The 288,358-nt window shown below is 43.1% G+C and overlaps 1 protein-coding gene across 4 annotated transcripts; it reads right to left on the reverse strand.

The window, feature by feature from the left end:
• Window positions 1–31,415: 31,415 nt before the first annotated feature.
• Window positions 31,416–182,352, reverse strand: FAM110B (family with sequence similarity 110 member B). Of its 4 annotated transcripts, XM_081504372.1 has the most exons (6): window positions 182,017–182,286; window positions 155,560–155,686; window positions 150,620–150,694; window positions 145,341–145,432; window positions 97,782–97,870; window positions 36,711–39,574 (listed from the first exon to the last, which is right to left on the reverse strand). In XM_081504372.1, exon 6 carries the CDS (start codon window positions 39,263–39,265, stop codon window positions 38,117–38,119), a length of 1,149 nt encoding a protein of 382 aa, XP_081360498.1. In that variant the 5' UTR covers window positions 39,266–39,574; window positions 97,782–97,870; window positions 145,341–145,432; window positions 150,620–150,694; window positions 155,560–155,686; window positions 182,017–182,286; the 3' UTR covers window positions 36,711–38,116. The 4 variants fall into 4 exon arrangements, with proteins under 4 accessions (XP_081360497.1, XP_081360498.1, XP_081360496.1 ...); XM_081504371.1 differs by lacking the exons at window positions 150,620–150,694; window positions 155,560–155,686 and adding an exon at window positions 31,416–33,123 and having other exon boundaries at window positions 38,121–39,574; window positions 182,017–182,348; XM_081504370.1 differs by lacking the exon at window positions 150,620–150,694 and having other exon boundaries at window positions 182,017–182,321.
• Between the last annotated feature and the right edge of the window lie 106,006 nt (window positions 182,353–288,358).

Raw genomic sequence — 288,358 nt, forward strand, 5'->3', positions numbered from 1 at the left:
GTTACCCTAAAGGAGGAAATGGCAACCCACTCCAGTGTTCTTGCCTGGAGAATCCCATGGACAGAGGAGCCTGGTGGGTATAGTCTGTGAGGTCACAAAGAGTGAGATACAACTGAACAACTGAGTGTGCAAGCATGGGAATAGGAGGGATGAAACTTAGAGCAAAAATACCTGTTTGTTTTTGATGCTATTTAAAGTAATAAGGCTGTTCTATGACAACCTGTAATGGGACCTTACTTCTCCAGCCCCTGCCCCACCTAGCTTCACAGCTCTTTCTTGTATGATGAAAAGAGGACCGTTTCTGCCTCTCAGCTTCCCTCTTTAAAAAAAAAAGAATTAATTAATTAATTTGGCTGTGCCAGGTCTTAGTTGTGGCATGTGGGGTCTATTTCCCTGTCCAGGGATCAAACCTGGGCCCCCTGCATTTGGGAGGCCAACATTCCTTCTTTGTTTGGAAGACTCCTCTCCTATTGACCAAATCTAATTTTTGTCAGTGCTAAATATTTCTTGTTGTTGTTCAGTTGCTCTGTCACTTCTGACTCTTTGCAACCCCATGGATTATAGCAAGCCAGGCTTTCCTGTCCTTCACCATCTCCTGGAGCTTGCTCAAACTCATGTCCATTGAGTCAGTGATGCCACCCAACAATTTCATCCTTAAACGACACCAAAAACAAACAAACAAGAATACTAGAATTCCATTACCTAAATCTCTTCTGTATCTGGCCTCTTCACAATCCAGCTCTAAACCTGGCTGTATTTTGCCCATACTTCTGAGTGTAATAATCTGAAATAATAACTTTCTGGAATAATCTGTTCAAGTGTCTCCTCCTGAGTTTGTACCCCATTCCCCATTTCAACTTTATACTATTCGTTCTCTTTCCTACAGGTGAATTGAATGGACTCCCAAGCTATCTTGCAGCAAACTAAGTCTTATTATTAATATCTTTACCCTTTTTCTGTTTGTATCACCCATTTTGCTTGCCTCCATCACCATCAGTAGCAAACTTTTGTCTCTGGACAGAACCCTCGTGTCAACACCATCCTTTGACCCAGATCAGAGAAATTCCTGCCCTGGGCTCCATGCTTTAGAGCAGGGGTCCCCAAGCCCCAGGCCACAGATCAGTACTGGCTGTGGGTGAGCAAGCGAACCTGGATTAGCCACCCTCTAACTCCCTGGTCAGTTATCTGGTCTGGGAAATTGTAGCTACAGGCTTGGGGACCTAGATCTGCCCTTCACTGGATTGTGAAGAAATTTGAAGAGTGACGAGTAAGCCAGAGAGTGATGACAAAGCATACCTCCCAGAGCAGTCATTTTTGGTGTGGTCTAGTGTGTGTACATGCTTGTGCAGTTGTGTCCGACTCTTTGTGACACCATGGACTGTAGCCCACCAGGTGCCTCTGTCCATGGGATTCTCCAGGCATGAATACTGGAGTGGGTTGACATTTCCTTCTCCAGGAGATCTAACCCTCGTCTCCTGTATATCCTGTATTGGCAGGCGGATTCTTTACCCCTGAGCCACCTAGCCAGAGACCAATCAATATTGGTTCTGTGTCCCATAAGGCTATTGATGAATGATTGGCCTATTGATGAATATCGTACTTATTAGGGTTCTCAAGAGAAACAGAACCAATAGGATATGTATATATAAAAAGAGACTAGTTATAAGGAGTTGGATCACATGGTTATGGAGACTGGTAAGTCACAATCTGCAGGGGTGACGCTGGCAGGCTTGAGACCCAGGAAAACTGATGAGGTTCCAGTCTGAGGGGACCACTGGAGATCAAGGAGATTCGATGGTGCTGATGAACCCGACAGAAGGCATTTGCTGCAGAATTCCCCCTGACATGGGAAGGCTGGTCTTTTTTTTTTCTATTCAGGCCCTCAATAGATTGGATAAGATCCATTCACATTATAGATGGCATTCTGCTTACTCAAAGTTCACTGATTTAAATAATCTCACCCCATACACCCTCCTTGTTAACATACAGCATAAACATCACATCTACTTTCTAGGATTAAATCCCGGACAGCTCAGACACCACAGAATGAAAGTGATTTGACAGTCTCCCTCAGTGACTCATTTCAATTTACTTATTTAGTTCAAATCATCCTTGCTTTTCATACCTAAATCTTCTGAAACTTCACATGCATGGAAGTGTCATGGTGTACAAAGGGCCTGATGTGAAGAACGAAAATGAGACTGAAGGTGATGCCTGGGGCAGAGAAAAGTGCTTGTTCCATCTGTAAAGTTCCCTGATGAAAGGCTCTGCATAGTTTCTGGTAGTTAACAAGTGGAGAAGTCGTCATTTAAGACTGATTCAGTACATTTTGTAGGGCTGGAAATTCCTGATTACTTATTCACTTTTACATGAAGAAATTCAGTAATAAACAGACTACCAACTAACGTGACCACACGGTGAGATTTGTCACTGAAGAATGCCTCCTTCTGCTGTCTTCCCACTCCACCTTGGAAAGTCAAACCACCTGTTCATCATCAGTGATATGTCAGCTATAAAAATTAAATAGGGGTGGGGTGGGGGGTTAAGAGGGAGGTTCAAGAGGGAGGTTCAAGAAGGAGGGGACATATGTATACTTTCGCTGATTCATGTATGGCAGAAGCCAACATAACATTGTAAAGCAATTATCCTCCAATTAAAAATAAATTAAAAAATTAAGTAATGCCACAAGACATAATCTATAGAAATGTGATATCTTTTAAAGCATATGGGTCTATTGTATAGATGCTAAGTGTTGCTATTGTCACTGTGAAAAGATAAGAGCTATATAGTTGGGCGTCTTCGTTGCCTAGAAGAAGAAAAACAAGCCCTCTCTGAGAATGCACCTTTGTATGTACATCGCCATAAATGCAGGAATTCTAGCATTAGGTTGTAAATGTCATGTACTCTAGGACACATCCATGCTTAAAATCATAACCAGACATCTCAAACCGGTAACGTTTAGGCGTATTGCCCCTCCCATTACTGCAGGTTGAAGTGAAGTGCTACTCGCTTAGTCGTGTCCAACTCTTTGTGACCCCATGGACTGTAGCCCACCAGGCTCCTCTGTCCATGGGATTCTCCAGACAAGAATATTGGAGCGGGTTGCCATTTCCTCCTCCAGGAGATCTTCCCAACCCAGGGATCAAACCCACGTCTCCTGCGTCTCCTGCATTGGCAGGCAGATTCTTTACCACTGGAGCCATCTGGGTAGCTCTCCTGCAGGTTACCCAAGGATTATTTTCTTTTTCGACCTGTAAATAATTTATTTGCCACCGTTCTTTTAAAATAACACAACTTTGAAGATCCTAACAGCATCGTAGGACTTCTAGACAGAGCTGTTTCATCTATTCCATAGTGCTGAAGGGCATCAGTATATTTTAAATTATGCTATTAATAGAAATAATACAACATGGAATTCATCTTTGAAGTTATATCTTATCCAATGGCTAATACACTACTGAAATACTCTCACAACTGTCAAGTTGTGTTAGGCAACGTTTAGGGAGAAAATGAAAAAATAAAGTCAACTAAAACAGCTCTTCTGTTGGTACAATGGAGCAAATGAGGTGATAGAACTGCAGAGATAACAGTGTCTTAAGCCACAGACCTCAATAGGGTCATAAAAACCTGATTATCTGTGTACAACATCATCTTCTATCTCTGCTTTTGACAGTCCTTTCGAGTTAGAACCTAACTGTAGTATTTTCTAATATTATCTCAAAAATTGCTTTTATTTCATGTGTTGTACAAGGAGGAACCATCTTAGGAAGTAAATTATAAGGAAATTTAAAAAATCTAATTTAAAGACTTTAGAATCATGTTAAACTCAGTAGAGCTCCCTTTTTTTCTTTTAGATTATTTAAATTTGCGAAATCAGCTAAGCTCTGTTTTAGAAATTGAGCGTGTTGCCTTATTTTCATTGTTAGGTATGGCTTCAGGTTACCAAGAAGATTGATTTGTTGTTGTTCAGTCACACAGTCATGTCCGACTCTTTGCGACCCCATGGACTGCAGCATGCCAGGCTTCCCTGTCCTTCACTATCTCCTGGAGTTTGCTCAAACTCATGTCCATTGAGTCAATGATGCCATCCAACCATTTCATCCTGTCATCCCCTTCTCCTCTTTCCCTCAGTCTTTCCTAGCATCAGGGTCTCAACTCCAATTATGCAACAATTATTGAATAGAAAGCATTAAGTGTTTGGTTCAGTTCAGTAATCTTTGAGCTCGTACAGGGAGACCTTAGGCAGTTGTGCACTAAGGTAAATAAGTCTTGTTCCACATCCTCAAGGAATTCCCAGTTTGGTGTCAGAGAAGGACCCATGTATGGATATTTACCACAAGACCTGGTGTGGGCAGGTTCCAAGTCCTGAATGCAGAGGAGGGGACCTAACCCAGCCCAGGTGAAAATGATGAGGCACCTGGTGAAACATCTGACTCCTGAGTTTTTGTGTTTCATAAGTCAGCCCATGAGTGATTATGATGTCAATTTATTCGGTCATAACCAAAAAAACTTTTTTTCTTCATTTTGAAAACATTTATTTTTAATTGAAGGATAATTGCCTTACAATGTTGTGTTGAAAACTTTTTTAAATGAAGAAAAATAAACTAGAAAAATTTTGTCTCCATTCTGAACCTTCATTTAGTCCATTCTCCTCCATCTCTCTGAGACGCAAACTTGATTTTGTCTTCCTGATGAAACTCTCCTGGGTCTCCCATCGCCTGCCTGACTGATAAGGTCTCAGTCTCTCCCTCTGGCATGTTCTTCTCTCACCCTCCTAACTGGCTAACCCTAACTCACTTTTCTTATCCTAGATCTCCAGCCAAACTCAAACCTCACGTATCTGCCAATTGCCCTAGAATGCTCCTCTGCTCTTGCGTGTGTGTGCTTCGTCACGTTCGACTCTTTGTGACTCCCTGAACTTTAGCCCGCCAGGCTCCTCTGTCCATGGAATTCTCCAGGCAAGAATACTGGAGTGGGTTTTGCATTTCCTTCTCCAGGGGATCTTACTGACCCAGGGATCAAACCTAGCTCTCCTGCATTCGCAGGCGGACTCTTTACCGATGGGCCACCTGGGAAGCCTCCTCTACTGTTGATGATATCCTACCCATCTTTCAGGACCCAGTTCAGAAGTTTTCTCTTTTGTGAAAACTTTCTTAGCTTCCCAAGCAAAGTGATCTTTCCTTCCTTTGTGTTATCACTGTAGCTTATTCATACCTGTTATTGTAGCAATAAGTGGTGTCTTCCAACTGCTTGTTTATATATCTACACCTAGCCTCTAAGCACCTTGACAGCAAAGAAAATATCTTATGTAGTTTTCTGTGCCTGGCATGTAGAAAGCAGCAAAAAAGAAACTTGTGATGCATTACAAATGATTGCTCTTTTTCCTTTATTGTAGCAATTCAGTGTCTTTCAATTATTTATTTAATTATCCACTCCAATTCCAGACTCAGTATCTTAAGGGCAGAGACTATGCCTTAAATATTTTTATCTGACTAACATATAAGATGAGTGAATAAACAGATGAATAAACAGTTAATTTAGGAAATTGGTTATCAATAATAACATTTCATACCTGTAATGACCATTAAATTTTCCTAATGAGAAGATATACAACATAAATACTAGATCACTTGAGAAAGACACAGCAAGAATGTTGTTGGGTGAAAGTTATCAACTAAGGTGACTGTGCAAGAATAAAACTGTGTCTCCCTTGGCCTCCCATAAAATATTAAGAAATGATGATCTGGCAGGGATATGGAAGCAAATATGCTAGAAGTAGGGCTTCCCTGGTGGCTCAGTGGTAAAAAATCTGCCTGCAATCGGGAGAGCTGTGTTCAATCCCTGGGTTGGAAAGATCCCTTGGAAGAGGGACTGGCAACCCACCCTAGTATTCTTGCCTGGGAAATCCCATGGACAGAGGAGCCTGGTAGGCTACAGTCCATGGGGTCACGAAGAGATGGACACGACTGAGCACTTAGCATCCCCTGAGTCCTATAAAGTCAGCCCACCTTGCTGCTCGTGACAATCTATAAAGGAGACTTAGAAAAACTCCAGGGGTCCCGATTTGAGAGCATTTTCCTTGATCTCAGTGCAATCCTCCTTCCTCTCACCTAGACTCAGCCCTGGGACATTTGAAGGATGCCCACAAGGCTCCAAGGCTCCAGGTTCCCATCCTCATAGGGCTCTTACCCCAGAGGGCATCCCATCTCACGACTAGATGTCAAATAGTGAACACACAGGCACCCACTTCTCTCTCCCCAGTTATGTTCACTGACACCCATATTCTCGTTGTTCACTGATCCCATGGGCCCTCCAAGCCATTTGCAATCCATCACATCCTTTGTGTATCCACTTCATCCATTTCCAGCTTCGAGTCCACGAGTCCTCGGTTCATCACTATAATAGATCTCTTGGATAGGCTCTCAATGCCCTAGACAATGGGTCAGTGAGCTAAGGCCCTCAGGTCAAATAGCCCGCAGACAGGTTTTATAAATAGTGTTGAGTTGGAACACAGCCTCCCCCACCCCTTTAACTGAGATATTGTCTTCCGCTGCTTTTGCACTAAAGTGATAAGCTGAGTAGTTGTGACAGACATTGTGTGGCTGCAAAGCAAGCCATATCTAATTTCATGTCCTTGTAATCATTATAAGGAAAGGAACAAACTTCTGCACACTTATAGGTGGCCCAGGGAAGAAATGATTCCACTCTGTGAAACGCTGAACTTGTAGTTCTAGCAGTGACTTAATGATGTTCTACTAAAGGCCCGTTAAATCTGTACATGTTACTTTTACTTTGGGTTGTCCGTTGAGGCCCTTGGGGTGAGGCTAGGATCCTTTCCCTGATTGCGTTTGTAGATACCAGAGGACTTGACCAGGGCTTATGTTAGGAAGGAGGAAGGAAGGACAGTTGGAGATTTGGTGAACTGACCTGCATCGTATAACGCAGTGGGAAGAAAGTGGTCACTCAGGATACATGGGTGTGATTTCATGCCTTATCCCAGGTCTAGTGGTTATGACACTTGCCCTCAGTCTGTTCCTTTTTCAAGAATGTATTTTCTCTCAAACATCCACTGGGGGAGTGAAAATCCCCTTGGAACTTCTGATTCCCATCACATTCTATTAATAATTCACAGAGGAAGACTTCCCTTTATAAGAAGCCTCTGTGGTCTTCCTTTGCCCTATAGACCAGACATCCTAAATAGTTTTCATCTTCTGCTTCTGATAAGCATGTAATTGCATGTAACAAAAAAAAAGTCCACTGATAGTTTCAATAAAATAAAAGACTTTAAATAAATACTTATTGAGCTATAACAAGAAATGACATATTCAGGTGAGAAAAAGACCCAGACATCTGAAGAAAAGCATATGTTAATTACGCACATTCAAGATTTTACTTTGAAAATAGTTAAAAAACCAACACATACATCTGATTATCTCATATTCCTCTTCTCCAGGCTGCCCTTTGCATGCTTTCTGTGCACAGATATTTTTCACCATTGTGATTCTGACACACAAACCATCTCATCACTTCTGCATTAACAATGACACAGAGGCAGCCAGTATCAGGCCAATAGGAAATGAACTACGGTTCTGATTTTATCCCAACAGGAAAGAAGAGATGTTTATAATTTCCCAGTAGGAAATCAGATCTATTTCTCTGCATAGCTTGACAAGATGGTGTGTCTTTTCCCTCTCTATTAACTTAATACCAAAATAAATGGCAACTCAGAGTTAAATGAACAGGAAAAGACTGCTAATGTCAATCAAAATATATGCCAATCTCACTTCTACTGTCAGTTGCATGGAACTCAAGTTCATTACTGAAAGTATTTATAATTTTCTTTCCTCATTGTCTAAATCAGAGAAGAGAGAAAAAAAGCCAGACTATGGGACTTCCCTGGTGGTGCAATGGTTAAGAATCTGCCTCCCAATGCAGGGACATGGGTTCAATCCCTGGTCAGGGAACTAAGATCCACATGCCTTGGAGCAATTGAGCTGGTACACCGCAACTACTGAGCCTGTGGGTCTCAACTACTGAGCCCATGCTTTAGAGCCCACACTCTGCAACAAGAGAAGCCCCTTGTGCCCATGCTTTAGAGCCCACACTCTGCAACAAGAGAAGCCCCTTGCGCCACAACTAGAGAAAAAGGCCACATGACACAACAAAGACCCAGACCCCCCCAAAAAAAAACGCCAGACTACTTTTATCACATCATTTTATTTCAAGAGTTGTCTTCTTATAATTTCCCCTAACTCTCCTCATCCAGTCGACCCCCACCACCATTTTTAGCTGGAAAGTTACATATGAAATCAGTGATACACTGCTTATATTTACCTGAAAATGCAAATATAAATCTATCTGTGTAAAAATGATCCCTTAAATCAAATTCCCAGACTCAGAAACCTCCTATTTAATGTCCAGAGCTAGTCTCAGATCCTCAGAGATACATTTTGATGCTTTCCAAGTTGAAAAACATATTCTAGATGACTCATGCTTCAGTGCTGATTTTTGCTTAGCAACATGAAATGGACAAGAGAAGGAGCCTGGTTTACTGACAGCAGCTCTCTGTCTGTGGGTGGGCATTGGCAAGTGCTTCCATATGCATCACACTTAAGATGCTTCTTCCAGGAGGCTTCTTATCAAAACAGTGTGTAAAGCAGTGACCCTCCAGAGGAAGTGACTGGATAGAGACTGAGCCCATAAATTGGTGCCCAAGGCTGGCCTGTGCTCTTATTAGGACATCTGTGAATTCCTCCACTGACAACTTTCTTCATCTGGGGTAGGTGGTCATATGGTTTGTGGTGAGTGCAGGGAGGAAATTTAAAAATAGAGAAGAACCAATGTTAACTTAGATGCCTGCATTGCCATCGGATATTCACCCATATCCAAAAGAAATGAGGCCAGTTATGTACATTCATATAAATGTGTCTACCTCTTACTGTGTATCTATCTATCATCTGTTAAAGAGTATACACACCTGTAAGATTTATTACTGCAATGTCTTTGGAGAATGCATGCTCAGTTGCTCAGTCGTATCCCACTCTTTGCAGCCCTATGGACACAAAGAGGCTCCTGCCAGGCTCCTCTGTCCATGGGATTTCCAAGGCAAGAATACTGGAGTAGATTACCATTTCCTCCTCCAGGGGATCTTCCTGACCCAGGGATCAAACCCACATCTCTTTTGTCTCCTGCATTGGCAGGCGGGTTCTTCACCACTAGTGCCATCTGGGAAGCCCAACAGTAGTGAGGACTTAAATAGTATAGTAAGATGTTCTAGAATCTCATACATAGATCTCTTCCTGGGAGGAGCTCCCTGAATGTACCCACACAGTTAAAACGATGTTTTGGAAAGAGTCATTAGAATCATGTCTTCCTATTTGGTTCCATACATTGAGGGGAGGATTAAGCCTACAAATAATGGCTAAACTTAACGTATTATATTAAATCACACTCATGTTTTAAATAATACTGCATCATAAATGCCATGTGTAAATTGCTTTTCTTCTTGACCTTCTGAATTCAATATAGTAAAACCTATTGTATGGTTTATTAGTTAAAGTGTACCTCTTAGGCACACAAGGCTCCTAGAAGCCTCTCACTACAAGTAGAAGGAGAAGAAAGTTAAGTCAAACTTTCCAGTTGTTGTTAGGTTATCCAGTCTGATAAAGAGGTCTCAGTGAAAGCTACACTAGCACAAACAAATCAACAAACAAAAAGAGCTGCTGTCAGGTTATAACCCAGATCAGCTGACTAGCAACTCCTTGAGATTCTGGGGTCTCAAGATAGTCTTGGCCTTCTTCTCCTGGGGCCAACACTGAGGCCCTGCTATTGAAATCTGGTCTACATTCATTGGTTAGAAAAATTAAATAGTAGGTTCATTTGCTCAAGCACATGATTAAGTTATGGCAAAACTAATGTGTTGGAAATGAATTAATTTGAGTCTTAAAAGTAAGCTTTCTCTGTTATGTTTTTATCAAGAAAAGGAATCACTGAAGTGATAAGGCAGTAAACTTAAGTGTGAAACTCATACACAGAAGTCAACACAACCAAGTCAGTCTGTGAATGTACGACAAGTTTAGAAACAAGCCAGTTCCCGGAAAATTGAGATTTATCGTCTATAATCCAGGAATACAGAACAAAAGCTGTATTTTCTGATACAGAGTAGTGCCCAAGCTAGGGTTCTGTGTGGGATTTTTTTTTTTAGTCTTAATATATGATTACTAGAGTAAAAAAATTTTTCCCCAGAGAAATATTGGTTTAAAAAATGCTTCCAGGGACTTTCCTGGTGGTCCTGTGGTTGACACTCTGAGCTTCCAATTCAGGGAGCTCAGGTTCCATCCCTGGTCAGGGAACTAAGATCCCACATGCCATGCAGCATGGTCAAGAAGTAAAAATTAATGATGCTTTCAGCTAACTAGATGGTCAGACAGTTCCTAAAACAGTTGATTTGTGCAGTGAGTGCTAATACGATGTTCTCTCTCTGGAGAGTGTACTTCTAAAGAGGGGCCTCACGGAAACATTTAACAACTTAACTGACTATAATTTGTGATTAACAATTCCTATGATAACTGGTTTGCATTATAGTAAATATACGGACCACTGCCTTAATTAATTCTTACCACAAAATCTACAGATGATGTGATAGAGTATCTATAGGATTTTTTTTAAAGAGTCTTTTGATGTGGACCATTTTTAAAGTCTTTGTTGAATTTGTTGCAATATTACTTCTGTTCTGTGCCTCAGTTTTATGGCCGTGAGGCATGTGGGATCCCAGTTCCCTGATCAGGGATTGAACCTTCACCCCCTGCACTGGAAGGCGAAGTCCTAACCACTGGACCACCAGGGGAGTCCCTATATGGATGTTAAACAAGCAGTTCTTGGGGTTGAGGGTTGGAGGGTTGGAGTGACCTGTAGTGTTCAGCTATACTCTTGGTGTAAATAAATCCACCATGGCTGATTTCAGAGTACCAACATGATCCCACAGATTGTGGAACTGGGGAGAGATGTATATTGGCCACCATTAGAGAGTGTTTCTACCATCTGGATACAAATAAAAACGAAGAAACTTTACTCAAGAGTATAGAGCAGAGTATGATGCAATTAAATAGTTAGTGTTGAGTTTAAAGTGTTTATACCTTTTTATAGAATATAACAATGCAAAATTATGTAGTAATGCAAATTATGTGATTTTTAATAATGGCTATATTTAACAACTAGTTTGAAAATTTCCTAAAAATTTAACAATTTGTTCTTGTGCACTTGTGTGAGCTGGCTCCAGTGTATCATGACTTTTGGAACTAAGTAATGTTTTTTTTTTAGGAACAAAGGTTTTATTTTTAAGGAATGAAAATGTAAAAGGCCTTCAATTAATGTGTATTGCTGTATCTAGATGAGTACTTTCTAGACACACTATTTCTTTTTTTTTAAAGCTTTTTATTTTGTATTAGGGTATAGCCAATTAACAAACTGTGAGGGGTTGGACTATAAAGAAAGCCGGGTGCCGAAGAATTGATGCTTTTGAACTGTGGTGTTGAAGACTCTTGAGAGTCCCTTGGACTTCAAGGAGATCCAACCTGTCAATCTTAAAGGAAATCAGTCCTGAATATTCATTGGAAGGACTGAAGCTGAAACTTCAATACTTTGGCCACTTGATGCGAAGAGTTGACTCACTGGAAAAGACCCTTATGCTGGGAAAGATTGAAGGCAGGAGGAGAAGGGGACAACAGAGGATGAGAAGGTTGGATGGCATCACCGACTCGATGAACATGAGTTTGAGAGAGCTCCGGGAGTTGGTGATGGACAGGGAAGCCTGGTGTGCTGCAGTCCATGGGGTCACAAAGAGTCAGACACGACTGAGTGACTGAACTGAACTGATTGCCTACAAAGAAAAGTCTTTCTTCTCTGCCTTCAAGGTTTGGCTGATCCTTTGTCCCTCATATCTGACCACTGGAGCTGCTGTTCAGGGGTCCTACTGCGGAAGTTCATACCCTTTCCCAAGTTCTCCCAGGCTCTTCTGTCTTCATATCCTTCGTCCTACCGTTACTGTGACATCAGTCATCTTCCCCCTTAACTTCCCCACCACATTCTCCGAGGGTGTGATGGATTACTCAGCCAAGGGAGTGATTATTATGGCCCAAACTTAATGTTGGTGCAAATCAGTGTTCACCTCTAAGGTTTGCTGAAGACCTGTTTTCTGTTTCCACAGGGAGCCTACTATGTCTTTGGGGGTGCAGGTGAAAACCCAGCATTTCTACAAACACTGCATTTCATCTTCCTAAAATGAAACTAGATAAAATGTATGATATTCAAAGAGACAATTTATTACCTCAGAAAATCCCTCCTTGCAGTAGCTTTTAGTCTTAAGGTTAATATAAAATACTTGACATGATGTGTTGTATGTAGGTTTTATGGCTCCATTACATTCTTTTCTGTGTATGTATGCTGAGTCGCTCAGTTGTGTCCAACTTTTTGCAACCCCATGGAATGTAGCCCACCAAGCTCCTCTGTCCATGGAATTTTCCAAGCAAAAATAATGGAGCACGCTGCCATTTCCTTCTCCAGGGGACCTTCCCAACCCAGGGACTGAAACCATGTCTCTTGTGTCTGCTACATTGGCAGCCAGATTCTTTAACACTCGCATCACCTGGGATGCCCTTTCTTTTTCTAGTGGCTTTATAATAGATATTAATATCATAAAGAAAGTCATCACTAAAACATAAAGTTAATATTCATAGGTAAGGCTCCTAATATTAAAAAATGGGATAAATTCAAGAGGACTTTTGTGACTGACTTTCTGGAATCAGGAGTCTAGATAATAGAGAAATAGGAACAAATATCAATAATATTTTAAACAAATGGAATACTAGCAAATATGGAATTGGTTTACTTGTGTCTTTAATGTTTAACTGAGGTATTTAAGAAATATTAATAATTTTAGTTCAATTTATAATTATTAATAGGTTCTGAGAGAGATATTTTATTCTCAATACTTTTTTTCTAAAAACAGGAATTGTAATAATTTTAGGAGTAAGTATAAACCTGAATTTTGAAAGGGTCAATCATAGTTCAGGATTTGGAAGATAAAATGTTTAAGTGAGCCTTGAGCTTAGTGTAACACATGTGCTGCTTCAATCCTTTTTGCAATAATACCTCAGAGCAAATAAAACCAGCTGTGTAAATGAAAAATTCAAATTAAGTATGTTTCAAACAGCCGCTGGTACCAAAGTATCCATTTGCAACTCTATTCTATTCCTTCTGTTACTGAATTCAAGCAAATAGATTGTCAATAAAACTTCATGAGTATCTAACGTCAGAACATCTCTGATTTATGACAAATATTAATATAACCCAAAGGTTGTTATTGAGCAGAGCTAAAAGATATCAGAAAACAAGATGATAGAGATAGGTAAATGATAGAGATGAGTAATGGGTTATATGTCTAAATATTATGAATATGAAATATCATCCTTAGTACTACAGTAAACAACCCAGAATTTTAAGAATTATATATTTATTTACTGTTCATATATAGTTCACATATTGTCCACACAGTTATATGTACATGTAAAGTATTTTGATAGTTTATTTAAAATTGGCCTAAGAAATTTTATAATTGCTTGCTAGCAAAATTACAAGTTTATTCATTAATTCTAGCTAAATAATCTGGCTATTACAAGTAAAAGCAGGGTTAATTTAAGATTATTACTATAGTTACAGAAATGATACATTTTCCTATGAAACAGAATTTTTGAGAGATTAGTCTGTACCCTTATCTTTGAGAAAGTCTGGGTACAAGATCTCTCCTTGAAAGTAGATGAGCTACCCTGATGCAGGTGAGGGTTGCATGGATGCTGTCATTGGTCACAATTGGCCGCAGGCCCCTGTGAGCCCATTTTCAGCTCACATGGAGATATATGTAGCCCACCGCGGAGAAGCTCCATGTTTTTGCTTCCCATCAACATCCTTGAGCCACAGGCCTGAGCTAAAGGAGGTGACATACTAATTCATCTTTCTTGTGCCCCTCCCTACTCATGCCTTGAGAAGTCTGGCTCTGGGTAAAAGGAGATGGAAAATGAGGCAGGGTAACTTAGAGGCTCTGGATCATTCCAGCAGGAGGCCAGTTAGTTTGGTGCTGCTTTTAACTTCAGGGGTTCTGAAGCAAGATGAATTGCTGAGAGGCGGGACTGCACAGAAAGGAAGGCCTGAAGCCTCAGGGACCCCGGGAACCATGTCCTCCGGCAATGGGAGAAGCACAGGACCGAGCTGGGAGGGGGTGGAGGCCGGCCTTCCTGCTTTACTTGCCACGGTGCGCAGAGATGTGGGCTTGATCCTCTGGCCCTGCCCAAATAGTCACCGGATATAATGACATGAATTAATTGACAATATCTTTATCAAATAATTTGCGAAGCCACTCGGAAGAAATGAATTGCTTAGGAGGTAGCAGGGAAGACAATGTCGCTGAAAAATGCAGGTAAAGCTAATGAAACTTGGACATGTCCAGTGATTTTTGAAACCAACAGGCTGTCTAGTTTTAATGCACAATAAAATAAGCTATTTTGAGTGACATGGAAAAAATAAGATTCCTTTATAATGTATATTATATAAATAAACAGTGTACAAGGGATTTGCATAGATTTTCTTACCTCTTCCATCCTGAGGAATAAATGACTTTTTTCTTTAAAAGGCCCAATCATGCCTTCTTTCTTAACTTTTCCATGATTGTGATTTCACTAGTTCATCGAGAACAGAATTTAAATATCTAATCAAGGTGGAAAGAATTAAACACTTAAACTTAAAACACTCAAATATTCAATTTGCTGTTCAAAATAAAGCAAATGGCTTGGGATTCAGAAATTTTAATAAGTTCCAAGTTTTTATACTACTAGCTATCTGCTTAGGCAGCAGACAAATGAAAACCTGGGAATATGAATATATCAAATATTTATGGAAATCAAGTGATAATACACCCTTCAGAAAAAAAAAAAAATCTCTGATACTTCTAGATGAACTACACCAGGCAAATCTGCATTTTGTCATCAGGTTTGTGTCTGTTGAGGGGACATCACACACTGTTTACTTTGTTTTAGACATAACCTATGAACACTGATGGTTCTGAGTGATCTGTTCAAAATACTGTCTCTCCCCCTTCGTGGGAACCAGCAGGAGCAAGAGGGCATTTTCAGTTAAATATAATTTGTATTCATGAGCTCCCTGAGTCTGTCTTATTCTCTCGCTTTAGATCTTTCTCTGTGTGACAGGTTCAGAGGTTCAGTCTTGATAAGCATATGAAAGTTGGGATGTTTATTTAAACCTCTTCTCTCTGCAAAAACTCAGCCAGGATCTTTTGAGAGCAGCCTTTTTAAGGAAGTTTGCTGGCACCACTGGCTTTCTTTCACACTAGCAATCCTAGGTACATTGTCTACCTTCTGGCATTTCATCAGTTCTCCTTTGAGCCCTGTCAGCAAAGGAGAGAGGCAGGTACCCGAGTCAACATGCTTATTTTGAGAAAGAAAGGAAGGACTGCATTTTCAGCATTAGCTTCATGTGATGTCAACAGATGCACAGGGACAAAGGGACAGCTGTGACCATCTCAGATCTGAGACCCTGGACTGTGATAAGATTTAAGGACACCAGGCTTTTAAGCTGTAGATTTTAGTATATGGGATGCGGAGGGAGGTGGGAGGGGGGTTCAGGATGGGGAACACATGTACACCCATGGCTGATTCATGTCAATGTACAGCAAAAACCACTATAATATTGTAAAGTAATTAGCCTTCAATTAAAATTAATTAATTAAAAAAATAACTTTAATCCTTTAGATTAAAAAGTCTTTTCTAGCTCATATACATCATTTTATATGAGTCTATGTTTTGGATTTCATTCATCTAGTTGATGATAATCCCCCTACTCAGTTCTGGGTGCTGGATGAAGCACTGGGAATCCATTCATGGATGCGGGCTCGGTTGCTCAGTCATGTCCGACTCTTGTGACCCTATGGACTGTGGCCCGACAGGCTCCTCTATCCATGGAATTCTCCAGGCAAGAGTACTGGAATGGGTTGCCATTTTCTCCTCCAGGGGATCTTCCTGACCCTGGGATCGAACCCCAATCTCTTACGTCTCCTGCATTGGAGGCATGTTCTTTACCACTGGAACCACCTGGGAAGCCCCAGTTCACGGATAAACTTGGATAAATAATTAACTCAAGGAGGTGCTCCCCTGGGAGAATTCCTTTTTTTCCCCTTCCATTGACTCAGTACCTTTTTCTATGCCCTCAAGGCACCAGATTCATTATTCAACAAATATTTCTTGAACCTTTCAATCACCAGGTACTGCTAGCAAATGAACAGTCACAATTATAAAGCCTCAGTGACAGACAACAATACCCTTTTGTTCCTTATTCACTCATCTGCTTGTTAGGTGGGTGTTGGCTGATGGAGGCTGGCTGTGTTAAGCTTCGTTCTCAATTATGAAATGGATCTGGATTCGCTTCATTTACTTTCCATCTTCTTTAGGTTATGGGATATCCAAGGATTGGCAGAAGCACAAGAAGGGTGGGACGAAACATGGTGTTTTGCGGTCAGAGCTGGCAAGCTGGCACATTCTATGAGCCAGACAAGTCACATGGCCACGCTCACCCATGAGGGTGGAGGTACCTGTCTTCCTTGGAGTCTGGCTGTGGAGGGAGGGGTTGAATATCTGCTGAACAGTCATCTCCTCTATCACAAGAGCCTACTGTGTGCTAACTATTGTGAGCTGCTAAAGAGGCAGTGCCTTCCAGGGTCTGTCTTTACCCCCTCCTAAATAGGCAGAGATAACAGGATTGATTAAAGACCTTGGAAGAGGGGTTAAGAATTTGAGCTCTGAAGTCAGGCAGTCTGTGAACTCCGGTTGCTCTATTTATTGATTTATTTTTGGCTGCTCTGGGTCCTCCTTGCTGTGTGGGCTTTCTCTAGTTGCGTTGAGCAGAGGCTACTCTAGTTGTAGTGCTCGGGCTTCTCATTGTGGTGGCTCCTCTTGTTGAGGAGCATGGGCTCTAAAACACTCTGGCTTCAGTAGCTGCAGCACACGAGCTCCTGAACTCTAGAGCACAGGCTCTGTGGTTGTGGCACTCAAACATACTTGTCCCATGGCATACGGGATCTTCCCAGACCAGGGATCAAACCCTGGCCAAACTCTTATCCACTGTACCACCAGGGAAGTCCTGGTTGCTCCAATTATTAAATTTATGATCATGAACAAGATTTCTTTTATTCTCTCTGAGCCCTAATTTCCACATCTGTAAATTGTAAGTGACAATAAGGTACTCAATCCCAGAGGGTTCTTGTGGGGATTAAATAAATGATGCACATAAAGTTTTAAATTTAGGATCTGGTGTCATGTAAAGTGAAATGATCATTGCTCAGACACGTCTGACTCTTGCAACCCATGGACTGTAGGACCCATGGACTATAGCCTACCAGGCTCCTCTGTCCATGGAATTCTCCAGGCAAGAATACTGGAGTGGGTAGCCATTCTGTCCTCTGGGGGATCTTCCTGGCCCAGGGATCGAAGAATCTGGGTCTCCTGTATTGCAGGAAGATTCTTTACCATCTGAGTCATGGACACTCTTATCATCAACACCAGGCACCCCAGGTGGCCAAGAAGAGCATCCTTGTTTTGGAGGTGCTGGGTGGTGAACTAGAGTGAGCTCTATCCTGACGTTGCTCATCTATCCATTTGGGTTCCTGGCATCTGTTGGCCCGTCTATATTCCCAAGGGCCCAGAGAACTCCTTAAGGACAAGACTGACCCCTCCTTCCTAGGATTCTGCCACACAGCTGGCACTCAATGCATGCTGATAACAAATCGCTGAAACCCAGTCCCCTCCCCACTGTGCTCCCCACAGCACCGCTGTTAAAACAGGCTGTGGTGAAGGATCTCTTTGGCTTTTTGTTTGTGTTCATTATTGTTGCTTTCATTTCTAGTCTGTCACAGACCAGTGTTTTATCTGCCCAGGGAGACAGAGTTCCTGATCCGATGCTTGGCTGTTGCAGCCACGTCAAGTCGCCAGAAACGTTTCTGAACACTGACTCCTTTTTTCCGGATGTATCTCTTTGTGAACGAGTAACAAGCATCCTGTAGATCCGCACTGCTTCCCAGACTGACTGCTCCCCACCCCTGTCCCTCAAATAGGGCTTCTGGGTGTCATGTGAGTTTCCTCCTTATGTCCTTGCCAAGTGAAGGATGCAGATCAGCAGATGCATCCTTCAGAGCCTTCCAGGTACTCAGGGCCAATGGGCCAAACCATCATTTATCTTGTCAGTGACTTTCTCCCATAATCTGTCCCTGCTGTTCTCCAGAGACCGGTTTTCCTGCAAAAACACAACAGAGGAGGCTTCAAATGCAGGTACATGAGTCTAGTGTTAAGTGAAAGAAAGTGAAAGTGTTAGTCGCTCAGTCGTGTCCGACTCTTTTCGACCCCATGGACTGTAGCCTGCCAGGCTCCTCTGTCCATGGGATTCTCCAAGCAAGAGTACTGCCCTTCTTCGGGGGATCTTCCCAACGCAGGGATCAAACCCAGGTCTCCTTTGCAGGCAGATTCTCTACTGTCTGAGCAGTAGAGTCTGGTGTTAGGCCAACTCTGAACTCCAAAGAAAACTCTGATGTGCTTCAAGGGGGCTGCTGAGAATCCTGGAGACCAGACATGCTTCCAGCCAGAGATCACGGCCACGAGGAGACGAGCCTGGCATGAGTGCCTTCAGGGACTCCCAGGATGTTGATAAAGTTCGCTGAAAACCCAGACCAGAGCTTCTGCCTGAGCGTCAAGTATTATGGGCTGTTTGGCTCCTGTCTGCTTCTGGGTTCTCAAGTCGCTCCTACACAAGCTGAGTGAATCTTTGGCCTCAGCTCTTTCTAACCAACCCAGGCTGGAACATGTGTCCAAGACCCAGTGGAAGTTCCACAAAACCTCCAGCCCACTTGCTGCACCCCAGCATGACCCCCACTGCCTCTGACCACCTCTTGGCTGCTCTGTGTAGCAGGGAGGGGGTGATACAGCAGCTTGGGTCCCCCCAGCCTCCAGCTGCTAGTGGAGGACTGTGTAACAAGGTCACCTCCCTTCCTCTTGTCCCCTGGGGGAGAGGAGCCTCTCTCCTTCCCCATCAGACTCTCTGCTTTTATCCTCTAAGGCTCAAATCTCATCCTGAACACCCCCATTCTGCCCGCCCAGATTCTGTAGCTCAGGGTGGCTCCCCCACTCTCCATTCTCCCATCCTGTGCCCCCTTTCTGGGGCCTCTTCACTGTGGAAGATAGGGATAGGAAGGGTGTAGGTGGGTGGTAGGCATGCAAGGGTATGGAAGAGTGAAAACGAGTAGGTTCCTGTGGGGCTCCTGGGCACAGAAGCCTTCCCAGCTGCTAATCAAGGAAGGGAGGGGATGTGGAGACAGTAGTTCCTGGTTCCACCTCAAGGGGTGCATGCAAGAGTTCTTAGTCACTCAGTCGTGTCGGACTCTTTTCGACCCCATGGACCATACCCTTCCAGGCTCCTCTGTCCCTGGGGATTCTCCAGGCAAGAATACTGGAGTGGGTTGCCATGCCCTCCTCCAGGGGATCTTCCCAACCCAAGGATTGAACTGCAAGTCTCTTATGTCTCCTGCAGTGTTCAAATTCTTTAACCCTTATCTACATCCCTTTCCAACATCGTGGCAGTGGTCCTTAGGTCCTTTATATAAACTCCATCCTTCATAAAAGCCCCATCCTTCCCACCCCTGGTATGTGCTTGTAGAGCCTCTACCCTCCAAGTCCACATGCACAAAGTCTACCCATCATTTATCCCCCTCTCATTCATGTCCTACATTAAACCTTCCTTAATATCCCAAAGCATGACGCCTTGCACACAATAAAGACATTTAAGCTAAACCTCTTTCCTCTTCAGGGTGGGGGCATCCTGTCATGTTGTTGTTCAGTTCAGCCCATCAAGACTTAGGTTTCTAAGCACTAGAAGATTTTTATATATTGAGGATTTTTGTTGTTGTTGTTGGAGACATGGCTTTGGAAAATATGGTTCAACTAGTAAATGATTCAGTGAATGAATGATTTTGACCAGTTGTGGGGAGACACTGGGAGTTTTGCTTCATTTTTTATTACACTTGGAACTGTTTGCCTAGTGGGGTAGGACTTCTTTTTCCCTGTCTCAAATCTAAGATAATGTAGTCATTTTGTCAAAACATCTGACTCTGAAGGAAATTGCTTCTCTTATAACATTCAGAACAAGTTTTCAAATCACACTGCAAATGAACGGTTGCCAAGACTATGAAACAAGAGTTCAGACAGAAAGATCTACTTCCTAGAATCATAGATGAGGCGGGAACTGCCTTTTCCAGAAAGGATCCCTCCTCCCAGCATTTTTACCCATGTCTGGCGGCCAGGGTGGGACAGGAGCCCAGGTCTGCAGTATCCTGCTCTATGCACTTACCACTAGGCTTCCTTCCCCTTGTTGGAGCCACTCATTACCTTCCTTGTATGTTCGAGGCCTGGGAGAGGCAGCAGGAAGTAGAGTAAAGACTTGGGCTGAAGCTGGATGTCTGGTGAGAGGCCCTACTCTGACACTTTCTTGCGCTGACTGTTGCCAAACCATCAACTTGCACTGAATCTACATCCTTGTTTATAATACAGGAACGAGCCTCTCCTATAATCCCTGGGTTCCTGCGTCCCTGGGCTTGTCATAAGAACCAAGTAAGAGTCTTTCTGCTCCTTCTACATCCCAGTTCCTATTCCACATGGGCTCTATGGAGGTGATGCTCTGTCCTTTCACTGTATCTTACCCGGAATCATGTGAGGTTGGTTTGTCACAACACTGGTGATGTTAACTGGGATGTGTTGGTTAATGTGGTGTCCACCAGGTTCTCCATTGGAAGGTTACTATTTGTCCCTTTGTAATGAACTAGGAATTCGTGGGGAGATTCTTGGACACTACCTAAATCCTCCTTCCTCACAAGGCATGCATGCATCCGAGTCTTAGCATACATACATTGATGACTCTTGCCTGAATCAATTATTGCTTTGTTGGTGGTAAAATGGTGAAATTCTAATCCATTATTGCTTCCACATTCATTCATTGCCTGAACTGAACACACAATAAAACAGTGAATAAGACCTTGGGCTTCCCAGGTGGCACTAGTGGTAAAGAACCTGTCTGCCAATGCAGGAGACAATGAAGTTGCCCCTCATTACTAATGATTCTAGTTGGGCTTTTCATAAAAGCCTGACCATTGTTCCCTGTAGTCCGTTCCACACCTGAGGCTGAGCAGGGGTCTCCAGGCTTTGTTTGGGTTGGGGCACGACAAACCCCATATTTATTGGGTATGTGCCCCCAAGCCTCTTAGACAATAAATCTCTGTGACAGTGAGAGGGATGTGACCCCAGACAAACAATATGTTACCTGGTTCCAAACTAAGGTGATGGTGTTCCTGGAGTGATCGCAGGTGTATGGTGATATGATGAGCACAGATGCTTTTCCGTAAACTGGCTGGAACTCATACATCTAAACAAGGCTAAACTTCTGAGTAGTCACTCCGGGAGATGCCCTATGCATCCTCATACAGGTGTCATTTCTTAAAATAACTGCAGAGCTCTGTTTTTGGACTGTTTCTAAGGTTCGTTTTGAAAAATTGCCTAAGAATGATCAATGTATTATTTACTCTTTATCTTTTTCTAAAATAAAAATAATAAATTCTAAAATAAAAATAAATCACTCTGATTATACTCCTTTGGTTGTTCCCCAAGATGAGTCCAATATATAAATACAAAGGAAATGTATCCCATTTTAGGTTTGTGGGCCCAGGTTCAAGCTCACACACCAACGAGGACACTCCCTGTCTTGGAATGAGGACCAAGGAAAGCCACCGTGCAGCTGAGCTTCAATGCTTTGGGTGGAAAGAAGACTCCTCTGTCTTGGGCATCTTGGGAGAACAGAACCCAGTAGATGAAATAATTGCATCAGACCTTTATTGAAGCTCACAAGCCTAGCAAATCTCCAAGACAAGACAATGCATGTCTGACTTCAAAGCCAAGTGCCCTGAGCACATATGAATCAGGACCACAGCCAAGCTGAGGCCAGGATCATTACCTGACCCGCTTGGACCTCCAGTACTGGAAGTGGCCTTGGCTTGCCATGCTCCCCCATTTTTGTCTGAATTTCTTGGGTTGGGGGGGGTCCTCTGCTCACTCCTTCTGCCCCTTGAAACAGACTTTCCCCTCTGTCCCACGGGGAGCACAGCACCCCATCGTCAGTATCCTCAGGTGCAGCATCTTCTACCTAATTCACCAGCTCTGGTCATGTAAGAGATGCCACCTTACACAGAGGTCAGTGATGCTGGAGACGTAACGGGCTGTGCTGGACACCGTGTGCTCTTTGGAGAGACAAGGCTTTTATTTCTGTGGGTTGCCAAGTGGCTGGTGTATAGAGAACAGTCCCAGGAGGGTGTCTGAAGCTCCCTGGGAAGCCTTGTGTCTTATTTGCAGGCACATCATCTTATCTGCAAGGTCTCAGGGTAGAAACGAGATCAGTGTACCTAAATTACTGGCTCAGACAGAGCAAGAAGCAGCAAAAGAGTTCACAGGGCAGAGTCTTGTTCCCTCTATTCACACTTTCCGATCCCTAAATTATAGAGCACAGCTTCTCTAATGAAAGTGTGAACACACACACACACACACACACAATCCATTTGATGTAAAGCCTTCTAGTGTTCACTTTCCGACAGTACCTAGAACATCGCTCCATCCTGTTAGGTGGTCTTGCGGCCACTCAGCCTTCCTGAGCTGGCGGTGAGAGATGTACACACCGAGGATCTCGGTCCAAGGAACTCTGTAAATGTGGTGGTTTTCACTCAGGAGTTCTCACACTTGGTCTGTTTTCCAGCCAACTGCCTCCTTCTACTTCAAAGTTCAGGGCCATAACAGCGTTGCACAGCTGAGCCCCAAGCCTTAGTGAGCAGGTATAAATGCTTGTCTACTAGGTAAGGTATGGCATGCTGCAGAGTTATAACACCAAATGAGTTCTACAGAAAGCTTTAAAGTTCCAGGGACTTCCCTCATGGTCCAGTGGTTAAGATTCCAAGCTCCCAATGCCGGGGGCCTGTGTTTGATTCCTGTTCAGGGAATGAGATCCTGGAAGCCACAACTAAAGACCCCACCTGCAGCAACTGAAAGGATCCCACATGGTTCAACTAAGACCTGGTGCAGCCAAATAATTTTTTAGAAAACTTTACTTTGATGCTGAAGCTCTAATACTTTGGCTACTTGATGCAAAGAGCCGACTCATTGGAAAAGACCCTGATGCTGGGAAAGATTGAGGGTAGGAAGAGAAAGGGGCAAAAGAGGATTAAGATGGTTGGATGGCATCATTGACTCAATGAGCATGAGTTTGAGCCAACTCCAGGAGATAGTGAAGAACAGGGAAGCCTGGTGTGCTGCAGTCCATGGGGTTGCTCAGTAGACTGAGCAACTGAACAAGTTCACAATAGTTTACAGGTTTCAGGGGAACCTCTCTCTCTCTTCTTGGTTTTCTTCTCTCCCCTCCAGCCCAAATGAAGTTCCTATTAGTGTAACAAAGCAGCACAATGGAAAACCTAATTTAAAGCAATTAAATGGTATTCATTTGCAGGCATTCTCAGTGACAGGAATGGCCATGTTCAATTCAGAGCCTGGATGGTCTCTCTAGGTCTTTAATTAACTGTCTGTGTCTACACATCTCTACACTCCATTGGAACCACAATTATTTTTTAGGACTACAGTTATTATTATAGACAAAGTCAATCCAGAAAGTCTTAGGAAGTCAATTTGCATTGGAATTAAAGCCGGGCAGAGCATAAGCAAAGTGGGTTTTCCCAGATGAAGTCATACTGTGAACAGTTCCGTGTGGGTTTTCCCATCACCTTCTCAGTGGGAAAAGTTAAATAGACTAAAGTAACATTTAAATAACAGTTTCTAACAACAAATTGAAACACAACTGAAGACATGCCATGGGGCCACTCATGATTTATTGCCAGATGTTCTCTGCAATGAGTAATTGTCATGAGCAAGTGTAGAAGCGAGGCTACTTCCTGGTGGGAAAAGCAGGTGTGTGTGAGGCTGGGAGGACAGGATGGAAAGTGCTGGAGAGGAGGTCCTTCGATTTGGGTTCCACAGGATGGGAGCTGAGAGTTGGGGAGAGGTGGGTGGAGCTCCAAACATGGATGCTCCATCCTCTCCTCTGCTCACTTGTCGGACTTCTCTGGGTTCCAGACTCTCCTGGACAGCAGCAGTAATTCTTATGTAAATGAATGAGAGACACTTTCCCTTGGCTGATCCTGTCCTAAAGTTGGACCCTTTATCCTGACAATACATTCGGCTTGTCCTTCATGGAGAAGGGAATGGCTACCCACTCTAATATTCTTGCCTGGGGAATCCCATGGACAGAGGAGCCTGGTGGGCTACATTCCATAATGGTCACAAAAAGTCTTAGCGCACGTGTCCAACATGGAAGGAAAGAGCATCACAGGGAGGAGGAGGGGAGGCACCGGCCGTGTTCTGCTGCACACATGAATTTAACCCTGGTACCTGCCGAGGAGGAAGCAACAGTGTGTCCAATTCACAGATAAGGCAACTGAGGCTCAGCAGATGTGAATGAGTTGCTAGAGGAGGAGGAGAAGGAACTGGGAGTGGGCTCCTCCAATCCCTCTGCTGCCTCCCCCTGGGATGGAGGAGGCAAGAGGGCCTGGCCAGCCAGGAGCAGGTTGGAGGGTGGGAGATGTCTCCACGGGCAGGAGACGTGGATGCTGGGAAGTACCCCAGCCCCATGGTTGACCTAGGTCACTGATTTCTGCTCTAGGAGACTTGACCCTGCGAGTGTCTGCTGATCTCCGTGGTTTTTCTGGTTTCTGTTGTCTTTCTTCTCCAGGTGGGGCTGGTGGCCTCTTCCAGCTCACCATAGAGCTCTGAGCTCAAGGAGGAGGACCTGCTATTACATATACATACACAAACACAGATGCATATATACTGTCCATGTACACACACACACACACATATATATACACATATACACAGATGCATACACATATGCATATACATATTGTATGTATACTATATATACATATATTTATAAATATATCTATAGTACATGTATGTATATTATGTATGAACATTTAGCATAAGTTATAATATGTGGTATTGGAGAAGACTCGTGAGAGTCCCTTGGACTGCAATGAGATCAAACCAATCAATCCTAAAGAAAATCAATCCTTAATATTCATTGGAAGGACTGATGCTGAAGCTGAAGCTCCAACACTTTGGCCATCTTATGCAAAAAATTGACTCACTGGAAAAGACCCTGATGCTGAGAAAGATTGAAGGCAGGAGGAGAAGGGGACAACAGAGGATGAGATTGTTGGATGGCATCACTGACTCGATGGACATGAGTTTGAGTAAGCTCCGGGAGTTGGTGATGGACAGGAAGCCTGGCATGCTGCAGTCCATGGGGTTGCAAAGAGTTGGACACAACTGAGTGATTGAACTGATAATATGCTTATGTATAGTATATGTATGTATGTTACCTACATATATAAGTATGGTATGTACTCATGTATATATTGATATATACTCATGTGAAAGTGTTAGTCACTCAGTTGTGTCTGACTCTTTGTGATCCCATGGACTGTAGCCCACCAGGCTCCTCAGTCCATGGGATTCTCCAGGCAAGAATACTAGAGTAGGTATCCATTCCCTTCTCCAAGGGATCTCATCTTCCTGACCCAAGGATCAAACCCAGTTCTCCTGCATTGCAGGCAGATTCTTTACCATTTGAGCCACCAGGGAAGCCTGTATATTTAAGTAAATGTATGTCATGTATGTAACAATAGTGTGTGCCCACTATCTATGTATAATTATACACATATGTGTTATTAATTTACTATAAGATATAAAAATGGTGTCTATTTGAAATTATATTATTCTATGTTATTTACTTTTCTGTTACGATTGCTATCAATAAACAAGATAAAAATAGGACTGGCTAACGGTGGCAATTGGCAGTAAGGAATAGTGGGACTTAGTTACATTCCTGTGTGTGAAGAAAGTGGAATATTTTGATAATATCCTTTCTGCCACCTGACACAGCCATTCCCTTTATTCCTCCTCCTTTTTCTTGGATTTTGAATGTCTCCAGCTGGTTAGGATACCCTGGGGACACAGCAGGTGGCCCTGAAGTCAGACCCCACAGCCCCCACCCCCACCCCTCAGCTTGCTTCTGTGATCTCACAGGTCTGAGTTGCCCAAAAATGTGGTTCTGGACTCACATACACTTAGGGAACAGTTGGCACTAAAACCGTCTTTTGGAGATTAATGGCTCTGATAAAGATCCCAGAGAAACAGCTTAAGTTTGCTTAACCTGGACTTTCCCCTAAGTGGCACTGGATTTCTAGAACATTTTTCTTTCTTCGATGCTTACCACTAAATAGCTAACAGGCCCTACCCGATCTCCCTTCATCCCCTTCAGCCCTGGGGGCCAGCTTCCCCAGGTGTATTTGCAGTGTCTGCAGCTGGTCTGCTTTCTTGAGGTGTCTGCAAGCTTCCACCCTCACTTTCCTCAGTCTTTGCTTACCTGACACCCTGAGTGAAGCCACTTCTAGCCCTCATCCCTGTTTTCTTCTTTCTTCCTAAGCATGCATCACTGTCCAACAGTCTACGCATTTGACTTATTTGACTTACTCTCTAAGAGGACCAGAGCTCTTTGCAGGTGGGTGTTTGGTTGGGGAGCTCTCTGCTGTAGCTCCAGGCATTTAGCCTAGATCAGGGTCTGGAGCCCGAGAAGTGACTCCCTGAAGGGGAATGAGGTGGAAGAGGCTGTGTACGTGCTATGTCACTTCAGTCGTGCCCAACTCTTTGCGACCCCATGGACTGTAGCCCTCCAGGCTCCTCTCTCCGTGGGATTCTCCAGGCAAGAATACTGGAGTGTATACCTATTCCCTCCTCCAGGGGATCTTCCCGACTCAGGAATCAAACTCAAGTCTCTTACATCTCCTGCAGTAACAGGTGAGTTCTTTATCACTAGTGTCACCGGGACTGCAGGGAAGGACCATATGTGTAATTACGACTGGGGAGCCCAGTGAAGGCAGTGGACACAGCAGATGGGGAGCAACCTGTTGGGAGCCTTTCTGGTCATCCCCTCAGATTAGACTCCCAAAGTGATCTTGGCCTCTCTCTATCCACATTCATCCAACAAGCCTTAAGCACCTATACCCAGTACACATCAGACAGTTAACCAGACAGTGGTGACCCAGTTGTGGGGAAAAAAGTAGAGGTGGGGCTTCCCTCACCCAATGGCTCAATAATGACTCAATGGTAAAGAATCCACTTGCCAATGCAGGAGATGTGGGCTTGATCCCTGGGTCAGGAAGATTCCCTGGAGAAGGAAATGGCAACCCACTCCAGTATTTCTGCCTGGCAGATCCCATGAGCAGAGGAGCCTGGTGGGCTACAGCCCATGGGGTCGCAAAGAATCAGACGTGATGGAGCATGCATGCACTGCCTTCTCACTAAGCAAGATGTTTGCTCTCCATTTTTTTCTTTTCCCATAAAACTGAAAGGGTGAAAAAGCAGCTCAATCACCAGGAAAAAAAGAGTTAAGAGCAAATCAGTGCTAAAGAAGAGAAGATGCTTTTTATTTCATTTTTAGCTTGAAATCAGCCTCACTCTCTGCTGGGCTGCATAGAATTTCAAATCTCTCTGAACAGACCTCCCCAAATCACTAGGGTTCTAATTTAAGAAATAACTGGGATGTAACGTGACCCTCAGCACAATTGTCTGGAATAAATTCTTTAAGAAATCCAACGTGTGCATGCATATGAACACATAATCGTTTAAGTGCAGAAAGTACAAAAATCCATTTCAGCTATTAAACTGGATTTAAAAGGCATCAGGTGGTGAATTTGATGGTGAAAACAAAACCTCGGGAACCCAAAATGCTGTCTAAATCTCAATTCACAGATTTTTTCAACTAGAGAACTCTCAGCGGATGGATGAAAATCCGTAATTCAGGGAGTCTTTAGGGAAGGAGGTTGGTTTTATATCAGATGCTTGTACACTGAGGTGCTCTGGGAAATTCGAAACATGGACAAAACACATCCAGCCTTTGTCCAGGCCCAGTGGAGTGATTCTTCTGCAGCCATAGACGTGAGTCCCACATTCTTAAACCATGTGCTTATGTGCTAAGTCGCTTCAGTCGTGTCCGACTCTGTGTGACCCTACGGACTGTATCATGCCAGGCTCCTCTGTCCATGGGATTTTCCAAGGAAGAATACTGGAGTGGGTTGCCATGCCCTCCTCCAGGGGATCTTCTGGATCCAGGGATCGAACCCATGTCTCTTAGTTCTCCTGTATTGGCAGGCAGGTTCTTTACCACTAGCACCCCCTGGGAAGCCTTCGTAAACCATGTACAGCTGTCAATTCATTGGAAGAAAACAGAAAAAGACTCTTGTGAAATAACCACATGATCATGAAGTTATTAAATGAGTATTTCATCATTTTCCACCAAAATAAAATGCTCAGTAGTTTAAGTCCTTAAATGGTCTAGGGCTCAATAGAGGAAAGGGATGTGACTAAAACATTCGGAAGTCTGTCTGACCGAGCTGAATTTGTGATGTACATAAATAACTCACCTGGCTCTTCTTCTCCATCTGTTATAAAAGAGAAGAAACAACCAAGAAAGATTAAGGTTGCCTAGAAATCCTTGAACTCTTCCAACTTATTTACACGTAGAAAGGCAAACCCTGCAAACTCCAGCATCCTCGGAGCTGGTACTGTGAGGGTCCCCCCTTCCACGTTTGCTGCCCCATTTGAAACTCCGTATGTTCTCAATTACCAGCCACTGTGGTTTGATTCAGTGAAGGGAGTAGTTGCACTCATGCATGGTTTGCCTTTTTTTTTTTTTTTAATCTTTCCCAGTGAGCAGAATTTTCAGAGAACAACAGGCTGGTGAACCCGTGACTGAGAGGTCAGCACACACACATGGGAAGGCTGAGGTGGGAGGTATTTCTGCATCAGCTGTGCCTTGGAGACTGTTGGCCAGAAGACCTTCAATGGTTACTCCAGCAGCGCTACCTACCGTATGGATTTTCATACTGTTAAGGGTAAGTTTTGTAGTCTGGCAAAGAAAAGGTATGTATGCTACTCCTTGACCTCTGGGACAAATGAGGGGTGCAAGAAAAAAGTCCTGTCTGCAAATTTAGACTTTTGTTTCCCTTTCCTCCCCCACCCCAATAAGTGGAACTTCTCATTGCCTTTGTTATTGTTTGGTTTTATTTATTCATTGACTGCGAGGCATGTGGGAATCTTAGTTCCCCAGTCAGGGATGGAACCAGCGCCTGCTGCACTGGAGATGGACGGGAGTCTTAACCACTGGATGGACCATGGAAGTCCCTCACTGCCTTTGAACTATAGTAATTACTGAGAAGGAGACATCACCTTCCTTGTAAGGTGGTTGTGCAAGAAACACTTGTCAAATCCCTTTATACTGAGAGGTCCATAGTGTGAACTCCTCTTACCTTAAATGTGCCATTTGTTCATTTTCCAAAAATAAAAACTAGGGAAAGAAAGTCTTTAACGCCAGCCCCAGTCCCCATTTGTAGCCAGACGGCGTCACTGACAGGAACAGGATGGGTGGGAGGACAGGCCGTGGGGGTGGGATTAGTGGAGGGGCATGGCAGGGATTCATGCATTCATTCCAAAGACACATATTATTCACTGTCCTTGTGCCGGGTGCTGAAACACGTAGAGGGGATAAAAAGTGCCCATGACAGACAATAACGTAATGAATGACAGTATATCTGATTGTGGTCAGTGCCAAGAAGGGAAGAGGCTGGGATGGAGAAGAACACTAAGGAGCTAAGAAAAATCCCATGAACACACTGAGTGGAAGGAAGGGCATTCTGGGAAGATGGAAGCTGAGATCCGAATTTTAACATCTCAGAATCTTTTGTGGGGCACTTGTTAAAAAAGCAGATTCCTGGGCCTGGAGCAGAGCTCGGGAATTTACTGAGAACCTCTAGGAATTCAAGTGGGTTTTGAGGGCACACTTTGAGAAACCTTGTCTTCATTCAGGGTCCTGGTGACTCTGGAATTCCGCTGCTCTGAGGAATTTTGTTGGCTGCCATGTTTGGGGCAAGAAAAGATGGCAGATCTGGGACTAGATGTCTGAGCTGTAACTCTGGTCACTTCTACTCATGGTACATTGGCCACACCTAACAATGTGGGGTGTGAGAATGCAAATTACCTGTGAGCCCAGAGGAAAGGGAATGGATACTGGAAACTGTGGCAATGTCTGCCCCGAGGAATGCAGGAGGCAGAGGCATCAGGCCTGGAAAAAATGGTACCTAAGCTCTCAAGGAGTTCTGGACACCTATGGATGGTGGAGGCACTATGATAATATGAAAATAGTGGTCATCATTTCCAGAATTGCCAACATCGTCCCTAGAGAAATTTCTTAATTTTTAAAAGTATTTTATACCTGCTAGGGTTAATTGAAAGATAGTTAATGTATATTAGAGCTTCTCAGGTGGCGCTAGTGGTAAAGAATCTGCCTGACAATCTAGGAGGCGGAAGAGACAGGTTTGATCCCTGGGTTGGGAAGATCCCCTGGAGGAGGAAATGGCGGGGATCTTGCCTGAAGAATCCCATGAACAGAGAAGCCTGGCAGGATACAGTCCATGGGGGTCACAAAAGAGTCGGACACGGCTGAGCGACTAACATATACATATATACACACACACACTACCATACAGGTCACTCAGTCATGTCCAACTCTTTGTGGCCCCATGGACTATAGCCCACCAGGCTTCTCTGTCCATGGGATTCTCCAGTCAAGAATACTGGACTGGGTTGCCATTTCCTTCTCCAGTATAGTACTATAGTAATGTATATTAACAGAGAGTCTCCTAATTGAAGTTTCTTTAAATATCTGATAGTTTATGAGACAAGGGACACAGCGTAGGAATAACAGAGTCTATGCTAATCACATCATGTGATGGAATTGATAGTGGTACTGGGTCTCTTGAGTCTGGGACATACTGGGTTAGGGGATGCCACAAGGCACTTGGCTCTACCTCCATCTGCTCTTTAACTCTGGCTGAAACCCATCACCTCATTTCTCTGCATCTCTTTCTTCCTCTATAAAACAAGCTGGAAAGAGACAATGGATTACTATGGTCTCTCTCAGAAGAACTGAGAAGCTTCCATCTTGATGTGGTCAGGTATGATGAAGAGTTTTGAATCACTCCCTGTATGAGAAATCACAAACCAAGATACACAGTGGTATTTTAAGCTTCTGAGAAATATTCTGCAAGCTTACCACAAAGAAGCAAAAATGGCTCATACCAGCCTACATGCTAAAAACTCATTGTGGAATGAGTCTTAGGACATGCTTTATTAACTTGGGTTTGCATTTCACTTATTCCACTTATTGGATGTGTGGCTTCGAAAAGTTGTTTAATCTTCAGATCTCTCATTGGCAAAATGGATTCTAATTTATTTCCAAGGTGCTTGTGAAAGTAATGAGATAATGTGACAACAGGCTTATTTTAGCATTGCATCAAAGCCATCCTGATGGTTGCTTCATGAATGTGAAATGAATTAAATGCCCAGCTTGTGAAAGACTGAATCATTATTACTGTCATCCTTGTAGCTTTGTTGTGGTTGGTGGCTCAGATGGTAAAGAGTCTGCCTGCAATGCAGGAGACCAGGGTGTGATCCCTGGGTTGGGAAGATCCCCTGGAGGAGGGCATGGCAACACACTCCAGCATTTTTTCCTGAAGAATTCCATGGACAGAGGAGCCTGGTGGGCTACAGTCCATGGGGTTGCAAAGAGTCAGGCATGACTGAGTGATTAACACACTCTGTAGTTTTGTGTCTGGTGTGTACCTGGTCACACTAGATTCTATCAGCTTCTGACAACCTAGATAGTTGCTGGAGATTCCTTCCATTCAGAGAAGAATCCTTTTACAGACTTTCTTTCTTTCCCCAACTAAAATGTGCTTAGGCGGCCGGTGCAGCAAATGCCCTTCAGTAATGGGTCTGGGTCCCCATCAGGCCTTGCCCGCTTTCCTGCCCGCCAGGAGAAAGAGGAGCCCAATCATCTCTGAATTTTCACTCCTCGCACCTCATCCTGGTGCTTCCCAAACAGCCCTCAGTGCCCTCACAAAGTCCTGAGGCCAAAGGAACGCACACATCAGCTGGTTTCCTCCCACTTCACAGATGAGGGAGTGGAGGCAAACTTAGCCAGATGGGTCTCAGGTATTGAAGGAAGGGGTTCCAAAGGGCTGTGGATGTCCCTCGCCCTCTGGACTTTCCTTCTTCTGTGTTTCTGCCAAAGCAAGGGCACAAGCTAAACACCCAAGAAGCCCTCTGTGCACCTGACTTGTTCAGAGCCAAGCCTGCAGCTGCCCAGCCTCTGACCCCTGGCCCAGCAGCTCTCAGACAGCAAAGGGAAAGTTAGTGGAACCTTCCATCATCCTCCAGGGCTAAGTGGACAAGGCAGGTTGGACACTTCAAAAATCATGGTGAGATGAGTCATCTTTTCTAAGTGAAGACTCTCCTTTCTTCTGGAACACCCTCTCCTGTTCATTCCTTCCCGGGGCACCTCCTGGTCAGTGTACACCGTGCATCCCTGAGGCTGGGAGAGAGGAGCGATGCCAAATCACCCCATCATCCAAATGTGTCTCCTGATCCTTGAATCGCGGCCAGACCTTTCCCTCCACTGTTTGCCCTTCTTCAAGTCCTTGACCAAAAACTATAGCTTCGTCTCTTTGAACTCAGTGGATTGAAGTCTTTAAAAAAAAAATTATCGGTTACTATTTGGTAAGAGTGAAATTGCTCAAAATCTGACTGTTTGAGACATGCTTGTACATACGGGTGGCAGATAAAATTATCAAGATAAATTTAAGGGTGCTTTGGTTTTTAAGTACAACACATCCGGTCTACCTGTCCTGGTTCTGAGCTGGGCTGTAAGGAGCGCAGAGCAGGAATCACAGAATTGAGTTCCAGTTTCCTTCTGTCACTTACTTCCTCTGGGATCTTGCTTAAGGAGCTTAATCTTCATGGATCTGAGGTTCATCACCTGTAAAATGGGACAGTAACTACCACCTTGGGTTCACTGTAAAATTCATAACATTTAAAGTGTAACCAGAATACGACTTAAATGTGATAGCTTAAAAGTATCAAGGCAACATGTAATGAGATCTACTTTATACCCTGGGCTTCTATGCCTAATTCTGGGGCCACAGTTCACATTATAACCATCAGAGATTTGTGAATTTATTAGGAGGTTCCACCTCCATCCCCAGGCAGAAAATAAAATATTCTGGGGAAAGTATACTGTCTCAAAACTCACACAGAGGCACCCATGTAGTCCAGCAAAGGCTGGGGCCATGGTGGTCATGGCAAAAATCATATCTAACAGAAAAAGGCAATTCTGAAACTCAAAAAAAAATCTTACTCATTGATAGGTGAGTCTACAAGGCCAAGGAGGGAAAGGAAAGCATTCCTCACAGAATGAAGAGTCCCAGGAACTCAGCAGTAGTGGTGATATTTATTAAAGTCCACAGGGACGCCCCCAGTGGTCGAATGATTAGGGCTTCACCTTCCAGGGCAGGGGTGGAGGTTTGATCCCTGGTCAGGGAACTAAGATCCCACACACACGTCTGAGCCAAGAAACCGAAACACGAAGCAATACTGTAGCAAATTCAATAAAGACTTTAAAAATAGTCCACATTTTAAAAAACTTAAAAAAAAAGCCCACAAATTCTCTGATCTTCCTTCTTTTAGAACAGTGGAGCCTCCTCCTGTCCATGAGTGTGGGCTGTGTTTGGTGACACTCTTCCTGATGAACTGGGCATGGTGGAGGTGTGTGACTTGGCTTCTTCCCTGCCCAGGTCACTCCCTTGGGGAGAGGGGGGAGCCAGCTGCCACGTTGTAAGGACTCCTGCTGATACCACGTGAGCTCTCTTAGAAGCAGATCATCCAGCCTCGGTCAAGCATTCAGATGATGCAGCCCTGGCTGACACTTCTCTGCAGCCTGATGAGATAGCGTGGGCCAGAACCATCTGGCTAAGCCTCGCCAGGATCCCTGATCCACAGAAACCAAGATAACAAATACTTATTGTCCTAAGTTGCTGAATAGTGGGGAAATTTGTTAGCAGCCATAGATCACTGAGTGTGTTAGTTGCTCAGTCTTGTCTGACTCTTTGTGACCCCCATGGACTGTAACCCACCAGGGTCCTCTGTCCATGGTATCTGGAATGGGTAGCCATTCCCTTTTCCAGGGGATCTTCCTAACCCAGGGATTGAAACTGGGTCACCTGCATTGCAGGCAGATTCTCTATGTCTGAGCCACCATTACCACCACATAGATATAGATAGATCACTGATGCAGTGGTTAAAAAGTCCCCAGTGAAAACTTCGGTTTGGTTGGAGCCCAGAGGCCTAGGCTTGGTGGCTAAAAGGGACACAGAACGTGAGGAGATGCCTGACCGTGAGATGCCTGCCAATCTTGTTAAGAAGTTAGGATTAATCCTATTAGCAACTTATTTAAGCGGAAGGATGTTTTTACTTAGAAGAGTGACATGAACAGAGTTGACTATAATATCCTTGGCAAGAAATGGGATGGGTAGAGGCTGACTGGGTAGAGGGGGGACCTGCAGTTAGAGAGTTGTAGGAACAACAGTGCAGTCAAGAGAAGATGAGAGCCTGAACAGAGTCAATGACAGAGGAGGTGGGTATGGGAGGATTGTCTTAAAATATGCTGCTTTGCAGAAAGAAACAGCTAGTCTCTAGGGCCAGCTAGTGCAATCCTGCGTCACTCTGCATTGTGTGGGGAGAAAAAAGTGGGCTGAACTATATTACAGCCCTATATTCACACCAACAGTATCATCACACACGCACACACACTATCAATATACTTATACCCATGAGTTAAAAAAGTGAGAATTTTGCAAAAAGGACTTCACAATTAGGAAATGGCTTACTCTTGGATTTAATGTGAAGCATTTGAAATCATCCTTTGTAGAAGCTCTGATTTCAAGGACAAAAGAAAATAAGGAACTCCCAAGTTCCATAAGCAGAGAAGGCAATGGCACCCCACTCCATTACTCTTGCCTGGAACATCCCATGGACGGAGGAGCCTGGTAGGCTGCAGTCCATGGGGTCGCAAAGAGTTGGACATGACGGAGTGACTTCACTTTCACTTTTCACTTTCATGCATTGGAGAAGGAAATGGTAACCCACTCCAGTGTTCTTGCCTGGAGAATCCCGGGAACGGCAGAGCCTGATGGGCTGCCGTCTATGGGATCGCACAGAGTCGGACACAACTGAAGCGACTTAGCAGCAGCAGCAGCAGCAAGTTCCATAAGAACCCAAAGCCTCACATTTGTTCATGTTTGGGCCACAGAGATTAGACTGAACAATAGTGGGGTGATTTATAGGTTTGTTGGAACACAAGTTAAGGTGGTTTTGAAGCACTGGAAGACTGAAACAAAATCTATAACTAAAACAGCATAGGCAGTGATATTAAATTTGCCAAGCCCTCATCTCCCAACACCGGTTACTTTAGGAAAGTAACATCTATCTTTAGTATTTCAATAGCCCCAGAAAGAGATGGGTATATAAATGCTAAAGCCATGAATATTTTAAATGGCTTCATTTCTATACAAATGATGAAGGAAGAAAATGTGTGTGTACATAAAAATATTAAGCTTTCATCCTATTATCTTTAATCCATTGTACCATCAGCACTTATAGCAGTATTTCAGACTCTTCTGGCAAGTAGAGTTCTAGTTGAACTAAAATTAAGAGGAGAACCAGAAAAATTCAAAACCAGTAGAGAGTCAAAGAACCAAGTCTGCTTTTCAAAGGAAAATGTTGGTGAGTGTAAGAGTTGGAAATCATATTGTTTCTGAAACTTTTAAAATAATCCTTTCTTTTACTTTTACATGTTATATGGAACTTTTAAAAAATGTTAACCTTCAAATAACTTGATTCATTAAATAGCTGTTGAATACTCCATGTCCTATTAATAACAGGAGATAAGACAGGTCCACTGCGAGGAATGATACTTCACTAGAATGAAAATTCAAGTGAAAATCTAAGTTCCTTGAGTCAGACACTGTGTTGTTGACCACAGCAGTCTTGGGTCAATGGTGAGGCCTGAAAAGGGAATCACTCATCATATACCCTTTTGAAAGAGGAATGAATGAATGAATGAATGAATGAGCGGACTACTATATAAACACATGTAACATTAATGATACTGGGTTTGTTCAAATAAGAACAAGGCTATAAATTTCAAAAGGTATGTCTTCACTGTCAGAATTCCACTGTCAGAAGTAGTAACAAATAATTACAACTTAAGAGTTTGGTGGAAGCTGTGAAAAATCCTGATTTTAAGAAAAGATAAAAAACTGAAAGTTGTGAACTAAGCAGCAGCAGCATATTTTAGGAACCTCGATGAAACTATTTTAGCAAAAAAGCACACTGATATAACTACAATGAAGAATACAGCTGTTCAGAATGATTGTGATATGGTGAAAATAACTTAATGAAATGCTGTTTCTTCAAGACCCTCACAAGTCTCCTTCTGGCTCACAGTCCAAAGTGAAACTTCTGTGGAGGAAGTGAAGGAAAAGACAAAGAGAAACCACCACCATGAAAGCCTGCACCAGAGCTATTTATTAGAGTAACGTTTCTTTTTTTTTCTTCTTCTTCTTAAAGATTTCATAAACAACTGAAGTATGTACAAAGTCTTACAGCATTTACAGCATAAAAAGTGTCCTATGAGCTGATGAAGGCTAAGGCAGTACTGCTGGGAGCTCCAGGGCGTGTCTACAAGAGCGAGGAAGCCAAGCATCCCAGGTGGACCCCTTGGCTACTGCAGGATGACTGTCAGCTGACAGCCAGCCAACTAGACCACCCATAGGACAGGTTATGGAGGAACAAGCTGATATGCAGCCCTATGGATCTTCGGGTTGAAAAGCTACAGAGTCGTTTCAAGTTCCTTGCAGCCTCACAGGTTAACATATGCACGAGGACATAGTCATGCTGCCCAGATCTGGTTCAGCTACCAAAGGTACTGACTTCTGAAGAGAAGGCTCTAAACTGATATGGCTGGCATTTCCATTTGTGTTCAGTGGTCTTCAGGTAGTTCCCACCACCCAAGCCCCACTCCCCTCTCCCAGATAAAACTACAACAAAGGGAGGGAGGAGAATCCACTTGGAATTCTCCACCGAAAAACCAACTTAAAAAAAAAACAAAACACATTCAGTATCAGCTCTAGGGTGGCCAGTTCTGTCAAATGATTGATAGTTAAAGTTTCTAAATCAACCCAAATCAGATCAATAACAACAAGCCCCTCTAACACCCAACCTCCTGATTTAATCACCTTCATTGTATCTGATTCTTTCCTTGGGATCAGTATTACACAAACCACCAACGTTTATACACCAAATCAGACACAAAACGTATGTGTCCCCAACCATTACTCGTGTAAATGGCAAGAGGACTGTCAATAGTAAATGACATCGGATTCCCCACTTCCTTTCTCAGAAAGCCCAGCCCGGTTCTCTCTGGGATCCCTCACTATCTGTTTGATAGCAGAGCCCATTTATTTTCCCGTTTGGGTCTCACATGTAGGCAAATTGGCTTTTTTTAAATTCAAAAAGATGCTACTCCCAACTTAAAAGCCAGTTGATAAAACTTTTAATTAAGACACCATAGCGCGGGATATAAAAACACTAGAACCACATAAATATTGAAGAAGTTGTATACCGTTTTTCGTGTAAACAGTTTTGCCAAAGATCGAAGCCCTAAATTAGGATGTGGCCTGACACTTTGGGGCGGGTGACGCGCGACCGGCCAGGCTCTGCAGCGATGGTAGCCGAGGACGCCAGGTCAGTCCCCGTGTTGGCGGGCATGCAACTGGAAAAACATTGCACAACAAGCAACAGAAAGAGAGTGGAGAAGCTCACAACACTTCAAGGAGACCTCACAACCTTCACAAGTGCCCAGGCGCGGACAGAGACCCATCCCCCCTGCCTCCCTCTGGGCGCGCTGCTGCCTCTTACACGTGGGACACCTTCTGCGACTCCCTGGCCTGCTTGATGCTGTACAACCACTTGATGATGCGCGCGTTCCTCTCGATGGCGGAGATGCCGTAGGGCACCCGGTCATTGGCACTGTCATCGTTCCTAAGGTCACTGTTACTGTCTTGAGACTGTTCGCAGTCCGAGCTGATCATGCTGGCGCTGCGGAAGTTGAGCGAGATGATGTCCGAGTTGGCCCGCGCGAAGTTCTCCATGCCCAGGTTCTCCAGCTCCTCTGGATCCAGTCCGCAGTAGTTGAAGAAGCGCTCCACGTCGGCGTCCACGCGGAAATACCTGTCGCTCAGGTCCGACTTGGAGCGCTGCAGCGAGGGTCTCCGGCCCACCCCGCCGGCCGGCTCGGCCGCCTCGGCCTCGGGGGACTTGACTGCGGCCGGGGCGGCCACCTTAGGCTTGGGGGGCAGCGGCGGGGCGGAACTGCTGCAGGGGAGGATGGCCTTCAGGGGCCTGGCGCCGGGCCCCTGGCGGATGTCCGAGGAGCTGTGCGACACGTGCAGAAAGGCGTCGGCAGCGGCGGCGGCGGCGGCGGAAGAGGCGGGCTCGGGCGGCCGGCGGCCCACGTGCGAGCCGCCCTCCTGGGGGCTGCCCCGGCCCGGCGCGGGGCGCGCGCGCAGCGACTCGGCGAACGAGTGCCGGTGCAGCTCGGCCGCGTCGGCCCGGGGCGCCGGCCAGTTCCGCGCGCTGTGCTTGTGACCCGAGCCCGCGCTCGAGCCCTCGGAGCTGTTGAGGATGTTTTTGAGGATCTCCAGCTTCAGGGTCTCGCGAGGCGCGCCCCCCTCGCTCTTGGCGCCGCCGCCGCCGCCGCCGAAGCCCTTGAGCGTGGGGCTCCCGAGCGCGCGCTTGGCGGCCGGGCACACGGGGGGCTTGGCCAGCACCGCCGGCTTCACGGGCTCCTGCTTGGCGTTGATGACCTCCTGGCTCTTGACGTACTTGGCCTTGTCGGCCTCCAGCCGCTCCACGGCGCTGAGTCTCTTGGGGTTGGGCTCCGCCTGGCGGCGAAAGTAGTCGGGCCCCTTGTTGAGGATGCGCAGGGGCACGGCCGACGTGAAGGTGCCGGCTGGGCTGACCGGCTTCACCATGCTACCTGTCTGTAGGCTCTCCGTGGGCATGGCGGGCACTCTCTCCCCGGCGGCCGTGGTGGATGCTCGTGTGCGCGCCTCCGGATGCGCCGGGCAGACACATGTGCGGGCGGCACAAAGCGCAGCGGATGGTCCGGAACCGAGGGTCAGCGGCGGCAGCGCCTCATCTCCCGCTCGGTCACCGCCCGGGACTCTGATCCCCTCGCCCCCTCGCCGGCCGGCCGGTGCGGAGAGGCCACCAGCCCCCAAGTTCCTTTAATCGGGCCTCGCCGCCTCCTTTCTCCTCCCCGAAGGATGTGGGAGTCTCCTCCAGGTCTTTGTGTTCAACTGCAGGCAGAGCTGAAACACACAACAACCAACCGCGGGTTAGGATGGGCGAGTGACATCACGGCTGTAGCAACAGCGAAGCCGCGCGCCCCCGCCCCGCCGCCCCCGCCCCGGGGCGCCCCGGCCAGCCCGGGAGGGAGGTGATCCCGGCGGCCGCACGGGGCCCCGCCGCCCGCGCCCGGCGCTCGGAGGCCGGCGCGGCTCTGGAGAAAGAGCGGCGGAGGGTTCCCACGCGCCAACTCCTCCTGGCGCCTCCCCATCAGGGAGACCCGCCTCCCGATCACGCCCGGCCCGGCATCACTTAAACCCAAACCCAGGAAACACTAGATGACAGTAGAAATGCGGGTCCGCAAAGCCCGGTTCCCAGTTCACGACATGTCACTGGATTCCTGTGGCTCTCTTATCTGCTTAGGCTACAGTCTCGGTGACTTCTAAGATGCCTGTTTTGCAATGAAGCAAAACTTCTGACTTGTATCACTCTCTTCTAACACTTTAACAAGCACCTAACGCTTCAAAAACTTAAAAATGGCAAGAAACGACAGTAATCACAAAACGGTTTTTTAAAAGTCAACATGTTTATCTTATTTTTGCTAACCAGTGTATTTGAAAACACCATCTCCTGTAAACGGAATGTGTACTAAGTTCATCTCATTAAATACAAGCTTATTTTTAACTAAACAAGCACCAAACAGACAAGAAAACCCCTAGAAATACTTCTAGATCAACCATATAAATAGATATTCTGATTATAAATGCTCCATAATTTTTCACACAATGAGCAGAAATCAAGTTTTTTGTATGTATTTTTCCAAGTCCCCCAGAGAACTAAGAAGACAAGCTGAAGGTGTAAATCATACCTAAATGTTACTTTATAGAAAACTTGTTTAATAGTTAAACATTCATAGGTCTTATTTATAGTCTTCTGAACAACTTGACTCCCCCACCCCTCAACCAAGACCACGCTAGTGAAACACTTATTAATACTCCCAAGATAAATCTTTCTACTTAAAGAGATGGGAGTAACAGACCACTTACCTGTCTCCTGAGAAACCTGTACATGAGTAGGAAGCAACAGTTAGAACCAGACATGGAACAACTGACTGGTTCAAAATTGGGAAAGTACCACCACAAGGCTGTATACTGTCACCCTACTTATTTAACTTATATGCAGAGTGCATCATGTGAAATGCCCAGCTGGATGAATCACAAGCTGGAATCAAGCTTGCCAGGAGAAATATCAATAGCTTCAGATATGCAAATGATACCACTCTAATGGCAGAAAGTGAAGAAGAACTAAAGAGCCTCTTGATGAGGGTGAAAGAGAAGCGTAAAAAAGCTAGCTTGAAACTCAACATTAGAGGAAACCAAGATCATGGCATCCGGTTCCATCACTTCATGGCAAACAGAAAGGGAAAGAGTGGAAGCAGCGACAGATTTTATTTTCTTGGGTTTCACAGTCACTTCAGATGGTGACTGCAGCCATGAACTTAAAAGACACTTGTCCCTTGGAAGGAAAACTATGACAAACCTGGACAGCATATTAAAAAGCAGAGGCATCATTTTGCTGTCAAAGGTCCGTCTAGTCAGAGCTATGGTTTTTTCAGTAGTCATGTATGGATGTGAGAGTTGGACTATAAAGAAAGCTGAGCACCAAAGAATTGATGCTTTTGAACTGTGTTGGAAAAGACTAGTGAGAGTCCCTTGGACTGCAAGGAGATCCAACCAGTCCATCCTAAAGGAGATCAGTCCTGGGTGTTCACTGGAAGGACTGATGTTGAAGCTGAAACTCCAATACTTTGGCCACTTGATACGAAGAACTGATTCATTTGAAAAGACCCTGATGCTGGGAAAGATTGAAGCTTGGAGGAGAAGGGGACAACAGAGGATGAGATGGTTGTATGGCATCACCTACTCAATGGACATGAGTTTGAGTAAACTCCGGGAGTTGGTGATGAACAGGGAGGCCTGGTGTGCTGCAGTCCATGGGGTCACAAAGAGTCAGACACGATTGAGCAACTGAACTGAACTGAACTGATTCAACTAACGTATCCAGTAACAAATTTACAAAATAAATAAAGTGGTATTAGTATAAAGTCATCTGCTCTCATGGTAAGAAAATGAAGTTTCTAAAATAAGCTTGGGCGGGGGCTGATAGTTTTCCTTAACATCTTTGAAAACACAGTCTCTAAGAACACTCATCTTCATGTTTTGTTAGAGACCACTTTAGTAATCTGCAAATGGATTCATTCTAATAAAAATATTTTCCTATGCAAGATTTAAGAAGCCCCAAGGCAATTCCTCCTAATGATTTCCTTTAATTGTGTGGTGCTATTATGACACTTCAATTTAGTTTTTAAAAAACCATCTCCTCTCATCAAGATGAAGTAGGATTGTTTCTTTGAACATATTTTGAAACGCCAGAGGAGTGAGGATTCCTCCTCAGAGCCTGTGGGTCCACTCATTCACTGCCTGGGTGCGCCTCCCCCGTGCAGCCAGTCCTCCACGGACGGGGTAGGGAGCCAAAGTAGGAGCAGAGTCTGGGCTCAGAGGCAACCCCACTGGACCACCCCCAGGGAACCTGAGGGCCCCCAGGAGAGGCCTTGTTTCTCCTGAGTGTATGTAACATTTTCAGTGCTTACCGCTGCAGCTTCCAAAATGTGTCCGCAGAAGGGACAGTGCTGTTAAGGTTCAGGGGCAGAGTGAAGAACCTGACGGACATCTATGTCCATCAGCTTTGTGGCTAAGAACCACCGCAAACCTCCAGCAAGTAGGAAGATCCCCCAGCTGGTGATGGGGGCAGAGCCTGGGCCCCTTCCCCTGGGGCTTCATCTCCTCATCTGTGACATGAGTGCTTGGATGAGATCCCCACTAGTCCTTCTTCCTCTAAAAGCACAAGGTTCTGAGCAGCCAAGAATGAGTGCGTGAGTAGTCACTTTGGTCATGTCCAACTCTGTGTGACTCCATGGACTGAAGCCCACCAGGCTCCTCTGTCCATGGAGACTCTCCAGGCAAGAATACTGGAGTGGGCTGCCATTTCCTCCTTCAGGGGATCTTTCCCACCCAGCTTTCAAACCAGTGTCTCTTAAGTCTCCTGCATTGGCAGGTGGGTTCTTTATCACTAGTGTCAACTGGGAAGCCCAAGAATGAGTGAATTATTTTCAGTTTCAAAAAGGGCCCATGGGAATACTGGCCTGTGACCAGATTGTTCTATGATTCCAGCATGTACTGTTCTTATGGGAAGGTTTTTTGGATGATGAGCTGTAATTATCACATAGCATCCACTGGCACTGGAGCTCACTCTGGCCCACACAATAGCGTTCTTTTCTAAGTCTACCATATTTGGACCGGAACCCCCAAAATACCCCAAATGACTTTCCAGCATGCCCACCTGTCCTGTACCAGGGGGCTTTGGTACCATTCAAACTAAATGAGATTCATCCCTCTGCACTCTCAGGACGAGGTCCCAGGACTCCCAGGCTGTGTTCTAGGAAGCATTCCCCAGAAAGCTTGTCTTCCTTCCACCCTACCTTCCGTCTTCCTGTAACAGAAACCCTGAGAACGGGTGAGCAGAGGCAGGCAGCCTCACGATGGCTCCTCTAGGCACGCACAGGCATGGGGTGGGGGGTGTGTGGGTGGCCGTTACCAGACGTAAAACCGGCCGGAGAGGTTTGCGTTAGATAAACAATTATTATTAGTAACCCGTTTACACTCCATTTCCTTTACGTTTCTACTCCCTCTTCTGTCTTTCCTGTCATTCCCCGTTTTCCTAATAATTGTCAACACACTGACGATGTCTAGAGATGACTGTGGTCACAGTTAAAAAGTTTTAATTTAAACTCTTTGGGGATGGGGGGAAAGTATCTTATAAGAAGCGTCGAAAGTCACAGAAAAAGCTGTAGGAACAGATTGGGTATAGGATAACGTACACAGTTGTGTCCGACTCTTTGTGACCCCATGGGCTGTAGCTTGCCAGGCTCCTCTGTCCGTGGGGTTTTCTGGCAAGAATACTGGAATAAGTTGCCATTTCCTCCTCCAGGGGATCTTCCCAACCCAGGGATCAAACCCGAGTCTCTTGTATTTCCTGCACTGGAGGAATACAAGGTGGATTCTTTATGACTAGCGCCACCTGGGAAGCCCCATATAATAACATGGCACGATTGATGTTTCCTACCTATTTTAGTCAACACACTGAACCTACTTCAAAAATAATGAAGGTGGCAAAGAGTGTGCCTTGTCTTAATCATGTCATAATCCTTACTTCTGCTCTTTCACTTCTTGGTGCTTCAACAGTGCTGGCTGGCACAGAGTGGTATAGACCACCTGGTGTTTTGGAGTGTAGACTCACATTCAAGACACCCAGAAACCTGGAGTTACACTGTGATGTCACAGACGTGATAGCCATGACCTGTGTTCATGACCTGTGACCAGGCATAAGACCCTCTGCTGATGGCAGGCTCATTTGAACCCTGATGTCAAGACAGGCCTGCAGGAGTGCCTGGGCACTGGTGGGAGCAGGCCCGGAGAGGGCTCTTTGCCTCTTCATCTTGTTTCAGGGGAGGAAAAGTTGATCCAGCCAAGTAGGGCTTCATCGACTAAAGTATTACTAATTATCCAGTCTTGCCTGATCCCTGGTGGAGGGCTAAGGAGACAGAATAGAAGCCTGAGGGAAACTCCCATTCACAGACCATTTTGCCTACATTCTACTCCACTGAATATTCATTGAGAATGTCATGAAAGCATAAAAAGAACTGGAGGAGAAAATGTTGCAGAACCAGAGCGTAGGGCAGTTCTCTTGAGTCAGGGCAATGTGAACTCAACAGCAGCCTGGCCCAGGGGATATCGTGGGCACAGCCCTCCCTGCCTGCTCCTTCCTGACGGAGAGGACTGGGGCTGGAGGGGCCACGATATCTGTGTGGGGAGGGCCGAAGGGGTGCAGAGCCAGCTGGGGACTGAGGACACGGGGATGAAGACAAAGTGGCTTCCTGCCAGCTCCAGCGATGCCTCTCAGACTTAGCTGTGCCTGTACTTCTGGGCATCTGCCTGACACCCTGAGTCTGACTCAGCAGGTTGGGGTGAACCTCAGATTCTGCCTTTCTTACCAGACCCCAGGTGGTGCCCAGGAAACGGGTCCAGCCTTTGGGTGGAAGAGGAATGGGAAAGACTCTGGGTCCTGTATGGGTGAGCATCAGAGTAGGTCCTAGATATTGGCACAGAGGATGTGATCTTGGCTTTCCGGTCTCTCACAGAGTAAAATCTGTGGCTTGGGGGTGTGGCCATCCCAGCAACTGAAACTTCTAAAACCAGAGTGGCCAGGATCCTTCTAACTTCACATCTGCTAGCTCCTCTCCGGGTGGTTAGGTAGAGACCAGGACCTGAGCTGATGGATGGGACACTTGGGAGACCCAGTACACTGGTCTCAGAGCATTTACAACCTGGGGGGCAGCGAGGGATAAAAAATGAGCTGATGTCCACACAGTTTATGTGAAAAATGCATAAAGCCAAATTCCTGTAACCCAGGCAACGTGCATCCCATGACTCTGAGGTCAGGCAGGTCACGGTGACTGTGGCCTCTGTGGAGGGGTCTCTAGCTACAAGGCTGCCATGGGGAATGGCCTTCATTGTTGATGCAGCAAACCCAGATCTCTGAGTGATGGCTCTTTATTTTAAAATTCAATCATGGGCCACACGCTCCCGGTAAGTAAAGAGAACCAGACAGTTAACAGCTAACTGATCTTTAAACTTCAGGTGAGAACAAAGTCCTGGAGATGCAGCAGGGATCCTGGGGTGGAACACAATCCCTGATTTATGAGTAGAAGCTCCTTTAGTACATGAACGCTGGTCATTTCTCATGTGTGTTATGGCAGAAGAAAGGTGGAAACAGCTTTAAAGAGGGAGTCTGATTAATTCCACTCTGAGTCACCTCAACATCTCGGTGTCTGGATCTCATCTATAAAAACGAAAATGTGTTGAATTCGGCGAGCTTGAAAATGCCTTCCATTCAAACATTCAGACAGTATATTAAAAAGCAGAGACATCACTTTACCAACAAAGGTCTGTATAGTCAAAGCTATGGTTTTCCCAGTAGTCATGTACGGATGTGAGAGCTGGATCTAGACAAGTCTGAGTGCTGAAGAATTAATAATTTCGAATTGTGGTGTTGGAGAAGACTCTTGAGAGTCCCTTGGACTGCAAGAGCAAACCAGTCAATGCTAAAGAAAATCAATCCTGAATATTCATTGGAAGGACTGATGCTGAAGCTGAAGTTCCAGTATTTTGGGCACCTGAAGTGAAGAGCCAACTCATTGAAAAAGACCCTGATGCTGGGAAAGATTGAAGGCAGGAGAAGAGAACGACAGAGGATGAGATGGTTGGATGGTACCACTGACTTAATGGACATGAGTTTGGGCAAGCTCCGGGAGATAGTGAAGGACCGGGAAGCCTGGCGTGCTGCAGTCCACGGGGTTGCAAAGAGTTGGACACGACTTAGCGACTGAACAACAACAAACATTCTTGGAGGCAAAGAGCAAAGAAGCAGTTTACCTTTGAGGTTATAAAGAGTTCTGGAAGAGTGACTCCTTTAGCTTCCTAAAGGTCAGATCACAAAACGTTTACAATCCAAGTAAATGTGTCCCATGTTGCTTCCTGGGTTTCTGGTAACAGCATCTGAGCCTACTGACGTCGGCCGTTAAGATTCCAACTTGACTGGGGCAACCTTCATAACTGTAATCTTGGGTTTTTTTCCATTTAAGAGCAGAGAAACCTCATTGAAATAAGAATACAGTCTTCCATAACAGCGTTAACTTTTGAATTCTTTATAAATGCAACAGAAAAGCACTCAAAATCTAATGGTGCTTACAGAACCGTGGGCTGGGTTGAATCAATCCATTAGTACCTAGTGACTGCGCAATTATGTGTAAGATGTAAAGAAACAGGAAAGTCTCGACAATTTAGAAAAAAGATTCAAAACACACACTATGACTATAAATTGAATAATGCTGATCAGTGTGGCAGAACTGTCAGAGCACTGCCCCGCCCGCCACTTCTCAGGAGTCAGAAGACAGAGGAGGAGAGGAGAACTGGACGGGGCGTCTGTCCTCAGGGCAGCTCTCCACCGAGTTCATGGTTCATCCGAGAAACTTGAAACACACCCAGTGGTTAGTGCAGAGTGCTGAGCTGGGGGGGAGAGGGGTGCATGGGGACCGACCTACAGGAGTGAGAACAGGGTGGACAGACTCTGCATTTCAGGCAGCGTAATGGGGGAGCCTTACAGGGTGATGATGCATTAGCGACAGGGTCAGGTGTGTCGTTGGGAGGGAGGGGCTGCGGGGAGGGGCCAGGAAGAGATGGGAGCAGAGCAGCTGCAGGGAGGCTGGGCAGAGCTGGCCCGGGGGAGGGAGAGGCAGTGGGCTCTAAGGGGTGACCCCGGGGGCACAGCCTTTAGGTCTGGATGCTGTCTCTGTCCTGGAAGGGCTGAGCAGCCGTGGGCAGGTCACTTCTCCATCCAGGGTCTCAGGTTTCCCATCTCTAAAATGGGCACAGTGATACTACTTACCTACTGAGGGAATTGAGACCCTTAAATAAGGGCATAGAGGCTCTTCTCATCCATGTCACCCTCATGAGGTGGGTGTCTCTGGGGTTGGAGGGAAGACTGGATGATTTCAAGAGATGTTTTAAGACCTGCACTGGTCTGAATGTGGCGTTGGGTCTACAGCCAAACCACCCTGAATGTGTCCGATTGCGTCTGAACGTGGCATCGATCTGGCTGTGGGGGGTGAGGGGCAGTGGAGGATGATTCTGGGCTTCCTGCTCCACTGCTGACAAGCATCTGTGGGAAGCACACACTAGTCTAACCTTTTCTCCTTCCCTTCTCTGCACCCCAGGCCTGAGCCCATGAGAATGGAACCAGCTGTGCACATCCACACACCTGCTCTCCCTCTCTGAGGTGAGCCTAACCAGCGGGATTTCAGGAAACTCGTCCTCTCCCTCATTCGCATCACAGACAGCCAACGATACTGTGGTCATCACAAAATTATACTTAGAAGCAAAGTGAAAGGGAAGTCGCTCAGTCATGTCCGACTCTTTGCGACCCCATGGACTGTAGCTTACCAGGCTCCTCCGTCCATGGGATTCTCCAGGCAAGAATACTGGAGTGGGTTGCCATTTCCTTCTCCAGGGGATCTTCCCGACCCAGAGATCAAATCCGGGTCTCCCACACTGGAGGCAGACGCTTTAACCTCTGAGCCACCAGGGAAGTCCTCTTAGAAGAAAAATGTATTCCTAAATTCAATGCTTAGTTCCATGGGTTAAAGGAAGCAATGACACTGAATTTGGAGGACATTAACCTGCTCGTTTTAATATGAATATGCCATGTTTGTCACCCCCTTTTCCTTCCCCTCCCAATGCCATTCATTTTAGTAACTCCTTCTATGCTGTGAAAATAACTTGTAAAGAGTGCAACAGGAGAATTATAAAACTGAAAAGGTAAATGGCAGAGTAACAAAAGCACGTATCCGAAAAAGACTGAATTTGCACAAGATAAATCAAATGGAAACTAAGAAATGAGAGGCCCAGACATCTGGAAGCATTAAGTCCAAACCGCCACCCTTTTGGCGGGACCTGTACTTTTTTAATTACTGAGTGACGTGCCTCCTTGCTTATCGCCTGCTGCAATTCCTCAGCTCCTGATCGCTGGATCTTCTCTCTTCTGACCTTAGTGCTGCCATCAGCAATCAGCTCCAAGCTGTAAATGAAACTGTTTTCTGCCAAAAACACTCTCACTCTGAATATTCTCAGAAACCATGGACTTGTCCTAATAACGTTTAAGATTTTGATTCCAGTATCCCAGTTTTTAGCTTACTCTTTCAGTTGGCTGGAGTGGGTCTTCACATGCTACATAATAAAAGAATCCTTGCCCCTGCATTTCCATTACTTTGTTTTCCTTTTCCACCTGTTGGGTAACCATTTCTCTACCTTTCAGCAGGTCCTTTAAACCTTGTTTTTTCTGACATCCATTCTGTGCAGCTGGAGGATAGAAACACAGGTTGGAATAGTGAAGAGATGCCAGGAGGCCAACTCTGCCTTCTCAGACCTTCATGGGTGTGGACCAAGGAGTAGAGCCCACCCTTCGGCTCTCCGAGGGTGTGCTGGGCCCATGGTTGGGCAGCACACACTTGCACTGGTATTTGGATAAATGTGTGAAAATTACAGTTATGTATTGTGTTATGGCAGCAGCCTCCAGGTGGCACTGTGACCTGAGTGAGTCTGCAGGGAGGAGGGGAGAGGGTACAACTTGTTACCCAGGAGCTTTGGTGTGATGTCCGGGCTTTCACGGTAGCTCAGCTGGTAAAGAATCCGCCTGCAATGTAGGAGACCCCGGTTCCTGGGTTGGGAAGACCCCCGGAGAAGGGATAGGCTACCCACTCCAGTATTCTTGGGCTTCACTGGTGGCTCAGCTTGCAAATAATCCACCCACAATGGATTATGGAAGACCTGGGTTTGATCCCTGGGTTGGGAGGCTACCCACTGCAGTATTTTGGCCTAGAGAATTCCATGGACTGTATAGTCCATGGGGTCACAAAGAGTCAGACATGACTAAGTGACTTTCACTTTCACTTTGGTGTGATGTCAGGGGCAAAGAAGGAGTGGAAGACAACATTGCCTAAGGAGCTGGTATCAGGCCACCTTGGCTCTCTGCTCAGAGTGGTGGTTTGGACCATGGCCTGTGCCTACCCTCATCTCAAATAGGCTGAGGCTGGACTCAGGACCCCTCACCTTTCCAGAAAGCCCAACACAGAGCTGACAGAGTCCTAGAGGGCTAGACACAGGATCTGTGCTAGACCCTACACCCCAGGACACAGGCCAGAGGAAGCTGTGCTTCCACCAGTACAAAGTGCTGGTTTTCTGGGCCACACAAGCACTTGGGGAAAGGTTTTCTAGGGTTATCTTAAAAAAAAAAAAAAAAAGTTTTTTTTTTTTAAATGTGGACCATTCTTAAAGTCTTTATTAATTTGTTACAATATTGCTTCTGTTTTACATTTTGGTTTTTTGGCTGCAAGGCATGTGAGATCTTAGTTCCCCAACTAGGGATTGAGCCCAAACCCTTTGCATTGGAAGGTGCAGTCTTAACCACTGGATTACTAGGGAAGTCCCGGTCTAGGGTTATCTTAAAAGGAACTGAGGTCAGAGAGCCCTGCACTGAGGGGAGGCTGTGAGCACCCCCAGAGGTGGGAGACATGTGGCTGCCCCCAGGGAACCCAAAAGCTCCCAAAGAGAACCATCTCTGGACTCCCCCATGTGCGGGGACACCAGGAGATGGAGCCAAGGAGAGGACCCTGCCATCTTCACAGACCCTCATGAGCCTGCCCCCAGGTTAGAAAGTGAAAGTTGTTCAGTTATGTCCGACTCTTTGCAACCCTACGGACTGTAGCCTGCCAAGCTTCTCTGTCCATACAATTCTCCAGGCAAGAATACTGGCGTGGGTAGCTGTTTCTTTCTCCAGGGGATATTTCCCACCCAGGGACGGAACCTCGGTCTCCCGCATTGCAGATGGATTCTTTACTGTCTGAGCCACCAGGGAAGCCCAGGTTAGAAGCGACACCTAATAATGAGCTGGAAAGGGGGAAGAAGGAAAATCCACAGGTTTGTGAAGCCCCTGCCTCCACTGAGATTTCCAAGCCAACAGAAAGCCTGAGCTGGGAAATGGAGAGGCAGCCCAAACAGGATGAGAGAGGCTGGAGGTTTTCAGTCTTTCACGCGTGAAATTGATCTAAGGACTCTGAATTATTGAAGATGAACTGAAGAGGCTACAGGTAGTGTCTGAGATTTCATCCCAGAGGCGGAGAGGAGAACTCAGGGTATATTCTTGGGGCCTGAGAAAAGAGGACACTCACTTCCCATTCATCCCTCATGAATCCAGGCCAGACAGTAGAAAGGGTCCAGGTGGCATCTGTCAGCCTGTAGATGCTGAGCCCCTCAGTTCAGAGCCAGGTCCAGGGTTTAAGGTCAACCTCGTTTACTCCAGAGTCTGGCACTTAACAGCTCTGTGATCCTGGGCACATTTACCAAGTTCAGTGTGCCTCAGTTTCCCCTTGACGACATGCTGACTGTAATGATGCCTACATGTCCCGGGGCTGTGGTGAGAATTCCGTGAGGGAGTGCGATGCAAGGGTCAGGTGCGGCAGCCCATCTGTTCAGGCAACACGACCTGTTATTAAATTTTGCCCCCATGTCCACAACTTGGCACTGTCACCCCTCATCATTACATTTCAAGCTTTATGGTAACTGAACGATGTCTGTCTTAAAACGATCCCATTGCTCTCAGGAGATAGCGTGGGTGCTATTTCTGTCAAAGTGGGTTGACTAGGCAGTTTCTGTCTACAAGGTCACTGGTGTGACCTCATTTTTATTTTAGTGTCAATGAAAATATGTGGTTTTAGATGTCAAAACAAACAGTTGTGTGAGTGAAACAGCCTAGAGTAAATAAAACCATTATTAAAAACGAAATCAAATCTAAAACTGATAGGAGAAAAGCAGCTGGTTGAATCTCAGTCCAGGATGGAGCTTTGACTTTAATGTCATTCTCCAAGGTCACTTAGAAAACTTGTTCACAGGCTTCATTTGTAAGTAAGTCCACTCTAAAAAAGAAAATGTTACGAGTTTCTTTTAAAATGCCCTTCTCTTATTTAAGACAATTAAAATGAAATCAACAATCAGAAGAAAAATTTTATTTCTGGTTCAACAGTCTTTACCAAAGGCAAAGTTTTGCTCTAACAGGGCCACCAACTTGTGTGGATGTGGGGGGCAGGGGGGTCCTGCCCTGCACTGAGATGTCAGAAGTTGGGGTTGCATGGAATCAGCACCAAAAATTGCTTGGAAATACAATGGCTTCCTCAATAAAACAAAAAAAGACTAGTAATTAAAAAGCAGGGCAACTGAATTCCTAATGACAGCCCAATAGGACTGCTGGCCTTATCCACAGAAACATAAAATGATCCTATTTTCAGCCTCTTTTGTCCCGTCCTAGAGGTGCTTCACCTAGTCTCTGTCCGGCTGTGAGAACATGTGAGGCACACCAAACTTTTTATGAGTGCAGGGTCCAGCGGAGCCCTGGCCCTTCCCACACACCAGCACCCTCAGGTCTCAGGTCTCAGGAGACCAGCTAGTTAACGTGAGGCTAGGCATTAGCTGAGGGGCTTCCCAGGTGGCTCAGTGGTACAGAATCCACCTGCCAATGCAGGAGACTTGAGTTTGATCCCCGAGCAGGAAGATCCCCTGGAAAAGGAAATAGCAACCCACTCCAGTATTCTTGCCTGGAGAATCTCATGGTCAGAGGAGCCCAGAAGGCAGTGGACCATGGGGTCAAAAAGAGTTGGACATGACTGAGCGACTGAGCATGCAGGCAAGAGTTAACTGGTTCCCAAGTTAGGCAGACCAGGAGCACCACTGAGCAGCAGCAATGACATCTCAACAAACTCAAGTATTGTGAACGTTAGCAGCAGCTTATGGAAATCCCGGGCTTCCCAGGTGGCACGGGGATAAAGAATCTGCCTGCAATGCAGGAGAGGCAGAGATACAGGTTCGATTCCTGGGTCAGGAAGTTCCCTTGGAATAGGGAATGGCAACCCACTCCAGTATTCTCGCCTGGAGAGTTTCATGGACAGAGGAGCCTGGTGGGCTACAGTCCATGGGGTCGCAGAGTCAGACACAACGGATTGACTGAGCACACGCACACAAAGACTATTTCTGGGCTCACATTCGCCATCTCATCCATCCTCACCATCACCCCCTTATGAGAGTTCTGATCCCCCTATACCAGCAAGAGAGTAAGTCCTTGTAAATGGTACCCAGACCAGTATCCAGGGCTGTGTGGCTCTTGGGACCCTGTGTCTAGTTCTCCTACTGACATGGACTGTAGGCATGTTGTGCTTTTCTTTGGCTGTAAATTTGTACATACTCTATGACAATTGTAGCAGAGTGGCAATTCAGACAGAAGCTTTCTTTGTGAAAATATTTTCAATTTCTAATGAACAGCCTTGAGGTAAAGGAAATAAATATGTGTTAAATATGTGTGTTAAGTACTGTGAAATAAATGAGTTAAAACAGTGACACATATCAACTTGAAAGAAGAAAAAGTAAATCAGTGATTTGGGGGCAGTGGACCAAATTCACCAGCAATGTATTAGGAAAATCACTATCTAAATTATGTTTAAAAATTAACCTGTTCATAATGATCATTTCTTATTAAGCATGTACCATGTATTTAATGTAGGGACTTTCCTGGTGGCTCAGATGGTAAAGAATCTGCCTGCAATGAAGAGACCTGGGTTCAATCCCTGGGTTGGGAAGACCCCCTGGAGGAGGGAATGACTACCGACTCCAGTAATCTTGCCTGGAAAATTCCATGGACAGAGGAGCCTGGTGGGCTACAGTCCATGGAGTCGCAAAGAGTCAGACACGACTGAGTGACTAATACACACACACGTATTAATGTACAGAGAACAGTACTAATGTGTTTTCTAGGTTTTAAAATTCAATCCCACCAAGATCTCTAAAGCAAGTGTTATTATCCCCAGTCTGTAGATGAAGAATAGGCTTCCCGGGTAGCTTCGTAGTAAAGAAGAGACGCAGGAGATGCAGGTTCCATCCCCGAGTCAGGAAGATCCCCTGGAAGAGAGCATGGCAACCCTCTCCAGTAGTCTTGTCTAGAGGATCCCATGGACAGAGGAGCCTGGTGGGCTACAATCCATGAGGTTGCAAAGAGTTGGACATGACTTAGCAGCTGAACACATGCATAGTTGAGGAAACTGATGCCCAAAGACAGCAACAACATTGTCTGAAAGACAATGGGCTGCTGTGGGTTCCACACCTGATCTCTATGCCTATACCCTGGCCCATCTTCCCAGGTCACAGCATCACTCCAGCTCTCAAAAAAAATATATGTGATGTAATTCTAAATGGTTTACATTTAAATACTTGAGTATATTTACATTAGGAAGCCACACCGATGATATTCTACTTCCTAAGATCTAAGACCTACTCTCTTGGCCACTCACTGCTAAGAACCAGCTTCCTTCCCCAGCAGGAAGAAGATAAGAAATCGTTTAAACTTGTTAAATCAAATAATCCTGTTACTCACTTATGGTGTAAATGTGCATGCAGCGAAGGTGAAATGTTTAATAACTGAGATCCACGCATTTCTTTCTTGACCCCAGTGACTGCAGATCCACAAAAGCTAGCCAAACTCTGATGGAAATAATGAGACTGAAAAGAACAATGGGAACAGAGACAGCATTTCATTCTGTGCATGACACGGAGCATTTGGAGAGCAAGGGGAACTTGCTTTGCACGGCCAGTTCTACCAAAGCCCCCAGTGGTGCACACAGTAGGCGCTCACTAAAACGGGCACCAGCTGAACTAAAATCTAAAATGCAAAGCTTCCCTGGCGGCTCAGATGGCAAAGAATCTGCCCCCAGTGTGGGAGACCTGGGTTCAGTCCGTGGGTTGGGAGGATCCTCTGGAGAAAGGAACCGCTACCCAATCCAGTATTCTTGCCTGGGAAACCCCATGGGCAGAGGAGCCTGGTGGGCTATAGTCCATGGGACTGCAAAAAATCAGAGATGACTGAGCAACTAACTCTCACTTCAGTAGACTAGTGAGCGCATCATTTTGTATAGTAAAGGCTCAAAATTCCATAGACAGAGGAACCTAGCAGGCTACAGTCCATGGGGTCGCAAAGAGTGGGACACGACTGAGCGTGTGCACACACACACACACACACAGGATAGCCTCAGATAAAAAGCCTGGGAAGTGAACCTCAGGACACACTGTTTACAAATTTGAAACAACATTACAAGTGCCTTCTTCCGATTGGAGAGCTAGAGGCACCAGCCCAGAAACACACTGGAACTGTTTTTTCACAACTAAGTGGGCACATTAGCCCTGAACTGTGCTTAGAACACAAATATGGTCCAAAGGGAAGTCAACACAAGGTTGAGTTTTACAGCGGAACCAGTAGGTTCATTTAAAAACAAGAATGGGTACAGCTGATCTCGTTTGCCAAACAACACTTAGAATTATTTTCCATCTCTGGAATCATTTTTCGTTCTGGAAAAGTTCAGCAGTTGTTAGAATCACTAGTTCCTTGTCTCAAGTATACTCAGAAAAGACAAGCAGTATTTTTTCATTAAGAATTCAGATGGAATGGTGAGACAAATACTTTTCAAAGTAAGACACGCCAGTCTAGCACCTATTTCTGCAGCACATATTTTAATCTTTAGCGCTTAACGTGTCTCACATAAACCATTTTCAAGCCTAGAACGGCACCGGGTAAGGCTTCACCACAGTCTGCACCTGAAATGTTACTCTGGGTCCAGTGACAAGGCGCTTGGGAATGGTTGATGTGGTCATTCCACCATGCCCAGGCCCGCTCCGGCTCTGCTCCGAGCTGAGCGGAACGGCGGCAGCAGGCAGGTGGCCAAACTGCTACGTGCTCTGCCTGTCCATCCTCACCTGCCCCCAGGATCCCCTCCTCTTGGGCATGCTCTCTGATGCCTGCCTGCCCATTCTGCTCCCTGCCCTGGCTTCACCCAGCCCTCCTCTACCAGAGACTTGCAAGTGTCCCCAAGCCCACTGCAAAGCCTTTTCTGACCTTTCATTCTGTGTCCCATCCCACCTCCCGGGTGCTCCCCTTCTGGTCCTTATTGTGGAGTGGGCTAGTGCCCCTCCCCCAGCCACAGACACCTGGGGGCAGGCTGCCTGCTCTGGTCCACCCAGTGCAGCTCTGGACCATGCAGGACAGGAGAGATCAGAGTCTCCTTGGTTGACTCGTGTCCAGCACAGGATGTGATAAAGCTAAGGGACTTCCCTGGCCATCCAGTGGTTAAGAAGCTGCTTTGCAATGCAGGGGCATGGGCCTGATCCCTGGTGGGGGAACTGAGATCCCATGTGCCGTGTGGTGCAGCTGAAAAAAAAAGAATAAAAAGCTAAAACTATCAAAAAGATTTTGCTTATACCTCCCCACCTCTCTACCCCTGCTGCCAAAACAAAGCCAGCTCACTGAAGAGGCTTTCTAAGGATGATGATAATTTTTTAAAAATCTATATGAAAAGTAATCTGATAAATACCTTGAAAACTATACACAGTGCTGCATGGACAAAAACCTTTCATGAGATCTGAAAACTCTACCTTCAATATTCATTCAAATGCAATATGCTTTTCTAACACTATTCCTTCATGCTTTTCTTTTCAAATGAAACTATTTGCTTCGATCTTGATTAACTTTAAGTTTCTCATTCTTGTTTACTAAAGAAAAATGACTCATCCAAAGTGAAAAAAGGAGATCTGACTTTTAAGCTTCAGTCTCTGGCATTGTTTAAGTATGTTTAGAGAGAAATGCAGTTTTCTTTTTTCACCAAGAAAGAGAATTACTTTGCTTGGGGCGAAAGGTGGTTGTTGATGTTCAGAGCTTCCAGGTGTCTGAACGGGTGTCACCACTAAACCTGAAGGGGAAAAAAGCAGTGAAAGTCATTCATGGGGAACCATCCTTCTGTGACACCTCATGCCAGATAGATGGACACTTTAGAATCAACAGGTTATCACCTGTCCTGCTTAGCAGGTGGGGACACCGAGGCTCAGAAGGTCTAAGTGGCTTGCCTAAAGCTGATTAGTTGAAGGAGCAACCCCAGGTCCATCTGTTTTCTAAAAGCTGTGCCCTCATACAGCCCTCAACAGTTATGGAGATGTCCCAGGCTGCCAGGAGTGAAGAGCAGCCGGGTTTGGATGTGAGCCCAGGAGGAAGGAAGGGAGGAAACAGCGTTAGCAGGCTCCCTCCCCACCCCCAGCCTGGAGGATGCCAGACCTCAGGCTGCTTCCAGAATAAAGTCCCCGTCCTGCTTGTGGCAGATCTCTGTGCCCACTGCCGGGAGAAGCTGCAGTCCATAGGACTCGCTGTGGCCAAGGTTAAAGCTGTGGGGAGGGTGGGTAAGAGGCAGGAGGATGTTCTGCAAACTCTGTGAGGAGAAGCATTCTTATAGCCCCCTAAACCCGATTAGACTGGCTTCCCTGGTGGCCCAGTCGGTAAGGAATCCTCCTGCAATGCAGGAAACACAGGTTCTATCCTGGGTCAGGAAGATTCCCTGCAGAAGGGAATGGCTACCAACTTCAGTATTCTTGCCTGGGAAATTCTGTGGACAGAGGAGCCTGGCGGGCCACATCCATAGGGCCACAAAGAGTTGGACATGACTCAGCAACTAAACCACCACTACCACAAACCCAGTTAGTGGCAGTGACGATAGAAACTCTTTGATAAGATTCTCTATGGGGCTCTCAAAGTTTCACTGCACCCTTGATGGGAGAAAATAATCATCCTAATAGCTTGCTCAGGAAATGAGAATATCTTCTGAACAACAGAAACATTACAATCTAGTCCTCACTTGATAAGATAAAAATCAGACTTCCCTGTGCTTGCCTGGTAGCCCCCGTGGTACAGAATTTGCCTGCCTGTGCAAGAGATATAAAAGACGTGGGTTCGATCCTCAAGTCGGGAAGATCCCCTGGAGAAGGAAATGGCAACCCACTCCAGTATTCTTGCCTGGAGACTCCCATGGACAGAGGAGCCTGGTGGGCTACAGTCTATGGGGTCACGAAGTCGAACACAACTATTCATGCATGCACAGCTGCAGTGCACTTGCCTGGAGGATTGGGCCTGAATCCTCCAGAGCATAGTGGTGGTGGTTTAGTTGCTAGGTCTTGTCTGACTCTTTTCTACCCCATAGACTGCAGCACACCAGGCCTCCCTGTCCATCACCAACTCCGGAATTTGCTCAAACTTACATCCATCAAGCCAGTGATGTCATCCAACCATCTCATCCTCTGTCACTTCCTTCTCTTCCTGCCTTCTCTCTTCCCCAGCATCAGGGTCTTTTCCAATGAGTCAGCTCTTCGCCTCAGGTGGCCAAAGTATTGGAGCTTTAGCTTTAGCATCAGTCCTTCCAATAAATATTCAGGACTGATTTCCTTTAAGATTGACTGGTTTGATCTCCTTGCTGTCCAAGGGAATCTCAAGAGTCTTCTCTAACACCACAGTTCAAAAGCATCAATTCTTCAGTGCTCATCTTTCTTTATGGTCCAAATCTCACATCCATACATGACTACTGGAAAACCAAAGCTTTGACTAGAAGGACCTTTGTTGGCAAAGTGAAGTCTCTGCTTTTTAATATGCTGTCTAGGTTTGTCATATCTTTTCTTCCAAAGAGCAAGTGTCTTTTAATTCTTATACAGTATGTTTCTATACACAGAATGTGCAGAGTGCTTTAAGCAGGGCACAGGCTCTGAAACTGCCCATGAGTCTACAGGCTGATGGAGGAAAACCACATTAGGAGCTGTTTACTAGGCAGTGGGGTGATGACCAGGAGCCAGGAAGGCGGGCTGGTGCCCGGAGGTCAGAGGCAGCCTTTATAGTTACCAGGAGTGGGATGCCCACTGGAGTAAATGTGCCAACCGCAGCTACACTTGTGTGTAACATGTCAGCCTGGGTTTGCCATCACGTCACCCCAAGTTCTTCAGAAAACATTCAGCCAGCAACTGGAATTTAGTAACCAAGTTATGAAATTCTGCAGTCAGGACCTCATATGTCTGCAAAATGAAGCCACAGGCTCCGAACTGAGAGATGCTGCCAGAAACTACTTCAGATGCGATGCCAATGTCTCCAATTGAACATTTGGGTTCATGTAATTTCCTCTTCCATTAGCTCAGAGGAGATCTGACTCTTCTGGGACATTCTTTATTGATTTCTACAGGGAGGGAATGGGATTCTTCTCTTGTGTTTAATAGCCGTAAAGGTAGATGGAGGCTTTTAAATGTTCATGTTCATCTATTTTACTCGCTGTGCATGTGTGCTAAGTTGTGTCAGTCCTGTCTGACTCTTTGTGACTCCATGGACAATAGCCTTCCAGTCTCTTCTGTCCGTGGGATTCTCCAGGCATCAATACTGAAGTGGGTTGCCATTTTCTTCTCCAGGGGATCTTCCCAACCCAGGGATTGAACTAGCATCTCTTACATCTCCTGAATTAGCAGGCGAGTTCTTTACCACTAGCACCACCTGGGAAGCCCTAAAGACCTCTACTCACTAAGGTCCTCCAGATCACTCCAACTGCTGCTTCTAGAACTCTAGGAGTTAGAGCTTTCCTGTGTTTACAAGTGTATCTAGAAAGACATTTCGATAAATGAAGCCAATATGTATAATATAAAGACTGAATTGCTCCTTTTATCAACTTATAATTGACCATTAAAATGAAATTTATCTCAGGGAGACACTGAAAAAAAGAAACCACAGAAGAAACCTATTGCCTATCTCAAAAAATATCTCAGCAGCCCATTTCCAGTCTTCGCAAGAAGAACCACTCAATATTCAACTTCTCATTTCTCAATGCCAGCTTTTTCAAATATTATGATAAACACTCTAAAGTGACCTATTTCCCCTGACACCTGAGAAAAGTGATGTGTCATTCCCAAATCCATTTCTCCCACATGCACGGGAAGTGATGATACCTCTACAATCACCCTGCTCTGACAGGTGGGAAAGTCTCTTCTAAGTAAAACCTTCAAGGAAAAAATTATTCTGAAAAGGGTCACATCTTCTCTTCAAGCTGGGCAATTTGGAACAGTGTTTGTGTTCCCCTCGTTAGCTGGAATCAGAGTGTTAGACTGGGAACACCCAGGATGGACCCTGGAGGGGAACTAGGCAGTAAAGTCATGGAAGGATTACAAGGACTGTCAAAGAGCAGGATTATCTCAGAGGCACATGGCCTGAGACCACCCCCCCCCCAGAGGGGCAGGAACACAGGGTGCAGATCAGATTTTGGACTCTAGTGGGTCGATGTTTGAATCACGCTTCCGTGTCCTCTAGCTCTGTGGCCCTGGGCAAGGCAGTTCTCGCTTGCTGCTTCCATATTCCCATCTGTTAGGTGTGGATCCTAACATCACCTTCCTCACAGGGTGGCTCTGAAGATGACGGGCACAGAACGGAAGGCACTCAGCCTGCGACCCAGCCCACAGAAGGCAGACAATGAATTTTCACAGTAAACATGATTGAAAGCATTAAAAGTGTCTGGTGTTACTGGAAAAATGACTTCCCTGGTCAATTCATCGTTTCCAAGTCACACAGAAATTCCAGAAGTTCTTGTAAAAAAAAAGAGAAATGCATCAAAACAGAACCTGTATCTACAAAAAATCTCTCTGGGATTTTGCCAGGCATTGCAAATGGGGGAGGAACTGACATCTTTACTAGACTGAGTCTCCAGTTCATCAACATAGGATGTCTCTCCAGTGATGTGGATCTTCTCTGATCACTTTCATCCGAGTTCTAGTGTTCAGATATGACTCCTGTATGGGTTTTGTTAGGTGTGCATGTGTGTGTGCTCAGTCGCTCAGTCGTGTCTGACTCTTTGCGAACCCATGGACTGTAGCCCGCCAGGCTTCTCTGTCTATGGGGTTCTTCAGGCAGGAAAACTGGAGTGTGTTGCCATTTCCTTCTCCAGGGGATCTTCCCAGCCTAAGGATTGAACCCGTCTGCTGCACTGGCAAGTGGATTCTTTACCACTGAGCCACCTGGGAAGCCCAACTTTGTTGGGTGTATACTTAAGTATTTCATTTTTTTAAGCCATTGTAAAGAGTTTTGTATTTAAAATTTTAGCCAGTTCAGGACGCCTCCTTATTGTTTTCCCCCTCTCTGGACACAAGTTACTAAGGTATAGGCTCTAATGGCTTTTCTCAGATTCAAAGAATGTCAGCAAAGTTAAAAGGTCTAATCAGAAAAGTGACTTGTGCAGTGCCATATGGAATTCCAGTCTCTCTTTAAAGTAGCCTGTTAGATCTGTTTGGCTTGGAGGATGAAGTTCTTCTGGTAGACAAAGCAACCCAAGAACGGATACGTTACAAGTCCACTATGCTGTGATTTCTGGAGAAGGAAATGGCAACCCACTCCAGTATTCTTGCCTGGGAAATCCTACAGATCGAGGAGCCTGGTTGGTGGGCTATAGTCCATGGAGTTGCAGCTGCTGCTGCTGCTGCTCAGTCGCTTCAGTCGTGTCCGACTCTGTGCGACCCCACAGACGGCAGCCCACCAGGCTCCGCCGTCCCTGGGATGCTCCAGGCAAGAATACTGGAGTGGGTTGCCATTTCCTTCTCCAGTGCATGAAAGGGAAAAGTGAAAGTGAAGTTGCTCAGTCGTGTCCGACTCTTAGCGACTCCATGGACTGCAGCCTACCAGGCTCCTCCGTCCATGGGATTTTCCAGGCAAGAGTACTGGAGTGGGGTGCCATTGCCTTCTCCAGTGGAGCTGCAGAGTCAGATGCAATTTAGCGACTAAACAACAACAATTATTAGACTTGTGGCCAAGAAGAAGTTACTGGGGAAGACCCCAGTCTTTTTGTTTGTTTGTTTTTTTAAGGGCTGAATGCTTCCATTACCAATTTCTCTAAGTTGACACTTTTATTAATTAACCAGGGACCACTCCACTGCCCCTCCCCAAAATAAAAAAAAAAAACTGAAATAGATAAAAGAGAGCTAAGGTAAAGTAGATTAACAGAGATGTAAAAGAGGATATAAAATTGAAGAAGTTTTTCTTATATGGATACCAAATCCTCATTTGTAAGGAATCAGAATAACACATTTCCCATGGAAACAGAACAAAACTGAATCCGTGTCACAAACACTACTAATTAACTGAAAAATCTGCTTTTATTCTGTCTTCCAAAGGACATCTGTATAGGAGGAAACTGTTTCTCAGAATCTATAATCAGGACAGAAACAAAACCAAGTCTGGCACAACTGATAAATTCTTTCTCAATTAATCTTGATAAAGCAGGAGTTATGTTAATAATCTAATAATTTATAATTGCTAATTGTACAAAATCTTTACCATGTCATGTGGATGTGTTACAGAATCTAGCTTTTTCTGCAAAATGGCTTCTAAACATGGAAGCATCTTATGGGGACTATTATTAGCTTCGAAACTGACTGGCTCTAATTTGAATAATGTGAAATATACATGAGGTAAATGAACAAAATCCCAAAGGTTACTTTTGGCTCAAAACAGTACTGTGACTTCTTTTGTTTATCTCCTTTCATTCCCCAGACCTTGTTAAAGGAGAAGACAATAGTAAAAAGCTAGAAAGAGCAAGAGAGACACAAAGCAGAAAGATGAGTAGTAACCCACCTAATGGGCCTGGGAAGGTACATGCTAAGTGTCTGGTGGGAAATCCCAGGGAAAAGTGACTGTATTTTCCTGGCATCACTCCCTGAAGCAGCAGGCTCCCCGGAGCAGGACAGCCCAGAGCTGGGGGTTAGAAACCAAGCTGAGAACATGGAGCTTATGAAGCTCCAAGCACAGTACTGGCTGGCCTGAGACCCCCCTGTGACATGGCACCAAGGCCAGCCCCCCATGTACCTCTGCTGGGGGCCACAGGACTCTCAGGTGGGCAGAAACCAGCTGAAGGCAGGACTGAGTTATACTGAAGCTCACCTCCTCCCCTGAGCCCTCCCAGTGCCAGCAGTGGGTCAGAGGGTGCTTTTCAGGAGGCAGCTTATCTCCCTCTAAAAAAAATGATCAGCCTTGCATAGGGGTGTGTGTGTGTTTGTGTGTATGTGTGTGTATTGGGATAGGGGACAGGGCACCTACTGATCAGCCTTAGATATGGGAAAGTGTGTGTGTGTGCATGTGTGTTGGGACAGGGGCACCTACTGATCAGCCTTGGATAGGGGAGAGAGAGAGAGAGAGAGAGAGAGAGAGAGAGAGAGAGTGTGTGTGTGTGTGTGTGTGTGTGTTGGGATGGGGGTTGGGACATGTGGAGAAAGCCAGCTCAGCCTGTGATCCCAGCCAGTGCTTCCCACCATCAACAACCCTCACCTTCACACAGTGAATTGTCCACCCAATGCTCAGCAGCTCCCTTTTGAGTGTTAATGGGCAGCCAAGCACCTAACATAAAAGCCAGAGACTCAAGTAATCAAACAGGAAAAAAAAGAACTGGGAGGAAAAAGAGAAATTCAAAGGACATTTGAAGAAAAGTTCAAAAGGTCTAGGAAATTGTCTGGAAAAAACAAGTAAGGATATGTATGGAAGTTCTAAAATAAAAAACTTAAAAAAATTTTTAAAAGATGCAAAAACAAGAGTTGGAAATGAAATAGTTAATTGAAATAAAGATTTTTTCCATAGAAGAATTGGAAGGAAAATCAAGGAAATCTCTCAGTAAGTAGAGCAAAAGAACAAAAGTTAGAAAACAGGAAGGCAAAGATGATAAAAATGAGAGGATCCATCCAGAAGGTCCAATGGTCAAACAGTTAAAAACCCCAGGCAAAGAAAACAAAGAATGAGGGAGGGGAGAAATCATTTAAGAAATAATACTAAAAAAAGTTAGTCTGATGGAAGGGTCCAGGGATCCAGAGCCAGAAAGAGCAGTCCAAAGAAAAAAGAAGCAAACAAACAAAAAAATCCACAATAAGAGTCACATCGCTGTGAAAGGAAATCATCAGGATAAAGAGATCTCACACAGCAGGACACATAAGGTGCCTGAGTGCACTGGACTTCTTAAGGCAGCACTAGATTCCAGAAAACGATGGCGCAGTCTTTCCCAGAGAGGGACAGTGCTTCTTAACCTACAATTATATGCCCAGATAAGGATGAGATGCTTAGACAGCATCGCAGACTCAATGGACTTGAATCTGAGCAAACTCTGGGAGATGGTGAAGGACAGGAAAGCCTGGCATGTTGCAGTCCATGGGGCTGTAAAGAATTGGACACGACTGAGTGAATGAACACCACCACAGTCCTTCTTCAAGCACAAGGACAAGAATAAAGACACTTGTCAGACATGTAAGGATTTAAAAGTAGACCTCCCAGACAGTGAAGCTCCCAGAGGATGTGCTTTGTCAGATGGTGGGGGTGGGGATCAACCTGAAAAGAAAAGATACAGAGACCCAAGAAAAGAGCAGCTCCCCTCCCTTCTCCGCGAAAAAAAAAAAAAGCATCCAAGGGTGTTTCTCCGGTTCTGTCAATGAGAAGTACCAGCAGCTGCTGAGCAGCTCAGAGCAACTGGGGCTGGAGTGACCCAGGGATAAACAGCTCCAGGAGGAGATGTGTGCGTATTGGTGAAACACTATTCAGATGCTGGAACATGTGGGATTCAGACTGCCTCTAGGTGGATCAGAAAGTGACGTTAAAGACAAAAGGAGGCCATGAATAACTCAATGAAACTGGACAGTTTTTGAAAAGACACGGTTGCAGTATACAAACTGTGTACACAGCAGAGTTTGTGGCTATGTTTTGTGTACGTATGTGTGTTAGTTGCTCAGTCGTGTCCAACTCCTTGAGACCCCATGGACTGTAGCCTGCCAGGCTCCCCGGTCCATGGGATTCTCCAGGCAAGAATACTGGAGTGGGTTGCCATTCCCTTCTCCAGAGGATTTTCCTGACTCAGGGATCAAACCTGAGTCTCCTGCATTGCAGACAGATTCTTTACCACTGTGCCACCTGGGAGGCCCCGCTCTTGGGTAGATAAATCAAAATGTCAACAGTACAGGCTGGTATTCCTGTTCCTGCCATTTTGAGCTCTCCACCACTGAACCTGGGCTATAGCAAAGGGTCAGCTACTTCTGGATGTGATCCGGCAATCTGTAAGCACATGTTCTGATTCAAAATTAAATGACAGAGAAAGAAGTTACCTGTGGAAATATCAGTGCACTTCCTGAGGCATCTGGCCTAGGATTTCTGCTGCTAGATGAGTATCAGTGGGTTATTCTCTTTTTCTTATATCCTCATCACTCTTCACCATTAAACAGTTAACAGAATAATTCAGTGGATTATTCTCTTTTTCCTACATCTCCCATCACTCTTCACTATTAAACAGTTAACAGGATAATTCAGACCAGGAGACCTAGATCAGGAAGAACAAAAGGGAAGCACCCAGAAAAAGCGACACCTAATGAAGATTTCCCAAAGCCATCTGGGAAGGAAGGCAGCACGCTATGTTCATGGTGGCCTGCATAATGAGAACATGTTTACAGGTGCACGGAGTTTGGTTAGCTTCTGTAAACGCTCTCAGGCCACACGCCTTTCCTCCATCCTTATTCTATCAGAAACCACGTGCTCTGGCGGAAGGTGCCCTTGGAGTCAGGGACGCAAGTGTGAGAGGCAGGATGTTTTGCTCCCATGTTTGCTAACAGGACAAATGCTGACTCAATGTATATATAAACTTGGCTTAACCTTGGGCTCCATTGCTCACTGGCTGCATGTCCCCGAAGCAGGTTATTTACCTACATCGAGCCTCGACTTTCTTGACAGTGAAAGAATGGGACACTTAAGATGCCTTACCAGATGCCTATGGGCTGAAAATCAGGTAACAGGTACAGAGCACTCAGCAGAATGCTGGGCACCGTCCACACCAGAGCCTTGGGGGTCAGAGCTATGGCCACCCCCTACCCGAAGGCAGCCTGAAGGGTCTGTGGACAGGTTTTCAGGAGGGACCAAGGCCTTCAGAGTTGTCTGAGCACCTTCTATGGGCACTGCCACAAGAAGGCTACCAGGACCCACAAGAAAAGTAAGGAGTCTATTTCAGCCAATTTTTCAAAACCTTGCCAATGAGAAGCAAGTCGTTTGGTGTGTTAGCTCTTCTATCCCAATGAGAAACTGACATTCTATGTTTCCCACTCAAACTCAAATTAAGAGAAACATTAACTTTCTTTGGGCTTCCCTGGTGGCTCAAAAGAATCCACCTGCAATGCAGGAGATGCAGGTTCGATTTCTGGGTCGGGAGGATCCCCTGGAGAAGAGAATGGCTACCTACTCCATGATTCTTGCCTGGGAAATCCCATGGACAGAGGAGCCTGACAGGCTATAGTCCACAGGGTCACAAAGAGTCAGACACGACTTAGTGACTAAACAACAGAACTTGCTTCAGCAATGCTGTCTGATCTTTATTCCTCCGTCTTGGGTGGAGTTCAGCCACTTCAAGATGCAGGCGTGTGGATGGAAACACTGTAGGTTTTGTTGACTAGAGGATACCATTATCCCACTTGTTCAGAAAAATCATGAATAACATTACCTCTGAATGTTTAAAATAATATATAAGGATAATGTCTATAGGCAATGTTAAAATGAGAATTGAAAGATGAGATTGTAAGGCTAGAAGCACAAATACAGTTGAGTGGTTTTTTAAATGTATCATTATTATTATTATTGTTACTTGTTTTAGAATAGCAAAGGGAGATGGTATTCCCTAGACGGGCCAAATTCACGTCTGCAGGTACAGCTATTAAAAAGGCACTTTTCAAACTATACTTTTAAGGTTCAAGAGCGAACTTTCAGAATTTTTAACCTCAGTGCCTGGAAGACATTCACAGCTGAAGCTGATGCCGAGTCTGCTGGTTTGCAGTTGGAAATAAGAGCATTCTGAGCCAATACTTCCTCAGTGCAGCCTCTCTGGAAGCTTCTGGGCTCCTTGTACCATGGCCGTACCTCCTCCTTGAGGATCCCCTGCTTAGAAGTAATCATTTGTGATGAAGCTTTCCACCCTAGCCAGCCAAATACTGAACCTCCCAGTGGGAACCTTCTGATACAGCACCCTGACAAGCCACTCAGTCCTGAAAAACGAGATGGCCAGTTTCTGGATGGGAAGAGCATTTGAAATCTGAACGCCTTGGAGTGTGAGGCCGGTTTCCCTTCTCATTGTCAGTGAGTTTCCAGACACTGATACCTGCTTTTTGGTTTTATCAAACCCACACGGCCCCCACTAGTGGGATCAGCATTTCCACAAGAGAATGAGCTCATTCATCAAAGATGTGGAAATGATGTCACAGAACGAAGTCGGTGCAGAGAGGAGGAAAGAGAAAAGGAATATGTCCAACTAAGTCCCTTGGGATTATGGAAACGGCATTATTATCAGGAAAGAGATTGATGATAACTGGGAAACATTTTGAAAACTTAATGACAGTTGTGCACACATGATATATATTTTGCATATCTAAGGAGCCCACCCCAGAATCTTCCTGATACTCACGTTTTTGGAGGACGAGAGATTTCACAATATAGCATAAGTATTTATAAAGACAGATACTTTTTGATTTTTAAAAAATGCTGTCCTGAATTTAATCTCCTTTTGTTTTCAAATGAAACAGGAAACCCGAGTCTCTTTAATGCAGATTAAATAAGGAAACTGCAAAGAACGCCTTCTGGTTATAAAGATGGACTGTGTTTATTTTTAAATTTTATATATTTATTTATTTTTGACTGTGCTGAGTCTTTGCTGCTGTGCCGGCTTCCTCTAGCTCTGGCAAGCAGAGGCTACTCTCCAGTTGCGATTCTTCCTATAGTGGCTCCTCCTGTTTTGGAGCAAGGGCTCTAGGCATGCGGGCTTCAGTAGTTGTGGCTTCTGTGCTCTAGAGAACAGGCTCAATATCTGTGGCATGTAAACTTAATTGCTCCATGGCTTGTGGAATCCTCCTGGACCAGGGATTGAACCCGTGTCTCCTGCACTGGCAGGTGGATTACCACTGAGCCACCACGGAAGCTGGGGACTGTGTTTATTAACAAGACATATACGCTAGGTACATACTACCTGCAGCAGTGATGAGAGACACCACCCCCGGCTGGTGTTACTGCACCAGGCCTGCAGGAAAGGGCTTCACAGATACTCAGACATCAACTCCCACAACATCTCTGTTAGGCAGGAGCTATTATGAGCCTTCCTTTTATAAATGAAGAAACCGAGGCCCCAAGATGTCAAGATGCTCAATAATTTGTCCAAGAAAATACTTACTCTCCCTTCAGCTAGGAAAAATGGAACTGGAACATGAACGGGACCACGTGGGGCCATGATCACATCTGCCTGATGAAGAAACCGAGGTGCCGAGAGGTTAAGGACACCCCCAAACCTGCCCCCTACTCTCTGCAATAGCTCCCTCTGTGCTTCTGAGGCCTCTGTGCCTTTCCCCTAAGTTTCCCCCACCTCTTTTCCTAAACGTTGGTCCATGGGTTGTCCTGCTGCAGGGGTGAACTTGACCAAATCACTCTTTGCTCCTGACTCCGAGTCTGGTTGCCACCAGGAAAGCTCCACACAGCATCCTATCGACTCTGCTTCTGGAGTCGGCACGCCTCCTGCTTCATTAGACTCAGAGAAATGGCTGCACTTAGATTCCCTAATTGGTTTACCTACGATTGATTTTATTTTCTTTTTCTTTTTAAAGGATTCTGGATGGAGCTGCACAAAAATGCTAGAAAATAAACCTGCTATAAAAGAGGCTCTGTGCGTTAAGCTATCCCCTGGGGTCCTGAAATGCATGCTTTCTGGCCTTCTTAGTTGTCTTTCTTTAGGTCATGAGGAGCTGCTAGGCTTCGGATCCTAGAGGCAGTCCCCAAATGCCACATGCAGCACAGTAAGGAAAATCTCAACATTATCTGGGGTGAACAAACCATTCCAGATGCATTCCAGTTCATTATATCCTCCAGCCTCTAGAACCCAGAATCACAAGCCTGAAATGGAATAAATTCAGTTCTGCCCAAGAATATGATCATTTACTTGTTTTCTTCCTGATCTCTTCCTAAGAGGCTGAATGTTCATTCATTCAACATCTCTGCATTAAATGTCATGGCACATCCAAATCTCGGTGTCTTGGAAGAGGAGGACTTTCAGGACCTTTGAAATGGGCTGATGTATTCTACAGCCAGGTCACAGAACAACCGGAAGTGGGATGGAACACATCTGATCTGGTCTGAGTTTTAGGACGGGCATATTGGCACGTTCAGTGACTGAATCACCTCCTCCTATTAAGACATCCCAGCAAGGTTCTATGTGTCAGACAGAGAGAGACTCACTGGAAAGGGGATGTCTCAGCAAAGCTTGAAGAGGGTGAGGGAGAGACCACAGAGATGCTGGGGAGACTAGAGCAGAGGCCTGGAGGCACCTGTGTGGCTGGGAGGGAGGAGGGAGAAAGAAGACAGGCGATGGGGGCTGCAGCAGGACCACGATGCTCCATGCGCAGGGCAGGTGCCACCGGAGTGAGGGCCTGGACTCAGGAGGTGGGGGGGCTCTCTGATGCTCTGCTGAGAAGAGGCTTCAGGGGCCAGGATGGAAGCAGGGACCAGCAGCTGGATGGCACAATGATCCCAGGGTTCTGGAGCTCGGAGATAGTAGTAGGGTGGGGAGAACCAGTCCATTTCTGGATATTTATTAAAGATGGAGCCAACAGGAATACTGTAGCTTCCTTTCTTCACTGTCTGTCTCCCACACTCGTATTTAGTTCACTGGAGCAGCCTTTGCTCTCTGCATCTCTGGAGTCCAGAACAGCGCCTGGCACCCAGGAGCCCACAGAAACCCATTGAACCAGTGAATGAACCTGAACCCGCCCAAGTTCCAAGTGCTGCTGAGTGGCTGCACTAGGATTCCAGCCCAGGTGTGTCTCATTTCCAAGTCCCAGCTCATCATCATTATGTTATCCTGCTTCTGCTAGCACTGCAGGCAGAACGTTACAAGGACATGAGGGGGAATTCCTTTCCGTTGTTGTAGAGAAAATGGAAAACGAGCCAGCAAAGTCACTTTAAGAGACTGGCTGGGGTGGGGCACAGGAATGGACACAAGTAAGTGAGCAATGGAATAGTTCAGAAAACAGTAGTGTTCATCCACGTGACTCACGTGTTCTCAGGAAGGAGGATTTCCCCAGAATTTACAGTGATACAACTACAAATGAAAACAACAACAACAATGACAAACTTTCCATGAGAGAGGCACAGGTGACCCCAGAGTACTTGGCCACTCTGGAGGTCTGATGTCACTTCTTTTTTTAAAATAATTTTTATTTTTTTATTTCTGGCTGTTCTGGGTCTTTGTTGCTGCGAGGTATTTTCTCTAGTTGTGGCGAGTGGGGGATACTTTCTAGTTGTGGTGCTCGGGCTTCTCATTGTGGTGGCTTCTCTTCTTCTAGAGCACAGGCTCAGCACGTGGCCCGCGGGCTTAGTTGCTCTGCGGCATGTGGAATCTTCCCGGACTGGGGATCGAACCTGTGTCCCCGTCCCCTGCACTAGCAGGTGGATTCTCAACCACTGAGCCGCCAAGGAAGCCCCTGATGCCACTTAAGACCGTTTCTCCTGCTGCCTGAAGTCTGAGGACAGCACAGCACGGAGTCTGGAGAGGCACCTGCGAGGTTTAAATATGGCCTCCACCTCACCAGCTAATCGTCCTTTGGCAAGAGATCAGTGCTTCAATTCCCTGTGTCTCAATCTGCTCATCAGTAAAGAGATATGACCCATCTCCTAAGGCCATGAAATCAGGGGGAAAAAAACTAACATATGCAAAGTGTCTAGAAGAGTGCGTGGCTCACCTGGATAATTAACCCTTTCTGAAGGTTTGTCTCTCACCTCATTGCCAGCAATGGATCTAACATCTTCCCCACCCCTCCAGGTAACTAAGAAAAGAAACTCCCTTTGACGTGTGAGTCCAGGAAGAGAAGTCTGCTGTCCCCATCCTGGGGTTCAATAGAGATGAAAGAGGAGTCTCATTATCTTTACTATTACTATTTTTTAAAAAAAAATTTTTGGCCACACCTGGTGACATGTGGGATCCTAGTTCCCTCATCAGGGATTGAACCCTCGAGCCTGGCATTGGAAGGCGAAGTCTTAACCACTGGACCATCAGGGAAGTCCCTGGAGATTCATGATCAAGATCAGAAACCACGAGGCCAGTGTGAGGCTGGCGGGCATGAGGGGATCCTGGGGCCGGGTATGGACACACGTGGGGAGAGTGCGGGTATCTCTTCTGACTATTATGCTTAATTACAGCTTTCAAAGAAAGTCCTGAGAATTCTTGGAAATATGTAATTTACTCTTGTCTTCTTATAATAAATGATTATTAAATACAAATCTATATGACTCCAGGACCAGCCACTACGGCTTCTGGGAGAACCCTCCCAGACTGACAGTACCCTTTGTCATGGAAAGGTGACCGAATCTCAGACAGAATCTATCAGGACTTCTGAGGCCACCTCACATCACGGCCATAATCTGGGAAAATGGTGTCTCCCTGTACAAATATTAGCCTTGGAGTTATTAGTCAGTCCTTCCCTTCTGAAGGGACAGGGCTGGCTCATTAAAGACCCAGAGGGCAGGCAAGAGCAAACTTATTAAGTTCATAGATTACTTTAAAGGCCGGGCAGGATGTCAGTTACTTTAAAACATAGAATACCCAAATAAAGAGGCTAGGAGTGAGTGTGTAAATGTGTAATGTGCTCAGACATGTCCGACTCTTTGTGACCCCATGGACTGTAGCCCACCAGGCTCCTCAGCCCATAGAATTTTCCAGGCAAGAATACTGGAGTGGGTTGTCATTTCCTCCTCTAGGGGATCTTCCCGACCCAGGGACCAAACCTGGAGTCTCTTGCATCTAGCTGGCAGGTGGATTCTTTACCATTAGTGTCACCTAGGAAGCCCAGGAGGTGTCACCTAGGAAGCCCAGGAGTGAGCATGAGCCTTTAAGAAATGATGGAGAGTCACTGAGATTCTCCTCTGACATCTACCTTCTTCCTTTGCTTGCTGAGTTTTAGCCAAGACCTGAGTCCAAAGCGGCTGTGGATACAGATGCCTATGAAACGCAGGGAAAGATTTGTACCCAGAGGCCCTGCTGTATTTACGAATCACTCTCCATCAGAGATCTGTTTCCTTCTTTTGCAAGAAACTTTAAAAGATCCCTGAAAGCCATAAAGCCAGATATTTCCTTCGGGAACATTCTTGGGAACACACTGCTAGAAATTGTTTCCAGGTTTGATAGGAATCAGCGCTCATCTGGAAGCACGTGGGACCAGGAAGGGGCTGGGTGACCAGGAGGTGGGGCCGCAACCCCAGCACGAGCCCAGCCTCAGGCCAGGGGGTTCTCAGCACCACCTGCTCTGCACAGGGAGGTCCCAGCAGTAAGGTGAACCCACACGATGCCTGGGGGGGCGTTACGAGTGACACAAACAAATGCTCGAGGACAGACTGTGACAATCAGACCTTGGAAGTCTAGCTTACACATGGGGACAGTCACGATTTTCCAGGCAAAAATGAATTAGAAGTTACTTGTAAAAATGACTAAATAAGCTACTGAAGTAAAGATGCATGTGTGTGTGTGTGCTCAGTCACTCAGTTGTGTCTGACTCTTTGTGACCCCATGGATTGTAGCCTGCAAGGCTCCTCTGTCCATCGGATTTTCCAGGCAAGAATACTGGAGTAGGTCATCAGTTCCTTCTCCAGTTATCTTCCCGACCCAGGGATCAAACCTGTGTCTCCTGCATTGCAGGCATATTCTTTATCACTAAGCCAATGGGGGAGCTCCTGAAGTGCAGATACTAACCTTAAACTTTAATATTGTTATCATTTTAAACTGTACTAAAAAACAACCCAAAAGAGTTATATCTTTTACTCGTGGCCTTTTGCCACGTAACTACACTGGCCTTTGGCCAGTGTAACTCATCCAAGTGATGGCTATCCGATATCCGTGGCTAAATTTGATTCTTAGTTAAATAAGACACAAAGTGCCTAGCATGAGGCTAGGGATGAGCCTGGCCTCAGCGAAAGGGCTGAGAGGATGTGGTATTAATCCCTCAATTAGCTCCTAGAGTCAGGGAATGAGGGGCCTGTGCACACTTGGGGGTCACAGAGAAGGGAAGCCTTTCCACTGACTCTCCCCATATTTATTTAAGGGTGTAAACATTTTATTTAAAGACGCATTTGTGATGGGACCTTTCAAAAGTAGTTTATGAACTTCTGTATCTGCTTATTGCTAATTCACAGCTATCACGTGACTACAGTACATGTAAGCAGGGTCTGTAGATGTTAGCTTTTCCAGATTTCTGGTGCTCTCCCCAGAACCAGGCTGTTAGTTATGAACTGTCTTGTCATCATTCTTGTGTCTGGAAGTCTCCCAACCTCTTCACAATTCCTTCTTCTGATCTACTTGAAATCAAATTTTAAAAATCCACATTAACTATAAGTCAATCAGGCACTGGAGGGACAGTTTAGGAGTGGGGAGTGTATTTTCATGGCATTATACTGATAGAGCCATTTTCTGAACATAGAATTATTTTTAAATTAATTTACATGTAGGTGAGGGATGGGTCTGGTACAATCTCAACATGTATATTTAGAATGTTGCTTTCTGTTTGCAAAAAGAGATACAGAGAATGGCAAGTAAATACAAAACATAAAATCAGTTTTACAAAGATTAACAAATTCACATAATTCAGAAGTTCAATATTTTTCCTAACCTAAAATTTATGAATTGCTATTATCAAGTAACAATATCCAATCAAATCTATTTTATCGAATTAGAAGTAAAGCTATCTTCAGGAAAGTAAAGTTCCAAAATAACATTTAGAAGAGATTTTCTATTTGGCCTATTATAATTCGGAGCTGATTTTCCTGGAGCATCTTGTACAGTTATTTAAAGAGGAACCTTTCATTTGAGGAACAATCACCACCAGTGTTTTCCCTCCTGTGTCATTCCCTACAGCGCTTGGCCCAATTTTACAGTATTGTTCAAGTGACACATTCAAACACTTAATACATAATTGACTTTCTCTGGAAATTTTCTCAAAAACTGAAAAAGAAAAGCACTTGTTTTAATCAGATTTTCTTCCCTCTGTTGGTCTGCATTTGAAATAAAAAAGGACATTTAACACTTAGATTTAACTAAGATCATGGCATCCGGTCCCATCACTTCATGGCAAATAGCTGGGGAAACAGTAGAAACAGTGGATGTCATTATTTTTCTGGGCTCCAAAATCACTGCAGATGGTGATTGCAACCATGAAATTAAAAGACACTTACGCCTTGGAAGGAAACTTATGACCAACCTAGACAGCATATTGAAAAGCAGAGACATTACTTTGCCAACAAAGGTCCATCTAGTCAAAGCTATGGTTTTTCCAGTAGTCATGTATGGATGTAAGAGTTGGACTATAAAGAAAGCTGAGTGCCGAAGAATTGATGCTTTTGAACTGTGGTGTTGGAGAAGACTCTTGAGAGTCCCTTGGACTGCAAAGAGATCCAACCAGTCCATCCTAAAGGAAATCAGTCCTGAATATTCATTGGAAGGACTGATGCTGAAGCTGAAACTCCAATACTTTGGCCACCTGATGCGAAGAGCTGACTCATTTGAAAAGACCCTGATGCTGGGAAAGATTGAAGGCATGAGGAGAAGGGGACGACAGAGGATGAGATGGTTGGATGGCATCACCGACTCAATGGACATGGGTTTGGGTGGACTCTGGGAGTTGGTGATGGACAGGGAGGCCTGGCGTGCTCCATTTCATGGGGTCGCAAAGAGTCGGACACAACTGAGAGACTGAACTGAACTGAACACTTAGTCAATAACACAGTCCAGATCAAGTTTTGATGTAATTTTTCCAGAATAAAAAGAATCCTTAGTCAGGAGCTCCGACTTATGGTAAAGAAAGAAATGATAAGCTGGAATGGGGGTGGGGTATGAGGTTCCAGAGGGAGTGGATATATGTATACATATAACAGATTCATTTCGCTGTACAGCAGAAACTAACACAACACTGTAAAGCAATTATACACCAATAAAAAAAAGAAATAAGAAAAATTATGCCACTAGGCAAAATACACTTGAAATACTGTTACCTTAACTTAAAACTAAATTACATTTTTATTACATATGTATCAATGTAATATTTCCAAGTGATCATTTATTATTTATTTTTCATTGATTCTCTGATGGAGAAATTTAAATTTTAACTGTCTTAACCAGCTCCTTTCCTTTTTGTCCTCTGCAAATTAAAGTGCATAATAATGTCATAAATATATTTCATAAATAAATAAACATAAATTCCTTTTTCTTTTTCTAATCATAGCATTTAGTACTACTTTCTGGTTTGGGGCAAATGATGCTAATAAGAACAATTTCTCCTCTAGACAAGTATGATAATACCTGCACAGAAGAGTTTCTTGAATAAATAACTCTAAAGAGTCCAAATGTAAAAAATCTAAGAAGATGTGTGTACTCAGTTGTGTCCAACTCTTTGTAACTCCACGGACTGTAGCCCGCTAGGCACCTCTGTCCATGGGATTTTCCAGGTTACTCTACTGGAGTGGGTTGCCATTCCCTCCTCCAGAGTATCTTCCCGACCCAGGGATCAAACCTGGATCTCCTGCATTGCAGGCAGACTTTTTATGGTCTGAGCCACTAGGGAAGCTCATATTAAGAAGATAGCAAACTTAATTTCTGTTAGCCTGAAATCACAGATTACTTTTTTTGGATGGAAGCTTCAGACCTTCGTGGTGTCTTATATGTCAGTTTCTCAAGGAATTCTGTTTTCTCATACCATTTGGTCACTAGTCGTGGAAGAGAAGAAGCAACAGAATAAACACAGAAATATGATGTCCTGAATTTTTTATTTGCCCCTGACTCTGAGCCTCTCACTACTATAGCCTTTGAGTAAGTAAACTGAATACATTACAGTAGAATTTTTTCTTCTGGCCTGACTCACTCCCATAATAAATTAGCTGCACAGAAGGGCAGCAGGGTGTTATTAATCTAAGGTCAACCGCCACGGCCGGCTGGACTGCACCGGCTCAAAAGGCCACTCTGGCAACCCCACAACCTTCTGCTTCTGAGGCCAGCAGGCTGGCCCTCTGGCTTCCCCATCAGTGTCTGGGCACCTTGCCACTGTCCAGGATAGCTGACCTCATTTTCCTGACTGTCCTTCAACCGTGGCAGTGGGGCACACGGCTGGGGAGGGGGAAAAGCCACTTGAGACACTGACAAGCGCTTGTCCCTGAATTGCCCTCATGTACCGCCTGGCCAGTGACCAGAAAAGGAGCCTGCCCGGGCTCAGTACTGCAGAAAACACTACAATCATCATTTTTGTAAGCGCCCTTCACAGAAACAGCTACTGTGTCTTTGTTTGAGACCAATAAGTAAATTTAGCCCTGGGGCTTGTGAGAGTTCTATTGACAAAATCTCTCACCAGGGCCAAACCTGAATAGCAGAAAATGATTCCTGCACATTTTAAGTTAATTTCATGAAACTGGATTTTAGTCTTTCTTGCTGATTCTGTTCTGACTGTGAGGCTCCTTGGGAACTGATCAAGCTTCCATTCAATCTCTCATCTAGTCCTTTGATAAACTTCATTTATAGAATGACGGCTCTGAGCCAACCATGGGGCTGGATGTGTAGGGTGGAGACAGAAGTGATGATAAACAGATAAGGCAGAGGACCTCACAGTCTAGTGGGGAAGACAGAAATGAAGTAGGCGGACCCTAGCCCTGTGATGTGTGGAGTGTGATGTGCTATACAAGGGGACAGTGTTGTATCCAAATGCTGCTCTTTCCTGGCAACTTCCTGAACCAGGTGGCCGCTTCCACCTCCTGCAGTGTCTGTAACAGGGTTAGAGAGGGTCGCTGAAGGACTGAGATCCTGCATGTCAGGTGCCTTGGAGCAAAACAGGCACCCGATGAAAAGGAGGTACAGGGTCGGAAGAGGGCTTCCCTGGTGGCTCAGCAGTAAAGAATCCCCCTGCCAATGCAGGAGATGCAGGTTCAATCTCTGAGTCTGGAAGATCCCATGGAGGAGGAAATGGCAGCCCACTCCAGTATTCTGAAAACCCACAGACAGAGGAGCCTGGAGGGGTACAGTCCAAGGGGCTCGCAAAGAGTCAGACATGACTTAGCGACTAAACAACAACAACAATGAAAAGGGTGAGAAGAATAAATTACTTCTGGATGGACCCAGGTGAAGAAGGTGTGAAGTTCCCAGGAAGGGAGAGGAAAAATTCCTCTATGTTTTCACTGCAGTTCACCGAACCACAAAGCAGAAGGGGCAGGCACCCCCTGCAGAAGGAAGAGTCTGAGTCAAGTCGTGACCCATCAAAAGCCAAACCAAGGAGGGTGGGCATTCACTGCTGATGTGGGCGGTGAGGAAGGGCCCATGGGAGCTGGCGGCTTCCCGGGGCAGCTGGCGTCCCCAGGAGGGACACTATAGGCCAGGGGGCTGACAAGGACCAGCGGCCAATTTCAAGTCACCTGTTTTCCTAAAAGTGCCAGAAAGCTCAGACAGGACTCCAGCAGAGCAGAAGCTTCGTGGAATTTTTCTCATCAAGCCTGAAGTGAGGGCCTGCCTGGAGGGGGCCCTAGGGTTGCCTTGGGGGCCTGCATCAACTCTGAAGGTTTCCCCTCGTCGGTGCTGGTTCAGGGTCAAATAGTCCACATTTCCCTAATCCTGAAATTTCCTTCGTTTACGGATTTTAGTAAATAAATAAACATCCACAATCTGAGAAGTAGGAAAAGGTCTTCAAAATCACTTCTTTTTTTTTAAATTAATTAATTAATTTAAATTGGAGGCTAATTACTTTACAATATTGTAGTGGTTTTTGCCATACATGGACGTGAATCAGCCACAGGCACATATGTGTTCCCCATCCCGAACCCCTCTCCCACCTCCCTCTCCCCATCCCATTCCCCAGGGTCATCTCAGAGCACCAGCCCTGAGCACCCTTGTCTCATGCATTGAACCTGGACCGGTGATCCACTTCACATATGATAATATACATGTTTCAATGCTACCCTCTTAAATCATCCCACTCTCACCTTCTCCCACAGAGTCCAAAAGACTGTTCTTTACAACTGTGTCTCTTTTGCTGTCTCGCATATAGGGTCATTGTTAACATCTTTCTAAATTCCATATGTATGCGTTAGTATACTGTATTGGTGTTTTTCTTTCTGACTTGCTTCACTCTGTATAATAGGCTCCAGTTTCATCCACCTCATTAGAACTGATTCAAATGTATTCTTTTTAATGGCTGAGTAATATTCCATTATGTACATGTACCACAGCTTTCTTATCCATTTGTCTGCTGATGGACATCTAGGTTGCTTCCATGTCCTAGCTATTGTAAACAGTGCTGTGATGAACATTGGGGTACACGTGTCTCTTTCAATTCTGATTTTCTCCGTGTGTATGCCCAGCAGTGGGACTCCTGGGTCATATGGCAGTTCTATTCCCAGTTTTTGAAGAAATCTTCACATTGTTCTCCATAGTGGCTGTACTGGTTTGCATTCCCACCAACAGTGTAAGAGGGTTCCTTTTTTTCTGCATCCTCTCCAGCATTTATTGTTTGTAGACTTTTTGATAGCAGCAATTCTGACTGGCGTGAGATGGTTTTGATTTGCATTTCTCTGATAATGAGTGATGTTGAGCATCTTTTCATGTGTTTGTTAGCCATCTGTATGTCTTCTTTGGAGAAATTTCTGTTTAGTTCTTTGGCCCATTTTTTGACTGGGTCGTTTATTTTTCTGGAATTGAGCTGCAGGAGCTACTTGTATACAAAATCACCACTTCTAATTCATTACTGTCACCAGCAACTTTTCTTATTATTAAATATTTATTTGGCTGTGCCGGGTCTTAGTTGTGGCATGTGGGATCTAGTTCCTGAATGAAATCGGGCCCCCTGTTTTGGGGCCATGGAGTCTTAGCCAGTGGACCACCAGGGAAGTCCCTTAACAGCAGCTTCTTGCTGCTTCTCAAGCAGGCAGGTTCAGAACAAAGTGTTTTGGAGTAAAAATTTTAATTTTTTTTCTTTATAAAGGTAACGAATATGATGAAATAAATCACATGAAAAACTATATGAAAATCTATGTATATAAGAAGTGGGGAAACTGTTAGTTGCTCAGTCGTGTCCAACTCTTTGTGACCCCTATGGACTGTAGCCCATCAGGATCCTCTGTCCGTGTTTTCCAGGCAAGAATACTGGAGTGGTTTGCCATTTCCTACTCCATGGGGATCTTCCCGACCCAGGGATCAAACCCAGGTCTCCTGCATTGCAGGCGGATTCTTTACCATCTGAGCCACCAGGGAAACTTGTATATAAGAAGGACAGATCCATAAAGGAACAAAATCAATGAGTTCCCTTGCTGTATGACCACTTTGCTCTAAGTTGCAAAAGACAACAAAGAAGTCACTCTTTTCACCCACAGATTTGCTCTGTGTTTAAATCAGCTTCGTTCCCTGAACACGATTAAACCAGTGTTTAGAAGCACAAACCATCCCCACCCAGGCTTTTGGTGCCTGTATGTGGCCCAGCAGGCTGTCAGCGTGAGGCTCTGAGAGGACCGGCACAATGTCACAGGCATGCTGGTGGCACAGGGGACCTTCTCCAAAACTGTAATCAAGGGCCCTTTCTCCTCTACAGCCATAGCACTAGATCTGACGCATTCAAACAACCCAGAATTTCTTGTTATTATTCATGATACTAACATCTTTCAAAAGCAAACAATTTGGAGCCTTTAAATTATAGGTGTTTTTTACAAGGTTGAATGATGCAAGACAGTTTTAATTATTTGAGACATTTTAAAGTCAAAACATTCTGCCTGCATACCACAAAGTACACAATGAAGCCCCACTGCTTGTTGATTTAATGAGCAAACAAGACGCCTCTCTCACCCCCCAAGAGATGGCAAATATAAACCGTAAATCTAGTGATCAGTCTGGAACTGACAGTACAACACACTATGTGTGATCTAGTGACTTGGCAGTTGGCCCATGGGGCATACCAGTGGGGCCCTCCCGTACAATGAAAATAAACTTTTTCAGTACAAAAATATTTCCTAAAACTATTAAATATTTCACTAAAAACTTTTATGGTACAAAAATATTTCACTAAAATTACCACTAAAATGCAAGTCTCTGAATATGAATTTTTGGACTCTTTGAAAATTAAAAGTCACAAATCACAGAATGTCAGAGAAGTTCTAGCATCACTACGGTATCTTTGATGATATGAACTGCCTTCAAAAGGCTAGGAAAATACTTGCAAATACTGACAATATTAAAATGAATTTGTGAACCAATTTTCAGTAACAGGCAATCCAAATGGCAACAGGATTTGTTTGACTATTTGTCACTACAGATGGTCCCTTGTTTTGCAAGGTTAGGACTGTCGAAAGGACCAAACAGGCTGAAACCAGGCATGTGTGCTCAATAATCAACAGCAAAAACGATGGTTCTCTGCCCTTTTAACAATTTTTGGCCAAAACGTTAAAGCTTTTGTTGTCGGTTATAAATGTACAGGGAAATGAATGCTGTAACTTAACATATTTGAATTGGCAACATAATCGCATTGAGAACTTTTCCTTTCTTTGTAAATTTATCTAGAGCAGTTTGCACAGTCCAGGTCTGCCTTCCTCATTTCATCCCGCTGCTTATGAAAGGGGTGAGCCTCTTTTCCATACTTGGAAAACTGTCACTCTTCTAAGCTTGGATCGGCTTCCAAACTTTAGCCCTTTGTGCTTCCAAAGTCAGAATATCTCTGAGAATTCCTTTAAAGTGACATTTCTGATGAAGTCATTTCCTCTGGGACATCTTCATTCTTGTTGTGACAGTCACTTTCCTCATCTCTCTTTGCTCGGCTTCTGTCTGCACCTCTGGGGCATCTGGGATGGTGGCAGTGTTACCTTTCCTACAGTCAGAGCATCTCCTACAGACGTCTAATGGGATTCTCACTTCAGCCTCTTCATGTTCACGGCTCTGCTGCATGTCCAACTGTCTGGACCAATTCTCTTGGAAGTATCCATGTTTATAAAATGTCGTAAGTTACCACCTCAAGACAAGGAGGAAGCACAGCTCCATGCTTCCCTGTTGGTGGGTGAACTGACCAGTACCTGTGCAGTGACCTATCAATGGCAGACTCCAAATAAAGCGATGTGACTGGTCATAGGTCAAGATGAGCCCCTGCTGTTTACTTAAGAGATTTACAGACTGAAGAGCTAGCTATGAGGTTTATAGTTCATGCAACTACAGCTAATATACTGCAGTAACTGAAATGTAGGCTGTGGCTTTAAGCAACTGGTTTTATTCAGCTAAAACATGTAACGGAAATTCACGCAGATTGGAACCATGTACATGGGGGTAGAATTCAAATGCATCAGTTTTCTTCCAACTCCATGGGGTACGACAGAGTATTTCCTATTTGTTTAAGCTGGGGCAGCCGTTAAGTTCCTAAGGTTTGCATGAACATTCAGAGGTGAAAAAGATATTTGAATCTAGGAAAAACGAAACATTCTGAAAAGTAACCCACCCATCAGGCAGTAGAGCTATAATGAAACCCAGGTGTATCCAGCACCAAAACTTGTTCTCCAACCTTAGGTAACATGCAGCCTGAAGCAATTTTATGAAAATGGCCAAAGTCTTTGAAACCAAACCCTCCTCCCCATCCCAGGGCACCTGGTTCTGCAGGTTACAGCTCTGGGCTGCACCCATCCAAGGAAGCTCTGATCTCCCAGGAAAGGCAAAGCAAAGGCAGACTTCTCTTTCTGTACACAACTGCTAGTACAGAAATCCAGTCGATAACATGACAGTAATATTTTCTCCCAGGATGACAGACTTTTCTGAAGTACAAGTCTGATCATGTTACTCTCTTCTTGTACCTCTTTAATGGTTTTCCGGTTTCTAGCCTCAGTCCATCTTGGTTCATGGAATGACCAATGTAAGAGGAGCAGTGAGTTTGGGAAGGCAGTGGGCTTTGTGGAGGTAAGGTGGGCAGTCCTCCCAGGAAGGAGGTTGAGATATCCCCGCTGAAAACACATGGGACATAAGAATTGGCAAAAGCAGAAACTGCACTGGGAGTTTCTGACTAAGGCTCAGCACCAGGAAGGGAGAACGGAGGCTGAAGTTGGAGACTGAGGAGCAGAGGCTGTGAGTGACCTCTACTGATATGACCTTGGTGGAAATCAACTCATTTATGCAACAAATGTAACTAGCTTTATAGTCATCTTTGCCCAAATTTCTTTCCATAACTGAAACCATGTATTCTGATTTAAAGCAGTTGGCTACATTAAAAAAAAAAAAGTTAACTTAGACACAATCAGAAGCAAAAGTCAGACATGAAGTATATATAATTTTTTGGAAGATCAAATTATGTAAACAATGGTAAGCCTCTAGTATTACAATTAAGTTATACAATAAGAAACTGGCTTGGTCAGATGGTAAAGAATCTGCCTGTGATGCGGGAGACCTGGGTTTGATCTTTGGGTTGGGAAGATCCCCTGGAGGAGGGCATGGCAACCCACTCCAGTTTTCTTGTCTGGAGAATCCCCGTGGACAGAGGAGGCTGGCGGGCTACAGTCCATGGGGTTGCAAAGAGTTGGACACAACCGAGTGACTAAGTACACACACCCCCACACACACACACATATGCTGTAGATACAGGCTTCCCAGGTGGTGCTAGTGGTAAAGAACCTGCTTGCCAATGCAGGAGGTGTAAGAGAAGTGGGTTTGATTCTTGGGTTGGATCCCCTGGAGGAGGGCATAGCAATCCATTCCAGTATTCTTACATGGAGCATCCCATGAACAGAGGGGTCTGGCAGGCCATAGTCCATAGGGTCGGACACGACTGAAGTGACTTAGCAGCATGCAGGCTGTAGATTCACTCTAAAACAGAAGTGAATGGATTTGTGGGAATATCCTTTGCTGCTCCGTGTCATCTTTTCCCAGTTCTGTGGATCAGAGGCAGAGGAACTCACTCTGAGTTCCACCGAAGCAGTGGCAAAGTCATCTACCATCTGCTTCTGTTAACATCCTCACTCTGCTTCAATGTAAACACATTCTTGAAACGCGTTGGTGAAGTTGGTGAAGAAGCCAGTGTTGTTGAGAGAAAGGAAAAGTAACATGTGCTGGTCTAGAAAATAACTAAGCAGCGTTAATACAAAAGGTTTCCTTTCCTTTCAAGTTTTAGATACAGGGCCTAAGTACTACTTAAATGTAATATATTTGAGTTAGCAAACACTATAGCTCCAGCTTTCTGCTGTAGTGTCTACCCTGGGGGAATAAAGCACATGGCCTGGGACTGTTAAGACAGTTACTTTGCCTCCTGGCTGGTGGGCCCAGACTTGAGGATCAAGGAAATGGGTACCAAGAGATATAAACGCTGGTGAACCTCCAGATGCCATTTAGAACCTGGCTATCTTGCTGCTGGTAATATAAATCCACCATGATTAAATTGAAGTGCAGCAGCACACCATCGAGAAATCAACTCCTGAAATATGGAAAATATTAGATTTTGGAGGAAGTCAGTATACCTAGATTGGAAATCAATATAGCTCTAATTAATAATATCTTGTGGTTTCTTCTGACTAAATACTCATTATACTCATGGCTACTTTGGGATTAAAATGAAATTATCACTTGATGAAAAGATTAGAAAGATGTTTATAGTGATTTCATTGCCATTTGGGAGTAACAATTGCTGGCACAAGTTTAGACACAATTAATTTATTCTTTAAACAAGGTTAAGCTGGTATGATTAGGAATAAGTCGACCCTCAAGGTCATGAACAAGCAGAGTGTTCAGTGGAGCTGGCCGGGGCAGGAACGCTCAGGACTCCACTCTAAATGCAGCCACACTGATTGGGCTTCCCAGGTGGTGCTAGTGGTCAAGAACCCACCTGCCAATGCAGGAGATGTAAGAGACACAGTTCGATTTCTAGGTTGGGAAGATCCCCGGGAGGAGGAAATGGCAACTCACTCCAGTATTCTTGCCTGAAAAATCCCATGGACAGAGGAGCCTAGCAGACTACAGTCTATGGGGTCACAGAGTCAGACACGACTGAAGTGACTTAGCACGCTTGCATACTATATAAGGCAGCCCTAGGAAATGAATACAATATGTGAAATACACTCAACAGAGAAGAGAATCAACATATGATACCTGCATGCTGCCCCCTGTGAAGGAGTCTACCTAACTTCACAGGGAATAACAATCTTACGGAACTAAATAAACTACAACCCGTCCCCGTCACTTGAACTAATGACTATTTTTTCCAAAGCTACTAAGGAAACACCAGATTAAGAAGTGTCATTTCACTATCTGCTATCTGTGAATGTGTATGTGATTGAGTACTACACAGAACCAGGAGACAAGCTTTTTATCTTCCCTGAATTCCAAAAGATTTTCCTAGAATCTAAGTCACAAGAGAAGGGGAGGGGGCAGAATGTGTATGTGATTGAGTACTACACCGAACTAGGAGAGAAGTTTTATCATCCCTGAATTCCAAAAGATTTACCCAGAATCTAAGTTACAAGAGAAGAGAAGGGGGAAAGAGAGAGAGGTTAGGGCAGGGAAAGGTTTAGCTAGACAGCATCATGGGAGCACGCTGTAGAGGCAGAACGCCTGGTCAAATTCACAAAACATGACTGGGACACTGAACAAAGGAGCGGTATTTTTGAACACTCAGCAAGCAGGAAACAGGAAAGAGAATGAAGGGGTGGACGGAAATCGACAAAATTTTTTAAAATGAAAATAAGCATGTAAAACACACGGCCTTCATTAGGCCCTCCTTCATGTAATACCATATGCTACATGATAGAAAAATCACATATTAATAAATGTTATAACAATACATACTTTTCTCAGTTTTAAAAACATTTAAATACTCAAAATTACTTGTGTTTAATTTTTAAATTTACTAAATAATCATTTTAAAAGCTATATTAAAATATTGAAATATATCACAATTAACACTACTATTAATATATAACCTCGAATAGTTTTGCACATTCCTTTAGATGTTATTCTCAGTTTAAACCAAGAAATTTGCAGGAATACAGACACTGCACACAGAAGATTTTGAACAGTTATTCATCCTGTCTGAGTAGGGACAGTGGGCATGTCTTCATTAGGAAGTTGAGATTTATTTTTTTATTTTTATTTGTTAAATCAGTTTATTTATCTATTTTTTAACTTTACAATATTGTATTTGAGATTTAAAAGAGAAGGTGAGTGTCCTGGCAGGGGTTACTCTGCCTGAATGAAATATGATAACATCAAATAACATCAAATGTAATACTTCTCAGATGAGAAGTATCTATCTGTAATTTGAAAGGAATGCTTTACTTTCAATCATTATAACTATTCAAAAGCCAGATATTAATCTTGGATACATTTTTAAAAATACTAGTAGAAAGTTAATGTTCCTGGAACTACCCAGAAGGGCTTAGAGACTAGTAAGTGCGTTTCCATGGTAACAGACTGCTTCGCTGTGGAGAGACCACTTCACACATCCCTAAAACCCAGTGAGCACAAGGGCAAGACAGAGATCTGCATTTTGGCTTTTCAGGCTCACCATCCATGGTGACTTTTGGCAGGATTTTTATCTTTATGAGGATGCATACAGCATTCATACTTAGAAGTTGCTGAGGCTTCAAGTGCTCCTCTTCTCCAGGGTGTGGACAGCACAACGTGGGAGGTGTGCTCTGATGGTCAGCGGGGGTGACAAAATCACCCACAGATTTCCCTTTGCCTCCTGCTGTGAGTTACAGCACCTGCTTATCCAGTCTTGATGCTGAGTCCCCAGAGATAGGACAGGCTGAGCTGAAATGAAGGACCTTCCCAACAGCCTTCAAGTAGACCAAGTGCATGGGTGGCCACTGTCCAGCAGGGGCTCCATGCACACCAGCTGGACAACTGAGTCATGACAAACAGCCAAGTGGTCATGAGAAGGAGGGAGCCGAGAGTGTGGATGAGGGTACGCTTCCACCCCAACTGCCAAGAGATGTATGGATGCCCATGACCTGATGTAGACCATCAGCAATCCCTGAACTAGGGCATCTCCAGGAGGGATGGTGCTAGAAAGAAAGGTATCCACTTGCTTTGCTTCACCGGCAGTTCTGGCTGGAGAGGTGAGTGTGAAAACATCCCTCTCTCTTCTCTCCTGGAGCTCACTTCTAGACAGGCACTGCTCTGACCCTCTGCAGGGGTCCACCCAAAGGCAGTGTTTACTTGTGGGACAAGGGTCCAACCAGACTTATAGTCACGGACCCAAGTGGAAAGCAGTCCCACGGAGACAGGACCTGTGTGTCTCGGTTTCCTCCTGATGTAGGGATCTGAAACCACATGGTGAGGATCAAGCGAGAAAATCCAGGTAGAGCTTGAAAAGGAGGCAGAATGCACAGCAAGCATTCAATAAATGTCAGCTATTGTTAGTAAGTATTACTGTTCATGTTGTTAGTATCATTAATGTTTTTCAAATCAGGCCGGGTCCTCTGCTAGGCCGTATGGGGAAAAAACTCAAGTCAAACTTACATAAATGATGAGAGGAAAACACTGACTTGCTAAGAGTGTGCATAGACCTCAGCCTTTCTTTTGAACAAAACAAGTTCACTGCAGCTGAATCTTGCTAACTGGTGACACATTTCAGGAAAAGGACAGAATCATACATTAGGTGTAACAAACAAAAATTTCTAAACAATGCAATCACGATTTTAGAAACTCTACGTTTCTAAAGTAAAAAAAATTGTTTCAACAGTATTTAACTTCTATGAAATGTTTTTTTTTCCCTAAAAGATGATCTCCTGATCTAAAAATAAATAAGGGCCATGTGACTTTTAAAATGAATGACTTTCACTCCGAAGCAAAAGTTATTATCAATGTCTCCATATTAAACCTGTTTCTCAAACTCTCTGTCATATCATTACAATGTTAGCAGGTTTACGGTGTTGCTCCAAGTGAGTGTCTTTTCAAGGTATCACAATTATTTTGGTTCTTATTTTGGTTGTAATCCATTTATCACACAGAATAGAATAACTGCCAAGTGTAATCACGAGTGCTAATAAAAATAAAAACGACCAGGGAAAGAAATGTACCTTGAGTAGGAGAAATCATGGCTTTGAGTTCAGATTCTATTATGTCTTTTTTGAGGAAGGGTAAAACCATAAAACCAAGACACCCCGAAGTAAATCAAGTCACAAAACTAAATTACTGTGAATCTAAGACACCATGCTTTGAGCACCACTGCCGAGGGAGGCAGCAGTCAAATGTAACCCTTAAACAACTAAACAGATGCCCTACACAAAGGACCAGGTTGAGAGAGATCTCTGAGCTCTCAGACCTATAGAAATCACAACTTAGCCACCAATGATCTTTAAGTGATGAAATCCTTCATGATTCTTGCCTGTTGAAGTCCCCAGCTTCACGGGGACAAGGCAGGGAGGCAGCCTCCGATGGCAGCATCAGAACCACAGAGTTGATGTGGAATAAAACCACTCGTCTGTGAAGGTTTTACTTCAGCTTCTCCTTGCCCTTTGTTGGAGCATTTCATTGTCATTCTAAAACCTCAGAGCTTTATTACAGAGTTTTCACCATCGCTAAAGGAATATTCATGGCACCAGACTCCGTCGTTGTCAGAGACAGTATTTATGTCCATGAGAAGATAAAACTGTTGTAACAAGGGAAAATGTCACAGATTTACAAGCAATCAAATTTACAAGGCAGCGAGTAGACTTGCATGGGTTTCACCTCGGGAGCCCTATGATCCAAGACCTAGCGTGAAGGCCGAAAAATCTGTCCTTCATGGTTCTGGGGACAAAATACTTCCCCTCCTGCAGCCCCTCCTCACACTCCAAGGAGGGGGCTGGCCAAGGACGAGGGGCTAACTCAGAACTGGCTTCAGTGTTCTCGAAACTTCCACACAAATTCCAGGGCACGCAATGATAGAGAATCATACGTAAACCTTTCTAAAATCTGAGAAATGGGAGAAATAGAAATTGGTTTATTAAAATAAGTGTTCATATTCATAAAAATGAACATATTAGTGGCTCAGTCATGTCTGACTCTTCGCGACTCCATGGACTGTAGCCTGCCCGCCAGGCTCCTCTGTCTGAGGAACTCTCCAGGCAAGAATACTGGAGTGGGTTGCCATTTCCTTCTCCAGGGGAACTTCCTGACCCAAGGATCAAACCCAGGTCTCCTCATTGCAGGCAGATTCTTTACCATCTGAGCCACCAGGGAAGCCCTATAAAAAGAAGCATATACAGTCACTCTCCTCAAATCTATTCTAAGACTAAAGAGGACACAATGCATTATGGAAAGAAAAGGGACTATTTCATCGAATTCAAAAGTGAACTGTGAAGGATGGCACATTCTGTCTGGAAATGTCATTTTACTAGAGGAGTTCTAAACTAGATACCTGACTTGAAAGCATCATTTGGGCCCTGAAGGGACTGGGAATACAGCAAGTCAGTAAAATAATGAAGACAGCCATGGAGTGACTTTGGGGAGGTGAAGAAATTTGATCTTTCATACAAACTCTCTGAATATACATATGCAGGTAGTAAAATAAATGTTTTAATGGAAAAACAGAAAGTTGTGATTATCCCTTACTATTAATTATGAAATTATTTGTAATCCTAGCATACTCTACCAGGTATAAAGCAAGTGAAAGTGAAAGTGTTAATTGCTCAGTCACGTTCCACCCTTTGCGACCCCATGGACTGTAGCCTGCCAGGCTCCTCTATCCATGAGATTTCCCAAGCAAAAATACTGAAGTGGGTTACCACGTCCTCCTCCAGGGGACCTTTCTGACCCAGGGATCAAACCCACGTCTATTACATCCTCTGCACCGGCAGGCAGATGCTTTACCATCTGAGCCACCAGGGAAGCCCAACATTTTCCTATTGACAACTTATTCATGTTTACACCAATTTCTTTGATTTTTCAAAAAATTGGCACTGGCCCCTAGACACCAGAGCTTTGGGTATAGTAAGAACTTTGGGGCTCAGCTGTCTTTTAAAGCAGTTTTCAGCTGTAGCTTTCCTCAAGCTGAGATCACTGGGACATCCGTATGTAAAACAGGCAGGCACAGAGGGTCTGGGCTGGGGCAGAGCCTCAAATCCCCAGTACTTGAAGAAACAGAGCTCGAAAACCACCGACGAAGGTGAAGTCATTCATTCTACGATGGGCTCAGGAGGTGCTGGTCCCAGCAGAGCTCTGAGGTCTGGTCTTGGAGCCGGGATGGAGCAGGAGACAGAAGGGCTTGTATCCTGGCTCTTCCTGTGTGAGACATACTACTCCGAAGAGTCACCGTCTCTCAGGCATCTGCCTCCTCATTCGCAATGCTGGGATAACAGTTCCCCCACCCCCAAGTGGATGAAGCGAAAGCACTTGGTAAAATGTGTAGGTCTGTATGAAGAAAGCAAATCACTACTGCTGATCAGGAGCCTGCAATCAGAGGGCTGGGAACAAAGCCCATGACTTGTATCCCTGGTGGGGGACAGGAGACTCATTCTGGCCCCACAGTGAGGACAGAGCTGAGGGACAGCACTGTCTCTTCAGGGCCACCATGTGATAAACCCGCCTGAAGGGGATCCTGTGGTCAGAGAAGCCTTCCGTAAATTTAATCTGCTGAAAGAATATAGTTTCTAAGAAAGAAAAACACCTTTACTTCCAAAGTCTGAAAAACACCGACCACAGCAAAACCATCACATTTGACACACTTTGGCAAGTCGGTAAGGATGGGGCTTCCCAGGTAGCACAGTGGTAAAGAATTCCCCTGCCAATATAGAAGACGTGGGTTTGATTGCTGGGTTGGGAAGATCCCCTGGAGAAGGAAATGGCAACCCACTCCAGTATTCTTGCCTGGAGAATCCAATGGACAGAGGAGCCTGGTGGGCTACAGTCCATGGGGTTGCAAAGAATTGGACACAACTGAGCACATTTGAGAGAGAAGGATGGATCTGTAGTCAAACCAGGGCTGGAATCTACCTGCTTTGTTCAACAACTACCTGCTGTGCAACCTCAGGAGGTGATCATACGAGGGACTTAGCACCACGCCTGGACCCTGGGAAGTGCTGGGTAAATGCCAGGCGCAGCCCCAGCTCCACAGTCTCCTACTTGTGCCACATCGTGTAATTCCACTAGCACGTCCATGTCTTCACTGTGAAATGCTCCAGCCCCAAAATGCACTCAAGAGCATCACCCTCTCTGGTCCTCAGTAAGGTCATAACCTTACTGACCTGGGAGGAGACTGGAACCTGAAGGAGGCCATTTGTATGCATCACGGCAATAAGGCACAAGTAGAAAACAGAAGTTGCACTCTGTATGACATACCCTCAGAACCACACGGCTGTCCTACTCACAGACATGGCTAAGTGCCAATAAAGTCACTACTTATTAGTTTAAAATTTAAGAACACTTCACATAGCACTTCAAAAGTGAGTTTCAATAGCACTAAAAATAAGAGATCAATTGGATGCAAACGTCTAATTATCAAAAAGTGCTCTGAAACACAGTCGTACTTAAGATTAATAAGACACACTGCAAACACACATAATGTCAAGTGTCATTAATAAAGAACAATGAGAAACCCTAAAATGCTGCAGATCTGGCATAAAGTGTCCTCTTCAATTCCTGTTTCTTAATGGGAGATTTAAGGTCATGGGTTTATATAGTTTTTCTCAATCATACTGAGTATCTCTTACTCAAATGCTTAGTGACTGAAGGATGTTTAGAATAAAGGGGTTGCTCTCCAAGGCCCTGAATGAGGCACCTGACTCCACTCTCACTCCTGGAGGCCACCTTAGATGGGCGGCATGTCCTGTGGTGAAGTGAGCCCTGTACACAACTGAGGGACACCAACGCCATGTGTGCAAACCAGCAGCGCTCAAGGAATGCAGCGAGGAACAAACAGCTGCACAAAAGCAGAGTGCGGCACATTACATAACAGACACAGGTCCTGGGCCGCTGGCGTTAACCCCCACGTGGCCATGGCCTATATCTGCAGACATGTCACATCTGTACAGCAGCAGACGAGAAACTCACAACCACCCTCTACACATGCAGAACATCCTCAGTTCTGTTAAAGCCCACAAACTGTTGTCAGGCCTCTATCATGTTAGAGGCTGTGCTGGGTTCTAAAGACACACTGAGTTAATACAGAATTCCCACCCTCACACCGTTTATAATCTATGAGAAACTGGCAGAGGCAACTTCCTGTAACACAAACCAGATCAGTAAGCGCCCTTACGTACTCAGGCTGGCTCAGTGGTAAAAGAATCTGCCTGCCAAAGCAAGAGACACGGGTTTGATCCCTGGGTTGGGAAGATCCCTGGAGGAGGAAATGGCAACCCACTCCAGTATTCTTACCTGGGAAATCCCATGGACAGAGGAACCTGGTGGGCTACAGGGGTGGCAAAGAGCCAGACGAGACTTAACAACAAAGCAACAATAACAAAATGTCATCAAAGAATGATAAAAGGACCTGCCTGCACTCACAGATCGAGGCACCATGAGTACACAGAATATAAGTTATGAATAGACGCAGATTTAGGGATAAGAAGGGCCTCCATACAGAAGAGGAACGCTGATCCAGGCCCCACAGTGAGTGGGATCTTGATCCAGTTTCTACTTAAGCTTCTTGCTATCAGTGGGTCTGTTTTACCTCTCGGAGGAGATGCTGTAATCTTCCTCTTGACTGTGTTTCCACGTGTCTATTTAGATGTCAGTCTATTATGGACATTTAAGAACTGACAATTGTTTTCCATTCTGTGTTGGTGAATAAAATTGTTATTTTCGTGGAGGGCTTCCTGGGTTGATAAATAGCTTCTTCCCTCTCCAGGAAGTTCATCAGGACATAGAACTCCACTAATGCAGCAAAAACGACCTGCAGTCTCTTCTCAGATTTCAGCCCCAGCCCACGTCCTCCCGGTGTGCCATGTGGACACCAGGGGTGGCTTGTATGGCACTGCTGTTAATAAACAGCAAACAACTGAGAGCCTGGACAGTCTTATTTATTGATTTTTAATTGAAGGATGATTGGTTTACAATAATGTGTTGGTTTCTGCCATATATCAACATGAATCAGCCACAGCTATACCTATGTCCCCACCCTTTTGAATCTCCCTTCCACCTCCCACCCCATCTCACCCGTCCAGATTGTTACAGGCACTGGTTTGAGCTCCCTGAGTCACACAGCGATTTTGCACTGGCTATCTATTTTACATATGGTAGTGTCTATGTTTCCATGCTGTTCTCTCAATTTGTTCCACCCTCTCCTTCCCTGCCCGCCGTGTCCACAATTCTCTTCTCTGTGTCTGTGTCTCCATTGCTGCCCTGCAAATTGTTTCATCAGCATCATCTTTATAGATTCCATATATATGCATTAATCTATGATATTTGTTTTTCTCTTTCTGATTTACTTGTTTTTCTCTTTCTTACTTAGAGCCTGGGAATTCTTTGCATTAAGGAACAAATTTTACATCAATTTGCCATGGAACTTGAGAATCATATAAATACTTAACGCAAAAAATAATTTCAAGACTACTGATAAATGTTCCTGGTATATATTGAATTGTGAAGAAATTTGAATGAATGGCAAAAATTCTTGGATTTTGCTCAAAAGCCTCTTTTTTTTTTTAATGGAAAAAGTAAATTTCACAATGGGCCTCAAAGGAACTCCCAGACTCTAGGAGACAGGAATTGATAAGGAATTCCAGGCAAGGAAAAGCTCACAAACTCTGATAAGCAAGGTGTGTGGGGAACAGGAGAAGAGAGATGGACAATGACTTTAGATGAAGGTGGGTAGCCCAGTTGAGAGGTGGCTTTAACTACCAAGCTTCCCTGGTAGCTCAGCTGGTAAAGAATTTGCCTGCAATGCAGGAGACCCCAGTTCGATTCCTGGGTTGGGAAGATCCCCTGGAGAAGGGATAGGCTACCCACTCCAGTATTCTTGCCTGGAGAATTCCATGGACAGAGGAGCCTGGCAGGCTACAGTCCATCGGGTTGCAAAGAGTTGGACACGACTAAGGGACTTTCACCTTCACTTTGACATTTATAGGTAATGTCAGAGGTAATCAGAAAAGCAACCAGAAAGAAGGGCTTCCCTGGTGACTCAGCGGTAAAGAATCCACCTGCTAATGCAGAAGAGCCGGGTTTGATCCCTGGGTTGGGAAGATCCCCTGGAGGAGGAAATGGCAACCCACTCCTGTATTATTGGCTGGAAAATCCCATGGACAGGGGAGCCAGTGGGCTAGGGTCCATGAGGTGGCAAAAGAGTCAGACACGACTTAGCAACTAAACAACAACAACAACTCAAAGAGAGGATTTTTGAGCAGGAAGTAACGAGAGGAAAACAGAGCTTCAGAATTTTCTGCTTACTAAGTGGACTGGTTTGAGAGCAAAGACTAGGGCAAGCTGACAAGCAAATGGCAAAGTTAGGAATGGAGCTGTTTGGTGACAAAGAGATGACAATGCCAATGCTCAGGGCACAGGGAGAGTCTACAAGGTTTGATGCCTCTGTGGGCATATGGGGTAAAGAACCATGAGTCCCGTTGGTCCAGAGGAGGGTCCTTCCACTGACTGTCCTGGTCAAAGCTGCCTCTCTTTGACCAAGGATGTTGCTGAGCTCAGCTCTAAGTCTGTCTTTCAGAGCATCAGGCCCATGAGACTCAAGTAAAGGCAAGAGATCAACATCTTAGGCTCGGATGAACCTACAAGAGTAAGTCTGTCCAAACAGCTCCTAACACCATCACAGGAGCCACCCAGAGTTCAGCGTAGGAATCTGGGGAGGGACACACACACACTGAGACCGCAGCACTGGGCTACTGAAGAGAGACCAACGGGGAGAGGACACTCCAGTGCTGAAGGATCACATGGTCCTGAGCAGTGCTGTGTGGTTTTGAACGTTAGTATTCAAAACACACAAATGCTTTCTCAATTGCAGTGATGCAGCAGACACCCAGCAGGCTGGAGAACAGACCAGACATGAGGGTTTGGTCACTCTGAAGGTGTCTTCCTCTCTCTCTCATGCACCTGCTCTGACAGCCTCTTTATCACTTGACTTTTTGGCCTCTTCCTTTCTGTTATTCATTGAGGACGTGCCCTGGTTTCCAGCATGCATGCTCAGTCAATCAGTCATCTCCGACCCTTTTGCAACCCCATGGAATGTAGCCCATGCCAGGCTCCTTTGTCCATGGAATTTTCCAGGCAAGAATATTGCAGTGGGTTACCATTTCCTACTCCAGGGCATCTTCTCAATCCAGGGATTGAACCTGCATCTCCTGCACTGCAGGCGAATTCTTTACCACTGAGCCTCCAAAGAAGCCCCTGGCTTCGAGGGTCTCATAATATTCCACCAGACAGCTGTGTTCTTTGGAAACTTTCCCACCCTCTTCCCCATGGCCCAATTTCCCTCAACCAATCTTCCCACTCCATTTATGACTCTATCAGTAAGCAATGATATTCAGGTCTGGAGTCTGACAGAAGAGCCAGGGTGGACCTGGGTGTTATACTCAGCGTGTGTCTGGTCACATGGTCACCCTCTGTATGAGGTTAACCTCTTTGATTCTTGCGCCCTCGTCTATACCACAAAGACTAATCTACAGGGCATGTGAAGACTGCAGGGGGGCCTGTGACCCCCACCCCAGAGCAGGCCTTCCATAGACAACAGCTTTAACTTTGCTGCTGCTCTTTGCAGAAAAGCAACTACATTGACAATGTACTGACTCACAATGTAACAGCCATTAATAATGAACAACAAACTATGCACACAGCAACCTACAGAATATGTCTTTCATTTGATTTTAAGAAAAGAGCATTTTAAGTATGCCAAATCACTTAATTGGTAATTTAATAATTTAAATTGCAATCAATAGTGGCTTCTTAAACTTCATAATAAATGTGTGCTAAATCCTCACAAATAGAATCTGTGTACTGGGGAACTTTATTTATTTATTTAAGTTTTTTTAAAGATTTTTTTTTTTTATGTGGACCATTTTTAAAGTTGTTATTGAATTTGTTACCATATTGCTCCTGTTTTATGTTTGTTTGTTTTTTTTGGTCACAAGGCATGGGGGATCTTAGCTCACTGACCAGGGATTGAAGTTGTAGCCCCCGCATTGGAAGGTGATGTCTCAACAACTGGGCCATCAAGGGAATTCCTGGAGTTTTATTTTAGAGAGGGGAATATCCCTGTTTCTATTCTTCCAAAAGTTTATACAATTTTTATGAGAGGAATAAAACAACTGAAATCCCAGCTGCTATTTCCAGAGGTTCTCCCCATCTCCCTCTTCTTTTCTAAAAGGCAGCGAGCCGGGTCAGGTTCTCGTTGGCGGCCGGCTCTCCCTGGCCTCAGGAGCCCTGCTCAAGGTCAGCCTTGCCAGTTTCGAGGAGCCACCGGACAGGCCTGGGGGAACCTGAGCTCTGAGTCACTCGCCTGGCTGAGAGCTGATGTGGGAAAAGGCAGAAGTCAGAGATGCTGGCGTGAAAGGTAGATGAGTCATGGATAAGAACTAGATTCCTTTCTGCAGATGACCAGCTTCGCGAGACACTGAGATGGAGAAGAAGTGATGTGGAAAGCTAGCAGGTATGCCCGGTCAGGGCCATTTAACACACAAACAAACGTGCAAGGCTGCCTCTGCTGCCAGCAATCTCAAGTCCGCAGCACTCATGCTCTAAAGGAACAAAACTCCATCCCGAGAGGTTTTGAAAAAGGCGACTTTCCGGGAGAAAACTGACTTTATCAATTACTTAAGTTTGATTAAGATATCAAAGCAACTATAACCAAAGGGTACAATGTAACTTACTTCCTGAAATCCAATCACATGAATAATGCACAAAGGTTGGTGGCTCTGTGTCCCCAGAAAGGTGACTCACATACACATACACAGGAGCACTGAGCTTCTAGGCTGAAAACACTCAACGAAGAATATGATAAGACCATTTTATGCCTGCCTTTTCTTTTTTAGTTTCCTTAAAGAAGGGACCACTTTGAAAAAATAAAGACCCATCTTGTACTTTAAAAACGTAATAATCTTAAATTAACGCATCGAGGAGTGGTGAAAAATGTTAATGACAATAATAATACATATTCTTCATAAGGCAACTTACCTGGCATTTGTAAACTCAGAAAAGAACAAAGCTTTAACAAACTTTACATGTGAAAATAGCCTAAAACAACTGAAAACATTCGGACAATCAGACAGAAACTATGCTTTTCATAGCAATCTCTAGAGTACTTTTTGTCTGTTTCTAGCTTATCTAGGAGAAAACTGATACAAAAACAACTTAAAGTAACTAGCACACAATGACTTGGCATTATTTGAGAATTAGACACAGAGGCCCAGAGCTGGAGTTTACAACCTGGCCAGTGCTAATGACCGACAGGGCTGACTCCTTTCTCATCTCCCTGATGCAAGATCTGGCCAAACAGCAATCCTGACAAAGCTCAAGACGATGCCGTCTGTGAAGGTAACTCACTATCTCCTCCAGGTAGCCTATCCAGGAGAGAAGAAGAGGGGCCCTACTCTTCCAGGCCTACGCTTGCCCTGACACTTCCTGTGGCTGTCGTGTGACCTTTCCCAAATCCTTAGGAGTGTGTTTGTATTCTTACTTGGGATGTGGGTAACTGAGGCTTGAGGTGAAAGCCACTGGCAGGGCCAGTAAGCAGAGGAGCTGAGGTTGTATCTGTGTCTACTCCACTTCCCATGCCCAGTACTTCCCTGGTTACTGTGCATGTGTGTTCAGTCGTGTCTGACTCTTTGCAACTCTAGGGACTGCAGCCCTCCAGGCTCCTCTGTCCATGAGATTCTCCAGGCAAGAATACTAGAGTGTACAGCCATTTCCTCCTCCAGGGGATCTTCCCGACTCAGGGATCAAATCCACATCTCTTCCGTCTCCTGCACTGGCAGGCAGGTTCTTTACCACTTGCGTCACCTGGGTGGCCAATTCCCTTACTGTCAGGAGCCAGCTGTTGGGTGGAGGGGAGCAGGGTGGTGCAGGGAATCATAAGAGGGATGAAGATGCCTCCTGTTGCTGGGGACTTGTCCTCTTTTAGCACTTGAAAGTCCCATGTTTCAGAAAATTCTGCACTTGAAGGCAAATCAAGAGGGGTGGGTTCCTAGAACAAGTGGAGTTGGGAAGACAGGGTCTGTTGGAGGCAACCACCTGTGAGCAGGTGCCTTTCTACGACCTGGGGGCTGGGAACAGGAGATGCTGAGTTTCCTCCAGCCAAAAGGAGCCCAAGGCTTTCATGTCAGAGCTTCTCACATCTGGGATAAGGTGACATGGTGATAACATTGATGGATTTCAGGGTAGATCACTGATACGTGTTGTTGGCTTTTTCTTGAATCACTCTTTCCACACATTGCAGAATTCCACTAGGCAGGAGCTGATTCTTCTCTGTCAGCCTGAATTAGATGCTGAGACTGCTGGAGACTAACACCATCTACCCAACAAAGTTCTGCATGATGCAATAATAAACAACTATAAAATGCGTGGTATGCTGTCCAAGTAAAAAGGTGTGTTACATATGAATGCTGGAAAAGAGGCTGGAGGAAGGCTGGAAATGAAACCAAAGCACGTGGTCACTCAGGGACATGGACACCAAGGTTCAAACTTAGTGATTTCATAAGGGTTGCTCTTCACCACTTGTCAGGTCCCTACAGACCTGTGTTAGCCAGAGAGCTGCCTCTCTTTCCTAAATATTCCCAACCTCATTTGGTGACACTGGGATCTCAGTCCCTCTGTCAAAGTGGAGGAAGCCCCTAGACACTGACCTCTGCTCATCCACTTCCTCAGCTCCGTCATGAGAAGATGCGTCTGGTTATAGGAAGCTGCCAAGCCCACCATCAGGAAGGAATCTGGTAGTGGTGTGGACGTGGCACAAAGCACCCAGCAATGTCCTTTATGTTGCTGTCTAATTCTTCAGTTGCTCAGTCATGTCTGATTCTGCAACCCCAGGGACTGCCGCAAGCCAGGCTTCCCTGTCCTTCACCATCTCCTGGAGCTTTCTCAAACTCATGTCCATTGAGTCGGTGATGCCATCCAACCATCTCATCCTCTGCCGCCCTCTTCTCCTTTTGCCTTCAGTTTTTCCCAGGATGGACATGAACATTCCATCCTCCAATACCTGCCCCACCCTCTCGGCCTGTGCCCCGGCTGGCATCAAGGCTCTGCCCTCTTGACGTGACCTCCTGTGGGAGGCTGTCTTGCAGAGATCTCTGTGTCCCAAACCCCAGGGCACTTGCTGCTAGCCCCACAGCATTAGGCCAGCCAGAAAGTAGCACCTCATTCCCCAAGCACATAGTGCTTCTCACTGTTCATTCATTTCATTCTGTCTTCAAATTCATGCACTTCTAGATATCAGGGAGATTACTAGTAACTATTAATATGACACAGCCCTTAAAAGACTGTAACTGCCAGCAGACATGTCGACAACAACATGGAAACCCCTGGGAAAGGAAGTCATCATTACTGTTATCAATATTTTTGGTCCTGCAGGACCTCAATAGCGAGATGCCTTTTTTTTGGCCAGATAGCAAAGTATCTGAAACCCGTCTCTCTGTCTTAGTGTGATACTGACATGGGTTTCAGAGAGAATAAATATCTTCTACTCAGAATGTATCAAAACAAAGCAGTTGACTTACCTGAGAGGGGAGTGAGTGTTTGCCCAGTTGCAGGCAGGAATTGCAGGGAATCCTTGCTCCCTTCAAGTACTCTCCACTGCACGAAATAGCTAAAAATAGAGGTAAAAAAGAGATGGCTATTGCTTTTCTATTTGACAAAAGTAGGCAGGCTATTAACTGTACACAATAACAGAAAATGATAATTCTTTCAAAACTTGGTCAATAAACTTGAAAGAAAACAATAACAAACAGGGAGGTAAACCAAACTGTGTTAGTTCTTATATAACCACTTCATTTACAAGCTCAGTGTTCTTGCTTTGACAACTTTTTCAAGGACATACTTAACCACAGACAGCAAGTATAAAGGTGGTTGTTGTTTAGTCCCTAAGTCATGTCCAACTCTTTGCAACCCCATGGACTGTAGCCTGCCAGGCTCCTCTGTCCATGGGATTCTCCAGGCAAGAATATAGAGTGGGTTGCCATTTTCTTCTTCAGGGGATCTTCCCAGACCAGAGATCAAACACGCATCTCCTACACTGGCAGGTGGATTCTTTACCACTGAGCCACCAGGGAAGCCCTGAAAATCTGTCTAAATTCCATCAAATGTAAAAGGAGAGCAGAAGGCCTTAATCACAGTAAGGTCAAACAGAAGTGTTATATTCCAAGCCCAGATTTTACAGGCTTCTCTTTAATGACCACGTACAAAATAAATGATTGAAGTAAATAAAAAACCTAATTAAACAAATAAAAGAGCCAACAGGCATCCAATAGCAGATGATAATTCCTGGCAATGCAGGCAGTTCCAAAAGCAATCCCTGAATTACTAAGAGTGCAACAGTACGGAAGGTATTTTGAGATTCCTTTAAGATGCATTTTTATTTCTTATTTATTTTCTATAAGATTCTTTCATGTGGACTATTTTTAAAGTCTTCATTGAGTTTGCTACAATATTGCTTCCGTTTTTTATGTTTTGGGTTTTTGGCCACAAGGCATGTGGTATCTTAGCTGCCTGACCAGGGATCGAACCTGCACCCCCTCCATTGTAAGGCAAAGTCTTAACCACTGGACCACCACAGAACTCCCAATGATGCATTTTTAAATTACTGGATATATTAGAAAAAGTTTTTGAATCCCACGTGATATAAATCTATCGAAATAAAAATACTTTTATGCAACAATCTATTATGCATTCTGAGAAGCAAAAACAGGAGAAGAAAAGACATGATAGTTTCTATTTATGAGATTTATTAAAGACCACAAATAAGACAAGTGATACTGAGTGCACGCATGCAAGCTAAGTTGCTTCAGTTATGTCCGACTCTTTGCGACCCTATGGACCGCAGCCTACCAGGCTCCTCTGTCCATGGGATTTTGCAGGCAAGAATACTGGAGTGGGTTTTCATGCCCTCCTTCAGGGAATCTTCCCAACCCAGGGATCGAACCTGTGTCTCATTTGTCTCTTGCATCAGCAGGCAGGTTCTTTACCATTAGCGCCACCTGGGAAGCCCCTAGAAGAGCCTAATGTCTCCAAAAACATTTTCACAGCCCAGAAAGGTTTTGGAGTATCAACCCTGCAATATTTATTGATTGCCAATGACAGACTTCCTTCAGTGCTTTTTTTTTAAAAAAATTAATTTATTTAATTTAGCTGTGTCGGGTCTTAGTGGCTCTGTGGCATGTGGCATCTGAGTTCCCCGACCAGGGATTGAACCCAAGTCCTGTGCATTGCAAGGCAGAGTCTCAACCCTAGGACCACCAGGGAAGTCGCTCCCTCAGTGCTTTTGATACCACAGATGCCCAGGGGACCAGCCAGAAAGCCACCTGCAGGTACAACTCTGCAGCTCTTCACTTCACGGCCTGGACTGACCATTCCTCCCTTCTTTCCACTAGAACTTTCAGACCCTGTTCGCCTCAGTTTCTTTGTGGAACATGAAATTCTACATGGAAGGACTTTTCATTTTTAAACTGATTATCATTTTTCCTACTGTGATTATAAACCTCTAAAAGGAAAAGTTAGAAAACATCACTTATATAAGATAATGTTTTACTTTTAAACTATTATATGTTTTATACTCTAGTTCATGCTCACAGACCTATTTTTGATAGGTCAGAAATGTCTTTATTCATCAATAAAGAGCTATGGAATTATAAGAACAAAATGTTAAAGTGCCTCAGACACTAATTTTTACATCATTATCTCAGAAATACATAGATTCCCCTTCTTGTAGTTAAAAAACTTAAGATGTGATTCATCTGAAGATAAAAGTGCAGATTTTGTTACTTTGCAACAACATTAATAACAATTTATTTGGTGCTATCAGAATAGAAAAATGCCCCTTTAGTGTATGTTAAAAGGTCTTCTGGGATATCACAGTAAATCCTACACAATATTCACACACCGTTATATTAATGTTTACATCTTTAACAAGTTCCTTCTAGACACAGAAAAGTCTCAGGATCCAAACCTGAGAGTCAGCATCAGCCAAAACCACTTCCCACGGCTTCCCGTGACGCACAGCCTAATGAGATGCTCACAGGGAGGTTCACACGGTGTACGTTTGACAACAATGATTTACTTTTAAGACAGTCAACTTCTTAGAATGCTCTAAGGCCAAGGTAATTTAGGAAGTGTTTTATGAGATTCAGAGAAGGAAAGGGGAGAGACAAGGATGAGATCGAATCAATTAATTCCTCCCCAAGTGTGGGTCCAAGCCCATCCGTGGGTAGAAGGTTACTTTTCCACATCTGCACAGGGAGCAGGTGAGGCAAAAATGAAGAGGCAGGGGTTCCGGGCAGGTGAGGAAGAGCAAAGCCAGGAACTGGACCGTGCCCTCTGCCCCCTCTACGCAACCTGGTGAGATGTGACCAGGGGCGTGGTTTGCATCATCGGGGCGTCCGAAGAGGAAGTCAGAGCTCGCTGCAGGAGGACCCCTCCACTGCCCATCTCACCAGACACAGTATCTCAAAACTGAGATGCCGGATGACAAGGAACTGCATCCAACTTATTACAGACAACACTCTATCACCATAAATGACAAACTTTCAGAATATTCCTTGTTCTTTTTTACAAACCATTATTTGGGAGAAAGAGTATGCCTCAGGAAAGGATTAGGGAGGGAGTTTGCAGGGGCTGGGAGGTACGGTTGGGGAGGAAATCACAGTAGGTATTCTGAAGTTGTCCTCCACCAAAGAACACACTGAACCCCTTGAGCCAGATTATAGCCTCAATTCAAACTATTTAAACCAGATTCTTAAATGGCAATGTCTGGCTTTTCAAGAGTAGGGAGATAATTCCTGACGGCTTTCAGATACCAGTAGGGTTCTCCACCGATCCCAGACGCATGGTGGCAGTCAGCCAGCCGTGTGACTGGTGACTCAATACACAAGTTTCTGTGGTCTCCACCGTCTGATACGGTGAGGACATCAATTTTTAAGTCTGGGGGCTAAACAGTGACAAGGGGGCTCTTCCCCAATAAAACAGAACTCCGCAGAGAAGCCGTACTCTAGATATGCTGAAAAGTAAACACTTGGATTGCATTTGCTTGCGTTTCTTTAAGCTCAGCCTTGGCTGTTTAAATATTTTCTCCTTCCCAATGCAACATCTTTATCACAGAATTCAAGATTATTTACTGTTTGATTTGCAAAATCATCCAGGCAACCACAAAGAGAAATTTTAAAATGTTGTCAAACATCAGTCAAAGTGGCAAGAACCCCACCTTCTGTGATGTCAACTCCCCAAAACAACATCCCTGTTAAACAAAGCCCAAGTCAAAAATTCTGTCTGGCACAGGCCGAATACACACCTTGCGTTGTCTCTGGAAGAATGGGATATGCAAACATCCTCTACAAGAAAGAGGCTTCGTGAAAAACTACAGAAGGGGAAACAAAGAGAACCCATCCAAAATGAAGGCTGAACACATCTTTGAAGAAACAATAGAGCTTACTTCTGCTGAGACCCTGCGCTGACACCAGGAGGGCCACCGCTATGTCCTAATTAAAGTGTGATTCTCCGAACTCTCCTCCAGGGCTCATTATTCAGAAGAGTCCGGCCCCGTGCAAACAAAGTCGCCCGGGTACCAAAACGCACCTCCAGAGACACCTAAATGGATGCAGCGTCGGGCTTCTCCAAACAGCAGAGAAACCAGTAAGATTCGCTCCCCAGTACTTGCAGTCTAGCATCCAGGTAAAAACAAGATTCCCGCACGAAGACGCTGGTTGTTTACCAGTTCGGCCTTCTCCGGGAGAGCATATTTGAGATGGAACGCTGCAGGGATGCGTGATATTAACAAAAGCAAGATCAAATTAAGCAGATGACATGATGAGAACGCTTCATTTCATGCATGGCCGTGTTTTGCAGGCGAGATAAAGATGCAAAGTAATTACCATGAGCTGAAACTTTTTCCCTCAGCCCTTTCGGCAGCCGGTGACTGCCCTGCTCTCACAACAAAGACGACCGCCTTCTCCTGGGTGCCCGATTCCTCCTGTAACGTTACCAGCTAAGCACCTCGGCTGTGGTCAGGACGCAGCGGAGTATTTCTGTATCCGTGTCTCCTATGCAGCATAAAGAGTTCTGTGGAAACCTATCAAACCGGCGAGCAGCACGGCTGGCAACCAATGAGGAGCGGCTGGGGCGGAATCCGGCACATGCTCTCTGAGGCTCAGCTGTCACCAGCGTTTAGCAGGCTGCTAATCTAATTATAGCTAGTTTGCTAGCACAGAGCGACCGGAGCCAAGCGCAGGAGCAAATTAAATTTTAATAAATGAAACCCCGCAGACAAAATCATCTTGATTTCCTGTCACTGTGAGGATTGATGGGTCACCTAATAAACCAGAAGTGGTTTTTAAAGTGCATTCTTGTTTTTCTTCCGATCTAGAGAAACAAAGAGTGGTTAAATCAATGTATGGTATGACCAGCTTGCTTCAACTTAACAGATTCCAGAGAATATGAAAAAGAATGTGTATATATATAGGTATAACTGAATTACTTTGCTGTACAGTAGAAGTTAACATGACACTGTAAATCAACTATACTTCAACAAAATAAATTTAAAAAAAACTTACATTCCAAAGAATATGAAAAAGATGTATATTTATGTATAACAACCACTTTGATACAGCTGAAATTAACATGACACTGTAAATCAACTATACTTCAATAAATTAAAAAAAATAAACTTAACAGATTCCAAAGGATATGAAAAATGAAGTGTAGATTTATGTATAACTGAATCACTTTGCTATACAGTAGAAATTAACACAACACTGCAAATCAACTAGAAGTGTGTTAAGTCGCTCAGTCGTGTATGACTCTCTGCAACCCCATGGACTGTGCAGCCCGCTAGGCTCCTCTGTCCATGGGATTCTCCAGGCAAGAATGCTGGAGTGGATAGCCATTCCCTTCCTCCAGGGGATCCTCCTGACCCAGGGATTAAACCCTGGTCTCCTGCACTGCAGGCAGATTCTTGACCATCTGAGCCATACTTCAGTGAAATAAATTAAAAAAAAAAACACAGATTTCAGCACAGAGGAATAAATAATAAACTCAGTAGTAGGACAATATTAGTGGTAGTGCTATAAAATTGGAGTTTTTATTTATCCTGATAAGCAATTTGCCACTTATTTGTCCTGAAGTGCTAACTAGTCTCTCAATATAGCTTGAAATACCATGCAAATTTCCACCCATCCTGAGAATGTACTAATCAAGGTGTCAAAAATCATCACCTTGACTACAGTGATGAATAATAATTCAGAAGCACAAGAGATGGAAAACGGGCACCAGAAGTCACTGTAAAATAAAAAAATTAAGGAAATCTGCCCACAGCACAATTTCTTGGTAAAAATAGCTTCAGAAACTGAATCTCTCGAGAGGCATAGGAGAAAAGCATGGTTTCCAACAACCAGGCTATTGGGATCCGCTATTCCCTGCTGTGTGACATGGGGAAAGTGACTGGATGTCTCTGAGTCTCAGAGGCAATAGTGGGAAGTATCTTGCAGCATCATTGCCGGGAGCTGTGAGCACTCAGTTCTCAGCATGGACCCTGGCACGGAGCGAGTTCTAAATTAAGCTGTTATTCGTAGCAGCTATCTTTTCACAACACCATGGTGTCTCCCTCCTTTCCTGGTACCAGACTACTGAAAAAAGAAGTATCTAAACTTCTTCAGGGCACAGCTTTGTCAGAAACACCATTTAGAAATAATCAATGGGAACAGAATCTAGAAAGATGGTACTGATGAAACAATTTGCAGGGCAGTAATGGAAAATCCCATGGACGGAGGAGCCTGGTAGGCTGCAGTCCATGGGGTCACAAAGAGTCGGACACGACTGAGCGACTTCACTTTCACTTTTCCCTTTCATGCACTGGAGAAAGAAATGGCAACCCACTCCAGTATTCTTGCCTGGAGAATCCCAGGGACAGCAGAGCCTGGTGGGCTGCCGTCTATGGGGTTGCACAGAGTCGGACATGACTGAAGCGACTTAGCAGCAGCAGCAGTAGCAGCAATGGAGATGCAGACATAGCGAACAGAGTTATGGACATGGATGGGAGAAGGAAGGAGAAGGTGGGACAAATGGAGAGAGTAGCATGGAAGCATATATACTACCATATGTAAAACAGATAGCCAGTAGAAATTTGCTATATGACTCAGGGAATTCAAACCAAGGCTCTGTAACAATCTAGAGGGGTGGGAAAGGGTAGGAGGTGGGAGGGAGGTTCAAGAGAGGGGACATATGTATACCTATGTATAATTCATGTTGATGTATGGCAGAAACCAAAGCAATATTGTAAAGCAATTATCTTTCAATTAAAAATAAATAAATTAAAAAAGAAGCAATCAATGGTACAAGCCAAGAGCAGACTTGATAGCAGACAGAACCATTACTGGTATTCACTGTACTAACAAACATTATTTCCCCTACTTCTTTTTGGATATGAACTATTCAATAACTTCAGCTGATTCTATATGAACCAATCTCCTACTTCTTTTTGGATATGTACTATTCACTAACTTTAGCTGACTCTATACGAACCAATCTCAAAAGGAATTGTTGGGAAATGAGGGTTTATAATTGCATTTTGTGAATGATTTGTAATATAGATTAAATGCTATTATAAATCTGAAAAAGGCTTCCATGGTGGCTCAGATGGTAAGGAATCTGCCTGCAATGCAGAAGTTCAGTTCAGTTCAGTTCAGTAGCTCAGTCGTGTCCAACTCTTTGCGACCCCATGAACAGCAGCATGCCAGGCCTCCTTGCTCATCACCAACTCCCTGAGTCCACCCAAACCCATGTCCATCGAGTCGATGATGCCATACAGCCATCTCATCCTCTGTTATCTCCTTCTCCTCCTGCCCTCAATCTTTCCCAGCATCAGGTTCTTTTCCAATGAGTCAGCTCTTCCTATCAGGTGGCCAAAGTATTGGAGTTTCAGCTTCAACATCAGTCCTTCCAATGAACATCCAGGACTGATCTCCTTTAGGGTGGACTAGTTAGATCTCCTTGCAGTCCAAGGGACTCTCAAGAGTCTTCTCCAACACCACAGTTCAAAAGCATCAATTCTTCAGCACTCGGCTTTCTTTTTAGTCCAACTCTCACATCCATACATGACCACTGGAAAAATCATAGCCTTGACTAGATGGACCTTTGTTGGCAAAGCAGAAGACTTGCGTTCAATCCCCGGGTTGGGAAGATCCCCAGGAGAAGGAAAGGGCAACCCACTCCAGTATGCTTGCTTGGAAAATCCTATGGACAGAGGAGGCTCGTGGGCTACAGTCCATGGAGTCACAAAGTTGGATATGACTGAATGACTAACCACATACATCTGAAAAAGTGTTTTCAATGGAATATAAATTGAGAAGGTCTCTAATGAGGAGACTGATTAAATTTAAAAATTACACATTTATGTGAAAAGGGCTCACAGCCTCACAGCGGAGAGGTCAGCTAGTCAAATGCAACTTTTATCCTTGTATCCATTTATTTATTTGTTTTCCCTTCAAGTCATTTTTTTCTTCTAATACGTTCCTCAAAATTAACAGTCCTTCAATCATATTAATCAAATCTCTTAAAACTTCTTTTCCGTAATTCCCCCAAATCGGTATATGTTCTACTAATCCAAGTTTCAATCCAATGATATCATACAAACTTCTGATTTCTGTAACTTTGCTGTGTTTTGGTTTTTCTTTGAAAATCTTTACAAAAAACTGACATGCTCAACTTTCCTTTAGCACATGCATAATGTTTGTTAGGTGTAGTAGTAGTATGTGCGTGCTCAGTCATGTCTGACTCATGTGACCTCATGGACTGTAGCCCACCAGGCTCCTCTGTCCATGGGATTTCCCAGGTAAGAATACTGGAGTGGGTTGCCATTTCCTTCTCCAGGGGATCTTCTCGATCCAGTGATCCAATCTGCTTCTCTTACATCTTCTGCATTGTTAGACGGGTTCTTTACCACTAGCGCCACCTGGCATTATGATTTACTCTGAGGAACCAAATCCTCCCAGAGATTAATTAGTAGCTGTGGGGAAAAAAATTACTAAGGGGCATCCTCCATCCTTCCCTCTTTGGGTACCACAAACTGTATGAGAAATAATCCAAGAGAAGGAATAGCATGGCCCATAAATGTCAGAGCAAAGCACAGAGACTCCTGGTCTATATATCAAAGAGTGAAAAACTGTGGAAATGTAGACATAGACACCAACCGTGAGAAAATATGATAGACACAAATTTCTTTAAATGACTGTCCCAGGTGCTACTTCGCAGCAGCGCCCGCATGGATTATCAAAGTGCCATCACCATTATCGGGAGCTAAAACTCCAAGAGGAATTGGCTTCAGTGATTTGGCCTAAGGCACAGATCCCTGGAGGCTGCCAGCATCCAGCTTGGTACCACTCGCAGGCATTCATCCGGGAATGCCAACAGCTCTGCCTTCCTCTTCACGGAACAGACTGCTGGCTCAAAAAGGGGCACTTTTAAAAAGCTGTTTGATTAATTTGTCTCATGCCTGTTTGGTGTAAGACATTAAACACACTTTGTAAGAGAAAGAAGAAATAATCCCTTCCTAGGTCTTATCTTTCAACACTGAGAGCCCATATATTAGTCTGAAACCGGGTAACAATTAATTGCTGATCATTCTTTCTTTAATTTTTGGCTGTGCTGGGTCTTCATTGCTGCCTGAGGGCTTTTCTCTAGATGCAGTGGGCAGGGTCTACTCTCTGGTTGTGGTGCACAGGCTTCTCACTGCGGTGGCTTCTCTTGTTGTGGAGCACAGGCGCTAGGGCACTTGGGCTTCAGTAGTTGTGGGGCATGGTGCATGTTGCTCTGTGGCATGTGGGATCTTCCCAGACCACAGATCAAACCTAGGTCCCCTGCAGTGGCAGGCAGATTCTTAATCAGTGGACCACCAGGGAAGCCCTGCTGATCATTCTTATTATCACTCTTCTGGGGGAACCTAGATCATTTTCTTCCAGTGATCCTCATTTCCTAGGACTGGTAAAATGAGATGAAATGGCAGGGAGCAAGGAGACATAAGGACTCAGGCACCTGCAAGGAGGCCAGCTCCGGAGATACTGACATGAGGCTTGCTTTGCCTGGGTGGTAGCTGTCACCACATTAAGGTGCAGAAGCCCTGGGTACCCCCCCCCTCCACTGTCCAATGACCTGAAACACACTGCATCGTCTCTACGCTGATGATCCAGCGCAGCTCATAGCTGCTTGGGGAGGGACTTCCTAGGACCCACCAGCCTGGCATGGTGGACAGCATGAGTCAGCGATGCTTGACCACAGTGCAGAGATGGTGGGTGGTCTCCCAGGGGCCCCCCTCCCCATTTCTTTGGGCCACTTGCCTGCTGTATCCCTCTAGTACAGACTTACATGGTCCCAACCTCTCCAGCCATTTGTCACTCCAGCCTTCCCAGTGGACCACGGAGGGCAGTACTCTGGACTTTGAAATGGCTTTATCACAGGTCAGTTTTTCACTGGATCAGCCGGGGGGATGCCTGTTTCCCTGAGAGTGTGCCTGCTTCTCAGGCCTCAGAGTAAGGTATCACGTGGTGGAAGAAGAATAAAAAGAATCTTTTATCTTTTAGGTGAAGGCCCACATGTGTTTATGCGTGCTTCAGTTGGACATGACTGAGCGACTTCACTGCGTGTGTTTGTGCGTGCTTCAGTCATGTCTGATGCTTTGTGACCCCACAGAGTGTAGCCCGCCAGGTTCCTCAGTCCATAGGATTCCCCAGGCAAGAATACTGGAGTGGGTTGCCATTCCCTTCTCCAGGGGAACTTCCCAACCCAGGCATCGAACCCAGGTCTCCCACATTGCAGGCCGATTCTTTACCATCTGAGCCACAAGGGAAGCCCCAAAAGACTTACACACACATAATTCACATCTGCTGTGTCTCATTCCCTCCTTCTGGCCTCTAGCACCAGGGGCCAGGGTGTGGAAGGCCCAAGTGCCGACAGCCTGGGGATTCCATTTTGCTCCTCTTTTCACTAAAACCATGTCAAAGCTATGGTGTTTCTAGCAGTCATGTATGGATGTGAGAGTTGGACCATCAAGAAGGCAAAGCACCAAAGAACTGATGCTTTTAAACTATGGTGCTGGAGAAGACTCTTAAGAGTCCTGTGGACAGCAAGGAAATCAAACCAGTCACCTAAAGGAAATCAACCCTGAATATTCATTGGAAGGACTGATGCTTGAAGCTGAACCTCCAATACTTTGGTCACTTGATGTGAAGAGCCAACCTACTGAAAAAGACCCTGATGCTGGGAAAGACTGAGGGTAAGAGGAGAAGGGGACGACAGAGAATGAGATGGTTGGATGGCACCACTGACTCAATGGACATGAGTTTGAGCAAACACTGGGAGATGGTGAAGGACAGGGAGGCCTGGCGTGCCGCAATGCATGGGCTCACAAAGAGTCGGACAAGCCTTAGAAACTAAACAACAGCAACAACATGGTTGTTCCTATGCAAAGTGAATTATAACCCATGGATATATAATTCAGTTCAGTTCAGCCGCTCAGTCATGTCCGACTCTTTGCGACCCCATGAATAGCAGCACGCCAGGCCTCCCTGTCCATCACCAACTCCCAGAGTTTGCCCAAACCCAAGTCCATCGAGTTGGTGATGCCATCCAACCATCTCATCCTGTCATCCCCTTCTCCTCCTGCCCCCAATCCTTCCCAGCATTAGGGTCTTTTCCAGTGAGTCAACTCTTCGCATGAGGTGGCCAAAGTATTGGAGATTCAGCTTCAACATCAGTCCTTCCAATGAGCACCCAGGACTGATCTCCTTTAGGATGGACTGGTTGGATCTTCTTGCAGTCCAAGGGACTCTCAAGAGTCTTCTCCAACACCACAGTTCAAAAGCATCAATTCTTCGGCGCTCAGCTTTCTTCACCGTCCAACTCTCACATCCGTACGTGACCACTGGAAAAACCATAGCCTTGACTAGACAGACCTTTGTTGGCAAAGTAATGTCTCTGCTTTTAAATATGCTATCTAGGTTGGTCATAACCTTCCTTCCAAGGAGTAAGTAATTAGATATTATTAAAATCTGATATATAATTATTATTATAATCTAATAGATGGGGAAACAGTGGAAACAGTGTCAGACTTTATTTTTTTGGGCTCCAAAATCACTGCAGATGGTGACTGCAGCCATGAAATTAAAAGACGCTTACTCCTTGGAAGGAAAGTTATGACCAACCTAGATAGCATATTTAAAAGCAGAGACATTACTTTGCCAACAAAGGTCCGTCTAGTCAAGGCTATGGTTTTTCCAGTGGTCATGTATGGATGTGAGAGTTGGATGGTGAAGAAAGCTGAGCGCCGAAGAATTGATGCTTTTGAACTGTGGTGTTGGAGAAGACTCTTGAGAGTCCCTTGGACTGCAAGGAGATCCAACCAGTCCACCCTAAAGGAGATCAGTCCTGGGTGTTCATTGGAAGGACTGATGTTGAAGCTGAAACTCCAATACTTTGGCCACCTCATGCGAAGAGTTGACTCATTGGAAAAGACCCTAATGCTGGGGAGGATTGGGGGCAGGAGGAGAAGGGGACGACAGAGGATGAGATGGCTAGATGGCATCACCGACTCGATGGACATGGGTTTGGGTAGACTCCGGGAGTTGGTGATGGACAGGGAGGCCTGGCATGCTGTGATTCATGGCGTTGCAAAGAGTCAGACACAACTGAGTGACTGAACTGAACTGAATATTTAGATGGGAAGGAAATGGCAACCCACTCCAGTATTCTTGCCTGGAGAATCCCATGGACAGAGGAGCCTGGAGGGCTACAGCACATAGGGTTGCAAAAGAGTCGGACATGACTTAGTGACTACATAATAACAAACAATAATTAGACATAATAATAATACTTAGACATTATTATCTAATAAGAGCTATGAATTAGGTGGCAGAAATTGTCCTGAGCTTAATAGCTTCCCTTCCATTCTAAGATCATACCAAGTTTCCTGAACTCCACCAGGCATTTTTTAGGATTCAAATGTGTTTTCCTCATTGGTAATCTCCATGCTCCCTAAAGGACCCAGGATTAGACTCCCTCTACTGACCATGGGATAATTCCTACAAAACCTTCAATTACAATAAGTGGATTAATGTCCTAAATTTCAGCTCTGTCTCTTGAAGTGGAATGCCTACACATTTCAGTCAAAAGCAGTTTTTTACAGCGTAAACAGTTCTATAAAGTATCAGTACCAGTTCTGGAATGCAATTCTATGTGTATTGTCCAAAATCAAGATATATAATCTTGCATGAGTAAGGCATGTTACTATTTTAAGCAAGAGCTTCATGGAAGAACTTCAAGTATGCATGGCATGAACGTTCATAATTATATTTTAACATGACTAATTTTGAAAGATTAGACTTTTATCCAAACAAATGTGTAACTACAGAACATAATTTGGTATGAAATTCATCTGGGGTCTTTCTGAAACTTTTAAAGTCAGTAGAGACCAAAGAATGAATCTGAGTAAACTCCAGGAGATAATGAAGGACAGGAAGCCTGGTGTGCTGCAGTGCATGGAGTTGCAAAGAGTTGGATATGACTGAGCGACTGAACAACAATAATGACAGAGGTCAAAGAGTAGCTGTCTTGAAAAGGGCCACAGCAGAACCTCAGAGGTTACATCCTGAAGGATACTCCTTGGGAGAATTATATTGGTAGAATAATACCATCATATGCTTCTCACTTTCTATCTCATTTTTTTTTATCCCAGTCTAGCCATCTCCCGGGCTTCCCAGGTGGCTCAGTGCTAAAGAACCTATCCGCCAACAGAGGAGACGTGGATTCAATCCCTGGGTTGGGAAGATTCCCTGGAGAAGGAAATGGCAACTCACTCCAATATTCTTACCTGGAAAACCCCACGGACAGCGGAGCCTGGAGAGCTACAGTCCATGGGGTTGAAAAGAGTAGGATACAACTTACTGACTAAACACCAACAGCCACCTTCCAGCTGGCAACCTTAGATAAGTTACTCAAGTTCCTCAGGCTTGAATTTTCTCATCTGTACCATAAGCATGATGATCCTGTGTAATAAAATGAGTTAATATACACAGAAAGCATGTAGGGAGTCCTTACCATTTTGCAAACATTATTTAAGTCCTCTCCACTTGGCTGATGGCAAAATTAAAACATCCAGGCCATATGGTATTAATGTAATTAGAAAAGCTGACCCTCTTAAGAAAAAGGACTAGATAATCAAAATAAACAACCATATGCCCTGAGTACAACACAGATGGGAAACACTATACTGTTAAGGGTTTGTTAATAACATCTAGAAATTCTGAACCTTATACAGGAATGACTTTTTTTCTGGGATAATCTGAAAAATCTTCTTGAAAATTTTACAAATGTGTCTACGTTTACCCCTGGCCACTCACTTTGAGAAACTCATCCTAAGGAAATAGTCGGGATCAAGAGCTAAATTATAAACCATCCAGGATATGTGCAAATAAAATACAAGTAAGGAATTTATCACAGTATCCTTTATTATAGAGCGAAAAGAAAAGAAAATATCATTCAACAAGAGCCATTACATAAGTGATGGTGTATAAATAAAATGAATGGAATAGAATGCAGCTATTTCAAAGTTACACTCTAGAGGAATATTTACTAAGTGGAAATACAGCTGAATATAAGTGAGAGTCAAATCGATGTATATTATCCTACTTTTGTTAAAATTACTTCTGTGTATATATGCACAAATTTCTGTGACTATATATGGAGAAAAAGTCTAGGGGCAAATGTGAGAGTGAGAGTAGTTTTTATCTTTGCATGGTCAACTTGCCTGAACTTTAAAATGCTTCTACTGTGCTCTTACTAATGTTGAACATAACTTATTCTTTTTGCAATTTTATTAAATTTAAATACCATTTTATTTATTTATTTTTTTGGCTGCACCATGCAGCATGTGGGATCTTAGTTCCCCGACCAGGGATCAAACCCAGGCCTCCTGAAGTGGAAGCACAGAGTCTCAACCACAGGACCACCAGGGAAGTCTTTGAACATAAATTTTCAATTAAAACTTGATATTTTTCCCACTCCTACCCAAGAAAAAGAAAAAATGACAGGAAACAAATTTTTAAGGAATGGCTCCTCTAATATCTCAGGCCCCGAGGTGCCTGCTGCCTCCCCGGGGTCAGTGACTCTGTTCTTTGGGCAGTTTACAGGATACAGCTCAACTTTGCTAACCAGCTAGCAAGTAGCAGCTTCAGCAAACAGGATTCTGATGTGCTAATTGTTCCAAGCCAGAAGTCAAACCAGGAGAGTGGGAACCGAAGGTTCAACCTGGATTGTCAATCTGTTGATGTTTATTAGGCATTAGAGCCTCAGCTGACGCTGGAGCAAGGACTCACTGCTCACTACGACTCAGATATTCCTTTCCTAAGTCATCTGAAAAATTCTCTCATTTTACCTAAAGGCGCCCTTATGCACTTAAAAGATATGTCCAGGTTCAAATGCCTGGAAAGAAGCCAGGAAGTTTCGGTGATGGAGAAAAAAGAAAAGAATTTCTTTGGATATAAAGGCAGAAATATTAGTATCACTGAAGACTGACTGGAACTCTGGCAGGTTTTGGAAGCATGGATTGCTACTCCTCCAGTGAGAATTAAGTTTAAAATAAGGTAGAGCAAAGCAGGGGCCTCCCAGATAGCTCAAAAGGTCAAGAATCTGTCTGCAATGCAGGAAACCTGGGTCCGATCCCTGGGTTGGGAAGATCCCCTGGAGAAGGACGTGGCAACCCACTCTAGTATTCTTGCCTGGAGAATTCCATGGCAGAGGAGCCTGGCAGGCTCCAGTCCTTGGGGTCGCAATGTCGGACATGACTCAGTGACTACTACTTTCACTTTCAAAGCAAAGCAGTCACCTTTCAGTGTGTGCCTAAACTGACTCTATTTTTACCCTCACAGTTTAAAAAGTCTTGCAAATCACAGCTCAGGATCATTAACAGACAACGGTTCCAAGGTTTTGTTAGAAAGATATTTCCATTTATATATATAGATTTTAAAGGCAATTTTATTACATCTGGGGACCAATTTTTAAAGTTCTACAATAGAAATTAAAGTGCAAATGGGATTTACTTAACAGAAATTTGTCTTGAAGCAAACTGAACTCTGTTCTACCTATATTGTTAAGTGTGTAATTACCTGTAATGTCAAAAGTCAAGACTTTTTTGACTTTTTTTTTCTTACTGAAAATAATCATCCCTCAGTTTCTTTTGGACTGTGAAGTTCTTCATAAATGGTGACTGGTTTTCTGAATCTGGATTCCCTAGATTCCTCTTATTTCTATTTTCATACATAGGGATCCTTTTCTAAATTTCCTTTTACAGCAAAGAATCAATTTTTCATTATGTAATCGTGTTCAAGGCTGGGATAATCATTAGGGAAGCTTTTTTCATTTAACAAGTGTTATTCTCCTGGAAAGGCTTCCCCAGTGGCTCAGTGGTAAAGAATCCACCTGCAATGCAGGAGGCGCAGGAGACGTGGGTTCAATCCCTGGGTCGGAAAGATCCCCTGGAGGAGGAAATGGCAACCCACTCCAGTATTCTTGCCTGGAGAATCCCATGGACAGAGGAGCCTGGTGGGCTACAGTCCATGGGGTCGTGAAGAGTTGGACATGACTGAAGCAACTGAGCACGCATGCATTTTCCTGGAAAGTTTACTACTTAGTGACTTGATCAGAAAAAATACTATGTTCTTCAAGAATAAGGAAGAACTTATTTGAAGAGAAAGAATCCTTCGAAAATATGACCATCTGAATAGTTTCTAAGTAAAATTGAAAATCTGTGTCACTTATTTAAGGTTCTTGCTTAGGTTAATAGTGTATGCTTTATGGACACAATAAAGGAAAATGTTGTCCCTCCAAACGAAATTGAAGAGTCTGTGAATTTCTGGTGATGCTTGAAAGTCATTTCTTCAGATGTGGGTTCTCTCTATGTAGGGCACTTTTCCTAAGCTCAGCATCAGTGTATCACATAGAACAAGCACCTGGAAAAGATAAGCTTCACTGCATATTACCTTTATCATGTGTATGTTATTAGCTTTGAAACTGGAAGTGATTTGAAGGACATTAATTCCCCTTAAAGGAAACTTTCTTGGGCTTCTCTTTCACTTTATTTTCAAAGTCAGATTACAAGCTAATTTAAATTTCAAGTATTCTGATTACATTCCTCTTGAATGACTGCTCCTGATCTTTGCCAAGTCAGTGTTCCCATTCAGGGTGAAGCTATTTTAATTCTACTGCAGGCAGGTCTCCTAATGAAGAGGAGAGTTTAAATTCCTCTTACGTGGAAGAGCACATGATGAAAGCTTTTTAACACAAAGTCTGAGTCAAGCCTACACAATTGGCTTTCTTGTACTAAATTATATAGAAGGCTTTAAAATGAATATTGCAGAAATGTTCTGCCATAGGAATAAATGGCATAAAGTTCCTGACAGATTAGTGTGAAAGCATTACAGGGGTCTACAGGGTAGTGACAGGAACTGTCCACCTGACATCTTGATGGTATTTTGCACCTTGTATAGATTAAAGAAGATTTGGAAGTTTTAACCATCTTCCTCCAAAAGGGCAAGCATAATCTTCAAGTTTGCTTTTACTGTTGTTTAAGAAGAAGAATAATTTGAATATGTGATGCAGGTTAGTACCTGGCTTTAAAAAGATGGTACCTGGTGTTCCCTTATCCTGAGAGTGGGGGGTGGAGGAGAAGTGGGTGGTTCTTAGTTCATTTTATTTTGTCTACAATGGGCACAGTTCATCCACATGAAAGAGGGGATCCTGGCTTGTCTGGGTGAGATACACAGGAAATCTTATAGGTCTTGCTCTTCCATCAGTGGGATGGATGGTCCAACTGATGAGAATCAATACTCGAGCCTATGGAGATGCTCCGGTTGACAGCCAGCGTCCCATAGAGATGAAGAAAAGAACTTCTGCCCCAAACCCTGCCCTGGGACAGGCCAGGTGAGGAAGGAGAGAGAAGGAACGTCTTTTTGATTTGTTATTACAACTTTTCTTAAAATGTCCTCATTTTCAGCAATGGAACATATACAGAATTTTGTTCTATTATTTTCTTTTTGAAAAATAACTTAATTTCTGTCTTCCCCAAAGATGCTGATGCTGTGTGCCTTTTGGGAGGATCAAACAAACAAACAAACAAAACAAGCCTCTGTGGGGAACCAAGAGAAAGCAATCCTGCAGCATTGCTATTTTAAACAACAGTGAGGCTCAGCTGTATGAAATTAATTGGAATTTCAGTCAATCTACTGTTCTTCCAGATTTACTAGTTTTGGGGCTGCTCTGTAGTCTGTGCTCATTCATGCCTTCATATGTGTTTCTTTTCAGCATGACTTTGTGACCTAAATTGCAGTGAAATGGAATGTATGACACCAAATTTCTCATGTCTGAACAAACTGAAGTCATCCAACTGCAAAACACAGTCCACCTGCAAAATTCCTGTCAGTCATCCATCAGTGATAGTCTGCATTTGGTGGAGACGTATGCCACAGTGAGGAACCCACAGTGTGGCTGCCCTGAATTTCCACTGATAAGAAAGGATCATCCCCTCAGAAAAGAATGAGAAGCTACTAAAGATGCTGAAATTCCAACACTGTCATTTAATGAGAACGAACAAGTTAGATCAACAAGGCAGAAGGGAGAGAGAGCTCAGAAATAGACCCACAAAATTACAACTGACTTTTCACAAGGAACCCAGACAATTCAATGAAGGATGAAAAGCCCTTTCAACAAATGATGATGGGATAGCCAGATACCCATTTAGAAAAAGTAGTAAGCTGCGATCCCTACCTCACATCGAAAACATCAACCTAAGATAGCTAAGAGACCTAAAAGTTAAAAACTAAAACTATAATCCCTCTAGAAAAGAACATAAGGGAATATTTTTGCAACTTTGGGGTAGGCAAAAATTTCCTAGAGTCACAAAAAAACACTGACTGTAAAAGAAAAAACTTATAAAATGGTCTTTAAAAAGTTTTTTCAACTTCTGCTCATCTCAACAAGACACTGTGAAGAAAATGAAAAGGCAAAATGAGATAAAATTATCCTTTACATAAATGTAAAAGAACTTTTAGCCAGAAAAATTAAGAACAACTAATCAATAACAAAGGACAATCAGAATGCTTAAAAAAGGGAAACACTTGAATAAACACTTTGCCAAGAAGATACACAAAAGACCTGGGAGTACATGTAAAGATGGTCAATGACATCAGTCATGAGAGAAATACAAATTAAACGCATAAGAATACACTATTCCATGGTCACTTAACTTACTAAAAATAAAAAGACAATAGCAAATGTTGGCAAGAATATGGAACAAATAGACTGTCACACACTGCTAACAAGAAAGTCTGAATTAACCAAACACTGATCCTGATTATCCAGCAATTCCACTCAGGGGTATTATCCAAGATAGAAGAAAATGAATATCCATAAAAAGACTCATTCAACAATGTTCACGCAACTTTACTCAAAATGTCCAACTGGAAACAATCCAAATGCTCAATAACAGAAGAACAGATAAACAAATGGCAGTATATAGTGAAATAAATATTACTCAGCTACTGATACAAAAAGGATGAACTTCAAAAACATGATGAATCTTGAAGACATGATATGGGAAGAAAGGAACTAGTATGAAGGGTATTCACTGCATCATTCCATCTATGTGAATTTAAAAACACATAAGACTAATTTAACTGGAATTCCAGTTGAAATATTTCAAATCCTAAAAGATGATTCTGTTAAAGTGCTGCACTCAATATGCCAGAAAATTTGGAAAACTCAGTAGTGGCCACAGGACTGGAAAAGGTCAATTTTCATTCCAATCCCAAAGAAAGGCAATGCCAAAGAATGTTCAAACTACCGCACAATTGCACTCATCTCACACACTAGTAAAGGAATGCTCAAAATTCTCCAAGCCAGGCTTCAACAGTACATGAACCATGAACTTTCAGATGTTCTAGCTGGATTTAGAAAAGGCAGAGGAACCAGGGACCAAATTGCCAACATCTGTTGGATCACTGAAAAAGCAAGAGAGTTCCAGAAAAACATCTACTTCTGCTTTATTGACTATGCCAAAGCCTTTGACTGTGTGGATCACAACAAACTGGAAAATTCTTCAAGAGATGGGAATACCAGACCACCTGACCTGACTCATGAGAAATATGTATGCAGGTTAAGAAGCAATAGTTAGAACTGGACATGGAACAACAGATGGGTTCCAAATTGAGAAAGGAGTACGTCAAGGCTGTATATTGTCACCCTGCTTATTTATGTTCTATGCAGAGTACATCATGTGAAATGCTGGGCTGGATGAAGCACAAGCTGGAATCAAGATTGCCGGGAGAAATATCAATAACCTCAGGTATTCAGATGACACCACCTTTATGGCAGAAAGCAAAGAAAAACTAAAGAGCCTCTTGATGAAAGTGAAAGAGGAGAATGAAAAAGTTGGCTTAAAAGTCAAGATTCAGAAAACTAAGATCATGGCATCCAGTCCCACCACTTCGTGGCAAATAGATGGGGAAACAATGGAAACAGTGGCTGACTTTATTTTTTGGGCTCCAAAATCACTGCAGATGGTGACTGCAGCCATGAAATTAAAAGACACTTGCTCCTTGGAAGAAAAGCTATGACCAACTTAGACAGCATATTAAAAAGCAGAGGCATTGCTTTGCCACCAAAGGTCAATCTAGTCAAAGCTATGATTTTTCAAGTAGTCATGTACGGATGTGAGAGTTGGACTATAAAGAAAGCCGAGTGCCGAAGAATTGATGCTTTTGAACTGTGGTGTTGGAGAAGACTCTTCAGAGTCCCTAGGAGTACAAGGAGACCCAACCAGTCAATCCTAAAGGAAATCAGTCCTGAATATTCATTGGAAGGACTGATGCTGAAGCTGAAACTTCAATACTTTGGCCACCTGACGTGAAGAACTGACTCCTTGGAAAAGATTCTGATGCTGGGAAAGATTGAGGGCAGGAGGAGAAGGGGATGACAGAGGATGAGATGGTTGCATGGTATTACCAACTCGATGGACATGAGTCTGAGTAAGCTCTGGGAGTTGGTGATGGACAGGGAAGCCTGGCATGCTGCTTTCCATTGAGTCACAAAGAGTTGGACACGACTGAGCAACTGAACTGAATTGAAGACTAATCTATGGTGACAGAATAGAATAATAATTTTTCCCAGAGTGGAAAAGGGAGATCTGATTAGAATTTACCTCCAAAAACCCCATATAGTATTAAAAATATAGTCTTGCTACCAAGTTTTGAAAAAGGTTTATTATTGACTTGATATCCTAATGAAATTACATTTCAATTTCTTCTGAACCTTTCAATCTCTCATTTGTATGTATTAATAGTGTGCTGTGTATACATAGAGAAAATAATGATGACTCTATTCTTCATGAGTTTAAATGACAGTTAAAGTTTACTCATTTAATATTGTGCCTGTTTGTGTATATACTCAGCCATGTCTGACTCTTTGTGACCCCATGGACTGCAGCCCACCTGGCTCCTCTTCCATGGAATACTCTAAGTAAGAATACTGGAGAGGGTTGCCAATTCCTTTTCCAGGGGATCTTCCTGACCCACGGATTGAACCCACATCTCCTGTGTCTCCTCCACTGCAGACAGATTCTTTACCACTGCTGCTGCTGCTGCGTCGCTTCAGTCGTGTCCGACTCTGTGCGACCCCATAGACGGAAGCCCACCAGGCTCCGCTGTCCCTGGGATTCTCCAGGCAAGAACACTGGAGTGGGTTGCCATTTCCTTCTCCAATGCATGAAAGTGAAAAGTGAAAGTGAAGTCGCTCAGTCGTGTCTGACTCTTCGCGACCCCATGGACTGCAGCCTACCAGGCTCTTCTGTCCATGGGATTTTCCAGGCAAGAGTACTGGAGTGGGGTGCCATTGCCTTCTCCATCTTTACCACTGAGCTACCCGCAAAGCCCCAAGAGGTAGTAAGATGACTTTTACATCCAGCTGCACTCCCTGACTCCTCAGGTCTGACATCTAATACTGTATATTGAAACCAAACAGAAACATTTTTAAACTGAGCTGAAGTTCCAGAGAGGGAGAGAAAAATATTTTAAGTCAGGCCAAATATTGAACAAAAATTTATAATAAAGCATAAAAGTCCCTGAGACACAATAATTGAAAATATTTTCCTGGAGAACCAAGGCCCACTGTTGGAATGCCTTGTCCTGCCTCTCTGCGGTCACTGTCCGAGGGATCACGTGGAAGTCCCATGTGTGCTCCCGGCTCCCACATGTCCATCTCCAGTCCATCTCCTCCCCTGACCTCAGGATTGCCAAGCCATACAGCACCTCAAGGTCTCCATGTATCTCTCCCCGCCTGGCAAGGCCCTCCCTGGTCCCCGTCTGCATCAGTTTCTGTTGCCGTGTAACAAGCATCCATCTACTACTGCACAGTCTCTGTCAAGGAGTGGCTTAGCTGGGTCTCCCAAGGCTGCCCTCAAAGTGTGGTCTGGGCAGCCTTCCTCTGCAAAGCTCAGGGGCCTCCTTCAAGCTCCCATGGTTTTTGGCAGAATTCAGTCCCTGGAGGCTGGAGCACTGAGGCCCCAGCTTCCCTGCTGGCTGTGAGGTCCATCCTTTTCTCCAAGAGGCAGCTCAAAGCTCGTTCCTTCACGGCCAAGAGGAGAATCTCTACTGCTAAGACGGAATCTTACACAAGATAACCCAGTAGTCACAGCAGTGTTATTCATCCCTCTCACTGTATGGTATTAGCCCTACCCACTCAGCACAGGGGTCATCTCAGAACTCTGCCAATCATGCCCTCTAAAATGCTAGCACCCACTCCCACAACACACACATCTACTCACCTCCCTGCTTTATTTTCCTCTGTGGTACTTTTTACCAGTTGAATAACAAATATTTGATATATTTATCTTCTGTATTTCAGCTTCATCTCACTGAAATGTAAGCCTCCCTAGGGCAGAATGTTTGGTCTGTTTTTGTTTACTACTATATCCCCAGCCTGCAGAAGACTACCACCTGGCTCAGAGCAGCTTATCAACTAATGTTTATTGAATGAATAAATGATTTATTACCTAGGATTGCCTGAAAAACATCAGCATCTCAACATCTCCAATTTTACTCCTAAGCACAGATTTCTGCGACCTTTTTCCACTATAGTTAGTTGCCTCACATCAGAACTTTTAGTCACAAAAGATCAGGCTAAACATTATCTTTTCCACAGTTGCAAAGCTATATAGTTGTATTTTATTTATAGTTTTATCAGCCAACTATGTGGTGAGAATGCCACACTAAATATATGCAAAACCCACCATTTTTAAACTTGTGTGAAAACAGATATGTTTAATGTCCAGTTCCCAGGCTCAGAGATGACTTCTGTTTGTTTGTTTTTTAATCTTAAAAATAATCTTTGGTCAAACAGTGGAGAAAATAGGAAGTAAAAACCAAGGTCCTTTGAACACTGACTCCAAGAAAACCACAAGTATGTGACTAAGTCAGTGATTGAAACAAGAGGGAAGTATGGTGTTTGCAGGCAGTGAACATAACCGTGAAATATACACCCTGGGTATCTATTGTACTACATGTGCCTGTGGTTAGCGATGTTTTTTAGGTGATAAAAAATGTATATGCACGTAAAACACTACTTATAAACCCAATTGCAAGTTCTGTATCTGACTGAAGACTTTTCCTGATGTCCAGACTAAAAACCTCTTATGGATGTGTGTGCTAAGTCACCAGTCATGTCCAATTTTGGGACCCCATGGACTCTAGCCTGCCAGGCTCCTCTGTCCATGGGATTCTCCAGGCAGGAGTACTGGAGTGGGTTGTCATTTCCTGCTCCAAGGGATCTTCCCAACCCAGGGATTGAACCTGTGTCTCTTATAGTCTCCTGCACTGGCAGGCAGGTTCTTTACCACTAACACCACTGAGAAGCTCTTACATAAGTAAAGCCTCCACTAAAAGTAACTGAACAGCACTCAGCTGATCACAGGTTGGGCAGGTAGGCTGTCTCTTTCATCTTGTTCAACTTTCCCCACTCTTGTTTATTTTACTAGCGCTATGACTATTAATGCAATTCAAAGAATACAATAAATTTTTAAATCTCCCTTGCCAATGATAAATGAGCATTCACTCCTGCATCCCTGGCTGGTTTCTCTTCTGCCTTCTCTCCTCTAACCATATATATGGTTTCCAAGTTAATCTGCCCAAAACAGTGATTTTGGCAAGCCTCTCCTCTGGTTATGAACACAGGGTGGCTCCCTACAGACTCACTCCTCAAGTTCATGGCCCTCCCTGGGACCTCGCTTGTCAAGTTCCTCACCTAGGTTAGGATGTAGCCTGGATCAGCCTGGTTTCTATGTTAACTGCAAGACTCTGACCACTTGACTCCATCCTCATCTGGCCACCACTGGCCTCAGGATGACTGGCTAAAAGAATACAGATCAAATGAGTGAAAATCACAAATATCAAACCCTAAGTCCTACTGACTGTACAAACATATCTTCACATGGAGGACAGACTGCTTCTCTGACTCTTAGAAACACAGTAAAGTTAAGAAAGAAGAAAGTCCATGAAACACAGTCTCCAGCTTTTCAAAGTGAAAGCATGATAAAGGTAAAGTATTACAGGGACTTCCCTGGTAGTCCAGTGGTTAAGACTCCACACTCCCAAAGCAGGGGGTCCAGGTTTGATCCTTGATCAGGGAACTAGATCCCACATGCTGCAACTAAAGATCCTGCATGCTAGAACTAAGACCCTGTGCAGCCAAATAAATAAATACTTTTTTAAAAGGAAAGTATTATGGAGGTAAATTTGGCATTTCCCAAGCATCTTAACTGAGCTTTCTGTGAAGGCAGAATGCCAACAATGGCCCCAGAATTCCCAGCATCCTGGGGCACAGCTCTGCCCAATCATAGGATAGTAAACACAATGGATTTCACTCCTGGGATAAGCAATGTTATAAGGCACATAAACCTCAGCAAGGACTTCCCAGGTTGCTCTGTGGGTAAAGAACCCACCTGCCAATGTAGCTGATGCAGGAGACTTGGGTTCAACCCCTGGTCCAGGAAGATCCCCCGGAGAAGGGCATGGCAACCCACTCCAGTCTTCTTGCCTGGAGAATCTCATGGACAGAAGTGAGCTACATTCGAAGGGGTCACAAAGAGTCGGACACGACTGAAGTGATGGAGCAGGCATGCATGCACAACCTCAGCAAGGGGGACTGACTGGGTGGACTCTTTACTCTCTGTACTCTTTAAAACCAGAGAGCTTTTTATGGCTGGTCATCAAGGAGAATATTAAGAGACTGTAGAGACTGTAAGCTGAGGGGGCTCTGACACAGATGCTGCTCTGATGCTGTGAGAGGGTCCAGGATGAGGAGCCATGAGTGGTTTCTGGGAACTTTTAGGAACTGATGGCAGCCCTCAGCCTCAGTCCTGCCTACAACCTGAATGAGCTTAGAAACTACCCAGAGCCTCGATCTAGACCACAGCCGGCCAACACCTTGGGTGGGAGACCCTGAGCAGATTCAGTCCAGCCAGGAAGGACTTGTGATCACTGGACAACTGTGGAAATGTCCTGCAGCAAAAGAAAACCAATGCTCTTTCTTCTAAGCCCAGCTTCTATCTGTTCATAAAAAATAACATCATAAAAGCACCTCCCAGTACTGAAAACTGTCCTCATGGGCAGAAATGTATAGCCAACAAATGAAAGAGGAAGAAAAGCATAAGAGCTCTTCCAGGAAATCACTTAGGTTTCCTACAAAACCAAGACATTTGGGAACAAGCAGAATATACAAATCTGTAATGATCATGCTTATTCTGGGGGCTTCCCTGGTAGCTCAGATGGTAAAGAATCTGCCTGCAATGCAGGAGACCTGGGTTCAAACCCTGGGTGAGGAAGATCCCCTAGAGAAGGAAATGGCAACCTATTGCAGTATTCTTCCCTGGAGAATCCTATGGACAGAGGAGCCTGGTGGGCTATAGTCCATGGGGTCACAAAGAGTGGGACACAACTGAGTGACTAACACGTACGCACATGCGTGCGCACGTGCGCGCGCACACACACACACACACACACACACACAGAGGCCTACTCTAAAGATCACCATGTATGAGCAGGACTTCTCAGAAACGTCAGAAGAGGAACCAGCCCTTTCATGATATTTTACAAACATGAACATCACCAATGGCATAATGAACATTATAATTTATTCAGGTTTCCATGATATATAGGAAAGGTGCTCATCTTTTATTCATCAAAAGAATAATTGATTATCTACTTCACACAGTATCCTTTGTAAGTGCTTATTGACTAGTTCTAAGAAAGGCTAAGAAATACATGCCATCTACATATTATACAAGAAAAAGTAAATATTAGAGGATGTTTGCCCACTGCTTTTCTTAAGAGTAACCATTAGTCACTAAAATACACATATTCTGCATTTCATTTTACTTCTATAAGCAATCCTAATTAATTTATAGATATTTGTATCATTTCTACCCCATGCCAGGCTTCCTGCTAGGTACCAAAACATAAGATAGTAAGTCAGCCTCTGATTTCGAGTTATCCAGAGTCTGTTAAGAGAAACATGTCTATAAAGAATTGAAACAAGCAATTTCAATCAGTAGGATATTAGTAGTATGGGGACTGCTTAAGATGCAGTGTTACCTGTGAATTATGTAATCTTGGTGCAATGGTGCTGTACAAGCATGCTTGCTCAGTCAAGTCTGATTCTTTGTGACCCCATGGACTGCAGCCCACCAGGCTCCTCTGTCCATGGGATTTCTCAGGCAAGAATACTGGATCGAGTTACCATTTCCTCCTCCAGGGGATCTTCCCCGACTCAGGGATTTAAGCTGTATCTCTTGCATCTCCTGCATTGGCAGGCGGATTCTTTACCACTGAGCCATCGGGGAAGCCCACAATGATGCTGAGCTGTCAATTAAGACAGTGTGTATTTCCATCTGTCCATCCATCCAAGACGCTTATGAGTTAAACAGAAACAACTGACTGAATTAAGGGCTGTTCTGGCATTTGTTGTGTGCCTAAGGACTGTGATCAACTACATATTTTTAATGAAGGAAAACTAGCTTTTCATAAAATACATCTGTTGTTATTGTTCAGTTGCTAAGTCATGTCCGACTCTTTGAGACCCCATGGACTGCAGCACGCCTGGCTCCTTGTCCTTCACTATCTCCTGGAGTTTGCTCAGATTCATGTCCATTGAGCCTGTGATGCCATCCAACCATCTCATCCTCTGTCGTCCCCTTCTCCCGCTACCTTCAATCTTTCCCAGCGTCAGTGTCTTTTCCAACGAGTCAGCTCTTCGCATCAGATGGCCAAAGTATTGGAGCTTCAGCTTCAGCATCAGTCCTTCCAATGAATATTCGGGACTGATTTCCTTCAGGACTGACTGGTTTGGTCTCCCTGGTGTCCAAGGGACTCTCAAGAGTCTTCTCAAGCACCACAATTTGAAAGCATCGATTCTTCAGTGCTCAGCCTTCTTTATGGTCCAGCTCTCACATTCATACATGACTACTGCAAAAACAACCATAGCTTTGACTACATGGACCTTTGTCAGCAAAGGGATGTCTCTGCTCTTTAATACGCTGTCTAGGTTTGTCAAAGCTTTCCTTCCAAGGAGCAAGTGTCTTTTAATTCATGGCTGCATCTATCCATTGTTTAATATGAAAGGTGGCTAATAGTTCTTAATCTGTCACAATTAAGTATACACATCTCTAATATGATAGTCTGAGTACAATAAACTTTACCCATGCATGGAAAGGGAACATTATTTTGTTCACTAACCTCTAAAATTCCCCAAATAGAAAGTTATATTAAAACCATGCTGACTCCTCAGAAACAGAGTATATGAGCTCTTGGGACCTAAATCAAACCAAACATTTCACCCCTGACCCAGCAATGTAAAATGACAATAACTGTATTCTGGGAGGGATAGAGTGATTACAGTAGAAAATACTGAACATTACAGTTTATAAACACACACAGAGTGTCTATTCTACCAGTCCTGCTGGGAGGAAATGAAAATCTCAATCCCCATCATTCTACCATGGTTTTTCTTAAGTGAGAAATTTCCTTGCAATAATGCTTGTCTTATTTGGCGTTTATTTTTAAAAGGATGAGCTGTGACTTTTCGCACAAGCTGTTTTCAAATTCCACCACTTAAAATTATTCCTGAAAGAACTTTCTGAGGCTCAGCCGTCAGATGTTTAACATCTGCTGTGCATTAGACAAAGTCAAGGATGCAAAACACAGTGCTCAGAAATCACAGGCACATAAATAATGCAGGGATGGGATGCAGCGAAACCAACAAATCGTGACCCCAGCCATCGAGGCATTTATACATTGGCTGTGGAGGTCTGGTTAATAAATGTGCAAGACTTTAAAAGCAATAATACATGAAGACAAGAGGACCAGGAGGGGAATACCTGGAACAGAGGATTCCTGCTGATGGGCTCCATCCCAAAAGGCAATTGGCCCACCCACTACATGGTCCCCCGGTACTCTGCTTCATAAAATTGTACTGGGGGTGAGACGAGGCCTCTTGTATTATGAATACTGAATTTTGGTTTCTTCAACTCAGTGGTTAATGAGTTAGTTTTTCCAATAGTCATGGATGGATATGAGAGCTGGACCATAAAGAAGGCTGAGCGCCAACGAAGTGATGCTTTCCAACTGTGGTGCTAGAGAAGATTCTTGAGAGTCCCTTGGACAGCAAGGAGATAGAACTGGTCAATCCTAAAGGAAATCAACTCTGAATATTCACTGGAAGGACTGATGCTGAAGCTGAAGCTCCAATACTTTGGTCATCTGATGGGAAGAGCTGACTCATTGGAAAAGACCCTGATGCAGGAGAAGAGGGCAGAAGAAGATGAGATGGCTGGATGACATCAGTGACTCAATGGACATAAGTTTGTGCAAACTCCAGGAGATGGTGAAGGACAGAGACGCCTGGCGTGCTGTAGTCCATGGGGTTGCAAAAAATCGGACATGCCTTAGCAACTGAACAAACAAATTTATTCTTGAGTAAAAACAAAAGCATAAAGGCGAGCAGCCTATGCTAGTGAGATCTACTGAAGGAGCTCAGAGGCAGGCTTGGGGGAGATCCTGGCACAGCTTTGGGGAACCTGCAGCCTTGGTCACACAGACCCACAGCCTCACCATGGACATCGAATCTTGGTGACCCATCTGCCCGAGGGGGCTAATGAAAGGGACTGGTATGAAGCTTGTATGAAGGGCACCTCAGCCCCAGCACTGCACTAAGCGATGCTCAGGAGCATCTCATATAATTCTTACCAGAACCTTTTGAAGCAGGAGCCAGGAGAACAATCTAGAAAGAATAACAGAATGGGGCCAGCACGACAGGGTGGTTGTGAGGATTACGTGAAGATGGTGTGCTGTGATGATCAGCATTTTACAAGGCACGCAGTGCTTAATAGATGGCATGTATCATCATTCCTTGGCTGAGTGAGGAAAGGGGGCAGGGGATTTCAAGCAAAGGAAAAGAGCAGGGTTTGCAAAAAGCTTTCCAGATCACAAGTAGACCAGTGCAGCTGGGAGGGGTTCCAGGGAGGATAGCAGGAATGGCTGGGATGTAAATCTGAACTCGATGTGGCTGCAGCTGAACGGCCAGCCTCCTGCATCCATAACTTTTACCCCCATGGTAAAAGTTAGGGGGAGTTAGGACGAGGCTTTCAAGAATGAAGCCCCTGTATTAGGATCTCTAATTTCATTGAGATCCACCCACAGGCAACACTCAAGGAAGACTGAAAAGGGAGCAGATAGAGGGCAGAGAGACTGGTCAGAGGAGGCTTCAGCAATATCTGTTATCTTGCAACAGGTAGTACCTGGGGCATGGCTCAGACGGTAAAGAATCCGCCTGCAATGCGAGAGACCTGGGTTCGATCCCTGCATCAGGGAGACCCCTGGAGAAGGCCATGGCAATTCACTCCACTATTCTTGCTTGGAAAATCCCACAGACAGAGGAGCCTGGCGGGCTACAGTTCATGGGGTCACAAACAGTCAGACATAACTGAGTGACTAACACTGGAAAAACAGAAAGAAAAGGACAAACATGAAAGAACAAAAATACTTAATGAGAGGATACTCTGAGGTTTTCCAAAGATGCTTCCTTGGTAATGGAGGCTCAGTGGTACTAGGAGAACAGTCAGAAGAGGATGCTGGCTTAACAGGAAGATCAGGAGTCATTCATGACATCGTGAACTTGAGCCTGGAGTGGAATGTTGATGATGTGGGTCTAGCAAGTGGTGTAAAGGCTGAGATCATCAATGGGGAAGTACAGGTGTGGGTGTGATGTTCTGGGTGTAGGTGACCCAGTGACTGAGTCTGAACCCTGGGGGAGGGCACATTTAGGTCACAGGACATGGATGGACAGAGCGGGCAGGGAGAAGATGAGAGACTCTGACCTGGGAGGACCAAAAAGCAGTCACGAGGTCCTGAGGGCAGGGGAAAAGGAATGAACCAAGCATGTCCCTGATTTATACATCAAATCAAGAGCAGAGAGAGAAGACAAAACTGAAGCAGAGGTGGGGCAGCAGGAAGGGGAGGAAGGAGGAGGATGAGCACAGACAGGACGGGTCCTGAAGGGGAAACTCCCATGCGAGTCAGGGCATCAGGGCTCAGAAGGCGAGAAGAGTGAAATTAACACCGAATCTTATGCCAGTCAATGTCAACATCCCCTCTAAAATAAAAAAAATATATGCAGCACCACCAAAATCTTCCCCACCAAACCTGCACTAAAGGAACATTCAAGGCTTCTATTTTTATCTTCAAACTATGAACAGAAAATTTTCCTGAAAAGAACTTGCAGGTGCTTCTGAAAGAGACTAAGTTAGAGAAAAACCACTGCAAAATATTGTTTATTAAACAATTCACTGCTGATTGACTCTGTGATAATGAGCTAGGTTCAAGCACTGGAGAGCCTCAGGCTGCCTTGAAGGATTATTATGCAAGTGTTTATAATCAACACTGAATTTCAACAGTGCAGATGTAATCCAAGGAATGTGAATCCATTAAGCTTTTATGCTAATAACTGTTCTGCAGAAGTTGAAAGAGAGATAAAAGAAAGAAACTGAAGTTTAAGTCTTCCTTTGACATTAAAACGATTTATGTTCAAAATTCTCAAATCCGTCGCCTAGCACACTAACCTCCTACGTGAAGAACCTATTTTTAAAGACACTAAAATCTCGATATTCATTACACACATTAAATAGTCTCTCAAGTTTTACAAGAGAGCAGTCATTCAGCAAAACAAGTATAAACCTTACAGAAACAGACTTCCTCCATTACTGTTTGATAGGAAACGAGGTCTTCAAATCCTTACTAAGTATCTTGCTTGATTAATGTTAATTTTGAAAGAAGAGAGAGAGAAAGGAAAAGAGGATAGTAACTACAATCCCATGAGGTCTCTCTCTGGTTAACCACATCCCAGGTTCCGCAGCCTCCAGGCACAAGGCTAGGTGATGGAGAGAGGGGAAAACAGCAGCCTCCAGATCCAGCCACATAGGGTTACAGCCCATGAATACACTCCCTAGTCCTCACACCTCACTATAAGCAACCTACCCAAACACAGAATACAGAAACCATGATGCCAACACTCAGGTCATTAACACTGACCTCTTCTCTGCAGAGTGACATAACAGCGATGTCACCACTTGGAATCCTACAGAATGTTTAGATATCTGCTCCCCTAGAATGTAAAGTAGCTCATTCTTGCACAGTTTCATAGGAGGGGAAATCTATCGAGTCTCCATTTGCTACCTAATCAAGTTCATGCATGGAATACTATTTCAGGATTGTCTGACACTCCCTGCATCACCAGTATTTTCTCTTCGTAACTTCCATCCAACATTCTTTTGCTTTGAAAGTACGTTGACATGATGATGGCTGTCATCAACAGCTCTAGAAATCTGAACAGGCTCCTTGGCTCAAGCTGTGAGACCTAAGACCCAACATATGGTTCTCCCTGTCACCTATAAAGTCACCTGGCAATATGTGTTCAACTGGACCACGATCAACCCAGGAAACGGTGACCTACAGCCATCCTCAGGTAGAGGATGCACAGTCAAGCATAAGCATGGGGACAGAGAGTTTAAAACTCACAACTAATGCTTGCCTGACTTGGCATCAATCACTCTTCTACAAAAGTGAATGTGGGGACTTCCCTGGTGGTCCAGTGGTTGAGAATCCATCTTCCAAAGCAGGGAACATGGGTTCAATCAATCCCTGGTCAGGGATCTAAGCTCCCACAAGCCATGGGGCAACTAAGACCCAATGCAGTCAAATAAATAATTAGTTTTTTTTTTTTTTATGTGAAAGTGAGCAGGTAATACAGGTTGAAGATTAAGAAATGGCAAAATGTACACAAAGATTTCCTTCTTCAAATCCTTAATCTATGGGGTTCCTAAAGAGGAAGCAAAAGGGAGGAATTTGTATCTGTAGAAGTGGTACGAAGACATCCTGGTTTTCTGATTCCTTAAAGGGTAACTTTTGCTTAGTGAGAGGTTTTTGGTATAAACAGTATAACAGGAAGAATACAATGCATGGGATGACGAGGCTGTAGGTTATATCTGTAGGTTAATGCCTGGGCTCCTACAAACTGTGCTTCAGTTTTCTCATCTATGAAGTGGGCACTCCAGAACTGCCACAGAACAGCAAATCACTTCTGAGAATCTAGAAGACTGAATTACTAATATTTTATTTTAAAGTCTATGAAGTGAAGTGAAAAGTCGCTCAGTCATGTCCGACTCTTTGTGACCCCATGGACTGTATGTAGCCTGCCAGGCTCTTCTGTCCATGGAATTCTCCAGGCCAGAATACTGGAGTGGGTAGCCCTTCCCTTCTCCAGGGGATCTTCCCCACCCAGGGATTGAACCCAGGTCTCTGGCATTGCAGGCGGATGCTTTACCAACTGTTGTGTATTTATATACAGTAGGGACTAGTTCTTACAATTTCATTGCATAAAATATGAAAATCCAACTATAGTTCATCTGATAATGCTAAATTTGGTCATCATGCCTAATGAAGGATGGAATCCATGCCCCCTGCTTTGGAAGCACAGAGTCTGTTTTTTTATTGGAGTATAACTGCTTTATAATGTTATGTTAGTTTCTGTTGTACAAATATGTGAATCATCTATATGTACACATATATCCCCTCCCTTTTGAGCCTTCCTCCCACCCCCCATCTCAGCCCTCTAGGTAATCACAGAGCATGAAGCTGAACTCCCTGTGCCATAGAGCAGCTTTCCACTAGCTATCTGTTTCACACATGCTAGTGTATATGCCAATGTGGGAGCATGGAGTCTTGACCACTAGACCACCAGGGAAGTCCTTGGTATGACAATCTTAACATAATTCCTTTAAATAAGATGAAAAGAGTCCTTGGTTTGTGTACTCCACTACTGCACCAATTTGCACAGGTGGCCAGTGAACTATAATCAATAGATGCAGCTGGAATTGCATTACAAGGCCTCACATGAAATACAGCCGTTCATGGAAACACAAGAGACCCAGGTCTTGTGAGCACAGAGGGCGCCCAGGCAGGGGAGCAAGCGGGTCAGTCCATTCACTGGAACACCCACAGGGGGTCGGGCACTACTCCAAACCCTGGGCACAGTGCTATCACAAACACACAAAACTATCACAAACACACAAAACTCCCCTCCCGCCTGGAACTTACTTCCTCCCAGCTCTACCTATCAACTTTCTAAATGAAGAGCGACGCAGCAGCCAGGGAGAGTATGATCACGTCATCAGAGACGGGGACACATTGCAGCTATGAGGATGTGACACACCCAGGGTCGCTCAGAGTGGCTGAGAGAACACAATTCCACGGACAAGAAACAAGGTCCTCCTGTGGGGCAGAGGGAACTGGTTCAACATCCTGTGATAAACCATAGTGGAAAAGAATATGAACAAGAATGTATACATATGTATAACTGAATCGCTTTGTATATAGCAGAAACTGACACAACATTTAAATCAACTATATGTGTGCGTGTGCTAAGTCACTTCAGTCATGCCCGACTCTTTGCAACCCCACGGACTGTGGCTCACCAGGTTCCTCTGTCCATGGAATTCTCCAGGCAAGAATCCTGGAGTGGATTTCCATGCCCTCCTCCAGGGAATCTTCCTGACCCAGGGATCAAACCAGAGTCTCTGACGTCTCCCGCACTAGCAAGTGGGTTCTTTACTCCTAGCGTTATCTGGGAAGCCCCAAATCAACTAATTGTCAATAAAAAAAATTACCACCAACATATGGGAAAAGAACACATTAAAAAGAGAGAGAGAGAATGCAGTTCTAGTGCCCTGAACCACACATGTGGTAGACGCAGTGATAGGTTTCCTCCCGGAATAAACATGGCAACAGTCAGCCCACTGCACCACAGACCTGTACTCACCCACTTACTGTCAAATGACGATTAATATCACTTCACTAATTTTTAAAGCAACTCTTCAACAGACTATTAAACTCAGGCTTTCAGTGAATTAAAGCTGCCATTTTAAAAAAAGCTTTTTATTTTAGCCGTTAACTCATTATTTCCTAAAACTAAATCACATACAAACTTGTTGTTGATCAGTAAATCGCTAAGTCGTGTCTGATTCTTTGTGACCCTGTGGACTGCAGCACGCCAGGCTTCCCTGTCCTTCAGCATCTCCCAGACTCTGCTCAAACTCATGTCCACTGAGTCGGTGGTGCCATCCAATCATTTCATTCTCTGCCACCCCCCTCTCCTCCTGCCCTCGATCTTTCCCAGCATCAGGGTCTTTTCTAATGAGCAGGCTCTTCTCATCAGGTGGCCAAAGTGCTGGAGCTTCAGCTTGAGCATCAGTCCTTCCAATGAATATCCAGGGTTGATTTCCTTTAGGATTGACTGGTTTGATCTCCTTGCAGTCCAAATGTACATGCTATCCATTCTATTTAATGCTGAACATATTTAATTGATAAAGCAGTTTGCAGGCTTTGTTTCAATTCATCCACACAGTCTTTTGTCCTTGTTTTATGAGAATTTCCAAGTGCTGCCAGATTTTAACCAGAACCAGTACTTTCCTAAAGAGTATCCATGAATCCTCAATTCCAAAGCGTGAGTGAGTTTTGTTGGCCTGCAGCTACACGACGGCCAAAATATTTCAAACTGGCTTTTATTTTGTGACTCTATTGCGTGAGGTCTATAATTTCCAAAATTACTAAGCCGATTATTTTGTAAGTATAATATCCACAGCCTGGCCAACCCCATCTACTTTAGAAATGAGCACAGGGACTTACTTTGATCCTTCTGGTTCAGTCTTGGCAGTTTTATTCTCCTAGTAGCTGTTGTTTTCATATAGGAGTTTTAGCATATGAAAGTTTGCTACACAAAATATTGATTTTTTTCATTCATACATTTTTAACCGAAAGGGAGCTTTGATGTACTCAGGTGAGCTTATAAAGCATGAACTCTTATCATAGGTACAGTATATTCATTCACTGTATGGTCATGAAAGTTTTTTTTTGAGTACAATTGCTTGACAATGTTATGTTAGTTTCTGCTGTACAACAGTGTGAATCATCCATATGTATACATATATCTCCTCACTCTAGAGTCTCTCTCCCGCCGCCCTCCCATCCCATCCGTCTACGTCACTACACAGCACCGAGCTGCTATATAGCAGCTTCCCACTAGCTATCTATTTTACACATGGTAGTGTATATATATCAGTGCTACTGTCTCAATTTATTCTACACTCTCTTTCCCCTCCTGTATCCACAAGTCTGTTGTCTACGTATGCATCTCCATAAACAAGACTATCAGTCAGTTTACAAAGGGCTAAGCAGACAGTGGGACAGGCTGCGATGTACTATACACCCTGGGAGATGTCATGACCATGGTGGTCCATGTGAGTGGTGCCCAGGACCACATGCCATTCACTCTGGTAAGCGCATATGGTGTCTCTGAGCGCATGAAAGTCTCTGTAGGCACCCACCCTGCTGCAGGAAGTAACCCCCAAGTATCACAGAGAGGACTTCAAGCAAGCCCCACAAACCTTTTTCAGTACCAGACCAAGGGCCGTCATATTCACCGGTCCACACGCCTCCCGGGAAAGGGCACATGTATGTTCACACAATCAAACCAAAATACGAAGGAATCAGGCAGTATATTACTTTTTTGGAGAGACAGTGCCACATGTCTTTGAGAATGAAATTCTAGAGCCAGTTTGACTGGGTTCAAATCCTATTTCACTACTTCCTAGCTGGGTAACCCTGGACAAGTTATTTCACCTCTTAATGCCTTAGTTTCTTCACCTGTATTAGGGAGATAACTCAGCCCAGAGATGTGATGAAGATTAAATGAGGTGATACATGTAAAATATCTAGAACAGAGCCTGACAATGTAACCACTATTCAACCATTGAGATGTGGTACAATATTGTATAGTATTATTGTTTTGGTAAGAAAATAAAAACTGAAAGAGACTGAATACCTTGTCGTGGGTTTTAGAATTCGTCAGCAATTTATTCCAGAATGAAAATGAAATCTATAAGAGTTTCCCTGAGACCAACTTTCTGAAAAGGTAAAACCCACAACATGAAGTCATATGTGGGTCTGAAAAGCAAATTCCTGTGCACGTCAGGGCTCTGATGATGACATGGGGCATCCCTCACCAGGCCACCTGAGCTAACGTTGACTAGTTGCTTCTCCTCACGGGGAGGGGAACACCCAGTGGACAAACAAGCCCAGTGTACACAATCAGCCATCGACAAGACTTCAAATCTTAGAAGAGAATCAGTGTCAAAAAGCCCTGGCATCTCGCCCGGGTGAGGGGCCTCCTGCTTTCATTCATGTTCTTTAAATATCAACCAATCCCCACTGTGTTCTGTTCCCACCTTGGAAAATCATCTCACTCATTTCAGTGCAAACAGCGTCCCTGCCTAGTGCCCCGAGGGAGCCAGGCTATTTCCACAATGTGAAGCGGGACAACTAGAAATCAGAAAAGAGCTGGGCGTGTTAACGAGCAGGTGCTTTTTATCTACTTCAAATTCCAACAAGGGTCCAGGGAGAGTTGATAACTGATCTGGACACAGATTACAGCTATGAGATAATGGAAAACAACATCCACAGGGAAGCCAGGTCTTCCCCAGCACCTCCATCTAGCGCAGGAGAAAGGTGTGGTCCTGCCCAGAGAACTGCACATGGGCCTTGCTCACACAGTCCAGATGTTCCAAAGTCGTCCAGAGCACCTACATCTTAGACTGCTCTCCAGGGTCTGTGTGAACATCACCCAATTAGTACCGCTCTCTTAACAAATGATATGGGGAGGGCTTCCCTGGTGGTCCAGTGCTTAAGAATCTGCTTGCCAATGCAGGGGACACAGGTTCGATCCCTGGTCTGGGAAGATACCACATGATGCTGGGCAACTAAGCCCATGTGCCACAACTGCTGAGCCTGTGCTCTAGAGCCTGGGAGCTGCAACTACCAAAGCCCTCACATCCTGAAGCCTGTGCTCTGCAACAAGAAAAACCACCTCAGTGAGAAGCCCACACACCACAACAAAAAGAAACCCTGGCTCGCTGCAAATAGAGAAAGCCTGTGCATACAGCAATGGAGACCCAGCACAACCAAAAATAAATAAATTTAAAACATGAAATGATATAGGGAGATTACACTGGGCAAAATTTAAGTCTGTATTTCAAAAAGTCCAGGTAAACCAGTCTGAAGAAGCCAGGAGCGAACAGGTATGCTATATAAGACAATCTGTGTAAAAGGCAGCCAAACCCCAAAAGGGTCACACGGTATCATCTCTGAGTGACATCAACATCTCACCCACAATTCCCATCACTGTTGCACTGAGCTAGAAAAGCAGGGAAAAGCACCCAAACCCTGTTTTTCAACAGCTTAATAAAAATGCATATATTCTATTTTTAAATCAACGAACATCTATGATTCTCAAATGTTTTCATCATAAATGTAATTAGCGTAATATCCTGGATCAAGCATAGAGTACAGTACCTGAAAAGTAGGAATAACATTATTTTCAGTCTAATAGCATTACCTGTTCTTAGTCAGAAATGATGTCTTTATAGCTGAATCACTTTGCTATACAGCAGAAACTGATACAACACTGTGAAACAGTTATACTCCAATAAAAATTAACTTAAGAATGAGCTGTATTTAAATAAACTTCTTTCTTTTTTTTTTTAATAAATTTATTTATTTTAGTTGGGGGCCAATTACTTTACGATATTCTAGTGGTTTTTGCCATACATTGACATGAATCAGCCCTGGGTTTACATGTGTTCCCCCTCCTGAACCCCCCTCCCACCTCCCTCCCCATCCCATCCCTCTGGGTCATCCCATTGCCCCAGCCCTGAGCATTTGTCTCATGCATCGAACCTGGAATGGTTTTCTGTTACATATATGATAATATACATGTTTCAATGCTATTCTCTCAGAACGTCCCACCCTCACCTTCTCCCTCAGAGTCCATAAGACTGTTCCATGCATCTGTGTCTCTTATTCTGTCTCACATATAGGGTTATTGTTACCATCTTTCAAATTCCACATATATGCGTTAGTATACTGTATTGGTGTTTTTCTTTGTGGCATACTTCACTCTATAATGGGCTCCAGTTTCATCCATCTCAATAGAACTGATTCAAATGTATTCTTTTTGATGGCTGAGTAATATTCCATTGTGTATATGTATCACATAAGCTTCCTTATCCATTCGTCTGCTGATGAACATCTAGGTTGCTTCCATGTCCTGGCTATTGTAAACAGTGCTGCGATGAACATTGGGGTACACGCGTCTCTTTCAATTCTGGTTTCCTCCGTGTGTATGCCCAGCAGTGGGATTGCTGGGTCATACGGCAGTTCTATTCCCAGTTTTTTAAGGAATCTCCACACTGTTCTCCATAGTGGCTGTACTAGTTTGCATTCCCACCAACAGTGTAAGAGAGTTCCCTTTTCTCCACACCCTCTCCAGCATTTATTGCTTGTAGATTTTGGATAGCAGCCATTCTGACTGGTGTGAAATGGTACCTCATTGTGGTTTTGATTTGCATTTCTCTAATAATGAGTGATGTTGAGCATCTTTTCATGTGTTTGTTAGCCATCTGTATGTCTTCTTTGGAGAAATGTCTGTTTAGTTCTTTGGCCCATTTTTTGATTGGGTCGTTTATTTTTCTGGAATTCAGCTGCAGGAGTTGCTTGTATATTTTTGAGATTAATTGTTTGTCCGTTGCTTCGTTTGCTATTATTTTCTCCCATTCTGAAGGCTGTCTTTTCACCTTGCTTATAGTTTCCTTTGTTGTGCAAAAGCTTTTAATTTTAATTAGGTCCCATTTGTTTATTTTTGCTTTTATTTCCAATATTCTGGGAGGTGGGTCATGGAGGATCCTGCTGTGATTTATGTTGGAGAGTGTTTTGCCTAGGTTTTCCTCTAGGAGTTTTATAGTTTCTAGTCTTACGTTTAGATCTTTAATCTATTTTGAGTTTATTTTTGTGTATGGTGTTAGAAAGTGTTCTAGTTTCATTCTTTTACAAGTGGTTCACCAGTTTCCCCAGCACCACTTGTTAAAGAGATTGTTTTTTCTCCATTGTATATTCTTGCTTCCTTTGTCGAAGATAAGGTGTCTATAGGTGCGTGGATTAATCTCTGGGCTTTCTATTTTGTTCCATTGATCTGTATTTCTATCTTTGTGCCAGTACCATACTGTCTTGATGACTGTGGCTTTGTAGTAGAGCCTGAAGTCAGGCAGGTTGATTCCTCCAGTTCCATTCTTCTTTCTCAAGATTGCTTTGGCTATTCGAGGTTTCTTATATTTCCATACAAATTGTGAAATGATTTGTTCTAGTTCTGTGAAAAATACCGTTGGTAGCTTGATAGGGATTGCATTGAATCTGTAGATTGCTTTGGGTAGTATACTCATTTTCACTATATTAATTCTTCCAATCCATGAACACGGTATATTTCTCCATCTGTTTGTGTCCTTTTTGATTTCTTTCTCAGTGTTTTATAGTTTTCTATATATAAGTCTTTTGTTTCTTTAGGTAGATATATTCCTAAGTATTTTATTCTTTTTGTTGCAATGGTGAATGGCATTGTTTCCTTAATTTCTCTTTCTGTTTTCTCATTATTGGTGTATAGGAATGCAAGGGATTTCTGTGTGTTAATTTTATATCCTGCAACTTTACTATATTCATTGATTAGCTCTAGTAATTTTCTGGTAGAATCTTTAGGGTTTTCTATGTAGAGGATCATGTCATCTGCAAACAGTGAGAGTTTTACTTCTTCTTTTCCTATCTGTATTCCTTTTATTTCTTTTTCAGCTCTGATTGCTGTGGCCAAAACTTCCAAAACTATGTTGAATAGTAGTGGTGAAAGTGTGCACCCTTGCCTTGTTCCTGACTTTAGGGGAAATGCTTTCAATTTTTCACCTTTGAGGATAATGTTTGTTGTGGGTTTGTCATATATAGTTTTTATTATGTTGAGGTATGTTCCTCCTATTCCTGCTTTCTGGAGGGTTTTTCTCATAAATGGATGTTGAATTTTGTCAAAGGCTTTTTCTGCATCTATTGAGATAATCATATGGTTTTTATCTTTCAATTTGTTAATGTGGTGTATCACATTGATTGATTTGCGGATGTTAAACAGGTTTCTAAACAAACTTATTTCTTATACATTTATAATAAACTTTCAATATTTATCTAAAACTAAAAAAAAAAAACGATGTCTTATGGAAACAGAGAAATCGGAAGCAACCTCTGTTCAAGATAAATGTGAGGACACAAAGGCTTGGAGACTTTACATAGCTTATCTGAGGCCAAATCCTGCCAAGGACTTAAGTCGATCTCTGCTTATTCCATACGAGACAGACCCAGGTACCACGAAATAAGTTTAATCTTTAGTGCTACTCCCTGGCTTACTGCAGAAGCTAGCTGTCAACCATTCAGTCAAGTCACAAAAGGATTGCAGAGTCCTGCAACTGACACTGAGAGGGGGGTGGTGTATACACTGGTTTAGGAATGTCCTCATTTACCAGACGGGTCATACCAGCCAGTGTTGTCCTTCCTCTGCCAAAACCCTGACGCCACGTTTGTGACAGCCGGTGATCACCATGATGAGTGAATTTCACCCCCAGGGTAATGCCCTCAGCTCCCCTTCCTGGCGCTCACGGCACACCTGCTGGGACCTCCTCGGACCGTGCTCACCTAGACCCCAAGCAGGCAGAAGCAAGAGAACAATGACAAGTCACTATGGGGGAGGAGGCGCCGTATCCTGAAAGAACACTTGCAAACATGTGGCTGAAATGTCACCATCAATGAAATGATACGGGACACCGAAATCCTTAATCATGACAGGACGTTTTGAGTATGGGGGAAAGTATAAAGAAGAAGAGTGGGAAACAGTGCCACGTTTCAGATTAAAAGGGTAGTCCTGCTTTTTTACTAAAATGACCATTTTCACTTAGTATTTTTTTCATGTGGTTACATTATTATGCTGTGCCCTAGAAAAAAGATTTTCCCATTTCTAAACCCTTCTTTAAAAGCAAAACAAAACAAAACAAAAAGCATGTGCGTTTGTCACTAAAGGGTTTTCCTGGTGGCTCAGCTGGTAAAGAATCCACCTGCAATGCAGGAGACCCAGGTTCAATCTCTGGGTTAGGAAGATCCCCTAGAGAAGGGAACGGCTACCTACTCCAATATTCTGGCCTCCATGGATTGTATAGTTCATGGGTTCTCAAAGAGTCAGACATGACTGAGCGACTTTCACTTTTTTGTCACTAAAATTTATTTTACTAATAAACCCTATGCCAACAAAGTTGCTGAAACAAGGATGATGGAGAAAGGAAAAGCTGTAAGTGGACATTTACAGCCTCATTAAAACTGAGCTTACCAAATGCTGGTCTTGATTTGGGGGAGACCCTCGAGGACCCGCGGCCCAGGAACACCTGGTCTGGTCTGTTAAGTGTGTGCACATGAGTCACTCTTTAAGAGTGTTACTTTGGATACTGGTAAAATGAAATGCTCAGGGGAAAACAAACTGGTTTTGCTTGGGAGACAGTCAATAAATTGCCACAGAACACAGATGAATTTGCTTTGGGGACAGTAATTTGTGCACTTCTCAAGAGCAGGGGGCCTGCCTTCCCACACGATACCATGGATGCCAAGATATATGTGTTAAGTGAACTGTTAAAGAGCAAATGCAACCACGTGGCCACTTAGGACACTCCTGGGTACCAGTTCTGCTCCCAGAGCCCCAGGTGAAGCATAGCTGTCCTTTACTGGGGAGTGTACCAAAAGCTCACCACGTTCAATATGATTTTTTTTAAGTCTTTATTGAGTTTCTTACAATATTGTTTCTATTTTATGTTTTGGTTTTTTTGCCACACGGCATATGGGATCTTAGCTTCCCTGATCAGGGATGGAACCTGCATCCCCCACATTGGAAGGTGAAGTCTCAATCACTGAACTGCTGGGGAAGTCTCTCAGTATGATTTAATACACTAATTATTAGTACTTTCTGTAAATATTTTTATTACATGAAGAATACCTATGTGTGTTTAGTCGCTCAGTCGTGTCCAACTCTTTGTGACCCCATGAACTGTAGCCCTCCAGGTTCCTCTGTCCATGGGATTTCCTTGGCAAGAATACTGGAGTGGGTTGCCATTTCCTACTCTGAAGAATACTAGAAAAGTGTATCTTTGCTGAATTCTTACAAATATATTAAATGAAAATAACTGTTAAAAGGTCTCAATTTTCTCCTCTGTAAAATAAGGAATTAAACTTGCACCATCTCCATCTTAAACATTTCAGGATTTCATACGGAAAGTGCAACACAGTTCTGAGAAAAAAGCACAGACATCGATGATGTCCCAGGGTTGACGGGGAGTGATGGTGGCACCTGATTCAGGGTGAGCAATACCTGAGATTCACTGCAGCACTATTTACAATAGCCAGGACATGCAAGCAGCCTAGACGGCCATCAACAGATGAATGGATAAAAACCTATGGTACATATACACAATAGAAAATTATTCAGCCATAAAAAAGAATGAATTTGAGTCAGTTGAACTGGGGTGGATAAACCCAGAAGCCTGTTATACAAAGTGAAGTAAGTCAGAGAGAGAAAAACAAATATCATATATTAATGCATATATATGGGGTCTGGAAAAATGGTACTGATGAACCTATTTGCAGGGCAGGTATAGACAAAGACATAGCAGGGGAAGGAGAAGGTAGGACGAATTCAGAGAGTAGAACTTAAATATATATATTATCACATGTAAAACAGATAGCAAGTGGGAAGCTGCTATAGCACAGGGAGCTCAGCTCAAAGCTCTGAGATGACCTAGAGGAGTGGGATGGGAGGGCTGGGAGGGAGGTCCAAGAGGGAGGGGATGTATGTATACTTAAGGCTGATTCATGTTGCTGTATAGGAGAAACTAACACAACATTGTACCTCAATTATCCTCCAATTAAAAATAAATTTAAGGAAAAAAAATTAAGTGAGAAAAGGCTAGGACACATTTATACACCATCAGCAATTACTCATGAGAAAAGAATGACACGCTTTTTCAACAGGTACAATTATCCTCCTACAAGAACCTTTTGAAGACTAAGAAACACAAATTGGGTGACTTACTAGGTCAGAACAATCTAGAATTCACTGGGTCCCCTACAGCCTGCATCACTGCTTGCGTCACATTCTGGTGATGCTTATATGCTCAGACAGAGACCAAAGAAGGAAGAGGTTCTCTGAAATGACGTGCAAACTGCAGAATGGACACAGGGGACAAAAACAAAGATAACAAGGCTTGGTGGCCCTGAACAACAGTGAGAAAGAGAAAAAAGAAACGTCTGCTTTCCAACTCTAACTCAGAAAACAAGCCAGAAAACACAGCCCAGACAGTACTCATTGAAAAGAGATGCTAGTAAAAAAATTTAAACAGCTGCTGCTGCTAAGTCGCTTCAGTTGTGTCCGACTCTGTGCGACCCCATAGACGGCAGCCCACCAGGCTCCGCCGTCCCTGGGATTCTCCAGGCAAGAATACTGGAGTGGGTTGCCATTTCCTTCTCCAATATGTAGGCTTAACCTAAAGTTAATATTACCAGTAATTATGTGTCTCCTAGTATCAGGCACTGGAAAAGCCACAATAGCTCTTAGATAGGACTCCGTCCAAAAAAAAAAAACCCACAACCTGAACCTAATCATGAGGAGATCGAAGATCAGCCAAACTGGGGAACATTCTACAAAACAAATGGCTTGTACTCTTTGAAAATGTCAGTCATGAAAGACAAAAGGAGAAACTGATCCCGATTAAAGAAAATGGAAGAGACATGAAAACCCAATGCAACGTGTAATCCAGGATTCCAGCTGGAACCAGGGGAAAAAAATTGCTAGTTAGGACATTACTGGGAAAATCGGTGAAATTTGCATAAGGTCTATAGATTAGATGGGCTTCTCAGGTGACTCAGTAGTAAAGAATCTGCTACAAATGCAAGAGATGAGGGTTCAATCCCTGGGTCGGGAAGATCCTCTGAAGAAGGAAGTGGCCACCCAGCCCAGTATTTAAACAGCATTCCTCCTTAAAATGGAACTTCATCTTTATGACTAAAGTGTGCACCTTGAATTTGAAACATTTTCAGTCCATAAAAGACACAAATTTTCCTTTAGAGAAGGAAAGCCAAATTTCACATTTGTGTACAAAACCCAGAAAAAGTGCTAAGTATTGTGTTTTGTGTTTTTTACAAAGTAGCATATGTATCAATTAGAATCACTTACTGGAGATAACAGGCTTTGCAGAAGGTTAATCAGAGCCTAGGATTAGAGACCAAACTGGAAATGTCTTTTAACATACTTGTACCTTTATGCCATGAATACATAGGAGGTCTATCAATTAACTTAACGATCTCAAAAAATCCTCAAATTCCAAAACCTACCATCGGCTGTTTTTCTCCTTTAACTAAACAATAAAACAAGGTGAAAAAAATAAATAAGAGTTTGTGCTAAGTCTTGTCTGACTCTTTGCCACTCCACTCCCACCAGGCTCCTCTGTCCATGGGACTTCCCAGGCAAGAATACTGGAGTGAGTGTTGTCATTTCCTTCTCTAGGAGATCTTTCCGACCCAGGGATCGAACCCCAGTCTCTTGCAGCTCCTGTACTGGCATGCAGATTCTTTAACACTGAGCTACCTGGGAAACCCAAGGAAAAGTATGGTTGGATATTAATCAGAGAAACCAAGTCTAGGAAAATCTAAGTGAATATTACAGAATCTTAAAGAGACAGGTCACTCAGTACAAATTTCTTAGGCAGTGAAGGGTTTGAAGAACTGAGTATCATTAAATATTGAAAGATATTTCTGCTTAAATGGTTTGCTCTTAGGCAGTACTCAGGTCAGATCAATGCCAAAAGCAAATAAGGAAGGAAACTCAATGAGAGTTGAAACCAAAGGTCACCTCTGCAGGGGATGAACCCACTCTCTCCGTTTAGAGCAACAACTCAACTTCTCTGTGGTTTGCAGAAACTTTCCCAAGGCACTGCTACAAATTTTGAGAAGTAGCTGTATTATTTTTACTTGTTTAATCTCAGGACAAATCATAACTTATGTGCAACCATGTAACCAAGTCGAATTTTTTAAGTTATACAAATTAAAAAAAAAACAGCCAGCATAATTGTTGTTTGGTCTCTCAGTCACGTCCAACTCTTTGCGACCCCATGGACTGTAGCCCAGCAGGCTCTTCTGTCCATGTGATTCTCCAGGAAAGAATACTGGAGTGGGTTGCCATTTCCTTCTCCAGGAGATCTTCCCGACCCAGGGATCGAATCTGCGTCTCCTGCTCGGCAAGCAGATTCTTTACCACTGATCCACCTGGGAGGCCCCATTTTATGGGCACCATCTCATTTAATGCTTACAGTAACCATGAGAAATAGGTATTATCACCTCTGTTCTGCAGAAGACAATAGAACAGAAGCTCTAACATGGATTATACATCTCCCGTGCACCAGCCTACACAGCAACTCATCCTTTGATGCTCACAAGGAGCCTATGATGTGGGCACTGCCTGTATCCTGATGTGACAGGTGAAGAAACTGAGGCACAGAAAGTGAACAGCTTTCCAACATCATGCACATCGCATGTGGCTGAGTCCAGATGCTGACCCAGAGCCCCCTGTCACCAAAGCCACCAGCCCCAGGAAGTTCTGGCTCTGTCCACCTATGAGAAGAGCTCCAACAGCAGATGGGAGGGGACGGGGCTGGGCTTCCCAGAGCTGGAGCCCGCCCACCCACAAGCCAACTCATAAATCTAACTGGGGACCATCTCAAGTTTCCTAGAAGAACTCACAGTCAGGAAAATACGCCCTGCCTCAAAGCTGACACTGCTCCACGGTCCCCGGAGCATCTGACCAGCATACACGGCATCCCACTGGATACAGTCGGTGCCCACATTCCAGGATAAAGAGCTCAGGTAGGGACGATGCCTGTTGTCCACCCAACACTCATCAATCGCTTAGTTCCTACAGCCAATCAAGTGCCAGACCACAAGAGGCTCTCTTGGTCACTGAGCTGAACAGGCCAGGGGCCCCCTCAGCTGCTGACAATGCATGGAGACAGACAGACAGACACCTGGGAGAACAGTGGACCAAGGAGTTGGAATCGTGGCCAGTTGCTTTCGAATATTCAGTTGAGGGGGGCATCAAGAGGGGATGGGGTAGAGTCAGAGGGTATTTGAGAAGGCGACCGAGGCTGAAGAAGGATGCAGGAGCCAGGTGTCTCGGAAGTGAGAGGAGGGAGGCAGAAAGTCAGGTGAGGGCAGTCCCACCAGGAGGGAGACGGCTGGCTCCTTAAGGACAGACAGTGGCACCAAGCAGAGAGGCAACAATGTCTCCAGAGCCAGGCTGGCGGGGGTGTACCACGAAGGAGGATTTAAGCCAAGGGAGGGGCTCACCGTTCCCACGCAGGATCCTGGACAAAGATGCTCACCCTGGCTGGCAGTACCTGAGCCCAGGTTCTCCCCGGAATCCTGGCGCGACTAATGCATTATCAAGGCAAGAGGGGGTAGGTAAACAGCAGCTTGGCTACTAAATGAGGGCAGAAGCCACCAAAATGAACAGGTGCAAGGGAGCACCCATGGTCCCCAGCTCACAGAACCCACCATCTGCATCAGCAAGGGCCACGCACAGGGAAGAAACAAGACATGGCGATCAGCAGAAATTACAAAACCACCTTTTCCCACAGAATCTTACCCTGTTGGATTAGGGCACTTATTACAGACTAAGCATGTTTACTAACAACATGAGTCTATGCAGAGAGGAAAGCGATTAAGGTGTGTGCACCCAAATTTAGCCGGTGTTATTTCTGGGCTTTGGGAGAGACCAGTCACATTCTATGTTATGGATCGGGGTCATTTAAATTTTTTGCATGATACGTGTTTCGTTAGTGATTGGAAAAAATATACCAGATCTCACACTAAGTGAGAGTGTTCACAAATTCATCTGTCAGGTGACAGTCCACGGATGCTACTTTCTTCATCTCCACGAGGGACTGAGCCTCGAACAGCCTGAGAATTTGCAGAAAAAGCCACTGTAAGCAACACCCAGGCAACCTCAAAGAGAGCCGGGGAAGCACACACATTTCAGGGCCCGGGTGGTCGGCGAGGGAGCGCTCTGGGGACAGCCAGAAGCAAGGACTGCCTCTCACTCAGAGCTGCCCGCACAGAGCTGGGGGAGGTCCTTTTCAGAGGCTATCCCTCCCACTCCTGCCAGGGACCCTACAGGACAGATTCCACACCCCCGTCTGTTGAGTGAATCCGTGTGAAGAAGGGAGAGGAAGGAGAAGAGGAGGAGACAGAGAAGATGGCAAGGAGGGGTTGGGTGGTGGTGGACGGGGGAAGGGGTGGTGGGGAGGGACAGGAGGGAAATGGTGGGAAAACAGGGAAGGACCCCCGAATCCCGCTCAACGAAGAATGAGCTGCCGTCACTTTATGATCATCAGATGCACACGTGAATTTAATAACACAGTTCTTAACATGCATTACCTTTTACTTCCTTTCTAGGTTGTAGAGTCTTTTTAGCTTCCAATTCAATAGAAAGAACAGGAGAGGCGCCCTGGATGTCCAGTTGGAGACAGCTAAAATAAAAGAGCGGAGATGATTATGATTATTCTGGAGAAGAAAAGTGATTAGTTTTTCAAGTATCATTAAAGAGAAACTAATTTTCACTGTGTAACAGAGAGTGTGTACTTCCTAATCTACCTGGGAAAAATCTGGGTCCAAAGCCTCTTTCTTATAGAGGGCTATAAGGTGGGCTTTGCTTGTGCCCTTAATGGGAAACAATTTAAAGAGCCTGTGGGCTGCCACTAGCCTGGAGATCCCCGTGAGCCTCTCTCTGCCTCATTCCAAGCCCAGCATCCTCAGCAGGATACAGCATCCTTGTAATTCACAAAACCGAGCAGGAAATGATGTTGCCTCCTCACAAGAAACTGCATAACTGGGGAGGAAAGAGATATGTTGTTTGTACTGCAGAAACTTTATTAATGTTTGCAAGGGAATAAAATACTACAAGTCAGCATTTTCTCTTATCTTGTCCTCCAAACACAGTTCCTACCAGAGCTCACAAACACGTGCTTCTTTGTCCTGGGTTTTCTTTATCCTCCTGATGCAAGGTCAGCTCTTGGAGGTGACACTACCCCAATTTTTGAGTATTTCATTTTTAGGAAGGAAATAGTTAACACTGACTGGGCATGTACTCAGGCCCAGAAACAATGTGACTCCACTTTACAAACGCGGAAAGAAACTGAGGCTTTTTGGAGGAAAGTCGTGTTCTTAGGTCTGTTGTTTAGTCACTAAATTGTGTCTAACTCTTTTGCAACCCCATGGACTATAGCCAGGCTCCTCTGTCCATGGGATTTCCCAGGCTAGAACACATGGAGTGGGTTGCCATTTCTGTAAATGTTCTTACTCTATTTGGAGACACTTGGATGAATCATGAAAGTGATTGTTATGTGGACATCTAGCAGCTCAAGAAAATGTGATGGAAAACTTAACCATTCTTTTCCTCTGGCATCTGCTTTCGTCTGGTGCCATCAGCCCAGATAATGACATTTTTTTTTACTTGACAGTGGGAGCCAGCCAACAGGGAAGGAAGATGCTCTGTCATAGGTACCTTTTTTATTGAGATTTATTTCATGTTTTGCACAGGTACAGGAGTAATCAACAGTATGATTTTTAAGGAGGCACTTGGGACTTCAACAGATGATGCCTGAGAACCACTTCATTAAGGTGGACGCCAGTTGCCCCACCATCATTAGTTCCTTTCTGGAGCAATATGTAGTGAACAATGTGCCAGGAGTTCATGAGTAAGGCTTCAAATCTTGACCTAGATTTTGAATAGCTTCAAAAAGAGTAAAAAGCAAGCCTGAAAATGTCTATTTCAATAACTAACACTGATAATTCCCACTCTCACATTCAAAACTTTCAAAATAATCTACTTTCCCTTTGTCTCACTATCCAACAATGTTCAGAAGAACATAGAGTCAGAATTAGCACTAAATTAATATAGAAGCATAAACTCCAAGTTCTATGGGCTCTTTTTGATTGCTTACTGCCTGCAGTTTAAGATTTTATTTTATTTGCTTGGTGAAATATAAGGGATACCAAAAATTCAAATGAATAAAATCACAAACATTTATGAGGACATTAGAGAAATTTTAATCCAAAACACCTTTGGGCCGAATTTGAGTTGACTGTGACCCATAATAACAAAGTAAAAAGTTTTGCATTTTACTATTTTGAAAACAGGCTTTTGTTTTGTTCTAATATTGTATCAAAAGTTCCTTTTCATCTTTATTATTATTTTTACCTTTTCCTTCTCTTACTTTGGAAGAGAGAAAGTAATAAAGAGTAACAAAGAGAAAGTAATAAAGACAGAAAAGTCACGCAATTATGAGTGGGATGAGGAATAACACCATAGATAAAGAACTTCAAGACTGGGTTTATTTTCAAAGTTGTCATGTGACCTCAAAACCATCATAATAAAAATAATTCACAGCACAAGTCTTTCAATTGACTCATTTCAGAGCAGAGGAAAGCCCAGAGTGGCCAAATGACCTCTATAAAGTCACACAGCAAAGCTGGCCCTAGATCTCAGATCTGCTAGGTGCCAATCCAGTGCTCTATCAGATCATAACTTCCAAAAGCAACCCCCCATGAGCTCACAATTTCATCAGCTTTTCTACTCATTCATTATCCTACACAGCATGGACACCTCTTGATGAATCAACTCAAGTTTATATTAATACAAGTGTTAGTTGCTCAGTCATGTATGGCTCTTTGAGACTCCATAGCCCATAGCCTGCCAAGCTCCTCTGTCCGTGGGATTTCCCAGTCAAGAACACTGGAGTGGGTTGCCATTTCCTTCTTCAGGGGATCTTCTCAATCCAAGGATAGAAACCCCGTCTCCAGCATTGACAGGCGGATTCTTTACTGTCTGAGCCACCAGGGAATCCTATATTAATATAAAACATGGCTCACAATGATCAAGAACATATTCTGCCTTTGGTCCGCAGATAACAGCTAGAATAAACCACTAAAGGCCATGTAATACTCTTAGGTTGTCTAACCTAGAAACATCTACTCTAAAAACAGAATTACTGGACTTCCTTGGTGGTCCAGTGGTTAAGAATCCATCTGGCAATGCAGGGGACACGGACACAGGTATGATCTGTGGTCCAGGAAGACCCCACATGCTGCAAGGAAACTAAGCCTGCGGGCCACAACTTGAGAGGAGCCTCTGCTCATGCCAACTAGAGAAACCCCATACACAGCAACAGAGACTGAGCACAGTCAAAAATAATTAAATTAATTATTTTACAAAATAAAAATAGAATTACCCTGTCTTATTCATAGTCCCTTGGGCTGCCAGGAGATCAAATCAGTCCATCCTAAAGGAAATCAACCCTGAATATTCATCGGAAGGACTTATGTTGAAGCTGAAGCTCTAATACTTTGGCCACCTGATGTGAAGAGCCGACTCACTGGAAAAGACCCTGATGCTGGGAAAGATTGAGGGCAGGAGGAGAAAGAGAGAACAGAGGATGAGATGCTTGGATGATACGCTCTGGGAGATAGTGGAGTACAGGGCAACCTCGCGTGCTGCAGTCCATGGGGTCACAAAAAGTGAGACATGACTTAGTGATCGAACAACAACAACAACTCATAGCCAAATCACAATACCAGCTTCGCTACAATACTTTTTTCCAAGTAGATTTTATAGCTAGCTATCAAGCAAAATCTCGGTATTCTAAAGCTTACAGAAGCAGTTTTTAAAGTAAGGATTTCAAACTAATTTACTACTACATCCATCAGTTTAGAAGATCTCTTGTTCTCTAAAACTGGAGTCATTCAAGAGCACTTAACCTACCCAGGTCAGCAGCTTATCATCACCAACAGTCACTTGTTGACTCCCCAGTAATTTACACTGAACAGTGGTGGGTGCAGGGGAACCAGAAAGCAGGAGAGGATGTTGTGCCCACTGCAGAGTGTCCACTGGGATCATTAGGGCGCCCTCACAGTGGTAGGGGAGTCAAGGTTTGCCTGTGACAGATGGACATGTGTGCGTGTGTGTTTAGAAGCATAATTAGTACCTTCACAAGCGGTTTTCCCAGAGATTATGAGTTGACAGAGTCAGTAAAAAGTGCATGTAGCAAAGCAAGGCAAATTAAAACAAGCCAAGAGGTGACAGGCAGTTCCTGCTATACATGTCCAAAAAAAGAAAAAAAAATGGTGTAGGAAACAAAATATCCATTAAAGAGATTCCTTTCCTGAAAATATGTCAGCAACAAAATACTTCCTTTATAATTCTCCACGTTACCTCATTAATGGTATTAAAACTCAGAGAAAGACAACATAGTTAAAAAAAAAAAATACAGAGGACTTTCCTGGTGGTCCAGTGATAAGAATCCACCTTCCAATGCAGGGGCCATGGGTTTGATTCCTGGTCAGGAACTAAGATCCCATATGCCTCTGGGCAATTAAGCCTGTGAGCCACAACACTGAAGCCCTCACGCTCTAGAACCCATGCTCCTTTAACAAGAGAAGGTTCTGCAGTGAGAGGCCCACAGCTCCTCTCCACAACCAAAGAAAGCACAGATGTAGCAACGAAGATCCAGCACAATCAAAAAAATAGACAGGATCCGAACACAAACTTTCCACAAAGAAAACCAATGCCAAGGAAGCACAAGAGCTCTACTACATAATTAATCAGTAGGAAATGCAAACTAAAACCTCGATGAGATGCCACTGTATACTCATGAGAATGGCTAAAGTTACAAGGATAAAAACATCAAGTGTTTTGCATGGATATGGAGGTATTAGTCGCTCAGTCGTATTTGACTCTTTTATGACACTATGGACTGTAGCCCACCAGGCTCCTCTGTCCACCAGGATTCTCCAAGCAAGAATACTGGAGTGGGTTGCCATTCCCTTTTCCAGAGATATTCCCAACCCAGGGATTGAACCTGCATCTCTCCTGCATTACAGGCAGATTCTTTACTGTCTGAGCCACCAGCAAAGCCCCAAGTCAGGGCAAATGTCCCATCATCTTGGGGCTACAGAATATAAAGGCGGTGACTCCCTAAGGAGCCCAGGCAGTCGAAGCTGGACTATAGCACTGGAACCAAAATATTTATCTGATGGAGTATTCTTCCATCAGCTGAGTTCAATCCTGCTTTCACGCCTTCACTAACCATGTGACCTTGAGTGAGTAACTTCTCAGAGGCCAGATTTCCTGGTCTGGAGACAGAGATAACTACAGCCAGGACCTCACAGGTCATCTCGAAGATTAAATGCCAACAGACCACAAAGGAAGTAGCTAAAGAGGCATTCGCTCACTGGATAGGGCCTAGTAGCCGAGCCACCTCCTTCTGCCTACTTTTCATCAACAAACGGAAAACAGTCCCTACTTTGTTTTTTAATTTTTTTTAATTTAAATTTATTTATTTATCTATTTTTTACTTTACAATATTGTATTGGTTTTGCCATACATTGACATGAATCCACCATGGGTGTACATGCGTTCCCCTTCCCAAACCCCCCTCCCACCTCCCTACTTTGGAGTAAGACGTTTCAGTAAAAACATGTGAAGATGCCAGGCACACAGGAATGACTGGATTATGAATCACTGATTTCCAAACATTCTGGAAAATTAACTTGTATTTCCCAAAAGGCAGGATTATACAGCTAGAGACATCTTCTTGAGGTTCAAACTAAAAAGACCATAATCACCTCACTGTCAGGCTCCTCACATGCTGTGAACTCACCTTAAAAAGAGGGCTTTCATGTGTTCCAACAATTAATTTCTTTGGACTGAGTTGAAATAGATCTATTTCTCTAGACTTGACAAAAAAAGAAGCATATAAAGAGTTTGATTAAATTCACTCAGATGTGTTCCGTTCACTGATTCTCTACATATAGTCACACTCAGCAAACCCACAAATATCCAAGATAGAATTTTCTGAAGAATGTCACAATGGAAAATCTCTAAAATGCTTCCTCTAATGTCAATGTCACAAAAATATTTTTAAAGATAAATGCACCTAGTTTCAAATAATGTATTAAAAAAAAATGTTGCCCATCTCAACTGTTCATTCTTAACCCTCTTCAAAATGGTACTCTGACACACAGCTTATTATACAAATACATTTTTTAAACCTAGCAGAGTTATTAGCTGCTTACAATCCAATTACATACGTTATTATTTTCCAGGGTTTTAATGATCCTGAGTCTGTAGCTGGAAATGGACTTCCCTGGTGGCTCAGACGTAAAGTACAACGTGAGAGACCCAGGTTTTATCCCTGGGTTGGGAAGCTCTCCTGGAGAAGGAAACGGCTACCCACTTCAGTATTCTTGCCTGGAGAATTCCATGGATAGAGGAGCCTGGCAGGCACAGTCTATGGGGTCACAAAGAGTTGGACACAACTGGAAATAATAGCTCATTTAGAAGAGATTAATAAAATGACAAAACAAATAGAGTTTATAGTGGTTCCCTGACTAAGCACCAGCCGAGATAGGTGGGACGGTTATTTAGATGCATGAACGTGAATATAAACCAGAATGATCTTGACATATTCTGTGGGACTAATATGCTAATCTGGAAAGAAGGAACAGAGGAGCTTCCTTCCTTCAAAAATTTTAAACTTGTACAACACCAGAGATTTCCCAAATCCAAAATAAACTAAGAGAGATTTTCTTTTTGATCAACACAGTTCTTCTAAAGTCACTGTATTTACAATCTCACTTGATTTACCAAAATAAACTCAAACTGGTTTAAAGACCTAAATATAAGATCAGAAACCATAAGACAACGAAAGCAGAACACTCGTTGACATGACTTGTAGCAATATTTTCTTGTATCTGTCTCCTCCAGCAAAGGAAATAAAAGCAAAAATAAACAACTGGGGCCTAATTAAATTTAAAAGCTTTTGCACAGCAAAGAAAACCATCAACAAAACAAAAAGACAACTTTCTGAATGGGAGATAATATTTGCAAATGATATATCTGATAAGAGGTTAATATCTAAAATACACAAGGAGCTCACACAACTCAGAATCAAAATAACAAACAAGACAATTAAACAGTGGGCAGAAGATGTGAATAAGTATTTTTCCAAAGAAGACACACAGATGGCCAACAGGCACATGAAAAGGTGCTCACCATCACTAATCATCAGGGAGAAACAAAGCAAAACCACAATAAGCTATTACCCCACACCTGTCAGAATGACTGTCATCAAACAGACCATAAATAACAGAAGTTGCTGAGGATGTAGAGAAAAAGAAAGACTTGTACACTGCTGGTGGGAATGTAAACTGGTTCAGCCACTGTGGAAAACAGTGTGAAGGTTCCTCAAAACACTGAAAAAAACAAATTACTCTGTACTTCTTAATCCAGCAGAACCTATTGTAGAAAACATGTATTTTGTAGTTACTCAAGTTTTTATGTGCAAAATCTCTTGCTAACCTACATTATGAAAAATATTTGTCAAGGAAAAAACGGGGATAAGGAACCCACTGAAACCAAAGATAGAAAGCATTTATCTTTTCTGAAGGCTGATACTCAAATTTTCTTTCATTTTTTCTACTATAGCAAAATACACAATACATAAAATTGCCCTCTTAACTGTCTTTAAGTGTACAGTTCAGTGGTATTAAATACATCACAATGCTGTACACATCACCACCATCCATTTCCAGAACACTTTTTATCTTGTAGAACTGCAACTCCAGACCCATTAAACATTAACTCCCCATTCCCCCTTCCCCAGCCCCTGGCAACCACCATTCTAATTTCTGTCTCCATGATTTGTCTGGGTATTTCATATGAGTGGAATCATACTGTATGTCTTTTTGTGATGGGCTTATTCCAATTAGCATAATGTCCTCAAGGTTCATCCATGTTGTAGCATATGTCAGAATTTCTTCCCTTTTTAAGACTAAATAGTACTGCGTTGTGTATCAACCACATTCTGATTAGTCATTCATCATTTGATGGACACAAACTGCCTCCCCATTTTAGCAGTTGTGGATACTGCTGCTATGAACATGGGTGTATTGAAACAAAGATCTCTTCTAGATCTTGCTTCGGATTCTTTTGGGTATATACTCAGAAGTGGAATTACTGGGTCATACGATAATTCTACTTCTATAAATTATAATTTCTAAATGACTATTAAATAAGTCACTATGTTTCCTGAAAACCAAAAATAGAAATTATGTAATACTATTTAAATAATCCTAGTATATTATGCCAAGAAATTATGTCAACAAATTAATGTTTTCTGCTTTGATTATAAACTGGCAAACTTCCATCCTCCTGGGCATCTATAAATACCAAGTAAGAGATAGTGTTGATGAGATTCAAATCTCTTTTTTTTTTCTTAAAAAATCAGTCTCCACAATATAGTCAATGTTGGACTACAGGAGCTCCACGAATCACTTTCAGTTCAGTTCAGTCGCTCAGTCCTTTACAACTCTTTGCGACCCCATGAATTGCAGCACGCCAGGCCTCTCTGTCCATCACCAACTCCCAGAGTCTACCCAAACCCATGTCCATCGAGTCGGTGATACCATCCAACCATCTCATCCTCTGTCGTCCCCTTCTCCTCCAGCCCCCAATCCTACCCAGCATTAGGGTCTTTTCCAATGAGTCAACTCTTCGCATGAGGTGGCCAAAGTACTGGAGTTTCAGCTTCAACATCAGACCTTCCAATGAACACCCAGGATTGATCTCCTTTAGGATGGATTGATTGGATCTCCTTGCAGTCCAAGGGACTCTCAAAAGAGTCTTCTCCAACACCACAGTTCAAAAGCATCAATTCTTCAGTGCTCAGCTTTCTTCACCGTCCAACTCTCACATCCATACATGACCACTGGAAAAACCACAGCCTTGACTAGATGGACTTTTGTTGGCAAAGTAATGTCTCTGCTTTTAAATATGCTATCTAGGTTGGCCATAACCTCCCTTCCAAAGAGTAAGCATCTTTTAATTTCATGGCTGCAGTCACCATCAGCAGTGATTTTGGAGCCCCAAAAAATAAAGTCTGACACTGTTTCCACTGTTTCCCTATCTATTTCCCATGAAGTGATGGGACCAGATGCCATGATCTTAGTTTTCTGAATGTTGAGCCTTAAGCCAACTTTTTCACTCTCCTCTTTCACCTTCATCAAGAGGCTCTTTAGTTCTTCTTCACTTTCTGCCGTAAGGGTGGTGTCATCTGCATATCTGAAGTTATTGATATTTCTCCCGGCAATCTTGATTCCAGCTTGTGTTTCTTCCAGCCCAGCGTTTCTCATGATGTACTCTGCATAGAAGTGAAATAAGCAGGGTGACAATATACAGCCTTGACGTACTCCTTTTCCTATTTGGAACCAGTCTGTTGTTCCATGTCCAGTTCTAACTGTTGCTTCCTGACCTGCATACAGGTTTCTCAAGAGACAGGTCAGATAGTCTGGTATTCCCATCTCTTTCAGAATTTTCCACAGTTTACTGTGATCCACACGGTCAAAGGCTTTGGCATAGTCAACAAAGCAGAAATAGATGTTTTTCTGGAACTCTCTTGCTTTTTTGATGATCCAGCAGATATTGGCAATTTGATCTCTGGTTCCTCTGCCTTTTCTAAAACCAGCTTGAATATCTGGAAGTTCACGGTTCACGTATTGCTGAAGCCTGGCTTGGAGAATTTTGAGCACTACTTTACTAGCATGTGAGATGAGTGCAATTGTGCGGTAGTCTGAGCATTCTTTGGCATTGCCTTTCTTTGGGATTGGAACGAAAACTGACCTTTTCCAGTCCTGTGGCCACTGCTGAGTTTTCCAAGTTTGCTGGCATATTGAGTGCAGCACTTTCACAGCGTCATTTTTCAGGATTTGAAATAGCTCAACTGGAATTCCATCACCTCCACTAGCTTTGTTCGTAGTGATGCTTTCTAAGGCCCACTTGACTTCACATTCCAGGATGTCTGGCTTTAGGTGAGTGATCACACCATCGTGATTATCTGGGTCATGAAGATCTTTTTTGTACAGTTCTTCTGTGTATTCTTGCCACCTCTTCTTAATATCTTCTGCTTCTGTTAGGTCCATACCATTTCTGTCCTTTATCAAGCCCATCTTTGCATGAAATGTTCCTTTGGTATCTCGAATTTTCTGGAAGAGATCTCTAGTCTTTCCCATTCTGTTGTTTTCCTCTATTTCTTTGCATTGATCGCTGAGGAAGGCTTTCTTATCTCTCCTTGCTATTCTTTGGAACTCTGCATTCAGATGGGAATATCTTTCCTTTTCTCCTTTGCTTTTCACTTCTCTTCTCTTCCCAGCTATCTGTAAGGCCTCCTCAGACAGCCATTTTGCTTTTTTGCATTTCTTTTCCATGGGGATTTTCTTGATCCCTGTCTCCTGTACAATGTCACGAACCTCTGTCCATAGTTCATCAGGCACTCTGTCTATCAGTTCTAGTCCCTTAAATCTATTTGTCACCTCTATTTGTCATTTTCACTGTATACTCATAAGGGATTTGATCTAGGTCATACCTGAATGGACTAGTGGTTTTCCCTACTTTCTTCAATTTAAGTCTGAATTTGGCAATAAGCAGTTCATGATCTGAGCCTTAAGTTATTTGAAAGGCACACATTCCTTATGTTCATTGAGAATGTGGGCACAGTTTTCCCACATTGTTTTTTTTTTTTTTTTTATCCTTGGGAGAACAGACCTGTTTCACAACCCTGAGGTTTGGGCTCTCCTGTCTAGGTGAGAAATATAACTGGAGTCTCCTTCAAGGGCTTTCCAGAGCAGATGGCAATGATTTCAGGCCAAAGGATCTCTACTTTCACCTTCGTCTGAAAAAAAAACAAACAAAAAAAGCTGTTCATCTCTTTAATAAGCATGTGGAGAACAGCGCCAACAACACTGGTCTTCTCTGCTCCTCTACAAAAATTCAGCATGATGTTAATAAAATGTAATACAATCTACTGGGCACTTTTTTGTTAACACTTAAACGCAGGCTTTATTGAGGCATCATGTTTTATATTTTTACACTTCTTTAATTATGGGGAAATATGTACAATGCAGAATTTACAATCGTAACTGTTTTTAAAGATATGGTTCAGTGACATTAGGTACCTTGGCACTGTTGTGTGACCATCACCACCAAACATTTCCAGAATGCTTCATCTCAAAAAACTGAAATTCTGTACCCATTAAGGATTAAAATCCATTCCCCTCTCTCCCTGTGTGTGTGCTTAGTCGTGCCTGACTCTTTGCAACCCCATGGACAGTATAGCCCACCAGGCTCCTCTGTCCATGGGATTCTCCAGGCAAGAATACTAGACTGGGTTGGCATTTCCTTCTCCAGGAGATCTTCCTGACCCAGGGATGGAACCCGGTCTCCTGCACTGCAGAAGGATTCTTTACCGTCTGAGCCACCAGGGTAGTCCCTTTCTCCCCTGCCCCTGACAACCACTACTCTACTCTCTCTCTCTTTCTAGGAATCTGACTCCTCTAAGTACTTCCTGTAAGCAGGAGGATGCAGTAGAGGTCCTTTTCTGAGTGGCTTACCATGTCCTCTGGGTTCATTCAGCATGTAGCAGGTGCCTACTGGGCACTTCTTACTTTTCAAGTCACAGGAAAATGGCCTTCAGGACGGAAATGTACAGCCAGATGCTTCTCACTCAGCAAGGCCACAAAAATGGAGGGGCTAAATATACATTGGGCTTCCTACTGACTCAATGGTAAAAGACAAACCTGCTGATGCAGAAGATGTGGATTTGATCCCTGGGTAGGGAAGATCCCGTGGAGGAGGAAATGGCAACCCACTCCAGTATTCTTGCCTGGGAAATCTCATGGACAGAGAAGCCTGGCAGGCAACAGTCCATGGGTTCACAGGAGTTGGACACGACTTAGTGACTAATAAACAACAACAACAAAAATACATCACTGTATTTACAACAGAAAGAGCCTGATTGCACCGGCCACCTCCAGAAAGATGAGCATCACCAGCCCTGCAGTAAGCTGCTCTCAGTCCCTCTCTCCCTGGTACACCCCTGAAACTGTCAGTGCTGTCCCCCTAGCACATGAGAAAGGGGAGGTATGAGCCAGGCTAGTGGCACATCTCTAAAATAAGTCAGGGTGCAATTTCGTGGAGGACTTAACTTTTTTTTTTTGAGGACTTAACTTTTTATATTCAATTTCTCCTGTAGGCTATTAATATCTTAGGGCTTTGGGAAATTAATGTCAGTATAAAGGACTGGCAGGTAAAGATTGACATTACAAATAAACATCAAATTAATGGCTCCATTACATTTAAGGCAGTTCTGCTCTCTTAATGGTAATACTAAATTGCATGGTAAGAAATAGAGCTTGCTCCATAAAACAGAGCATTTACTGTATGATCTTTTCTAGCATTTTTTTTGGCTGTTTGGCTCTTTTATGTAAGCTTTACTTTTCAGCTAAATTGTATGTTTCACAAACAGTCTTTGAATTCTTTTATGTCTATCATGTTCTACTCTCAAATCAATGTCCACGATAAAGTAGATGTTAGATAAAATATTACTGGTTGAGCAAGAAGTGACTGATAAAACAATCTAATACATAAAAAATAAATTGATTCATCATCAAAGAAGTGTTTGAACCAGGTAGTATTTATAGCTTGGTGGTTAAAGGTGTCTGTTTTACAGTCAAACCATCCAAATTTGGATCTCAGTTCTGCTTGGGGTTGTTCTGAATTAAATGGCAATACATTTAACACCAGTGATTTAGAACCTGAAAGATGGTAAATAATCAAACACCTTTCAACCATTAGTACTAGGAATGCCATTGCAATGGACTGAATGTCTTCCCTGAAAATTAATATGTTGAAATCCTGAACCCCAATGTAATGGTACTGGGAGGTGGTTAGGTCATGAGGATGGAGCCCTTAGGAACAGAATTAGTGTCCTTATAAAAGAGACCCCAGAGAGCTTCCTTGCACCTTCTGCCAAGCAAGAACTCAGAAACAAGAAGAGTGTTGTCATGAACCAGAAGCTAGCCCTCATGGTACATGGAATCTGCCTACACCTTGACCTGGGAGTTCACAGTCCTCAGACCTATGATAAACAGATCTATTCTATTTCTTACTGTCTGGGGAGCCCCTCAAAGCGACCACAAAGCTATGAATGCACTTTATCTCTGAATCTTTAACTCATACTGTTCTCTGACCTACATTTGATTAGTCAGTTTCATAAAGGAAAAGGAGTTTGTCTCAGGGCAAATTCTAGAGAACAATGCTTGATTTTACTTTTTATTCCCTTTCAGATATCTTGTTCTGCTGGCAGGTATCAGTAACCAGCAATGGCTAATTTGAATAGCACAGGAATCACAGATTCCAGTCTTGGGAAAAGGAAAAATTAGAAGAATGTCACTCATACACTCAAATGGGCACTGAACATCTGCCAGAGCTTTCCAGTCAATCCAGGGCCAGAGGGCAAGGGAACTCACTGATTGACTTCTCAGTTTCAGGCAGTTACTTTAAAAATGCATATATATGGGTTCCCCTGGTGGCTTAGTGGGAAAGAATCCACCTGCCAATGCAGGAGACACAGGAGATGTGGGTTTGATCCCTGGGTTGGGAAGATCCCTGGAAGAAGGAAATGACAACCCACTCCAGTATTCTTGCCTGGAAAATTCCATGAACAGAAGAGAGAAGAGCCTGGCAGGCTACAGTCCATACGGCCACAAAGAGTTGGACACACTGAGCACACACACACACACACACACACACACACACACACACACACACAATTGATACTATGTATAAAACAGATAACTAATGAGAATCTGCTACAAGGACAGAGAACTCTATTAAATGCTCTATGGTGACCTAAATAGGAAGGAAACCCAAGGAAGAGGGGATATATGTATATGTGTGGTTGAGTCACTTTGCTGTACAACAGAAACTAACACAACATTGAAAAGCAACTATACTCCAATAAAAATTAATATTAGAAAAAGGAGGAGCTTACACTCTCCAAGAAGTGAAACAAACAAAATATTATACTTCAATCTACTATTTTATTCATGTCTCCTGGAATACAATTTTTTAAATTACAAAATATATAAAGAAATAGGAAACTGTGATCCATAATTAAGAATGAACAGTTAAGAAAAGAGAATCTCTACTCCATTAATGAAATGAGTAGTTGGGGACTTTAACTATAATAAATATGTTAAAGAATTTATAGGAAAATAAGTATATAATGGGAGAAGAGATTGGTTATTTTAGGACAGAATAGAAACTCTAAAATAGAACTAAATAAAAATCTAGGGCTAAAAATACAAGATTTGAAATAAATTTACCAAGTGGGCTTGCTAATTGGACACTGGAAAAGAACAGGTCAGTAACCTTACATTCTCCAAATCAAACAGAAAAAAAGAACAGGAAAAAAAAAATTAAGTATCAATGATTTGAGAATTAGTATCATTTACTGAGATAATAAGTACAGTAATTAGAGAAGAGAAAAGAGAATAATAGGATTAAAATATTTGAAGAAATATGAATAAAACGTACTGAATTTGAAAAAGTCATCCCACCAACAGAAGCAGCTCAATAAATCCCAAACAGGTAAATACCAGGAAAACTAGATCCATCTATATGATAATCTAACTGCTAAAAATAAAACATAGAAACAACTTTTAAAAAGCAAGGAGAAAAGAAAAGACACACAGCAGAACAAAAATACTGATGCTCAACTTCTCATCAGGGCCCAGGGAAACAGAGTGGAACATCAGAGGGACTTGCCAGGTGGTCCAACGGTTAGGACGTCACCTTCTAATGCAAGGCTGTGGGGTTTGATCCCTGGTTGGGGAAATAAGATCCCACATGCCTCATGGCCAAAAAACCAAAACATAAAACAGAAGCAGTATTGTAACAAATTCAATAAAGAGCTCAAAAATTGTTCATTCAAAAAAAAAAAAATCTTTAAAAAACAAGGAATGGAATAGCATAGCTAAAGTGCTAAGAGGAAAAATAACACTGCCAATCTAGAATCCTAGATGTGGCAGAATTATCTCTCAGAAATGGAGGCAGATGAAAGAAATTTCCAGTTAAATGAAAGCTGAACACTCTGTTCCTAGCAGACCCACACTGCAATAAATGACAGAGGAAGTCCTTCAGGTTGAAGGGAAATAGTACCAAATGGAAAAACTAAAAAATACAGGAAGGGATGAAGAGCACAGAAAAGATAAAGGTGGGGATAAATGTTTTTAAAAGTATCTTTTTCAAACATTTTTTTTAAAAAGTTACAAGTGTAACTCAGACTTTAGCTCCATTCTGAGAGATCTGAATGTCCACTTCTTACTCCACCCTGATCTCCATCAGGAAGAAAGAGCTTGTACTCCCAAGAAGTGAAACAAAATAGTCTTTAAAAAGGTATCTGGCTGTAAAGCAATGTATAATAATATGCATGCGTGCCTGTGTGCTAAGTCACTTCAGTCATGTCCAACTCTTTGTGACCCCTACGAACTGTAGCATGCCAGGCTCCTCTGTCCATAGGACTCTCCAGGCAAGAATATTGGAGTGGGTTGCCAAGCCCTCCTCCAGGGGATCTTCCTCAACCAGGGATGGAACCTGTGTCTTTTATATCTCCTGCACTTGCAGGCGGGTTCTTTACCACTGAGCCACCTGGGAAGCCCACATAATAATATATGTAGAAGTAAAATATATAACAAGCCCACAATGGATGGGAAGAAGGTAAACGGACTCAGTCCCTCGACCTGGTCCTGCCCACCTGGCTAGAAGTTCCGAACGAATCTCTCCCCAACCAGCTCCCCACGGCCAGCCCATCCCTTCACCTACCAACCCCTGCCTTTCCCCAAGAGGAAGGAAGATTGGACTGGGCCCACGTGGGACCCTCTTCAGGGAAGCCTCCTTGGGCGTGTCACCTCTCCCCAAACCCTGCACCTGTGTTTCTGCTCATGGCATCCACGTCTCCTGGGGGCCCAGAAGCTGGCGCCTAGCACATCCTGACACCAGGAGGCACCTCAGGACAAACTCCCTGGAGTTGGGCAGCGAGCCAGTCTGAGACACTGAAGGATCACCGTTCTGGCGCTTCCCTGGACAAGAAGCTGATCTCTAACCAAAACAAACAGCACCGGGAAAGGCCCCTGGGAAGGGTGAACTGAGCTCCCCCTAACCCACCAACAGCAGCATCAACCCACCTGCCACCCTTGGATGCAGTTCCTCCAGGTGACTGTGGTCCCAGCAACCCCTGACTGCAGCCTCCGAGACTCTCGAATCCCCAGAGAAATGCAACAGTGGGAAACCTTTATCCTTTGGGGCCACTACATTTTGGGGTCACTGGTTATGCAACAGTAGAAAACACAGATTGCATGTCAACTCCCAGTGTTCTTTTTGCCCAGTTCGATCCTTTATCTAAAAGTATCTATTTCGTAGATAAAAAGATCATCAAAAAGGCACAGAGAATACCTATTCTGGTTCTCTCTGGCCCCACTCACCAAAGAGAAGGCGCACAGCTCAGATTCTAAAACTGTTTAAAAGATACCCTAGTTTCTATTTTGTGAGGTACTCAGATTAAATGGGTCAACTACATAATTAAACCATAAAAATAGAATGAATTGAATGATATAATAAGAAATAGTTCAACTTTCTATGACTCAAATTTATTCCCAAATGGGACTTATTTTAATTATAGAATACACATTTTACTAGATGTCACTTTAAATCCTTGTAACTTGAAAAAAAAAAGTTGCAGCTCACTGAGGACAATTTTACTTAAGGACCTAAGACTAAATTTAGAAACTACCTTCACTCTATTCATTTAAATTTAATCAATTTAATAGTATCTAACTGACATTTGTTGAAATAAGAAAAAGTGTTCTAAGAATGTAAACTCTATGTACTCTAAAACAGTTTTTAAAAAGAGCCAAGCTGTCTGAAAGGATGAACAGCACTAACTCAGCTAAAAAAATTAAAAGTCCCCAAATTTGGTGCTTCCCAGGTAGTGCTAGTGGTAAAGAACCCCCACCCTGCCAATGCAGAAGACAAAAAAGACAAGGGTTTGATCCCTGGGTCAGGAAGATCCCCTGGACGAACAAATGGCAACCCACTCCAGTATTCTTGCCTGGAGAATCCCCATGAACAGAGGAGCCTGGTGGGCTACAGTCCATGGGTTTGCAAAGAGTCAGACATGACTGACTTAGCACGCAAGACAAGTATGTTGTTTCAGAAAAACATTTTTAAAATCTAAGGCAATAAGTACATTTTCATGGCCCAGAGTCTTGATGCTAATTAACAAAGACATCTTATACTGAATACATTTTAAAATATTTTACGAAAGCTGAATATGTTCAAGAACAGATTTCTGTTATAATCATAAATAAAATATGAAGATCATAGTTTTGCTTTCAAAGGCCTTAAAATGTTTACTAAATGGCACCCCCAAAAGCAAATCATAGCTGAATTGATATTTTAACTATGAAAATGCACATAGACTAAAGACAAATGCAAAATGCTTAGAGAAGAACATATCCGTCCACAGCTTATTAAACAGCAGTGTTATATTAAAAATTATCCACTTTGTTTCAGATTCATGGTGAGAAAGTTAGAGCCTGTGACACATAGGTCATCTCCCCCGCCCCAGGGAGAGCTTTTATAACCATTTCTGTCTTCACAGCATTTTCCCTACAAGACACCCAACCTCAATCACCAACCCTCCAGGACCCTGAAAAGTTGTGTGGTGCCTGGAGAATCTCAAATGAAGTACCAGGCAACCTTTAGATTAAATGCTTCAGGTAGTATGTATGTGTGTATCTGTGCGTCTGGGAGCATGCTCAGTCACTCAGCCATATGTGACTCTTTGCAACCTCATGGACTATATAGTCCGCCAGGCTTCTCTATTCATGGGATTTCCCACGCAAGAAAACTGGAGTGGGTTGCCATGCCCTCCTCCAGGGGATCTTCCCAACCCAAGGGTCAAACCCAAATCTCCTGTGTCTCTTGCATTGGCAGGCGGATTCTTTACCACTGAGTCACCTGGGAAGGCCCTCAGGTACTACATCATTCAATTTTTCAAAAATGCTACTGTTAAAGGAATTTGGAACCTAAAACACATGCGTTAACTGAATCCAGAAATCGTATGTTTTCCTTTCCTATAACTGAGATGAACACCATCATTTGGCTTTGAAAACTGTACAACTGACTGATACTATTAACTGAATGGACTGAGGTCTTCATTTCAATTTGCCCACGTAGGATTTCCTATTTATATATAATTTTCTACTTGAATTTTTTATAAATCATGGTTTTCAAAAGTTAACAGATTTTGACATTATTTAGTACACTGAACTTGATCGTGATGAAATTACATTAGCCAAAATAGAATATCCAAACCTTTGAATAGTCACTTGTGATTATCACAGGTTCTCAATTAAGAATCGCTAAGGAAACACTCAATGCAAAACAATTTAATTCACTAAAGATATCAAGGTAGTATTAAAAATTTTTTTAATGATATTTGTTTACTCACAAAAGAAATAAATAGGACTTTGCCCAGATCAGCGGTTCAATAACAGCAGAGACTGTGTTAAAAATGCAAATTCTCAGAGACTTCCCTGGTGGTCCAGTGTCTAAGACTCCATGCTCCCAATGCAGGGGGCCTGGGTTCAATCCCTGGTCAGGGAACTAGACCCCACATGTTGCAACTAAGACCCTGGGCAGACAAAATAAATAAAAATAAATATTTTTTTTAAAAAATGCAAATTCTCAGATCTTCCAAAACCCAGTGAATCAGAAACTCTGGGAAGAGACCAGCAACTATTTAACCCTCCAGGCGACTGATGAGCTAGAGTCTGAGAATCATGGCCCAGACCCAGGGCTCCTAAAGCCACCTCTGCATCACTGTCACCCCGGAAATGACCTAGGCAGCCCCCCTACCCAGTTTCTACTCGCATGCTCCAGAATCCCAGGTGTGCTAATGGGTTCCATGGTGTGGACCATTGGAGCAGGTGACCCTGAAGGGCCTTTTGAGGAAGAACCACATGTGACACCAAGTTCACCTTGAGAGCTCCCATTCTGCTTGTCCCTCTGCCAAGCCAGACAGAAGACAAAAGTGTCGCCCTGAGGACAGGAGGCCAGGATCTCAATTCACAGAAACTCCCATCCCCAAGAGACACAGGGCCTGGCCTCCTTTCCAGCTGGTAACAAACGCCCCAGGATTGAAAGGCGGCCACTTTGCTCCACTCCTTCTCCACTCACAGGCATTTATCAGTTTATTTTGGCGTTAAAGAGAGGTATGACCTTGTTTTCCAACAACGATGCGCCCTTGAGACGGGGCCCTGAATAGATTCTGTTAAATCTACCGTGGAGCTGACTCCGAGCTTCTGAGCAGGAGGCAACTGACCCAAGATGAGAAGTAAAAAAAAATAAAATAAACAAAGAAAAGATGGAACTAGAAATGGCAACTGCAAAGGCAGGTTATGGGTGAGGTGGACACGAGTCAGGGTTGAAACACTCTGGGCTCAGCGTGGGGGACAGAGCACTGACTGTCCACCACCCCTTCTGGACCTCTGCTTGCCCGTCCCACCAACAGCTCCTCGAGGCTTGTCGGGGGGACAGGTGGGCAGAGGGACACCCCAGGGTAGAGTGGACCCCAGAACCTCTTGGGAGAAGCCACAGGCAGAGATCTCCAGCTGGGAAGACAAGGGTGGGGAGGCTGACTCCATCCTGCCCCCCAGGTTGGGTGGGAGTGGTGAGCAGCACCACCCCAGGAAAGGGGAGGCCAGGCCAAGAGGGCAGTGGGGGCCTCTCTGACTGCTCACAGCTGAGGCAGCCACCCTGGCTCCCCGAGTACAGGCACCAGACCAGCTCTTCCCTTGCTAGCACCTCAAAGAGGCTATCTCAGCTCCTGACACCACGTTACATGGGACCGCAGTAACACTACCCTGCAGGCTGCTCTGAGAAAAGAAATGGGGTAACCCCAGGGGACCCCAAGCAGCTATCCACAGGCACAGGAGCCCAGAGCCTGCCTGCCAGGTACTGCAACCACCCAGATATGCCCACAGAGCACCTTACTCATGGCCCAGAAATTTAATCAAACCCCTCTTTGAGATATTCCACCCAAGAGATAACTAAATTGTAAAAATTCCGCCTCATCCCCCTTCACATAGGACTCAACAAGTCTTGTAATTTTGAACAGAAAAAAGTAACCTCTAAATTTTTTTCTCATCTACAAAAAAATACATAAATAAATCAGAAAGCTGCTCATCACTGATCTAAGTATTTAATATGAACGCTTTGATAAGGTCAAATATAAAACTCCTACCTTTCCAAGGTAAAGAGTTCAAAAAACCAACTTCTAAACCAAACATTAAGAAAGCCTCTAGTTTTACTTTAAATTCAGCCTTCTTCCCCCAAAAGATGTGAGATACCTTTAAGAAAAAATCAAATCAAATCAGAGACAAACAGAAAATTAAAAGTTTCAGGACTTAGAGGAAATTAAAGCATAGAAACAGGACAAAATACAGAAGAAGCCAGCCATAAATTCCTTCTTAGTTGCTATAGTTGAGCTTCATTTCTGCCTAAAGTTTACTGATTGCCATCAAATTATTTGCCTTTCGTGTTTTTGACAAATCTGTTAAGCATGTGAAGTGTCGAGCACAGTGGGTAATAAAGCAGGACATACTGATATCACCTCCACCAAAATACAGGCAGAGGTGTCGTACGGCTACTTTTGGAATATCCTGCAACCCAGGTGAACAGCAGGACAGACAAAGGGACTACTCCCTCAGGAAGGTGATTTAAGCAGAGTCTAAGATAACTCCATGCCACCTGAACATGGCTTGCACCCACTTCCCACACACGTGGGAATATCAGAGGTGAGGGAAGCAGGGCCATGGATGGGCTACATCAACTCTGAAAAGAATTTTCCACAAGCCTCTTAGATTGCTAAGAGCGCAGAAGGTCCATGCATACATGCGTGCATACTCAGTCACTCAGTCGTGTCTGACTCTTTGCGACTCCATGGACTGTAGCCCGCAAGGCTCCTCAATCCATGGGGTTCTCCAGGCAAGAAAACTGGAGCAGGCTGCCATTTCTCACTCCAGGGGACCTTCCTGACCCAGGGATTGAACTCATGTCTCTTATGTTTCCGGGCATTGGCAGGTGGATTCTTTACCAGAGCCACCTGGGAAGGCCCATAACGTCCATAATTTTCAACTAAAGTTCAAAAAGCCTTATCAGATGCAGAATCATCCACTTCTCTATGCATGCAGCCAAACAGGGACGTAGTGGGCAAAGACAGAATGGTCTTCCAAAAACAGTAGCTTGAAGGTCACTCTAGAGGTCAGGGACAATGTATAGTCCTCACTCCCAGCACCCAGTCAGCACAGTGCCGGAGCAAACACACCCTCAATACATGTGATGGATGGATAAGCTGCAGACCATGGCTGCGTGGGTAACCTTTTCCAGACTACCCAAACCTGACTGAACTTAACCTCTTCACAAATGACCCTCATTTATGAAACAAGCAATATGGGAAGCCTGAGAGCATCTCCCAGCCTGTTCTCAACACAACCATCAACACAAGATATTCTGGGAACTGAGTTCAACCAGCCACAGAGGCAGCCACCCCATTAAAACAACTTCACATTCCCTAAATTGTCCTCAAGCTTATTGGAGGAGAATTTGTCTGATCTTCTAGCCTCATAACCTTACAAAAAACAAACAAGGTTCACTTGGCAAGATCTGTTCTTAGCAAAACGATCTTGCCCTCAGTTCTCACTACTTCCTTTCCTACGAGTGCCCAGCCATCTGCTCCACACTATGCTGTAGGATGCTGCCAAGGATGTGAAGTAAAAGCCATGAATCGTCGAGTCTAAAACAGCATCCTCCCAGGAAAATGCAATGCAAGTCACAAACGCTAACCACGTATGTTCTTTCAAATTTTCTTGTGGGTAATGTACCAAGTCGTTTCAGTCGTGTCCAACTCTGCTACCCTATGGACTGTAGCTCGCCAGGCTCCTCTGTCCATGGGATTCTCCAGGTAAGAATACTGGAGTGGGTTGCCATTTCCTTCTCCAGGGGATCTTTCTGATCCAGGGATTGAACCTGCGTCTCTTATGTCTCCTGCATTAGCAGGCAGGTTCTTTACCACTAGCGCCACCTCTTGTGACTATGGCAAAAATCAAAAAAAAAAAAAAAAAGGTGAAATCATTTTGATAATCTATTTTACTTATAAACTTGACAATATATTTTAATACTATATTAGGTGGCTCAGAGGGTAAAGCATCTGCCCGCAATGCAGGAGACCCAGGTTCGATCCCTGGGTTGGGAAGATCTTCTGGAGAAGGAAATGGCAACCCACTCCAGTATTCTTGCCTGGAGAATCCCATGGATGGAGGAGCCTGGTGGGCTACAGTCCACGGGGTCACAAAGAGTCGGACGTGACTGAGCGACTTCACTTCATCAATCCAAAGCAGGTGAGATTATTTTGACAATATATTTTACTTATAAGCTTGATAATATATTTTAACAATAATTTACTATCTGTCCAAAATAGTATCATGTAGACGTATAATATAAAAAATTATTCATTAACTATTTTACATGTTTTTTTCAAGCAAATCTTCAAAATGCGATATTTTATGCTTGGAGGATATCACAATTCAGGCCAGCCACCAAGCCAGTACCCAGAAGTCACATGTGGCCAGCGGTCAGCACACTGGACAGTGCAGGGCTAGGATCTCTTGGCGTTTTCTGAAGAATCAGGGCATTTAATTCTGACACCTCTTGTTTTCTCCACAGTCTCTCAGGATATTATCAATAGTGGTATGTTCATCCTATCTTCAAATTTCCCTTGCACTGGAGGGGCCCTTGGCCTTGATCTTGAGACACAAACCAGCCTCAGGGCAGCAGAGTGGACTTGGACACAAGCAGATACTCACAGGAAGCTGCTGGTTTAGATACAATTCCTGTCCCTCCATTGAGTCCTACAGTAGTGATAAGGCACAGACATGCTTTTATGCCTTTGCATTCAAGTTACTTGGGCTTCTGAGGTGGCTCAGCAGTAAAGAACCTGCCTGCCAAGGCAGGAGACTCAAGAGATGTGGGTTCGATTCCTGGGTTGAGAAAATCCCCTGGAGAAGGAAATGGCAACCCACTCCAGTATTCTTGCCAGGAAATCCCATGGACAGAGGAGCCTCGTGGGCTTCAGTCCATAGAGTAGCAAAGAGTCAGACATGATTGAGTGTGCACGTGTGCATTCAAGTTACTTAAACATCACAAAAGGTGTGATTGTTTATTTTGTTCTTTTTATTCAGGCCACATGAGGCCAAGGAAAATAACTAAAGAAGAGGCATAACAGAGCCTTTTAGGATGATCAGGAGGGCATGAAGCAGAGAGAGGGAACAGCAGATGCAGTGCCGCCGAAGCCCAGAGAAGTGGCTGCAGAGGCCCCGGGGCCAAGGCAGGGCAGCCCTGGATGGTGGGTTAACAAGACTTTGCCCTGGGCACTTGGGTGGGGCCTGGGGTGGCCGAGCAATGTGACAGGCCGGTGACACAGCTGATTCCAGAGGGAGCCCAGTGGAGGCAGGAAAGGGAAGACGGTGGAGGCGGGGCTATCAGTCAGAGAGGAAAAGAGGACCAAGGTCTGAGCTGTGGGGGAAGGCACACGAGGAGCAGGGGAGATTATCTCAGAGTCAGATGGAGGGGGAAACCCAGAGAGGATGTCTGAGGGGACTGAGGTCCTCACTGCAGGATCAGGGTGATGGTGAGCTCCAAGCATCAGCTGGCAGGAACATGGGCTGAAGAACACTGGCCAAACTTCTGTCCTCAGTCCGGAGGCCTCTCCCACTCAGCTCAGGGCGGGGGACGCCGGTCAGCTGCAGCCTCAGCTCAGATGCAGTGGGGGGGGGGCCAGGAGACGGAGGGGAGAAGTCACCCCTTCCCAAAGGCAAGCTTTTCGTGGCTCTCACACAGTCGCTTCATTAGATCACAAAGCATTAGACATCTGTGAGCACAGACAAAAGCTGTCTTGCTTACTACTAGGTTTGCTATTTTAGGTTTGAGGAATTTACCCTCTTAACAGTAGAGGGAAGTTTCTTACGGGAGCTTTGCTACTTTTCAAAATACAAGAAAAAAAAATAGCTTTTGATACAATATTCTCTCAGCATTACTTTTTGTTCAAAGAGGGGATGGAGGGGCCAAAAAGTAACAGTGAAAAGAAAAAGGGACAAAGTTTTACTTTTTTCTCTTGTAAAGACGAATCTGTGCTTTGTGGATGCTGCATCCCCCATGCCAAGTGAGCAACACTGTAATGCATGTGACCTCAGTCACATGGACACTTTCCAGGAGGACAACAGGACATTTCAGGCTGGAAGAGGTCATGTCAGTTCTCCCACGATGGGCAGGAACTTGGAGGCAGAACTAGGGAAAGGAAGTTCTAAGAGACGGCTGAGATGAAGATGAAGCTCTACAGGAGGTGGCCCAGAGGCTCAGAGACACTAGAGCTTCAAGCAAGACAAGCGAAGTCCACCCCACCAGGGAGCATCATGGTCCCTGGTAAACAGCAGGCACTCAAGCATACATGAGTATGGGTGCCACACCACCGGATTCCAAGGGCTACAAAGAAATGGAAGTGGTGTCAGTCACTATTGACACCACTAGTTATCACATCAGTCGTGTCTGACTTTGTAACCCCATGAACTGTTGCCTGCCAGGCTCTTCTGTCCATGGGATTTTCCAGGCAAGAATACACCCAAGCCAGGTGATGCCTGGAGCTCACCATCACCCTGATCCTGCAGTGAGGACCCCAGGCCCCTTTGACATCCTCTCTGGGTTTCCCCCTCCATCTGACTCTGAAATATCTCCCCTGCTCCTGGTGTGCCTGCCCCCACAGCTCAGGTCTTAATCCCCTCTTTCTTTCCAGCTGATATCCCGGCCTGGGCCTTCTTCCCTTTCCTGCCTCCACTACACTTCCTTCTCCAGTGGGTCTTCCCAACCCTGGGATCGAACCCACATTGCTTGTGTCTCCTGCATTGGCAGGTGGGTTCTTTATCCCAGCGCCACCTGGGAGGCAGTTACTACATCAGTTGGCCAAAATCTGAGCACTGGTTTTGGAAAACACCTCAGTAAGGCCTGGCATCCGTGTCCTAATGGTGAAACATGGCAGGAGAAAAGATTTTAGCTCTATTTATCTTTGGCCTCAGCCAGTTTCATCTAAGGGGTTAGTTTCATCTAACTCTTGTTTGGAGTTTAACAAAGACCCGAAAGTTAACCTACTGGAATCTGCTAAGGCCACACCACCTGATTCCAAGGGCTATCCACCACAGTCAAGGTTCCCAGGCTTGGTACCAAAGTGCTGCCCGTGGTTGCTTCTAGTCTCAAACCAACTCATGATCCAGACAGGAGCAGATAAGGAACCTCAGGAAAGCCCAGACCATTCTAAATGAGTCGATCTAAATGTGAGCTCTGGGAGAAATGAGTAAGTTTTGGTTATATGCGACTGATCAGTTATTGCCCTCCCCAATGTAGGTGGCCTCGTCTCATTGGTGGAGGACCTGAATCCCACAAGGCGGGTGAGGGGATGAGCTCTCTCTGTGCCTGGCTGAGCTGAGACCCAGTCTTCCCCACCCTCCCACTGGGACTGACCTCTTGTCTCTGCTGTGCTGCCTGCTGCAAACAAAATATTCTGGGACTTCTCAGCCTGCAAAACTGCCAAGAGCCAGTTTGTTACAATAAACTTCATTGAGATCCAGATTGAGATCCTACTGGTTCTGCTTCTGTGGAGAACCCAGATCAATACAAGGTACACGTGAATAGTCAATACTATCTGGTAAAATGAAAAATCCAAAGTAATGTGAAGGTCCTTAAGACCTAATGTACAGCACAGGGAACTCCACTCAATGTCATGTGGCAGCCTGGATGGCAGGGGAGTTTGGGGGAGAATGGATACATGTGTATGTATGGCTGAGCCCGTTTGCTGTTCACCTGAAACTTATCACAACATTGTTTGTTAATCGGCTATATTCCAGTACAAAATAAAAAGTTAAAATAAATTTTTTAAATAAAATCAGAGAGGTAAATTTCAGTGATAACAACAAAAGTTTGGGGGCAGGAGAGTTGTTCATCTAACTGAGAGCACCCCTTTCTCCTGTCCTCAGGTATAGGATATTGCTCCATTTTAAGCCACTGAGGGTGAAGGGCTTTATATTTTAAATTGCAAGCTAATATATGCTCTTTTTCTCATCTAAATAAATACATAAATAAAATGAAGATCCTTAAGTATTCCCGAGACAGAATGTATAAGAACATGTGATAACGTCTTAGTTTGCTTAATTAAAAGGCCTTAGGGTGCGGTCTCTTGATCATGAACTCAACTCACTTCAATACCTTTTGGGTAAGAGCCAGAGAAACTACAGAGCTTTTCAATAGCTGAATGCTTCGCGCTGAGATTATACTGGAAAAGGCACATGGAAATAGCAATGGGGGATTAACAACCGAAGAGGTTCGGATGTGTGCCGTGGGTTCTGAAAGGAAAAATACCTGTGGGAGAGATCCAATGAGCACACCTGGCCACGTGAGCTGGAACCCTTCATGCAGCGGTGAGGGCAGGGCATCTCCTACCTAGGGAAACATGGTCGCTGCAAAGCTCACATCGAGCACGGGGGTTACAGCTGGAGAAGTGTAACCCCATTCAGACTATCTGCCATGCATAGGACTCCGGGGGCTTCCCGGGTGGCCCAGCGGTAAAGAATCTGTCTGCCAATGCAGGAGACACAGGAGAAACAGGTTCGATCTCTGGGTCAGGAAGATCCCCTGGAGGAGGAAATGGCAATTCACTGCAGTATTCTTGCTTGGGAAATCCCTGCAACAGAGGAGCCTGGTGGGCTATAGTCCATGGGGTCACAAAGAGTCAGACAGGACTGAGCATGCACACACTCACGCATGGGACTCCCATCACTTGTATGGAAAATTCACTTAAAACCAAATTTCAAGGACTTCCCTGACGGTCCAGGGATAAGAATCTGCCTTGCAAGGCAAGGGATACCAGTTTGATCCCTAGACTGGGAAGGTTCCACATGCCATGGAGCAACTCAGCCCGTGTGCCACAACTACTGAGCCTGTGTTCTAGAGCCCGAGAACTGCAACTACTGCAGGCTCTAGGCTCTGCAACAACAGAAACCGCCACAGTGAGCAGTCTGCACACCACAACTAGAGAAAGCACCCACACAGCAACGAAGACCCACCACAGCCAAAAAAAAAAAAAAAGAGTTCCAAACAATGCAGGTAGACGGCATATATCCTCCAGCATGACCTAACAGAAATTTCAACTTCCCACAAAAGATAGATTTTATATGACTCTGTAATACTCTCCCCCTATAAAAGTTGTACATATAAATTCACTAACAAGGCTTAGAAAAATAATCTCCATTAAATTAAAGAACTAAGTTATTAGATAGCCAGTCTATCCCCTGAAAGATGGTGGCCACTTTGACCAAAAACTATAAGAAGGCTGGTTAGACATGGAGTCTTGCTGTCGGTTAAAACAAAGCCTATAGGAGGTGGGAAGAGCACCCAGGACTAGTCGAATTCCAGACCACCACAAGGATTTCTCTTCTTCCTTCATGGTCACTGAACAAGAACAAAATTCACTGGGAAATAAAAAGTGTGATTCTTAAAATCACAACGTTCCAATCAGTGATCATTTGAATGAGCACTGGCCAGGGACAGACTAAAAGGATTTTAAAAATCCCCAATTCATAGTCAAGTGTACAGAGAACCTCCCAACTCACCTTGTTCTAACTATGTAGTCAAAACAGAAGCGCTGTCAGGGGTCACTGGTATTTCCCAACACCACTGAGTTCCCAGTTTCCAACTGTACATTTATGATGGAAACGGTGGCCCCCTGAGAGCCAGGGATTGGAAGATGATTAATAGTTTTCATGTGTGTGAATAAACAGGCTCACCCATCTAGGACAGTTTGGAGGGTTTGCACGAGAATTTGAAAATACATCCTTAACTTCACCCAAAGACTATAGTCAACAAGCAAGCACTGGGAAAGATGAAAGCCTAGAGAAGAACATACCAATATTCTTATTTCCAAAATGATTTCCTTTTCAAAAAAATATAAAAACACAGCATCAAAATCAGTGCAGCAACAAAAGCCATTACAATGGATACACCATCACCAGTAACAAAATATGACTTAGAAATGGGAGGAATAACCCATGATCCAGAGGGCTGACCGGGCAGGTTCACTAGGCTGCCAGCTCCACCCCGATTCCAATGCCAGCTTCCCAGGGGGCAGAGCAGTGTGACATGTGACAGCCTGGTCCCTTGTATAGCAGGCACACTTCCCCACCACGTTTCCTTGTGTGCTTTATAGAAGGAGATGAGTGCCTAAAGCTGGTATATCAGGTATTAGGTAATCAGCCTCTGATGACATTTGCTGGAAGATGAACCAGGTGACACCCTCTGAAATGCAAAACCACAAGCAGTCCCACAGTCCCAAGAAACCCGTATTTCCAGATAGAAATTTTCCCTCTTTCCCAATCTCCATTCCCAAAGTCTACTCTGAAGGCTGGCTTGGAGCCTGCTTGCTGCATCCCAGAATTCTACAGCTGAACTGGAAGGCCCATCATCGCAGCTGAAAAAATAGTCAGAGAAGAGCCCTGCTGTCCTTTGGGTCCCATGGGAAGGACCTGTTGTCAGCAGTGTCACCTGCACAGCCAGTAGGTAAATAAGCCACGTCCCAGGTCCTGTGGACACAGCAGTCCTCGCAACAGTGACCTGCTCAACCTGGAGAAACACACTTATAACAACAACAACAACACATACATAATTTCCCTTAGGAATGAGGTAAAGAAAATAGCACAAGACTGGAGGCCAGAGAGTGGCTGGAGAAGGAGGGACCTTAGCTTCAGCAGGGGGGGTGAGTCTCGCAAAAAGAGACTTTCACGCTGTGACTTGTGTATGAGAACACACAAGATGGATGGAGGGACAGATGACATCCAAGAGATGGTAATCCCCGACACCAACCAAGCTCCACAGACAGCTGGCTACTCTGCCAGCACCATCCTCCTTAAAACCCGTAACGATCCCCTGAAGTGGGTCCTGCAGTTTCCCATCTGATAGATCAGGGAACTGAGGTTCCTGAAGCCTGAGTAACCTGCTCAGCCCGTAGAGCCAATCTTTAAACCCACACCGGCTCCACGAGCAAGGCGCCCTCTCTCAGCCTCTCAGGCACCCACTTACTGGTTTGCTGGCTGACAACTATTTGGCCTGGTTATCCAAGCCCTCGACCTGCCCTGCTCCCAGTGACAGAGAGAAACAAAGCTCGGAGCTCCCAGGGGATGTGCCGCCCACTCTGAATGAGCACAGTGTCCATGTGTCCCCTTGAGCCTGGCAGATCCAGATTGTCCCAGTTCCCTTGATTCTCTGACACCCACAGTCAGCAGTCCACCTGCGGGAATATTATCTGCAAATGCCTTCTCACGTGGTTGTGAAGCAGCAGAAAGACATTTACAGGGATGCAGTTTTCTACGCTAGCTTCCAACCTAGAGGTAGGAGATCCCACTACACAGCCCCTTCCCCCAGATCCTTCCAAATAACAGAATTCAACACATGTTCGGTTCAGTTCAGTCGCTCAGTCGTGTCTGACTCTTTACGACCCCATGAATTGCAGTACGCCAGGCATCTCTGTCCATCACCAACTCCCGGAGTCTACCCAAACCCATGTCCATCGAGTCGGTGATACCATCCAACCATCTCATCCTCTGTCGGCCCCTTCTCCTCCTGCCCCCAATCCTACCCAGCATTAGGGTCTTTTCCAATGAGTCAACTCTTCGCATGAGGTGGCCAAAGTATTGGAGTTTCAGCTTCAACATCAGTCCTTCCAATGAACACCCAGGATTGATCTCCTTTAGGATGGATTGATTGGATCTCCTTGCAGTCCAAGGGACTCTCAAGAGTCTTCTCCAACACCACAGTTCAAAAGCATCAATTCTTCGGCACTCAGCTTTCTTCACCGTCCAACTCTCACATCCATACATGACTACTGGAAAAACCATAGCCTTGACTAGACAGATTTTGTTGGCAAAGTAACATCTCTGCTTTTAAATATGCTATCTAGGTTGGCCATAACCTTCCTTCCAAGGAGTAAGCGTCTTTTAATTTCATGGCTGCAATCACCATCAGCAGTGATTTTGGAGCCCCAAAAAATAAAGTCTGACACTGTCTCCACTGTTTCCCGATCTATTTCCCATGAACTGATGAGACCAGATGCCATGATCTTAGTTTTCTGAACGTTGAGCTTTAAGCCAACTTTTTCACTCTCCTCTTTCACCTTCATCAAGAGGCTCTTTAGTTCTTCTTCACTTTCTGCCATAAGGGTTGTGTCATCTGCATATCTGAGGTTATTGGTATTTCTCCCGGCAACCTTGATTCCAGCTTGTGTTTCTTCCAGCCCAGAGTTTCTCATGATGTACTCTGCATAGAAGTTAAATAAGCAGGGTGACAATATACAGCCTTGATGTACTCCTTTTCCTATTTGAAACCAGTCTGTTGTTCCATGTCCAGTTCTAACTGTTGCTTCCTGATCTGCATACAGGTTTCTCAAGAGGCAGGTCAGATGGTCTGGTATTCCCATCTCTTTCAGAATTTTCCACAGTTTATTGTGATCCACACAGTCAAAGGCTTTGGCATAGTCAATAAAGCAGAAATAGATGTTTTTCTGGAACTCTCTTGCTTTTTCGATGATCCATCGGATGTTGGCAATTTGATCTCTGGTTCCTCTGCCTTTTCTAAAACCAGCTTGAACATCTGGAAGTTCACGGTTCACGTATTGCTGAAGCCTGGCTTGGAGAATTTTGAGCATTACTTTACTAGCATGTGAGATGAGTGCAATTGTGCGGTAGTTTGAGCATTCTTTGGCATTGCCTTTCTTTGGGATTGGAACGAAAACTGACCTTTTCCAGTCCTGTGGCCACTGCTGAGTTTTCCAAATTTGCTGGCATATTGAGTGCAGCACTTTCACAGCATCATCTTTCAGGATTTGCAAGAGCTCAACTGGAATTCCATCACCTCCACTAGCTTTGTTCGTAGTGATGCTTTCTAAGGCCCACTTGACTTCACATTCCAGGATGTCTGGCTCTAGGTGAGTGATCACCCCATCGTGATTATCTGGGTCGTGAAGATCTTTTTTGTATAGTTCTTCTGTGTATTCTTGCCACCTCTTCTTAATATCTTCTGCTTCTGTCAGATCCATACTATTTCTGTCCTTTATCGAGCCCATCTTTGCATGAAATGTTCCCTTGGTATCTCTAATTTTCTTGAAGAGATCTCTAGTCTTTCCCATTGTATTGTTTCCTCTATTTTTTTGCACTGATCACTGAGGAAGGCTTTCTTATCTCCCCTTGCGATTCTTTGGAACTCTGCATTCAGATGGGAATATCTTTCCTTTTCTCTTTTGCTTTTCACTTCTCTTCTCTTCCCAGCTATCTGTAAGGCCTCCTCAGACAGCCATTTTGCTTTTTTTGCATTTCTTTTCCATGGGGATTGTCTTGATCCCTGTCTCCTGTACAATGTCATGAACCTCTGTCCATAGTTCATCAGGCACTCTGTCTATCAGATCTAGTCCCTTAAATCTATTTGTCACTTCCACTGTATACTCATAAGGGATTTGATCTAGGTCATACCTGAATGGACTAGTGGTTTTCCCTACTTTCTTCAATTTAAGTCTGAATTTGGCAATAAGCAGTTCATGATCTGAGCCACAGTCTGCTCCCAGTCTTGTTTTTGCTGACTGTATATAGCTTCCCCATCTTTGGCTGCAAAGAATATAATCAATCTGATTTCGGTGTTGACCGTCTGGTGATGTCCACGTGTAGAGTCTTCTCTTGTGTTGTTGGAAGAGGGTGTTTGCTATTACCAGTCCGTTCTCTTGGCAAAACTCTATTAGCCTTTGCCCTGCTTCATTCTGTACTCCAAGGCCAAACTTGCCCGTTACGCCAGGTGTTTCTTGACTTCTACTTTTGCCTTCCAGTCCCCTATAATGAAAAGGACATCTTTTTTGGGTGTTAGTTCTAGAAGGTCTTGTAGGTCTTCATAGAACCGTTCAACTTCAGCTTCTTCGGCGTTACTGGTTGGGGCATAGACTTGGATTACTGTGATAATGAATCATTTCCCAACTCATGTTACGCAGGCGCAAATAAAACTGAAATACAAACCAGCAGGTCCTCTCAGCCTGGTCTCCAGAAAAGACCAGATTTTATCAAATCTAAGGCAACTCTATTTTCTAGTGTTGACATCTGAAACGACGATCCACGTCACAGCGGGTCCTTACAGGCAGAGCTTAATGGGAAGTTTGCTTTCTTTCTCAGTGGTATACACAGCAATGACGCATCTTAAGAGCAATACTGTGTCAAAGTGTTAATCATTCAGTCGTGTCCAACTCGTTGCGAGCTGGTGGACTGTAGCCCACCAGGCTCCTCTGTCCATGGGACTCTCCAGGCAAGAATATGGAGTGGATAGCCATTCCATTCTCTAGGGGATCTTCCCAAACCAGGAATCGAACCCACGTCTCCCACGCTGCAGGCAGATTACCATCTGAGCCACCAGAGAAGAGTGTGTCAGTGAGCAGTAATTCAACATATCTCCTCTGCTTTCCTTCTAGCCCAGTTGGTACTGGTCACCACAAGGTGGGCACACTGAGCTGCCAACCTGCAAATGAGAGCCTGCCCCCCCTCCCCCACCGAGTCACACCCTCCAGCAGGACCCACTGCATATAGAATAAACAGAAACACCCCTCACCCTGGGGCCTCAAGGAAGGCACTGCTGACCTGGCTCCTCTGCTACTGTCCCCTGTTCTTCATAAAGGCCACAGGCTGTCTGTCCTCCTGGCCCAGAGACCTTCCAGATGTTGCCTCTTTTTCTCACATAATGTCTCCACTCAGTCAGCCTCCATGAGGTCCTCAGATAAGAATGCCACCCTCGGTCTTGACTGCAATTATTACTGCTTCAAATTAGCTTTTCACTTACTTGTTTACTTCATCTATTTTGTCCCAGTTTACACCGAAATCCCTCAATGAAGCAGGGACCTTGTCTTTCCTGGGCACTACTTATCTCCAGGACCTGGCACACAAAGAACCCTCTATAAATATCTGTTTAATATAGCAATCATAATAGAAGAAATTACTACATTATTTCACATAATTACTTTATTTTCATTACCTTCCAGTCAATGGAACAAAAAAAAAATGCTGCCAAGAATAGCTATTTTGAAAGATATCAGTGATTCTTCCTGAAAAAGACAAAATAGATGAAAGTGTAACCTCTAACAGGGCCCTAAAGGGGGAAAAATGCTTTGCATTACAACCTAACTACTCCAGAATTTCCCATATGCTTCCGGACTGTAATTTTAAAAGCTTTACCTGGAAATGGACAATTTCAAAACTTACTGATCTTGCTCTGATGTATAAAACACAGCACAGAATTCTTATAATTTTTCTAGAAATCTGCCAAATGACGAATTGTTTCCTTGGGCTGAGTTTTCACCTTTGAACTTCTCCCTAAAGTGTTTATAATGTTCAAATTCCACCTTTAGTGCCAGTTCCACTTTAGAATTGTTTGATCATACTGGGAAAAGGAAGCAATTTGCTTCACCTACGAATGTTTCCTTAAAAAAAAAAAAAAATTAAAAACAAGTCTCATGTCTTTAAACGCTATGTTCTTATGTGATTATCCTTAGGGGACTCAAACTGCAAAAGTTAAAAATGTGAAAATCACTCCCAGGCCCTTCTCACAAGCAGGAGGGAATCAAACATGTCAGAATAGGAGAGAATACGTATGATTTAACTTCAAGAATTTTGTATCACATAAAGACAGTCCAGAAACAAACCTGGGTTTAAAAACAATGAACGTGTATTCTGCAATACATTTCCTCACTGGTATCTAATGACTTGAACTAACTGTTTGGACCATGACATCTATGAACAAGAAAAAACTAAATTTCTTACTACTGTTCACCAAAATCTTCCATACAAATCACTCCATAACTTATCCCAACAAAATTTATAATCAATTCTACATTTATATGTGTGCATAGTTGTCTCTGACTCTTTCAGACCCCATTGACTGTAGCCAGCCAGGTTCTTCTGTTCATGAGATTTCCCAGGCAAGAATACTGAAGTGGGTTGCCATTTCCTTCTCCAGGTGATCTTCCCAACCAAGGGATCGAACCTACTTGCATTGGCAGGTGGATTCTTTACCACTGAGCCACCAGGACACAGGCACACCTGGGTTAAAACTGCAGCTTTGCTTCTCCGGAGCTCCATAACTCAGCCAGGTCACTTAGCCTCACCTGAACCAAGGAGATAACAGCAAGGACCCTGTGCTGCAGGAGTTTAGAGAATGCAGCGTCATTTGCCTGGGACTGGCCAGAGAGATAATCCTTATTACAATGCAGAACCCCCTTGTTCCTGTGCTACCTCCTCTGCTCGGTGCTGTACTAAGTGGAGTGAATATATTTTTCGTGGATGAGTCATGGCTTTGCAGAGCTCCAGAGGCTTCAGCCTGAATTTCAATTCTTGCAGCATTATATGGAGTGGCAGAATGACGGTGAAAACCAGAATATACGAGAATTCACCCTAGTAAGTGGCTGTCTTAAAGTCAAGAAGTGAGTAGGTTTCTTATTTGTTTTTCTCTCCTAGGAGTTGAGTGTTGAGGAGAAAAAGAAAAAAGCCCAGGTTTGCTGAGAGATCCTCTAGGCTCAGAATGATCAATCTTGCTCTGTTAGGGAAAAGAAGAGTCTAGGGTACAGTCAACTGAATCAAATTTTGGCCGACAATGTTTGTCTTAACACCTGGAATACCTGGAATTATTCTTAACACCTGGAATTTTTCAGAGGGAAAAATTTGGCCGATAGTCGTAAAAAGCTGAAAATGCAAAAAACAAACTTTTCTTAAAAGTCTATTTCTAAGGAGATTGTTAGAAGGTATCAGGGCAAGAAACAAAACTGAGAAAGGAATCCCTCCTCCAATTCCACTGGATCATACATGTCAGTCCACCAGTGCCAGTCACAGCACCATCTACTGCCACATGGTCCCCACAGCAGCCCAGCTCTGCAGGGCCCCACGAATTAACATCGAACCTTGGCTTAGCTAAGAAAACTGTTTAGGAAGGAACAAGATGTCACTTCAAAGTTAAAAGTGATGAGTAAGGGGGAATCTCAAAATGAGGGTTAACTCCTAACAATCTTTTCAAATATCTAGGTAACAAACATCATCTTTCTGTTACAAACACATGATCATTAAGCCACTTTAATTTTTCTTTGCTAGTTACACTATACAATCTGCAGATTTTAAAGCACAGGTAAGAATTATGTGTTCTGGCTGATGTAGGTATAAATATTTGTACAATATATGTACATATATTTATCTTTTATTACCTTCTGACACAGTGCAAGCCACCTAACTGCTGTGCTAGCAGCCACAAGGAATTGAAAGTATGATTCTAAACCTACAGAACAAGGGGGTTCAGGATGGGGCTCAGAGCCCAGGTTTCTCTTAATGTCTAGGCTTCTCCCTAGACAAGGAGGCCCTTAAGGATAATGAGGTCTAGTGAAATGTACTTGCATATGAGCAGGTGCAGAACTGTATTCTCATTCTGAGATCTGCTATATCTCATGTATAAGAACACACACAACAGCCTGTCTGTCATAAGCAAAACAACAACCCCACCTCAATCCTGATCTAAAAATAAACCGCAGACTTAAAACAGACCATAAATTAAAAGATCGGGGATTTAAAAAAAACAACAACACAACAACCATTTTCCATAGAGAAAAAAACATATGGACTGATAATAAAAATTATAAATAAAACCAGTTGACACTTCCCTAGCACCAAGTCCCGGAGAGCACGATGCTAAACTCTTTACAGATTATCAGGTTGTCAAAATACCATCTATAGTAATAGCACAGATTAAATAGCATAGGGCAAGTCGATGGAGTGTTAACTCGAGGAAGAAGCCTGGCTTACCATTAACTCACCCTTATGTCAGAATAACTGTACTTAATAAATAGTTCATTGGAATGACTAGGAGTGGTGACATCGCAAAATAAGTACAAGTTAATTCGGGTATTTTCCGTGGAACGACTCTAAGAGTAAATTGGGAGGAAAAGCCTAAATAAATAACTTGAGCTCCAACAGGGGAAATGAAGAAAATGGAAGTCGTTTACAGTCATTTACTATTTATACTGGAAAAAATGCTTACTCTACTATTCGCCTCCTCAAAATTAGACCAGAGCGCAGCCCTGACCATATCAGCCACGCAGTGTTGTCACAGATGTGTGCCAGGTTGTGACTAGGACGTGGCCGGCAGGAAAAACGCAGTTAGCTCCTATCTTGGGCGGGAAAGCAAGCCTGCTTACTTTTTGTGGCTCAATAAAGCTGAACACCAACTCTAAAGGGTTAAAAAACCGGGCATCAGGTGCTCGCTTTCCGCTCTACAGAGGGATTTGAGCTCACGGCGAAGTTCCCTGGCTTCCCTCCTCGGCCTGCACCCCGCACGGAGGGATAGCTGTCACCTCTTGGGTCCCCACCACCAACCAGCAGCAGAGCCCCCGGACTGGGCAGCGCGCTCGGCGGCCGGGCTCCCAGCTCCGCGGGGTGATGGGGCGTCAGCGCGCCAGGGGTCACTTAATTCCATTTCAGATCTGAACGCTTTCATAGAAAGTCCAGACAATTGAGACCACGGCTAGGGCCCGAGGGGGTCCCCCAAAACAAACTTTCGGGGCCTCGGAATCTGCATATCTTGCAGGAATTTCCAGCCCGCGAGGAAAAGAGACCGATACTCGCAAAGTACTCAGGACCAGAGATGAGAGGCCGCGAGAGGGGGCCCTGGCCGAGGGGCTCCCGGGCGGAGCCCCTACCCGCGCGCCTAGCTCGCCGGGCCCCCGCTCCGGCCTCCCGCCAACCCTCGGCGCGGGGCGAGCTCGCTGCCCGGAACGCCGGCCGGGGTCGGTCCGGGCCATGCGGCCCGCGCGCCCCGTTGAACCCAGACCCAGGCCGGGCGGGAGCTGCAGGGGCGGACCCAGTTGCTCGGCGGCCGCGCGCAGCTTCGGCGTTGTGCGCGATCGGGGCGCGGCGCTGCCCCCCAACTCAGCCCCCGGCCCAGCCTTACCTCGGCCGCCCTCCCCTGTGCGGCTCGAGCCGGGCACCGGGCTCCGGGGACGGCGGGGAGAAGGAGTCGAGGCCCGCGAGGGACGGGGGCCGGGCCGCCGGGGCCGCCGGAGGGCAGAGCGAGGGACAGGGAAGGCCGCGGGGCCCGGGGCGCGAGGCAGCGGGGGGCCGAGCTGGCGGCGGCCGCGGCGGCTCGGTCTGAGCCGAGTGGGAGGGCTCCGGCTGCCCGCGCCGGAGAGCGAGGGAGGGAACTTGGAGCGAGTTGGCCGCGGCCGGGAGCTCGTGTCCCTCGGTGTGCACGCCCCCGAGCGCCCCGCCCCCGGCCCCACCCCTCCCGCAACCCCCCTTCTAGCCCCTCCCCCAGATCATCCCCACCCCTCACTCCCACCGCACCCCCCGCCCCGCCTCCAAAGCACTCCCGCATTGGCCCCCGACTCCCTCCGGGGTTGGAGAATCGCTGGATCTTAACTGCCAGGAAACCCCAAACCTGGAGCCTGTTCTGTGAGTGTGAGAACTCGCCGGTCCACCTACCTAGATGTCGGTGCCTGACAACATTCTCTATTGACTAACTTTCGTCTACTCAGATACACCCTCTCAGTATTTGTAAACTAAGTTTCTGAAGGCTGTTCTTTTTTTGGTTTTTTGGTTGGTTGGTTTTGTTTTGCTTTTTTAATTTTTTTAATTCAATTTTTATTTGAGTATAGTTGCATCTCCTGCATTGGCAGGCGGATTCTTTCCCACTGAGCCAGCCACCTGGGAAGACCTCAATATATAGTTTCTTCATAATGTTGTATCCATTCTGCTCTACAGCAAAGTGAATCAGCTATAGGTATACATAAATCTCCTCTTTTTTGGATTTCCTTCCCATATAGGTCACCACCAAGCACTGAGTAGACTTCCCTGTGCTATACAGTAGGTTCTCCTTAGTTATCTATTTTATACATACTATCAGTAATGTGTATATGTCAATCCCAGTCTCCCAATTCATGCCACCCACCCTCTTCCCTCTTGGTATCCATACTTTTGTTCTCTACATCTGCGTCTCTGTCTCTGCTTTGTAAATAAGATCATCCATACCATTTTTTTAGGTTCCACATACATGTTGAAGGTATTTTTGAGACTCCAAAAAAGATTTGAAGAAGACATTAGAGAATATAGGAAAAAAATCTTCGGGTACCATGTACCACCTCTAGAGTATGGACCAGCTGATGTTTAGAAATTAAGTTATTGTTTCTGGGTGCATCCTTATTTATCTCATAATGCATGGTTTAGTAATGCTTTTTCTTTTGATTTGCTTAATAACTTGGTTGGGGTTTTGAGGGTTTCATTGTTTTAGGAAGATTAAACCCATTCTAGCTTAGCATTTACTATTGGGAATGCTAAAAGAGAAAATCTGTATTTATCAAAATGGTTGATTTTGAATGAGATATGCATTCACAACATAATAACTTCTCTAAAATATGTAGCAAAATTTTATTGTATATCTTTAGCACATTTGAAATGCAGTTGCATTCATCCTGTTTTCTCAGAAGGATCATCTATGTTTGAATTATGTGACTCTTGTTTCATGCAAGTTCAGAAATTATCAAATAAAGAAAACTCAGGCTCCCATAATAAGTCTTTGGCTTTTTACAAGAGAACCATTTTAAGAAAGTGACATGATACTGGGTTTTCAATGGAACTTTCCTCTGGCCTACTAATGCATTCCATGTGATCACAGATTATGTTGTGGTCTCCATTAACTCCCAAAGTCATGTAACAGTAGAATGAAGTTATTTTTCATCCTTCCCATAGTAAATGGAACCAACCTTCCTCACTCCAAAGTAGTCTATTTAAAAAAAAAATTAATCTCTTTACCCTAACCTCTTCCTTTTGGGAATTGCTTCCTGCCTTTGTGTATGACACACCTCCACCGACATTGCAGGAGCACATGACCCAGATCTGTCAATCAGAATGCATCTCATCCCTGGCACAAAGTGGAGGGGGGCTGGCACATGTTCTAATGAGGGGGTTGGTTCTTTTTCTGGACTGATGTGGCAGCTTCAGAGACCATGCCATGGAAACCTGCAGCAGCTGGAGGAAACCTATTAGAGAAGAAAACCACCTGAGCCAGGGAAACAGGTAGAGTTCTGACAACATTAACAAGCCCCTCTGGGCAGCCTGGTGGCTCAGACAGTAAAGAACCCGTCTGCAATGCAGGAGATAGGAGTTGGATCTCTGGGCTGGCAAGATCCCCTGAAGAAGGAAATGGCAACCCACTCCAGTATTCTTGCCTGGAGGATCCCATGGACAGAGGAGCCTGTAGGCTACAGTACATGGGGCTGTAAAGAGTTAGACACAACTGAGTGACTAACGCACTAATGACATCTTCACTTAATCATCTACTAACACTTTCACTTTTCACGGGCAGCCATCTCTGAAACCATTTAGAACTGCTGGACGTCTGAGGAAATGCACCAATAAATTGTCTTTTTAGCTTATTCTATTTTGAGCTACCTTGCTTTCCAAAATACTCACTTAAAAAGCCATAAGCAATTCCCATAAAGCCTAGGCTCTGAAAATCAGGAATGTAGCCAAACAGTGCAGCTTCCTTGTCACCTAAATGGCCTTCATAATAAAGTAGATGACAAGACAGTCACTTATCAGGAAGGCTTCCCTTGAGACAGGACTAAGAGTGTCATTTAGGGCATTACTGTTGCCCAAGGTAGATTCCATGTTTTCACTTTGTCCTTCCCAAAAGCAAAAATTAATAAAAGATGTGGTTAGAAAACGAGAGAGAAGAGAACGACACCTCAAAACTAGAATATCCCAGTAAATGTTTTTGTCTTAATTATTCCAATAACAGGTGCCTTCATAATCCCCAGTATTTGCTGATATAAAACATTTCTTTTCTGGACTCGCAATTGTAGGGTCTGCTACCGACTCTGGGGGACTGCTGACTTTGGTTCGTCATGCTGGAATTTTACTGATCAGGAGAAGTGGGCTGTTGGCCTGTGCTTGGAATTCTTTTGTCTCAGAGAGATTCTTGTCTCTAAAAGTAGATAACAATATTCGACTAGTACCCTACGAGCATTCGCACACTAGTCAGAGGGTTGCTTAGCCATTACTCACAGGTCCCATGAATGATAGGAGTGTTGGTGGTGAGGGAGTGGGCTGCATGCACCCAAAGGCATTGCTTTGAACCTCTGATTCCAAGGGTATTTTCTTATGGGAATTCTGATCCTTAATTCAGAGTTTTCACCAGTCTTTCTTAACATGGGTATGTACCCAATTGTGTGGACAACTAGTGACATTTCATGTATAAAAGCCTGTAAGCCAAATAGTAATACATCATAAACAGATCTGAGCCCCAGAAAAGAACAGTACAAGGAGGTGAACCATCTCCAGAATCGTGTCAGGGTAGCTTAGGAAGAAAAGAAAGAATAGTTCTGAAATCCTGGCCCAGCTCTGAATGACATTTATTCAGATGATTGGCTATGATTACCCAGTGAAAATGTCAATCAAATATCCAGAGTTTTCCAATGTCCGTGCATCAGATCCGTGTGATGTCAGTGCCATTTCCTTACCCAAGAGCACTGTAACATCTCTCTGTTCACCAGGGATCAAACAACCCCATCTGTCCGGAACCCACTCCAGGAAGAGGGCATCACTGCTTTTCAGACCCTAAAACAGAATCTCTTGAGTGCCCCTAAGACACCACCTCTCTGGTCTGGGGGGAAGAGGGATAGACTTGTATATTAAAAAAAGAAATCCCCTGGAAACTGATCTTGAGCCAGGGTGAAGGTAAATAAGTTCTGTGAATACCTGCTCTTAATTCCACAGGAAAAGACTCCTCAGATTTAGGATTGTATGTAAAGTTATAGCTTATTGATTGAACAAGCTTGATGTGTCTTTTATCTCTGAACAGCCGAGGTTATAGAAGAAGCACTGAGGGATGCTCCTTAGGAGAAGGAGGATTTGCTAGAAGCAATTGGGCTGAAAAAGCACAGCTTACGGCAAGGCGGAGATAAGAGAATCTCTAAGTAGAAAAGCACCAGTTGCTATGGGAAGAGGTGACTCCACCACAGGCAACAGCCAGGGGTTATCTTTATTGCACATTTCACGGTTTATTACATGTTCATGCTAATGATCGATGAATCAAAACAGTTGAGTTATGTCCAACGAGTACTGACTCACATCATTTAATACCAGTAATAGCTCTCATTTATTGTGTACTAGGTCTGTGCTTCCCAGGTGGCGCTAGTGGTAAAGAACCCACCTGCCAAAGCAGGAGACTGAAGAGACGCGGATTCAATCCCTGGGTCAGGAAGGTCCCCTGGAAGATGGCGGGGTAACCCACTCCAGTGTTTTGGTCTGGAGAATCCCATGGACAGAGGAGCCTGGAGGGCTACAGTCCATGGGGTTGCAAAGAGTTGGACACAACTGAAATGACCCGGCATGCATGCACAGATCTGTGCTAGGCAGTATACATGCCTCATTTCCAGTCATCACAATGGCTCTGAACATAAATATTTTTATCCCCATTTTATTAAGAAGAAACTCAGGCCCAGGGTAGGTGAGTGAGGTATCCAAGGTCATGGAGTTAGTAATTAGGGGATTTAAAGGCTAGTTTACAGGGTGCCAAAACCTACGAATCTTTTTATTATAAATCAACCTTACCTATGAGTCATATGAATTATCTGCCCAATAGTCCCTAACCATGTGAGCTATTTAAATTTAAAAATTAGATTAAATGAAGGCTTCAGTTTCTCGTGCCACTAGCCACTTTTCAAGTGCCTTTAGCCACATGGTGGAGGCACAGAGAAAAAACACTTCTCTCATCATCCCCGAAAGTCTTGTTAGTACTGATGCTTCATGTTTGTTTTATCAATGAAGGCAGTGTTCTCTGTGATTAGATTTTTCAAGTAAGCTATTCCAACTTTATGTTAACTATTTGGATCGGATGTTTTCAAAATGATGTCATACGTTCATGTGCCTGTGTCTTGTTTTGTTTGGGCTGCTACAACACAAATGCCATAGACTGAGTTGCTTATAAACCACAGAAATTTATTTTCTCACAGTGTTGGAGGCCAGGAAGTCCAAGATAAAGGCAGCCCCTGATGTGGTGTCTGGTGAGAGCTCAGCTTCTCCTTGTGTCCTCAGATGGCAGAGGGGAAGCCACAGGGAGCTCTATGGGGGGGGGGGGGGGTCTCCTTTATGAGGGCACTAACCCCATTCCCGAGAGCCCCACTCTCATGACCTAATTACCTCCAAGGCCTCACCTACTAATATTATCACTTTGAGGGTGAGGAGCGTGATTTCAGTGTATGAATTTGAGGGATACGCAGTCATTGCAGCCTGCCTTAATTAGCAGAGCACAAGGAACTAAATGCCTGTTTGAGGCATTCTGGGCAGGGCGCCCACCTCAGTGGACCCAAATGGCCTGCCCCAAGCCCATACTTCTATCTCCACGGGCCCTTCTGCTCCCACCCTCACTCCTCGTTTTTCTCAGACTGTCTGCTTACCTTTGGCTACATTCTAGTGCCTGTGATGTTCTGCCCTCAGCCTGCTTGTGCTCATGCACTCTTCCTATGGACTTTTCTCCCCAATTCTGTATCTCCAGCTACCATCGATTTGCCTGGAACTGCAGAAGTTTCATCTCTAACTCCCACCCCATTTTCTGATCCTCAGGGAAGTTCTCTTTCTAGCCTTTTTTCTGGACTGGTACTACTTACACTGTTCTGTCTCTGGACCAGCAGCATCTGTGAATTGTTGCTACTGCTCTAAGACAAGATGAGTTTAGAAGATACAAGTCTGTGGTTACACACATCTAGCAATTTGTTTTTTCAATATTTGTTTATTTGGCTGTGCCAGGTCTTTTACTTGCTGCATGGGAACTCTTACTTGCAGCATGTGGGATCTAGCTCTCAGGGATGGAACCCAGGGCCCCTGCATTGCGATCTTGGAGTCTTAACCACAGATCACCAGGGAGGTCCCATTACTAGCAATCTGACATTGCTAGGACATGATCTTGTATTCTGTGCTGCTGCTAAGTCGCTGCAGTTGTGTCCAACTCTTTGTGACCCCATGGATTGTAGCCTTCCAGGCTCCTCTGTTCATGGAATTCTCTAGGCAAGCATACTGGAAAGGGTAGCCATCCCCTTCTCCAGGGGATCTTTCCAACCCAGGGCTCGAGCCCAGGTCTCCTGCATTGCAGGCAGATTCTTTACTGTCTGAACTACCAGGGAAGTCCCTTGTATGCTATAGTATGTATGCAGATACCAGACTACCATGGATTGGACATTTCAAACAAACAAATACTGTACCTGGCTCCTGTCAGTTATCTCTGGGGCCCCTAACACTCTTTTCCTACACTGTCAATAATGATATTATCCCCTGAGCATGAGTCAGGATCCAGGCAGGCAGGAAACAGGGATGTGAATACAGGGAACCACTCACAAAAATGCTGGAGAAGCTGAAAGGACAAACACGGGAAGGTGAGTCAATCTAGATTTTAGCAGGAGCCGGAAACTCTCCCGTGAAGGGTGCAGATGAAGGAGGAGTAAGTGTCCTTTGCCTCTGAGATTTGGAGCTGTTGAACTGATCCATTACCAGGAATAACAAGGATTGCCCCCAGGAGCTGAGACTGTTCAGTACATGCAGATGCTGTTAGTTTAATTGAACTGAATTGATTTTCCTATTCTGTTATTCACAGTGAACACATATAAAAATTTCCTGAGGAAGTCTAGATTGCCAAATATCTATAACCAATTAGTGATGGAGAGGGTTTGAATCTGTTCAGGTCCTTTCCATCTATGAAACATCTAGGCTTCAGTACTGAGATGTGCCCACTTCTATGAAATAAACGAACTCTTTATTTTCATCTTGCTCAGAACTCCCAGTTACTTCAAAATTTTAAACTATTTCTAAAGGATTAAGTCATCAGAATTTGCTTGTGTAGTGCATGAAATAGGCTAATATACATGCCCTGTGCATTCTCATAGACTGGGTAAAATAATGTATAATGGGTAGTTTTTAAAGTATTTGTGACAACTGTGAGCTTAGAGTGTTTAGCCACTTCCATAATAGAAACATCATCCATCTATTTGGTATAGAGCTGACGAATTCTTATTTTCCCCAGAATAAAAAAATCAGCGGTGACACAAATAACTGGAATCTCTAATTTCATTCCAGCCTCTTCCTAATCAAATATTAAATCAGTTCATTAGTAGCCAGAAAAAATGAACTAATTTGGATTTTTCTCCTCCTTTCTACCATTATACCATAGAGCGTCTAACAAGCAAAATAGATAAGCCAGAGAGAATAAGGAGAACAGGACAAGTCAGGAAACATAAGGTCCCTGAATCACAGATGGTAATGATGCTTAATCACCAATTTCTTCTCTTTAAAACACGGGTAAATAGGTACACAGACTTCTGAGTCTTTAGGGTTCAGTGTGTATTTTCCCCCTGAACTCTTTAAAGCAGGTATTCTGGATTCTCAGTGTTTGGTAATGATATACTCAGAATTTCATGGAGGCATTCTATTTTTCAGTCACCTGGTGTTACAGGATGAGCAATGATATTTCTGACATTTGTAGAAATCAGCTGCAAATGATCGGGAGGTTTTAACAAAATGTCAGAATGCTTTGGGGGAGGGGTGTGCCTTTTAGCTCCTCCACCCACTTATCCCTCCCTCACTCATCTGTTACAGAATCTCTCATTGTCGATATTTTCACTCATGCATCTAACCATCCACTTCTTACCTGCCCTCAGTATAACACAATAGCTTCCCCAGTTTACTCTCGCAACCAGTCAGATATGTTCTTTGTTACCTCTTCTGTGATTCTTCTTCCTTTCCCAAAATTGATAAAAATCAATCTTTTGAGTAGCAGCTCAATGATTCCAACTTGTTTTATTTATTCACAAATTCCACATATCCTTAATTTTCTGCTCATTTCACCACCGGTGGCCAAGACTTCCAAGTAGGTATTTTTGGAGGACATCAACACTTGCAAATTGCCAGCCAGTCTGTCACAAGAGAGGGACAAGGTAGAGGCATGGAGGCAGGGAGGTTGGGAAAAAACAAAATGGGATTACCACAGGAGTGTCTCTACTCCCTATTTCACCATTTCCACCCAGTCGAACAAGCTCTGTCTGACTCAGCTGACTGATATACAGGAAGACTAAATCATAGTCTGTCGATAGCTTTTGGCACAACAAATCAACATAGGTTGCCATTCTGGTGCTTCTGATAGAATAGAAGTATGGATCCTGGAGAAGGGCATGGCAAAGCACTCTAGTATTCTTGCCTGGAGAATCCCCATGGACAGAGAAGCCTGGCAGACTGCAGTCCATGGGGTTGCAAAGAGTTGGACATGACTGAGCAACTAAGCACACACACATTTAAAGTTTCTACCTACTACCTTGAGTAAAACTCAACTAACTTCCTTGGTGTCTGAGACGGTAAATAGTCTGCCTCCAATGCGGGACACCCAGGTTCGATCCTTGGGTTGGGAAGATCCCCTGGAGAAGGAAATGGCAAAAGAAGTATAGATTTTTTGTAGCATCAGCTACAAAAATGTCCATGTGTGATTACAGTGTTTTATCAGTTTGCACTTGTCTTCCTCTGATAGCCTATTTAGATGTTGACTGACTGTGTTAGTCCTTCAGTTGTGTCTGACTCTTTGTGACCCCATGGATTGTAGCCCACCAGGCTCCATTGTCCATGGAATTTTCCAGGCAAGAATACTGGAGTGGGTTGCCATTTCCTTCTCCAGGGGATCTTCCCAATCTAAGGATCGAAGCTGGGTGTCCCGCATTACAGGCAGACTATTTACCGTCTGAGACACCAGGGAAGTTAGTTGAGAGTTTTATTCAAGGTAGTAGGTAGAAACTTTAAATGTGTGTGTGCTTTGTTGCTCAGCCAACTCTTCGCAACACCATGGACTTCAGTCTGTCAGGCTTCTCTGTCCGTGGGGATTCTCCAGGCAAGAATACTGGAGTGCGTTGCCATGCCCTTCTCCAGGGGATCTTCCTGACCCAGGGATCAAACCCAGGTCTCCCACATTGCAGGTGGATTCTTTACCATCTGAGCCACCAGGGAAGCCCAGAAACTTTAAATACCAGCACAATTTTCTAACAGTCGTAAAGCAGAATAATTGCTTATGAATTTTAGATTGGCTGGATTCCCAAACTCCTAATCAACATCTTAAGCATGCTGTTCTTGGAAGGTCTTTCTGAGTTACACTGGATTAGATTGCATATATCTCAGAACTCAGATCTCACTACATGCTCATAAGTTGTCCTGTTCAATTGATGGTAGTTGAGTGGCTCCTCATTAGCTAACCTCTCCAGACTGTAAGCTACATGAGAACAGGGGCTGGAGCTGACCTCCCATCCTGCCCCAGGTGAAATTTCTCATACTGCTTAGCAAAAGCAGAGGCAGCTAACAGAACTTCATCAGACACTCACTGAGAAAAACAGATGCTCTGATAGTGGCATAATCATGATGTCACTTTATATTCATCAACTCCCAGTCCCCAGCAAGTCTGGACACTGCAGCACTTCCTGCACAGTCCCGAGCATGGGAAGTGCTGTCCTGCTGGAGAAGTCCCAACTCTGAGTGTAGCTACCAAGAGCAGCAGGGCATCTTTCCTACCTGGTAACACCCACCAGAATCCAGGAGAGAGTGAGGACCGGACATTCCAGAAGCATCTAACCCATAAAAAGATCCACAAAGTCACACTTAGAAATACGAATCGCAAAATATTCTTGTTAATCTTCTGTGAATGCGAGTGCTGCAGGAGATGCAGGTTTGACCCCTGGGTTGGTAAGATCCCCTGGAGGAGGAAATGGCAACCCACTGCAGCTTTCTTGTTTGGAGAATCCCATGGACAGAGGAGCCTGGAGGGCTACAGTCCATGGGGTCTCAAAGAGCTAGACATGATTGTGACTGAGCACATACACATGTATTTTTCATAAGCTTCTAATGTCCTTCTATATTTCATAAGCTTCTAATGTACACTAGCATGTATGAGTATCTATCTGCCTATCTCTATGTGTACATGTATTAATAATTTCACTAAGAAAATCTTTGCTGTTCTTTTTTAAAATCTTTATTTATTTATCTGACTGCATGAGGTCTTAGTTATGGCACATGGGAGCCTCAATCCTGGTTGTGACATGAGACCTCTTTAGCTGCGGCCTCTGGGATCTAGTTCCCTGGCCAGGGATAGAACCCAGGCCCCCTGCAGTGGGAGTGTGGAGTCTTAGCCACTGGACCACCAGGAGAAGTCTCAGTCTTTGCTGTTTTTAATGAGAGAATCTTAAACAAGGACACAACTACTTAAATGTATACGCTTATTGTATTTTAAAGGGCATTTTAATAAACCTTTGCATGAGGACTAGATTGGTGTATGTGTGTGTGTGTGTGTGTGTGTTAGTTGCTCAGTCGTGTCTGACTCTTTGCCCATAGACTGCAGCCCACCAGGCCCGTCTGTCCATGGGATTCTCCAGGCAAGAACACTGGAGTGGGTTGCCGTTTCCTTCTCCAAAAGGAAATATAAAAAGAAAGAAAATGAAGTCGCTCAGTCGTGTCCAACTCTTTGCGACCCCATGGACTGTAGCCTACCAGACTCCCCCATCCATGGAATTTTCCAGGCAAGAGTACTGGAGTGAGTTGCCATTTCCTTCTCCAGATAGGTATGTACAGGTTGTCACCTTCTACCCTGTCCCGCTAGAATAAAGCAGTTACATAACTTATGGAGATGCACCCTGTCAATAGTTGTGTTCTGTTGTAACAAAGTTTTATAATAATCACACACTAAATTGTAGAATATTCATTGTGCATATATAATACAGAAAGGATGTGAGGGATCATAGCAAATTATAAGATCTGATTTCCATCCATGAGTAATTTTCAACTACTTAAAGCAACATAATACACCCATGAAAAAAACTCAGCAGATGAACAAGGTCAAGTAAATATAATGCAAGATCAGTTTCAAATAAATTCAAACAGATGCTTTATAGAGAAATCAGATGGAGGAAGATTATAACAGTTTCTCCAAGGAAGTAAAATTTTAATAGGACTTTATATCATGGGATGATTACAAAGAGGAGCGTAGGGTTTTTCTCATAGAGAAATTACAGTTATGATTTAAATAAGTCATAAATTAGAAAAAAATTGATAACTACTCTGAAGAGACTATGGTAGACAGATTTATTAGAGATTTATTAAAGGAGTTAGTTTGGAAGTGAGAGAGTAAGAATCATTAGTGGATGACAAATAACATACAAACAGTTTCTTGCTTCTAAACATTGTTTCAGAAGATTCTAGATATTCATATGAGAGCCACTGTTCCTTTATCTTTAACTTTAATATAGAACATTATTGTTGAGTATCTTTGACCTCTACTGATCGACATGACTGAATGATAAAGTAAGACTTTATAATGTACAAATAAAGGCAAGATTAGTTGAAGTATACAGTATTATGAATCATAATTATATGATTTAATATTCAACAAATTTTTATATAAAACAGATGTTTTGAAATTGTACATACAAAACAACTGTGAGCATTTGGAATAAGAAGAAGTTTTGGTTTATACTTTTGAAGTCATCTTAATTTTATAATCAGGTTAGAAGGCCTAAATCAGAATATTCCAGACATAGGAATTTTATAAGTTCCCATAAATTCTCAAGATTGGAAAGAAAAATAAAGCAGTAGATCTTGAAGAGCAATAGATCTCAAGACTAAATACAAAAGAAGTGTTTCTTTTTCTTGTTAGTGAAATTGATGACACTACTGAGAGTGTCAGAAACTAAACCAAATACTTTGATGATTTTAAGGATTTTATTTTTTAAAACATTTTTTGGTTTTGATGTAAACCATTTGAAAAAATCTTTATTGAATTTGTTATAATATTGCTTCTGTTTTATGTTTTGGTTTTTTGGCTGCAAAGCCTGTGGAATCTTAGTACCCCGACCTGGAATTGAGCCCACACCCCCTGCACTGGAATGAGAAGTCTTAACCTCTAGATTGCCAGGAGAGGCCCTGATTTTATTTTTAAATAGTTCATATTGAAGAATGTAATACATGTAACAGAAAACTCTGTATACATTGTACACATTAATTTACTCCCACCCAATAATAGTAGAGAAATGTTATCTGAAATAGAAAACTTGAAAATTTCCTGTTGTAAGCAAGTCTAATATATTTACAACTTAGAATTCTTACTTTTGTCTTTCTCGATGGGCAAGTCTTACTTATTCCATATATTCCTCTGCATAAATGACTTCACTAAACCTAAAGGCATTTTTCCCCCACATTTATGGGATTGGAACGTTTTTAGTGAAGGCTTTTAGTAAAGGTAGAGTGAGCAGAAACATACTTTTTGAAGATAACAATTGTTTTCTTAAGCAAGTAGACATTAATTATTCAGAAAAGATTTCAGCATATCATGTGTTTATCATAAAATATTTCCAAGAAAGAATAAGCCATCTAAGTTACACGATACAACTACCCCCCATACAATGAAGCACTTACTGTATTTTTCCACACATTGAGGTAAACCACATAATGTACAAGGAGTGGAATATCTCCAGCCACAAATATGCCTGCATATTTCCAGCTTCTGTTCCTTTTAATTTACTTGGATTTCTTTCCTTGCAGTGATAAGAAAAGCTTGAAAACTCTTAAAAGAGATGATAAGAATAATTAATATTTTATGCAAGAGAAATTTCAGGTATGTATAAGGTTATTTGTAAGGCAATAAGTATGAAGTGTCTTTGGTGCTTCTTCAAACAACAAATCTTTCCAATCATTTATAACAATATAACCAACCAAAGAGGAAAGAATCTAAAACATTTATATGCTGAAGGTAACTGTTGTCTGATTGTATATAAGTAGAGTTACAGAACTCACCAAGCAAGATGAGACCTTAGTGGTTATATACTCGACAAACCAGAAACATAAATTACATGATATTGTTTTTACAATAGTAAGTCAGAATTAGGAGGAAGGCAGTCAAGGAAAATGCTGAAAGTCTGGGTACCTCATAAAAAGAATTCACTCATTCATTTATTCATTAATTCATTTGTTTGTTCAACCAATATAGAGGGCAAAGTTTCTGTCTCTGATAATACAACAGGAAGCAAGCAGACAAAGTTTTTGTACTGTATTCTCATGGGAAACAAAAATCTTCACATAATATGATAATAAATGTGTAAGAGAATTTCAGGTGATAGTAAGTGTGTTTGTTTCAAAGAGCAGAAAAATCTAGTGGCTATGAAGGTGTGGAGTTGTTGGTCATGTCTTCAGGAAGATCTCAATGGGGAAATGGCACTTAACCTAAGACCTAAGGCAATAGAGGGGCTTCCCTGGTGGCTCAGTGGTAAAGAATCCACCTGCACTGTAAGAGCTGTGGGTTTGATCACTGGGTCAGGAAGATCTCTTGGAGGAGGGCAACCCACTCCAGTATTCTTGCCTGGAGAATTCCATGGACAGAAGAGCCTCGTGGGCTACAGTCCATAATGTCACAAAGAGTCAAACACGAATGAGTGACTAAGCACAGCATAGTGCAGAGTTTGGGATGGACATGTACACACTGCTATATTTAAAATGGATAACTAAGAAGGGCCTACTGTATAGTACAAGGAACTCTGCTCAATGCTATGTGGCAGCCTGAATGGGATGGGAGTTTGGGGGAGAATGGATACACGTATATGTATGGCTGAGTCCCTTTGCTGTTCACCTGAAACTACCACAACATTGTTAATCGGCTATACTCCAATACAAAATAAAAAGTTAAAAAAAAACAAAAGAGTTGATTTTGAGCAGGGATCTGAACGACACTGAAGCCAGCCAAGTGAGTGTAACATTTCTGGCAAGGAGAAAACCAGTGCAAAGGCCATAATATAAGAATTAAGTCAGCATGTTTGAAGAATAAAAAGAAAATTGATGTAGGTTTATTTTTTAAAAATAAAATCTCTAATAATTGCATCTAATGGTCTACTCTGCCACCATTTTTGCTTCTGTTTTGAATTCTAGTTTACTATCAAACCTGCTTTATCTCCCAGCTTGATGTCATTCATAAATTTAATCAACTTGTATTCTATTTTTCATTGACACTATTGCTAATAATTTGAATAGGACCAAACCAAGTATAACCCAAAGGAAGAATCAATTCAAAATGCTATTTCAGGATAACATCCATTAATTAGTGGATCCATTTTGGGGAGGGATTCACAAATTTACATTACTATACAAAAAAGATCTTCACAACTCAGTTAATCACAACGGTGTGATCAATCACCTACAGCCTGACATCCTGGAATGTGAAGTCAAGTGGGCCTTAGGAAGCATCACTACGAACAAAGCTAGTGGAGGTGATGGAATTCCAGTTGAGCTATTTCAAATCCTGAAAGATAATGCTGTGAAACTACTGCATTCAATATGCCAGCAAATTTGGAAAACTCAGCAGTGGCCACAGGACTGGAAAAGGTCAGTTTTCATTCCAATCCCAAAGAAAGGCAATGCCAAAAATGCTCAAACTACCGCACAATTGCACTCATCTCACACGCTAGTAAAGTAATGCTCAAAATTCTCCAAGCCAGGCTTCAGCAATACGTGAACTGTGAGCTTCCAGATGTTCAAGCTGGTTTTAGAAAAGGCAGAGGAACAAGAGATCAAACTGCCAACATCTGCTGGATCATCAAAAAAGCAAGAGAGTACCAGAAGAACATCTGCTTTATTGACTATGCCAAAGCCTTTGACTGTGTGGATCACAATAAACTGTGGAAAATTCTGAAAGAGATGGGAATACCAGACCATCTGATCTGCCTCTTGAGAAATCTGTATGCAGGTCAGGAAGCAGCAGTTAGAACTGGACATGGAACAACAGATTGGTTCCAAATAGGAAAATGAGTATGTCAAGGCTGTATATTGTCACCCTGCTTATTTAACTTCTATGCAGAGTACATCATGAGAAACGCTGGGCTGGAAGAAGCACAAGCTGGAATCAAGGTTGCCAGGAGAAATATCAATAACCTCAGATATGCAGATGACATCACCCTTATGGCAGAAAGTGAAGAAGATCTAAAGAGCCTCTTGATGAAAGTGAAAGAGGAGAGAGAAAAAGTTGGCTTAAAGCTCAACATTCAGAAAACTAAGATGGCATCTGGTCCCATCACTTCATGGGAAATAGATGGGGAAACAGTGGAAACAGTGTCAGACTTTATTTTTCTGGGCTCCAAAATCACTGCTGATGGTGATTGCAGCCATGAAATTAAAAGACGCTTACTCCTTGGAAGGAAGGTTATGACCAACCTAGACAGCAAATTAAAAAGCAGAGACATTACTTTGCCAACAAAGGTCTGTCTAGTCAAGGCTATGGTTTTTTCAGTGCTCATGTATGGATGTGAGAGTTGGACTGTGAAGAAAGCTGAGCACCGAAGTATTGATGCTTTTGAACTGTGGTGTTGGAGAAGACTCCTGAAAGTCCCTTGGTCTGCAAGGAGATCCAACCAGTCCATCCTAAAGGAGATCAGTCATGGGTGTTCATTGGAAGGACTGATGTTGAAGCTGAAACTCCAATACTTTGGCCACCTCATGCAAAGAGTTGACTCATTGGAAAAGACCCTAATTCTGGGAAGGATTGGGGGCAGGAGGAGAAGGGGACAACAGAGGTTGAGATGGCTGGATGGCATCACCGATTCAATGGACATGAGTTTGGGTGAACTCTGGAAGTTGGTGATGGACAGGGAGGCCTGACGTGCTGCGATTCATGGGGTCGCAAAGAGTTGGACACGACTGAGCGACTGAACTGAACCAAACTGATGTTACTATTATTAATAATTATAATAAGTATAACTACCATTTAAGAGCAATTAATAATACACAAAGACATGAAGTTAAATTTTACATAGTCCTCTAAACAATCTTCAAAGTATTGTGCATAAGAGAAACCTGGGCCTAAGAGAGGTTAAATGAATTAATTGCTTGAGGACCACAACATGATATGTGTGTTAGTCGATAAGTCGTGTCCGACTCTGTGACCCCATGAACTGTAGCCCACCAGACTCCTCTGTCCATGGGATTCTCCAGGCAAGAATATTGGAGTGGGTTGCCATGCCTTTCTCCCACAACATGAAATAGAACAGTTAGTTCTCAGTTGTATAGGCGAGTGGCATTGCATGCAGTAGAATATCCCAGGGTTCAGTGAAAAGAGTTACTTCTTCCCCAGGGGCTGATTTTCCTTGAGATCATCTTGTCCTGGGTCATATTAACAAGGCCGAGTATATTCTGATAATTCTTAAGCTAGATCTCTATTGTCAGTCACTCTTTACCTAGAATTTGCCTTCCCTTTTTTCTCATCTCTTAGTTATCTACATATTTTTCTAGGACTCAGTGATTATTATCTCATCTTTACAACTTCTCTTTCAACTACTCCAATACCCCTACCCCCAAACCTAAACTAGGCTAGCGTGAGAACTGACCACTACTTCTTTTCTGATAAACTTTATTGAGATACCGTGACCACCACTTCTTCTAAGCTCATTCAGGAAGAGCATGTGTCTTTCCATTTCCAATCCTTTCCCCTTTGTTCCATGGTCCACACTGCAATCAGGGAGACTTCTATGAATTTTTGGTGGCTGTTGTTTAGTCCCTAAGTCATGTCCAGCTACACTAGTGACATCAGTCTTTTTCTCTCAGTTTAAATCCCTTTGATGACTCCCTATTATTTTCAGCATAAAATGTCCAAACTACCCAGCCTGGCATGCTCTAGAGGTTATGGTGAGTCAATAACATCTAGAATTTGTGGGCGGGATTGGTCAATAGTTCTTCCTCTTCAGTCTTCTGCCATCTTTCCCCTTTTTCTCAATTTCTAAAAAATTATATGCTAGAAGGCGTAAAATAGGATTTGCTTGGTCTTTCAAAAATTTGGAGATGTGAGCCTGGGTCAGGATGATGGTAAGACAAGGTGAGTTGCCTGATGTACAACATTTAAGGAGGTTCTGGCTCTCAGGATGGTCTAAATGCCAACCACAAGGGGAAGGGGAGAGAGGATAGGCCTGTGAATGGGCACATATATGTGCATCTATGTGTGAGTGCTCATAAAGGGTGATCTTAGAGAGGAGGAGTTTAATAATAGGTGAAGAGGACAACCCATTCTGTAAATACCAGTCAGCCTCATTCTCTAAACCCTCCTTTCATCACCCAGTGGTCTCGTGAACATGGCCCTAGTGGTAGGGATGGAAGTTCTGCCTGGGCTCAGCAACAAGGACGTTTGTTCACCAGTACTGGCTTGACTACAGCCATTGTGAGTATCCAACCTGTGGCAGAGACTAACCCTGAGGACCAGCCATGGCACATTCCCCATGGTTGTCAGCCAGCTACCTGGTGGCAGGTTGATTCCTTGAAGTATGTCCATCACGGAAGGGGCAGGGCTTTGTTCTCACTTCAGTAGGCACTTACTCTGGATACAGATTTGCCTTCTCTGCCTGCAGTGCTTCTGTTAAAACCACTATCCATGAACCTACAGGATTTCTTTTCCCCATCACGGTGTTTCACATAACATTATGTTGCAGGGAAAAGCCAATTCTAACTTCATGTTGGAGCTGGTCCATTGACTTGTTTTCCGTTGCTTTTGTTGTTGTAATCATAGAGAATGGCCTGCCTCAGAGAATCCTGCCCCTCTGCCTGACTGTTAAACTAAAGTGCCTTTGTTTAGAACCCTGTCCACCTGTAGATGGCAGGAAGGAAGAAAAGAACACATCTTCTGCCTGAGGCTTGCATTCTAGGAGATGTTTGCAAGATTAATGGCCTTTTTACTTTGTTTCCTCACTTCCCTCCTCAGGATCCTCGAAAGAATCTGGCGGTAGTCTGCTGTCATCTTAAAGAGATACTCCTTGCCTCAATACCTGCTCTCTAATTTCATTGCCTGTCGTAGGGTGAGCAGAGCGAGCTTGGACTCCATAACAACTGCATCTGATAAGGAATTTACTTCATAGCAAATGCAGTGCTCTTCTGGGCCCTGGCTCACAGAATTCACTGGTTTTACAAGGTCCCCACCATCCTGAAGCACCTTGTGAACTGGCCTTTTGAAGACTTAACTCACAGCATCAGTTATATATTATAGCAGCATTCTGGGGAGCTGGGGAAATTTCCTCTAGGATGCAGTATAAATTCCTAATCAATTGTTCCTCCCATACCCAGGATTCAGGCATTCGGGAATTAGAGATTGGAAATGTCTGACTCATGGTGATCCATGAGAAAAATATGCACTTCCTGTTTCTTCAAATGTAGACTCTTTATACGGAAATGGAAATTCCAAAGGGAGAAATCCTGGCACCAGGGGAAACAAAAGTAATTCCACTAAACCGGAAATCAAGACTGTCACCTGGCCACTTTGTGATGCTCTAGCCAGCAAAGCAACAGGCAAAGAAGGTAGTTACTATACTGGCTGGGATGATTAATCATGACCACAAGGAATAATTGGGTTCTACTCCACAGAGAGAGTAAGGAGCAGCGTGTCTGGAATGCAGACAGTCCCCTGGGGCACTTCTTAGTACTTTTCTGTCCTCAGAGTTAAGTCAGTGGAAACTACAGAAATCCAGTTCAGGCGAGATTTCTAGTGACCAGACCATTCGGGAGTGAAGGTTTGGGTCACACAGAGGAATGCAGGCACCACCAGTGGTGCATAACCTGGAGGTGAAGGGAACTTTGGCTGATAGTAGAACTTGTTATAATTAATGCGCTAGTGGTAAAGAACCCACCTGCCAATGCAGGAGACTTAAGAGACGTGGTTCAATCCCTGGGTCAGGAAGATCCCCTGGAGAGGGAAATGGCAACCCACTCCAGTATTCTTGCCTGGAGAATCCCATGGACAGAGGAGCCTGGCTAGCTACAGTTCATGGGGTCACAAAGAGTTGGACATAACTGAAGCGACTTAGCATGCACAGTAGAAGAACTTATTGTAATTGCCAGCTATAACCATGTACTATTTAGAGAACTGAGTACTGTGATAGTTGAGCATTTTTCCTTAATTGAATACAATTGTTTGTATTAACCAATAATTTTTTCTTCTCCTTTCCCAATATCCTAACATATATTAATAGTAGTTTACTTTATAGCTCAGTATTTACATTACAAGGTAGCAAGTAAGGAGTGGAAGTCATCTGGAAGAAGACAGGTGGTTAAGAAGAGAGATGGACATTAGACAAAGGAGGATTTTTGCATTCATTTTTGGGTAAAGGATTCCCCTGCTTTAGTTGTATGCTTCATGGTCAGTAGAAATATGACTTTGCTATCATTTCTGTTTGGAAATTAATTGTGGCTTAAAAACATGTGTACGGCAAGTGGACAAGGTGTGGTTTTATAATGTGAATTGTTTCCCAGAACTCCCTTCCCTGAATATTTCCAGTCCAGGTGGGCCACAAGAGATATTTTTGTGCAAGATTTTGGATGCAAAACTAAGGAAAGCAGCCATTTTGTATGACAAATCTTGGATGATAGAAATGTTCATTGTCTTGATTGTGTGATGATTTCAAGGGCTATACATATGTCAAAATTGATCCAATTGTGCGTATTAATATGTGATATTTAATATGTTTCAATGATGCAGCAATAAAGTTATGAAAAAAAAAATCTATACCTGGAGAGGAGGCTAGCATTGACCTAGCAAAAGTTGCAGTGCTTTGCAGACGTTTGTACTAAACACTGTGTGATTTTTTTCACTCTTTCTTCTAAAGCGTTTCCCTCTCCTTGGGTGACTCCTTCTCTCTCTGTCTCGGTGACAGAGACATGTGATCCAAGCCATGCTGGTGATGTTACTGTCCCCCCATCACCAAGATGTGCCTGTATACCAAGCCAAGCCTCTCGGTGTCCTTCAAGATGAAAATGGAGCTGGCCGGGAAGACATCTTCTCTCTCTTGTTAAAGCCCTTGGGATGAGCCCAGGGCTGCTGGAAGCCTGTTTTCCCTGTATGTGGAGTTGTCTGACTGCATTTAGGACAAAGCTGAGGTGCAGAGAGGAAAGATGAAGAAAGGGACAGAGAGAAGAGGGTTGTGTCGGTGGGGAAGGAGACAGGAAGAGAGAGAGGGAGGAAAGATGAAATGAGAGGAAGAGGGAAGGATGGGAGGGAAAGAGAGATGGTTAGATGTGGTATCAGGCCCCCAGGAGCCAGCTTTACCTCTGCCCTCCCTAGACTATAGATATCTGAGCCAATAAACTTCCCCCTGGCTTAATTATGATTCAGGTTTCTGTCACTGCCAACAGAAAGAGTCCTGACTGATGCAGTACTTATTTAGTACCTTTCTTTCAGACTGAAGCGAGAGGTGAGATTTGTATTATTCTCTTTCACCCACTGCCTTCTCGTTGCTTAGAAAATACCTCTTTTTGGTCCAGGCTGGGTACACAAAGGACAAGATTTCCTTAGCATACGTTTCTTTCGAGGTCTCTTCTCTCTTCTCTTGCCTTTAATGTTCTTTTTTGCCCTTAAAGTTTGTTTGCCTTCTGGGATGTCCTCTGTGCTTTGTACTTGAAGTTTCCATTTCTGGTGGGTGGGAGGGATGGATGTTTAAAATGGATGAAGCAGCGGAAATCAGCATTTTTGCTTCTTCCTACCATGCTGTACTGGTTTGAGTGTAGGGTGACCAATTATTCATTTTCTTAGCTGAGCCCTAATAGTAGTGAGTAAAAGTCTGCCCTAGAATCTTGGCATATCATGTTCTGTCATTCTTAGTTTAAAATGCAGATACAAGGACTTCCCTGGTGGTCCAGTGGTTAAGACGTCACCTTCGAATGCAGGAGTTGAGGGTTTGATCCCTGGTCAAGGAGCTAAGATCCCACATGCATTGGGGCCAAAAAAACAAAACAGAAAAACAGAAGCAATATTGTAGCAAATTCAATAAAGACTTTAAAAAGATGGTCCACATTAAAAAAAAAAAAAACCTGATAAAATGAAGATATACAATTTCATGCTTTTTTTTTGATATTATCTTGGGATATTCATGGAAATTTGGGAAGAGATGAGCCAAGTGATGCTTGGGCCCTTCCTTGTTCAATGAGAAGCCTGGCAACTTGGCCTTTTAACATATGAGTTATTCCCTATCTCTGTTGGATTTGTAATGCTTCCCTAGTGGCTCAGTGGTAGAGAATCCACCTGCAATGCAACAGACGCAAGTTCGATTCCGGCATTGGGAAGATCCCCTGGTGTAGGAAATGGCAACCCCCTCCAGTATTCTTGCCTGGAGAATCCCATGGACAGAGGAGCCTGGTGAACTACAGTCCTACAGTGCATAGGGTTGCAAAGAGTTGGACACAACTGAGCACAAATAAGTGAAGTTTTCTTTGATGGTGAAATGTCAGTTGCCTTAAAGGGATAAAGGAGAGATATTTCTGGGGAAGAAAAACAGTCCAGGATCACCCCAGGGACAGTATATATTCAGTCTATCAACTCTGTGGCATTCGTCTTGCTTCTGAAAGTTCAGAGGGCAGAGCACAGAGGAATAATATTTGATGAGACTCTAGGAGTAGGGTGGGGGATTCCCTGATAGCTCAGTTGGTAAAGAATCCGCCTGCAATGCAGGAGACTCTGATTCAATTCCTGGGTCAAGAAGATCCGCTGAAGAAGGGATAGGCTACCCACCCCAGTATTCTTTGGCTTCCCTTGTGGCCAGCTGGTAAAGAATCCACCTGCAATGCGGGAGACCTGGGTTCAACCCCTGGGTTGGAAAGATCCTCTGGAGAAGGGAAAGACGACCCACTCCCGTATTCTGGCCTGGAGAATTCCATGGACTGTGTAGTCCATGGGGTCACAAAGTATCGGACATGACTGAGCGACTTTCACTTTCACTGGGAGTGGGGGCACCCATCTCAGCGACAGAAAGCCTGTGGAAACCTTCCCAGACTAGACTTGGAGGGTCCTCTCCATTTTTGCTTCTCAGATGCTTCTTGCTGATCAGTGACTTCCCATGACAGTACTAGCTAGAGAGCCAAGTTGTGGTCAGACAGGGGCTGAGAGGTTGGGAGAAAAGTCATGGAAGAGGTAACTTGCTCCTGGAATATTTATATTTAGAGGCTTAATATATTTTTTTCCCTAGAAGTTCTTGGCTTTATAATTGGATGCTCACAGTGAGACAGTATTCTTATCTGAATTTAGAATTGTTGGCGAGGTGTTGTCCCTGTTCCTCATGGTATTTCTGTAAGGCTTATGCATGTGTGCCTAGTCACTTCAGTCATGTCTGACTCTTTGCAACATTTTAGACTATAGCCCACCAGGCTTCTCTGTCCATGGGATTCTCCAGGCAAGAATACTGGAGTGGGTTCCATGCCCTCCTCCAGAGGATCTTCCCAACCCAGGGGTTAAACTCAGGTCTCCGGCATTGCAGGCAGAAGCTCTACACTGAGCCACCTTGGAAACCTGAAAGTCTTATATACCTCCCTAAAAGGCTCAAATGGACTTAATTATGGGCAAAGGAGCCTACAGATGGTGTTTGCAGAGTTCAGTTGGGTAGAATGTGCAGTGAAAACTGGTTCTAAAAACCTTGCTGACACCGCACTGACCACAGGGCTCTGAGAATCACACTAGAATTCCACCCATGATCTTAAAACTCATAAAGAAAAGAAATTATATCATAAAATTTGAAGTCAGAATAGTTATGATAAGTGCTGCAATATTTCTTCCTTATATTCTGTCAGAAAAAAATCTGCTTTTCATAATGGACATTTAGTTAATTGCCCTGTTGCTGGCTGGCTCCCTTTGTCTTTATCATATCATGCATCTCTTATTTATGCCTAGAAAGATGATCCTGAAAGAGCGGATTTCTAAATGAACAGTATTTACACTCTTGGATTCAGGATGTGGAAGAATGCATAGCAAATGTTTATTCTTTGTTGACTCTCCTTGTTTCCAGATGTCTTTCAACTAGAGGGTGAAAATAAAACTTAGTGATTAATAATCTATGTGGAACTTCTTAAAATTTTGAACATATGTGCATAAAATACATTAAGAGGTAATTAAATTCAGGTCAACAAGATAGAAACCTTCTCAGACCTCTCAAATAATTATAGGCAAATTTACTAGGGAATTTTGAATATAAACTTTAATTGGTTTAGTAATGTTTCCAGTCACTATTTATTATGTAACTTAAAAGTTATACAGTACCTTGCTGATGTTTTATAAAGCCATTATTGATATGATTTATTTATGAAATAAAGTGAGAAAACTGTACTGCTAATCTTCATGACTCAGTCATAAATCTTTACTCTTTTGCATTTCCAATAATGCTGAATATACTTTCCATGGCATTTTAGTCTCTTGGGCTTTGACCACTCCACATTCTTAAGATCATGATATATGTTCCCAGATGAACCAGATGTTCTTTAGAGTCTGAAATAGAAGATCTCATTAAAATGGGTATGTGCATGTGTGTGTGTGTTCTGCTATATTTAGAGCAATTTATTGTTTTTAAACAGTATAGATGCCAAAGATGGCCAATTATTTATTTATTTCTTTAAGCAGTTAGCCCTGGACAAAATAACTGTGAGCAAGTCAAACTCATCACATCTGGAGACTATGCCAATAATGCTGAACAAAGGTGCTTCCTCTGTCTTGGCCTTATGTGCTTTCAAACATTCAGCAACCTACATTATGAGCTAGATTTAATTTACTTGGTAGAACTTGTGAAAATACTACAAGGGAAACAAAATATTCTCTACATTCAGGGTTAACAATGGAGCAATACAAAAAGTCCAACACATGAGGCAAAATATCAGTCAGTCAGTTCAGTCACTCAGTCATGTCCAACTCTTTGCGACCCCATGGAAATCAGCATGCCAGGCTTCCTTGTCCATCACCAACACCTGGAGCTTGCTCAAACTCATGTCCATCGAGTCAGTGATGCCATCCAACCATCTCATCCTCTATCTTGCCCTTCTCCTCCTGCCTCCAATCTTTCCCAGCATCAGGGTCTTTTCCAATGGTTCAGTTCTTCGCATCAGGTGGCCAAAGTACTGGAGCTTCAGCTTCAACATCAGTCCTTCCAATGAACACTCAGGACTGATCTCCTTTAGGATGGACTGGTTTGATCTCCTTGCAGTCCAAGGGACTCTCAGGAGTCTTCTCCAACACTACAGTTCAAAAGCATCAATTCTTTGGCACTCAGCTTTCTTTATGGTTCAGCTCTCACATCATAAAACCATAGCTTTGACTAGACGGACCTTTGTTGGCAAAGTAATGTCTCTACTTTTTAATATACTGTCTAGGTTGGTCACAGCTTTTCTTCCAAGGAGCAAGCGTCTTTTAATTTCATGGCTGCAGTCACCATTGGCAGTGATTTTGAAACCCAAGAAAACAAAGTCTGTCACTGTTTCCATTGTTTCCCCATCTATTTGCCATGAAGTGATGGGACCAGATGCCATGATCTTCACTTTTTGAATGTTGAGTTTTAAGCCAGCTATTTCACTCTCCTCTTTCACTTTCATCAAGAGGCTCTTCACTTCTTCTTCACTTTCTTCCATAGGGTGGTGTCATCTGCATATCTGAGGTTATTGATATTTCTCCCTGTGCTTCACAGCTGGCATTTCCCATGATGTACTCTGCATATAAGTTAAATAAGCAGGGTGACAGTATACAGCCTTGATGTACTCCTTTCCCAACTTGGAACCAGTCTGTTGTTCCATGTCTAAAAACAAGAAGGTTTAAAGAAAGATGTGCCAATGCAAAAGAATTCAAGAAACTTCACTAAGATTATTTGTATTTAGAAACTATTTTTATATAGAAATATACATAAAATATCAGTATTATCCACTGTTTGAGTTACCTCCTTAAAGATACATTTGTGGTTGTTCATAGCAGTGAACCACAGGCTGGATCAAAACCCATTTGTATATACTTAATTCTTTTATAGAGTGCATATCATCTTGAGTAGTAAGTTTCATAATGAAGTCTCACCACTTCAAAGAGGTGAAATCCTAATTAAAAATAACATTGTAACTCTTCGTGAATGGACATGAGTTTGAGCAAGCTCTGGGAGACTGTGAAGGATAGGGAAGCAGCACAACTGAGCGACTTCACTTTCACTTTTCCCTTTCATGCACTGGAGAAGGAGACGGCAACCCACTCCAGTGTTCTTGCCTGGAGAATCCCAGGGATGGCGGAGCCTGGTGGGCTTCCATCTATGGGGTCGCACAGAGTTGGACACGACTGAGATGACTTAGCAGCAGCAGCAGCAGGGAAGCTTGGGGGTCACAAAGAGTCGGATACAACTAAGCAACTGAACAACTTCGTTAATGAGAAAAATCTTGTATAGTTCTCCAGAATATATTGATTTCTAGAATACTTACTGATACCTGTGTATCAACCAAACTTTAAGGAATAGATTCTTTCATTCATTTAAAAATATTTATGACAGCTTATTATGTGACAGGCATTCTTCTCAGTGTGGATGACATATGAATGAACGAAACACACATCTCTGCCTCTGGACTGCATCATTCAAGGATGAGGAAGAGAGCAGGAAACCGAATAAACAGTAATGTGGTCCTTGGAGGGGATGGTTGCCGTGAGGAGGCATAGAGCAGGGGAGGAGGACAGGGAGGACCAAGGGCGAGGCCACCAAGACCTGAAGGAAGTGAGGGAGCTGCCCAGGTGGTACCCAGCCCCAAAGCGCCCTGGACAGGGGGCACTGAAGGAGTCAGGGCCAAATCGGAGGATTGCCATGTTCAAGGTCCATGGAGCAGAGTCATGGGAGCGAATGATGTAGGGGTAGAGAACTGGATGTCAGGAAGGTCAGTGGTGCAGGAGGGGCAGCCCAGGAGACCTGGGGCCTCAGAGACCAGGGCAAGGTCCTTGGCTTTTATTCTAGATGAGATGGGAAGTCTTCCAGCAGGAAAGAATCATGACAATGATCTAACCTGTATTTTAATAGAATCACTCTGATGAACTTCTTTTTCCTTTAAATTTTTAATAAAAAATTTAAATTAATTTATTTTTGTATATTAAATATTACTGTATTTTATATTAATTATATTATACATTTATTGCTGGATCATATATTAATTTTACTTTTAATTATTTTGAAGGAATTCCATACTGTTTTCCATAGTGGCTGTACCAATTCACATTCCTACCAATAGTGCATGAGGGCTCCCTTTTCTTTCATCCTAACTGACACCTATATGAATAGTCTTTAAAATTTGCATTTCCTTGGTGATTAATGATGCTGAGCACCTTTTCATGTACCTGTTGGCTCTCTGTGGCTTCTTTGGAAATGTTTCTATTTGGGTTTTTGTCCATTTTTCACTCAGATTATTTGCTTTTTGTTTTTGTTTGCTATTGAGTTGTATATTAATTTCCTTATATATTTTGTGTATTAATCCCTTATCAAATATTTGGTTTGCAAATACTTTCTGCCACTCTGTAAGTTGCCTTTCCATTTTGCTGATGATTTCCTCTGCTCTGGCAGAAACTTTTTAATTCAATGCAGTCCTGTTTATTTTTCTTTTGTTGCCCATGCGTTTGATGTCATATCCAAAAAAACAGTCATTTCTAAGACCAATGTCAAGGAGCTTTTCCCCAATGTTTTCTTTTAAGAGTTTTATAGTTTCAGGCCTTACATTTAAGTCTTTAATTCATTTCAAATTAATTTTTCTAAGTGGTATAAGATGGAGGTTCAGTTTCATTATATTGCATGTGGATATCCAGTTTTCCCAACAGCATTTCTTAGAGAGATTTTTTTTTCTTGCCTGTGTGTTTTTGGCACTTTTATCAAAGATTAGTTGATTCCATGTGTTCTTTTTTCTTTTTTTTAGAAATAGAATATTGTTCTGTTTTTGGTGCTAATATCACTCTTTTTTGTGTGTAGAAAAGTTACTGTTGTCAAATGTGTGTGTATATCTATCTATCTATCTATCTATCTATATGTCCATGGGGATTCTCCAGGCAAGAATACTGGAATAGGTTGCCAGTCCTTTCTCCAGGGGATCTTTCCAACCCAGGGATCGAACCCAGGTCTCCAGCATTGCAGGCAGATTCTACCTTCTGAGTGATCAGTGAAGCCCATCAGTCAGTATATCAGTACTTTATTACCCACTGGTGTAAAAATACAGAATTCCAACATAAAGAATTTTTTATCAACAAATATTTTAATACTTACATACATTTGTGCTACAACAGATTAAAAGCTTCACTCTGAAGACTCCTTGATATGGCTGTTCACAATCCTTTACGAAAATCAAGCAAATGAAACACAGTACTTTATTACAGTGCATTACATTCTGTGACATTCTGCATGGGCTCCATCAACCACAAATTAGCATTTATCTCTAGGCACAAGTTCCCTTTATGAGAAATGTGAGTACGTGGATTTATTTTTTTTTTTTTTTTTATAAATTTATTTATTTTAGTTGGGGGCTAATTACTTTACAATATTGTAATAGTTTTTGCCATACATTGACATGAATCAGCCATGGGTTTACATGTGTTCCCCTTCCTGGACCCCCCACCCACCTCCCTCCCCATCCCATCCTTCTGGATCATCCCATTGCCCCGGCCCTGAGCCCTTGTCACATGCATCGAACATGGAATGGTGTTCTGTTTCACATATGATAATATACATGTTTCAATGCTATTCTCCCAGAACGTCCCACCCTCACCTTCTCCCTCAGAGTCCATAAAATTGTTCCATGCATCTGTGTCTCTTATTCTGTCTCGCATATAGGGTTATCCTTACCATCTTTCAAATTCCATATATATGCATTAGTATACTGTATTGTTGTTTTTCTTTCTGGCTTACTTCACTCTGTATAATGGGCTCCAGTTTCATCCATCTCAGTAGAACCGATTCAAATGTATTTTTTTTAATGGCTGAGTAATATTCCATTGTGTATATGTACCACAGCTTCCTTATCCATTCGTCTGCTGATGGACATCTAGGTTGCTTCCATGTCCTGGCTATTGTAAACAGTGCTGCGATGAACATTGGGGTACACGCGTCTCTTTCAATTCTGGTTTCCTCGGTGTATATGCCCAGCAGTGGGATTGCTGGGTCATATGGCAGTTCTATTCCCAGTTTTTTAAGGAATCTCCACACTGTTCTCCATAGTGGCTGTACTAGTTTGCATTCCCACCAACAGTGTAAGAGGGTTCCCTTTTCTCCACACCCTCTCCAGCATTTATTGCTTGTAGACTTTTGGATAGCAGCCATTCTGACTGGTGTGAAATGATACCTCATTGTGGTTTTGATTTGCATTTCTCTAATAATGAGTGATGTTGAGCATCTTTTCATGTGTTTGTTAGCCATCTGTATGTCTTCTTTGGAGAAATGTCTGTTTAGTTCTTTGGCCCATTTTTTGATTGGGTCGTTTATTTTTCGGGAGTTCAGCTGCAGAAGTTGCTTGTATATTTTTGATATTAATTGTTTGTCTGTTGCTTCATTTGCTATTATTTTCTCCCATTCTGAAGGCTGTCTTTTCACCTTGTTTATAGTTTCCTTTGTTGTGCAAAAGCTTTTAATTTTAATTAGTTTTGGAAGTTTTGGCCACAGCAATCAGAGCTGAAAAAGAAATAAAAGGAATACAGATAGGAAAAGAAGAAGTAAAACTCTCACTGTTTGCAGATGACATGATCCTCTACATAGAAAACCCTAAAGATTCTACTAGAAAATTACTAGAGTTGATCAATGAATATAGTAAAGTTGCAGGATATAAAATTAACACACAGAAATCCCTTGCATTCCTATACTCCAATAATGAGAAAACAGAAAGAGAAATTAAGGAAACAATACCATTCACCATTGCATCAAAAAGAATAAAATACTTAGGAATTTATCTACCTAAAGAAACGAAAGACTTATATATAGAAAACTATAAAACACTGATGAAAGAAATCAAAGAGGACACAAACAGATGGAGAAATATACCGTGTTCATGGATTGGAAGAATTAATATAGTGAAAATGAGTATACTACCCAAAGCAATCTATAGATTCAATGCAATCCCTATCAAGCTACCAATGGTATTTTTCACAGAACTAGAACAAATCATCTCACAATTTGTATGGAAATATAAGAAACCTCGAATAGCCAAAGCAATCTTGAGGAAGAAGAATGGAACTGGAGGAATCAACCTGCCTGACTTCAGGCTCTACTACAAAGCCACAGTCATCAAGACAGTATGGTACTGGCACAAAGATAGAAATATAGATCAATGGAACAAAATAGAAAGCCCAGAGATAAACCCACGCACATATGGACACCTTATCTTCGACAAAGGAGGCAAGAATATACAATGGAGAAAAGACAATCTCTTTAACAAGTGGTGCTGGGAAAACTGGTCAACCACTTGTAAAAGAATGAAACTAGAACACTTCCTAACACCATACACAAAAATAAACTCAAAATGGATTAAAGATCTAAACGTAAGACCAGAAACAATAAAACTCCTAGAGGAAAACATAGGCAAAACACTCTCCGACATAAATCACAGCAGGATCCTCCATGACCCACCTCCCAGAATATTGGAAATAAAAGCAAAAATAAACAAATGGGACCTAATTAAAAGAGTACGTGGATTTATTACTGACTAACAGTCGTCAGAATTTAAGTCAGTAATAAATCCACATACTCACATTTCTCATAAAGGGAACTTGTGCCTAGAGATAAATGCTAATTTGTGCTTGATGGAGCCCATGCAGAATGTCACAGAATGGGTTAAAAATGGGTTTTGGGCCCTTTCTGGTGGGAATTAAAAAATAGGAAGCTAGAGCTGGGAAATAGAATAAGGAATAATAGGAATCATAAAACAAGAAAAGTAAGGAAACATCTGCAGGATATTTGCCTCCAGCTCAGGTACCCTTGCTCTATCACTCGTGTGGATTCTTCCTGGCTTGACTAATTTTTTTTTTTTAACAGCTTTGTGCTCAGTCATTCAGTCATGTCCAATGCCCTGGACTGTAGCCCTCCAGGCTCCTTTGTCCATAGGATTCTCCTGGCAAGAATACTGGGATGGGTTGCCATTTCCTCCTCCAGGAGATCTTAACCACCCAGGGATCAAACCTGGGTCTCCTGCATTGGCAGGTGGATTCCTTACCACTGAGCCACCAGGGAAGCCCAGCTTTATTGAGATGTAATTTGCACACCATACCATTAGTGCATTTTATGTGTATAACTCAAGGAAAGTTTTTAGTCATAGGGTTGTCTGGCCTGATTTTTCACCCCCACACCCCACTCAGCTCCTTTCTTTAAACCAAATTCTCCAAACCTGTTCCAACTCTGTTCTTTCTCCTTCGAGTAACTCACTTAATAGCATCATCCACGCTGTTCAATCAAGCAAGGAGACCCAGGTTAAGTAGATGGCATGCTTCTCTTCCTGCCCAATGAGAAAAATCCAGTTGACTCTGTCTCCGAAGTGTCTCTCAATTCTCTCCCTTGAAGCCCACTCAGGTCTGAGCCATGTTTCAGGCCTCCCTGATTTCTCGCATGAATTCATGTGAAGGCTGTCATGTGATTTTCCACTGGCAGACCCTTCCCAGTTTTCACTGACTCATGTCCTGGACTCCCTGAGCCCAAATCTGTTCATCGTTCTCTTGTGTCTCTCAGCGACTATGAGGTCAGTGTAGCTACTTGCTGATTACCTGGGACCTTTACCATCTGGCTTCAGTCCACACTTCCCATTGCAATTCATACTCCTCTCCTGGTCACTCATTCTAAAATTTCAACCATGCTTCTAAACTACAAGGCCTCAGTGTCTTTACGTACGTGGGCTCTCTTGTACATACTTATCTTTGCACCAAGATTACCCCTTTCCTCTCTTTGCTCTGTTCCCTGCCTGGGGAATTCTGCCATATCCTTCATACACCAAACATGATACCAGCTTGGTGAAACCTTTCCTGAATACCCAAGACTGTGTGCTCAGATGTCCCAAGCTGCTATTGCACTCTGCAAAAACTTCTTTTTCTGTATGGATGTTAAACTGCAATAAGCTGGTTCATGTCTCTTTCAACTGTTGGGGGAAGTTCTTCAAGACCAGGGACTGCCCTGTCTAACTCAGTAGGTCCTGCCATTCTGAATTCATGGCAAGGCTTGATATGTGATGCTGAGTGAATGAAAGTCAGTGTTCTCTTCAAGGTCATCTTCAGTTCAGTTCAGTTCAGTCGCTCAGTCGTGTCCGACTCTTTGCGACCCCATGAATTGCATCACGCCAGGCCTCTCTGTCCATCACCAACTCCCGGAGTCTACCCAAACCCATGTCCATCGAGTCAGTGATGCCATCCAACCATCTCATCCTCTGTCGTCCCCTTCTCCTCCTGCCCCCAATCCTACCCAGCATTAGGGTCTTTTCCAATGAGTCATCTTCAGTACAGTCAATGTCACAGTGATTTCCCTGGAGGACCAGTGGTTAAGACTCCATGCTTCCAATGCTGGGGGCATGGGCTTAATCCCCGGTCAGGGAACTAAGGCTTCCTTGGTGGCTCAGATGGTAAAGAATCTGCCTGCAGTGTGGGAGACTTGAGTTCAATCCCTGGGTTGGGAAGATCCCCTGGAGAAGGGAACGGCCACCTACTCCAGTGTTCTTGCCTGGAGAATTCCATGGACAGAGGAGCCTGGCTACAGTCCGTGGGGTTGCAAAGACTCAGACATGACTGAGTGACTTTCACACACACACACACTCAGGGAACTAAGATCCTACATGCTGCAGGGCCACAAAAGAAAATATAAATCAGTGTCACATTTTTTTTAGAAACTGGCCAGGTGACATCTTTGGTACTCATCTGGTTTGGAATTTTTACCTCTATGCTGATTTCTCACCATTTTTTTTTTTTTTCTTCTGGCTGTGCAACATGGCTTGTGGGATCTTAGTTCCCCAACCAGGGACTAAACCTGGGCCCTTAGCAAGGAGAGTACAGAGTCCTAACTACTGGACTGCCTGGAAATTCCCTGTTCTCACTTCTTCAATATTTAAGAATATTCTTCCCATTAGGCTGAAAGAGGGACATCTGGTCCCTTTTTCAGACCAACCTTGTTTAGAGCTAGCCTGGTAGGACAGAAAAAACCATGTGTCCCTTTTCTGGACTCCCAGCTCCATGGAGTCCAGTTGTCCTTGGAATCCAGGAAATCAGTGAGAATGGGGTGGACAGAAAAAGAAGCTGGAAGGTAAGACTAAACATAAAGAGAACTTTTAGTGAATTTATTGAAGGTTTGGGAAGAATAGAGATGAAGACAGAAAAGTGATATGCTGTGAATGACATTAGATTTTGAGCATTAATTGTATTTAAAAAATCCATTCCTCACTAAAACGCTTAGAATGTAACAACCAGATAGTATATTTTGCTTTTTAAGGTTTTTAACGTTTACATTCATGCTGGTTTTATGAGGAGTTATTTGACTTTTAGTGATTCAGATTTCCGATGGCGATTGTGGTTGGCTGACATGGTTTAAGGTGTCACCCACCACCCCTGTATACTCCTGGGGAGAGATTCCTCACACAGCATCTCCATCCCAGGTGGTGTGTTTATTTCTTTTTTTTCCCCCACAGCAGGATGCTTTCCTAACCCTTTCTCCCCTGTCCTGGGGAGGGAACTGACAAGAACCTCAAGGGCAGCCAATCTATAATCTCTGACTGTAGCTCTGCTTCGAAAAGATAAGATGGGGCAATCAGACTTTTGTGTCTTGGAGTAAGCCACTCCAGAAGAAATTGCCAAAAGCTATTCAGAGATGAATGGAGTTAGTAGCCATTCAAACCCAAGCCATGAGTGAATGTGAGGAAAAGCATGCAGAGCATAGATGAACAGAGACGTATGCATTGCTGTTGTCCAGTCACTCAGTTGTGCTGACTCTCTGCCACCCCATGGACTGCAGTACGCCAGGCTTCCCTGTCCTTCACTATCTTCCAGAGTTTGCTCAAACTCATGTCCATTGAGTTGATGATGCCATCCAATCATCACATCCTCTGCTGTCCTCTTCTCCTTTTGCCTTCAATCTTTCCCCACATCAAAGTCTTTTCCTATGAGTCAGCCTTTCACATCAGGTGGCCAGGGGATTGGAGCTTCAGCAACAGTTCTTCCAGTGAATATTCAGGGCTGATTTCCTTTAGTATTAACTAGTTTGAATAAGTGGTATTAAGAATACAAAACCGCCAAAAGAGAAAACTCAATTTATTACACTTTCTGGGCAAGAAAGACCTACATTTGGAAACACATCAGTATAGCAACAGATCTATATCTATATCTATCTATCTATTTATATCTATATATATATATCATGTTGGGTGAATGAACAGGGTTTTGACTAGCTCTAACAGAAGTGGGAATACTATGGCAGGACCTATCAGAGAAGGAAAAAAGTTCCATTGTCTCCAGACTGAACTGAGGGTGTGTCACCATGCTCACCATTCTAATTTGTCTCAGCATACCCAAGCAGTGCAGTGGTAAAGAATACAGCTGTCAATGCAGGAGACTGTGAATTTGATCCCTGGGTCAGGAAGATCCCCTGGAGTAGGAAATGGCAATCCACTCCAGTATTCTTGCCTGGAGAATCCCATGGACAGAGGAGCTTGGAGGGCTACAGTACATGGGATTCCAAAAAATAGGACATGACTGAGCACCATAGTACTAATACAGTGTATTTAGTTTGTTTTTGTAGCCCCTAATATGGTTTTAAAGACTAAGTTCTCAAGGTCCTTAACTTTAAAGAATAAGGCTTTTCAATATATGTCCTTGATGCTGATATGACTGAATAGAACAAGGTTTATTAGTGTGCTACTCTTAGAACTTATTAACCAGAGAAATTTCTACAAATTTACACAGCATACACATGTGCCTGTACTTCCTTGCCCTTAAGTGCAGTAACTTTATCAACGTATTAAGGAATCATGAATATGCTGTTAAAGAATGGAAATCAAACAATAATGACCTGCAAAAGCAAGTTACTGTTTGTTTCTCCGGTCATAAATGAGAACAGACATTCACAAGTGCATGCTTGTGGCTATTGTTGCTCTTGATTTAACCTAACACTATTGGATCTGCATGGTTGTGGAGTTATAAGAAAGTATTTCATAAACTCTACAGCTATGTCTGAATTCTGACTATGATGGGGCCCATAATGGAGGTCAGTCAGCCCACTTGGAGGTCTATATCTATAGCTCTCTATCTATTTATATCTATATATATATATCATCTTTTCCTTATTTCCTAGAGACAGTTCTGAAATGGAGAAATTGACCCTGCTCAAGTGGAACTTTAGCTATAATCAGGGAATCACAGAAGCTCCAAAATTGCACTGAGCTGCACAAAGTTTTCTGGGAAAGATTTGTAAGTTCACATTTGCAGAGTATGTTCATGGCATCCTTGTATGCGATCACATTTAGGACATATCCCTATATTTGAATTCCAAGTTTTCACCAGACTATATTAACGACTCTTCAAGTTGAAAATATTATTTTGTAAACATTAATCAGGCTGTTGGGCTTCCCAGATAGGACTAGTGGTAAAGAACCCACCTGCCAATGCAGGAAATAAGAGAAGTGAGTTCGATCCCTGGGTCAGGAAGACCCCCTGGAGGAGGGCATGGCAACACACTCCAGTATTCTTGCTTGAAGAATCCCATGGACAGAGGAGCCTGGTGGGCTACAGCCTAGGGTCACAAAGAGTTGGACATGACTAAAGCAACTTAGCACACATACATGCAATCAGGTTGTATTTTTGGTATCCTTTTTTTAAAAAATTGCATCATCTTTAAATGCATTTAAATGCATTAGATTCAAGATTCATGAAAAATGACCCTGGAGAGGAATTTTAAACTTTAACCTCACCACAGCATGCTTAGTCTGTAAGAGGAAGTGTCACAACTGACTTTGTCATTATCTACTTTCAGTAGGTTTGGAAATAACATTCAAATATGAAGATCAAGATTAAGTCCTAAGAATGCATTATAACCCAGGGAAACTTCTTTCTTCTTTCAGTTCAGTTCAGTTCAGTTCAGTCACTCAGTTATGTCTGACTTGTGACCCCATGGACTGCAGCACACCAGGCTTCCCTGTCTATCACCAACTCTGAGAGCTTGCTCAAACTCATGTCCATTGAGTCGGTGATGCCATCCAGCCATCTCATCCTCTGTCATCCCCTTCTCCTCCTGCCTTCAATCCTTCCCAGCATCAGGGTCTTCTCCAAGGAGTCACTTCTTTGTATCAGGTGGCCTGAGTATTGGAGTTTCAGCTTCCGCATCAGTCCTTCCAATGAATGTTCAGGATTGATTTCCTTTAGGATTTTCTGGTTTGATCTCCTTGCAGTCCAAGGGACTCTTAAGAGTCTTCTCCAACACCACCATCAATTCTTTGGCGCTCAGCTTTCTTTATAGTCCAACTCTCAACTTTATTCTTTACATAGAAATATTTTCTTCTTTACAACTCTTGACAACTCTTTTACAACAACTTCTTTACAACTCTCAACTTTCTTCTTTACATAGAAGTATCGACTTGCAGGTGAGCACAAGAACAATTATAGAAATGAAATTAAGCACTGCAATCTGATACTTTCATTTTTACCCAGGAGTGTTCTCCTGAATTTAATGATGTTTCATAGACACTAAGAGTATTTTCATAAGTGGATTCTTCTTAGCTATGAACTAGTACATCAACATTTACACAAAGAAATCCCTTGAAAATATTTTTTTTTCTGTTATTTGTGTGTAACTCAAGATCTCTCAACTTATTTTTCTTTTCTACTAAATGATTGGAATGAAAACAGAAGAGGAACATATGTTTAACTTACTGACACTTCTAGTGAAGAGCAATTATTAACATCATTAGACAAAATGGCATCAACTTTGAGAGAAAGCAAATATTGTATTACCTCCTCGATCTAATTAAGAAATCCAAATTATTTTTTTAAAAGGCAGGATTTGAGACAAAAGAATTTTCTGTCAGTGAAAATTCATAAATTTGATTCAATGCCATTTTAGAGACCTGCTAAGAATGAGAGAGTTCTGATTTGAACATTTTCCAAGTTCAACCGTGCCTGACTTGGTTCCTTGGGGTGAGGAAGTTATTGCTAGATGCGTTCCTGAAGATGTGGGGTAAATGATATTCCCTCAGAACTTTCCGAGTCCTAAATTATGAGTCCATGTGGGAGTTGGGATGTGGCCAAGGGTGCTTGTGTGGAGGGGATGATTCTGTGTGCAGATAAACATCCGCAGAAGCTACCAGTTCTGCCCAGTGACAAGGTTGAGTGTGTTCCGCCATTTTTCACTGCGAGTAAGCTCCTTGCAGCAGAATGAGCTGCAGAAGCAGCTTTGTTTCCTGGAAAGAGGGTGGGAGCAATGGTCTTTCTGTTCATGGAGCGGACTAGAGAAAAAAAGGGAGGATGAAAGAAGAAGTAGAAGGAGTCTTATGAGCTCTCCTGGCCGAGTCTGGAGAAGGCAGGGTGAGCCCCTTGGGGGTTCTTATGAGAAGGAGACTCTGAGGCCCTGATGGGAATTTATAATGACTAAATAATTTAGAAACAAAATACAGTAAGTCCCCTACAAATGAACCTTCAAGTTGCAAAGTTTCACAAATGTGAACATGCGCTTGTATGTCCAATCATGTAAGTTGGTTCATGTGTCTTGCATACATTGTCACGTGCGTGCATTCTCGACAAAGGGTTGTGCTTTTGTGTACTTTAGTGCAGTAGTACAGTATCTTTATTTCAAGCCCAGGAGGGACCCAAGCATCACTGGATCATTTTTTCAGAAGGGTAGATACAATTGAAACCAGTAAAGAGCCAGAACCTGTGCCATCAAGGTCAGGCATGGGTGATATTTCAGCTTGTCCTCCATCTCTTATTGCTGATGACCCTTCAGCTCTGCCATCTCCCACCTCCTCTCCCTCCTCCAGTCAGTTACTCTTCTTGCCTATTTACTCAATGTCAGCTCCTGTATGTCAGCTATTGTACTATACAGCTGCACTATTCAAAGTACTGTACTGTAACATTAAAAATGTTTTTTTGTGTGTATGTTTGTTTGTTCTGTATTATTTGCATGAAAAGTAAACCTATTACAGTATAATATCGTATAGCTGATTGTGTTATTTGGGTACGTAGGCTAAATTTGTTGGACTTATGAACAAATTGGACTTATAAACATGCTCTGGAAAAGGAACTCATTTGTATGTCGGGAACTTATTGTGATGTAGACTTGGGATGGAGTTGGTCAGAGGAGGAACCAAAGGACAAGAAGAAGCAAGAGAGAAAGAGAAATGGAGAAAACCCTGAATGGCCATTTCAGCACACGCCAGTTATAAACTAAGATTTGAGTCTCAAAAAATTTCACTTCAAATAAAAAAATAAAAGGAAGGAAAAAATCAGAGAATCTATAGAAAAATTTTGATCAAGTTTCAAATTTATGTACCTTCCTCCTCCATACCCCTAGCCTTTATCTTAAGTTCAAGTGGAATGCAAGCTTTCCTTGACGATTTTTTTCCAGAATGAAAAATGGTAGATTAAAGAGAGTTGCAAAGGTCTGGGATTCATCAACTGGAGATCTAAGAAAGTAGGGTTTTTCTTTGTTTTGAAGTTTTCACAAACAATCGTCTTCCATTTTTCAGTTTGGATCCTGTTTAAAAAGATGCAAAGCATTATAGTAAGAGTTTTTCCATGAATTCTTCTTGCTTGGTACAACATAGGAGATCTTAGAGAGTTAGGAGGGGGAAAAAGGGCAGATTAAAGCTCCCTCCCATAACTTAGTTTCTGCTTTTACAGATCAAGTTTTGAGAGGATGTATAGAGGAAGAACTCCAGTAGAACAGTGGTCCCCAAGCTCTTTGGCACCAGGAGCTGGTGTCTTGGAAGACAATTTTTCATGGACTGGAGGAGGCAGAGGATGGTTTCAGGGTAATTCAAGTGCATTGCATTTATTGTGTACTTTATGTCTAGTATTATTACATCAACTCCACCTCAGATAATCATGCATTAGATCCTGGAGGTTGGGGACCCCTGCAGCAAAGGACCAGCCTGGAAATTTTTTGTATTTTCAAAATAGGTGGAAACCTGGGTAAATAATGGTTTCCTTTCTTCCTGTGTTAAAAAGTGTGTCCACATACATGTATATGTATTGCTGAGGCCCTTCCCTGTTCACCAGAAACTATCAAAACATTGTTTGTTAATTGGTTATACCCCAATATAAAATAAAAAGGTAAGAAAGAATTGAATCTTTGAACCATAGTAGGTACTTGTTTAAATTGAAGAAAAGTAAGGAAAATCACTAGACCATTCAGGTTTGACCTAAATCAAATCCCTTATGATTATACAGTGGAAGTGACAAATAGATTCAGGGGATTAGATCTGATAGACAGAGTGACTGAAGAACTATGAACAGAGGTTCATGACATTGTGCAGGAGTCAGAGATCAAGACCATCCCCAAGAAAAAGAAATGCAAAAAGGCAAAATGTTTGTCTGAGGAGGTCTCACAAAGAGCTGAGAAAAGAAGAGAAGCTAAAGGCAAAAGAGGAAAGGAAAGACATACCCATCTGAATGCAGAGTTCCAAAGAATAGCAAGGAGAGATAAGAAAGACTTCCTCAGTGATCAGTACAAGGAAATATAGGAAAACAATACAATGGGAAAGACTAGAGATCTCTTCAAGAAAATTAGAGATACCAAGGGGACATTTCATGCAAAGATGGGCTCAATAAAGGACAGAAATGGTATGGACCTAACAGAAGCAGAAGATATTAAGAAGAAGCAGAAGATATTAAGATATTAAGAAGAGCAAGAATACACAGAAGAACTATACAAAAAAGATCTTCATGATCCAGATGACCACAATGGTGTGATCACTCACCTAGAGCCAGACATCTTGGAATGCAAAGTCAAACATCACTATGAACAAAGCTAGTGGAAGTGATGGAATTCCAGGTGAGCTATTTCAAATCCTAAAAGATGATGCTGTGAAAGTGCTGCACTCAATATGCCAGAAAATTTGAAAGACTCAGCAGTGGTCACAAGATTGGAAAATGTCAGTTTTCATTGCAATCCCAAAGAAAGGAAATGCCAAAGAATGTTCAAACTACTGCACAATTGCACTCATCTCACACACTAGCAAAGTAATGCTTAAAATTCTCCAAGCCAGGCTTCAACAGTACGTGAACCAAGAAATTCCAGATGTTCACGCTGGATTTAGAAAAGGGAGAGGAACCAGAGATCAAGTTGCCAACATCTGTTAGATCATAGAAAAGGCAAGAGAGCTCCAGAAAAACATCTACTTCTGGTTTATTGCCTAAGCCAAAGCCTTTGACTGTGTGGATCACAATAAACTGTGGAAAATTCTGAAAGAGATGGAAATACCAGACCACCTTACCTGCCTCCTGAGAAATCTGTATGCAGATCAAGAAGCAACAGTTAGAACCAGACATGAAACGATGGACTGGTTCCAAATTGGGAAAGGAGTATGTCAAGGCTGTATGTTGTCACCCTGCTTATTTAACTTCTATGCAGAGTATATCATGTGAAATGCAGGGCTGGAAGAAGCTCAGTTGGAATCAAGCTTGCTGGGAGAAATATCAATACCCTCAGATATGCAGATGACACCACCCTTATGGCAGAAAGTGAAGAAGAATTAAAGAGCCTCTTGATGAAAGTGAAAGAGGAGAGTGAAAAAGCTGGCTTAAAACTCAACATTCAAAAAACAAAGATCATAACATCTGGTCCCATCACTTCATGGCAAATAGATGGGGAAAAAATGGAAACAGTGATAGATTTTATTTTGGGGGGTTCCAAAATCACTGCAATGGCACCCCACTCCAGTACTCTTGCCTGGAAAATCCCATGGATGGAGGAGCCTGGTAAGCTACAGTCCACGGGGTCGCTAAGAGTCGGACAAGACTGAGCGACTTCACTTTCACTTTTCCTTTTCTTGCACTGGAGAAGGAAATGGCAACCCACTCCAGTATTTTTGCCTGGAGAATCCCAGGGACGGAGGAGCCTGGTGGGCTGCCGTATATGGGGTCGCACAGAGTTGGACATGACTGAAGCGACTTAGCAGCAGCAAAATCACTGCAGATGGTGACTGCAGCCATGAAATTAGAAAAGAAGCTATGACCAACCTAGACAGCATATTAAGAAGCAGAGACATTACTTTGCTTACAAGGGTCTGTCTAGTCAAAGCTGTGGTTTTTCCAGTAGTCATGTATGGATGTGAGAGTTGGACTATAAAGAAAGCTGAGCATGAAGAATTGATTCTTTTGAACTGTGTTGTTGTAGAAGACTCTTGAGAGTTCCTTGGACTACAGGGAGATCAAACCAGTCAATCCTAAAGGAAATCAGTCCTGAATATTCACTGGAAGGCCTGATGCTGAAGCTGAAGCTCCAATACTTTGGCTACCTGATGCAAAGAGCTGACTCATTGGAAAAGACCTTGATGCTGGGAAATATTGAAGGCAGGAGAAGAAGGGGATGACAGAGGATGAGATGGTTGGATGGTATCACGGACTCAATGGACATGAGTTTGAGCAAGCTCTGGGAGTTGGTGATGGACAGGGAATCCTTGTGTGCTTCAGTCCATGGGGTTGCAAAGAGTCAGACTGAATGGAGGTATGACTTGCTCAGCAGACATTTCTGACCTTCTAGAAGGTGCTGTGAACTTGGGGTGTACCCCACCTCACCCAGACACCCCCTATGTGTCGACTCCATGCAGCACTTAGAGGACATTTGGCAGCACCTGAATTCATGCAGTGCCTACTGACAAGATGGTTCAAGTAGGTTGACTGGTCCGCAAACAGAACCAAGAAATTCTCAGTGAGCAGGGTCACTGGCTGTTTCCAAAAGCTAGACCCTAAGACAGATTGTCACCAGAGCCCTGAGGCTCTTTGGCTGTATCCAAGCTTTCCTGTCCCAGTAACAGGTGGCAATCAACCCCAGAATAACTACTTATTATACATTCAGAATGAAGACATCAATTTGATGAAAATGAAAATGGCGCATTTAAGCTGTCAACCTATCAAGCCTATTTGTCTCATTACTTTTAATGAAAAAACTCAGATATTCTTTACTTTTTTTCAAGAATGCATGAATTATAGTATTTCAAAAGCATAATTTTATTTTTATTTCACAAGAAAGACTGTTAAAGAACACCTTATCTTGTTTCACATTCTACCTCCAATAAATAGGTTCAGACCAAAATAGAAAAGTTGGTAAATAATGCATATATTTTAAAAATTTTACTTTCATGTAATGACATCCTAATCCATCTTGAGAACTTGCCTTATCGTGAACCTGCTTTACAGAACTACCAAGGAAACATTTTGGTCAGCAAAAATGCAGTTAAAATTTTTTTTAATATTAAAATTTATATGAGTTTATATTTCTCTCCTTTTTTAGAATAAATGAATTTCTTGTTCTTGTGTAAATGAAGATCCTGACTAGAAAATATTTAATTAATAAAGCCATAGGTTGCAGGCAAAATGGCAGTTTACAGAAGAAGGAATAGAGCCTTCAGTCTTCTACTTAATTAAGAATTGATGAGGGTAATCTCACCGATCACACTTAATGACCGCATGTCCCTTCTATGCAGACAAAGGAGCACTGAGCTGAAAGGGGAAAGGCTCATACCAAGTCTCAAGGAGTCCTAGTTAGCACTGTTTAACTTACCTATTCCTGCTCTTGCCTGTTTTGCTGATAATAGACAGGATGTGTTAAAAAGCCTGCACTTTAAGTGAAACAGGACAAACAAAGGAACCAAAGGAGACTTGTATTTTTCAAACCTTTGAATTATGCTATATCTCTCTCCCATTAACCCTCTGTTCAGCCCTGAAGACTCATTCACAGGCCCTACCCTGGTGACTCAGACAGTAAAGAATCTGCCTGCAGTGCAGAAGATGTGGGTTCAATCCCTGGGTCAGGAAGATCCCCTGGAGGAGAGCATGGCAACCCACTCCAGTATTCTTGCCTGGAGAATCCCATGGACAGAGGAGCCAGGTGGGCTACAGTCCCAAAATGTCAGACACAACTGAACGCTCATGCACACCAGGATTCCCTACCAAAGATCCCCTTCCTCCTTTGCTCTTATCAAATACTGAACATGACAGTGACCTAGCGAGGTCTGCAGCATTTCCAACACCATGGCATTTCCCCATTAGAATGAAATCAGTTTCATCCTTTTCTATAAGAACTAAAGTAATTGAAAATGATTTAGCAAGTGATCTATATGCAAAGATAGGAGTCCTTACAGAGATGACTCTGTATTTCCCTGTCTTCCTTCTACACAAAAGTAAACATTCAGAGTCCAGAAAGCGGAGCATTATGTTGGAGGAGACACAGAATCAATACAACCACGCCCACCAGTGAAGCGTGTGTCTGGGTGGCTTCTCAGGGACTGGGACTGGAGTCGCCACAGCCCAGGGCTCATCACAGCTCTCAGTCTCGTCTGCATCAGAGGCTCAGCACCACCAGGACTTTGTCCCCTCTGTAGTGCTCCCTATACCATCCCAGGCGCAGAAGTACACCTGCGCAGGGGTGCACATCTCCTGATTACATTCTCTGAAAGTGGCACCTTTTCAGCAATTCTCTGATATGATTTGCTGACATTGTGGTTAAAAGATTGTGGTAAAAAAAAAAAAAAAATCACTGAAGGAAGCCCTGGGAAGCGAGACGGTAAGACACATAGGAACCTCTGCCAGCTTGCTGCCTCGTGTCTGGCTGGCTTCCTGGTGTGTTAGAGGTTCACTTCCTCTGCCTGGGAATCCACCCATTGTCCCTGATGCAATCTATCAGGACTGTCACCCTGGCCCAGGGGAGCCTCCTGTGCTGTGCAGGACGGACTAGATACTTCCTTTATCTTCTCTTGGAGGAGGTACACGCTGAAGGCCTGTGCTGCAAATACAGGCTGCTCTGCCTGCCAGAGGAATGGGGAAGTAAGAGGATTAAGTATCACCGAACTTTCTAGACAGGGGAGGAAATGTCTCTCAGGATCAAACAGCAATAGCAACAGCTAAGGAGACAAAAACAAAAAGATTTCACAGCGTGAATGGACCAGGAGGAGGGAACTACACAAGTGATACTTCTCGTGCTTGGTGGCGGGGGTCCTCTTATCAGCAGGAAGCAGGCTCAGAGCCCAGGAAGGGCAATGGCCCTGCTCTGGGAGGAGGTTGTCATGGTAACCAGGGACCTCCTCCAGGGATTGTTACCTGCATAGATCTTACAGGGAAGATAGCGGTGGTGGTGGTTTAGTCGCTAAGTAGTGTCTGACTCTTTGTGACCCCATGGACTGTAGGCCACCAAGCTCCTATGTCCTCGGGATTTCCATTTCCTTCTCCAGGGAATCTTCCTGACCCAGGGATCGAACCTGAGTCTCCTGCATTAGCAAGTGGATTCTTTACCACTGAGCCACCAGGGATGCCCTACAGGGAAGGACTGCCTGCCAATTCAGGTCAAACACCTGCAATTTGGAGTGGGAGGAGAAAAGACACCTGGCAAAGACCACACCTGAGTCAGGCTCCTCTGAACTCTTTTTCCTCTAGGCTGTCTTGAGACCAAGAGTAAGAATCTGGCTAAGTCAGTTGAGTGAGAATCCACTACCCTTGTATCTGACCAAATTCTGGTGATATGTGATCCCCTAGGTCTGCCTTCTGCAGCAATACCATCAGAAAGGTTTAGCCAGAGGCCCCTTCACTCTGGATGTTTCATCTTAGTCATTCTCACCCTGCTTCTTGGCTGTAAATCCCCACTTTTCCTTGTTGCCATTGGAGTTGAGCCTAGTTCTAAACTGAGATTTCTTTTCCTCCCTTGCAATAGTTTCTGTGTAAAATCATTTTTTTTTTTTTACCATTTTAGTTCCTCCCCATCTCTGATTTTTCATTGAGCTAGAAAAACTAGGTGGAGGACAGTAGTTAAGAAAATGAACATTGACAGAGAAAGTTCTAAATGATTCTCAAGAGACAGCAGGCCAGGCAATAGGTATGGATGAAAACCAAAGTGAATGTAACATTTCAATTCAGTTCACCAGGTATAAGGGTGTGCTGGGCTCAGGAGAGAGCTGGATTAAGGGAGTTAAGAGATGAATGAGCCTGTTCTTGCTCTCATGCAAAGATAAGAAAATTGCTCTGTTGGAGGAGAAAAGCATATACATGGCCATTTTCCTTTTTTAATGAATAGATACTTTTAAGCTTTTTTATCACTGACATTATATGTAATAATAGAAATATGAGATGACACAGAAGAGCAAAATAAAGGGAGTAAAAATCACCCATAATTCCTCCACCAAAGTATGTATGTACTTCTAAATTAGTTTTTCTTCTGTATGTACACTTTTGGGCTCTCCAGGGGGCACTAGTGGTAAAGAAGCCGTCTGCCAGTGCAGGAGACTTGGGTTGGATCCCTGGGTCAGGAAGATCCCCTGGAAGAGAAAATGGCAACCCACTCCAGTATTCTTGCTGGGAAATCCCACGGACGGAGGAGCCTGGCAAAGAGGTGGACATGACCGAAAGTGCGTGCACATGCGCACACACACACATTTAATATGTGTTCTCGATAACTTGAAGCAGGGGTTGGCAGGCTCTATCTATAAAAGCCAAGAAGTAAGTGTTTTAGGCTTTACAAATCATATGCTCTCAGTTGCAACTATTCAACTCTGTCGTAAACAATATGTAGACAGATGAGCTCCCATAAAACAATCTACAAAAACAGGCAGCGGGCCAGGTTGGGGCCATGGCTGTAGTTTCCAAACCTGTGACTTAAATGAAGACAAAGAATGTGGTTATCAGATGTGCAGAGAACACAGAGCTATGAGGGATCTATACTACTTTGATAGAGTGGAGTGCTGGACACATATAAAATAGTAGCTCTCATTGTTATAGTCATTTCTACTGCATGACTGAGTTTTTAAATTACCTTGAAAGCATGAAAAGTGAGCAAAAAGCACAAGACTAAAATATGAATGTATGGAAGGCTGCTTTTTTTTTTTCAAGGAATAGATTGGAATGTATGAAATATGGAAACACTTGCCATGAGAGAAGTTTATGGCAAAGACTATGAGTAGCTTCAATTAAGAGAGCAAATTAGAGGACTTCCCTGGTGAGCCAGTGATTAAGAATCTGCCTGCCAATGCAGAGGGGCCAGGTTTGATCCCTGGTCCTAGAAGATTCTACATGCCCAGGGGCAACTTAGCTCACACGCTGCAACTGTTGAAACTCATACCTTAGAGCCTGTGCTCTGCAACTAGAAAGAAGCCCCAACTCGCTTCAACTAAAGAAAACCTGTGGGCAGCAATGAAGACCCAGTGCAGCCAAAAATAAATAAATAATAAAAAATTTTAAAAAAGGTTATCCCCCTTAAAAAAGATAGCAAATTAGACACGCTTATTTATCCATGCACATGCCAAGTCCACAGTTAATTGGATTATTTAAATATATATATATTTTATATATATACAGAATATATATATATTCCGTCAGGAGTAAGGAAAAGGGAGAGAAGAAGACAGCTGGAAAGCTAGAAAACAGATGGGTGAATGGTTACTGGTCTAGGGGACTTGACTTAAGAAAGCTGAATCTCAACTGGTCTTGGGAAACCTGGGAAGCATCTGATCCTGGCTGGATAAAATCCTCAAGGCTGAGATTTGGAAGCACCAAGTGCCCCTGGAAGATGGCTGAGAGGGGAGCTAGAATCTGAAAGGCGTATTTTTAAGAAATTGGTACTCCCAAGTTTTGTCCTACTTTGGGAAAGGCTGGATGTTAGTCTCTGGGGCAGGTAAACTCCTGAAGCTCTGGCTGACCTGGAGGACTCTTGATAGAGCTGGAAGCTGGGATTCTCTATTGAAAACATGAGGATTATGTGACAGTGTGCACATATTGACAGTGAGACCCCCTTGCCACCAAGTCTTCTTCCCCAGCTAGACCTAGGCTGCTGGCCCCTTCATTCTAGGCCTGATGCTAAAACTTGTCCTCTGTGTACCAGTGCCCAATAGAATCTTAGAGAGAAGTTTTGGGAGAAGTAGAAAAGAAGAGCTTTATTGCTTTGCCAGACAAAGGGGAACACAGAGGACTCATGCCCTCAAAAACTGTGTATCCCAACCTGGAAAGATTGGTGAGGAGTTTTATAACAATGGGCTTCCCATGTGGTACAATGGTAAAGAATCTGCCTGCCAAGGCAGGAGATGCATGAGACACAGTGTAGGTCCCTGGGTTGAGAAGATCCCCTGGAGGAAGAAATGGCAACCCATTCCAGTATTCTTGTCTGGAGAATCCCATGGACAGAGGAACCTGGCAGGCTGCAGTCCATAGTGTTAAAAGAGTTGGACACTTAGTTAAAAGAGTAACTAAGCTCACGTTCTCACAAAGAGCTCAAAGATACTGTTCTGTGTATCCTTTGAGTTAGAACTAGGACCTGCCCCAAGACTGTCTTGTTCCTTGACTGTTCCTCCCTTGTCTCTGCATCCTCTCCCTTCCCTGATTAGCAGTTGTTCAAATCTGACCTTTGGAACTCAGGGAAGGTGATGGAGACTGGAATCACTTCCCTACAAACAAGAAACGGGGGACTTGGTGAAGCTTCCATGCCCAGGAGCCCCGCAGGATCCCACTTGGTTTTAGGCAGAGATTACAAAATTCTTCTCTGTCAAGCCAAATAACCCTAGGAAAAAAGATCTAAAGGTATGAACATTGGAGCTTCTCCAACTAGTTGGTTCATTCAGATGGCCCTACGGTGACACTCATAATTGACAAGCCCTGTCCCCTTTTGTAGAGCTTCCAGTCAGCTTTTTGGTACCCAGCCAAGAATCACAGAAAATAAGAGATCAAAACAAGAACGGGGAAAGAAAAGCAGCTTGGAAGAAAAAAAGACAATACAAAAAGAAGGTAACAAAAAAGTAAAATGAAATGAAACTGAATCATTAGAGAGATAAGGGCAGCCATTTCATTGATGAGCTAAGAATGGGATGTTACCAAAAAAAAGAGCATTTGCAGATCACAAAAAGTGCTCTTGGAAATTAGAATTATAATAGCAGAAATGGAAACCTCAATAGAATGTTTGGGAGATGAAGTTGAACAAAATTCTCAAAAAGCAAAGCAAAAGACAAAGTATGGATAGAAAAGATAAGGAAAGTAAGACTCTTCTGAAAGTTTCAGCATTTCAATAAGAGAGGTCTCAGGGAAAAAGACATATGAAAATAGAGGCAGAAAAATTACTAAATAAGGGATTCAAGACTCTTCCAAAACTGAAGAACTCAAGACTACATGCAAAATTCAAGAATATAACTGATATCAGACTTATTAACTGCAGCGCTGGAATGGGGAAACAGCAGAGCAATGCTTTCCAAACTCTGTAGGGAAATAATTTCAGCTTCCATACTTACAGAAACCATCAATTAAGTGAAAAGGTAGAATAAAGACTGTGGGGACACTTGAAATCTCAAAAGAAATGACTTTCCATGCAGCTCTGTTTAGCAAGCTACACAGAAATGTGTTCCACCAAAATACGGGAGGAAACATTTCAAGAAGGAGACTGTCATGGGATCCAAGACACAGATCAACACAAAAGAGAAATAAAAGGAATACCCAGTATGACAAAATATGTCTGAGCAAGCAGCTAGATCTGAGAAGAGATGGTTAGGAGCTCTGAGAAAGATTTCTTAAAAAATTTAAAAAAAATTGTTAACCCGATCAATAGAGAATGCATTGGATGAATTGAGAGGAGGTTTATACAATGGGGGATGAGTTTGGGGTTTATGCAACTGGGGAAGATAAGAACATAGAAAACCAAGCAAACAAACAGAAACAATGATTAACTCCAAGGTCAACAAAAAGGCTTTCTCAGTGATGAATACTACATGACTCAGCTATGTTGTGTGCTTGTCATGGTGATGTGAACACTAAATGTTTATAAACCAAAACTGTGATCTTGTGCAGTCAGAGGACAGGAATATGCATGTGTCTGGTAGTGAAAAGAGATACATCTTTACCTTTGGTGGTGGGAAGTTGATAGATAAACCTTCAAGTGACAAGAAGCCACGTGCACCTGCTGTTTAGAATAGGGAGGCACGTACCATCAGAGTCAGCAGAAAGAGTTGGAGTTGTTACATCTGGGGACTGGAAAATAGGGGAACGGAGGAGCCTGGTACTTGCTTTTCTTCTAATGGCTTTCATAAGTCTACGTGACTCTTTATGCTGTTCAATGACTTTGATTTTAAAAGCCTAAGTCAAAAAAAGATGTGATTTGAATTCAGCTGATCTTGACCATTCTCATTTCTTCTTTTTCTTCTTTTTTAAAAATATTTATTTATTTACTTGACTATACCAGGGCTTAGTTGCAGCATGGGAACTCTTGGTTGCAGCATGTCAGATCTAGTTCCCTGACCAGGAATCAAGCCCAGGTTCCCTGCATCAGGAGCTCAGAGTCTTAGCCACTGGGCTACCAGGGAAATCCCTCCCATTTCTTTTTTCACAGTCCTGTGGTTGCTTCTACAAAATCTGTGCAAAACTGGCTGCACACAGACTCCGTGTAGAATTCCAGTCCCCAGAATCCACAGCACACTTAGAGTATTATGCCCACGAAGTCCATTATATTTTTATTTTTAATAATATTTAAATTACAAAGTAGTACAATGCACATATCATTATAGAAAAAATGCACAGATACAAAGAGGAAGAAAATAAAAATAAACCATATTAAACTCTGGGTTTCCCTGGTGGCTCAGATGGTAAAGAATCTGTCTGCAATGCAGGAGAACCAGGTTTGATTCCTGGGTTGGCAAAATGCCCTGGAGAAGGAAATGACAACCCACTCCAATATTCTTCCCTAGAGAATTCCACGGACAGAGGAGTCTGGCAGGCTACAATCCATGGTGTCACAAAGAGCTGGACACAACTGAATGACTTTCACTTCACTTCAGACTTCTGGAAATGATCTTAATAGTTCTTTGAAAGCCTTCTCAGATTTTCTAAAAATGTGATCATACAGATTTGTATCTTATTTTTTTATATTCAGCAAAAAAAATCATGATTTCTTTTCTATCAATACATACATACATCATAAACAACTCAGTCTAACTTTGGATATTTAATTTACTGTGGGCCTCTTTTTTTGCCTATTATATCATTATTGCATTAAAGGGTTAAGACTTCACCTTCCAATACGGGGGGTACAGGTTCGATCCCTGGTTGGGGAGTTTAAGATTCCATATGCCTCTCGGCCAAAAAACCAAAACATAAAAAACCCCAGAAGCAATATTGTAACATATTCAATAAAGACTTTAAAAATGGTTCACATAAAAAAAAATCTTAAAAAAAAGAAATAGAACACAGATGATACTCCAAAACATCCCCTAAACCCAGCCCAAGGCCTTCTGAATCACACCTCCGTTCTTTCTCAAGAAGTTAGTGCTGTGATGACTTTTATAATAATCGTTAACGGCTTTTCCTTATAATTACATTGTCTATGTATGCAACCCTAAACAAGATAGATTTTGAATCTACAAGAATTTATAAGAATGGAAATATATCTTATTTTACTAAGTATTCTTTTTGTAAGTTTCAAACATATTTTTGCCTACAATTGTAGGTTACCTATTTTATTATTTGAATAGTTTTTTTAAAAGAGGGGCATTCACAAGACAAAGAACATGCAGAAATTAATGAAATGAGTGATAAGATGAATCTAAACTGTTTTACATAAAGAAATGATACAGTTTAAACTTGAATAAATCATTTAGGGGAACAGGAGAAGTCACTTCATACAGATGAAAGTGTGAAAGTGTTAGTCTCTCAATCTTGTCCAACTCTTTGAGACCCATGGACTGTAGCCCACCAGGCTCCTCTGTCCATGGGATTCTTCAGGCAAGAATACTGGAGTGGGCAGCCATTTCCTTCTCCAGGGGGTCTTTCCAAACCAGGGATCGAACCTGGGTCTCCCACATTGCAGGCAGATTCTTTCCCACTGAGCCACCAGAGGAGATCCTTAGATAGGTGAGCTACCGCAGAAAAGAAAAGGTGTGAATGAATTCTCATCAGGTCTTGTAGAAACGACAGTCAGATTCCACTTAAATATAAAAATCACGTTTCTAACAATTCAAGTAATCGGAACTAAAAATATGTGGCTTTAGGGATGGTGAATTTCCTGTTCTGGAAGTGTTTGTGCAGAGGCCCAGGATGGCTGGAGGATGGAAGTTACAGATGGAACCCCTGCCTTGGGTGGAAATTGGATTAGACAAGGATGAAGGCCCCTTTCAACTTCAAAACTCTTCTCCTCTGTGACCTCTCCAGGTATTAGCAGTGACCCTGAAGACCTGGTGACCCAATGTACACAGAGTACCTACTATTCAAAGCACCGGTGAGCAGCTGTTTTCAATTTCCACTGTTGACAGACCAAGAGGAAATGGCCTTTGGTTGCTGCAGTGGAAATGTCAGAGGAGCGGAAGCATGAACCCTGAGAGTCTGACGCAACAGAGTAATTGGGGAGGTTTTTGAGAAAGATCGACATTGTCTTTCTGGAATGCTTTAGGCATTAGACACCTAGAGGCTATGTACCAAGATCTTTCCCCATTGCACATAGAATTTGAAACAGTGGGAAGAAGAGGCTGGGACAAATTGAAAGTAGCACTGAAACATATAGATTACCGTGTGTAAAATAGCCAGTGGAAATTTGCTGCATGATGCAGGGAGTTCAAATCCGGTGCTCTGTGATAACCTCTAGAGGTGGGGTGAAGTGGGAGGTGTGAGGAAGTTTCAAGAGGGAGGGAACACATGTATCCTTATGGCTGGCTCATGTTGATGTATGGCAGAAACCGATAAACTATTGTAAAGCAAGTAAAAAAGAAATAAATTTAAAAAATCTGAAGCAAAATTTAATCATGATGTTGAAATTATTTTAATAGCCAGTTTTATTGAGAGCAAAAAATTCCAGAAATTAATATACATATTCATATACTTCATATCATTCAATTCAATTGGTACATCTACTTGTCATAAAGGGAAGTTGAGAAAGTAACCTACTCTCTGGTCAAAGCATATTTTTATTAGAATTATAACTAAATTCCTAGTTTCAATGTATTTATTGCTAATAGGTACCATAGCTAGTAAGTTGGAAAATGCAGAATGTCATGTAAAAAAATGAAAACATACAAGCATTCTTTTTTCTCTTAAAGAGTTACTAGGTTTTTCTTTTCTTTTTTAAATTTTTGGCTGTGCCGTGTGGCATGTGGGATCCTATTTCCCTGACCAGGTCTGGAACCCGTGCCCCTTGCAGTGGAAGTGCAGAGCCCCGACCACTGAACCACCAGGGAAGTCCTACAAGCATTCTGAACTGCTGGTTAACTTCTGGTCAAGGAACCATTTTCATGTTTACACTTTGAGGGTCAACAATTCCTGTCCTCTAGTCATTCAATCCAATGTTAATTTAGCTACTCCTGTAAAAGGACTCTTCAGATGGAGTTAAGATTGCTATCAGCTAACCTTAAAATAGGGAGATTATCTGGGTTTATGGGCTTGGACTCAGTGTAATCCCATGAAATCTTAGATGACAAAGAGGAAGGCAGAGGGTCAGGGTTGAGGGCAGGGGGCAGATGAGAGAGATTCCAAGCGGGTGAGGGACCTTTGAGGGCTTTCAGATGGAGGAAGGGGGCTGTGAGCTTTGGCGTGTGGAGGCCCCTAGACACCCACAGACCTCAGTGCAATAGCCAACACCTGAGTGAGCCTGGGAGCAGATTCATCTCTTGAACCTCCGAAAAGGAACACAGCTCCCCTGACACCTTGACTTCTGCTCTGAGAAACCTGGAGCTGAGAAACCAACTAAGCCCCCTGGGGCTTCTGACCTACACACAGACAGATGATAAATGTGTATCCTTTAAATTCGTGGTAATTTGTTCAGACAGCAAGAGAAAACTAAGATAAAGAATTGCACAGAAATTTAACAATGTTTCAAACCTGTAAATAAGAACCAAAACAGGAAAAGGAGAAAAAGAAAAGGAACTAAGAATGTTACTTTTCTTCTGAGAACACATATACACAGCCACCTGGAGTGGCAACTTTTCTGTCAGTACTGGAGTAAACCCCGGACTTTGGTTTAGTCGCTAGACTTCCCTAGTGGCTCAGGCAGTAAGGAATCTGCCTGCAACTCAGGAGACCTGGGTTAGGTCCCTGGGTTGGGAAGATCCCCAGGAGAAGGAAATGACTACCCACTCCAGTATTCTTGCCTGGAGAATCCCACGGACAGAAGAGCCTGCTGGGCTACAGTCCACGGGGTTGCAAAGAGTCGGACACAACTGAGCGACTAACATTTTGGGTTGGTCCCAGCCCTGCATTGCTGGCAAAAGGCAGGTTGCCCAGAGTGTTTATTCCAGGCGGCAGGAGACTCCTAGAATGGAATTAGTATGATGCTAAGTTTTTCTTTTTTTTTAATATTTACTTATTTATTTGACTGCATCAGGTATTAGTTGTAGCACACAAGATCTTTATCTTGTCATGTGGGATCTTTCGTTGCAGTCCAGGGACTCGCTCCTTGTAGAACGCAGGCTTAGTTGCTCGGTGGCACGTGGGATCTTAAGTTCCCCAACCAGGTTTGGAATCCCACATCCTCTGCATTGCAAGGCAGATTCCTACCACTGGACCACCAGGGAAGTCCCTGGTACTAAGTCTTAACATTCAAAATAACTTTGCATTTTATGAGGCTGCTGCTGCTGCTGCTGCTAAGTCGCTTCAGTCATGTCCGACTCTGTGCGACCCCATAGATGGCAGGCCACCAGGCTCCCCCGTCCCTGGGAATCTCCAGGCAAGAACACTGGAGTGGGTTGCCATTTCCTTCTCCAATGCATGAAAGTGAAAAGTGAAAGTGAAGTCGCTCAGTCGTGTCCGACTCTTCGCGACCCCATGGATTGCAGCCCACCAGGCCCCTCCATCCATGGGATTTTCCAGGCAAAAGTACTGGAGTGGAGTGCCATTGCCTTCTCTGTTTATGAGGCTAAATAGGTTTAAATCTTTATACACACACACACACACACACAGACACCCTAAAAGAATAAATTGTTAACGACGTGGAGGAGACTTTAGGGAACTCTCCATGACTGATTTTGGGTGGTTGGTCAAATGTAAGGACTGAGCAACTAACACACACTGTTATGGTTAATTTCTGAAAGGCTGAGAATTCAAATAGGAAGAGTCAGTCTTTGTCTAGCATGCCAAAGCTGCTGGGATTTGTGCAACAAAGCACAGGAAAGAGAGGCAAGAGCAAACTTTCAGAGCTGGGAGAATTCAGGAAAGTCTTCCTAGAGGAAGTGACATTTAGCTAGATATCCCCAGGATTCTCAAATAAATGGAAGGCATGGGTGAGAAGAGGAGTCATTTAGCATAACACAGACCTCTGGGCTTCATGGACTCTGGCACTGAGCCTACAATTGCTGATTTCACTTAACTTTGAGCAAGCAATGAACAACAAAGCATGCTTTCTCAGTAACCTACATCAGCACACAGCCCTGGTGTTGACTCCCAATGGTATCATTATTATACCATGACAATATTAGAGCTTAAAGTGATCATTTAACACTTGCCATAGTTTTTACAGCTGACTAATTTTATTAGTCTAGGTGATTGCCTGCACCTGTTTCAACAGTCAAGTGGACTTTTTGCTTTACTAAATTAACTCAATTCTGAGCAAAGTTTTAACAATGCACCTATTTTAAGAAGCAAACAGAAAAATTTGGGTTGTGCCTTCTGCACCATAGACACTATTGTGGACATGTATGTCAGAATGTAGTCGTGAACGCCTTAATTGTGCAATTTTTTTTTTCTCCTCTGTAATGACTCATTGTAATGGATCTGGGTGGTGGGTCACTGTTGTCATCTTGTTCTTCTCTACACTGTGTCACAGTCTCTGTCATTATTTAATTCTTAATTTATCAGTGTTTTTTTTTTCAAACTGAAGTATTGATTTACAAAGTTGTGCTACTTTCAGGTGTGTCGCAAAGTGATTCAGGTTTTTCAGATTCTTTCCCATTAGGTTTTTACAAGAGTTTGGATATAGTTCCCTGTGCTGTACAGTAAGTCCTTGTTGTTTATTTATATATACAGTAGTGTATATCTATTCATCCCAAACTTCTAATTTATCCCTCCCCCTTCTCTCCCCTTTAGAAACCGTAAATTTGTTTGCTAGGTTTGTTTGCTATCAGAGGGTTTTTGGCTGGAAATTTTTCTCTCACCCATAACATCTTGGACTCTTCAGAAACCAAAAATTTTAACTGGTTTTAGCTAGAGTTTGTTGACACAGATGACTTCAAAGTGATTTATACTTCAATTCCTTAATCCTCAGTATTCATATGAGATTAATGATAAATGAAATGATAATGGTGAAATTTATGAGGCTAATGGATATTAAAATTTTTAAATATGTGTAAGAAAACAAGTATCTTTGAGCTAAAACTTACACTGGAGATATTTGAATCCCCTTGTGTGTGTTTTGTTTTTTGTCGGGGGTAATGCTAAGAATTACCCAAAAAAGAATCACATTTTATTACCAAGTGCTGTCAAATTATTTTATTGATGGTCCTAACTCAGAGCTTCAAAGAGGTTTCTAAATTGAGTGTTAATACTAAGATACTGAGCACATGCTCAGGCATTGTGTTTTGTTGTTGTTTAGTCACTGAGTCGTGTCTGACTCTTTGCAACCTCATAGACTGGAGCCCACCAGGGTCCTCTGTCCATAGGATTTCCCAGGCAAGAATACTGGAGTGGGTTGCTATTTCCTTCTCCAGGGGACCTTCCCAACCCAGGGCTGGAATCTGCATTTCTTGTGTCTCCTGCATTGGCAGGCAGATTCTTTATCACTGAGCCATTCTTTACTAGGAAACCCCAGTCCTGGAGAAGGAAATGGCAACCTGCTCCAATATTGTTGCTTGACAGAGGAATTACAGTCCATGAGGTTGTAAAATAGTCACACACGACTAAACAAAATAACAGGCACTGTATTAGAAACTCCTATAATATAGTTCAGAGGGCAGTGGTTCCCATTTTCCCTTCATTAAGATGTGCTAGGTAGACTGACAAAAAGGGGCCAGGCTCAAAGCCACAGATTTTGGAAATGTTGGGGAAAAACAGCACTACGGTTAAAATTGTGTGCAGAAAGTTTAAATTCACTGCTGTAGCTGAAATTCCAATACTTTGGCCACCTGAGGTGAAGAACTGATTCGTTAGAAAAGACCCTGATGTTGGGAAAGATTGAAGGCAGGAGAAGAAGGGGATGACAGAGGATGAGATGGTTGGATCACATCACCGACTCAAAGGACATGAGTTTGAGCAAGCTCCGGGAGTTGGTGATGGACAGGGAAGCCTGGCATGCTGCAGGCTGGCATGGGGTCGCAAAGAGTCAGACATGACTGAGCAACTGAACTGAACTGATCTTTATTTATTTTTTTTAATTTTTTAAATTAATTTATTTATTTTAGTTGGAGGCTAATTACTTTACAATATTGTAATGGTTTTTGCCATACATTGATATGAATCAGCCATGGGTTTACACGTGTTCCCCATCCTGAACCCCCCTCCCACCTCCCTCCCCATCCCATCCCTCTGGGTCATCCCATTGCCCAGCCCTGAGCACTTGTCTCATGCATCGAACCTGGACTGGCGTTCTGTTTCACACATGATCATATACATGTTTCATTGCTATTCTCTCAGATCGTCCCACCCTCACCTTCTCCCTCAGAGTCCAAAAGACTGTTCTATGCATCTGTGTCTCTTTTTCTGTCTCGCACATAGGGTTATCATTACCATCTTTCTAAATTCCATATATATGCGTTAGTATACTGTATTGGTGTTTTTCTTTCTGGCTTACTTCACTCTGTATAATGGGCTCCAGTTTCATCCACCTCATTAGAACTGATTCAAATGTATTCTTTTTAATGGCTGAGTAATATTCCATTGTGCATATGTACCACAGCTTCCTTATCCATTCATCTGCTGATGGACATCTAGGTTGCTTCCATGTCCTGGCTATTGTAAACAGTGCTGCGATGAACATTAGGTTACATGTGTCTCTTTCAATTCTGGTTTCCTCGGTGTGTATGCCCAGCAGTGGGATTGCTGGGTCATATGGCAGTTCTATTTGCAGTTTTTTAAGGAATCTCCACACTGTTCTCCATAGTGGCTGTACTAGTTTGCATTCCCACCAACAGTGTAAGAGGGTTCCCTTTTCTCCCCACCCTCTCCAGCATTTATTGCTTGTAGACTTTTGGATAGCAGCCATTCTGATGGACGTGAAATGGTACCTCATTGTGGTTTTGATTTGCATTTCTCTAATAATGAGTGATGTTGAGCATCTTTTCATGTGTTTGTTAGCCATCTGTATGTCTTTGGAGAAATGTCTGTTTAGTTCTTTGGCCCATTTTTTTGATTGGGTCGTTTATTCTTCTGGAAATGAGCTGCAGAGTTGCTTGTATATTTTTGAGATTAATTGTTTGTCCGTTGCTTCGTTTGCTATTATTTTCTCCCATTCTGAAGGCTGTCTTTTCACCTTGCTTATAGTTTTCTTTGTTGTGCAAAAGCTTTTAGGTTTAATTAGGTCCCATTTGTTTATTTTTGCTTTGATTTCCAATATTCTGGGAGGTGGGTCATAGAGGATCCTGCTGTGATTTATGTTGGAGAGTGTTTTGCCTATGTTTCCCTCTAGGAGTTTAATAGTTTCTGGTCTTACATTTAGATCTTTAATCCATTTTGAGTTTATTTTTGTGTATGGTGTTAGAAAGTGTTCTAGTTTCATTCTTTTACAAATGGTTGACTAGTTTTCCCAGCACCACTTGTTAAAGAGATTGTCTTTTCTCCATTGTATATTCTTGCCTCCTTTGTCGAAGATAAGGTGTCCATAGGAACTGATCTTTAAAAGACATTCCCATCAATTACTTGGTTTGGTTGATTTTGGATTTTTCCCTTGTAGTTTCTAAGGCTGGTAAAAATATAATTGACCACCGAGAGAAAGAAGTTCTAATTATCATTCTATTTCTGTGTCATAATTAGTTTTTATTAATTTTTCTCTTCAAATCTGGGTTGCTGTGTGCAATAATGAGCATGTCTTAGTACATGTGGGTTCTCATTCTATATTTTTAATAACATAGCTGTAGTGTTGGGAAAAAAAGACTCCCAGGTAAAGCTGAAAGATTGCAAAGCTACTTTGATCCTTCCAACCTTCCTTTTTCTCTGTGCTTGAACTGTATTTCATGATCATCAGTATTTCAACATTGAAGTTAAGGAGAAAGTGGTTACATATTTACTCTTGCCCCCCCCAAATCATTGTTTATACTAAAAATATCTTTACCCTGGAAGGTTAGCTCTTGTTTCTAAAGTGTTGTTCCTTTTTTTTCTTGCCACTAATGTAACCAAGAAATATTGTTGTATATTTGCTAAGTCTCTTTGAGACCCCGTGGACTGTAGCCCACCAGGCTTCTCTGTCCATGGGATTTCCCAGGGAAGAATACTGGAGTGGGTTGCCATTTCCTTCTCCAGACGATCTTCCCAACCCAGGGATTGAACCCACGTCTCTTGGATTGCAGGCAGATTCTTTACTGCTGAGATAACCAGGGAAGCCATAACCAAGAATGAATCACTCTAATTGGAAAAATGTAAACAAGCCCCTAAGTACTAGACCAGGCATTCAAGGAGATATCTTTTATCTCTAATATGTTTTTTTAAAGTGGTATTTGCTGTTCCAAACAGTCTTGTTATCAGGGCATTACTCAAGTCTGGTCACTAATTATCAGTTTTTCAACATCAGCCTTAAACAGATGGGACCACATGTCCTACCCCAGAGGCAGGCTCATTCTGGTCTAGTTCATCATCAAAACCCAGCTCAAACACAGCTGTCAAGGGCATTTATTCCCCAAATGTTGGTAAACTGAAGATACCAGATTTAGTGAGATTTGAAGATCACACACTAAGTGTATTGTGTTCAGTAACCACACAGACACACACAATGGGAGAGAGTTGGGGCTGTTTCACTGGTTTCAGGAGTGAAGCAAACGAAGCTGATGTTAGATTAGAGAGCATTCCACTATGGCTGCCTTAAAACCTAAAGCTTTAAAGTTAAAGGTTTGACTTTGCCAAGGAAAGGAAGTGATACAGGCAAGCAAATAAACTGTGTAGGTGTCTCAGCCCCCTGATCCAGTCTCTTTCTCTCTCTCTCTTTTTTTGGCTTGTTTGTTTTGGTTTCTTTGGCCACACTGCATGCCATGTGGGATCTTAGTTCCCCCAACCAGGGCTGAAACCTGGGTCCCCTGCATTGGAAGCACAGAGTCTTAGCCGCTGGACGACCATGGAAGTCCCAGAGACAATCTCTCCTTTATCTCTCTGTGGGGAATTCAGCCCTGCCCTGGAGAGGTTCACCGTCTACTGTGGGCAAGACCAACACAGAAAGAGGTGACTGCCTGACATGGACTGAAATGAGAAGGCATTTTTCCTTCCCTAGAAAGTGTGGCCCAGGAGCCAGAAAGAAAGCCTTTCCCTTCTCTCCTGGAGACTGACCTCCAAGGCATGTGACTTAGTTGACAGTCATAACTAGAAGCAGCAGACTGAGACAGAAACTACACATGAACCATACCTCTCACCCATGCAACTGTGCTAAAACGTGAATACTATTGCAAGAATTAAGATGGGTATTGAGTATGTATGTGTTCACGTTGCTTAATTTACTCTTATCTTTCTAACACCTGGCATACAGGAAACTTATTTTCATTTTTATGGCAGCAGAAGAAGGAAAGAAAAATTGTTTCAGAAGCACTTTTAGAAGGGTATACGACAAATTATTTCCTGAGGCATAATATTCAAACTGGCGGTTGGGCTGATGCAATGCTGAATTCTGAACTAATTTCTCTTTTAGGGTCCCATTTACAGACTGAATTAGGCTCATAGTTGGATAGTGGCAGGAAGCAGAGCTTGAAATTTGCACTCAAGTTAAGTAGCAATGGGCAGGTGAGTTATTTAGAATACTCTAGGGAAGATCCTCTGGAGAAGGAAATGGCAACCCACTCCAGAATTCTTGCCTGGGAAATCGATGGATAGAGGAGCCTGGTGGTCTACAGTCCATGGGGTTGCAAAAGAGTTGGACATAACTTAGCAACTAAACAAAAACCATATATATTAGTATCAAAAATTCTTCTGCCAGTTCAAGAATTGGCTAACAATTGGCCTCCTCCAGAAAGTTCTGCTCGCTTGTTCCCGCTCTTGGTCCACATGCACATGATCATGTTCTGGTACCCTGCGTTCCCTCTTTCCACTCTGCCCTGGGCTGTTGGTTTTCATGAGTTTACTTAGGACTGTGATGCTAGACTAGATCAGACCTTGAGAACTAGGTCAGCTTCCATTTCTTTGATTGATTCAGTAGCACAAAGCATTGTGTGCTAATTAATTCTCATTTTAAAGAATCCTGATTTTTAATTTTTAAAATATTTATTTAATTATTTGGCTGTGCCAGTCTTAGTTGTGGCATATGGGATCTAGTTTCCTGACCAGGCATTGAACCTGGGCCCCCCAGCATTGGGAACATGGGGTGTTAGCCACTAGACCACCAGGGAAGTCCCTCAAAGAATCCTAATTTTTTAAAAGATTTAGGAAACAAACTTATGGTTGCCAGGGAGAAGGGACAGTAGGGACTTTGGGAAGGTCATGTACACACTGCTATATTCAAAATGGATAACCAACAAAAAGCTACTGTATGGCACATGGCACTCTGCTCAATGCTATGTGCCAGCCTGGATGGGAGGGGGTTTGGGGAAAATGGATATGTGTGTGTGTATGGCTGTGCCCTTCCACTGTTCACCTGGAACTATCACAACATTGTTAATTGACTCTACCCCAATACAAAGTAAAAAGTTTAAAGTTTGAAAAGCAAACAAACAAAAATTATTATATTACCATTTTCCTGAGAAAATAGCTTTTTTTTTTTTCTAAATGAGAATAATTTAAATTCCCTAATTTTCAGTAACAGACAACAGCACTGTCCTAAATGATGAAGTATTGTATTCTCTTGGACCCAGGACCAAAGCTTTGAATAAAACCAATTGTAATTTCCAACCCAGTATGAGCCGCATAAAGAGAACCAGAGGACATGACATTTAATTTACAGTAAGGAAGAGACATTGGCTTGGTGATTCAGTGAAATAAGCATCAAAAAAGTTAAGTGTTTCAGAGAATAAAGTCTGTCAGTTCCTGGATTTGACAAGCTAGTTGGCAAAAATTCAAATGGGTTAGTTACAGAGTTGTTGCTGTTCAGTCGCTATATCATGTCAGACTCTTTTGAGACCCTGTGGACTGCAGCACGCCAGGCTCTTCTGTCCTTCACTATTCTCCAGAGTTTGCTCAGATACATATCCATCAAGTCGGTGATGCCATCCAACCATCTCTTCCTCTGCTGCCCCCTTCTCCTCCTGCCTTCAGTCTTTCCCAGCATCAGGGTCTTTTCCAATGAGTCAGCTCATCACATCAGGTGGGCAAAGTATTGGAGCTTAAACTTCAACATCAGTCATTCCAATGAATATTCAGGGTTGATTTCCTTTAGGATTAACCACTGGACCACCACAAAAATTCAAGAATTATAGGCATTTTTAACTCCATGAGTGTGCACAGTATTAAGTTTATAATTTAAGTTTGAATGGTACTTTTTAATAGAGTACTGAATTAGTGTCATTATTAAACAAATAAATGCACTCATTTTATTAAAGAATATTTATGAGTATGAATAATGAATAATATTAATCTTTAATAACTCACATGGTAAGTTACTAATACAGAGCCTTTAGTGAAATGTGAAATTAAAAACACTTTGGCATGGACATTGCACTTCCCTGAGAGCCTTTCACTGTCCACTAGTTGGCCCTTCACGACTGGCTAGTTGCCCTCCCAGTTCTACTTTGAGAAATTCTGCTCTAGGTAATGTTATTGTTTCTCCTCTCATCCTGAATGTAGTGGTTATAAACCAAGTGGTGTTCTTCTTACTGTTTCTGTCAAGTCCTTTCTCTGGTAGTTTCCATTGTTCTGTGGAAGCTTATTGGTATAATTTCAAACTGGCTTACTAACCCCATGGCTTGGGTAAAGAAGCAGGCAATGTTTTCAAGATACCCTCTTTTCTATTTTTAAGAATAAGAATCTAAATACTTTGGACTCTTAATATGTATCATAGCCTGCAATACACATGCTTGATGTTCTGTGTATTTTATCTCATTTAATCCTCATAGTAATGCTACAAGACCAACATTTATGCTCCTGATATTAAAGGAGAGTAAACTGAAGCTGAAATTCATTAAAATAACCTGGTCAGTGTCATGTAACCAACAGGAGATGGAGTCAGAGAAGGAACCTAGGTTTATCTGACTCTAAAACCCAGTCACTCTGTATAGACTATACCTCCTGTTAAAGAGTTAAACTTGATAACCCCTAGTTCAATATGAGAGTGGTGAGGTTATTCCCAGGAAGAGGTAACCCAAGAAAGAGAAATGGCTGGAGGCAAAATGGGAGAAAGAGAACTAATAACCTTAGTTTAAAGCATGATGAGTTTGGAGTGATGAATAAGCATCCAAATAAAAAGTTACTCTGGAATATTACTTACATATACCAATTTTCAAATAATGTATCTCAAGACAATAGCAATATTCATTGACAGTTACTATCAAGAGATTTGCATAACTTTGTGTTAAGATCCTAAGGGGGGAGTATGTATATCAAGAAGGTTTTTCTTTTCTTGTCAGACAGACTTAATTTGCAATTAACTACAAAGAATATTTGCCTACTCCTTCCCTCTTTGCTTTCCTGCTGGCAGCTCTTTCTACCTTGGCTTCTTCTACTTACATCTGAGGTATTTACTGTTATGTTAACTCACTAGGCTTTGAAGGTTTTATTCAAATCTAGGAATGATGTAGAACTGATTAGATGGGCGATTCTCATCTGAAAAGAACCAAGGGAGTCAGAAGAGAGATTCAGTTCAGGCTGTAAGAAAATAAGCCAGCTGGAGAAGTTCTCAGATTAAATCTCATTCAACAATATTGAGGAAAAAAACCCAATGGGGACATAATTCATCAGGAAGGCTTAGACTAGGATGCTTTGCTATGCCAAATGAATTCAAGGTACACTGCCACTTTGAAGACAAACAGTTGTTGCCAAGGCTCATGCATAATCACATGGAGCAAGGCTGGTTTTGTACAGGTTGTGGAAAACCTTTCCTTTTATTCACACCTTTCGGATGAGTTCATCAAGGTAAGATGCAGGAAAATTCCTTTTGTGAGGAGAGAGTTTTATGGGAGGATGGGTTCACTCTTTAGTTTTAATGGTTAAGACTCATCGTGGGAAAAGAAAGCAGGTGAAGCCAGCTTTGGCAGTAGGGAAACAAATACAAATCACTTTATCCACCTGACCATAAACTATAAAATGAAGTCTCGTATTAGCTGGCATGTGGTTACGGTACAGTTATCTCAGGCTTGAGGGTTAGGAAAACCTGGCTTCAACTCGGTGTTTGCCACATAGTAGCTATGGGGCCCTGAGCAGGTTAATGAAAGCACTCTCATCATAAAAGGGGTATAAATCCACTTGTGCGTGGGGGGGGGAGGGTGCGTGGGCAGTGATGGACGTTACTGTGAGAAGAACATGAAACAAACTTCGTAGAGCGTCTGAACCACGTCAGGTCCATTTCATCCCAGGATCGAAAATCTATGCTTCGGCAAAGTCGGATTAAAGTTTAAACACCTTTTCCTTTCTGATTCCATACGTTTTCCTAGTACCAAAATAGCAGATTGTCACCACAGACCTCCAGGCCAAACTCAGAGATGAGTCAAAACTTTTGGGGGCTCTCTAAAGTGTTGCAGAGAAGGAGCCAATTCTGAGTCCATGTTGGAACTGTTCCTTTGACTTGTTTGTCATTGCTTTCTTCTTACAGTCATACACAATGGCTTGCTTAAAAGAAACCTGTCCCTCTGACTGCGAAACTATTTTTTAATTAATTTATTTTTTAAATTTATTTATTTTCAGTTCAGTTCAATTGCTCAGTCGTATCTGACTCTTTGCGACCCCATGAACCACAGCACGCCAGGCCTCCCTGTCCGTTACCAACTCCTGGAGTCCACCCAAATCTGTGTCCATTGAGTTGGTGATGCCATCCAACCATGTTTATTTTAATTGGAGGCTGAGAGTCCCGTGGTCTGCAAGAAGATCCAACCAGTCCATCCTAAAGGAGATCAGTCCTGGGTGTTCATTGGAAGGACTGATGTTGAAGCTGAAACTCCAATACTTTGGCCACCTCATGCAAAGAGTTGACTCATTGGAAAAGACCTTAGTGCTGGGAAGGATTGGGGGCAGGAGGAGAAGGGGACAACAGAGGATGAGATGGTTGGATGGCATCACTGACTCGATGGACATGTGTTTGGGTAAACTCTGGGAGTTGGTGATGGACAGGGAGGCCTGGTGTGCTGCGATTCATGGGGTCGCAAAGAGTCGGACACGACTGAGTGACTGAACTGAACTGAATTACTTTACAATATTGTAGTGGGTTTTGCCATACATTGACATGAATCAGCCATGGGTGAACATGTGTTCCCCATCCTGAACCCCCCTCCCACCTCCCTCCCCATCCCATCCCTCAGGGTCATCCCAGTGCACCAGCCCTGAGCACCTTGTCTCATGCATTGAACCTGAACTGGTGATCTGTTGCACATATGATAATATACATGTTTCAATGCTATTCTCTCAAATCATCCCACCCTCGCCTTCTCCTACAGAGTCATCTTCTGACTGTTAAACTAAAGTGCTTTGGTTCAGAACCTTGTCCACCTGTGGATGACAGAAAGGAAGAAATTAACATATCCTCTGCCTGAGGCTTGCCATTCTAGGAGATGTTTGCAAGATTAATGGCCTTCTTACTTTGCTTCCTCACCTTCCCCCATCTTGATCTATAAAAGAAACTGGCATCCAGACCCCATAAGGTGGTTATTTTGAGGCGCTAACCTACCATCTTCTCCGTCAGCTGGCTTTCTGAATAAAGTCATTTGCCTTGCCTCAACACCTCATCTCTCGGATTCTTTGGTCTGTCCTGTGGCGAGCAGAGCGAGCTTGGACTCGGTAACTAAAGGTATTGATCATGTCTGCTCACATTACTTGGTATGGCTAAGGGTGGCCTTTGGGGAATAGCTTACAAGCCATAGGTAACTTGAACTCAATTTGACTGCTCTTCTAACAGGGCTTTGAAGAGAGGGGCCAAAGAGAAGTAATCAGAGTCAGTCTAAAATAGCAAGTGAAGTTACTGAAACAAAGGACACAGTTGGGGCTCAAAATAAGACTGTTCTAGTCACTCCCAGAAACACTTATGGATTTTTGAAAATTTACCAGTGTCTGGATTGGCTATACTGTGCCTAGTCACAGAGTTCTGTCTGACTCTTTGAGGCTCTTCGAACTGTAGCCCGCCAGGCTCCTCTGTCCATGGGATTTCCCAGGCAAGGATAGTGGAGTGGGTTGTCATTTCCTTCTCCAGGGGATCTTCCCGACCCAGGGATTGAACCTGAGTCTTCTGTGTCTCCTGCATTGCAGGTGGGCTCTTTACCTGCAGAGTCATTAGGGAAGTACTTCCTAAACCTACTGAATTGGAATGAAAGTTGGAGCAATGTTGAGGATAGGAAAGTGCAATTTTTTTAGTGCCTCTCTACATCTGCCTTATGGGCAGTATGTTTGTTTCATTACTCATTTCCAACAACTAATTTGAGCTTTGCTGATTCTTTAAATGATGTTTTGCTTTTTTTGAATTTTGAAATAAATTTGACATAGAAGATTTGCAAAAACAGGACGTGAGTAGAAATAAATAGCAAAACTGTTGGATTATAGACCAAAAATATTTCTATCAATAAGAACTCATGGATATTTATTTTATTCTTTATCCCATAATGTGAAAGTATTGGGTCTTCCCAGCTGGTGCTAGTGGAAGAGAATCTTCCTGCAATGAAGGAGACGTAGGTTTGATTCCTGGGTCAGAAAGATCCCCTGGAGAAGGAAATGGCAACCCACTTCAGTATTCTTGTCTGGAAAATCCCATGGACAGAGGGGTCTGGCAGGCTACAGTCCACGGGGTCACAAAGAGTCGGACACAACTGAGCACCTGAACATACATAAAAGTATTGTAATTTATTTGTTGCTCAAGTTATTCTAATTTAACCACTGGGAGCCCTTTCTGGTTGGTTCCTATGACTTTTGCAAAAATCCCATCTTTTTTAATTTTTCTTTTTGCCCCCTTCCTTCTTTCCTTCCCTTTTTCTTCCCTCCCTCTCTCCTTCTTTCCTTCCTTCTTTCTCCTTGCCACAAATTTTGATATGTTTATTTTCATTTGACTTCAGTTCTAAGTATTTGTTGATTTTCCTGAGGTTTCCTTTTGGACCCATGGATTATTTAGAACTAAGTTATGTTCAATCATTTTGAGATTTTCCAGATATCCTGTTACTGATTTTCAATTTAATTCCATTCATATCTGAGAGCATATTTTGTGTGATTTCTGGTTTTTTAATTTTTTTTTTTTTTGAATTTGTGGAGGTTTGTTTCAAGGCCCAGAATGAGACTGCCAGGTTTTAGCTTTGCTTTGCTTTGGTAACAATCAGTATACAAAGTGCTCTAAGGTATATTTTTTGTTTGGGGTGAGGTTCTAGCTGCTGAATTCTGAATTTAGGTCTTCCCTTGGCACTGTGCATCAGGGAACATTGCTGGAATGTTCTAGTTCCTCTCTTCTTTCCATCAGTGTTCTGTTGCTATTTACTATTCCTAGCTTGTTAGCTTGGAGCTGGGGTGTTGGTTGCTGTTGTTTTGATTAATGCTTTGCTTTAGGCATGTATTGTTTATCCAGGTCTTGGGGGTGTGGACTTCTTCTTCCCCTCCCCTGTAGTTGTAATTCCAGCTTCTCTCTGGGCTTAGAGTTTGCCTCTGCTCCTTTCCCCCAGTTGCCTGGTTTCCAAAGGCTCCCTGGGGACAGCATACTTTCTGCCTCTCCTGCCCTTCTGCTCTTTCTCCTCCTCTCTGCACCACAGTGAATGCTTCTTAGGGCTCTTTCTAATCTTTTCTGTGAACAGCCAATGGGGTTTGCAGAGAATCAGTTTTCAAGTGTGTGAAGACTCATTTTCGGCAGCCTTTAGGACTTCTACTCTCTGACTGGTCCACACCTCAGTCAGTTCAGTTCAGTCACTCAGTTGGGTCCCACTCTTTGCGACCCCATGGACTGAAGCACGCCAGGCTTCCCTGTCCTTCACCACTCCCGGAGCTTGCTCAAACTCATGTCTATTGAGTCAGTGATGTCTTCAAACCATTTCATCTTCTGTCGTCCACTTCTCCTGCCTTCAATCTTTCCTAGCATCAGGGTCTTTTCCATTGAGTTGGTTCTTTGCATCAGGTGGCCAAAATATTGGAGTTTCAGCTTCACCATCAGTCCTTCTGATGATTATTCAGGACTGATTTCCTTTAGGATTGATTGGTTTGATCTCCTTGCTGTCCAAGGACTCTCAAGAGTCTTCTCTAGCACCACAGTTCAAAAGCATCAATTCTTTGGTGCTCAGCCTTCTTTATAGTCCAACTCTCGCATCCATACATGACTACTGGAAAAACCATAGCTTTGACTAGATGGACCTTTGTTGGCAAAGTAATGTCTCTGCTTTTTAGTATGCTGTCTAGGTTGGTCATAGCTTTTCTTCCAAGGAGCAAACATCTTTTAATTTAATGGCTGCAGTCACCATCTGCAGTGATTTTGGAGCCCCCCAAAATAAAGTCTGTCACTGTTTCCATTGTTTCCCCTTCTATTTACCATGAAGTGATGGGTCAGGATGCCATGATCTTAGTCTTTTTAATGTTGAGTTTTAAGCCAACTTTTCCACTCTCCTCTTTCACTTTCATCAAGAGGCCCTTTAGTGCTTCACTTTCTGCCATAAGGGTAGTGTCATCTGCATATCGGAGAAGGAAATGGCAACCCACTCCAGTACTCTTGCCTGGAAACTCCCATGGACAGAGGAGCCTGGTAGGCTGCAGTCCATGGGGTCGCTAAGGGTTGAACATGACTGAGCGACTTCACTTTCACTTTTCACTTTCATGCATTGGAGAAGGAAATGGCAACCCACTCCGATGTTCTTGCCTGGAGAATCCCAGGGACGGGGGAGCCTAGTGGGCTACTGTCTATGGGGTCGCACAGAGTCGGACACAACTGAAGCAACTTAGCAGCAGCAGCAGCAGCATCTGCATATCTGAGGTTATTGATATTTCTCCCAGGAATCTTGATTCTAGCTTGTGCCTCATCCAGTCCAGCATTTTGCATGATGTACTCTTCATATAAGTTAAATAAGCAGGGTGACAATATACAGTCTTGAGGTACTTCTTTCCTGATTTGGAACCAGCCTGTTGTTCCATGCCGGGTTCTAACTGTTGCTTCTTGACTTGCATGCAGATTTTTCAGGAAGCAGGTCAGGTGGTCTGGTATTCCCATCTCTTTCAGAATTTTCCACAGTTTGTTGTGATCCACACAGTCAAAGGCTTAAGCGTAGTCAATGAAGCAGAAAAGTGAAAGTGAAAGTGTTAGTCACTCAGCCCTGTCTGACTCTTTTGCGATCCCATGGACTGCAGCTCACCAGGCTCTCCATCCATGGAATTGTCCAGGCAAGGATACTGGAGTGGGCTGCCATTTCCTTCTCCAAGGGATCTTCCCAACTCAGGGATTGAACCCAGGTTTCCGACATTGCAGGCAGGCTCTTTACTGTCCAAGCCACCAGGGAAGCAGAAGTAGATGTTTTTCTGGAGTCCTCTTGCTTTCTCTCTTGAGAGTCCACACTTGGCTCTCACCAATTTTTCACCTATTCTAGCCTGACACTAGGGCTCCCCTAGTGGCTCAGAGGTAAAGAATCCACCTGCCAATGCAGGAGACCTGGAATGGATCCCTGGGTCAGGAAGATCCCCTGGAGAAGGAAATGGCAACCCTCTCTAGTATTCTTGCCTGGAGAATTCCATGGACAGAGGAGTCTGGCGAGTTCTTTGCTACTATACCACCAATATTTGCTATCCTTATGACTCAACATAGAGTTATTTAAAAGGTATTTTCTAGATTCATTTTTGTCCTTTACCTCAATAGTTTAATCCATTTACTTTTGTGAATATTCATACATTTACATTTTTCCTATTATTCTAATTTCTCATACATTTACATTTATTTTCTATTATTCTACATTTTTGTTTCTTTTCTTCTCTGCTGCCCATCCCTTCTCTTGTATTTGCCTTCTTTAAGAAAAAAATTTTTATTGGAGTGTAGTTGCTTTACACTGCTGTCAGTTTCTGCTGTACAGCAAAATATCAACCATACATATGCATATACCCCCTCTTTTTTGATTTCCCTTCCCACTTATCTCACCACAGAGCACTGAGTTGAGTTTTCTGTGCTGTAGAGTAGGTTCTCATTAGTTGTCCATTTGATACACAATAGTACATAGATCTCAAACCCAATATCCCAACTTCTACCCCCTCGTCTTTCCCCCTTGGTGTCCATACCTTTGCTCTCTACATCTGTGTCTCTATTCTTGCTTTGCAAACAGGATCATCTGTACCATTTTTCTAGGTTCCACATATATGTGTTAAAAATCAACACCTGTTGGGAAATTATATGCTTTATGTCTGTTTACTTGCTATTCTAGCTATTTTTAACATGCATTCAATCTGTTATGCTATCACATTATGAAGCCCCTGGCAAACTCAACTGTGCACTCAGGGAAAATAAGAGTGAAAAGGCAATAGCATCACAGTATTCTTATGAAAGTGGTTTTGGCCTGTTTACCTTTCTTATCTAGTCTCAGGGACCCCCAGGTGTACCTAGAACATACTTCGGGAACCTGAAGTTTCAGAAACTTGCATTTATTTTGTAAGCACTATAGGTTATTCTGGGCTTCCTGAGATGGCTCAGCAGGTGAAGAATCTGCCTGCAACACAGGAGAGGCAGGTTTAATCCCTGGGCCGGGAAGATCCCGTGGAGCAGGGCATGGCAAACTACTCCAGTATTCTTGCCAAGAAAATCCCATGGACAAAGGAGCCTGGTGGATTATGATCCATGGGGTTGCAGAGAGTCAGACACAGATGAAGTGACAGCACGCATATAGATTATTCTGCTGGGCATGTCTGGCTGAGACCTATCATAGAATCCTGAGCAGCTTCAAAGCATTAGGTTTTTAAAAACAGGGGCCTGAAGTGGGGCACAAAGGGCTCACTTTTGCTGCTTCATTATTTCCCTTGGGGTTGACATTTTTGTGATCTTCTCCTCGCTTCAATGTCATCCTCATTTCCTTTCAGACTTTAAAAACTGCTTTGCTAGACCCTGTATAAATTTGCAGTTTGGGATTAAAGGTAATCTGTATGAAAAGAGAAAAAGCAGGTAAAAATTCTGATCACTTAAGAGAGACAACAGTCTCAGACTGAGTCACGCTGGTAAGAATGAGCCTGCCTGTGTTCTAGTTTCAACATGATGATTTGTGTACATGAAGATTTAGCTTCGTAGTACACATCGGTGATGAATGAATTTCTGACTTTTGTCAGTGGAAGTCCGTTTGACTTAAAGAATAATTCTTTAATTACTGAAGCAAAGTTTAAGTCACAAAAGGTCTCTGAAGTCACTTTATCTTTTAAAAATATGAGCAAATGGTATCTGAAAACATCAGTCTATTGGATATTTATATACAAGGCAAGCTGTTGGCTGAGATTTTTACATGAAGTCGTCTTTTAAACAAACATGTACCCTAGCTAAAGCACATGGTTTTCTCACAAGAAGTCTTACTATTCAGAATTACTGTGTGTGATTATCTCTAAAACATGATAAAGCTTTGATTTTTATGGTTGATTAACTAGGTTATTGCAAATCACGTCAGCTTGGACTTTGGCATGCCTCCCAGAAAGCAAACTTCACAGGCTAAACTCAAAGTTCCTTTTTCCATAACAAAGATCTGAATCCATAACATCCCTTGAGGTTTCTTGCATCCAGCACAGACATTTCCCAGGGTTTCATATGGTTTTCTGGAAAGCTCTTAACCCAACAAGTGGTTCCATATGGAGCCATCTGAGCTAATGAAGGTTCATTTCCTGTGAATTCATCTTTCTCCGGGTATTCTCTTCAAGTCATTCTTTCCGCCGTCACCGGTCCCTTCTGCTTCTGTCCCAGCCTGTGTTTTGCTGAGGGAAGTCACAGTCACACTAGTGACCTGAGGAAATATGCTACTTATTTTTTTAGCAATCAAGTTAGCCGGGCATGTTATTTTATCTTTGGGGATGTATTAAGTGACTGTGATAGCTTTGTAACAGAGTCTGCACAGAATAAGTAGCAATTAGGTCTTCGGTAGATGCCATGATAGGAAGATCAAGAATGTCCTTAGAAAGTGTGGTTTTAGACAATGGAAGACTCAGTGAAATCATGATCCTTTAAATTTGAAAGCCCAATAGTCATGTACAAATGTGACAGTTGGATCATAAAGAAGACTGAGTGCTGAAGAAAGGATGCCTTCAAATTGTGATGCTGGAGAAGACTCTTGAGAGTCCCTTGGACTGCAAGGAGATCATACCAATCAATCCTAAAGGAAATCAACTCTGACTATTCATTGGAAGAACTGATGCTGAAGCTGAAGCTCTAGTACTTTGGCCACTGGATACGAAGAGCTGACTCATTGGAAAAGACCCTGATACTGGGAAACATTGAAGGCAGGAGGAAAAGGGAACAACAGAGGGTGAGATGGTTGGATGGCATCACGGACTCAACAGACATGAGTCTGAGTCAGCTCCAGGAGATAGTGAAGGACAGGGAAGCCTGAGTGCTATAGTCCGTGGGGTCACAAAGAGTCTGACATGACGGAGCAATTGAACAACTATACTTAATTTCAAATTTTTATGGGAAAATCACTTAGTCTTTTTGAAGCTGATACTGTCAATGTTACACCCAAATCCCTTGGGATCCCTTTGATCATATCATGCACCTACATCCTGGACCCAGCATCTGTTGTCCTTTTGCTCCTAGTGTGACTGTCTTTTCAGAATTGTAATCGGGCTCCTGGACCTGATTTGCCCCATGTCAGGGGAGCTCAAAGTCCCTGGGAGTATTCATTCCTACCCCACTCCCATTGCCCAGCTCACTGCCACTGACCAATGATGGAGAAAAAGGGTGTGCAGTGTGCATGGGAGGGGGGTATAAAGGTCTGCTTCCTTGCAGAGTTCTTCTGCTGAACCAGGTAAGGGTTGGGCCTTTGCTTGAAATCACACCGTTGTTGGATTCTGCCCCTTCTAATCTGGGGTACTAATTCTTACCAGACAGTCCTACTGTAAAAATATGATGACACAGCATTTGTAAAAGGACTGATGAATAGGAAGAGAACTTGTTCTGAGTCCAAGGCAGGAATGTCACACAAGTAGGGTGGCCTGAAGCTCTGAGTTGAGAATTTAAGCCCTAGTCTGGGCCTCATGGGTTTAAAGAAAAGGCATCCCAGTCAGTTAGGGGACTGGTCACTTATCAGTGACTCTTTCACTAAACTGAGAAGAAACAAAAAGCAATGTTGTTGTTTAGTCGCTCAGCCACGTCTGACTCTTTTGTGACTTCGTGGACTGTAGCTCACCAGGCTTCTCTGTCCATGAGATTTTTCTGGGCAAGAATATTGGAGTGGGTTGCCATTTCCTCCTCCAGGGGATCTTCCCAACCCAGGGATCAAACCCGGGTCTCCTGCATTGCAGGTGGATACTTTACCATTAAGCCGCCTGGGTAGCCCTCAAAGCAATAGTGCTTGTTTTTGGAAACTGAATGTCAATCCACAGAGAAGAGGTTCTTTTTTGGATTCTTATTGTAAGAACCTGGTGGGGTCTCTGAAGAGGAAAAACCCATGAAAATGAGGAAGTATCTCTGACTGTGGTCTCAAGGAGTTTCTCATGCTCATCACAGTCCACATTCAGGCTCCAGCAACTTGTCATCATTATCCAACTGTTCCTACCTGACCATGGTTCCAGTGACTTTTGCCCTGGGCCAGCTCATCTTGGTTTCTGTGTCTGTCTAGATGCACCTGAATCAGGAATTCAGGCTAACGATTTATCCAACGACTTCAGTTCAGTGACAGCTCCAAAAGAAGTAAATGATTTTAATTTGTCCAGCTTTTTCTTGTTATAAGGACAGTTGTTGTTGACAATGTCCAGGTTCTTTATATGTTAGTGTAAGTCACTCCGTCTTGTCCAGCTCTTTGCAACTCCATGGACAGTAGCCCACTAGGCTCCATTATCCATGGAATTCTCCAGGCAAGAATACTGGAGTGGGTTGCCATTCCTAGAGGAAGGAGGTCAGGTCATCTCATCCTGTGCTGAGATGCTTAGTCACTCCCACCAATATTCCACCTGGGTGACTCCCATGGGCTCTCCTGTGGACCCTCCTCTTAATTCCCATATGCTCTAGGCTCTTGCTCCAAGACTAAACTCCCATTTCTCCCCTTCCTCCCTCTCCTTCCTTCCTGATGTTTTGAGTGTGCTCTTTCAAACTTCTGTTCCCAGCTAGCCAGGCTCTACTTCATCCCAATCATTGGTCCTGCTTTCCTGGAACTCTCCTATGGGATTGTTGCCTTTTTCCTTGAGATGGAAGTGAAGACACAGCACTTGTAGATTCTGAGTGCTGCTTCCAGCCTGATATGCAAAGCCTTCCATCGTGTCCAAGGCTTAACTCTCTTCTGGGGCTCAGAATGTACCCTCTCCCCATCCCTGGGAGCATCACTCATCTTCTCTCTTTCCTACATCCTCACCTTCTCCCTCTTAGTTGGATTCTCCATTTCCACTTTAATGTACTAACTCTCTTCTGTTTTTAAAAAACAGTGCCCTTTGGACTCTGTATCTTCCCTTAGCTCCTGCCTGCATCTTTCCTGGACACAGCTAGCCTTTAAAAAGAGCTGAAGTGTTCTTTTTCCCTGGATGCTGTGAGCTCTGGTTTCTCCTTAGTTTCCTTCAAAGCTCTTTCTCCTCTGCCCATCCTTACCTCTGGGGTTCCTTTTGATTTTTTTTCCTCTTTCATCTGCCTCTTCCCTCCTCACTTGTCTGCCTCTTACCTCTTAACTCTGTGTATCTTGATATCAACTTTATCCTTTCTCAAGGCTGAAATTAAATAAAGACACCCAGTGATGTGGGCACTATCTGTATCCCCTGGACCCATCTCACTTCTGAGATACAGACTCATGTAAGTCCAGCAGGTTAATGACCATCTGAAGTTGGATGACCCTGCTTTTATTTTCAGCATGGAAGCTGCCAATGCATACCTGTTGATGTGTAGGTTGAAAACTCCACTGCACCATAAGATGGGTGGGTTATGCCATAGAAGGAAGTAGGCTGATTCAAAAGTGCTTTGGGGAAGCTGGCTTATTCAGGACCCTTCATAGCATCATAGCACGCTCTCTGGGCCCTGATAACCACCTACAGGGGCTCCTCCTTTAATTAAACCCATATGCAGTACAATCAATCACATGAGCCAAATCCCCACATACAAGTCTGGTAGGTGAGTCCTTGCATTGCTCTGTCTACCCATCAAGAATAACCACCATTTTTTAAAAGATTAATTTATTAATTTATTTTTAATTTATCTTTGTTGCTATGCACTGGTTGTCTCTAGTTGTGGCGAGTGGGGGTTGCTCTCTAATAGGGATGCATGGGCTTCTCATTGTAGTGACTTCTCCTGTTGCAGAACACCAGCTCTAGAGTGTGTTGTGTGCTCAGCAGACGTGGTGCACAAGCTTAGTTGCCCCATGGCATGTAGGATCTTCCTAGACCAGGGATTGAACCCATGTGTCTTACAATGGAGGTGGACTCTCAACTACTGGACCACCAAGGAAGTCCTGCTGTTAGTTTCTAAATTAAACCATTTGGATCTGAAGTCTGCTTATCTTAGTCACCTCTCTTTATGAAGTGGTAAAGAGATTTCTGAGTTTCTTTTGCCTGAAATATTGGTCCTGCATTCCACATGGAGTTCCTGTTCTCTGGTGACACCTTGTCAGAAAACATGTATTCCCAGGGGGGTCCCATTCGGGTTTTTCTACAAATACAAAGTTGAAAGTGGGCTTCAGCCTGATGGAAACTGTATTAATTTGGGTTCATTACAAATTAGACAGTCTTTGAGATCTTGCCTGAAAACCTAAATACCATTTGTGACACAGTTTCCGTGGGGAAATATATTCCAGATCCAAATTACTGCCTTAACACATTAGCTTGTTAACTATATAACAGTTCCCAAATTGGACACTGCCCACACAGGCAGAGTACTAATGTGTTTGTAGAGCAGGCTGGCTCTACCACAGCTGGCAGAGTCACAGGATCGGGAAATCCTGAGTTAAAGCTGCAGACACAGGGACTTCTGTGGTGGTCCAGCAGTTATGAATCCGCCTATCAGTGCAGGGAGTGAGGGTTCGATCCCTAGTCAGGGATCCCATATGCATGTGAAGCTCAGTCGCTTAGTCTCGGCTAACTCTTTGCGACCCTGTGGACTGTAGCCAGCCAGGCTCCTCTGTCCATGAGATTCTCCAGGCAAGACCACTGGTGTGGATTGCCATATACTCCTCCAGGGGATCTTCTCTGACCCAGGGATCAAACCTGTGTCTTCTGCATTGGCAGGTGGATTCTTTACCACGAGGGAAGCCTGTGGAGCAACTAAGCCCACGTGCTGCAACTAGAGAAGCCCAAGCATTGCAAGAAGGAGACCAGCACAACCAAAACAAACACAGAAAACTACAGACACAGCCAAGGACAACAGTGACAATGGCAGAGTCTGATACTTGGCTAGAATGGATTTTCAATAGCTCCGTTATCATTCAGTGATTGTCCATGTGGAAGATTTTGAAATCTTTTTCTGTATCAGGAAAAGCCATGGCATAAGCAATATGACTACAAGATTGTTCTCTTCTACGTTATGAGTGGGTGATGAGATCTGGCACAATTTGGAAGATGGAGAACCTTGGACCAAGCACCCAACTTCTCTCCCTTCATAATTTCCATCTGAACATTAGCGATTAAAATGAAGTGTTACTTTAAAATTAGCTGGAAGGCCTGGATGATCGGCATGTGAAGTTACATCATTTAGAAAATTTTAAGGTGGGGAAAATAGTACTTCCCTGTCATACTCCATCCCACACACTCAATTTTTAAAAAACTTATCAAGTTCAGGGTTGAACGTCTGAAACCACCACAATTTTAGTCCAGTTTGATCTGTACATTTACCCCCAAATGGGTATGGCTGTGTGCAGCAGACTTGGGTATGGCATAAGCCCTCTTGGAGGAGGTCGCCATTAACCCCACCATAGAGCTGCCAGAACTTACATAGGACTGGGAAATAGACTCTTGGAGGGCACAAACAGAAACTTGTGTGCACCAGGACCCAGGAGAAAGGAGCAGCGACCTCACAAGAGACTGACCCAGACTTGCCTGGGAGTGTCCAGAAGTCTCCAGAAGAAACATGGGTCAGTGGTGGCCTGTTGCAGGGTTGGGGGCACTGAGTGTTGCAGTATATGCATGGGATCTTTTGAAGGAGGTCACCATTACCTTCATTAGCTCCACCATAGTTTGGCCCCAGGTAAATAATAGGGACAGAACACAGCTGCACCCATCAACAGAAAATTGGATTAAAGATTTACTGAGCATGGCCCTGCCCATCAGAACAAGAACCAGTTTACTCCTTAGTCAGTCTCTCCCACCAGGAAGCTTCCATAAGCCTCTTATCCTACATCAGAGGACAGACAGACTGAAAACCACAATCATAGAAAACTAACCAATCTGATCACATGAACCACACAGCCTTGTCTAACTAAATGAAACTATGAGACATGCCATGTAGGGCCACCCAAGATGGAAGGGTCACAGTGTAGAGTTCTGACAAAGTGTAGTCCACTGGAGAAGGGCATGGCAAACCTCTTCAGTATTCTTGCCTTGAGAACCCCATGAACAGTATGAAAAGGCAAAAAGATAGGACACTGAAAGATGAACTCCCCAGGTTGGTAGGTGCCCAATATACTACTGGAAATCAGTGGAGAAATAACTCCAGAAAGAATGAAGAGATGAAGCCAAAGCAAAAACAACACCCAGTTGTGGATATGACTGGTGATAGAAGCAAAGTCCAATGCTGTAAAGAGCAATATTGCATAGGAAACTGGAATGTTAGGTCCATGAATCAAGGCAAATTGGAAGTGGTCAAACAGGAGATGACAAGAGTGAACGTTGACATTTTAGGAATCAGTGAACTAAGATGGACTGGAATGGGTGAATTTAACTCAGATGACCATTATATCTACTACTGTGAGCAAGAATCCCTTAGAAGAAATGGAGTAGCCCTCATAGTCAACAAAAGAGTGCAAAATGCAGTACTTGGATGCAATCCGGATGCAATCTCAAAAATGACAGGATGATCTCTGTTTATTTCCAAGGCAAACCATTCAATATGACAATAATCCAAGTTTATGCCCCAACCAGTAATGCTGAAGAAGCTGAAGTTGACTGGTTCTATAAAGACCTACAAGCCCTTCTAGAACTAACACCCAAAAAAGATGTCCTTTTCATTATAGGGGACTGGAATGCAAAAGTAGGAAGGCAAGAGACACCTAGAGTAACAGACAAATTTGGCCTTGGAGTACAGAATGAAGCAGGGCAGAGGCTAGCAGAGTTTTGCCAAGAGAACACACTGGTCATAGCAAACACCCTCTTCCAACTACACAAGAGAAGACTCTACACATGGACATCACCAGAAGGTCAATACCAAAATCAGACTGATTGTATTCTTTGCAGCCAAAGATGGAGAAGCTCTATACAGTCAGCAAAAACAAGACCTGGAGCTGGCTGTGGCTCAGATCATGAACTCTTTATTGCCAAATTCAGACTTTAAATTGAAGAAAGTAGGGTAAACCACTAGATCATTAGAGTATGACCTAAATCAAATCCCTTATGATTATACAGTGAAAGTGAGAAATAGATTCAAGGGATTAGATCTGATAAACAGAATGCCTGAAGAACTATGGCTGGAGGTTTGTGACATTGCACAGGAGACAGGGATCAAGACCATTCCCAAGAAAAAGCAATGCAAAACAGAAAAATGGCTGTCCGAGGAGGCCTTACAAATAGCTGTGAAAAGAAGAGAAGTGAAAGGCAAAGGAGAAAAAGAAAGGTATACCCATTTGAATGCAGAGATCCAAAGAATAGCAAGGAGAGCTAGGAAAGCCTTTCTTAGTGATCAGTGCAAACAAATAGAGGAAATCAATAGAATGGGAAAGACTAGAGCTCTCTTCAAGAAAATTAGAGATCCCAAGGGAACATTTCATGCAAAGATGGGCTCAATAAAGGACAGAAATGGTATGAACCTATCAGAAGCAGAAGATATTAAGAAGAGGGGGCAATAATACACAGAAGAACTGTACAAAAAAGATCTTCACAACCCAGATAATCACCATGGTGTGATCATTCACCTAGAGCCAGACATCCTGGAATGTGAAGTCAAGTGGGCCTTAGGAAGCATCACTACAAACAAAGCTGGTGGAGGTGATGGAATTCCAGTTGAGCTATTGCAAATTCTAGAACATGATGCTGTGAAAGTGCTGCATTCACTATGCTGGCAAATGTGGAAAACTCAGCAGTGGCCACAGGACTGGAAAGGGTCAGTTTTCATTCCAATCCCAAAGAAAGGCAATGCTAAAGAGTGCTCAAACTACCACACAATTGCACTCATCTCACATGCTAGCAAAGTAATGCTCAAAATTTTCCAAGCCAGGCTTCAACGGTACGTGAACCATGAACTTCCAGATGTTCAAGCTGGATTTAGAAAAGGCAGAGGAACCGAGATCAGATTGCTAACATCTGTTGGATCATCAAAAAGGCAAGAGAGTTCCAGAAAAACATCTACTTCTGCTTTATTGATTACACCAAAGCCTTTGACTGTGTAGATCACAACAAACTGTGGAAAATTCTTCAAGAGATGGGAATACCAGACCACTTGAATTGCCTCTTGAGAAATCTGTATGCAGATCAGGAAGTTACAGTTAGAACCAGACATGGAACAACAGACTGGTTCCAAATTGGGAAAGGTGTACGTGAAGGCTGTATATTGTCACCCTGCTTATTTAACTTATATGCAGAGTACATCACGTGAAATGCCAGACTGGATGAAGTACAAGTTGGAATCAAGATTGTCAGGAGAAATAACCTCAGATATGCAGATGACACCACCCTTATAGCAGAAAGTGAAGAAGAACTAAAGAGCCTCTTGATGAAAGTGAAAGAAGAGAGTGAAAAAGTTGGCTTAAAACTCAACATTCAGAAAATTAAAATCATGGCATCCTGACCCATCACTTCATGGCAAATAGATGGGAAACAATGGAAGCAGTGAGAGACTTTATTTTTTTGGGCTCCAAAATCACTGCAGATAGTGACTGCAGCCATTAAATTAAAAGACCCTTACTCCTCGGGAGAAAAGTTGTGACCAACGTAGACAGCATATTAAAAAGCAGAGACATTACTTTGCCAACAAAGGTCCGTCTAGTCAAAGCTATGATTTTTCCAGTAGTCATGTATGGTTGTGAGAGTTGGACCATAGAGAAAGCTGAGCACCGAAGAAGTGATGCTTCTGTGTTCGAGAAGACTCTTGAGAGTCCCTTGGACTGCAAGAAGATCCAACCAGTCCATCCTAAAGGAAATCAGTCCTGAATATTCATTGGAAGGACTGATGCTGAAGCTGAAACTCCAATACTTTGGCCACCTGACTCGAAGAACTGACTCATTTGAAATGACCCTGATATTGGGAAAGATTGAAGGGGGGAGGAGAAGGGGATGACAGAAGATGAGATGGTAGAATGGCATCACCGACTCGATGGACATGAGTTTGAGCAAGCTCTGGGAGTTAGTGGTGGACAGGGAAGCCTGGCATGCTGCAGTCCATGGGATTTCACAGAGTCAGGTACAAACTGAGCAAATGAACTGAACTGAACTGAGATGGTGCTAGTGGTAAAGAATCTGCCTGCCCGTGCAGGAGATGAAAGAGATGTGGGTTGGATCCCCAGGTCAGGAAGATACCCTGGAGAAGGGCATGGCAACCCACTCCAGTATTCTTGTCTGGAGAATCCCATGGACAGAGGAGCCTGGTGGACTACAGCCCATAGGGTCTCAAGTAGTTGGACACTAATGAAGCGACTTAACATGCAGTTAAGCCTAGAGGCCAGATATAATTAAAAAAAAAAAAAGTCCCTGATCTGTACATTTTTCCACTGCTGAACATCCTCAAGTGATTTTCTTGAGGTCTCAGTCCAACACACCCATCCTGACTTTGAGACTCCCTGTTTACTGTTCCTCTCAAAAGAGGGGAATGGGTTTTTCATGGTTTATTTTCAACTGAAAAAGTAGCAAACCATATGATAATATTTTCATGAATATTTAAAAATTGCTGCTACAAGTGCTCTGTATCAGTTGCATCCTAAGGCCTTATTAAATATGAAGAATTCCTGTCTCAAGTGCAAATATATGTAGAAATATTGATATATAATTCTTCATGAAAGTACTTACCTTCTTACAGAGACACTTGTGTTCTAGTTACTGTGCCAGTTGAAACAAAGGGCAACATTCCACATTCTGCCCCCGGGAAACTTGATGCAGTAAAGTGTGCTCTGCAGTTTCCGTGTAAAATCTAACAATATGCTTTGGGTCAGCTGCTCTGTGATTGGAGGCTTAAGAACAAGAGGGTGTAAACTACCTGAATTGCTTCGAACAGCAGGTTGTGTCCAGAACTGGATGTGCTGATGCCCAGACTCAGCGGGCAGCAGCTGGGAGGGGCCGTGGATCTCTGAGAGCTGAAAGGACTGGGAGAGATAGCATCGTGGCCCCTTTGCGGAGGAAAATGGGCCTTCTGGGCTGCTCCATCCTTGACTGGGCCAGCACTACTTCTGTGCACTGTTTTATATACTTAGAATTCTGTATTTTGTGTGTGTATGTGAAAGGAGGGTTTTGCTGGGGAAAAAAAAAAAAGCTGAAATGGAAACCACTGGACCCAGGTTTTCACTGGAGGGGATTAGATGTTTTCCCCCAGGTCAAGGTGTCTGCAGTCTAAGCAGAGCTTGGGGCTTGGGGTTGGGCTGTAGGAGAAGCTCTTCCTAACAGTTTTTGTTGTTGTTGTTCAGCCACTCAATCATGTCCAACTCTTTTCGACACCATGGACTGCAGCACACCAGGCTTCCCCGTCCTTCACTATCTCCCAGAGTTTGCTCAAACTCATGTTCATTGAATCGGTGATGCCATCCAACCGTTTCATTCTCTGTTGTCCCCTTCTTCTCCCACCTTCAATCTTTCCCAGCATCACTGTCTTTTCCAATCAGTCAGTTGTTCGCATCAGGTGGCCAAAGTACTGGAGCTTCAGCTTCAGCCCTCCCTTTAGGATTGACTGGTTGTTTCCAACAGTTTTTACTTATCAATTAATCAATTTATTGAGCATCTACCACGTGTCATCTAGTGTTCTAGGTGCTGGAACTCCAGCAGTGAACAAAAATGATACATTGCTTGCCTTGTAGCATTTACCTTCCAGTGGTGGAGGGATATAATGTATGTATGTATGTAATATAATAATGAGACAGTGATAAGAACTGGAGGAAAACAAAGGGAATAGAAGGGAATGGGTCAGTGTTGCAGGATGTTTCTCCACGAGGACGTGACATCAGAGCAGACCTAGATGTAGCGAGTGACCTAAACAGTGCCAGGGCCTAGGGTCAGAGTGGCAGTCACAAGAATAAGTAAATTCAAAGACTCCTGGGTGGTATTAGGTTTAGCCTCTAAGAAGCCCTACACTGAGGTCAGAATGGCTGGACTGATGTGAGGGGCAGAGGGTGGGAGAAGGTCAGAGAAGAGGTCAGAAAGCAGATCATGTGGGGACAGGAGGTCATGGGAGGGATTTTGGATTTCCTTGAGAGTCGAATGGGAAGCCAGGTTCATGAGATTGTCATCACTGTAAATTCCAAGTTATGGCATTGTGGGAAGTTCAGAGATGAATAGGCCTTTACTTCTGTCCTTCTGGGTATAATCCATAAGGCAGATTTTAGGAAGAATTGCATAAAAAAGTATCCTTTGTGTGGCTTTATGTGATGATATATTTTACAGTCTTTGGTTCTCAGCAGTGGGACAGATTTCTGTGGACAGAGCACAGAAATGGAATCCATTTTATGTAAAGTGAAAAAGTCACATAAGCTTAGCCGATAAAGTAACTCCAATTTCATGAATTTGATTCTAAAATGTGAGTTAATTTCACCACAAACAGTCAGTAGTATAGATTAGGAATGTAGAGTCTTTGGGCACTCATTTTCTCACTGGTCATCAGCATGGCCAGGGTGCCCACAGCAGCCTTCTTTGATAATGCTTGTGTTTTCAGAATCCTTTTCAATCCAGAAATCTAAGCAGTAACTAACCATCAGCTAGAGGAGACATGTTTACAGACTGAGTGTCTGACAAATAAGTGGAGACAAGGATGAAATCAATCACATTTCAAGCAGCAGTGATGTCACTGTGTGACAAAGACAGCCTTTGATATTTCAATAGGAATCAATCGATCAGTGAAAAAGTTCAACCAATTATTTGTTGTTCAATGTAGAAAAGTGGCTAATTTTCTTTTGCCCCTGCTGTACATTAAAAGGAAAAGTTGATAAAATCTAAAGATGAGAAAAAGATTTTTTCCAGAGTGAATTCTAGCACCCCCAGATTTAATTCCAAATGAAGAAACTATCTTTAAATTCTTACTGCAATTCCCAAATACTATATCCCAAGATGGCTGCAAAATTTTGTCTTGATCACGTGAATTTCAGCAAAGAAAGCATAGTCTTTTTTAGAAATTAGAATTTTTGTTCTTATTGGTTAGTATTCTACCTTGAGCTAGGACAATATATGAAAAAAAGGTGAAAGTGTCAGCTGCTCTGTCATGTCTAACTCTCTGCAACCCCATGGACTGTAGCCCGCCTGGCTCCTTTGTCCATGGAATTCTCTAGGCAAGAATACTGGAGTGGGTTGCCATTCTCTTCTCAGAGGACCTTCCCCACCCAGAGATAGAACCCAGGTCTCGTGCACTACAGGCAGATTCTTCTCCATCTGAACCACCAGGGGCGTCCCATGGGCAATATATATATTACATGAATTAATATATTAATATATCCATTCCTTCATAATCATGATAGATACATTCAGCTACATGATTGACTAATTATTCTTCTTTGGCCAAAAACAGGCTATCAGGTCATTAGATGTCATACAACTAAGAAGAAAGAAAAATTAATTTGGAAAAAGTACTATTTAAAGTAAATGCTACAGAACCTGAGGGAGGTGCCCAGCAATTAAAGAGATGTTAACTCCAAGATGATATGTTTTTCAGTAATAAGAACCTTCATTTTCAATCAGTATCATGCTCAAATATTTAGGTTAGTTTGAGAGTTGAACTTACAAAGAAAATATTTCCTTAAAAATCAGTAATGTAAAGAGGTTTTAAGCTATTGTTTCACAATCCTATTGCTAATAACCCAGAGCGTGTTAAAAGACTATATTTATATAGGAGACTATATTGAATGCAAAGGTAAATGGCACTGCTGTGCTTTCTATCCTGGGGAGTCTGGAGGAGACTTGCAAAATTCTTCCATCATAAAGATCTTTCCTCATCTCTTTTCCTACGCTCTGCTTCTGTTTATGTAACTGGCCTGTGGACACAAAGTGTCAGCTGGGTAGTTAAGCTTAAATAGAATCCATATCCTGAACTGCTGTGTTTTATATTTCTCTTTGGAGAAAAGCTGTCTTCCAGAGCCTACTCATTCTAAAGGCTTTTTTTTTTCTTTTTCCATAAGATATTAGAAGTGTGATCTGCATAGTGAGTTATTCATTCCTACTTAAATTTTCTAATTTGTAAGTGGAAACACCAAAGTGTCAGAGTTGACCAGCTAATTATTTCCTGATTCCTCTTTCAAAAATAAAGCCAGTTGAGGGTGAAAGGGAGGCCAGTGCTGAGCTAAGGAACTTCAGGAATGAGTGGAGTCTGTAAGACTCAGGCAAAGGAACTAGATTAGCACTGACTCCAGCTGATAAAGATGATTCTCATGGGGATGTGGGTTACCAGTTCTGACACTGCTGTACACGTGTGCTGGAACTGAGTCATTCAGAAAACTGGTCCTCTCACTGTTGAAGTGGGAGGTTACTGTATGCAAGAAGAGCAGACTCGAAGGATCCATAGCATTAATGGATAAGAGTTGAAGACATCAGGATAATCTCATGTTTGGTTTAATATAGAGATAGATGGTTACATATTAGAGATACTTATATGTATATACACAGAATACTTTACAATATGTATTTCCTTTCTCTGTCAGCTGAGATGGCCTAAAAATAATATCCAGTAACAATAGGTGGATCTAGTGCCCAGATCTGGGTCTTTAATACCATTCTCTAATAAAAGAAATTAGGGCTCTGGATAAATGGCTAATTCTAGGACTGAAGTGGAAAATAAATACAGTGATCCCGGAGTATCTTAATGTGGGAAAATAACACACTGCTAAAAAATAAAACAGACTACCCAAACCCCATACACACATAATATTAGGGTTGATGGGACAGGACTCAACTGAAAGAGCTCTGATGGGCCAAAGCTAGAATGATTTGAACAACAAAATAAATTAAGGAATATTTGGATTATGACCCAAATATAAAATAAATATCCACGAGTCCGTATTGATTTAATTACAAGAACAAATAAATAGATGGGGGAGAATAAACAAACTTCCTGTACAGAAGAATTCAAAATAATCTGCATAGATGCTTTGCCCTCAAGGAGATGGAGCATAGCTCCCTAGTGCTGAAATGTGGGCTGCACATACTTTCTAAGTATGGAAAGGGGAAAACCTGGAGCAACTTGACAGTGATAGAGCTGGAAAACACCTCCTCAGCCGTGTGATCAAATTCATCATCATGTTATCACATGGTATGATGTCAGCCTGATGGTATGTATCCTTGATATGATGTGGTAAAAGTGGCGCTTTACTTCTGTGATCATTCTCTCCAAAACATGCAACCCCAGTCTAATCATGAGGAATTTGTTTAGTTACTCACTGGTGTCTGACTCTTTGTGACCCCATGGACTGTAGCCCACCAGGCTCCTCTGTCTATGGGATTTCTCAGGCAAGAATACTGGAGTGGGTTGCCATTTCCTTTTCCAGGGGATCTTCCTGATCCAGGGATTGGACTGGCATCTTCTGCACTGGCAGGCAGGTTCTTTACTGGGGAAGAACCAAATCATGAGAAAACCATGAGACAAATTTGAATCAGGGGATGTTCTACAAGATAGCTGGACTGTACATCTCAAAACTGTCAAGGTCACCAAAGACAAGGAAGATCTGAGGACCTGTTATGGCCAAAAGACATGATTACTAACCTAACATGGTATCGTAGACAGGATGCTGGACCAGAAGAACATTAGGTAAAACCTAAGGAACTCTGAATAAAGTATTTTAGTTAATAGTAGTTTATCAATCCTAGTCTACTAATTGCAACAAATGTACTATACTAACATCAGATGTTAATAATAAGAAAAACTGGGTGTGGGGTATATGAAAACTCTGTAACATACTTGCAATGTTTCATGGTTCTAAAAAATTATTTAAAAGATGAATCTAATTAAAACTTGCTAAAGTAATTCAAATGCTTAAACTTAGATTAATATTGTTCTTCCTATTTTCATATGCTTTGTTTTAGTGGAATTGGTAAAGTACAAGATTTTGAAAGAGGAAATAATTCTTAATTACCCCTGAAAGCTGTGTCTGGCTGCTGTTTCTGTGTTCTCTGTAAGTAATATGAACATTTAAAACTAAAGGTTAGCTGTGAAGAGAACACTGTGCAATTAAAAAATAACAAAGTGTTTTCTCCAGTATTTTTGCACTATGCCTGTGAAAAATGCTGTTCCTGCTTATAAAAATGTTTTATTTACTATAATCCCCAAATAATATGCTTTATATACTTAGTAAATAAATGCATGTTGGATTTGAATTATTCTACCATCACTGTAGGATTTAAACTGGCAAAGCACATGCCTATGAATGCTAGAAATAAAATGTTTAAAATACTTAAGAGTGGTTTGTAAAACTGTGGACACAAATGATCTTTTTGCAATTAAGTGGAAAGAAAAATTGCATATTCAGTACATATATAAATACAGTCAGAAAGTTCATTGACCTTTGCTAGATTTTGTAACACATACAGATTTCTTCAAGTATTGATAGTTTTAGTATCAAACATATAAACTAGAATTCAATTTTTTTCTACATCTTTTATTTTGGAACATTTTGAAAGATGATATTCTTTGTGTCAGGAAACACAGAGGGTTATAATTTAAGACACATTATGCGGTTTGCCAAGTACATTTTGACAGTGGTGTTCCATCAATATTTTACTGAAAATGAAAAATGAACATCAGACCATTTTATTTATTCTCTCTAGAGCCTAGTAACCTATTGCTTTGCTCCAAGGGAAGTCCTAGTTCTTCTAAAGAACATGGTCTTTTGAAACCTCTCAGGAAAACTCCAATGCCATCTGTGCACTTTTTATTTATACTTTCATAAAAAGCCTTTTAGTCAATCCAAGACTGGTGACTCTTTGCTAGGGCAAAGCTTGGTAAATAGTAGTCCCTTTCAATATACCACATTTTGATATCAACCAAGTGGATAATAACATTTGACATCAGATTTGTCAGGAGGAGCGAAGGTTATATTCTATGAGCAGCGTGTGTGTGGCCATCCTGTTACAGCAAAGCTAAATTCTCAGTTACATCTGTGGCTGGATTGAGCCTTGGACTGGGAGTCCCAGCTCCGACCCAAACTTCAGAACTGCTTCTAATCTCTGTTAATGCATATGGGGAAATCTCATTGTTTTGGAACTGAGTTTTCTCGCATGGAAATGTGAGAGTTTTATTTTTCCCCTGCATCTATTAGTTTTCTTCTTCTTTTTTAAAAGATGCTTACTTAAAGTTATTTTTTATTTATTTTTTGGCTATATCATGCAACATGGAGAATCTTAACTCCCTGATCAGGGATCGAACCCATGCCCCTTGCAGCGGAAGCGTGAATTCTTAACCACTGGACTGCCAAGAAAGTCCCACTATTGAGATTTTAATGATCTCATAAAACAAATACAGGTGAAGGAATCGTAAGCCATTTTTCCTTGTGATACATTCAGGAAAGCCTGGAGACCACAGCTGATTTGAGTGTGAGAGATGTGGTCAGCCAACAGACAGGTAAGTGGGACTCTCACTGCTGCTATATAGAATGTGAAATCAAGAGAAAAAATGACAAATTTCTTTTTTTTCTGTGACTTATTAAAATATATAATACAAAATTGTTAAAATGTCTAATACAAAATCTTAACCCCAAACCTTGAGAGATACTTAACACAGTCCTGGAAAACATTGCTTATAATGGAGCATGAGGACTGAACGCGGGGTGGGCATTTCTAATCACATTCCAGATATTTTTCAAATGTCACCTACTATTGCTATAGCCACTGTAGTAGTTTTGTAGGTGATAAAGTTGATGATTTTATAGAATCTTAGACCCTGTATCTTTGTGAGGACACAAGATGAATCTGTAAAGATAAATCTCAACAGTTTTTATCTTAGAGACTGATGTTAGCCATGCTTTATATAGAGTAGGGAATGGCAACCCACTCCAGTATTCTTGCCTGGGAAATTCCATGGACAGAGGAGGCTGGCAGGCTGTATTCCATGGAGTCCCAAAGAGTGGGACATGACTGAGTGCACACACACACAAACACACACACACGTTTCATAGAGAGAGAGATGTACAGAGTGCTATATACACACAGTGCATAACTCTATAGATCTCTCTTTATCTTTCATATAGAACAACATTATTTGGAACAAAAATGGGCTATAACTATGCATATTATAGAGATTATTACCAAATCTGACTAGTTTATAAATGTAATTTACTGTATTAAGCAATTGAAGGGAGAAATTATATGATCACCCAACATTGAATACATTCAGCAATCAGTCTATAAACTTTTTGAAAATTAGGAGTAGAAGAGAACTTTTAAAACCTGAGGAGGAGTGTCCTCAAAAACCCACAGTAATATCACATGTAATGATGCTTTCAAATGTGATTTCAGAATCAGCAAGGAGGACAGGCACTCTCACTCCAACTACTAAACACTGCTCTGAAACTTGTATTCATTGTAAATAAGGCAAGAAAAAAGCCATGAAGATCAGAAAGGAAGGAAAAAAAAAGTCATTGTTTGTAGATGACACAATTATCTACATTAAAAACACAATCTACAGACATATTATTAGTATAAGAAAGTTAAAAAATGTCCCTAGATAGAAGAACAATATACAAAGGTCAAATGCATTTTAACAAGCAAGAAATAAACACAGTCTTAAAAAGCTACCATTTATACGAGTATCCCTCCCTAAAAAGAAAGGTGCATAGGAACAAAACTAACAAAAGGTGCGTAAGAACTGAGTTGAGAACATTATAAAGAAGAATGGGAAGATATCAGAGCCCTTTTGTATTTTGAATTGCTTCATATACACAAATCAGTGTATATAACTTAAATACAATGAATAAATTTTAAAAAATGGAATAAATACCACCAGCTTAAACAGTACAACATGAGCAGTCAGTCTCTTGAAAGTCCATATGTATTCCTGGTATACCTGTGCAAGATTTTCTCTGAATACATGCCTGGGAAGAGAATGGATGAGTTGAAGGGTATATAGATACTTTCATTTTACTAGCTAATGGGAAAGTGTTTCCCCAAACTTTTGTAATTATTAGTGCATGAGAATTTCTATTGCTTTATACTCAAACACTACTAGACTATTTAATTTTTGCCAATCTGATTGGTATGTGATAACATCACCCTGTGATTATATTAGTTTCCCTAATACCATTATATTTTGTGAAAGTCACTCAGTCATGTCCAGCTGTTTGTGACCCCATGTACTATACAGTCCATGGTATTCACCAGGCCAGAACACTGGAGTGGTCAGCCTTTCCCTTCTCCAGGTGATCTTCCCATTCCAGGGATAGAACCCAGGTCTCCCACATTGCGGGTGGATTCTTTACCAGCTGAGTCACAAGGGAAGCCCTAACAGAAGCAGAAGATATTAAGAAGAGGTGGCAAGAATACACAGAAGAACTGTACAAAAAATATCTTCATTACCCAGACAATAACAATGGTGTGATCACTCACCTAGAGCCAGACACCCTGGAATGTGAAGTCAAGTGGGCCTTAGGAAGCATCACTACAAACAAAGCTAGTGGAGGTGATGGAACTCCAGTTGAGCTATTGCAAATCCTAAAAGATGATGAAGTGAAAGTGCTGTACTCAATATGCCAGCAAATTTGGAAAACTCAGCAGTGGCCACAGGACTGGAAAAGGTCAGTTTTCATCCCAATCCCAAAGAAGGGCAATGCCAAAGAATGTTCAAACTACCGCACAATTGCACTCATCTCACACACTAGCAAAGTAATGCTCAACATTCTCCAAGCCAGGCTTCAACAGTACATGAACTGTGAAGTTCCAAATGTTCAAGCTGGATTTAGAAAAGTCAGAGGAACCAGAGATTAAATTGGAAACATCCACTGGATCATCAAAAAGGCAAGAGAATACCAGAAAAACATCTTCTTTATTGATTATGCTAAAGCCTTTGACTGTGTGGATCACAACAAACTGGAAAATTCTCCAAGAGATGGGAATACCAGACCACCTGACCTGCCTCCTGAGAAATCTGTATGCAAGTCAAGAAGCAACAGTTAGAACCAGACATGGAACAACAGACTGGTTCCAAATTGGGAAAGGAGTACATCAAGGCTGTATATTGTCACCCTGCTTATTTAACTTATATGCAGAGTACATCATGAGAAACGCTGGACTGGATGAAGCCCAAGCTGGAATCAAGATTGCAGGGAGAGATATCAATAACCTCAGATAAGCAGATGACACCACCCTTATGGCAGAAAGTGAAGAAGAACTAAAGAGCCTCTTGATGAAAATGAAAGAGGAGAGTGAAAAAGTTGGCTTAAAGCTCAACGTTCAGAAAACTAAGATCATAGCATCCTGACCCATCACTTCATGGGAAATAGATGGGGAAACAGTGGAAACAGTGATAGATTTTATTTGGGGGGGGGCTCCAAAATCACTGGAGATAGTGACTGCAGCCATGAAATTAAAAGACACTTATCCTTGGAAGGAAAGTTATGGCCAATCTAGACAGCATATTAAAAAGCAGAGACATTACTTTACCAACAAAGGTCCATTTAGTCAAGGCTATGGTTTTTCTGGTAGTCATGTATGGATGTGAGAGTTGGACTATAAAGAAAGCTGAGCATGAAGAATTGATGCTTTTGAACCATGGTGTTGGAGAAGACTCTTGAGAGTCCCTTGGACTGCAAGGAGATCCAGCCAGTCCATCCTAAAGGAAATCAGTCCTGAATATTCATTGGAAGGACTGATGTTGAAGCTGAAACTCCAATACTTTGTCCACCTGATGTGAAGAGCTGACTCGTTTGAAAAGACCCTGATTCTGGGAAAGATTGAAGGTGGGAGGAGAAGGGGCCAACAGAGGATGAGATTGTTGGATGGCATCACCGACTCAATGGACATGAGTTTGAATAGACTCTGGGAGTTGGTGATGGACAGGGAGGCCTGGTGTGCTGCAGTCCATGGGGTTGGAAAGAGTTGGACATGACTGAGTGACTGAACTGAACTGATTGCCATTATAACAAATTATCACAACTGTAGTGGCTTCAAGTGTATGTTCTCAGTCACTGAGTCGTGTCTGACTCTTTGTGGCCCCGTGGACTGTAACCTGCCAGACTCCTCTGTCCATGGGATTCTCCAGGCAAGAATACTTGAGTGGGTAGCCATGCCCTTCTCCAGGGAATCTTCCCAACCCAGGGATCAAACCCAAGTCTCTTATGTCTCCTGTATTGGCAGGCAGATTCTTTACCACTAGTGCCACCTGGGAAGCCCTAGTGGCTTCAACCATCACACATTTATTATCTTCCAATTCTGGAGAAGTTCAAACTCTGTTTCATGGGACTAAAGTCAAGATGTCTGGTAGGACTGGTTCCTTCTTGGTGTCTCTGAGGGGAGAATCTGTTCCTTGTCCCTTCTCATCCTCTAGTTGCCACCTGTGCTCCTCGCCTGGTGGCTCCTTACTTTTATTACTCCAACCTCTTGTTTCACATCTTCTGTTTCTGCTATCCATCTCTTGTCTTCCTTTCTTAAGAATTCTAATGATTACTTTGGGCCCATGTGGATAATCCAAGACAAACTTCCCATCTCTAATTGAGTCACTTGAACAATGTCTCTTTTGTTGTGTAAATTTACACATTCAAGGTTCTGAGGGTTAGGACATGGACACCTTTGGGAGGCCATTATTTTGTCTGCAAGAGTATTTTACTTTAAATTGAGATATAATTAACACATAACATTATATTAGTTTCAGATGAACAACATGATTTGACACATGTATGTATTTTAGAAAGATCAGCAGAATAAGTCTAGTTAATATCCATTGCCACAAATAATTACAATTTTCTTGTGGTAAGAAGTTTTACTGTCCACTATTTTAACAACTTTCAAATATACGATGCAGGGCTTATTGATTTTATACCTGGTATGTTGACCACTTTCCCCTCTCTGCACCCCACACTTCTGGGGGCCACTAATCTATTCCATGTACCTATGAGGGTTTTTTGGTTTGTTTTTCAGATTCCACATTTAAGTGAGATCATACAGTATTTGCCTTTCTCTGTTTGACTTATTTAGCATTAATGCCCTCAAGATCCATCTATGTTGTCAATGGCAAGTCTTTCTTCTTTTGTTCTGCTGAATAGTATTTCATTGCACATATATCACATTTTCTTTATCCCTTCATCCACTGATGGACCCTTAAATTGTTTCCATGTCTTGGCTATTGTAAATAATGCTTCAATGAACATGCAGATATCTTTTCAAATTAAGGTCTCTGTTTCCTTTAAATACCCAGAAGTAGAGATACTGGAGCATATGGTAGTTTTATTTTTAATTTTTTAAAGAAAGCTCCATACTGTTTTCCATAATGGTTGCACCCATTTACATTCCCACCAATGCGTCCCTGGTGGCTCAGACAGTAAAGCATCTGCCTGCAATGCAGGAGACCCGGTTTCAACCCCTGGGTCAGGAAGATCCCCTGGAGAAGGAAATGGCAACCCACTCCAGTACTCTTGCCTGGTAGGCTACAAAATCCTATGGACGGAGGAACCTGGTAGGCTACAGTCCACGGGGTTGCAAAGAGTCCAACAGGACCGAGCGACTTCACTTTCACTTTCAACACTGCACGAGTGTTTCCTCCTCATTACATCCTCAACATTTCTTATCATTTTGATAACAGCAATTTTAACAGGTGTGAGATGGTATCTCATTGTGATTTTGATTTGCATTTCCTTGAAGATTAGTGATGATGAGCACCTTTATGTGTACTTGTTGACTCTGTGTCTGTTTTAGATAAGTATCTATTCAAATCTCTTTTGTTTATTTTATTCATTTATTTATCTTTTGCTACTGAGTTGTTGAGTTTTTAATACACTTTGGATATTAGCCCCTTATCAGATATATGATGTGTAAGTATATTCTCCTCTATGGTAGGTTGTTTTTTGTTTTGTTGATACTTTCCTTTGCCGTTCAGAAGCCTTTCAATTTGATGTTGTTCTACTTGCTTATTTTTGCTTCTGTTGCCTTTGCTTTTGGGGTCAAATTGAAAAATCATTGCCTAGATTGGTGTCCAGGAGCTAACTGCCTTTCTTCTAGGAATTTTATGGTTCCAGGTCTTACATTCAAGTCTTTAATCCATTTTCAGTTGATTTTTGTGAGATAAAATGTATAAGATATGGTCCAGTTTCATTCTTTTGTGTGTGACTCTCCAGCTGTCCCAGCATCATTTAGTGAAGAGATCGCCTCTTCCTCTCATATGTTCTTGGCTCCTTTCATCATAAATTAATTGACCGTATATGTGTGGGTTTATTTCCTGGCTCTATGTTCTGTTGTATCGATCGATCTGTAAGAGCCATTTTAATATGCATTTTGCTGAAATTACCTCTCCCTTTAAATTTTCACCTTAATCAGCAAAATACATTTTCCCTGCTAAAGGAGGTGTTTTTGCTGGAAGAGCATATTCCACTTTGAATTGAGACTCATTTCTATTGATTCATTAAAAAAATATTTTGAAGCACTTTATTTTTTTTAACCAGATCTTGCTAGGAGTTCAAAACAAGTGACTGAGACGGTTCCTTTCCTAAGTTTCAGCACTGCTAAGCTACCAACTGGGCATGGCCTATGGGGCCTACCACCCCATCTTTGACAAGAATCACTATACATTCTTAAAATCATATGTGTACCCAGATTTTCTCAGCTGTACATGGGACTTTTCCCTGTAATCATTTCATCTTTCCTTGGACGTTTTTGTCCAAAATGAAAAAGAAATTGACTCCCTTTCCCTTAAAAATCATAATTTCTTCCTTTAAAAAACTGAGTGTGGATTTTATAGTTTACATAATTTATCTAGAAGGTGAAAGTTAGCACCCTTCAGTTCTCCTATATCTCTATATATTTTTTACACTTTCCGGTCATATAGGTTACAAGAATATAGGCTCAAAACCTGAAAAAAGGATTTATTAAAATGAAGAACTTAAGTTTATCAAAAGACTGCAGGAAGAGAGTGAAAAGGCAAGCTAAGGCTTGGAGAGGACGTCTATAGTATATGTACCTCCTACTCACACTCCAAATATGTAAAAAAAAAGATGCTGATAGCTTAATATGAGGAAAACATTACAATGAAAAGTGAGTAAATGACTTGAACAGGCACTTCGCAGAAGCAGGTATCCAAATGGCCTCCACGCATACGAAAAGGAACGTAATTCAGTTGTGTTTGACTCTTGGCGATCCAATGATCCAGTGGACTTTAGCCGACCAGGCTCCTCTATCTATGAGGATTCTCCAGGCAAGAATACTGGAGTGATTTGCCACGCCCTCTTCCAGGGGATCTTCCCTACCCAGGAATTGAACTTTCAGACCCAGGGATCAAACCTGTGTCTCCTGCATTGCAGGCAGATTCTTTACCATCTGGGCCACCAGGGAAGCCCATAAAGTGGTTGATACTAGGTAATCTGAGAATTCTTCTTACTGATCCAGATATATTCATATTCCATTTTGTCTTCTATTTGTGCCTGAGTTCAAGTTTGAAATACAAGCCATTAAAAAGGAGGTCAGCATGCATGAGATACGAGAACAGCTTTGATTATAGTTATTTCTGTGAAAGATAAAGATGATTTATCTTGTGCTGATTATAGGTTTACTTTCCTCTCAGGGCAAGCTTTAAAATCATTTACAATGTTATCAGTGGTGTTAAATAAAATCCTACTTGCATTTATTCTCCAGGATAAAAATCAACTGAAGAGAGAATAATTTTTAAAAACATATGTATTGAAATGGAAAAAGAATTTGGAGTCAGGCTTTTAGTTAAAACCTGCATTTTTAGTTTTTTAAGGAACTTCCATGTCTGCGTGTGCTAAGTTGTTTCAGTTGTGTCCAACTCTTTGCGACCCTATGGACTGCAGCCCGCCAGGCTCCTCTGTCCATGGAATTCTCCAGGCAAGAATTTTGGAGTGGGTTTTCATTTCCTTCTCCAGAGGATCTTCCCAACCCAAGGACTAAACCCAGTTCTCTTGAGTCTCCTGCATTGGCAGGCGGATTCTTTACCAGCTGAGCCACCAGAGAAGCCCATGAAATTCATGATGGTGGCCCAAAGAAATTTGGTCCATCGATAAAGGAAGCTTGTTTCTAGGTAGAATTCTGTTCTTTGATGGGATGGGGGTGGGGAAAAGGGATGGCTAAGCATATGAGGAGGCCTTTGCCAGGATGGATTTGGCTGCAGAGGCTAACAAGGAAGAGCTGCTCGGCTGTCCTGGGCAGCCTTGTCCAAGGAGCACAGAAGCTTAGATACAACTCGGGTAATCAGACATAGCAGGAGAATTCCATCATTCTAAATGAAAAAAGCAGGTAACCAAATGGTTTGATGATTCAATAGCAGAAATTATCGGTATAATCTCTACACTCTTAGACTAGGAAAGAAAAAGGGTATGATTATTTCAAATAGTGCAGAAGAAATATTTGACAAAATGTAATATTTGCTTATTATTTTGAAAGCACTTACAGAAAACTAGCCATAGAAGGAGATTTATTAACCCTATGAAGGCTCTAACTTTTATCCAACTTTCCAGGGGTCTAGCCAGAAAAACAGAAAGCACTTTAGTATTTACAACAGAGGAAATTTAATGCAGGGAATTTGTTACACAGACAGTGGATGGAATGCCATGTGCAAAATAGTGAGGAGACCAGTGAGCAGAAAGCCACTAGTACCCCAACTCTGGGGGTAGCATAGAGGAGATGGGGCTAAAGTCATGTGGGAGAACAAAATACAGTGGCACTGCATGTTACATGTGGCACGTGGTATCTTTGGTCTTCATTGAGGCATGCAGGATCTTAAACTGCTGCATGCAAACTCTTAGTTGTGGTATGTGGGATCTAGTTCCCTGACCAGTACTCGAACCTAGGCCTCCTGCATTGGGAGCATGGAATCTTAGTGGCTAGACCACCAGGGAAGTCTCCAGTTTGTGCCTTAATTTAACTCTTCATCTCACGAAGGATATCTGGGGTGTTTTCAGTTTGGGGCTTATTATGAATAAAGGGTAGAGAATCTGCCTGCAATGCAGGTGATCTCAGTTTGATCCCTGAGTTGGGAAGATCTTCTGAAGAAAGAAGTGGCTAACCACTCCAATATTCTTGTCTGGAGAATTCTATGGACAGAGGAGCCTGGTGGTGGGCTACAGTCTGTGGGGTCACAGAGTCAGATAGGATTGAGCGACTAACACTTTCTTTCATCACTTCATGAATACAGTGGCTATGAGCAATTTTATACAGATTTCTGCATGAATGCAAGTTTTCATTTCTCTGGAGTAAATGCCCACAAATGAAATGAGTGGATCACAGGGTTATTCCATGTTTAGTTTTATAAGAAACTGTCCAAAAAAAAAAAAAAAAGAAACTGTCAAACTATTTTCCACCATGGTTGTACCATTCTGCTTCCCCATTATAACATACGTGATTCAGTCTCTCTACATCTTTGCCAGTGTTTGGTGTCGTCACGATTCCTTATTTCAGCCACACTGATGAGTGCATAGAAATATTTCATTGTGGTTTTCATTTGAGTTTCCCTGAATACTAATGATGTTAAATATCTTTTAATGTTCTTATTTGCCATGAGATGTACTTCTGTGGTTGAGAAAAGAGTTCATTTGAAGAATCTTGAAGCAATAAATTCTGGAATGGGAAAAGAATACAATAAACTTAGTCAACTAGGGAGCTAGAAGGATTTAGAAAGAAGCAAGAGAGGAAAAACTTGCTAAAAAAAAGAGAGAGAGAAAAGAGATTCCTAAAATCAAAAACAGTCTGAGTTTTTTTCTTTAAGTTTCTATATCCAAGGTCTGCTTTTAAGTTCTAGTAACCCCAAAGCAGTGACTGATATTATTAAGTGTGTGGACTTTCAGTTCAGTAGTTCAGTCATGTCTGACTCTTTGCAACCCCATGGACTACAGCATGCCAGGCTTCCCTGTCCATCACCAATTCTGGGTGATTGCTCAAACTCATATCCATTGAGTCAGTGATGCCATCCAACAATCTCATCCTCTGTTGTTCCTTTCTCCTGCCTTCAGTCTTCCCCAGCATCAGGGTCTTTTCCAAGGAGTCAGTTCTTCACATCAGGGGGACAAAGTACTGGAGTTTCAGCTTCAACATCAGTCCTTCCAATGAATATTCAGGACTAATTTCCTTTAGGACTGGTTGGATCTCCTTGCAGTTCAAGGGACTCTCAAGAGTCTTCTCCAACACCATGGTTCAAAAGCATCAATTCTTCATGCTCAGCTTTCTTTATAGTCCAACTCTCACATCCATACATGACTACCAGAAAAACCATAGCCTTGACTAAATGGGCCTTTGTTGGTAAAGTAATGTCTCTGCTTTTTAATATGCTGTCTAGATTGGTCATAACTTTCTTTCCAAGGATAAGTGTCTTTTAATTTCATGGCTGCAGTCACCATCTCCAGTGATTTTGGAGCCCCCCCAAATAAAGTCTGCCACTGTTTCCACTGTTTCCCCATCTATTTGCTATGAAGTGATGGGACCAGATGCCATGATCTTAGTTTTCTGAATGTTGAGCTTTAAGCCAACTTTTTCACTCTCCTCTTTCATTTTCATCAAGAGGCTCTTTAGTTCTTCTTCACTTTCTGCCATAAGGGTGGTGTCATCTGCATATCTGAGGTGACTGATACTTCTCCCGACAATCTTGATTCTAGCTTGGGCTTCATCCAGCCCAGCATTTCTCATGCTGTACTCTGCATATAAGTTAAATAAGCAGAGTGACAATATACAGCCTTGACGTACTCCTTTCCCAATTTGGAACCAGTCTGTTGTTCCATGTTTGGTTCTAACTGTTGCTTCTTGACCTGCATACAGATTTCTCAGGAGGCAGGTAAGGTGGTCTGCTATCCCTATCTCTTGAAGAATTTTCCACAGTTTGTTGTGATCCACACAGTCAAAGGCTTTGGTGTAATCAATAAAGCAGATGTTTTTCTGGTATTCTCTGGCCTTTTTGATGATCCAGTGGATGTTGGCAATTTGATCTCTGGTTCCTCTGCCTTTTCTAAATCCAGCTTGAACATCTGAAAGTTCACAGTTCACATATTGCTGAAGTCTGGCTTGGAGAATTTTTAGCGTTACTTTACTAGCATGTGAGAGGAGTGCAATTGTGCAGTAGTTTGAACATTCTTTGGCATTGCCCTTCTTTGGGATTGGGATGAAAACTGACCTTTTCCAGTCCTGTGGCCACTGCTGAGTTTTCCATATTTGCTGGCATATTGAGTGCAGCACTTTCACAGCATCATCTTTTAGGATTTGCAATAGCTCAACTGGAATTCCATTACCTCCACTAGCTTTGTTTGTAGTGATGCTTCCTAAGGCCCACTTGACTTCACATTCCAGGGTGTCTGGCTCTAGGTGAGTGATCATATCATCGTGCAGTTCTTACCTCTCCACCAAATTTAAGTCCTGAACCTCTGCTTTCTGTCCCCTGGAGCAGCAGGAATTTTTTCTTACTGAAAATCTCACTTGTCATACTCTGCCCCTTTTCTCTTATTCAGTTGGGATTTTTACAGATAGCAAGTCTCAAGTTGGGGCCTTGAGGATCTGATTTGTCATATAGGTTATATTATCTGTGCAGTATTTTCAGGGGGAAGGTGAGCAACCAAACTTTTAAAAAATGATAATGTGTTTAAAAAAATAAAAACTGTGGGTTTCTGTTAGTTATCTCCTTCCTGGCTTTTCTTAAAATTTCAAAAGCTGTAACATTGCGTCTGGCTTTTGCTCTTGAGTTACTGGAGTCTGTTTCTCTTTGCTACAGTCTCCACCTCTCTCTGTTACCCTCCAACCCAGAGTTGAAATACAAACCTACAAACCAGTATGTCCACAGATAAACTGAGACATATTTAGAAAATTAAGAGTTTATTTGAGCAAAAATTGATTCGAGTTAGGCAGCATCCAATTTAGCAGATGAAAGCGGCTTTGAGGATCTGAACAGAAGACTATCCGTAGAAGTAAGCAGAAATGAGGAAGTTATACCAGGCCCAAAAGCGGATTGGTTATTGCAAAGTTATTTTCCTTTAGGGGAAGACAGGGTCTCTGAGGCAGATGACCTAACTTATCAGGTGATTCCTGATTGAGTGGTTGAAGTTTCCATTTCTGGGAAAACTGCAACTATATAATTAACTAAGTCTCAGTTTGGTTACCTGGGGATTGGTTAGCATAAGCAACTCCATTTGGGGCTTATTGTCTTGCTTTTAACCAGTAGGACGCAGTGGAATGTCCCAACTTAAAAATCTCTGCTGCTTTATTCTTTTGTTTATCTGCTTGGCTCCTACACGTTTGGCATTTGGTTTGTGCACCCTGCAGAGTGTACACTTTCAAATGATAGACTAGTAAGTGACTAAAGAAACAAAAGAAGGTTAAAGCTACTAGCAGTGTACTTCAGAGTCTTGTCACTGGCTTTTCCTATAATTTCTAAACCAGTGATTCTCAACTTTGATTTATACATTGGAATTATCTGTAAGTTTTCAAAGAAACCCCATGTTAGTTTCTTCCTCACGACCCTTTTAATGGCTTCTTACTGCACCATAAACCCAAACTCTATGTCATTTCACCTTCCCCTGCACAGTGTCACAGCTCTACCCTCAGCTTCTCTTCTTCTCTTCCCTCTCCACCCTCTTCACCAACCCCACTTTCACCTCATTCAAAACCTCACCTCTTCTCACCCTTCAGAATGCAAATCTCTTCAGTGACTCTCTATTTAAACAGCTCCCTTTCTGGAATTTTGTGATTCTGTTTGATGTTGACTTCTGTATCCTTAAGCTCATGATGCAAAACAAACCCCTTCAAGGTCAGCAGCTGAAAATGATCACCTATCTTTTACTCTGTGTGAAAGATAGGATGGTCCTCTGGTTTTGACCACCATGCCTAATCTTCTTGGGGCTCTCTGATCAGCTGGAGTCTGGAGGGTCCAAGATGGCCTCACCAGGCTGTCTGATGGCTGGCAGGCTGATGGTGCGGCATCCTGGTTCTTCCATGTGGCCTTGCAGCCCCCTTCAGGCTGGCTCGGGCTTGTTTACACGGTGGTCACACCCCTTCAACCACAGTAAGAGAGCAAACCTCAGTGCACAAGTGATTTTCCAGCCTCAGCTGGTGTCACATTGGCAAAATGCCATTGTCTGGAATGAATCTCATAGTAAATGAAATAACCAAATGACGAATAAATGAAACATAATAATGTCTAAAGAAAAATACAACTTATAACAATTGACTTCATTAGAGATATAGAGTCTAAACAAACTAATTACAATAGAATAAAGAAATTAGTTAGAGTTCTCCCTTCCAAACTGGTCCGCATAGCATATAGGGTCTGTCTTTGTTGCTGTTCAATTACTAAGTCATGTCCAACTCTTTGCGACCCTATGGACTGTAGCCCACCAGATTTCTCTGTCCATGAGATATTCCACGCAGGAACACTAGAGTGGGTTACCATTTCCTTTTCCAAGGAGGGTCTATCAACTCAACTGTTAAGAATAAGATGGTTTCAGTTCTACTCAAACTAGAGTAGAAATGGGAGATTTCCAGATTCCTTCTGTGTAGTGGGTATAACATTGCTCCTTATGCTTGACAATGATTGCAACACAAAGGAAATTACAGGCAATTTCATCTATTAGTATTGATGTAAAAATTTTAAATAAAGTATTAGCAAAGACAATCTAGTAGTAATTAAAATTAAGAAACTATGACCAAATGCTTTTTATTTCAGAAATACAAGGATAGATCAATATTAGTCAATCCATTGGTACAATCCATCATTTTAATTGAGTTTTGGAGAAAAATAATATGATTGTCTCTATAGACACAGAAAATACATTTGGAAAAATTCACCCACTCATGTGAGAAAGACTAAATGAAGTAAGAATCGATGAATACATCCTTAAAGATTCTTATGTCCATTCTGTGTGTGTGTGTATGTGAGCTCCAAAGCCTTCATCTTACTTAATGGAGAAACTCTAAGGGCTTTCTTATTAAATATGGGGGAAAATTCTTCTTATATTTAATATTATATTAGAAGAATTACTCAATACAATTAGATAAAAATAGAGCAATTACAGGCATAAGGATTGGAAAAGAAAAGGTGAAACTGTCTGCACTTGTAGATGATGTGATTATATATTTAGAACACTTCAAGGAGTAAAAGGAAAGTTACTTTAAATAATAAATTTATTAAAAATTTTTGTAATGTAGCAGGTTACCAAAAGCTTCTTATATTCTTATATTCAAACACAAACCTGTTGTAGAATGTGACATCTGTGTCTATGACAGCAAAACATAAAAAATATTGTAATGTCAACTTTAAAAGTAATTTCAAAATTGTCTATGAGGAAAATGTGTAACACCCTGAATGACACAATTCAAATATTTATTTTCCCCGTTTTACACATATTTTTATAAAGTATAAAGTAGTGTCAGAAAGCAAAATATATATCTATTTTTAACCTGTACACATTTGTATTTTTTAATCCATTATTTAAAAGTAAAAGGTATTCACTTTCCCAGACACAGTACTAAACAGAAAGAATAAGTGAACAAGCATGACTTGATTAAGTCAGAGCCCAATCATGGGATAAGTACAGGTTTGTTCAGAGAGAGAATTTGAAAGTGATTCAAGTAAAATGTTAGGTGACAAGCAGGAGACGGATGAGGCAAAGTGTGAGATGTTAATTGATGCCTTGAAGCTTAGCTCTGCAGCCAAGGCAAGTGTTAGCGGGAAAACCTGAACAAGAGCAAGTTCAACTGGAAACCAGAGGCGAAGACTTAATTCATATTAAAATAAAGAGGCTTGGCTTTCCCACACCCTTTCCAGAAACGTTTGTGCTCCTGTTGTAATCCAATTTTTCTAAAGTTCTCCTAAAGCTCTGTGGCATAATAAACAGAAGCCAGAGCTGGACCTTAGGGATTCAAAGTCTAGCTTCCCTGTCATATGGGTAACTACCTAACAGGCTTGGTTCCATCTGCTTTGACAACAGCTTAGGTTCATTATTTCTCATTAATGCTTCTTTATAGAGCATCTTCCCCTCTATTGCTCTGAATATGATTATTATCACTTTGTTAGTTCACTCACTGATCGTGCAGCTAATTTTGGATTCTGTAGAGTTAAATTTTTTGTGTGCTCAAATTGCATAGCAGTCCATGATGTTGCAATGAGTCAGACATGACTGAGTGACTGAACTGGCAAATTGCACAAATTGTAGGAGTGTTTAAAACACACATACATGCAAGCATACAAACACACAAACACACACAAAGCTTGCTTCATAAGGTAGAACTGCTTCCATACCAATACAGAATTTATTATAAGTAACATGACAGTGGGCTTCCCAGGTGGCTCAGTGGTAAAGAATCTGCCTTCCAATGTAGGAGACACAAGAGATGCGGATTTGAGCTGGGTTGGGAAGATCCCCTGGAGTAGAAAATGGCAACCCACTCCAGTATTTCTGCCTGGAAAATTCCATGGACAGCCTGGCAGGGTACAGTCTGTTGGGTCGCAAAGAGTCGGACATGACTGAGCAACTGAGCACATATGCAATATGACAGTAAACGAGATTTTTTGCTTTAATGTAATCCTATGCTTATAAATTTTCTGTGTTCCAAACAATTGTCAGTTTTGTTTTGTTTTTTTACTTTTAAACACACATAGTGCCACAGTGGGTAGGTTCCTAGACAAGCAAACAGAAGGTCATTTATTGAATGCTGGACCTGAAAGTGTTAGTTGCATCAGTTGTGTCTGACTCTTTGTGACCCCATGGGACTGTAGCCGTCGAGTTTCCTCTGTCCATGGGATTCTCCAGGTAAGAATACTGGAGTGGGTTGCTATTCCCTTCTCCAGGGGATCTTCCCAACCCAGGGATTGAACCTGGGTCTCCTGTACTACAGGCAGGTTCTTTACCATCTGAACTGCTGCTGCTGCTAAGTCGCTTTAGTTGTTTCCAACTCTGTGCGACCCCATAGAAGGCAGCCCACCAGGCTCCGCCGTCCCTGGGATTCTCCAGGCAAGAATACTGGAGTGGGTTGCCATTTCCTTCTCCAGTGCCTGAAAGGGAAAAGTGAAAGTGAAGTCGCTCAGTCGTGTCCAACTCTTAGCAACCCCATGGACTGTAGCCTACCAGGCTCCTCCGTCCATGGGATTTTCCAGGCAAGGGTACTGGAGTGGGATGCCATTGCCTTCTCCGTACCATCTAAACTACCAGGACCTGAAAACCAATAAAAACAATCTAGTGCTGTTTCCTTACTTATTAAAAAAAGAGAATGAGAACTATACCATATAATGAGATATCAGAGCCATAAAACAATGAATGGTCCAGGTGGGTCTGGAGTCTGGGGTCCTGATCCCTAGTGTACAAGAGTTTTTCTGTGATCACTGTTTCACAGCATGTTCTCAACTCACGCATTAGTTATAAACTATTTTCAAATCCCAACAAAAGTGGGGTTTTATCAGAAGCTTGAATCTCTCTGGCAGCCTAGGCTACCCTGAGACCAGAGACTAGCCTTGAAATTCCTGAGACTGAACGCAAGGAAAGTTGGCTCCTCGCTCCCTCTGGGTGGCATAGGTTGCCATGGGCCCTGGTCTCTGTAGCCATTAGAGAAACCTTGTGAGCAGAGGGTTCATGGCCTTTCGGTTGCTTTATCAGTTGCTTTTGTGGCCCTTTTGGTGGTGGTGGCCCAAGCCATTTTATAGTGAAAAACAGTGGAAAATACTTGTGATAAAATGAATAACAAACACATTAAAGATTCTTTTTGAAGGCTTGTGCTTAAACAAAGGTGGCTTCTTTGGAGCAAGAAGTGTTCATGTACTCAGATTGTGAAGGAGGCTATGGAGGAGATGTGTGAGGACTTGCAAGGAAGGATTTGAAAAGCTAGGCACTGGTCCTTTTCCTGGGTGAGCAAGTCCAGTCGCGTGATCCTAAGCCCATCAGACTCCAGGGGGATTACGTTTGGCCTCATATAAGGCAAAGGGAGACAGTTGGTGGACATGTTCACACAGAATACATCTAAGTTTACAGCCCTATTTGGCAGATAAGATTTGTGTTATCATCTCAGCTCTATGGATAAGGATGTGGAGAGCTCCAAGGAATTTGAGCTAAAAGTATTAATCAAACAGTTGTTTGGCTGAGAGGACAAAGGTCTGGACACGATAGAGTGCTTTCTCTCCTGTGTGTCCATGGGCAGCAGGCAAGAAAGGGGCATATCCAGGACTGCAATCAACATTTCCTTACTCTGAACAACAGCTCTGAACTCTACAGTATGTTATTTCAGCTGCAAGGCAAGTGCCATGTGTGATAAATGCTGCTGACAATGGAATCTTTCATCTTCTGGGGCAGGTAAAAACTGACAATCCTGAACCTTACATCAGAGTCTTCTGGTCTGGCTGAGCTGAGACCAGGATGTTATCCATAGGGATGTCTTTGTCCTCCTCTTCTAAGTTATCTCCTCCTCCCTCGACCCAGTGTCTGCTGGGATCTACTGATGCCCATGTGGGAACTTGTGCAACTGGAATGAGTGGAGGGTTTTAGTTGAGTGGTAGAAGATGCAGGAGATATGATGGCAACTCTTTTTAAATTCTGTAGGTTTTGCTTGCGGTACCAGGATGTTTGAAACTAATTTTCCTGAGAAATACGGAATGAGGCAAAGACAAGGAGTCAACAGCACTATCCAGAAGACACTTGGTTTGATGTCAAAGGACTGTCATTGAATGGAAAAGAAAATTTCCCAGTTTTGCCCTGGACCTGTTCCTCTGGCATGTTGAAGCCTGAACGTTTTAGGGACACCCAGAGATGCTTTTTTGGGATGAACAGTGGCATTTTGATTATGTGATGTGATGGTGACAAAGCTTTTCCAAGTGGCGAGTATGGTCAGAAGGAAGAGGACGATAGGGAAGATGATGCTAATTGGTTTGTGGCATTGGCAGGAACCTGTCTGGGCTCTCTAAGAAATAAGTGGAGACTATTTCTGGAGGGAGAAGGTAGTCATGAGGTCTTATTATTGTGAGGCTCAAATTCTTACCAGAGAAGGCAATGGCACCCCACTCCAGTACTCTTGCCTAGAAAATCCCATGGACAGAGGGGCCTGGTGGGCTGCAGTCCAGGGGGTCGCTAAGAGTCAGACACGACTGAGCGACTTCACTTTCACTTTTCCCTTTCATGCATTGGAGAAGGAAATGGCAACCCACTCCAGTGTTCTTGCCTGGAGAATCCCAGGGACAGGGGCTCCTGGTGGGCTGCCGTCTATGGCGTCGCACAGAGTCGGACACGACTGAAGCGACTTCGCAGCAGCAGCAGCAGCAGATTCTTACAGCCAGTAGGCATTAGGATTACCTGCTCTTAATAACATATAGGAGTTCCCAGGTGGTGCTAGTGGCGGTGAACCTGCCTGCCAATGCAGGATACACAAGAGACATGGGTTCGATCCCTGGGTCAGGAAGATCCCCTGGAGGAAGGCATGGCAACCCACTCCAGTATTCTTGCCTGGAGAACCCTACGGACAGAGGAGCCATGCGGGCTATGTATGGTCCATGGGGTTGCAAAGAATTGGACATAACTGAGCAACTAAGTGTGCATGCACAATAACATGTATATTCTCTTCTAAAAAAAAAAACACAACAAAATACAGCCAAAGTGAGCCTGTTTAAATTTTTAGACCACTACCCCAACCCATTCTCTGCAGGAATCTACTGACCTAAGGAAGAGATGTTCCTTTTAAGATAAAAATATTTCCTCTGCTATAGAATAAAACGTTCGGGATAGTTTTAGACAAGCATGCTCTTTCAAAGAAAAAAGAATAGAGGAAACGATTTAAGAGTACTTTCTGAATTAATCCCAGAGCTTGTGCTTGTAAACTGAATAAGGCTCCTGTGGACCAACTCCAGCTGCTTTTGAAAACCCAGAAGTATATTAGGAGCATACTCTCCCAGGGCTTGAGAGATGAAGAGGATGGCAGGTTTCCTTTTGTACTTAGTGTGGGCCATTCAGTGTGGCCGGGGCATTGCACAGCATTTCAGAGTGTGGAAATGGAACATGCGGACAGATTGATGAGTTCTCTCTGCCTTGGTGCGGATGAATGGCTGGCACATCTCCTAGCCACTGCAGGCATGCAGAGACCCTGCTGGAAAACCGGATGGCGAGGAGGCTGCGCTTTCCTATGACACAAACTGTTCCTTCCTTAACTTACATGTAGATGTCAAATATTTTACAGTAAACGCCTACAACATAAGCCTCATAAATTATTGCATAAGGCCATTGTCGTATCCACTCAAAAAGAGTCGTTTATTTTCTCATTCAGGAAGTATGACTTAAAATAGTTTTGCCTCCAGAAATGACGGAATTTTTTCCAAATGGATCTGCCATTTTCCCCCCAATGACTTCACAATATTTTATCTCCCTGCCTAGCCTTTCCTTTGCTCACAAGGGGACAAAAATATCCTTAAAATAGCTCTCTGCTTTTTACTGATGGAGATCTTCAAACTTGCTTACATACACCCAGCCAAGAGACTTCAGAGTTAGGTTTGCCAGCTGACGTGATTGAACCCAAGCAACATTGTGGAAAAAATGATGAGAAACTGTATTATCTCATGCATGCTCTATTATATCTTTTCAGTTTAATTTTAGAAAATATCTGATTTTTCTTATTTTAATTTCTTTTTTCAGGTGATAAAAGAAACATATGAAGAGGTACAGATTTTCAGCTACAAAATAAGTGAGCCCCAGGTATGAAATAGAGAGTGTGGGGAAATCAGACAATAATTATGTAATATCTTTGGATGGGGACAGATGGTAACTAAATTTACCCTTTTGAAATATATTGAAATAAAGAATCACTGTGTTGTGTACCAGGAACTAACATAGTGTTGTAGGTCAATTATATTTCAAAAATGTTTGCAGAGCAAGGATTCAAGCACACATTTGCTGGAACACAGTGTTTAAACTTTTCACGAGGTCACTCAGCTCTCTGTCTTATGGAGTGTATACGTGAGCCACCACTGCAGGAGACACTTTGCACGGAGTGTCTGATTTCACCTTCAGAATACACCAGCAGGTAAATATCCCTGTCTTCCTGTCATAGGTGAAAAAAAATAGATTTGGAGGGATGAAATCGTGAACTCAGGATCCTTTGATTTGTACGTGTCTCGAGTGGGTTGTTGTCTTGTATCAATGCCATACTTTTCCTTTTAGATTCACCTCATCTCATTACTGATCTGCAGCATAGTTTGCTTACTTACAAAATGCAGGCAACCTGGCCTGCTCCTTGTACCTGATATTGTTGACTCACTGAGTCGTGTCTGCCCTTTGTGACACCATGGACTGTAGTCCACCAGGCTCCTCTGTTCATAGGATTTCCCAGGCAAGAATACTGGAATGGGTAGCCATTCCCTTCTCCAGGGGATCTTCCCAACCCAGGGATCAGACCCTCCTCTCCTGCATTGATGGTGGATTCTTTACCACTGAGCCACATGGGAAGCCACTCCTTGTACCTGATATGACGGTTCTGTCTGATTAGTGCAAAGTAGAGCACTAGCATAATATAGTCCCAGTGATTTCTAATTGAGTGAACGAATTTGTAGTGTATGTGACTATGCTTTATGCACCACAAAGCAGGCTTGTGTATGCTGTTACTCTGC

This window comes from Giraffa tippelskirchi, chromosome 6, assembly GCF_054371585.1.
Source record: "Giraffa tippelskirchi isolate mGirTip1 chromosome 6, T2T-mGirTip1v1.2.pri, whole genome shotgun sequence".
Classification (NCBI taxonomy): Eukaryota; Metazoa; Chordata; class Mammalia; order Artiodactyla; family Giraffidae; genus Giraffa; species Giraffa tippelskirchi.

Excerpts from the sequence above, each read along its gene's own strand:
- FAM110B (XM_081504371.1), bottom strand. The coding sequence starts at position 39,265 with ATGCCCACGGAGAGCCTACAGACAGGTAGCATGGTGAAGCCGGTCAGC.